General features: G+C 37.8%; 9 protein-coding genes across 10 annotated transcripts in view; 6 read left to right on the top strand and 3 right to left on the bottom strand.

Moving 5' to 3' along the window:
* LOC139146994 (uncharacterized) overlaps nt 1–5,050 on the top strand; it is a 7,367-nt gene extending 2,317 nt beyond the window's left edge. Inside the window, exons 3-6 of the mRNA XM_070717846.1 lie at nt 1,529–1,634; nt 2,792–2,916; nt 4,118–4,289; nt 5,046–5,050. Coding sequence (XP_070573947.1) covers nt 1,529–1,634; nt 2,792–2,916; nt 4,118–4,289; nt 5,046–5,050 — 408 coding nt within the window. The remainder of the gene's footprint in view (nt 1–1,528; nt 1,635–2,791; nt 2,917–4,117; nt 4,290–5,045) is intronic.
* A 9,183-nt stretch (nt 5,051–14,233) lies between these two features.
* Nucleotides 14,234–26,674, top strand: LOC139148672 (fibroblast growth factor receptor 3-like). The gene is made up of 5 exons (XM_070720162.1): nt 14,234–14,306; nt 15,950–15,990; nt 23,190–23,286; nt 24,213–24,324; nt 24,890–26,674. Exons 1-5 carry the CDS (start codon nt 14,257–14,259, stop codon nt 24,956–24,958), a joined length of 369 nt encoding a protein of 122 aa, XP_070576263.1. The 5' UTR covers nt 14,234–14,256; the 3' UTR covers nt 24,959–26,674.
* A 3,604-nt stretch (nt 26,675–30,278) lies between these two features.
* LOC139147403 (uncharacterized) lies at nt 30,279–99,058 on the top strand. Its single transcript, XM_070718496.1, has 22 exons — nt 30,279–30,432; nt 31,259–31,317; nt 31,614–31,700; nt 32,218–32,334; nt 32,742–32,861; nt 34,431–34,536; nt 35,362–35,486; nt 37,468–37,639; nt 75,939–76,067; nt 76,514–76,694; nt 77,457–77,566; nt 78,680–78,805; nt 79,295–79,555; nt 87,135–87,280; nt 87,529–87,691; nt 88,235–88,345; nt 88,900–89,180; nt 91,040–91,122; nt 93,396–93,436; nt 93,784–93,880; nt 94,811–94,922; nt 97,992–99,058. The coding sequence occupies exons 1-22, from the start codon at nt 30,372–30,374 to the stop codon at nt 98,058–98,060; spliced, it is 2,757 nt and encodes a 918-aa protein (XP_070574597.1). The 5' UTR covers nt 30,279–30,371; the 3' UTR covers nt 98,061–99,058.
* LOC139146929 (uncharacterized) lies at nt 80,039–82,255 on the bottom strand. The gene is made up of 6 exons (XM_070717791.1): nt 82,127–82,255; nt 81,729–81,998; nt 81,338–81,593; nt 80,897–81,088; nt 80,613–80,734; nt 80,039–80,050 (listed from the first exon to the last, which is right to left on the bottom strand). The coding sequence occupies exons 1-6, from the start codon at nt 82,253–82,255 to the stop codon at nt 80,039–80,041; spliced, it is 981 nt and encodes a 326-aa protein (XP_070573892.1).
* Nucleotides 99,059–105,397: 6,339 nt separating the features above from the next.
* LOC139146995 (uncharacterized) lies at nt 105,398–130,707 on the top strand. The gene is made up of 13 exons (XM_070717847.1): nt 105,398–105,543; nt 108,571–108,629; nt 111,055–111,141; nt 111,335–111,451; nt 111,869–111,988; nt 119,264–119,369; nt 120,217–120,341; nt 124,768–124,939; nt 126,561–126,689; nt 126,919–127,108; nt 127,456–127,565; nt 129,999–130,117; nt 130,618–130,707. Exons 1-13 carry the CDS (start codon nt 105,483–105,485, stop codon nt 130,705–130,707), a joined length of 1,485 nt encoding a protein of 494 aa, XP_070573948.1. The 5' UTR covers nt 105,398–105,482.
* A 923-nt stretch (nt 130,708–131,630) lies between these two features.
* Nucleotides 131,631–139,138, top strand: LOC139147404 (insulin-like growth factor 1 receptor). The gene is made up of 8 exons (XM_070718497.1): nt 131,631–132,176; nt 132,702–132,812; nt 133,106–133,386; nt 134,422–134,504; nt 137,275–137,315; nt 137,458–137,555; nt 138,013–138,124; nt 138,549–139,138. The coding sequence occupies exons 3-7, from the start codon at nt 133,243–133,245 to the stop codon at nt 138,040–138,042; spliced, it is 396 nt and encodes a 131-aa protein (XP_070574598.1). The 5' UTR covers nt 131,631–132,176; nt 132,702–132,812; nt 133,106–133,242; the 3' UTR covers nt 138,043–138,124; nt 138,549–139,138.
* A 1,609-nt stretch (nt 139,139–140,747) lies between these two features.
* LOC139147405 (alanine aminotransferase 2-like) lies at nt 140,748–165,333 on the bottom strand. Its single transcript, XM_070718498.1, has 13 exons — nt 164,837–165,333; nt 159,584–159,673; nt 154,019–154,127; nt 152,160–152,290; nt 150,495–150,608; nt 149,273–149,402; nt 148,699–148,778; nt 147,458–147,591; nt 146,884–146,992; nt 146,157–146,222; nt 145,373–145,528; nt 144,427–144,539; nt 140,748–142,305 (listed from the first exon to the last, which is right to left on the bottom strand). Exons 1-13 carry the CDS (start codon nt 165,059–165,061, stop codon nt 142,212–142,214), a joined length of 1,551 nt encoding a protein of 516 aa, XP_070574599.1. The 5' UTR covers nt 165,062–165,333; the 3' UTR covers nt 140,748–142,211.
* A 251-nt stretch (nt 165,334–165,584) lies between these two features.
* Nucleotides 165,585–182,641, top strand: LOC139147406 (UPF0547 protein C16orf87 homolog). 2 transcript variants are annotated; one of them, XR_011555718.1, is made up of 6 exons: nt 165,599–165,785; nt 169,760–169,832; nt 170,877–170,971; nt 172,182–172,305; nt 177,202–179,798; nt 181,709–182,641. XR_011555718.1 is itself a non-coding variant. In XM_070718499.1 (5 exons), the coding sequence occupies exons 1-5, from the start codon at nt 165,750–165,752 to the stop codon at nt 177,339–177,341; spliced, it is 468 nt and encodes a 155-aa protein (XP_070574600.1). In that variant the 5' UTR covers nt 165,585–165,749; the 3' UTR covers nt 177,342–182,641. The 2 variants fall into 2 exon arrangements, 1 of the variants encoding a protein (XP_070574600.1); XM_070718499.1 differs by having other exon boundaries at nt 165,585–165,785; nt 177,202–182,641.
* Nucleotides 182,642–220,178: 37,537 nt separating this feature from the next.
* On the bottom strand, nt 220,179–256,208 carry LOC139147408 (kelch-like protein 20). The gene is made up of 2 exons (XM_070718503.1): nt 254,418–256,208; nt 220,179–227,108 (listed from the first exon to the last, which is right to left on the bottom strand). Exon 1 carries the CDS (start codon nt 256,189–256,191, stop codon nt 254,419–254,421), a length of 1,773 nt encoding a protein of 590 aa, XP_070574604.1. The 5' UTR covers nt 256,192–256,208; the 3' UTR covers nt 220,179–227,108; nt 254,418.
* Between the last annotated feature and the right edge of the window lie 8,826 nt (nt 256,209–265,034).

A 265,034-nucleotide genomic window follows, 5' to 3' on the forward strand; every position in this document is an offset into this window, starting at 1 on the left:
AGCGTGGCGCGAGTATTTTGACCCGATTTTGGCGGCCTCATAACTTTCACGCAGGGATGAGGTTATGTATTAAAACACAAAAACACACCCATTTTGTGGACTCCCGCCTATGTTTTACATCCACCGTCACTTTAAACTAAAAATAAATCTTCTTCAAATTGTGAAAACCTGTGTCGACATCGTAATATTTAAATTGTTTGCTGTAAACGTGCTCCATAAATCCTCCTTTACAGTGGAATGGCCCAATAGCGGAATAATATCAAGAAGTGATACGGTTGTCATCACTCCTTAGCAACCAACTTTTTATAAGTACAGCCTGGAGGAAGCAAGGTCGATTTCAAGTTGATTTCGTTGCTAATTTCGGAGCGTCTGTAGGAAAAAAGTCATAACCAAAGCATGCATGTATGATAAAGGGGTTATTACACGAAGTTAGGGCGATACCGCGTCGTATTCTCGTGATGTGTCCGTATTTTGACTCGTTGCTGCGCAACTCGTCAAAATACGGACACATCACTCGAATACGACGCGGTATCGCCCAAACTTCGTGTAATAACCCCTAAGTCACCCGCCATTGTTGCAAAGCTGCAGACGACACTATGGTCACGTGACCGGACATTTTTCCAAATTTGGTCAGAAAGGAAATAGCTTTTCAAATAATACCCTCTGACGTCACTTTTGTCGATCCGGTGGGGACTAGACGTATCTATTTTCTCGTCACATGACGTATTTTGGCAAATCGCGACAAGGAATGAGCATGTGGCTTGTTATAATGAACACCTATTGCCTGGTCATGAGGGCTATAGCGCCCGTCTATTACCCCGAGGGACCGTGTGTTACCGTTTAACACACGGCCACGAGGGGTAATAGACTGGCGCTATAGCCCGAATAAAGACCAGGCTATAAGTGTTTTCTAACACACCACATGCTCATGTTGTATTGTTATATAGTTTTCAATGTGTTTTGATATTTTGCACCGCAACAATCCATTGTAACAAGTTTACTGGGCGTTGTTTCCACAGCGGTTTCAGTTGTACGTGGTACTACTTTGTTTCAAAAATTATTCTAAGAACACCTAGCGACATCCTTAGTTCCACTTTAATCTTTTCCGTCGATGAGCTGTTCAAGTTCCTACGCTGTTGGAATGTTGGAAAACGTCAGAAATCTGTTTAGAATATGTCGTCACCTATCCCGGACGCACGTCACGTTCTAGTCACTCGCCATTGTTGCAAAGCTGCAGACGACACTATGGTAACGTGACCGGACATTTTTCCAAATTTGGTCAGAAGTATTTCCCTTGGGAAATAGCTTTTCAAATAAAACCCTCTGACGTCACTTTTGTCGATCCGGTGGGGACTAGACGTATCTATTTTCTCGTCACATGACGTATTCTGGCGAATCGCGACAAGGAATGAGCATGTGGCGTGTTATAATTCAAGCTATTTATTAAACCGCCCAAACTAGATAAAAATATATGGAAGATCTTTCTCTACATCGACCTTGGTCTGCATTTTTCATATTTTCTTTGTAGGATGGACATGTCATAATAGATGTCTTATTGGGCGAAGAAAGACAACACGGGTCCTATTTTCGATTTCGAAATCTGATCTTAGAAGCAAACACTGACAATGCGAGGTGTACGTATGTATTCTTAGCATAGCTTATTATACGTATAAGTACTTCTGTCCACTAACAATGCCCCCGTAAAATACATTACATGGGCGTCCTGGGAGTTCGTGTTTTCTTAATTCTTTTAATTGAGAAAAATTTGACTTTACACAGTAACGTGACGATGAAGGCAGCAAGAATGCCTATATTTACTTTCAGATATTCAGGTTACAATAGAAATTGTCATAGATCGCCATCCAATAGTTGTATAATTGAAATCATCCCAATAATTTTACAAGTCTCGCAGCTAACCACTCATCAACAAATATTAATTCACTGCAGTGGCCACACTTCTTTTAATCTCTATGTTCCCTCGATTCGATAACTTAAATTACATCCGTGCTTGAGAGTGTAAATTAGTGTTGCTCCCTGTGAACTTTCACTTAAAATCCCTGTTAATTACCACGATAACAAGATTCAGTGGACTTTAAGTCGACAGCACCTGTAATTTTCTATGATTTATCCACTATTTCCTGACTTTTATATCATTTGCAAGTTCTTGTTCTCTTCCATAAATCAAGTTGAAACAAGAACTACACAGCTTAGTCCTGACCAGAATTATCTCGTCATTGATAACTGTGTACTTTAAAATGTACCGAGCTGGCTTGGCTGACAAGTTCAATACTGTGTACGGTGTATCTCAACATTAGTGAGAAGTAGAAGAAGAACTTGCAATCAACATGAACAAAAAACAATAAAAAAGTAGTGAGAACAGTGTCATGTAGTTGACATTAAAATAAAAAAAGTGAAAAAATGATCAAAGGTTAGAGTCACCAGCCCTTAAAATGTCCTTAAACATTAAAAAGTAAGTACAAGTGAACGAATGTATGGTGCAATATTTTATTTAATTGAACCTCTCAGTCGTTCCACAAAGTTTTGTGGATGGACTGTGTTTCAGCTTATGATTCCCATAATTTCCAGGATACCTTTTTGTCACTGATTTCAAAGCTATGTACTCTCTGACAAAAGAAAGTGTATTATTTTAGACAATTGGCATACCAATCATGCCTTTAGCAGTTACGTTCGGTTTGACATTGCTTGAATTATTGGTTGGTTTTTTCGCTATTTTGAAATCACTTTGGTTGATCCATGTTCGGTTATTAACATATTCCCTCATTTAATCTAGGTACCATATACTTAATCTGTAAGATACTGGACCCTCGAAGAACCGCTTCTGATTATATCTTGAAATTTGACCAAGTTGCAGGACCCTTTATTCCAGCGCCAAAAAGTATCGTCTATGAAGACAGGGTACGTAACGATATGCATAAACCGAATCAAAAGCGAAGTGGAACTTTTTCTTGCCATATGAATCCTCACCCTTCGCTCGATAATTTACCCCGATTTTTTTGATAAATAATAAAGTATATGACGGGAAAAAGGATGTGTCACAAAAATGCATATGTGAGAAAATAATCGATGGAAATTATAGTAGCGGTACTCTTTGTTGCTGAATTGTAGAATTTTAGTGACAAAAATCAATTGAAACCTCGACTAATATGTAAGGATAGTTGGGAAAACAGGTGGCTAAATCATGGTTCCATGACCAGAAATTAGAACCATGAATATGACTAAAATGTTGATGACCGCGTTTATGTTCCTGAAAAAATGTTGTACACATATATAATGCATGCAGCTGTAATGTGCAATTGACTTCCAACAGAAGGTACATTACAAAATGTTAATTTTAACTGTTTTCGGCGATAATATTTCACAATAGTGTAAATTACAGTAAATACAATGCGATAGAAAATTTGAATAATAAACATTCTAATATTCTTTTCACTATGGATGTTAGAATTAATTTGCTTTAAAGACAATGTTACCGTACCAAATTTTCTTCTCTACATTCTATTTTTACTATCAACTTTTGTTACTCGGTGTATTTACATACAGGTTAGTTTAATGTAAATCAATTTACATGCCTACCCAAAAAGACAGAGGAGATAGACCATAACATTTAAGAAGGGAATTCAGAAAAACAGATATTGCGGAAAAGTGTATAAAGTTTTGCTTTTACTGTGTTTGTTCTGCATATTCGTGTTGCGACATGCCACGTTTTCTTTCATGAGAGACACAAGAGACGATATTTCTTGTCCTGCTAGCATACGTGACGTACTAAAAACCACAACTATGTTTATTTATTTATTTATTTATTTTCTTTGTGTGTTTAGTTAATTATCAACTATTTATTTTCATATTTTATTTTAAATTATTACCTCATTTCAGACATCATAACTGTCCATATATATTACAAAATAGGAAAGGTACAAAAATATACTGATCATATTGAAAGAACTAGAATTGCTCTGAAAAATAAATTCCATAAATATTGACTTAGAATTACAAAACTGTCTTTATCCACCGTTTTCTCAACAATGCACCTTCTGTACGATGATGCTTAAACTTTGGACAGTTGAAATGTATTCATTCATTGCTCCGTCTACTTCAGGAGACCTTCCCAAGGAACTTTTCCCAGGATCCGTCACTTGAGTCTTATGCAATCGCGGAAGTTATCTTTGAAGAGTATTCAACCAGCGCCCCCGTCGTCTGGCAGATATCTGCTATTCCTTCATCTTATGACGTAGGATTTTACACAGTGAAGGGAGCATTTGTAGCCCAAGGTATGCTTGTATGAGTTTTAACTGAATTTGGACAAACTTGACCATGTTACCAAATAATTTGACCTGAATATGTCTGTCGAAGTGTTCAAAGTATTTGTATCAGGTTTAAACAAACTCTGCATTTATTCTATACGCCATAATTAAGCAATAAAGCACACCTAGAGACGGTATACCACGAGATTTTTACCAGTTCACAACATATATGCACGAGCGATAGCGAATGCATAGATGAAGTGAACTGATCGAAATGGAGTGGTATACCGTCGCTGGGTGTGATTTATTGCTGTTATATCATGACATTATATTGAAATTCTGACGTGGAACGTCAAAAAACGGATTTTTGCAAACGCTGAGAGCTCGCGCTAGGCCAGCCATGGTATATCGCCAATAAACCACGGTTCTTTTCGCTTCTCGACCAATCAGATCGCTGTATTTGGACCATCTATATTATACTGTATGACATAATTCTGAAATGACGCTTTGATGACGCATGGAGTCCAATCGATAAGTTTCATATAACATTTTTTCCTGTTTGACGTAAATGAAGAGATGAGAGCTAATTTTTCATCAGCGTTGTAGAGGGAGCGAAACTTAGCACAGGATTCATTTAAATTACCCGTTTGATATTTACTGTGATAGCTGGGGATCTATGGATTTCCGGAACATCGATGTCTAAAAGATCTCGTCTAATATATCAAACACCAACTCATGTGACCTAAAACATCTTCATAAATTCTTGTTTGTTGTACTTGGCAGAGTAAAGATACCGACCAGTGGCAGCAAATTGTCAGTAACGCTATATTGTTGAGCATTATTTTGTGACATTGTACAAAACATGTGTTTGTTGCTGATAATGCATGCTACTTGAAAGTCTAGTTAATTTGCTTCAATCAAATTCATGGGCCGCAATGTCAAATTTTCGAAATTCAGATTTTGTAGATTCAAACGAAATCCGCAAGTCATCCAAAGAAAACAAAAATCTATGACTGATCTTCTTGTGACTGTTTTCAAACTTTTAATTCAAATCAATAATGCCATTGAGGAATTATTCGAATGATGTAAACGTCTAAATGGCAACCAGTGCACTAAAATCATATTTTTTCTCTACAAGTACTGTTAAGGAAGTGGAGAGAAGTCATGAAATGATGAAATATAGTGTACTAGAATAACCGTAAATACAAGTATGGTAAAATGACTCAGTAAGGTCTTTGACGGCGTCCAATTCATAGGAATCCACTTTAACCGATCTTAAAATGCCCCCGAAGTATAAATGGTTTAATGTTCTTCATTTTCCGAAGCCTCCGGCAAGGTTTTAGGCCTGTTGTTGACAACTGCACAAAGTAGAAATATACTGACAGGCATACAGAGCCAACGTAACGTCTTAATACTAGCGTGGCCGTGAAATCGTGTTTGTTTGAATGTGTTTGTTTATTATGCAGGCTGCCCTTATGGTCAATATGGTTTTTTCTGTGATAAAGACTGCATATGTCAGAACGGTGCTTCTTGTCATGGGTTCAATGGTGCTTGTAAATGCTCCAAAGGATGGACTGGACCTGCTTGCGATATAGGTACAAATTGCGTCGAATTCTCAACTTTTACGGTACCCTGTTGTTTATGTAAGATAAAAACACCATGTACACAACATACAAAATTAGAATATAGAGCAATATGTATAAAACTTAATGTCATACTGTTATTTTTAAAGACACAAGTGTTTTAACATCATTCAAGCCATGTGCTGTTCATTTGACTCTCCAATACATTTCATTATGGAAAAACCAGCCAGCTTACGTAAAAGCTTCATTATGTTTGAAACGCGTTCATTTATAAGGTTTACATTCAGGTAGTAAACGCCTCGAAATTGAAAGACTTAAAATTTTGCTCAAACTTTCCTCAAGGAATCTTTCGACAATTTTCTTTCATAATCAAGAATACAAATCTAGGGTCACCGTGCAAATTTTGGTACTAGAGAAAAAAATTACCCAAAATTTATCAATGCTTGAAATTCAAAACAGCCACCATCAATGTGTTAACTGAATGGAGAAAAGCAATGTTCACATTTGAAAAAACTAAGACGAAAAATTTCTTCTTACACCAAACGCTTTAAGTAAACCCTCAAAAGCGGTAGATCGAAAAAGAATTGGAAAGGTTTCAGAGTCCAGATATTTGTCCCCAAGGAGCATTCTTCCCTAAATGGAGAACCAGGTTTTTCCAGACCGTTGACTGAAAACTCGTGTTACCTTGTAATTTAATTTGTGTTACTTTATCATGTAATTTGGCAAAAAACAGAGGACATCGATATACTCTTGTTAAACCACATGTTTTCCATTATCGCAGCTTTAAAGGAGATATCCGTGACACCAATAAGGTCTGAGGCAAGGTATGGTCAAGTGGTCTATCTTTTCTGTCGGTATTTCAACGTTAAAATGAGCTCACTGCATAAGGTGAGATGGACGTTTTTCGACGCTTCAACCAATAAAACATTGGCGCATCCCATAGGGAAAGTAGATTATGAAAGGGATAACAGGTCAGTTGATAACAGGTTACGTACAATGAACGAAGTTGAATATTTGGAACCCTTACTTGAACAATGATGTTTACCTTGACACATTGCAAGGAATTGACCATCAGACCTAATTTATATATAACATTTAACCTTCACCCTGTTCACTTCGATCAAACGACAAATGTCTTTTCCATGAGCCGAGGTGTAACCTACAATTGTATGGAGAGCACTCTTTTTCATTGTGTGCTTCCCATTCCGGAGGTGTCATTATTTACGGCCGGGGTCAGAAGAATGAGAAGGGGTCCCTCTAAAAATGATGAACAGGAATGGGGTACGAGGCGCCGAATGTTAAAAACAAAACTAATTTACACAATCACTCTTATTTACAATGTATTTCAAAATTGCTTGGAATTACAGCGTGCTTTGGTGATTAAAAAGACGTTTAGTCTAGAAAATATCGCCAACTGCATCCATTTCAAATGTTCTCCTTTGATAGATTTTGTAACAATTAAACCCAATACGACGTCAACTGTTGTCACTTACAGAACACGTTCAGTGTAGGAAATACCAATCGATACATCAATCCGTACATAATAAATCGAGAAAAAACCTATCGTTAGCGTTCTGTGCAGTTTCATAGCCGGGAAATGTGATAGAGGAAATATAGGAATGTTCAAGCAGTCAGTGTACGTGTGAGTTTTTCAATGGGAGCCCGGCGACACTGGCAATGTTGACTGTGGCGCAGTAAACGTCGTATAGGGTTAAAATGTTGCAAAATTGATCAAAGGAGAACGTTTGTAATGAACGCAGGTGGCGAAGTCGGCAAGACATTTCTTGTCGACAAACATTTTCCAAAGGGGTCTAAACCTCACAAGATCTTCAACAGGAAGACAATTAAAGTGAGTTATAGCTGTATGAAGAACATGGCAAGCATAATCAATTCGCATAATAAGAGGGTAATCAACGGAGATCAGCGTAAGGATCAACCAGCTGATTGTAATTGCCGGGTCCAGTCGGCATGCCTCTTGAAGGGTAAATGTCAAGTAAAAGGAGTGGTTTACAAGGCTAAAGTATCAACAGAGGACATCAAAGAGAGGTTTACATTGGCCTCACTGATAACACCTTCAAGACGCGCTACACTAACCACATGCAATCGTTTCGCAACGAGAGATACAAACACATTACCGAGTTGTCAAAGTTTGTATTGAATTTAAGAAGCAAGGGCCTAGTCTGACATTTCGTGGTCAATCATTGACAAAGCATCGAGCTACTGTAGCATAAGCAAGCGATGTAATCTTTGCATATCAGAAAAGCTGCACATTATCAATGCTGACAAATCCACACTGCTACATTGTCGCCACCAAAACAAATATCATTTATCAAATTTTAACACCACCGTCCCAATCATATATGTAAGAGTGTCAAGCTAGTAATCCTTTCACTTATATCTGAGGATTGCAGGATGCATGAAACTTAGGTAATGGATTTCAGTACTTTGTACTTGAACTAATTTGTTTATATATATGTATATATATATATATATATATATATATATATATATATATATATATATATATATATATATATACAGATTGGCCACACATATGTATACATACATATATATATATATATATATATATATATATATATATATATAAATATATATATATATATGCATACATATACACATAAACATGCGCCCACGCACCTTGTGTATTAATTCATACTTGTATAATACGTACACGTACTTACACAAATACTTCATACGTACACACGCACGTACGCACATACATGCATGCATACATACATACGTACATTCATATATGCAGCAGAGTATAGACAGACTCGATTTCGATAAACACAGGGTTTACATACAACCTTGATTTGGATACAGCCGCAAAATTTTTCACGCAACCTCGAATTCGATACAACTGGAAAATTTTGCAAACAGACTCGGATTCGTACGAATGCCGTTTGAAAATTTCAAGTGTACACTTATTGTCAATACATAGTCCCAAAGTTTCAAGATATATATGGACTCGGAAAATTTCATATACATACATCCTTGGAAATAAGATAGTGACTTCCAAATGTTCATAAAATGTTGGTCGCAACGGGATTAACATACGAAACAATGCTAGATATACAGCAAGGATTGTGTTTTTTACAAGATTACGTCTGGCAGTTGTTTAAAGTATCGCAAAATCGCGCCATTTTATCGTATGCATGTTTTCACAGGGACTCGGAATGTCAGTCTTTGTTAATCTGAATCATATAAGATAAATGTCAGGTGGAGATCGATTGTTTTGTCCTGTCAATATTGCAGTCGATTGACAATTAACCACTTCGACGACGAGCATGCAGGTACTTACCGATGTTCAGTAACTGATCAAGATGGAGTAGAATATTCTGCTGAGGCTACTGTCACAATTTCAGGTACATATTTCTCAAAATGAACAATCGTCAAAAGATTGAGCCCCCTTTATGAGGTTCGCACTTATTTAAGCAGTGAATGTTAATTGACGATGCCAACGACAATTACACAATTATTACGAGCGAATAAAAAGTTACTGAACAGAGCTTAATCAACCAGTCCTTTTCTTCTCTTTTAAATGCATAACATACAAAGCAAGCATCTTTTTAACACAACTGTATTTCTTGTTGACATCGAATAAATAAATGAATCAACAATGGGATTAATATTTCTCGGGTGAGTATTTTTTCCTAGAGAGCTTTGTAAAACTTACATTGTAAAAGAAAATGATATTGATTTTCAATGGTGCCTTCATAAAAAATTCGCATTCTATTATGATATTTTTATCCCGACCCTGCTCAGTAGTAGGCAAGTGATTTGATAAATGAAAAGACACTAAGGTACATTTGAAAACTGGTTTGATTGAAATGAGCAGTGAGCGATCAACTATCCACGGCAATCGTGGATAATATTCTGTTCGTATCGAATTACTTTTATAAATCGTGGATGTGTCGCGTTGTTTTCCATGATAGGTTGTATTGATAACTTCTTCGGTGATTTCTGTAACATGACGTGCGACTGTAAAGAAGCAATCAAATGTGATAGATCGTTTGGCTGTGTTTGTCGCGACGGATGGATTGGAAAATGGTGTGATTTGGGTAAGAATAAACTTTAAGTATTGTTCCATTGTGTACCACTCGTGTAATTTATCTCATCAGTTGCTGTTTAATAATGATCTACAACTTGTCTGGGCTCATTTAATATCTCTCCGAGTAAGAAGAAAGTTAACAGTAACGGTTTTAGTTTTTCGAAAATTTTATGTATTTCCAGACAATAAATGCTAGGATGGTGTGCATTTTCAATTTCGAATATCGGTAAATGTTGAATTAGTTTCCCAGTGCCAAACTTTGCACACTGACCCCTGATTTATATTCTTGATTTGTTAAGATACTGTTTGATATTTTCATAGAGGAAGGTTTTAGCTAAGGGTAAGCCTTCTTATGTGATTTTTTAACTAATCTATCTATTCTGCATTGCCATAAATTCGACAAGTTCTGAGTTATTTCGACATTTTGGATCAAGGATTGGTGTTTTCTTCCCTTCCCAGATGTCCAACCACCGAATATCACTGACTGTCCAGTGGATCAAACTGTGCTTGCAGAAGGTGATGAAAACTCCGCCACAGTTAGTTGGATGAATCCGACAATAAATGACAACTCCAATCAGCTGGTCATTTTGGGATCAAATCGAGAATCGGGGCAGAAATTCAGTGTTGGGAAGCACGACATCGTCATGTGGGCTTCGGATCAATCAAATAATACTGCTTTTTGCGACTTTTCGGTGATTGTCATTATAAGGGCAGATAACGGTAAATGTTTTTGAAAAGGTCATATGGTATAAGCCCCTATTTGTACCCATGAAAAAGTAACTATCAACACTTACCCCGAAAGCACCTTGCAAGTATTATTTCATTCATAAACTGTTTGTTCAATCGGTTGCACCTTTACTTAATGAAAGACGTTATTGTACACATCCGAAATTCCACAAGTACTCTGAATGATTGCATATATATCTTCAAGTTGGTAATGTTTGGAAATCAGTGTGGACATCCAAAGTATGTGCAGGTGAAGCTAACGGTCCTCATCAATCTGTCAGTTACAAGATCATGCGGCCATGTTGTTAACATTCACATAATACAATACTTTCTCAAGATATTTGCTTTTACATGTATACCCTTTGTATTAGATTCAAATCTTAACTATCAACTCAAGACCTACTTCAAACTGCAGCCCTACATCTCTGGTTCTCACATTAGTGCTTTTTGGCATTGACGATTAATGTGATGTTAATCCTTTGTTTCCCATTGGATATTGTGCCCTGTTAATCAAAGTGTTAGGTTAAAAGAGAGGGGAAGCGCGGAGTGGGTTGGGAAAATTTTGTATTAGTACCAGAAGGGAATTCGCGGACGTATTCCCTCTTCAAATTTTCATTTTGTTCAAAATGCCTCACAATATTATATAAGTGTGTAAAACAGCTGTTGTAATTTCTCAAAATCGACAGATCGACTTCTATTCATTGTGAAAAAAGCTAGCGGTTTTGCAAAGTCAGGAAATAATTCTTAACTAATCAACAAACATTGGGATTCTTATTACATTTTGTAATCCTATCGTTGACAGTTGGTATTAACGTTATACCAGTCTATGTATGGGTCATAGTAGCAGCTGCAGTCGTCAGTGTTGTGACCCTGGGTGCATGTCTGAGGAGAGAACAGAGGTATAAACTTCTTGACGGGAAAGACCGACAGTTTGAAGATTTTCTGCAGGCAAGTTTATGACTCTATTATTTACATTGTTTTTGTTTAAGAAAACATGTACTTTTCTTCTGCCCCTGAGCTATTAGCCTTTCAAACACACAATTGTGTATGCAAGTAAAAATAACATGTTATTGTTTTCAAGTGAATATTGTCTTAACTGAAATTCAACTATTAACTATACTTTCTTTTTGCCATCGTTACGTATATGATGTCATCTGTTGTAACTGGGCAATCAATGACTAGGAGCATTTGCCAAAGGCAGCATTGGCTTGGAATGTGGACAGAACAGCTCTGAAGATACTCAATGAAGAACCCATTGGTGTTGGGGAATTCGGTCGAGTCTACAAAGCTCGAATGACCGTCCATGGAAGGGAGCGAGTAGTTGCTGCTAAAACCCTCTGTGAAAGTAAGTCCACTTCTTTTATAAGTTCCATTGAATGAAACTCCCCAAGAACGGTGGCAATCTCCCAAACCCATGTCTAGTCTAACCTAGCCAAAACCTCAAAGATCGAAAACGTCAATCTGAGACCTGACTTTCCGTTTATTTATATTCGATGCAGACAAGTTTTGCAGTCCAACCTATACGGAATACATACGCCATTGCCACTGTGTATTAGTCAGCAAAATTATATACTCTGCATACTTACCAAGAAATGTCAATAGCGTGCAAAATCAACAATAGCAATATGGTCATGTAAATTGGAGACGAGTTACTCCAATGATGCAACCAAAATATTATATTTATTGTGTGTGCAAATCCACGCCGTACTCCACTCGTCAATGAAAGTGTCATGTCTCGTCTTGGGGTCAACAAAGCTCGAAATTTGACCTTTGACCGCGATACGACCTTTTTGACTGCATTGTTTTCAATTGCATAAGTGTCACATTTGCAGATATATGGTCTTGTTTACAATGATAATGATGCTCTTATTTGAACTCAGCTCGTTCAGATGCAATCAGTTGGAAAAATTTCATTCAAGAAGTTCAGTGTCTGATGGAATTGGCTTGCCATTCTAATGTTATCCCTTTTCTTGGAATTGTCATCAATGGAGGTAGGACTCTTAATGGATTTCTTGTACCATGTATATACGACTCAACAGAAATTTCTTTATGTTACAACTCGGTAAAACTTCAAAAATACGTGCAGTTTTTACGTAATATATTGTGCTTAAAAGGCGTTGTTATGACTGTTAGCTTCAAACTTGATTTTCACTAAAACATCTCTACCCTGAGGAAGAATTGCATCAGCAATTCTTGTAACACTGGATGTGTGCGATCAGCTTTATGAATTTTTACACTACCATTCACCAAGAAACCAACAAGACCTTCTATCTTCTATCCTCCTAGATCCGAAGTACATACTGACAGAATATGCATGCCAAGGTGATCTGAAGAACTACCTTGCATCATTGAGATTACTCCACACAGAAACAGAAACACTGCTGATAAAAGTTTCCAGGGACATCGCCAATGCCCTGTCGTTCATGTCGATGAAAGGTGTGATGCACAAAGATATCGCTGCTCGCAATGTGTTCCTGACTAATGATTTCACAGCCAAGGTCGGAGATTTTGGACTTGGACGAGATGTTTACGAAAGACTTGGGAGTGATTACATGACACCTACCTGGGTTGGTTTTGATAATATTACCCCAAATGTTCGTGGTGGTACTACTGAATATTCCTGACTGTGCAATTTCCCTAAGAGCTGAAATAGCATGTTTTAGTAGACTTACGTCTGCCTTGTTGCTTGCTTCTCTGACTCCTGTGCCTTAAGCTGTCACTCTGGTTTCAGCCCATAATTCATTATAAAATATCACGTAAAGAATTATCTATAAATACTTATCAAAATAATTATAAGCTTCCCTGTACGTATATTTTTGCAGGGAATATTTTTAAAATTATTAACATTCGAAATGTTTCAGATGTTTACAGATACACAATATATACCTCAATAACACGCTTAGTAAAGCTTATTTTGTAAATAAGTACCCTAGAATGAAAGTTATTACGATGTTTAAGAATTACATGAAAGACCACGTAGCTGTGTAACTTTCGAGGATTTTTGTCGTTTTTTTACTGTTGAGCACAGTTTCTTGTTCTAATCCCCAAAGAATTTGAGATAAACAATAATCGGTTTGTCAACTCAACCCACACGCGTGTAGACTGCATTGTTATTGTTGACAAATGAATTATGGTACTGAGATGAATTCAACAATAACAGTGCAATCTACTCTTAGAGACGCTATTCTGACAGGCTAAATAGTTGGTGTTTCAACATATTTTGGTGAGTAGAACAAGAACTTGCAAGTGACATATTACAAGAAATGTTTACTATGAAAAAATCACCAAAACTTACAGTTACTGGTCATTTCATTATTATTATTATTATTATTATTATTATTATTATTGTTATTATTATTATTATAATAGCGGGGTAGAAAGTGAAATAATAAAAAAATCTTGTATCAAGTACTAGTAACAGACCAATGTTATCATACACAAGCCGTCAAAGTATGGAAAACACACGTCTTTGAAAGCTTAGGAGAGGTTACTATGCTGCATAGAATAGGGTCATATGAGGAGACTGAGGCCTGCCACTAATACAGTTCATTATGTTTCTCCATATCATATATGTTCGCAGGCAAATCAACAATGTCGATTTCCCTTACGATGGATGCCACCGGAGTTTCTCACCGACGGAACGTTTACATTGGAAAGCGACATGTACGTAAGTTGAACGATCAAAGGGTACGAATATTTGAAAGGGGTCTCGGTACAATGTCAGTCTCAGAGCCTGTGAGTTGTAACAGTTTGTAACGTAAGAGCGTCAATGTGAGGCAAAAACTGACCAAATAGACGAAATAATCCTCACAACTCCTATATGTTTCATTTAACAGATGCCAAACCTGTGTGCTACTCGTACATCGAACCTGGCAATATTAAAGGGACAAAGAAGTTCTTTTTTACTTTTTCATGATACAAAACGTGGAATACTTGCGCAAGGTCACTCAATATACAAACTGACGATGGTACATACAGGGAAAGTTTCAAAAATTACCCCTTTGCTAAATACAAAAAGTCGTTTGTTACCTTTAGACAAATGGACGTTTCCTCTTCCAACTTGTGTTGCCATGACCAATCAATATTGCCAAAATGCAAGTATAATGTAGCTGCTATCCAAATCTATAAATTAATTATTAAATGCGCCACAAATTAAGATTTCATTACAACAGCTTGCATGGGGTCCAAACTTTGTGTAAGAGTGTTTGCTTAGCTTTGCACGGTGAGAGTTGTATATTTGAAATTTTTGAACTTGAATTTTTGGTATAGACCATAACATGTTTGACTGAATTTTAAATCTTGTCAGCCTGTAAGCACGATTGAGGTTGTGTACAGTTGATCAGTATTTCTTTATGTTACAATCAGTCAAACAACACAAACTGCTTTTACATCAAATAAAATTCATTACCGAAAAGCTCAAAAAGGTGGCGTTGTTCGTTTAAGGAGATGATAGCTTTAACTGTACATACTATTTTCATTATATTTATTCTATAAAACAAGTAGATTTTCTATTTATATTATATTTATTCGATACATTTTCTTCTCCCTTAAAATAAATTGCAATACAGAGTATTTATATATCAGCAACACAATACTATGTTTGCTAAATGTAATGTTGTTGTTGTAACGTTACCAATGTGACATTACAAAAGTATAGGCTGCATTAATAAGGTGAGCTCAAGATAGTCAGTTGTGATTCTAGAAAAAAAGAGAGCAAGAAACAACATTTTACAAACGATACAAAGTGCCGGTGAAATACACCAAAAATCAAGGGTAACTATGAATTTTACTTCAGATATGAAAACTGTGATGGTGACGCCCCATAATGTAGTTCAGGGCAATTTGGTAAGAGTAATGGCATTGGAACTGAGAAAAACTGATCAACAAAGCTGCGGAGAGTTTAAGTTGAACCAAACCCTTTCAAGATGCAGGATGTTCTTCAAGTGCAATCAACTTAGATTTGAAGAGATGAAGTAATTTACTTCCCTCTACCACTCTGCCTGATTAATGAAATACAGTCTGAACAACTTTTGATTGACATTCTATATTGCCAGCCATTAATGTTTACCCGTCACAAAATCCAGATAGTTGCTTGGCTAGTTTTCACATCTGCTCTACAATTTATTACAGGAAGCCCTGAATATCCAAGTAAGAGTTTTGCGATGGCTTATTTAAAACTTTATATTGTTTTCCTCTTTCTATCAAACAAACAACATGATTTTTCCGTTAAGATGATGTGCTAGTTACCGTCTCATGGTCTCTCGTTACCAGCGATCTTATTCTAGATTTCTTTTTAATTTTAATAGATGGTCTTACGGAATTTTACTGTGGGAAATTGGTTCGCTCGGTAAGTGTTGAAATTCTCGTATGTATATATACATATATATATATATATATATATATATATATATATATATATATATATATATATATATATATATATAAAGATATACACATATATTAATCACATACATAGACCCAGTTATCCCTATAGTATGACGTCACAATATATGTGTACGGTTTACAGGATCTCAGTATACCCCTACTTCTGACGTCAAAAGTAGGGGATACGGTCGGCACTTTTTCTACTTATATTGAGAGGGAAAGGAATTTACTGAAAAACGCGGTAAAGGTAATATATAGCGAAAACGTCAAAACTTTTGATAGCGATGATTGTGAAAGATTGTATGTTGTTTTCAACTGGGGAAAACGACAGCGTTCACTGTCGTCTGCACCCTACGTTTGCTACTACAACTGTGCTAGCTTGTCACAAGCCGTAAACAGCCGAGTCATCGCTCAAAATCGACAAATCTATCACCGAACAAGAATCTAATGCATATTAAGAATATGGTGTATCAAAATCAGCACATCATCCTGTCAGGTGACGGGTTTAATTCTTAGCATCGGCAAAGTGTTGTATTGCTGTTGAACTTCTGCGGTAGGCTATACTAAGCGAGAATGTTTACTGTGGCTACGTACGGTAAACGCGGTTTTCAGTAGCTTGTGCCACTTCGTCGACAGCTCGATTGCAGCCGCGGCCACAATGAAGTGTTTTCATAAGACACAAGTAAAAGCGAGTTTGAATGAACGTTACATGGCAAATGTGAAAAGTTTCTTGTTGCGCTTTGTTTACTGTGATTGCTTATGATTTTAGTTTCATTCATAATTACGACGAACGGTGATACACTTTTCCTCTCAATTTCAAATAGCGTCCAAGGCGCTGAGAATATATGCGAACGTACGATCTTAATACGGCGCCTATCTGACAAAATGTGCTTATCTGACAAAACTCTTTTTAGCAATACCCTGGGGAGTCACTTTAGCCAACGCACTTCATGCGCGCGGTACATGTCGCTTCGCGCTTCGTACGATGTTGTGTACACGGAGTCTGCCAATTTAACGTTAATACGAATCTGTAAACAACTCTCAAATTGTTGACATGTAATTTATTCTTTTGTATTGTGGTTGTTCTTCCATCGGCCGGGCTCGCGCTCGCTCGCTGCACAGGTTATCGTAACGTTGCTTGGATAGTCGTTCGTGGCGGGCGGCCGCAGGTCGCCGTTTACTTGGTAAACGGCGCCAAGTAAACGGCGACCTGCGGCCGCCCGCGTCGAACGACTATCCAAGCAACGTTACGATAACCTGTGGCTCGCTGTACTGTAGTCGAGACCATGGAGATAACTCCGTATTGCAACATGTACAGTGTAGGTGCTTTTCTTCTCATCCACTTGCATGTTTATCGAGTATAATTTAATGACAAAATGAGCGATCGAGGAAGGTGATGAAAAACAAACACAAGTACTCTTCTTGCCATTGTGGCGATTTTGATACTCCTGCCACCGTGAGAGCGGACGACCTCATGTGACCTCGTGCCCTCTCCTCTACCCCCTAAGACAGCTTCTATGTGTTGGTCGATGTATACACAGTGATTAGTTGAGGTGCTCGGCGATTTTACGCAATCAATGAAATTTACTGTATTTTTTAACTATTTTATGGCTATTTTGTGATGTTTGTGATTTTAGACTGCTCCAATTAAGATTTCGTTTGTGTGTTTTAACAGACGAAGTATTGTGTGAGGGATTACTTTCCCCTAATGAGTAAGGCTACAAGCAGTAATTAGTTATTTTTGTCAGATAAGCACGTTTTGTCAGATAAGCGCCGTACATACGTACGATCTTAAAAAACCCTTTAGTAGCAGCGCCCTCTATTATCGATCATATATGATCGATATTGCGTGTAGGTCAGCTTTCCCGCTGTTCCTATAGCCGTTTTGACGATGAATGAGCTGATTCAGCCATATAAGGCAAGGGTTTACCCTAATAAGGCAATATTCATATGAATGATGTCATTTTTTTCCGAATAAATATGAGCCAAGGCTCTCCGAAGTTGGCGTGGGTTATCATGTATACGATCTTGAGTGTAGACCTCCAACGCAGATTTCTGCGTGATATAAAGAATTCGCACAGATCGAATTTCTTCTAAATCACTGTAAAAATGAGCGACACTGACGACAGCAGCGACTACCCTAGCAAACGTTCACCCGAGGAATCTGAATATGATGATGGTTTTTGAGCAGGATGATAAAATAAGGTGAGTTTCAGTGATTTATTGCCGCAGCGTATTGAATTGAACGTGAAAAAAATTCAGATTGACGGATCCACGTACTGACATAACGGACATTTTGGAAAAAACTGCATTTGCGATTGAAAAAAAAAAGAAATGTCAAATTCTAAAAACGCACAGTGTTTCAAAATATTATGATCTCATTATTTTTGGCGACTTTTATGGCGTTTTGTAATTTCTGTGGGATTTTGCGAAGTTTTCAAAGCCGTTACTCAACTGACAGTACGCAGGTCAGCGTAACAGAAAGGTCAATTTGTGTGACGCCATTTTGTGTTCACTGCTGCATTAGCAAGTGATTCCGCTTTGATGAGTACATGAATTGTGATCGGCCTGTTCATTATAATTTACCGTTTGAAGGATATTTTACTGTTTGGAGTATTTAGTGAGCTTGGTATTTTTTTTTAATCCTCTTTTCCTCCCCCCGCCGTACCACAGGCGAGGTACATGTACGTACGTGATGTAAACAACATGAGCACGTGGCGATCCGTCGCGATATCACATTGAGGTTTGAAGGTCACTGACAAAATGTATTGAGGTTGGCAGCTTATTGCTTTTTTGGGTCGTTTCGTTCAAATTTCAGAGAAACAGTCGTCCGCCTTGTAAGTTTTTACTAGTTACTAGCAAATTCCAGACTGGTGCTGGTTACATCTGCCCTCGATCAATAAACAGCAAACCCGGAAGTTGTACCACTGTTTACAAATTGAAATAAAAGACCCGAGAATCTCAATAGGCGATTACAGAAATTCACTGTGGGGCAGATATTCGCATAATAATAGAACACAAAATTGTCTATCAATTTGATGTTGTAGTGTTCGATATCATCCATTTTATTATTTCTTTTCTGATCATTTCTTTCCTAATCTTTTCAAATTTCCAGAGTGTATCTAAGATATGGATATTCCGGCCATGGTGATTTAGACCCAAGTCTGTGGGGGATCAATCTACGGCATCTTACCAGACAGGGAATCCATCACCTGACACATGCTATCGATTTTTTATTATTCGTACATTGGAATTGACGAGCCAGATTTGTGAGTATACAAATATAGATGCTCATCACCATGTGCAAACCCGGCAAAGTTATGGGGAACCTGATGGAAGCTGGACTGACCTTACACCAGATGAAAGGTACAAGTTTATCGGCCTTCTAATATAGGACTAAATCAAAAGTTACAGCTACTGTGTCTTTCAATCAATAATAAGAGACAATCAGATCAGGGGGTGATTCAGAAAGTACAATATAAATTTGAAAGTGTGATTTTGCCCTTCCTGTACTTGCGTCCATGTTCAGATGTGTTGTAGGTGGTTGATATGATACCTATATATATTTTGATATAGTTTCAAACTTCATTGCATGATATGAGTCAAGTTGACTTACAAATCACAAAATATATTTTGATATAGTTTCAGACTTCATTGTATGATACAAGTCAAACTGACTTACGAAACAAATATATTTTGATATAGTTTCAAACTTCATTGTATGATACAAGTCAAACTGACTTACGTAACAAATACATTTTGATATAGTTTCAAACTTCATTGTATGATACAAGTCAAACTGACTTACGAAACAAATATATTTTGATAGTTTCAAACTTCATTGTAAAACTCACCTGCTGTAATGCCCTACCTTTTGCTGCTGCTCATCTGTATAAGGTCATAGTTCGTTAGATTGACATGATTGAGCCAGGCTGACTAACAAATCATAAAGGCAAAATTTATTTTGATGTAATTTCAAACTTCATTGTATAATTCATTTGGTGTAAGGTCAATGTTCATCTGTCATGATGTGACATATGACTCAAGTTGACTTACAAATGAGGGGTCATGGAATGAAATATATTTTCATATAACTTCAAACTTCATTGTAAGATTCATCTGGGTGTAAGGTCATAGTTCCACTGTCAGGATGTGACGTGACTCAAGTGACTTACAAATGAGAAGTCATGGAATGAAATATATTTTCATGTAAGTTCAAACTTCATTGTACAATTTATCTGGTGTAAGGTCATGGTTGATTTGCAGAATGTGACGAGACTCAAGTAGACTTTTGAAATTTTGTTTTTTTGAAATTCCAATTTACTGCCAGTCATCAGTTTCATCAGTTCAAGGTTACATGTATATATTAGTCTAGGGTAATTCATTTGTAGTGTAGCAAACTGAGCAACATGAGCAATGTCTGCAATATGGCTTTGTCCATTCTTTCTGACAAGTGTCTGAACTTGAGATAGAAATGTGGATGTAAAAGTTACAGTTTTCTGAATCTTTAGCAAGGGACTGATGTATGTGCTTTTATTTACCCTTATGTTCTCATTTGCATTTGTTATCATTTACATCATTCTGTTTCAGTGTTCACTTTCAATTGTGAATAAGAATTTACATTTGTATTATCAATATAAGATTGGATCAGTACTGTTTTTATCTGGTTGCAAAGATACAATCATGTACCATATTTGTACATGAAAGCATTGACAAAACTAGCATTGCCACAGTATGTGACCAGAGTTCAGGTCATTGTAAGCACTGCCATTTACTCTTCTGAAATATTTCATGCTAAAACTGGAACAAGATAGAGTTAGAAAATGTATGTGTTCATTATCAACTAAAATGTTATCTATGCGGAAAAATAAATTCCAATGTGTTGTCACGGCTATGTTTGTCGCTTGCAATTTTTAGTTAGAGACTATCATATCCTAAGGGAACAAGGAAGGAAGGATTACAAGGAAGTGTTGTAAAGCTTTATTTCCTGTGTTCAGAATTTGTTCAGAATTCATTCAAGTGTGATGTACACACATTATACTTGTATGGTGAAATAAAAAGGTTTGGTTTCACTCATACATATAGTGACTGTGTGTATTGATATGTTTGCAAGATTGTTAGCTGACATGCTTGGGCCGGGGATTTTTGAAGTCTTCAGTCATTGTAGGTAACACATATGATCCACTTGTGACCTTACATCCTGATATTGTTGGTGGTTTGAGTCTACTGATTTGAAATTACACCAGCCAATTTGAAACTACACCAGCCAAGCTGGACATTTCTACATGTGTAGTCTCTCATGCTAGAAGCAAAACGATTCATTTTTCTCCACTACTGAAATGAGAATTTCTGAATATTGAATGATGCAAACCAACAAATAATACCGGGATGTAGGATCACCTAGAGGTCATAGTAGATATGGAAAAATATCAGCACATAAGAAGTATGCAGTCTTTATTACCTGTTTGAGTTTGACAACTCCACAAGTGCCCATTTTGAAAGTTTGCTTTCACAAAAACCGAAACCCTGTACGGTCTCCCCCGTCCCTGGGATATATGGTCCTCATATCTTGCATATAAAAGGAAGATTTACATATAATTTGCATATAAATGATCAAAATGAGAATAATTATTGGTAAGAATATTGGTATTTGTTCAGAACTATATAAAAATTCAAAAAGGACAACATGGAACATGAAACAAATTATGACCAATCAAAATCGTTCTTCAGTTGACCTGCCTTGCCTAGCAGTTGTATGCATACAGGTTATCACGCGATTGTTAAATCAACTGTAACTTTTTCATTTTTCACTATTTTCTAATGGAATTTTTTTCTGGTAATCCATTGAAGTGCACATATTTCATCACCAAGCAAATTTGATGAAGAATTGATTCGAGATAATAGTGAAATAATGGTATTTTTCTCAAAAATTGGGTTTTTATGGCGGCCATATTGGATAATTTGCATATAATCTGCATGTAATTAGCATATTTTTTGGTCTTTCAAATATATATTTTGACTGCTTGGGACAAGACCAACTTGATGATACCTCATAACCCCACAGGTATCATGTCAAAATTTTATCAGTAAGTAGGTGTTTTGGGCATACATATTTCCCATGCTTAACCATTGGGCTGCTAAGGGTTAATACGGCATCGTACTTCTCCAGCCCTTGCCAGTTTCGAGCAATTTAATTTTCCTAGGTGCAGTATGGTTGCATAAATGACCAACAAGAACGATGTGATACAGTTCAATGGTGGTTTTATTCTTTTATTATGACCGAAGTCAGGAACTGGCACGACTTTTAGCAGTAAAAATGACGACTGCAGCATTGCACAGTCTGTTCGTTCCTACAGTATAAACAACGTATAAGCGCCGCAATAAACAGCTTGCCAAGGTTAAATTTCGATGCATTTTTTACATAATCACTTTCCCTTCAAACGAAATAATGCATATAAAGATACTATATCATCCTCTTTTCCCTTGTCCTCGATGATAACGGCTATGTCCATTCAAGTTTTACACGGAAAATCCGAGAGCGAGAGACTAATGGGACGCATCGAGAGGAACGTGCATCCGCATGTGAACGGAATCAGCTGGAGCCGAACAATTTTATTCGCCACGCTGACATAATAAAGGTCCAAATCATCGCACGAGAAAATGAATTTTATTCGAATAAAAAAGTGGGTCTATGCATGTGATAAATATATAATATCTCAGTATTTCTCACTCATATGACGTCATCGAAGACTCGTGTTTCCCCAAACATAGCTGTATCCCTCCTCGCTATGTTGGGGGAAACACTCGTCTTCGATGACGTCACACTCGTTCGAAATACTGGGAGATTATATATATATATATATATATATATATATATATATATATATATATATATATATATATATATATATATATGTATAATATATATATATATATATATATATATATATATATATATATATATATATATATATATATATATATATATATATATATATATATATTAGCTAGGAATGTGTTATGTATTTCCTAGAGAGATAAAAGCCAAAAATATTTCCTTCATAGATAAAAGCCAAAAATATTTCCTTGGTAACACATTCTTGTAAATCTAATCCTTTTTCATGATTGACTAATTTTGCTTCATTTGGGTCTTTTAACAAGGCGGGTCTCCAATGATCGACGTTCCAGTTGAAAATTTACTCGAGTATCTAAGAAATGGTAGAAGACCTGTTAAACCAGAAGGATGTACACCCATAGCGTGAGTGATAAATTTCAATTGTCAAAGTTAGAGTCATGAATAAGCAAGGTTCAGAAAGCTTGCTCAAACTCGCCAGGTCCTTATCATGATTTAAAATTTCTTCTTCATAACCTGAGTTTACATTGTTTCGCTAATTTTTCACAAATATGAAAATTTTTACACTTAGAACTTGCGATACACAGGAAAATAATGAGTTCTCCTACTTTGTGTGATATGAAACATCGATCGTCATGCTGAAGTGGTGCATGTCACTCAACAAACTTGTCTTGCACATAACTACCAATATAACGGCAGTTAAATCAAAATAAAATCGATCAGAATATGAGACCAAAATAGAAGACACTCAGGGTACTCTTTCATATGGCCGTATTGGAGGTTACCGTCTTTTATTTTGATTGTGGTTGCTCTAAAGAAGAATTATTATCACCAGAAAGGAAGTATCGCGCATACAAGCAGTCTTGTTCCCCGTTGTCCGAAACAAAAGAAGTTTATATGTACCACGTTTTTATATTTTCGTCTGCTCACCTGCATATTAAAAGTGCTTTGGATTCTCCTGAAAAGTACAATGAGCCAGACACAATGCAAGAGAGAAAGTTTTAAGTTTTTTTCCAAAATCAAATATGGAAATACATTTGAAGAGTATTCATGATAAAATAGGCAGAACTGTGTTGACTTGCTTTTACCATGCCTGCGCTTTAAATTTGAAGTTTCACATGGAATTTCATCGATAATGTGGGCTACACGGCTAAAGTTAGCAAGCCGATGCCAATGAAGTAAGATTTCTTTCATACTTTAGTTATCCGTTTAAAGCGATAGATAACTTGCACGAATTATGATGTTAGCATTCTTGCATGGCGTATGGAGTGCCTAGATAAAGTAAGAGTCCCTGTTAGTCACCGTAGACTGCTTTATCATATCTTTGGTAGATACCGGATTATGCAGCATTGTTGGCATGAAGACAGGTACGAGCGCCCAACACCAGACCAACTCATGGCTGACTTAGATTCTATGTTAATAATGCCATCCAACAGTTATCAAGTACGTTGAGTAAATTCACATTACTTTGATTTAAGTTGTTCTCCAGTAAAATGATTATATCAACTGCCAGTTCATTTGAATAGAGATTATATATGATTTAAAGTTATTGGGACTTTATCTTCATTTGGGTTTCTTCATATTAAGTTTACATTTTAGGGTTGGTTGAGGGAGTGATGCTCACTCACCGAAACTCGTAAATATGTGCTCAGGAGAGTTAAAACTAAAAAGCACAAACTCTACACAAATTTCTGCTTACTGAGGATGGAGGGTTGTTTCAAATTCTATATGTGGGCTAAATGTGTGGGTCAAAACTCTTAGCTGCAAGTTCCTACTCGGGGTCAAAAGTTGTGCTAGTCTAAAAACCAGGGGTCACAAATCCATATTTTGTCAACATTCTCTTGGCCAAACGTCTACATGAACCAAAAATGGGTGTGTCAAAAGAAACTGCATGTGCGCACCTCCCTATGGCAACATCCCTCCTTTCTGAGTTCTTATGTTTTTTCCAGCATTATACCCTCCCACACTAAATGATCAACTCAACTGCAATTACGTTCAACCTTCGCAGAGATTCTTCACAGAAGCCTTCAAAGAGAGAGACAAAGATAGACCTGATATGAACCTTGACCTTGAATGAATGAATGAATGACCTGATTCAGCAGAATGTTCGACTTGAAGATATTGGTCTAGCTTAGCCAATCTCCGATAGTTTGGAAGTTGAAAGTACCTTTGTATGCATCGTCCGCTCACACGGCTCGTTAGCAATACATTCATTCATATATACATTTATGATGCGCAGAATACGATGTTCTCATGTTTACTATTAATTTGAAATCGGATTGATTGCAAAAAGACAATTCTTTTTATATATTGCTAGTTTTGACTGTGTTGGGAAATTCCTTGTATAGTGGTTTTCAATAATATTGTCTAGATACAAAGAAATACCATATTAACATAAATTCCAGATGAATCAAGATGTCTTTCATTTGCCTGGACATCTCAGGTGGTCTCTATATCCCTTCGTTTGATAATCCACATATGGGCAGAGTAGTAGTAATTGTTTATTATTGTGACTTGCAACTCAATGAGTTGCCTAGCCCAATAGGCTTATAAGTCACCACTCAATTAACCTTTATACAGTACAAACAGTTGAAGGTGTCAAAAAAGCATAAAAAATATACAAATGAGTGAGAGTGAGCACGAGATGAACGTAAAGGCATTACATATACAAAACTTCTCTTCGTCTATAAAATGCTTTTCAATAAATTTTGCAAACTGCCTAACAGGCTCAGAAAACAGGTATTTAAGTTTATCTATGAAAGGTTCATCCCTAATTGTGTCCAGAATTGATCCAATGTACTTATGTCTTAACTGATGATATTGATGACAATAAGGGCAGAAGATTCATGACTTTGACATATTATCACAATATAAGTGTTTCTGTTACATGCTAGCCAAATTACAATGTACTACTAAAATGCTGAGGTCTGGTATATTTTTAAAAACTGCATTAATTAACGATGGTTTATTAACAACGCTGCCCATAAATCAGAGCACCCGATAAACGGGCAGTTAATTCGTTCGTTCAAATTTTGCACAACTACATGTACATCTGTATAAACTAGCTTACTTTAAGCATCTTGTTGTGGTTACTTGTATATTGATTGTTGTAAATTTGCTAAAGGGCAAATAGAGTAAAACAAAGATTATTTCCTCATTTGTTAATCAAGAGACAGCAGCTTGGTATACGGACCGAGACAAATGCATAGTATTATACATAATATGGATGTTACATTTACATTGGAATAGAGCTGCTGAGATACAGTGGTAGACTTATGTCTTTGAATTTATATTTTACTGCGAGTAGTTTTTTCACAATTTTTAAAAAATATGCTTAGTACTCTCTTTAGCGGAATTTGTGAATATTTGTTCAATGTTAAAACAAGCTACCACAATAAATTGTTGAATTATTCTTCTTAAATTACTAGCTTGATTAAAACTCTACGACTGCCTTTGTTGTATCAATGTGTTATGTTATAGAACCAGATATGAACTGAATATGCTCACGTGTTTTACAACAGGTTCATTAATAGTAGTGCGCTTCACAGAACAATGAGATATATGTTATCACTATATGTAGCAGGTTTTTTCAACTTCGCACAGTACTCTCAGAGTTTAATCACTAATTACAAAACTTTATTTAATATGCAAATGAGCTGTTCATTAACTCGACACTGCTTAATGCTTTATGGGACAATTAGATATCCATCAGATCAACATTTGTAGCACGTTTTATTTAATTTAATGCTGTAATTTTTGAGTAATGTCACTAATTACAAAGTTCATAAAATATGCAAATAAACCCTAAATTAACTTGACACTGTTCAATGATTCATAGCACAATTAAATATTTATCAAATCAATATCTGTAGCACGTTTCACAAAATTTTGGTGCCAAAATTCAGAGTTATATACCTAATTACAAAGTTTATTAAATATGCAAATGAACCCTTGATTAACTTTACACTACTAAATGCTTTACAATACAGTTGATATCTGTCGTATCAGTATGTGCAGCAGTTTTCATCACATCTGATGCAGTTATTTTGGAGTTATATGACTAATTATAAGACTTCATGAAATATGCAAATGAGCTAATTATTAACTTGACACTGCTCAATGCTTCTCAGTACAATTGGATATTTATCAGATCAACATATGTAGCAAGTTTCATCAAATTTAACGGTGTAATTTTGGAGTAATATCACTGATTACAAAGGTCATTAAATATGCAAATGAACCCTCAATTACCTTTACATAAATAAATGCTTCTCAACACAAACAGATATCTGTCGGATCAGTATCTTCAGCAGATTTCATCACATTTGGTGCAGTTATTTTGGAGTTATATCACTAATTACAAAACTTCATAAAATATGCAAATGACCTATTTGTTAACTTGACACTGCCAAATGCAATTCAGTACAATTCGATATTTATCAAAACAATATCTGTACCCAATTTCACTTACTTTGGTGCTGTAATTTCAGAGTTATATACCTAATTACAAAGTTCATTAAATATGCAAATGAACCCTTAATTAATTTCACACCACTAAATGCTTTACACTACAGTTAGATATCTGTCGTATCAGTATCTGCAGCAAATTTCATCACATTTGGTGAAGTTATATCGGAGTTATATGACTAATTACAAACCTTCATAAAATATGCAAATGAGCTATTTATTAACTTGACACTGGCAATGCTTCTAAGTATAATTCGATATATATCAGATCAACATTTGTTGCAAGTATCATCAAGTTTGGTGCAGGAATTTCAGAGTTATCTCACTAATAACAAAAGTTCATTAAAGATGCAAATGAGAAAATAATTGACATGACACTCACAGTATCATCATAATGTTCTTAGATTGTCATCTGTGAAAAGTTTCATGAAATTTTGTGTAGTATTTCTTGATATATGTCTATACTGTCATTGCCGTCTCCATAGGGAAACCATTGTACGGTAAAAAACGATATTGCATAACTCCATTAATATGCAAGCCACACTAACCAACATCTAATCATTCTTGCAAGTAGCATATGGTAGCTATGGTACCTGTATACCAAATCTGACTTGAATCCGTTCAGGCTTTGTTGAGCTATCGTGTAAACAGACAGACAGACACACACACACACACACAAACACACACACACACACACACGGCGGACAGATAGACAGACATCACTATGACATTAGCCCACGTGTTTACACACGTGAGCTAAAAACACAGAGCATTTAGAGCATTTAGATAATGCGAAACTTTAGCGTTAGAATTAAGGTGGTACGCTACCATTCTATATAGGAAAGCGCCCTCTTTTGTTCAGAAGATGTACATGTTCCTTTTAGACTACCTAACCTGGTGAGCGTGAATAACAAGACAAAATGGCAAAAAAAACATGCTATTGACCTTATAATATTTCTTTCAGAAGTTTTTATGAATCAAAACAAACGAAATTATATTTTTGCACTGAAAAATCGACATTTATTTTTATTTTGAAAGATCAGTAGGGAATAATAACAATTGTAGCTCTGACATAATATCAGTAAGCTAGAGGGTCAAATCTCAGGTCTAACAAAATTCACCCTTTTTCGTCACTTTTTGCTATTTAGTAAGAAAATTTGCGTGGTGACCCCAACTTTTTTTGCTTCTAAATCAGAGAACACTGTCTGTTTGATAGATATGGCTTTAATTTTAATATTTTGAAAATTATTTTGTGCATTTATATGAAGTTTATATTTTTTAAAAAGACTAATTTTACAATTAAATGATAAATTTAGGGTCTAATATTTAATTTTTAAGACAAGACATCACAAATTTTAGTTGATTGTCCTAATTCAGCTGTCCTGGCAATGCAAAAATGTGGTATGTACACTGGGATCAGTTAATCGTTTGCGATAAAATACAGATTCTGCTGGTAAGTGCAAATTTCGCAAAATTGGAGATTTAGTGGTTTTCTGTCAATTTTGGCATATTTTTTGTCAAAAATTATGCATGGGTACCCCATATTTTTTTCATATCTTTGCAATGTACACATAAAGATTACTTCAGAAAAGTCAACTTCAAGAATGTCCAACATTTTTTGGAATGGTAGCGTACCTCCTTAAATGGTCGGGTCCGACGATAATTATAGGAGCAATACTAGCGTAACCCTTATGAAATTTTGCTTTTTAAAACAGCCTTATTAGATTTGGCTTGTCCTTTTATGTACAAGTGTTGTCACTTTTTGCTGTCTGCCTCACTTCCACTGAAATAGCTGCGTACAGATGCTACCTTGCCCTCTCTTAATAATGATTTACCCGATAACAATTGCACAATTTTAAAATTTCTTTTTTGCTGTAACTACGACGCGCAAAATGTTTCACAAATATTTATCGTCGGAGTATAAAAATAAACTGTCAATCATTTGTAAATAAATTCTTACACGCGTATGAATAATATTGAAAAAGCTAGTTTGTTCATAGGTGCAGACAAACTGTCTGTCTTTCCCGATTGAAATAAACCTTAGTGGAATTAAAGAAATAAAAAACAAAAAATACTAATTTAAAGACAAAAAAACTTTATTTAATAATAGTACATAGTAAGTTATTATTTAAAGCGTCCAAGGAGATAAATAGAAAGACATGACAGAAATATGTTTGCAACGACTTGGAAAAAACGCCACTCTTACATTCTCATTTTTATGTACATGCGTAACGCTTCATACAAAAATGCAATGATTTTACAAAAAAGTACAAAATGAACAATACTACGTACACTATACAATCATTAAAACACCGGAAAAACACTATGACAAAAAATTAAAAGTGAACAACATTCGGCTTGACTAAAAGAAAAGACACAGCCTAAAAGAAGCAGACAAAAATGCCATTCATACAAAAAATCATTTACATGTTTTTAAAAGTAAACACAGTTCTACCTGTAATTAGACCTTTTAAAAATAATTAGAAATGACCCAAATCCGGTTTGAGTCCACACCTGCTTACCTACCTCGCCACCTACCTACCTACCTACCTACCTACCTACCTACCTACCTACCTACCTACCTACCTACCTACCTACTTGAATGTATGAAAACATACATACATACATACATACATACATACATACATACATACATACATACATACATACATACATACATACATACATACATACATACCGATTTACTTTATCGAAAGAAAGGTAAAAGGTTATATTTAACTACCTAGGCAACTTTTACGCAAGGTTGTAAACTGAGTCATAGGTCATGCTAATGTAAATGTGACGGCTGTCCTCTATTGAAAACCACTCAGTGATTCTGAATCACAATCGTTCTATAGACCCATTCAAGATTCTTCAGACAAATACAAAAGTACCACGGGTATTTCCCACTCCTTTTCACCACACCCCTGGATATACTCGTAATTACGGCATTTAGTGTCTGTCGTCTTGGATTTGCTTCCTTCATTTGAAAGCAAGTATACACACGCGTTTACAGAGGTTCCATGCTGCATTTATTTCAAGTACAGGCATTTTTGTGCTGTCTTTTCGGAATGTTCTACATGGGTAAGTACGTAGACTAGGGCCACATTGCTGAGCAAAGTCATCAATGGGACTGTTACAGTGTGTTGCTTTACGAAGTCACCAAAGGTTTTGAGTACGACAATTTCCTATGGCGTCTAGGACACACTACAAAGCGATGTTGTGCTAGATACTATTGCAGGAATATGTCGTCAAAAAGTACTTTAATCAATTATAGTGCAAGCCAAGGGTAAATCTTCGGGGAGCCAGGAAACGAGTTCAACGATCTTCATAGTGTCACTAAGAGCAGTCTTCTTGCAGTCGTGGAGATTTCTCGGTAGCTTGGCGTGCACCGTACACTATGTGTTAATACTAACAAGGGTGAAGTTTCAACGTCAAGTGAGAGAAAAGGGGTCAGTGATCGACTAGTTTACACGCAAAGCAAGTAGCTTTCAATGGCCGAAACCTACGATTGCAAACTGTGTCTGTGGAATACTATTGTTTGCGATCACGTGATTTCTGTGTACAACACATATAATATGTTCGTCGAAGATCTGTCCGCTAAATTGACTTCTCTATTCTAAATCATTGTTGACCGGCCTGCTCTTACCTTATTCAATTGCCGAAACACACTGACTTATCTGCTCATACCTAGGTATGTATCAAATCCTAATAGTTCCAAAAATGACTATTTCTCACGTATCAAAGTTAAAGCATCTATATTCACCGCTAAAGAATTGTATTCATACTTTATTTATTCATCATTTTTTATTTGTTATTTATGTATGTTTACTCGTGTATTTGTTTTGGGTTTTTTGTTCGGTTAGTCTATCATTTAATAAGATTTTTATTTTTCTCTTCTATGTGAAAGCCTTTTCACTTCCGCTTGGAAATGTTGCTGATCTTAGCTTCACTGTTAACATTTCCGAGGTAAGTAACACACTCTTTGGCTTGTTTATATCCATGTTATTCAAGATTCTTACGCGACAGTTTGAGGTTGATATACAGTGAACACGTGTAATGTGCGTGACCCGGTGAATTAACGGGTGGATAAGCGGGCAATAGTGATGTTTCAAGCACTGACTCTACTTTAGGTGTACTTAATTGAACCCGGAAATCACAAAAGTTTTGTCACGCTTTAGTTTGACGTACTCTCAAACGAAAGAAGGATATGCAATGGAAAGTTAACGAAATAGGCTATAGATATTCTTTCCGTCTGATTTCAGAGCTCGAAGCCTGGAAAGGAAGTGTTTAATTTTCAAGACACTTTCGGAAACAACGCAATCTCCTTCAGTATTCTGTCTGGAAATGAGGTATGTCTTGAAGCGCGAAAGTTTCTTGACAGGGTCAAGGATGAATGAGTAGCCAAACGTTGTAAGCTGTTCTAACTTTCTGAGTTATACGTTCAGACGAACAAATTTTTGCAACACTCCATCGCAGTGAAAAGTATACCTTTACGATGGTCTTAAAAAGACCGACATTTTTTACAACCAACGCGACAAGATTGTTTATTAGAATGAAAAGATGTATCTAAAGATCATTAATTATCCATCAAATGAAATACACAATACCGCAGTATTGGTACATGTTAGCTGCAATGGGTCCGCCATATCATGGTAGTGTGGTTGTTAATGGAAGGAACATACACATGACACGACAGAGATAGAAAGGAACTACAGCAAAAGAATCAACAATGTGTAGTCTGTGCAAATAAAATATTTTAGTCACTTTGTCTGGAGCTTTTATGAAGAATTCCAGTAACTCCGTCAGAGAAAATCTTTGAGGCATGCATCGAACGAAAGGCTCACGCTGCGTTCTTCTTTCTTGTAGGACCACAGGTTCAAAATGTTGCCCGATGGCATTCTTGTCACAAACGGATTCTTAGACCGTAACCTTGAAATCCAGTACATGTTGATCATTTCATTCATCTCAAGTCCTTGGAATTTTGTAAGTTTCAACGACAGCATACATGCATCGTTGGATGATTAGATGGATGCATGCATGCATTTGATGGATAAATGGATGGATAGAATGGATGGATGGATGCATGGATGGATGGGTGGAAGAATAAATGAATGAATGGCTGGACGATGGATTGGTAGATGAATTTTAAAAGCTTACAGTGGAACTATCAGGAAATCCATAATGAATGTAATTCACGCTACCCTGTGTTCTCGTGGAGTGACTGGCAGTGGACGTAAGTGGCCGTGGTGTTGACGTGGCTTGCCGTCGGCTAACCGCTACATTCGGAATATTGAATGTGGTTTCACGTTGTTCAGTCATTTGGAAAAAGAGAAGTGTAACATATTTTGATCACATGACTTCACTTGCGTTTCATTTTATCTCAAATATAGGACACTGCGCAGGAACACGATGTCACGCTAACAATTATCCTTGAGGACGAGATCGACTGGCCACCATTTTACAATTCAACATGCGAAACCCCAGTTTACACAGGCCTTCCGACAAGCCTTGTAAGTGGACGTTTTGATTTTAGCTCACGTGTTCACACCAGTGAGCTAATGTCGCAGCGATGTCTGTCTCTGTGTCTATCTGTCTGTCCGTCTATGTGCCCGATATCTCAAGAACGACTTATCAGATGAGACTCAAATTTGAAACATAACAGCCAAAGTGGGACTCTCAAACTTCAATTTACAAAGCAAGAAATCTACGGGAACATTTTGTGACATGTATCATGTCAGTCACTGCATATCTGAATGGAGTCACATAATTCTAGACTGCATCCATTGCTGATTCTGTTTGAAAATGGCAAGAACTGATTAGTTTTGATGGGTGTGGCTTGCAGATTTCATGTTCATTTGCATTATTAAATATTTTAGAAAACACAGACATACAATGAGTACGGCCGCACAGAATTGGAGGATTTATCCGCCACAATTGACATTAAGGTGTGACATAAAAGTTAATTGCTAATTTGCATATTTGATGAACTTACCTTATAAGGGGCATATATCTGAAATGACGCAATCAAAATTGATGAAACTTGACATGTACATTGGAGATGCTATGATACAACATTATCGAAAGTCATTAAGCATTTTTCCTTCAGCCAATTCTTAATGTGCATATTTAATGAACTTTCCTAATTCGGTATATATATACCTGGATTGGCATCTTCAAAGTTGACCAGACTTTCAATGTATATTTGAGATACACATACATAACTATCATGAAAACTGTTTTAGCAGTTTTAGGTAAACTCATAAAGAATTTGTATATTCAGCTAACTTTCCTCATTGAGGATATATCTGGATTGACATGACCAAAGTTGACAAATCTTGCAATTTGCATACTGAACTAACTTTGCCAATTAGGGATAAAAGACCAGAAGGACCTTACAAAAAGTTTACGAAACTTTAATGCCATTAGTGAAGCAATTATGTTGTATAAGTTAAAGATATTTTGCATTTTCATGTCAGCTAATTTATAATTGGTATATCTAATGACCTTTCACAGTTTGGCATATATAGCTTGAAGGACTTGACCAAATATAAAGTAGTGTTATGATGACATCAGGCAAAGAAACTTAGCATTTTTATTTCAGCTAATAACATCTTAATATACTTAATGACCTTGGAATTAATCTTTGGTGAATATTGTTCATGATGTCGATCGTAACATTTTTAATGAAGTCGCAAACATGCAGCATAAGTTTAAATTCTCAGACAACTGCAATATATACTGAAACACGTGAGCATTTTCAGTTCATATATGGTCGATAAGTGTAAGCAGTCGCAATGATTGGAATGCAAAATTCTTTGTAGCAAAACGTTTCCTTCAAGAGAAATAAATTTGTTCAACCATAATAATAGATTGCTGTGATTCAGTTTCCCCGGCCGTGCCAAATTGTCAATAAATACCAGTCCTACTAAAAAGTCAAATCCATGATATTAAGCGTTTAGATTACGATATGTATGTATTAATTCAATCTATCTTCCAAAACCATCCGAATAGTAAAAATACGGAAGAATATTCATCTTCATGATCGACATTGGTCTGTGACTTTCCTATTTTCTTTGTAGAACGGATACATGATATTAGATATCTTGTTGGGCGAAGAAAGGCAACGCGGGTCCCGTTTCCGATTTCGAAATATGCTCGTAGAAGCAAATACAGACAATGCGAGATGTACGTAGGTATTTTAAAATTAAGTTTAGCTAGCTTATTATTTAAGCATGAAATCCCTGTTAATTATGACGGAAATATATCTTAATTACAACGATAACAAGACTTTATGAACTTTAATTCGACAGTACCTATAACTTTCTGTGAGTTTTCCACTATTTTCTGAGTTGTATATCATTTGCAATTTCTTGTTCTACTCCCCCAAATCATGTTGAAACACCAAGTACGTATTTTTTCAACAAGGCGTTTATAGGAGTAAAATGCATCGTTGTTGTTGTTGTTTACATTTGAATTCTAGTCCTGACCGGAATTACCTTGTCAATAATAACCGCGTACTCTAAACATGTACAGAAATGGCTTGGTTCACAAGCTCAACAACGTGTATCTTAACATTTTTAGGGAGTAGAACAAGAACTTGCAATCAACATGAAGGGGGAAGTAGTGAGAATATTGTTCGTACAGTTGACATTCAAATAAAACATTGAAAAGATCATCAAAGGTAGAGTCACAAGCCCTTAAAATAATCCTGGCAAATTTAATAGTAAGCTACATCAACTTTTGTTGTCATATTCTATTTAATTGAACCTCAATCGTTCCATAACGTTTTATGGGTTGACTGTGTTTCAGCTCTTGATTCCCATAATTTCTAGGAGAACTTTTCCCCTTAGTTCAAACCTATTAATTTTGACAAATAGCATACTAACCGTGTCTTTTGCAGTTACGTTCGCTTTGACATTGCTTAGATTATTTTTAGCCGCTGTTGTACACATTGTCATGTTGTTTGATCCGTGTTCAGTTGTTAACACACACATTCCTCGTATTATCCAGGTACCATACACATAATCATTAAGATATCGGACCGTGGAAAAGCCGCTTCTGATTATGTTTTGAAATTTGACCAAGTTGGAGGACCTATCATTCCAGCGCCGAAAGCTATCGCCTATGTAGACAGGGTACGTACCAAGAGGCAGTTAGCGAAAGCGAAATATGACTTCTTCTTGCCAATCGGAGTCCCCACCCTCCGCTCGATAATTTACACCGAATTGTTTGAATAAACAATAAAGTCTGCGGGGTAAAAAGTATATGTCATCGTATATGAGAAAATAATCAATAGGAAATAGTACAGTACTCTTTGTTACTTACTGGTGAAATACTAGCAATGGAAAAGCAGTTGCAAAGTCGACTCATGTAGGGATAGCGGTGAAAATAGTTTACTGAATCTATAGTTCCAAGACCAAAAATGAGAACAATGAAAATTTAATGTAATTGAACTGAAATTATGATATTACCTCATTAATGTCATGAAAAGTTGTCTTACATGTCGTTAATGCATGCAGTTATAATGTGCCATGTTTTGCTAACAAAAGGTACATTGCAAAATGCGAATATTTAAAATTTAACTTTTTCAGCAGTGATATTTCACAATATAAATATGCATTACAGTGGATGCAATGGGGTCGAAATTGAATAAAAAACGTTCCAATGTTCAGTTGAATATGAATGCTAGAATTTATTCGCGTACAGGGCAAATTTTCTTGTCTTACATTTTATTTTCACTATCCACTTTTGTTGCTCAATGTACATACATAAAATATAACACGCAAACTAATACAGACAGACAGACAGACAGACAGACGAGACAGAACCAGACATCGGCAGACAGACACAAAACACACACAGACACACAGACACAAAACACAGACACACAGACACACACATATATATAAATATATATATACATATATATATATATATATATATATATATATATATATATATATATATATATATATATATATATATAAAGAGAGAGAGAAGAGATACTCTATGACATTTAAGAAGGGGCTTCAGAGCTTTAGAAACTGCATAAAATTCTAAAATGATAGTTACCAATATGTATTGTCCAGCCAGCATGTTTGATTTTCTGAATCAACGACACTATTTATTAATTAATTAATTAATTTAATTATTTATTTATTTATTTATTTATTTATTTATTTACTTATTTATTTATTCAAGTAATTACTTTATTGCGCGACTTCATACCGTTCTTTATACATTACACAATAGGAAAGGTACATACTGATCGCATTGAAAAATATTAGAATGGATTTTGAAAATATATTCTCACATTCCTGGCCGCTTGGAGTGTGGGATCGACATTGTGGGAAAAATCGATCCCACACTCTCAGAAACCGTCCCACACTCTGCAGTATATATTATACGAGCACTTATTGGATCATGAACAGCCTTTCGTTCAACGTGCAAAATATCATCCAATGGCACGATGAGTAACTCACGGACCTGAACTACAAAGTAAGCCAGGCCAGAGTATGGGGGCAGACGACAGCGTTGTCAAGATTTTAGACCATGTTGTACGTCATTGGCGACAGATTCACAAAAAGACGGCCGAATTTTCCGAATAACTGGTGAACATGGGCCACTTGGAACATATAGCAATTTTTTGTTGGTCATCTCGTCTGTAGCAGAAGTATCGGCAGTGGACTTGCCATGGAGTTTGCGCTAGTGACATGGAATACTAGATGGCCACGAAGTGTAGGATAGTCGCTGATACAGTTAAACATTCAATATTTCAAGTGTGCATTTAAGGCATTTTTTGGTCATGTAACAAAAAGATTCTCACGCACCAAGGACCTGGGATCAGATTTCTCACACTCGTTTAAGATATTTTGTCTCGGCGAGTGTGAGACAAAATATCCCCAACTTGTATGAGAAATCTGATCCCAGGTCCTTCGGGGTGTGAGATTCTATTGTTCCATAATTAGTGACTCGGAGTAACAAAACTGTCGTTATCCACCGTTTTCTCAAATTAGATGTAAAGTACATGGTATCATGCACGTTTTGTACAATGATGCTTCAGCAGGGTATATGTTTACTATCGTTTAAATATATCCATTGCTCTTTCTACTTCAGGAGACTTTTCCAAGGAACTTTTCCCAGGACCCGTCACTTGAGTCTTATTCAATTGGGGAATTTATCATTGAAGAGTTTCCAACCAGCGCCCCCGTCGTCTGGCAGATATCTGCCACTCGTCAATCTTATGACATAGGATTTTACATAATGAAGGCAGAATTTGTCGCTCAAGGTAGGCTGGTGTGACTTTAACTGAATTTAGACACCATATGTCACTAAATAATTTGACTTGAATATAGATATCGAAGTGTATATTTAGTCCCTACGAACACCGTCCGGGGGGACTTATAGGTTTGGTCATGTCCGTGCGTGCGTGCATCCGTGCGTCCGTCTGTCCGTTCACGCAGATATCTCAGACATGCCCTGGTCAATTTCTTTCAAACTTTGCACAAGGATAGTACGGTACCCTACCCCATACAGATGCAGGTCGATTTGTTTCACAATGCGATCAAATTTGGCCTTGTTAGAGGACTTTTTAGTTTACATCTCCATAGACTCCCATGTATAAGTCACTTCTCCATAGACTCCCATGTATAAGGCCAAGAAAAATAAAATTTAGTTTCTCATCGTAGTCATATCGCAAAAAGGATGCAGTGACACAGTTTTTAGTCCCCACGGATGAAGTCCAGGGGGCTTATAGATTAGGTCATGTCCGTCCGTTCGTCCATCCGTTCGTCCATCAGTTCACGCAGATATCTCAGATATTTTGACAACATATCACGTGAACTTGGTGACCTTTGACCTCAAATATACATATTTGTCCATAACTCAGTAACCACATGTGGTACACCCTTCACATGTGGTATGATGGGAGACCTTATGACGCCACATATTGTACCTCATTAATTATGCGCATATCTAATTTGAGCGAGCCAATAGAGCTAGAGGTCTGAATTTTGGTATATAGGGATAACTTTGCAATACAATTTTTTTTTGACAAAAGTCACGTGACCTTGGTGACCTTTGACCTGAAATATACATATTTGTCCATTACTCAGTAACCACAAGTGCTACACCCTTCATGTATGGTATGATGAGACACCTTATGAAGCCACATGTTGTACCTCATTAATTATGCACATATCTAATTTTGAGCGAGCCAATAGAGCTAGAGGTCTGATTTTTGGTATATAGGGATAACTTTGCAATACAATTTTTTTTGACAAAAAGTCACGTGACCTTGGTGACCTTTGACCTGAAATATACATATTTGTCCATTACTCAGTAACCACAAGTGCTACGCCCTTCATGTATGGTATGATGAGACACCTTATGAAGCCACATGTTGTACCTCATTAATTATGCACATATCTAAGTTTGAGCTAGCCAATAGAGCTAGAGGTCTGAATTTTGGTATATAGGGATAACTTGCAATACAATTTTTTTTTGACAAAAAGTCACGTGACCTTGGTGACCTTTGACCTGAAATATACATATTTGTCCATTACTCAGTAACCACAAGTGGTACACCCTTCGTAGTTGGTATGTTGGGAGACCTTATGACACCACATACTGTACCTCATTAATTATGCGCATATCTAATTCTGAGCAAGCCAAGAGAGCTGGATGTCTAATTTTTGGTATATAGGGATAACTATAGGATAGAAGTTTTTTTGACAAAATGTCATGTGAACTCGATGACCATTTACCTAAAATATACGTTCATGTCAATAAATAAGAAACCACAAGTGCTATGTCCTTTATATTTAGTAGGATGGGAGACCTTATGACAACACACGCTTTACCGCATTAATTATGCACACATCTAATTCTGGGCAAGTGAATAGAGCTAGAGGTCTGATTTTTGGCATATAGGGGTTAATTACTAATATCATTTTTTTCCAACATGTCACGTGACCTCGATGACCTTTGACCTTGATTATACATATATATGCATAACTCAGTAACCACAAGTTCTATACTCTCCAATTTTGATAGGATATTAGACCTTAAGATGTCACATCTTGTACCTCATTTATTATGCGCATATGTATTTCACGGCTGGCCAATACAGCTAGAGGTCTGATCTTTTTTCCCGATTTAGAACCATAACTTAGACATGCCTCATGTGTTTGAAATTGGGAACAACAACATAGACCTATGTGCCCATAGATCTCAACATATACACTCCAGTAATACTTCTTAATGACCACATTTCCACATAATACTCCTATTACAAGTGGGGATTATGTCATTGTCAATGACTTGTTAAAGTATGTCTATCAAGTTTAAACAAACTTTGAATTTCTTCTATATGCCATAACTCTGAACTGACGCATTGAGTTCATGCAATATTTTTCCAAGAACATTTTCCCGTTTGGCTTATAATATAGAAGATGTGATCTAAATTTTCAACAGCGTTCTGGAGGGAGCCAAACTGAGCGCAAGATTCATTTTAAACAGTGGGCGCAGACTTGCACATGCATAATTGCATGTTTTCAGAATTGACATTGTGGCTTGATCGTTATCAAATATTCTGATTAATTATTACAACTCTGCAAGCGCTCATCAGCAACATCGGGCAAAAAGACTGTGATATTTTGACTGGGATTTTAACAATGGGGACGAGAAGTATCCACTTCGGTGTTTACGGAGGCAGCTTTGCAGCTATAGATATTCCGGAACAAGTGATGTAGTAAAGATCTAGCATGTCAAATATCAAATGATACGTTGCTCATGTGACCGAAACCATTTTCATAAATTCTTGTTTGTCGTACTTGGCAGAGTAAAGATACTGACCAGTGAGAGCAATGCATATGCGACACTATGACATTTCATGAAACCTTGCGGTTGTTGCTGATGCATGCTACTTGAACGTCTGGGGCAGCAATGCACTTTTTTAAATCCAGTATTTTGTAAATTCAAGCGATTTACACAAACCATTTCATCAAAAAACAATAAATCTAAGACTAAGCTTATTATGGTTGCATGCGTAATTTAATGTCAGACCGATAAGTATCATTGAGAAAAGTGTCAATTCACACGCTCAAATAAAATGAAGGATAGACACCCGAGTAATATTTACATCTTAAGAGCAGTGGAATCATATTTACTCTGTATATAAAGTGCATGTAGGACGTAACAGTGTGAAGACGTGCATGTACATCGCTCCTGTCATCTGCTCTTCTTTAGTGTCTCTCAAACAACTTCAGCAAGCCAATCACCGATAGTTTACGAGTATGAAGTGTCAAGACTGTGGTCAGTTTGGTGGAAGTCTGTGTCAAGGTGATTTACACTTGTGTAAGAAGTGTAAACGTATTCGATTTCCAACTTGAGATGCCAGTCAGACCAAGATGGCTGACGCCGATGACAATGGATCGAGTGACACCATTGAAAAAGCCAAGCTTGACCAAATACAATCTACGCTTCTAACTCTCACCACAAAAATAGACGATCTCAATGGCTTTGAAAAACAGCTGCAGGACCTACAAACGTCTGTTACGTATGTCAGTAGTTCTTTTGATGAATTTACAAGACAGATACAGACCCTCAAACGTGAAAACATCCTGAAAGCTCAACTTGCGAAGACAACGAATGAACTTAACGAAATGCAACAATATTCTAGAAGGAACAACTTGGAGATATCTGAAAATTCAGAGTCAAATGATGAAGACACTGACAACATTGTAGTGAAAGTCGCTGCGGCCACAGGTGTCAAAATAAACCGGCTACTATCATCGTAAAATTTATTCGAAGATCCATACGCAACAAACTGTACTCATCGACAAAAAATCTAAAGGGCAAGACTACTCGTAATATTGGAGCTGCACGTGATATTCACATGTACATCAACGAAAACTTAACACCGACACACCGACAAATAAACAGCTATTTTTCCAAGCCAACCAACAACGAAGAATGAAACATTGGAAATTCATCTGGACCAAAGACGGGAAAATTTATGCAACGAAAACAGCCGGCGAGTCTGCAATTCGGATAGCAACCCAAGAAGATCTGAAGCGTATCGTTTGATTACAAAGTGAACTGCTAAGGGACCGTTCAGTTTTTACGCCCGAGGGGGCGGCAAAATCCAGGGGGGTCATCGTAATTTTGGAATCCGCGAAGAGGATGTCATCCCTTTTTCACTGGTAGGAAAGGGGGATCACCACATTTTCAAAAACATAATAGCTACAATAAAGTTCACTTTATGCCATGGCCTTGATCGACCCTCTTTACCGGCGGGCCGTCTTCGGCGGCCCACTACAATAAATTGACTTTATGTATTACTCATGACCCTCTTAATGGGCAGACGCCTTTGGCGGCCCACTCCAATTAGGTTTACTTCGTGCAACGGCCATGATCGACCCTCTTTACCGGCGGGCCGCCTTCGTCGGCCAACCACAATAAATTGACTTTATGTAATAGCCCATGACCATCTTAACGGCCGGACGCCTTCAGCGGCCCTATCAAGTAAAGTTTACTTTATGCAATGGCCATGATCGACCCTCTTTACCGGCGGGCCACCTTTGGTGGCCCACTACAATAAAGTTGACTTTACGTAATGGCCCATGACCCACTTAACTGAATGGCTGCCTTTATCGAACCCTCTCCAATAAAGTTTACTTCATACAATGTCCATGGACATAATTTGTCTATGGAAATGAATTTAAAAATTGCCTTACAGTCGTCCTAATTAACAGACGTTTGCATGGATGTCGCTGAGAAGTTTGTGCACTGGCATCTGTGCTACATGAATAAAGTGCGCCGCGTATCAGAGTTCAAATCCAAACCATGCGGGTAAATTTGACATATGGGTTTGGTTATTTTTTAGCGGGGAGGGGGGAAGGGGGTCATCATTTTTTTTTGTCTGACAAAGGGGGTCATCTTTTATCACGAAAAATGCAGGGGGTCTATATTTTTTGGAACACCGGCAACAAGATTTTGCCGCCCCCCCCCCCCAGGCCGTAAAAACTGAACGGTCCCTAAACTCATGAACACAGACACTGACTCTCAGTAGAAAAAGTCTAACTGTACATCTCTCTCAATTGAACAGTTCAATGCAGGTATTAACAACTATGGAAAGCCATGACTGCCTTATATGGTCTTATATCATGTTGTAATATCATGTTGTGCTGGGCATTCAATATGTTGTGCTTGGCATTCAATATATTGTGCTGGGCATTCAATGTGTTGTGCTGTGCATTTGATATATTTTGTTGGGCATTCAATGTGTTGTGCTGTGCATTTGATATATTTTGTTGGGCATTCAATATGTTGTACCGGGCATTCAATACGTTATGCTGGGCATTCGATATATTGTGCTTGGCATTCAATATATTGTGCGTGCAACGATCCGTATGTCGCGACCCAAAGTTCACGATGCACGATTAGCATGCTAAGCTAGAAATAGGTGCATTTGCACTGCAATTTAATTCATTGATTCATTTTCATGGATAAAATCAAAATTCGGGCTTCAACGCCGCCTTCTAAATGCATTAACTGGTGACCAGCAAATGTTTGTTTACGAATTCTACATCAAGGGGCATATATAGAAAGGGACCCGAGAGAAATTATAGGGAGGGAGGGCCAGTATTTTTCAAAATCACACGCCCGTAAAATTGTAACATTAACAATTGATCAACTAAATTCTGTACATTAGTTTTGTAGAACATTGGGGTCACACGTTTTGGTCCTCAAGGTCTATCTACTTTTGAAAACTAACTTCCCCGCAAACTTGTCCCCCTCCCTTTAGAAATAAACTGAGCGGTTCCTAAGCAATAAAATACCAAACCGACTTCCGCTCTCACGCAGCGACCCCTGAAAAAATGACGCAACACACTCCAATTTCCACTGGCCTGTGCAGTTTGGCCTCATTACTCTACTATTTTACACACTGCAGCACAACATGGCACGCTGGAGATAAAATGTGAAAACAAGCTTAAGAACTACTAAAGTCAAAGTATGGTGAAAAAACAATAAGAAAATATTACTTGATTGGCGCAAGTTCAGGAGGGCTTTCTCGTGTCACCAATCACAGGCGACAGACTGTGCATCGGTAAATGTTGAGCGAACGTGGTCGATTAGCCATAGTATAGGGACATAGGGGCTTTGGCACACAGAATGAGTCGAAATAAAGTCATGTAAAGGCTGTATTAGTCTGGGGATTTGTAATTTCCAATGCGTTCTTAAATTTTATTAATTAGTAATCAACTGTTACTGACGAGACAAGCCTGGTTGTTATAAAATTGTGAAAAGAGTGTGTGTACTGTTTATTATTTTTGTCTTTGAGAACCAGCCGCTAGTGAAGCAATATTTGGAACAAGTGGTTTACATTTAGGAACGGAGTAGGTACGTGTAATATATAATACAACTTTACTGAATTTATCAATACCAAGTTCTACTTAAACGTCAAATCTGCGTCGCTCGCCACTTATTGTCATTCTACCGGACGAACAGTGTAGCCTTTGCTTCGGCTTTGCTGTTCAAGTTGTTTTCAGGTACAACATGTGGCTCGGCGCTTCGCGAAGCCCCTATACTTGTTGGGCTAGGCTCAGCTTAATCCGATTAAAATCGTATTACGGACTTTAACTGCAGTACATCCCACATCGAGGGTGTGACCGAAGATGAAAAAGACCGTAATTATACCTACCCATATCGACATCAGATTTGAATCACATAATAGATTGGCCTGGGCTAGGCTAGGCGTAGGTAGGCCTTGGCTTTGAAGTTTGGTAGGCTATTAAGCCAAGAAGTACATTCTATCCTACCTCACTGTCTAAGTTAATTTCCTTCGGAGAATTCCGCCAAAGTCGAGAATCATGCTGAGTAAAAAAAGTCATGACCCTTTCACATGGCGAAATCATTATGCCTAGAACAACATATTAAATGCCTTGGACAACATATCAAATGCCGAGCGCAACATATTAAATGCCTTGGACAATAAATTGAATGCCCAGCACAATATATTGGATGCCCAGCACAATATATTGAATGCCCAGCACAGCATCAAATGCCCAGCACAATATATCGAATGCCAACCACAACATATTGATTGCCCAGCATAACATATCGAATGCCAGGCACAATATATTGTATGCCCAGCACAACATATCAAATGCCCAGCACAATATATTGAATGCCCAGCACAACATATCACATGCCCTGCACAATATATTGAATGCCCAGCACAATATATTGGATGCCCAGCACAACATATGAAATGCCAAGCACAATATATCGAATGCCAAGCACAACATATTGAATGCCCAGAACAACATATCGAATGCCAAGCACAATATATTGAATGCCCAGTATAACATATCAAATGCCCAGCACAACATATTGAATGCCCAGCACAACATATTGAATGCCCAGAACAACATATCGAATGCCCAACACAACATATCAAATGCCCAGCACAACATATCAAATGCCCAGCACAACATATCGAATGCCCAGAACAACATATCGAATGCCCAGCACAATATATTGAATACCCAGCACAATATATCAAATGCCCAGCACCACATATTGAATGCCCAGCACAACATATCGAATGCCCAGCACAATATATTGAATACCCAGCACAACATGATACTAGACCATATAAGGTAGTCATGGCTTTCCATAAATAACACTAATATACTTCCTTTTTTATTACATTTCAACATTAGATCGTTAGCTAAGCATTACGACGATCTTGTCTGAGTTCTAGATGTCTTACATTTCAATTTTCACTTCCTTGGCTTTTCGGAAACGTGGCTAAGCCAAGGATCGGACTCGTCCCTGTACAATTCACCAACATATCGTTTTACTACTTCAGATCGAGAACATTCAAGGAGAGGTGGAGTAGCGCTTTATGTACATAATTCGCTTGCTTCCACTCGCATCACCTCGTTCAAAATTATGCTCTCTGAGTCTATTTTTGTAGAGACGGTCATTAATAATAAACCAATGATTTGTAGGTGTTAATTATAGAGAACCAAACATTCCCCATCATGAATTCCCCCATAACCTAAAAGCTTGTCTTGATCAGGTGTCTGCGTCAGGAAAAGCCTGCATAATTCTTGGTGATGTGAATATCGACACCTCCATTGACAATACAATTGCCACTCAATATAACACACTTCTAAATTCTTACAATTTTTACTAACTCATTACTACTGCCAATCGAATTACGCAAAATTCAAGTACTATCATTGATCACTGCTTAACAAACATGACTATTTTATTCACTGTGGTGCTGTTCAATCAGATATTACAGACCACTTCCCCATTTAATGTGATGTTGACGGCCTTGAACCTGTCCCGAAATTAGAGAATCCAGTCCAAACTTTTGATTTAAAAAAGTACTCCTCTAGTAACTTCCTAGCTGACTTGAGTGCTGCATCATGGCAACCTGTTTATGACTGTGAGGGCCCAAACAATGCCTATGCAGCTTTCTATGACGTTTTCCACACTATTTCGTCAAATCACCTCCATGCAAAATGTATCCGTCTTTCTAATTTCATTCGCAAACCATGGATTACTATAGGGCTTTCCAATTCAATACGGACGAAACATAAATAGTTCATAAACATGAAAAACATGTATTATGCATGTATTATAGAACGAAGTACAAAGTGTACAGAAATATTTTGACAAAACTACTCAAGTCAGCTAAAACACGTTACTACTTTAATAGATTTAAATGGGCCCAGGGTAATACAAATAAAGCGTGGAAAGTTATCAATGAGGTATTGAACAAGACTACAAGCAAGCTGGTCCCCAGGAAAATAGTTTCTAATAACCAAAATGATAATGTCCTGACAAAGAATTCCGATATTACCGAAGAATTTAATGATTTTTTTACAAGTGTTGGATCCAAACTTGCGTCTGATATAACCACTGTCGAGAATTTTGAATTTGGACGGTGATTATCCAAATTCTTTCTTTTTCCATCCAGTTTCAGAACGTGATGTTCTGAATGAAATCAAACTAATAGATCCACGGAAAGCTATTGGTATTGATGGAATTGATCCTCAGTTAGTTATAGATTCTGCTGAAATAATCTCCCGCCCCATAGCCCATATTGTCAATTGCTCACTGAGCCGAGGTATATTTCCAGACCTATTAAATATTGCCAATCCAATTTACAAAAAAAAAAACGCTGCTGATGAAGTTAGCATTATTGTACTATTTCTGTATTTCCAATCTTTACTAAAATCATGGAGTCTCTAGTCAACAAACAAATTACAACATATCTTGAAGATAAACATGTCTTATCAAATAAACAATTTGGGTTTCGCAAAAAGTTCAGCACAAAGTTGGTCCTTGCAGACCGTGTTTCAGAAATAAGCAATTCTCTTGACGGTGGGTTTCTTACATCTTTTCATAGACTTGAAAAAAGCTTTCGACACCATCAATCATGGTATTTTATTACACAAATTACATCATTATGGTATCAGAGGTGTCTCACTGGATTAGTTCCAGAATTATTTATCAAATCGCAAACAGTCAGTTTCCGTTGACGGGTCTTCATCATCGTACAAGACAATAAATTGTGGTGTGCCCCAAGGTTCAATATCAGCCCTATTCTGTTTCTGATTTACATAAATTACATTTCCAACTCTACTGACTCTTTCCAGTTTAGGCTTTTCGCTGACGATACCAATTTATTCAAATCTTTCAATTGCAGCAATATTGATCTCACCCAAACTAACATAGATTTTCAAAACGTTCTCCATTGGTCTACTGCAAATAAGCTTACAATTAATGCAAAGAAAAAAATTACGTGGTACATAAAACATCCCTTAAGGTGAAGTACTACGAATTACGTCAAAATTAAGTTGTGGTGTCATTTTCTTGAAACTTTGCACAAATATTCTTGGAAGTTGTGCAAGTGCAAAAATGAAATAAAAAATGGGGGTCACCACGCTTGTTTCCATGGAAACGGACGTTAAAATGGCGTCGTTAGAAATAAATAAAAATGATATAATTCACTTAAACTAAAGAAAGCAATTATAAAACGCTTAGCAAATGAGTTAATTTTAATAAATACCAAGACTTAAGATCCATATTTATTGAATGTATAGTTTTCATGATGTTTGTGAAGAAATTTTAACATAAGTATCGATTACAAAATGACGATATCGAAATTATATCACTATATAATTTTCGAACTTTCTTCCTGTCGCTTTGAATGGTGCCATTTTGACCAAACTTGGCGAATAAACTCCTGACACAATACCATTTAGTTTACACTTTTAATAAAAGGGTGTCACCAAGCTACTTTTTACAATATCTCCAGGTGAATGGGTAATTTGCACCATATAAATGGGAGAGAAATGTTAATTTTTCCCTCATATTGAATAAAAACCAGCTTCCTAGGGGGTCAAAATATGACAAGGTTATTAGTCCAGTCAATCTAAGCCAAAAAAGGGGTCAACCTAGGACTAATTGCAACAGAAATTATTTCTTCACCATGCATTTTGGAAAGGTCCTAGAAATAACATACTAAAAGTATAATAAAATCTAAGGGGTGCAACAGTGCCTAATTTGCATAAATGTAAAGGGGGCTCATGGGTATAAAATTGTCACTGATAGATGGTTTCTACTTAAAATATGTGGCTAAACATAATTTTGATACAGTTTTTTTCGCTTGTTTGCCTCCTTTTTGGATTAGGCAATGTTGATGGACATATTTTGTCGTCATAGAAATATTCCTAATTTGCATAAATCCAATATGGCCGCCACAACACTTCACTTTTCTTTGTTTTTCTCTAATTAATAACTATTTTTAAGCTACTACTGACAGCAATAGAATAATTTTTTCACTTTGTATTTTGGAGAAATCCTAGAATAACATATTAAAAGCGTAGTACAATCTAGAATTGTAAACAATGCCTAATTTGCATAGATGTAAAAAGATTATGATTACAAACTTGGTGCTGATAAAATGTTTCTGCTAAAAATATTTGGCTAAACATGATATGTTATGCAGGTTTTTTGGGTTATTTGCTTTGTTTTTGGTCAAGGTACTGTTGATGGAAATATTTTGTCGTCATAGAAATATTCCTCATTTGCATAAATCCAATATGGCCGCCACAACCTTCATTTTTCTTTGTATTTTTCCCAATTAACTATTTTTAAGCTACATTTGACAGCAATAGAATAATTTATTCACTGTGTATTTCAGAGAAGTCCTACAATGACATACTAAAAGCTAGTACAATCTACAAATGTAAACAATGCATACCGTTAATTTGCATAAATGTAAAAAGGTTATGGTTACAAACTAGGTGCTGATAGAATCTTTCTACTAAAAACATTTTGTAGAATCATGATATATACAGGTTTTCCGCTTATTTGCCTTGTTTTAGGTTTAGGTAATGTTGATGGAAATATTTTGTCGTCATAGAAATATTCCTCATTTGCATAAATTCAATATGGCCGCCACAACACTTCTTTTTCTTTGAATATCCCTAATTAATAACTATTTTAAGCTACTTCTGACAGCAATAGAATTAGTTTTTCTCAGTGTATTTTGGAGAGGTCCTAGAATGACATACTAAAAGTCCATACAATCTAAGCGGTATAAAATACCTAATTTGTATAGGTGTAAGGGATAATGGGTGCACTACATTCACTGATAAAAGAAATATGCATATTGAATTGAGAAAACGCGACATTATGTTCAAGTAATGTATGCATTTATCTTATTTTTTGTCCAGGCAATATTTTGAATATATTTTATCGCCCGAGAAATATTCCTAATTTGCGTAAATCAAGTATGGCTGCCACTGTGTTTCACTTTTCACTGCATTTCACTTAAAAATTATATTTAATCTACACACAAAAAGTAGCTTATGTTTCCACTTTGTATTTCGGGAGGGTCCAGAACGACAAACAAAACGACTAGTAAACTCTAAGAGGAAGAGGTGAGACAGTGCATTATTTGAATAAATGTAAAACTCAGAAATGGGAACAAAATCGTTGCTGTTAATAGATTTCTTAAAATATATTGATCAAATTGACATTTTATTCAAGCAATTTGATTATTTAATTTTTTTTTGTGTGTATAGGCAATGCATCATATTGTTTAAGATTCCTCATTTTACATAACTGCTATGTGCCCCTCCTACCACTTTACAAGTTTGCCTTTCTTTGACCTATAAATGACTATATGTAATGTTAAAAAACAACAGAGATCATTAGAACTATTTCTTCATTGTAAATTTTAGTAGGTTCATAAAAATTGCATGCCGTAAGTTTAATGAAGTTGTGCATAAGACAGCTAATTTACCCAAAGGCTAAACGGGTCATAGATCTATACAAACCTGGTGCTGATAATCTTTTTACGAAAGTAATTTAAGAGATAAGCAGACATTGTAATGACTATGTAAGATCATTTTTGCGTTTTTAATTTAGGCAATGTTTTCAAATATATTTTACAACAATAATAGTTCTTATTTGCATTAATTCAATAAGTCAACGTGTCACTTCCTTTTTTTAATTAGAACATCAATTATTTCTTCACCTTAAATATTTAAAAGATCCAAAAAAAGGTATATTCAAAGTCTAATACAATCTACATTGTGCAACAGGGCTAATTGTAAAAGATTTTATAGGAAATGCCTACATTCTATTAAATGTAATACTTGAAGCTTGAAATGTTATACAATATCGTAAAGAGAGATTGGAATTTTTTACTACATCGCTAAATATATTTTACCTATTTTTTTGAACGATTCCTCATGTGCATAAATCCTATATGATGATCATTAAAATAAGTTTCTTTAATTTTTCAAATTGACGTCAACTTATTTTAATTAATTATATTATCAGTAAAATGAGAAGTTACATTAAGAGACACTACTACTTTAAGGATCACGTGATGAAGAGCCATGCCAGTAGTGTCATGCGAAAGCTGCTCTCCGAATTTCCCAAGAAATAGTCATGTTAGAGTAACTGTCTTCAGCTGAAAAACCGGTAACGTGAAGATAAACCGTTTTGCTACAGTCTTTGACGATGGGAATCAACCTGGACTTATACAGAGTGAGAATTGGGTGTTTTTCCGGAGGCAATGCAGTACGTAAAAAAAGGTCTTCCAGGATCATGGCGGCTATTGTTATGCCAATATGGGCAGCAAGACAGGTGTCGTTGGCCGTCAAGACATGTCTCATCTTACTGTTGGTGATCTGTGGCGACATCGAACAAAACCCAGGGCCTCCTCCGACTTTACGAAGTAACAACCAACCGGCAACAAAAGAGGACATTTCAGATATCCTGAGAAAACTAGATAGCCTTATAGCTGACACAAAATGCATGAACGGCAAACTCGATCAACTACAGTCAAGAATGGATGGAATTGAAGACGAGATACACGTCCTCAAAGAAAGTACCTCAGAAAATAGTGCGAAAATAGACGTCATTGAAGGAAAGCAAGACGAACTCAAAACAGTAGTCGAAAACCTTAGTCGCGAAAATGAAAGGTTGAAGCAAGAAAAAGATGATCTAGAGAATAGATCAAGAAGAAATAATTTGATATTTTATGGTGTTCAACAAAGTGAGGACGATGAAAGCTGGTCAACATCAGAAGAAAAAGTATCAGAAATACTGAAACAGAATCTGGGACTTTCGCAGGATTTCGAGTTCGAAAGAGTGCACAGGATTAAAAATGCACCATCAGTCCGTGGAAGCAAGCCGATCGTTGCTATGTTTTCGAAATTTAAAGATCGCGAAAGGGTACTGGAGAATGCAAACAAGCTGAAAGGTTCGAACATCAGCATAGGGGAAGACTTCTCGAAAAGAATACGGACAATGCGTTCTTCACTGCTGGATTTTCGCAAATCCCTTCTCGCCGATGGCAGAAAAATTAAAGCAAAGGTGAGGTATGACAAGTTACTTTGTACAGATGAGAACGGAAGAAAAACTGTCTACAGAGTCAACGAACGAACACGACAAGTCGAACAACTCCCGACTCGTCACACCGAAGTCCCCAGATAGGGATGTGGCCACGGCCCGAAACATTCACAATTTTCTTTGTTATGCTGGAATGTTAGAGGTTTGAAAAACAAGATTTATGATATTGATTTTACTTCACTGTGTAGAAAATTTGACATATGCTGTTTTCTGGAAACATTTTGTCTTGCTGGGTTGCCTGTAAATTTTCTTGAAAATTATACGCTTTTCTCTGTTGATGCAATAAGACAAAGCCGTAGAGGGAGACCGAGTGGAGGAGTGTCTGTATACATTAGTAAGAAATATGCTCCTAAAGTTCGGAAGTTACATGGTGCTCCAGATAATTGTATCTTTCTCTGCCTGGATAAATCTTTATTTAACCAGGGTAATGATGTTGTCTTAGGATGTTGCTATATTAGACCACAGAATAGCACCGAGAGAATAGAAAATTTAGAAAGTTATTTGATTCACTTACGTAACAATTTTCCTGACATATCTTTCATTATTACTGGGGATTTTAATGCTAGAACGGGCAGGGATATAGATTATATCGTTGATGATTCAACTAAACATATTCCGATAGAAGATTATAATTATGTGTCAGATTGTTTTTCTCTGTCACGTAGTTCAAAGGACACAATCATAAATGAGGCTGGCAGAGCACTTCTTCGTATGTGTAAAAACTTTGATTTGCATATTGTCAATGGAAGACTTGCAGATGACGTGGAAGGGAACATGACTTGTGTTACTGCAAATGGTGCAAGCGTAGTAGACTATTGTTTGGTTTCCTCTGAATTGTTTGCCGCTGTAAAATATTTTAATGTGTTAGCTAGGAGTGAATCAGATCATTTTCCATTGATCTGTCATTTGGATATAGTCTCTACAGGTGGCACTGTTCAAAGCACTAGAAATGTTAGAAATGCCAACCGACAAAGTGCTGGCCGGTACCGGTGGGATGGAACTTGCAATTGCAATTTCCAACAAAACCTTGTGTCAAATGAAGTTCAGAGCCTGTTGAATTTAGCCAGAGATTCACTGCCAAATACGAGTTTGGTCATCACGCACTTAAATGACGCACTTAAGTTGGCTGGTAGTGGCGCATTCTGTGCCGTCAGTAAAAATAATTCTCATTACACAAAGAAACAACCTCCGTGGTTTGGGAAGGACTGCGAAACGGCGAAGAGAATTATGTATGAGAAGTTAAATATTTTCAGACATGACAGCACGATTGCAAATATCAATGATTATAAACAAGCCAAAAAAAGCTTCAAGTCAATCTGCAGGGATAACAAGAGAATGTACCAAATGTCTATTAGAACACAGCTGCTTGATGCCTCTATGAAAGGCTCTAAAGATTTCTGGAATGTTTTGAAATCTGTTCTCAGCAGAAAAGGGTCATCTCGAAGCGATATTGATATTGATGTGTGGTATGAGCACTTTAGTAACCTTTACAAAGAATGTTACAATGGTACTTCGAATGACTATGATGGTGAATTTTTGAAGTCCATTGAAGAAATAGTCGATTCCCAAGTTTCTGAAGAGCTTTCAAATGTAGAGTTTGATATTTTTTATCAACACACCTATTACTGAAAACGAAATTGTACAATGTCTTCGAAGGTTGAAAAATGGAAAATCACCTGGTCCAGACGGGATTCCAGGCGAATTTTATAAGTTTTCTGCAGATGTAATCCTTCCGCTTTTGGTTGAGTTATTCAATTATATCTTTGACTCTGGAAGTTTTCCTAGAGAATGGGCTACCGCTATTGTAATTCCATTATTTAAAAAGGGTTCTAGAGAGGATGTAAATAATTACAGAGGTATTTCCTTACTGAATGTACTTGGTAAAATCTTCACATCAATCCTGAACGCAAGACTTACGAAATGGTCAGATTCTACAAATGTTTTATCAGACTGTCAAGCAGGTTTCCGCAAAGGTCACAGCACCATCGATAATATTTTTGTGCTACATGCGATCATCCAGAAATACTTAAGTGTCAGACGTGGAAAATGTTATTGCTTATTCATTGATTTTTCTAAAGCAATCGACCGGGTCAATCATACATTATTATTGTATAAATTACTGTCCCTTGGTGTAAAAGGAAAAATGTACAACATCTTATACTCCATGTACAGTAATGTCAAAGCATGTGTTCGATCAGGATATCATATGTCAGATTCTTTTGAATGCCCGAACGGTGTACGTCAAGGATGTATTTTGAGTCCGTTGCTTTTTCTTTTTTTATAGAGGAATTGAATACGATGTTGTCGAACTCAGGTCAACTTGGAATTCAACTTACACAAGAACTATATGACCTCTTTTGTCTTCTTTATGCTGATGACATTGTAATGTTTGCTGACTCAGTCATAAATCTCCAACGTCTTATAAATGTACTCTTCAAATTCTGTACCAAGTGGCACATGAAAGTAAATCTTGACAAAACTAAAATTGTCATTTTCCGTAAGGGAGGCCACAAAGCTCATTACGAGCGATGGTTTTTTGGAGAAGCTCAACTGGATGTAGTATCGTATTATAAGTATTTGGGTCTATTGTTGTCGTCCAGAAACACATGGTCTAAGGCTGTTTCAAATTTAGCAGATCAAGCAAGTAAAGCCATGAGTGTCATTTCAATTGCATCTTACAAAATAGGTAACTTCCCTGTAATTTGTCATTTTAAACTTTTCGACTCTGTAATTCTTCCAATCTTATGCTATGGTGCAGAGGTATGGGGTTACCAATATTACGATATAATAGAAAAAGTACAGAGAAAGTGGTGTACTAGGCTTTTAGGTGTGTCGTCCACTACAACCAAAGAAGCGGTTCTGGGTGAATGTGGGCGTTTGCCTATTTACGTTGTAACTTTGAAAAGGTGTATTAATTATTGGCTAAAATTACTGGAAATGCCAATTGATAGATTGCCAAAGCAGGCATATTTGATGCTTCACAGATTAGATAATATAGGGTGGCACACCTGGGCAACATCATTGAAAGATATTCTCTTTTCCTATGGTTTTGGGTATGCTTGGCTCTTCCAGGAGATTGGAACAAAGAGCAATTTTGCAACAATTCACAACACGTGTTTCTGATGTGTGTAAGCAACAATGGATGATGGGAATTACGCAGAAACATAAACTTTGTACTTATGCTACTTTTAAAAGCTTACTTGAACCAGAAAAATATTTATCATTATCCTGTAATGTGAAATATATTTTTGCGCTTGCTCGTCTCAGATGCTCATCTGTGGCACTAGCTATTGAAGAGGGGAGACGACAAAATGTTGATACAAAAGATAGAATCTGTACTTTTTGTAACTCTACTGAAATAGAAGACGAATATCATTTTGTTCTAGTCTGTCCATTGTACAGAGATCTCAGAGAGGAATACTTACCAGAAGAATTTCAGAAAGACGCAAATTTCCTTAAATTTACAAGACTTATGAAAACAAATCAGTCTGATCTGTTGCTTAATCTCTGTAAATTTGTATTCAAAGCTTTGTGTAGGAGAAAAGCAGTTCTTTAAGTGCATTTTCAGATATGTATCTTTTGCATGGCTCTATTCTTTGTACATGTTTTCTGATTTGTATTTGGGGCCTGGAGATGCAATAAATGCATATATACTACTACTTTAAGTACTTCCTATCGAAAGATGATCATTTTATGACTTGAATGAACATTTTGCCCAGTACAAAGAAATTCACTGTTTTTTAACTCATTGTAATGATTATATACTAATAGGGCGTACAGAATGAAAAGCCCTGTGAAACTAAACAATGATTGATTCGTATAGTTCGTTTCAATTATCTAGAGAATTTGCATAATGTCAAGACAATTTAATCCCTATACCTGCCAATAAAATTTGAACTTTCTGGCGGATTTGGATTATCTTAATGCATACCAAAATGCTTGGCCAAATAACCAACGCTTTGTACTAAGGGAGGCTGAAGAAAATTGTGTTTCAGCTCTAATGGTTTCTTCTATTTTCACCCTTACCGGTATTACTAATATAGATTAAGTGTTGGTAAAATGTAATTAAAGACCAGGTTATGTTGTCAATGGTAAATTAGATATACTTTTGACTGTGTGCAACGTACTTGCCTGTTAATGCCACATACAGAAATTTATGATAATAATGATATAGAAATACAATTATAATGATCATGATGATATAGAGGTACAATTATTATACTATACTGCCAATTATCATGAAATATGTGATGAGCAAAGCTGTTCCTTAAGCAGCGGGACACTGCATTTCTCAAAATTTTGAAGTTTCTTGAAGACAACAATTGAAAATTAATATAAAGTCATATAATGGACTGCAGAGAGATATTTCCTGTTTAATCTTACAGTGCACAGCCATAAAATTTAAGGAAAGTTAAAAATATAAATCACTGGTAAAAACAAATCTAGATACTTTTCATAATGTTACATGGTCTAGCTGCTCTTTCTAATTTTTATAACCGTGAAACAAGAAAACCAAAATGTGAAGGGATTTGCATCACAGAAGCTGCCGCTAACGAGTTTATCAATTAAGATATTACATTTTTGACATCAAATTATCATATAATTGGTCATCCTGTATTTTGAACCTTATGGAAGTCTCACCTCAGATTGGCCAGACTGTCAATTCCTTGAATGATCGATCTTATTAGTAATGATACAAAAGTCTAATTATCTGCAAATGGACATTTTTGACATCAAATTATCATATAATTGGTCATCCTGTATTTTGAACCTTATGGAAGTCTCACCTCAGATTGGCTGCCTGACTGTCAATTCCTTGAATGATCGATCTTATTAGTAATGATACAAAAGTCTCATTATCTGCAAACGGAAAGTCCATTACATAAACAGCCCCATGAGTGATACTTGCATATCTAAGATCTGATGTGATACGCGGTACAATTATATCATCCCTTGCCTTACAACTTTCATTGAATTACCCTTCCCAATTCTTATGGGTTCTACGATGAACTGCAGCAGCCTCAATAAACCCAGCAGAAAGCAAAATCTAGACTTTCTTTTGTCAACGAAAGGATTCTGGCTGTAAACAAATGAACCACCTAGAGGAAGATGTGAACAGGGAGGAAGAGGAAGAAATTTATGATATGATTACAATTATCATAACAATTATCATCACCACCACCATCATGGTAATTCAAATGATGCTCGTATTGATACCAATGATAGTTCAACAATGAGAAAGATGATTCACAGGCACAACTGTTAAGTGTGGTGAACCATTTATTAGTAACTGAATATTTCCATCGTCATTGAAAATAGTGACGAAAAGCATAAACAATTCCTTCAAAAATTTTACAGCAATCGAACATATTGTAGGAGAAAATGACTGAACTGAACTGAATGACTGAACTGAATGACTGAACAATGGATGTCAAAAAATTGAACACGTCCAATGATTTTTCATGAATAACCTTAACGTCGTAAAAGAAAGAAGAATATCCAAAGAAAGTATTCTGATTCCCTTTATTTAAACAGTAATGCTCTGAAACTCTTCTCTTTATTCATTGCATTTCTGAATAATCAGAAAATGTCAATGGAAGCTATTGTAGTCGTATTGTATTCAGAAGACAGTAGACAGTTTGTGTCAATTATGCAAATTAGGCCTTTTGTATTTAAAATAATTAGCATGCAAATTAGGTCAACCTCATATTTTTTTGGGATGGATTTTGATAATTCTTGCAAAACCTTAACACTTTCATAGGGAAAAAAATTGTTTATATATGAGCTTAAACATTTATTTTGTCTGAAATAATGGAAAAACTGCGAATATATGCAAATTAGTTAATTTGCATGATATTTATTTTTCAAGACATTTAGAAAGTAACTTGTTGAACCTTACTAAATTGTTTTGCAATGAAAAAAGTCACTTGAATTCAGTTTACATGCCAAATATGTGTGTATAGCAGTCATTTAAAGGCCATTTATAGCTAATTTGAATATATGCAAATTTAACCAATTTGCACCCCTTATATTTTCCTATACTTTTAATATGTCATTAGTGAGACCTTTCCAAAGGTCATGGTGAAGAAATAATTTCTGTTGCAATTAGTCCTAGGTTAAACCCTAAATTGACTGGACTAAAATGTATAGGTCACATGCATTTCTAAGACACTGGGTCAAAAAATTAGGTAAAAGCGCAATTTCAACAATGACAGGTGATGTTAAATACATGCGCTACAAAATAACCCATTTGCGGCAGGCTGGAGTTATATCTGCGCAGAAACGTTCTAAAGCGTGTGCGCGTCCGAATTCGTCGCCCTTCACCTTAAATAGGTGGACATCCATTGCAAAAAGTCTCCTTTTCAACCTACCCTGGTATTGTTATCGACCAAGACTTCAACTGGCAGTCTCATATTAAGAAGGTTGTTAAATCTATCTCCCAAAACGTTGACATTATCTCACAGAAAGGCATTATGTCCGTAAAAATATACTTATTTTACTATATTATTCGCTGATCCTTCCACACATAAACTATAGTATTGAAATTTGGGAAACACATTTATGACCTTCTTAGAACCGATTTTTTTACTACAAAAAAGATGGTTCGTCTCATAAGTTTCTTTGATTTCCATGCCCCAAGCGCACCTTTATTTAAAAATCTTGGTATTTTAGACATTTTTTGCTCACGTGTTTACACACGTGGGCATATGTCGCAGCGATGTCTGTCTGTCTGTCCGTCTGTCTGTCTGTCTGTCTGTCTGTCTGTCTGTCTGTTGGTCCATTATCTCAAAAACGGCTTATCAGATCAGAATCAAATCTGGTACATATATTCAGTTAGCAAATGGCAAGAACTGATTAGTTTTTGGTGGGTGTGGCTTGCATAGTTTTTGCTCATTTGCGTAATTAGTGATTTTAGAAAAAATGGATATATATATTAACCAGATATGAACTGAAAATGCTCACGTGTTTCATACAGTTATGTGTAAATTTGAACCTTTGCCACATGTTTGCAACTTCATTGAAAGTATTATGATCAACATAATGAACAATAATCACCGCTGATTAATTCTCAAAGGTCATGAAGTATACAAATATGTAATTAGCTGAAATAAAAATATTAAAGTTCTTTGACTGCTGTCATTTATATAGCAAGTGTAATTACCGTTGGCCAAGTCCTTCAAGCCATATATGCCGAGCTGTGAAAGCTCATTAGATATGCAAATTGTAAATTAGCTGACATGAAAATGTGAAATGACTTTCGATATTGTTTTAACCAGGTATAATCATCAATGTTGTCATGTTTTGCCAACTTTGATCAAGTAAATCCCAGTATATATCCCTAATAAGCAAAGTTCATTAAATATGTAAATTAGGAATTGACTTAAGTAAAAATGCTTAAATATTGTCAATAATGTTGTATCATGGTATCTGCAATATATGTAGCAAGTTTTGTCAACTTTGGTCAAGTCAATTCAGATATATATCTCTAATTAGGAAAGTTCATTAAACATGCAAATTAGGAATTTGCTGAAGAGAAAACGATTAATGACTTTCAATAATATTGTATTACAGTGTCTGAAATGTACATAGCAAGTTACATCAATTTTGATCAAGTCAATTCAGATGAATATCCCTAAGTATGAAAATTCATTTAATATGCAAATTAGGAATTGGCTGAAGTAAAAATAGCGTCAATGACACTGTAGCTCCCATCCTGGACTATTTAGTGTTTGTTCTCTGGTCAGATATTTGAACATGTGTGAAAGGGATAAAGTGCATGAAGTGAAAATACTTGAATGAAATGTACTGGAGACAGTGAAATATGTTTAATGTAATTATTCAGAATATAAAATGGAAAAAATACAGAATTAGATATATCGAATACTGTGATACAACCATAACTCAACAAGTCATTTACAATGACATAGTCCCAACTTGTAATAGGAATACTAGTCTTGATGGGGCAAGAAAATGTGGTCATTAAGAAGTATCATTGGAGTGTATATGTTGAGATCTATGGGCACATAGGTCTATGTCGTTGTTCCCAATTTGAAACACATGAGGCATGTCTAAGTTACGGTTCTAAATCGGGAAAAAAGGTCAGACCTCTAGCAGTATTGGCCGGCCAAGAAATACATATGCGCATTATAAATGAGGTACAAGATGTGACATCTTAAGGTCTAATATCCTATCAAAATTGGAGGGTATAGAACTTGTGGTTACTGAAATATGCATATATATGTATAATCAAGGTCAAAGGTCATCAAGGTCACATGACATTTTCAAAAAAAAAATTATATTCCTAATTAATCCCTATATGCCAAAAATCAGATCTCTAGCTCTATTCGCTTGCCCAGAATTAGATGTGTACATAATTAAAGAGGTAAAGCGTGTGCTGTCATAAGGTCTCCCATCCTACTAAATACAAAGGACATAGCACTTGTGGTTACTTATTTATTGACATAAACATATATTTAAGGTAAAAGGTCATCGAGGTCACATGACATTTGGTCAAAAAATTTCTCTCCTATAGTTATCCCTATATACCAAAAATCAGACATCCAGCTCTATTGGCTCGCTCAGAATGAGATATGCGCATAATTATTGAGGTACAGTATGTGGCGTCATAACGTGTCCCATCATACCAAACATGAAGGGTGTAGCACTTGTGGTTACCGAGTTATGGAAAAATATGTATATTTGAGGTCAAAGGTCACCGATGTCACGTGACATTTTGTCAAAAAAATTGTATTGCTAAGTTATCCCTATATACCAAAAATCAGACCTCTAGCTCTATTGGCTCGCTCAAAATTAGATATGCGCATAATTAATGAAGAACAATATGTGGCGTCATAAGGTGTCCAATCATACCATACATGAAGGCTGTAGCACTTGTGGTTACTGAGTTATGGACAAATATGTATATTTGAGATCAAAGGTCATCAAGGTCACATGACATTTTGTCAAAAAATTGTATTGCTAAGTTATCCCTATATACCAAAATCAGACCTCTAGCTCTATTGGCTCGCTCAGAATGAGATATGCGCATAATTAATGAGGTACAATATGTGGCGTCATAAGCTGTCCCATCATACCATACATGAAGGCTGTAGCACTTGTGGTTACTGAGTTATGGACAAATATGTATATTGGAGGTCAAAGGTCACCGAGGTCACGTGACATTTTGTCAAAAAAATTGTATTGCTAAGTTATCCCTATATACCAAAAATCAGACCTCTAGCTCTATTGGCGCGCTCAAAATTAGATATGCGCATAATTAATGAGGTACAGGATGTGGTGTCATAAGGTCTCCCATCATACCAAATATGAAGGGTGTAGCACTTGGGGTTACTTAGTTATGGCCATATATGTATATTTGAGGTCAAAGGTCATTGGGGTCACATGACATTTTGTCAAAAAAATTGTATTGCTAAGTTATACCTATATACCAACCAGATATGAACTGAAAATGCTCACATGTTTCATTATATGTTGCTTCAGTATATATTGCGTTTGTCTGTGAATTTAAATTTATGCCATGTTTATGAACCTGAAGGGATTTTGTAAGAGTAGACTCTGCTGAAAACCAATTTTCACATGTTACCTTCGTCTTCATTTATATGTAATTATAGACAATACAGGGACCAAATATTCTCTACATTAATTCCATGCAATACAATGTAAAGAACAGAACACCCTTACTTTGGTGTGGTTGATTTGATTGTATTGCTGTTTTTGATGTACCAAGCCGCACGGTGGTGTGTATATGTGTGTGTCTGTTGCAACAGATAATGCCGAACACTACATACTTCGATGGACAGTGCATCAAAAAGTGTTCAAAACACTTGAGATTATCGAATATTACAAGCTATAGGCCTACAAGAGCTAGTGTGTTCTACCACATGTAATCAAATACATGTATGAGCAAAGTGTCATTGACACTATTTTTCTTTCCGGGAGCCAAGTTATAATTTGTTTTCATACACCTTCTTTCAAATTATTTTTTCGTGTTCTGTAATATCAACGCTCCCAAAATTTAAAAGGCTTAAAATAATGTTGTACTACCAAGCGTTAAGACTGTTGAAATAGCTTGAATATATATGTATAGGCCAAAATGAATTTTAAACCAAAATTTCATGAATTGGCAATAACATGTCTGCTTTATTTATTTGCATGCTATATTGACTGACAGAAGTCTGGGGATTTCTGTCTTTCATATACTGAATAAAAATCATGTCAACTAAACAGAATGTTTATAATATAACTTTAAAAGTACACACTCACCATTTTGACTAGGTTGGGACCACCCTGTTGGGGGGGCTTTTTATTTTCTTCAATGGGGATCAGCCATTTTTTGATGTCCTATTAATAATCCACCAACCCCAGGCCGAAGAAACTAACCAGTCCCTATGGTAGTCCACGCCTTGAAATTCAAAGAATTTGGCACTTGCCAAACTTTTTTCAAGAAGACTTTAAACTGTTCCCTCTTCAAAGCAAGAATAAATATCAGGGACCACCGTGCAAAATTTGATACAAGAGAAACAAATACCTAATATTTCGGGACACGTGAAAATCAAAATGACCTCTGTATGAGTGTGAACTCTGTGAGAAAAAATAGCATTTTCAATTTTAATGAAGCTAGTGTAAACGTTATTTACTCCATGAGCTTCTAAATGAATCCCCACAAGTGGAAGACCAAAATATACACACCTTTAAGGGTCGAAATATCTGCCATGGGGCATAATTAATATGAGGATATGATAGGACTTCCAAATGTCAGAAAGTTGTGTAATTTTTGTGTCTTTTTCGTTCCCTAAGTAAAAAAAACATGAAGGTAGACGATCACATTAACGAGGATTCCCTTTCTCGTTAATGTTCTTCTCCAATGGATTTCATCGCATATGATACTGTTTCCCCAATTCCGAGGTATGTCTACACTCTCCCATGATCATCATTAGATCTATGCTAAGAAATATTATAGGCGATTGCATCCATTAGAACTATGAAAGAACTATGACAAGAAATAAATGTTATATAATTGTGACGAACTTAATTTGCGTTTTCATGTCAGACCTATAGAGTTAGATGAGAGCTGATTAATGCTCACATGTATATAAATGAGAAAGCATCGCAGGATTTTACTATTATTACTTTTTTTGATCAACTTTCTCATTTTTTTCTGTAAGGCTTTTCTTTCCTTAAAGGGAGTTGTGCATACATCATTAAAGTTAAGGGACCGTTCAGTTTTTACGGCCGGGGGGCCGGCAAAATCCAGGGGGGTCATCGTAATTTTGGAATCCGCAACGGGGGGTCATCGCTTTTTCACTGGTAGGAAAGGGGGGGTCACCACATTTTCAAAAACATAATACCTACAATAAAGTTCACTTTATGCCATGGCCATGATCGATCTTTTTACCGGCGGGCCGCCTGCGGCGGCCCACTACAATAAATTGACTCTATGTAATACCCCATGACAATCTTAACGGCCGGACGCCTTCAGCAGCCCTGTCCAGTAAAGTTTACTTTATGCAATGGCCATGATCGACCCTCTTTACCGGCGGGCCACCTTTGGTGGCCCACTAGAATAAAGTTGACTTTACGTAATGGCCCATGACCCTCTTAACCGGAGGGCTGCCTTTGGCGAACCACTCCAATAAAGTTTACTTTATACAATATCCATGGACATAAGTTGTCTATGGAAATGAAGTTAAAAATTGCCTTACAGTCGTCCTAATTAACAGACGTTTGCATGGATGTGGCTGAGAAGTTTGTGCACTGGCATCTCTGCTACATGAATACCGGTAAAGTGTGCCGCGTACTGGAGTTCAAATCCAAACCATGCGGGTAAATTTGACATATGGGTTTTGGTTATTTTTCAGCCGGGGGGGGGGGGGATGGGTCATCAAATTTTTTCATCTGACAAAGGGGGGGGGTCATCTTTTTTTCACGAAAAATGAAGGGGGGGTCTATATTTTTTTGCCGCCCCCCCCCAGGCCGTAAAAACTGAACGGTCCCTAAGAGGTTATATCTTTGAGCCTCGACTCTATTTTCTTTCCCAAAGACCTCTCGCTGGCTACTCGCCAATGAAAGACGGTGAACCATAATAAAACTAATGAATATCTGATTTCTGAAAATAATAATATTACTATTATTATTATTATTATTATTGTACTTGGGCCTCAGCCCAAGTACATTTGTTTTCATTCCGTGGGAAAAAACTCTGTAAGGTATAACCATTTCTGGCTGAGACCAGGGAGGGCAAAATGTCTTGGCTTCATCTTTCTTGGCATAATAAATGGCGTAATGATGTTAACTGAATGGAAGTGCTGCTCTCAGCCAGTCTTGAATAAGTGAGATGTGAATATCAATGCTTCTCTATCTGAGTTTTTGCCACAAAATCTTCTGAATATAATCAAAATGTGCATCGAAATGCAACAATTAATGCACCCTCCGTTTCATAGGCGATGGCACGACCCTTGCTACACCCACTGGACGAGCCAAAGTGGGAGGGGTAATTTCAGTTTGGTCGAACAAGAGGGCTCGAGACCAGAATTTAACATTTAAACTTGAAACATGTTTAATCGCTGACAAGATGTGGACTAGTGTTAATCAAGTAAAAGTGTGAAAAGGAAATGTTTATATCCCGGACACAATGAAAAACATTACGACTGGAAACTGTACCCCCAGTTGAGAATAGTAATGCCCACAGCGATGGAGAACACTTATCCGTGAGCTGAGAAAACCAGACCATCATTTCGAAATAGAGCTGCAGATTCGAGAAGCTCGTTCAAAATAGCTAGGTACACCCCATAAAGGGGTGGTTTCGAGTTTTGAGGGCAAATTTCGCCTCCTTCATTTAGAAATCGTACGTTTGTTTTTCAGGAGAACACACCATTTGACACAAAATTTGCATGTAAAGGGGTCGCCAGTAAGCACGTGGTCAAATCTGGCATAGGAAACAATATGAAATGTTGGGTAAAGCCAGTCCAAAATAAACTGATTTGAACTTTTGTGTTTGTAATTTATACCACTGCAGTAACATACCTTTTTTGACAACATCACACGATGTAATACGTTTGAAACTGAATACTCCGACGTATTCTGTGTCTCCTTTGCTAAAAAATACGGTATGCCGATTACCATGTAAGGAGATGATGACGTCAAGACAGATTTGTAGTGCGTTTGGTCCTGGATACGGTGCACGAAGTTTTGTCAAGGTAGCTTGTGTATTTATTTCCTAAATGGGAGAGATTAGGGTCGATCTAAAAGAAGGCCGAAGAATGTTATGATACTGTAAGCGAGCTGAACTCTAACGCGAATGGTTGGATAATTTGGAGGATGTATAGAATGATCTCGTCTCATTAAGATTATTTGGCGGTCAGTATTGAATTTCAACTGCGTCACAAGTTTGCGAAATGAGTATTCCGTCGAACGGTCAACGAACGATATTTTAGAAATCTGGAGACATGGCACATCGCATTTTTATTTTAGTATTTTATATTTTACAAAAGATGTAAGAAGCAATGATTTTGTCGAAAATTCTGAAAAAAATATAGGAAGATTTGATCGCGAACACATTTTCACTTGGGGTCAACTAGCCCTGCGTACGATGCTGTGTGTTCCGCTACAGCTAGTCATGCTAATCGCCCCGCTCACCACAGCCCTGCAAAGACCCGTACGTAGGGTCGGTGACTTCAAATCCATTTTGGCACTTGACGTAAAATTACTGCCGAAATTCAGCGTTCTTGGGCCCAAGTCGTATCCCAGCCTACCTCAGCTACTCGATCGCTTCCAAAAATGACAGTCTTTTATTCACTTCTCGTAAATAACCGTCGATATCGGCAACTCTCTCGCTGCGTACGATGCTGTGTGTTAGCTGTTGCACATCGTACGCTAGGGCTAGGGGTCAACATGGGGTCGCAGCCATGTTGCCTCAAAACTTATTTCTGTCTGCACTCAAAACTCAAAAATGTCGGATATGAACCTGAAAAATCGATGTAATTTTGTCAAACTTCGGCGAAATTTCAGCCTATAGACAATTTCATCTAGGTAAGGTAAATTTACTGAAATTTGATCGACAAATAATCCTGAGCTTGAACGTGACAGCTCGCCTTCTCCGGGAAGTCAAGTATCCAGCTGCCCATACACAGTTGCCCATGGCCAGGTTTATGAGATTGTTTTCAAGCGACGGCGCGGCGGCAGACGTACGGGGCTCTGGATATGAACCTACCGCCGGTGTAGCTGTAATAACTGTTGCGTTGTTTTTAGTGCCCACGGACGAAGTCCTGGGGGAGTTATAGGTTTGGTCATGTCAGTCCGTCCGTCCGTCCGTTCACGCAGATATCTCAGACATGCCCTGGTCAATTTCTTTCAAACTTTGCACAAGAACAGTACCCAACCCCATACAGATGCACGTCGATTTGTTCACAATGCGATCGAATTTGGCCGTGTTAGAGGACTTTTTAGTTTACACCTCCATAGACTCCCACGTATAAGGCAGTTCTCCATTGACTCCCATGTATAAGGCCAAGAAAAATAAATATTTAGTTTCTCATCGTATTCATATTGCCTAAAGGATGCAGTGACACAGTTTTTTGTCCCCACGGATAAAGTCCTGGGGGCTTATAGATTGGGTCATATCCGTCCGTGAGTCCATCAGTGAGTCCATCGGTTCACGAAGATTTCACAAAATATCATGTGACCTTGGTGACCTTTGACCTCAAATATACATTATTGTCTAAACCTTTCATATTTGGTATGATGGGACACCTTATGACGCCACATATTGTACCCCATTAATTATGCGCATATCTAATTTTGAGCGAACCAATAGAGCTAGAGGTCTGATTTTTGGTATATAGGGATAAGTTAACAATATAATTTGTTTGACAAAACGTCACGTGACCTCAATGACCTTTGACCTCAAATATACATATTTGTCCACAACTCAGTACCACAAGTGCTACACCCTTCATATTTGGTATGTTTGGACACCTTATGACACCATATATTGTACCTCATTAATTATGCGCATATCTTATTTTGAGCGAGCCAATAGAGCTAGAAGTCTGATGTTTGGTATATAGGGATAAGTTAACAATATAATTTGTTTGACAAAACGTCACGTGACCTCAATGACCTTTGACCTCAAATATACATATATGTCCACAACTCAGTAACCACAAGTGCTACACCCTTCATATTTGGTATGATAGGACACCTTATGACACCATATATTGTACTTCATTAATTATGCGCATATCTAATTTTGAGCGAGCCAATAGAGCTAGAGGTCTGATTTTTGGTATATAGGAATAACTTAGCAATACAATTATTTTGACAAAATGTCACGTGACCTCAATGACCTTTGACCTCAAATATATATATTTGTCCACAACTCAGTAACCACAAGTGCTACACCCTTCATATTTGGTCTGATGGGACACCTTATGACGCCACATATTGTTCTTCATTAATTATGCACATATCTAATTCTGAGCAAGCCAATAGAGCTGGATGTCCGATTTTTGGTATATAGGGATAACTATAGGGTAGAAATTTTTTCACAAAATGTCATGTGACCTCGATGACCTTTTACCTTAAATATACGTTTATGCCAATAAATAAGTAACCACAAGTGCTATGTTCTTTATATTCAGTAGGATGGGAGACCCTATGACAACACACGCTTTACCTCATTAATTATGTACATATCTAATTCTGGGCAAGCGAATAGAGCTAGAGGTCTGATTTTTGGCATATAGGGATTAATTAGCAATACAATGTTTTTTCAAAATGTCACGTGACCTTGCACTGGGCAAAATGCTTGATATACAACAATATATACACATATACTGATTCTGTACATGTGTTAAATACATTAAGTATACAGTACGTATGCTAATAAAATGCAAAACTACAGTGTACACTTAGTGTGCAAAGATCTGCATTACGTATACTCATGATCTTCATAGAAATACGATACGCATATCAACGTATTGGAATGTTCCATATACAAAAATATATACGCTGCATATGCAATTAGTATTGTGTTCCATATACGTCAATATACGTAAATATGCTACACGCATATCAAGCATTTTGTCCAGTGTTGATGACCTTTGACCTTGATTATACATATATATGCATAACTCAGTAACCACAAGTTCTATACCCTTCAATTTTGATAAGATATTAGACCCTAAGATGTCACATCTTGTACCTCATTTATTATGCACATATGTATTTCTTGGCTGGCCAATACAGCTAGAGGTCTGATCTTTTTTCCCGATTTAGAACCAGAACTTAGACATGCCTGATGTTTCAAATTGGGAACAAACAACATAGACCTACGTGCCCATAGATCTCAACATGTACACTTCAGTGATACTTCTTAATGACCACATTTCCCTGCCCCATCAAGACTAATACTCCTATTACAAGTGGGGACTATGTCATTGTCAATGAATCGTTTTACAACAGCTTGCATGCATGCATGCAATCACTTCAGAATCTGCGTCTGGATACACCAAATTAGTGCTAACTCGGCCATTTCCTGACAGTATATTAATCGGTAATCCTACAGTGTTAAACAAAGCAAGTCTACCAATTGTAAAAATGCAGTGTAATTTGTTGTGGTGACATTTTGCTAATTGTCATAAAAATAACCTTAAAAGCCAATTATGTTGTGTTTTTCACTTCCTCTCATTGTTCATATAGAATGGCAAATTAACCATGTTTCACTGACAATTTCCATTCAAACAACTATTCAACTTGTATAGATAATGAATGTTTGATAAATGTGTTCAATAGTTTCATACATGTGTAGGTTACCACTCGTTTAGTGGATAAATCTTGTATTTTTTCCAAACCCAATTGTCAAGAGAGTTACGTGTAATAATTGCACATGTTGTTTGATAATATAGTTAATTCAGTTGTGTTTTTAATGTTACCTCAGGAAAAAACTCGCAAGTTAATGTGTTATTTTCAAAAAGGTTTCCACATTGTGCTTCGATTTCTGGTGCTATGTTTGACACTTGATTAGCAGTTCAAAAGTTTGTCTAGCAGTTCATAGATTAGTAGGTTATATCAAACACTCATTAAGTTGATGCAAATTTTGCACAATTTTTGAGAATATATTTTGATTTTATTATTATATTAAAGTTAGTTCATGGAAATGTTCTTACTCTGCGATGTTTATTCAAGTATAATTATCCATTGAGTTGAACTACAAGGATAGATTTCTGGAAGGCAACCAGTCCTCTTCCCGAATATGGCCACAGTACTGCCATACAATTATGATAAACACCAAAAATGGTGCACGTGCAATCTTTCGATCTTTACAAATACAACATGGTGCAACCTACTTCAGGATGGGACAGGAATCCACTCCATTTATACCCTTTTTTCAAATAGTATGGCAAGCTTTGGAAATGGCAGAATTAAAAAAAATCTTTTCTTTGTTTCGCCTATTCTGCCATAAGCAAAATTTATAGATAGCAATGAATATCTGCGAAAATTAAATGTTAACTTGAGGTTGGTTAAATTTTGCAGTTACCTCTCAGGCCCTATAACTGGCTCTAATAAAATCCTGTAATGTTGAGTTTGCTTCCCAGAACAATTCAATTAGGGACGCACCATTAGACTTTGTGAGGGGGTGGTCACGATCGGATTCTGAAATCTCCACCAAATATAGTTAAACAAACACCATCTTATTTGTGCACATACAAATATTTATTAGACATCTACCATCGAGAACAAAAGAAATTTGCTGTATACGTAATTTGAATATTTAAGGAGTTTAAGCAATTTCCACTATAAATAAAGAACTCAAACTCCACAAAAGTTGCTAGACATATTTTGCCGTTGTCATGCCATTGCTTCGTTTAATAACCAGTTAATCAAATGCCTAATTGACAGGAGGAAATTCAAGACCATATTGAATACTAGTATATATTGTCCTCAAAATTACTCTATCACGGCCCAAGTACTCATTGCCTTCAGCAATACTGCCTTGTTATTATTATTATTATTATTATTATTAAGATTTCTTAACAAACTCACTACACGTACGTCACAGGCCCTGTACAGAACACACAAAAGAATATGAAAAATTTACAAAATACTCAAGTGACAGGGATAAGAACACACCACAAGAGTAGTCCTGCGGTGAAGAAAATGTACCGCAAACCAAAAAAAATCACTGATAATACAAGTCAAAAAGCGAGGCTTTGAAACCGCGTTTAAATGGCACGCACAAAATGCAACCCACGCGTACAAATCCAGTTCTTGCCACAGCCAAACAAAATCTTAGAGCAGATTTTGGTTCTTTAGATATGACACCAACATACGGATAGGACATCAGGTTCGACAATCACTAAGGGTTGTGAATTCACGAGAGTCGCGAGCTGAAACAAATCTCCAAGTCGTATGGTCGCGTAGCACACATGGCATTCGGTGGCATACAAAAAATGCAAAATTCCTTCGACATTTTGAGATATTTTCCCCTTGCTCTTCTTACAAAAATTATCATGAAATTAACGCGAGGTACCAGGATTAATAGCCCTGAATCTAGTGTCCACTAGCGGAACTTGGGAGGGCTTGTGTAGGTAAACTATAGGGAGCCTTCAGTAATTATATTGGGGTGACCCGGAGAATTCCGCGCAAACCTGTACCGTAAAATGTGACCCTCACCCTTTTCCGACATTCTAAAACTTGACCCTCCCCAACAACTGCGGTATTCTCCCGAGGAATAACTTTATCAGTGCCAGCCAATTTACATTATGGTGTTTTTGGAGTGACAGTCGCAATTTATCACTCAAGGATTTTTGAAGAGATGTGGTATTTTTCATACATTTAAGGGAGGGTGACCATATTTTGTGCAACTATAAGCAGGCAAGGTGTGGCTGATATATTATTTATCCCGAAATATCAAACCATAATACATGGAGTCTATCAGCAAATGATTGACAATTCCACCCCCCCCCCACACACACACACACACACAAAACATGCCATATCTGTATATCATGTATGTTTGATAATGTATTTTAATGTACTTTGCTTGAATTTGGAAGTAAAATGTGCATTTGTGAACAAGAAATTGATTTGGAATTTCATCTAAAACGTGGTTCACTATACATAACTGTCAATGATGAAACTAAGTTTATTTGTGTACACTTGATTATTGATATTTAAGCTTATGTTCTTGTACGTTCTTGATTAGAATAGAGTGGTTACAAGTCCATGGTTGTGCAAGAAATTTTATTTTGGAATTTCACCGAAACGTTGATTCACTATGCATGGCGGTCTATGAGAGAACTATGCACAATTTTTTACTATATAAAACTAACAAAATCTTTGCATTTATGTACATTTGATAATTGATATACACTTTTCACCTATTGCATTATGCAATTTGCATATGTTTTTGTCGCTTGTCTTTTATCAATTATAACTGTTCAAAGTGTTTATTATAATGTAGGATACCACTGCATCTTCTTTGCTTGTGAAACTTATAGATAATATGTACGTATTTAACCCTTTGAGCGCCAAAGTCAATTTTTGTCACCTTTATAAAATATACCCAAATCTATTTTTTCCAATTTTTGCAAAAATTTTGATAAGACAGTGTTGCCAATGAAATGTGATGTACATTTGATAAAAATTATCAAATCATTACAGAAAAATTTACAAAGACTAGTAAAATGTTGCACTAAAATTTTGGCAGGAAAAATTACTGCACTCAAGGGTTAAAAGAATGGGTGTATTTTATTGGTGGTTTCCTATTCAGGAAATATCAAATGGACAATCAATGGTTTGGCCATAAAATCAGCTCCTGTCAAAAGTGACCCTCCCCCGTATAGTATTTCTAAAAAGTGACCATCCCCTTGAAGATTTTCTAAAAAGTGACCCCCAAGTTCCCCGGCCCAGACCCTGTAATTTATACTGAAGGCTCCCTAAACTTATTAAACCTACAAGTTTTTACACTCAGACGATCGAGTGATGTCCTCCCCGAGATAAGAGCTGACATCCCATTCGACAACACTCTATCACACCCGAGACCTTACCCGAGACTTGCTGCGAAAACGAGCCCTGCCACTCCTTGACATGTTCTTTGGGAGTGACCAAGCTACCCGAGTGGCAAAGGATACGGATTCGCAGCAAACCCGAGACATGAAATAAAGTCTTCAATATAGCCGCATCATTACTGTTCCTGCAAAAACTCTATCCGATGCAGTGAGCAACGCAACGTGACTTTCAAAACCCGAACATATCAGCTTAATCGCTAGCGATCAACGAAGCATTCATGGACGTAAAGAAGAGTCGGAGACATGTATTTTACGGCGTTTAGGTGGATGGCATCATCATCCTAGCATCGTGTTTGTCTGTTATGCATTCGCTAATACTATGATATGATAAGACGACAAACGATGACGATGTATAACTATAAACAGCACGTCCAAAACTACACATAGACGGAGCTCTCGCTGTTGTTGCGAACTCTAAACTCTAAAACGATGCCCCATGTTGGAGAGGTCAGGGGTCAAGTTAGCATGGTACGCAGCATGCAGCAAAATATGGAACAGAAAGGCATTTGTCCACGCGTATCGACGTACGACAAATGTTACGCATTTTTGTCTCAAAAACGGCAAACAATCGTAAAGTATGTGCCACGACGGAAAGTTGTCGGGGAAAGTTCAACACAGCCACGACCTCAAGCTCGGAAAATACTGGAAAAAAACACAAAAAAACCTAAACTTAAAGCCACGACCTGGCGACCGATCGCGGAAAAAAATGTTGTAAAATATCACATTATTTCAAGCCGCGACCTTGCGACCGGTCGTGGAGAAAAATACCTGCAAAAAGTGAAATCTAAGCCGCAACCTTGCGACCGGTCTCGGAAAAAATGTTGTAAAAAATCACAGTATTTAAACCTGCGACCTGGCGACCGGTCGCGGAGAAAAATATCTGCAAAAATTGAATCGAAAAAGCCGCGACCTGGCGACCGGTCGTAGAAAAATATGTAGTAGAAAATCTCAGTATTTAAATCCGCGACCTGGCGACCGGTCGCGGAGCAAAATATCTGCAAAAATGAATCGAAAAAGCCGCGACCTTAAGTAACGAATGAAAAAAAAAATCACGAACTGGTGACTTATCGTTATGAAATATGTCATAGCACTTGTGATTCAAGGGTGCCGTGTCATGTATATTGATCCACTCGCAAGTTAATACTTTATCATAGCACCAACATTACAACTAGATCCAAAGTGAATATTTGCTGTCATTTCTGAAATGCGTTTAATTCAATAAAATAATGGTTAACCGTGTAAGTTACGTGTCTTATTCATTTTTCTTTCATGCTTGTTCCTTACCCAATGACACACAAGCTACTTGCTTTTATGTGGCGATGTAGTACGCCGCGGCGCCGAATTTCGTTATTACCGCACATCCGGGTACTTTGCGTGAAGTTGACCCTTGTTACATTTGTAACAATACTATATACGACCTACACGTACATAGCACGGTATGCCCCATTTGCAACTGAAGATTGCGACTTGAAAATGGTCGTACGACCGGTCGTGTAGCGGACCCATGTAAAACGTTGTCTCATTTTGAGCCAGGTATCAAAGTTATTATTCATCAGCACTTCCATGCCATGAGGCTAGGTAGAGAACGTATTAGCCCTGCGTACGATGCTGTGTGTTCCGCTACAGCTAATAGCCCCGCTCACCACAGCCCTGCAAAGACCCGTACGTAGAGTTGGTGACTTCAAATCCATTTTTGGACTTGACGTAAAAAGCCAAATTACTGCCGAAATTCAGCTTTCTTGGGCCCAAGTCGTATCCCTGCCTACCTCAGCTACTCGATCGCTTCCAAAAATGCCAGTCTTTTATTCTCTTTTCGTAAATAACCGTCGATGTCGGCAACTCTCTCGCTAGCCCTGCGTACGTACGCAGTGTACGCTGTGTGTTAGGAACGCACACAGGGAATGCAGAAGCAAGTAAATTTGACTGAAATACGTTCAGCCGTTTTTGAGAAAATGGACCCACAGACAGACAGACAGACAGACAGACAGACAGACATCGCTGCGACATATGCTCACGTGTGTGAACACGTGAGCAAAAAACGACTACACACAATTTGATGAGATTTGCTACAAATGTTGATCACACCAAGATATATCAGCAGTGGGAACCATTAAGGGTGACATGAAAGATAAATGCTAATTTGCATATTTAATGAACTTTCCTAACTAGGGATATATGTCTGATTTGACTCGATCAAAATTAACCAAATTTGGTATGTATATTAAAGATACTATGATTTAACATTATTGAAAGTCATTAAGCGTTTTAATTTCAGCCAATTCCTAATTTGCATATTTCATGAACTTTTTAATTAGGAATATATATTTGAAATGACTGGACCAAAGTTGATGAAACTTGCTACATGTATTGAAGCCACTATGGTACAACATTTTTGAAAGTCATTAAACATTTTTACTTCAGCCAATTCCGAATTTGCATATTTAATGAATTTTCCCAATTAGGGATATATATCTGAATTAACTTGATTGTAGTTGTTCAAACTTACTATATACATCAAAGATACTGTGATATAACATTATTGAAAGTCAAAAGACATTTTACTTCAGCCAAAACTAATTTTAATATTAAATGAATTTTCATAATTAGGGATATTTATCTGAATGGACTTGATCAAAATTGATGAAACTTGCTATGTACATTAAAGACTCTATAATACAATATTATTGAAAGTCATCAAGCATTTTCTCTTCAGCCAATTCCTAATTTGCATATATAATGAACTTTCCTAATTAGAGATGTATATCTGAATTGACTTGACCTAAGTTGACAAAATTTGCTACACATATTGCAGATACCATGATACAACATTCACATCACTAAGCATTTTTACTAAAGCCACTCCTAATTTACATATTTAATTAACTTTGCTTATTAGGGATATATACCGGGATTTACTTGATCAAAGTTGGCAAAACATGCTATGTACATTGATGATTATACCAGGTACTAGGTCAAAACAATATCGAAAGTCATTTCACATTTTCATGTCAGCTAATTTATAATTTGCATATCTAATGAGCTTTCACAGCTCGGCATATATGGCTTGAAGGACTTGGCCAACGGTAATTACACTTGCTAGATAAAGTGGTGATACAATAAGAGCAGTCAAATAACTTTAATATTTTTATTTCAGCTAATTACATATTTGTATACTTCATGACCTTTTAGAATTAATCGGCGGTGATTATTGTTCATTATGTTGATCATAATAATTTCAATGAAGTTGCAAACATGTGGCAAAGGTTCAAATTTACACATTACTTCAATATATAATGAAACACGTGAGCATTTACAGTTCATATCTGGTTAGACTGTAAATTTCATACTTGCATGTTTATTTTTGATTTATTGCATGGTCATTTTGCTTATGATGTCAATATTTAGATTCAATAACCCACGATTACCCAACCCGCTTTTCCAAACAAGGAAATTTTTTATGTACCTAGAGTAAATCTTACACAAAGTAAACATGGCATAAAATACGCAGCTACCTACCACTGGAATTCGCTCCTTTGCGATATCAAACGTATTTCAAGTAGGAATGTATTTAAAAACGCTGAAAGCTTACCTTCTGGACCATTGATTAATATCTCTACGATTTTCTTGAACATGATACTTTTATACCTTTATTGTAAACATGTAAAAGAGCCTGAGATTTTTCTTCAGTTGCCTCCTTTTGCACAGCAAATGTTTTACGTTTTCACCATGTACATACAAATTTGTCATCCAACACAGTTACGTATAACTATCTGCAGTCTGTATACTTTTTGTTAGGGTCATGGACTCGACTAGTTCCCGAGAACTATTTCTGTGACCCTCACCAGATTTAAGCTTCTCTTTCGCACATGTATGTATTTTGTCTTCATTCACGCAAATAAAATTCATAAAGTACTATGAAGGAAGTGGACAGAAGTCATGCAATTATTTAAGCAATAATGCACATCCAGCGACGGTATACCACGAGATTTTGACCAGTTCACAACATATATGCACGAGCGATAGCGAGTGCATATATGTCGTGAACTGGTCAAAATCTCGTGGTATACCGTCGCTGGGTGTGATTTATTGCTGTTATACCATAACTGTATATTAAAATTCTGGCACGGAACGTCAAAAAAAATTTTTGCTCTTGCCGAAAGCTCGCGCATGTACCAGCCGTGGAATATCGCGAACATACCACGGTTCTCTTCACATCTCGACCAATCAGATCGCTGCATTTGCGACATAAATATATTAGATATTATAATAAAATATAAACTGTAGTAAAATATATCCTATAATACAAGTATCGTAAAATGACTCTGTAAGATCTTTGACGACGTCCAATTCTAGGGAATCCACTTTCACAGACCTCAAAATATCACTGACTTACATCATTATAGAATGGAATCAATGGATTCATGTTGCTTATTCTTCGAAGCCTCCCACAGCCACATAAAGTAGAAACATAAAGATCAGCATGCAGAGCCAATACATCTCAATATCAGCGTAGTCTTCATGTGTTTGTTTATTACGCAGGCTGCCCTTCTGGTCGATATGGTTTTTTCTGTGATAAAGACTGCATATGTCAGAACGGTGCTACTTGCCATGGGTTCAATGGTGCTTGTAAATGCTCCCAGGGATGGAATGGACCTGCCTGCGATATAGGTGAGAGTGACTAAACTACATTTTGCACCGAATACTCTACCTTTTCGCTATTCTGTACGGATTACTGCACGAATTAATGAAAAATGGCAACATTCTATCAGATCATTTTTGTACAAAACAGACAAAATTAGATATTTAGCGGCTCGTGTTTGAAACTTGATGTTGTGTTGGTCTATTTAAAGACAAACATGTTTGTGAACATAATTAAGTTTTGTTCTGTGCGTTCATTTGACTCATCGGAAAAAAACCGTAGCTCAATACGTAAAAGCCTCATTATGTTTGAAATTCGTTCATGTATGAGGCTTACATTAAATAGAGAACCAAGTTTTTTCAGACTGTAGACTGAAAAGTGGTGTAATTTAATTGGTGTGACTATAATCACATGCTTTGAAAGAAAAAAGAGGACATCTATTATACTCTTAAATCACATGTTTCCGTTATCGTAGCCTTAAAGGAGATATCTGTGACACCAATGAAGTCTGAGGCAAGTTATGGTCAACTGGTCTATCTTTTCTGTCAGTATAACAACGTTAAAATAGTCTCACTGTATACGATGAGATGGACGTTCTTCGACGCTTCATCCAACAGAACATTGACGCGTCACGTCCATTATGAAATGGATTACAGGTCAGTTGACAGAAGGTTACATACAATAAAGGAAGTTTAATATTTGAAACCCTATTCGGACATTTACCTTGAAACATTGCAATGAACAGTTTTACTGGCACTGCTCCTGTGTACTTGTCAGACCTATTTTACAAAGAACCTTCATCCCGGTTACTTCGATCAAATGACAATGTCTTCTCCACGAGTCAAGGTGTGACCTGCAATAGTATGGACAGCGCTCTTTCTCATCATGTGCTCCCCTTAGGGAGCCGTCATTTATGGCCGGCATCATAAGAATTGGAGGGGGTCACTCGAAAAATGATAAACTACAAAAATGACATACAAAAAGGGGAATTTATTCAAAATTATTTAAAACTGTGGCGTTGTTCAAAGTATCGCCAATATATATATATACATGTATATATATATATATATATATATATATATATATTGTGTGTGTGTGTGTGAGTCTGTGTGTGTCTGTGTGTATGTGTAACAAAATAAAGTCCAGAAAAATGCCGATAGCTTTGATTGATTGATTGATTGATTGATTGATTGATTGATTGATTGATTGATTGATTGATTGATTGATTGATTGATTGATTGATTGTTTGATTGATTGATTGATTGATTGATTGATTGTTCCGTAAAAGAAAGCGATGTGAAAAATTGGCGTTGTTTGTGACAAAATGTAATTGTCGGGGAAAATTGAATCCTAAAAAGCTTCGAATCATTTAAAATCAAGATCAGGTAGATATAAACTTTGTCCTCTCAATATTGCAGTAAATTGACAATTAAACACTTCGAGGACGAGCATGCAGGTACTTACCAATGTTCAGTTACTGATCAAGATGGAGTTGAATACTCTGCTGAAGCTACCGTTACACTTTCAGGTACGTACGTTTCGTTTCTACATTTTAAATTTCCTTGTAAGAATAGACAGCATCATGAACAAAGACTTCCAAATTTCGCACGTTTCTTATGTTTACAGCACAGCATGTGTTTTCCTTGGTAGTGTGCGCCTCGAAAGTGATAAACTTAAACCTTTGCTCAAAATTTCCTAACTGAAACTCTTAACCATTCTTTTTCAAAATTAAGAATAAAAATCGGGGGTCGCCTTGCAAATTTTGGTAATAAAGAAACAAATAACCCAAGATTTACCGATATTTTGAAAGGGCCGCCAACACTACGTCAACTCTATGGTGAAAAATATTTTTTTTCTAATTTCGAAAAACTTAGCCAGTGGAAAGTTTTCTTGCACCAAGAGATTTAAAATGACCCAAAAAGTGGTAGATCAGAAAAGAATTGTAAAAGTTTGAGAGTCCAAATATCTGTCCCCGGGGCACGTTCTACCTTAAAACGAGATATCGTCGAAATACTGAGCCCAAAATGTGAGGTTCGAATCCGTTTAATTTCATTTTTTTAATTAATTTTAATTAATTCATTCTCATCGCACCGTAGGCTTTCAGCCTATGTGCTTGAATGTATACACTACATATACAAAAAGAAAAAGTAGTGAATTTAAATTGATAATGCCAACGATTATAGTGCAATTATAAGGGACGAAAAAACTGTACAGACCTTAGATTAACCGATGAGTCCTTCCCTCTTCTCTTTAGAACATCTGTATATTGTGTTGACATTGATTTAATAAATTTATCAACGGCCAGTGGGAGGGACGTCAGATCTATCGGGTAAAGTACTGGTATTTTTAATTTAGAGCTTGTTAAAGCTTAAGCTCATATTTTAAAAGAAAATTATATTCATTTTGAATGGTACCTTCATTATCAATACGCAATTTATTACGACATTATTATGCCAATCCTGTTCAATGTTAAGTACATGATCAAGGTAGATTTGAACTAGGCTTCATTGAAATAAACAGAAACTCTACAATAGTACAGTAAGAGATCTAGTCCAATTCTCCACCGCAATTGTGGATAATATTTGTTCATGTAAAATTAATTTTATAGTTTGGGGATGTGCCGTATTGTTTTCCTTAATAGGTTGTATTGATAACTTCTACGGCGATTTCTGTAACATGACGTGCGATTGTAAAGAAGCAATCAAATGTGATCGATCAATTGGCTGTGTTTGTCACGGCGGATGGATTGGAAAATGGTGTGACTTGGGTAAGAATATTAATATCACAAACTTCAAGTATTGTTCCATGGTGTACTTTTCGTGTAATTTATCTCATTTATTGCTTTAAGGTAAATGCACCCCGGGAAAGATATTTGGACTCTAAAACTTTAAACATTTTTCCCGATCTACCAATTGTGAGGTCTCCTTTTCGTAAGTCTTATAGCAATGAAAAATCCACCGCCTTCGTTCAAAATTTTATGTCTCCCCGTACAGTAAATACAGGGATGGCGGCCATTTTGAATTTCAAATATCGGTAATTTGTTTCTGTATTGCCAAACGTTGCAGTTGACCTCTGATTTTTATTCTTGATTTGTTGGGCGAATGTTTGAAAGTTTCGCTCTGGAAAGTTCTACCAAAAGTTAAGACTCCTTTAGTGATTATTTACCTAATCTGTCTATCCTGCATTTGATAAATTCAACAAGTAACAAGTTATTTCGATAGTTTTGATCAACGATGAGTGTTTTCTTTTCCCTTAGATGTTCAAGCACCGAATATCACCGACTGTCCAGTGGACCAAACTGTGCTTGCAGAAGATGATGAAAACTCCGCCACGGTTAGTTGGATGAGTCCGACAGTAACTGACAACTCCGGTCAACCAGTTATTTGGGGATCAAGTCGAGAATCGGGGGAGAAGTTTAGTGTTGGGAAGCACGACATCATCATGTGGGTTTCGGATCAATCAGATAACACAGCTTTTTGCAATTTTTCGGTGATTGTCATTAAAGAGGCAGATTTGGGTAAGTTTTTTCAAAAGTTCATATAGTAGAAGCCCCTACTTGTACCCATGCAAAAACGTTATTAACCATTCTTGTTTCACCGAGAACGTTTTGAAGTGTCTTTTCATTCATAAACTATTTGTTCAAAGGGTTAAACTTTTGTGTGATTAAAGACGTTATGCAGATTCGAAATTCTACAACCCTTCTTGATGATTACATATTTACTGGTTAATGTTTGGAAAACAGTGTGAACATCCAGTTTATGCATAGGTGAATCTACAGTACGTGTCAAAAAAAAAGGAAACGTATGTACGGTACGGTACGGTACTGATACTGTACAGTACGGTTTGGGTACGGTACGGTACGGATTTGATACGGTACAGTTCGGATTTGATACGGTACGGTTCGGATTTGATACGGTACGGTACTGTACGGCACGGTACGGTTGGTACGGTACCGTTCAGTACGTGTGGTTTGATTGTGACATGTAAACTACTTTTACTCCTACGTACGGAACTGTGCGGAATTGTAAATTTACCAACATAACAAGAACCAAACGTACACTCTAAAGTATAGCTGTACATCGTATACTGCATACGTCTTCGTCTTCATGTTTATTCAACATTGACAACTTATCAAACATACTTAATACCGACACTATTCAGACGTACATGTAGATGAACAATTATACATATTCAAATATATACACTACCATTATTTACAAAACAAGTAAAATGTTTATTTCCCAAATGCAATTAAATTAGAATAAAAATACATTTCATATCATTAATTGCAACAAGCGTTGATTACTAAAATGTTTATTTCATAAATGCGATATATTAAAATTAAATTAAAATACACTTCATGAATTAAGCAATTTATTTTTAAAATGTGAATAAATTCAAATCAAATACGTTTCATTTCACTAATTAAGTAATGGCTAGTAAACGGTTTATTTATAAATTCAAAATCAAAAATGCATATCATTTCATTAAGTAAGTGATAGCAAGCAATTTTATATAGAAAGCAACTGAATTAAAATAAAAAAATTAATACATTTCGTTTCATTACAACAAACGGTGGCGATCTTTCTGGCGTAACTGCTTGCAGCGCTGACCAAGTGCTTCTTTACATTTCTTCTCCCACACCTCTTCAATTCTTCTGAACTAAGGATATCATAGTACTTGCGTCGAACAGCATCTGAAACAGAAAAAAATGAAATTTACACCGGTGTTATTGAAATGTGACGCAAAAAACAGTTGATTGCGTGATTGCCGCGATCGTTTTTGTGGGGTGAAACGTATATTTCTCATCTATATTTTGTCATTATTTTATCACGGATACAAACGGACGTAAACTCACCTTTGATTGTCTTCAAGCCACTCGGACTCAACGCTTGGTAAGGCCCCTTTCCTGTTACTGTACTTCTTTTCAGGACGTCGGCTCCAAACACACATTCTTCAGCTAAACGTATGGTGAGTTGTCTTGGCCCGACGGTCTTCCCAAGGCAATCCCACTTGACATCACGGAGGATTTCTTCAATGGGTTTCAGTCCTGTGTAACAAAAATCAGATTAAAGTACACACATTTCAATTATTTTTGTACTTTTCCTTTTGAACAATTACCGATCACAAGTGCCCTTCGAAAATTTGAAATTGGTTTGGTAGAAAACACTTTTTAATGAGAAAAGGAGCGGTGAGCGAAAATTTCCTTTTTTTTCTAAAAGACAAATAAAAATTTTAGAATTTTCTTCCTGACATAACATACGATTTTTTAATATTTGCTAACTTAATGTTTGCTTACCTGTTGTGTTTTCTGTACTTGACAAAGATTCAAAGGTGGGCGGAACTTCTGCAACCGATGAAGCGTCAGATGTCCTCGTCGATACACTAACCATGACGTCTGGACGTGGCGCCGGTGGTGCTGTAACCATCTCTGGCCTAACATTCAACAAGGCTAAAATCTTGTCGACTTTAGCTTCTATGCGATCTAGTTGAATTTGCTGACGCTGGAAACACTCGCGGAGTCGGGGCGTCGGACTGGAATCATCAGGTGGTACCTAGATAACAACATACAAAATTTAAAAATGTTTAATATAAAGGTTAAGCTATACGAATACGGACGCGCACGCACGCGGTTCGAAAAGTTACATGTATACACCGACATGCGAAAACACACAAAAAATACTAATTACCATGTCCGATGTAACTGTGGCCGATCCTTCTATAGTTGTTCTCATCGCGTCGTAGAGTGTGGATATCGTATTCGGACTGATGAGTGGGCTGATGTCTTCACTTGCTGGTGATGCTGAATACGTTGGTAGTGTGGTTGGAGTTGCAGGAGTACTGCCGACGACTGGTAAAGCGCTGGAGACAGGAGTAGCGGTGACACTTTGTGGTGGCTGTGTAGAAATACTTGTTATTGGTGAATCTGTCTCCTCCGATGACGAACCAAGTATTAAAATCTGAAAAATAAACCAACATTTGATGACTTGTTAAGAACGTGTGTCTGAAAACAATTACCATCACCGCAAAGGAACCAGTAAACAGTGAAAAATTATCAAACGCAGACTTCACCATATATTTTTCTTACCTTTCCTCTACGTGGATTATCGTCTTTTTTACTCGTCTCTTTCGGTAGTCTCTTCCTTTTCTTCTGTTGCGATTTGGCCAGCGATGCCAAACTAACATTCTCTTCGTCACTCCAGTCACTAGAACTCATGATGATACTGTAGTCTTGTTGATAACGTGTAATCGTTTACGACTTTCAAGAACAGAGTGACTCTCATCGCTTTGGCTGTCCCTATATACATTTTCGTGATCTTAATTATTCAAGAATTTCAATGCGATAAAATGGCTCTTTTCACTTCACTACTTTAAAACACCGGCCGACAAAATGTTGTACGAATCTGCAAAAGATTATATTCCTTTAAACATGCGACATTGTCCATAAACTTTCTTTAAACATGCGCCGTACTATTCACCCGCGACGTACTTCATTATTCAAAAAACAATACCAAATATGCCGCCTTTCTATTGTTTGCAGCTGAGGGGGCGCCGCCTTTCTATTGTTTACAATAATAATGAAAATCTCGTTTGCGTTGTGATTTTGATGTGTCAGTGAAAGTTTGAGTCGCAGGTTCGCTTTGGAGAAATGTGCCATAGCTATCATAGCACTCACAGTTGTCACATGCAAGATGGTTTTCTCCGACTATGTCAAACTTCGTATCCTCTACTGGCATCGAGAAAAACTAGGACCTAGTGCAATTCAGCGAATGCTGAAAATTGAAGGTATCCAAGTTAGTCGTTCTGCTGTATGGAAATTTCTCAAGCGATTCAAGGAGACAAGTTCAATTGCTCGACAACCTGGTTCAGGGCGACCTAGCAAGATTACATCCGAGGTGTTAGCAGTTGTAGAGTCGCAGATGAGGAAGGATGACGAGACAACGGCTTATCAGTTATGGGCGATGTTGAAGGAAAAGGGATTTTCTATATCGAGGCGAACCATTATACGAGCGAGGGACAAGTTGGGGTGGACATTCAGGTTCGTTGTTTTTACACTGAATTTTTTCATCAACGTTTTTATATCTATTTGTTTTCTTCGTGCTTCTATTCACTATATTGAGTAAAAAAATATATTCACTTATTCTTTTTCTTGTCTTTTTTGTAACAGAGGTGCTGCATACTGTCAGATGATCAGAGATGTCAACAAAGTCAAAAGACTTCAGTGGGCGAAGGAGAACGAATCACTGGATTTCTACGATGTCATTTGGACCGATGAGTCTTCTGTGTGGCTTCAGACGCATCGAAGCAAGTGTTACCACAAGGAAGGTGAACAGCCGAAACCGAAGCCGCGAGCAAAGCATCCGTGTAAAGTTCACGTGTGGGCAGGTATATCATGGCGAGGGGCGACCCAGATTTGTATTTTTGATGGGATTATGGACGCCATACTGTACGTCGATATTCTCAATGACGCTCTGCTGCCTTTCATACAGAAGTCATTTCCATTAGGTCATCGCTTCATGCAGGACAACGACCCAAAACACACATCAAAGCGTGCTCGTAACTATTTTACCAGAAATGGCATCAACTGGTGGCCGACACCACCAGAATCACCAGACGCTAACCCCATCGAGAATCTATGGCATGAACTGAAAGAACACATTCGGCGCAAAGTAAAACCACGTGTGAAGCAAGAGTTAATCGATGGGATCAGAGACTTCTGGAATACTGTTGACGTCACAAAATGTCGAAAGTACATCCGACATCTTCGCAAGGTCATCCCCAAAATGATTGAGGTAGAAGGCAGGGCAACGGGGTACTAGAAATTATTTGTGACTTTGTTGCACATAGTAACGTTCATCAGATGACAGTGGCCTCACATACAGATAATAGTAGTATATAGCATTATAATTACGATTTTCAGATAATGTTTGAGTATATTTTTCTTTCGTTTCATTTGACCGTCTTTAAATCCATTTTTGTAGATATTTGATCACTAAACATATTCTATTATTGTATTTTTTAATGCAATTCCCTTTACAAATACTGTACCGCAGTACAGTAACTGGGCTTTTTGTAATAAATGTTGCATGAAGAAAAAATCTCCGTGGTTTTAATTATTCAAAGATCTGATTCGTTGAATAAGTCTTTTGTTTTCGACGCTTTAATATGCCGGCCGATAAAATGTTCTCTGAATCTATTATTATTTTTCTTTTAAACATGATACATTGTTCAAAACCTCTATCTGCAGTAAGCACCGCTTTCGTCAAAAACAATACCAAATGTGCCGCCTTTCTATTGTTTGGAAGAGGTGTAAATAAAATCACTTGCAAACTTTGATCAATTTGGCTTGCCGTTGTTACCATGTCATTGGACTAAGCGTTTTATATGGTGAATAATACCACAGTTACCAGGATAGTTATTTTATGATTTGTAAGTTTTAGTTTGTTTTAATATCACGGGTAACGTCATTAAAAAACGGATATCAGAGAAAAACTCAATGCAGTTTATTTCATTATATCTGTGTGTGGATGTGTGTGTCTGTGTGTGTGTGTGCGCGCGCGATATATATACATGTATCGTTTGTTAAATTACCGTATTTGGCTTCTGATTAAAATGTGATACAACAAAGGTTTTCTATCTCTTATTGGTCTGTGAATAAAGTTTCGTTTATTTTATCAACATAGAAAATCTTAACGACTAAGTCCAAGCTGTCCAAACTTTATACCGAGCATACCAATGCATGGTTAAGCATGTACTGTTGCCGTGAACAGTTCGGGACCAGTTCTGTACACGTTCACCAGTTCTGTACAGTTCTATAGCGTACACTTACCGTATCGTAGAGTACATGTACCGTGCCGTAGTACGGTAGCTGGATGGTGTGGTAAATTTGTGTCGAATCATAATATGTCCGTGATTTTAATTATTCAAACTGCATGCATTCTCGCATACTTCTGGGAAAAACAAACGGGAACGTTTCAATTTATCGCAAAGTTGTCTACAGTGCGGCTAATAAAAATGTCTTTTTTCCTTTAAACATTGGTTATTGTTCATAACCTCTATCTACAGTGTACACCGCCTTCGTCCAAAACAATACCAAATGTGCCGTCTTTCTATTGTTTTGGAGAGGTGTTAATAAATTCACTCTTAAGGTAATATGCACCTCGAAGTGAAAGACTTAAACTTTTGCTCAGACTTTCCTCAGTGAAACTTTCAACCATTCTCTTACCATATCAAGAATAAAAAACAGGGGTCACCGTGCAAACTTTGGTACTAGCGAGACAAATAACTTGCGATTTCTTGATATTTGAAATCCAAAATGGCCGCCATCCCTGTATTAGCTCTATGGGAAAAAATAAAATTTTCGATTTTCGAAAACTAAGACGGTGAAAACTTTACTTTTGCCAAGAGCTTCAAAATGAACCCCAACAAGTGGTAGGTCAGAAGAAATTGATAAAATTTGAAGGCCCGAATTTCTGTCCCCGAGGTGCGTTCTACCTTAAGCTTGACTTTGTTCAATTTGACTTTTCACTTCATTATGACCCTGGAGTAATATGGTGATTAATACTACGATTAACAGATCTCAAATCATTGCGCGCCGTTTCGCGGGAAAATCACATCCTACAGACAAGCATGACAAATCATTCAGGCCTGGGTACGCTGCTAACTACATTAAATTACATCGTTTTCCACGGACATTCACAACAATCGAATGTCTGATTACTGTAGAATTTGTCAAACTTGTCGACTTTACTGGAACTTACGTTAATTACAACTGTTGTGTACACCGCCTTCGTCCAAAACAATACCAAATGTGCCGCCTTTCTATTGTTTTGGAGAGGTGTTAATAATTCACTTCTTAAGCTTGACTTTGTTCAATTTGACTTTGCACTTCATTATGACCCTGGAGTAATATGGTGATTAATACTACGATACATCCTTCAGACAAGCATGACAAATCATTCAGGCCTGGGTAAGCTGCTAACTACATTAAATTACATCGTTTTCCCACGGACATTCACACAATCGAATGTCGGATTACTGTAGAATTTGTCAAACTTGTCGACTTTACTGGAAACTTACGTTAATTACAACTGTTGAAAAAACAGCGTAAAGTTTCATTGCATGTGGCGAGCGTGAAATGTAGTCAGCACATGCAATAACTTGTAAAACTTGTATATCGTGAGAAAAAGGGATTGAATATCGGAAGTATGGAGTTTTTTCAAGTATGTAAACCGTATTACACGAACGACACATATCTTTCAGGCTATCTTATCGTCGAGGGTCGGATAGGTTGTGAATGTTGGCCCATGGGGCTATGTCAAATATCACCAGAATTTCGCCAACCGTACCGCACCGTATCGTACCGTATCGTATCGTGCAATAAGGTTAACATGAACGTGCATGTACCAGATCAGTACCTGAACAGTACCGAACCGTACCCGTACCGTACCGTACAGTACCTGTACCTTACAGTACCATACTGTATCAGTATCCGTACCGTACATACGTTTTCCTTTTTTTTGGCACGTACTGTAACGTTCCTTTCCAATCTGTTGGCCAAGAGATAATGCGGCCATGTTATGCTTTCTCAATTTATTTTTCATAGAGATACATTGTATTTACATAAACCCTCGGTGTTAGATACTGTCCTAACTAGCCCCTAAAGACCTACTTCAGCTGCAGTTCCACATCCCTGGTTCTCGCATAAGTGCTTGTTGATAATTACCTGGTGTTATCCTTTGCTTTACGTTGATTATTGTGTCCTTTAATCAAATTCTTTGTTTAAAGGAAATCCATTTTTATTGGGAGAGGAGAAGCAAGGAGTGGATGGGAAAATTTTCAATTTTGTAAGACGTGGGGAATTCAAGGATTCATTTTCTCTTCAACTTTTCATTTTGTTCAAAATGCATCACCCAATATTATGTCATGTTAAACCTGTAAAACCTGTAAAGCATCCACAGTTGCACTTTCTCAAAACCGGCTAGTTAAAGTTGCCTTCAATGTGGATAAAAAAGCTGGCGGTTTCACAAAAATCAGGACACAAAATCGATGAACATTGGAAATCTTATCATAATTTGTCATCCTATCGTTGACAGTTAGTATTAACGTTATACCAGTCTATGTATGGGTCATAGTAGCAGCTGCAGTCGTCAGTGTTGTGACCCTGGGTGCATGTCTAAGGAGAAAACAGACGTATAAGCCTCTTGACGGACTAGACCGAGAGTTTGAAGAGTATCTGCAGGCAAGTTTATGACTCTGTCATTTACAGGTTTTTTTTACTAAGAAAACATACACAATTTTGTCTTCTGTCGCTGAACAATTCAGAAATTTGAAGAATTCGCTTTTGAAACACATCATCGTGTTTAAGTAACAAAATACCATGCCATTGTTGGCAAATGAATATTGACTAAAATTCAATTGTCATCTATACTTTCCCGCCGCTGTGGTGTTCATGATTTTATCTGTTGTAACTGGGGAATCAATTACTAGGAACATTTGCCTAAGGCAGCATTGGCTTGGAATGTTAAAAGAACAGCTCTGAAGATACACAATGAAGAACCCATTGGTGTAGGGGAATTCGGTCGAGTCTACAAAGCTCGACTGACCGTCCATGGAAGGGAGCGAGTAGCTGCTGCTAAAACCCTCTGCGAAAGTAAGTTCACTTCCTTTACATTAAGTCGTATTAATATTGAGTGAAACGAAACATCCCGAGAACGTTATAAAACTCTAAAGCCCAAGCCTAGTCTAGTCCAGTCGAACCCCAAAAGTTAGCGATCGAAAAAATCGGTATGTAGGTTAATGTGAGCAGACAAGATTTGCGTCCAACCTGTACGGCATACATACGCACTTACCACGTTGTACTTGTCAGCAAAATCAATACTGTAAGCTTACATACTTTAATACCGTGAACAAAGTCGCGAGCAAAATCATTAATAGCAATACGGTTATGCAATAGCTGGGAGACGAGTTACTCCAATATCGTAACCTAAACATTATGTTTGATATGTGGAAAATGCCACAAGGTACTCCACTCGTCAGAGAAAGTGTCATTTGTGATCTGGAAGACACGTAGGCTCGAAATTCGACCTTTGACCTTGATGTGATCTTTTTACCGCATTGTTATCTAATGCACAGGTGTCACATAGAGATAAGTGGTCTTGTTTAAAATGACGATGATGCTCTGATTTCAATTCAGCTCGTTCAGATGCAATCAGCCGGAAAAACTTCGTTCATGAAGTTCAATGTCTGATGGAGTTGGCTTGCCATTCTAATGTTATCCCTTTTCTTGGAATTGTCATCAATGGAGGTAGGACTCTTGGGCTTCTTGGACCATGTATATACGACTCAACAGAAATTTCTCGATGTTACAACTCGGTAAAACTTCACAAATACGGGCAGTTTTTACGTTATACATTGTAGATTGATATATGGCGGGTGCCACATGTGGGGCAGGATGCGCTTACTATTTTCGAAACACCTGACATCACTTCTTGGTCTTCTGGCCAGAGGTCCATATATCTTTCTTTCATGAATATGACTTTGTTTGTGTACCGTCTATTTACTCTCTGTTCTGTGCTGTTTTGTGTCTATGTTTACAACTATAACGTTGTCTTACGAATTCTGACCTACTGTCATTGGATTATGGATTGGTATGATTGCGATTATTGTGCTTAAAAGGCGTTGTTATGACGGTTAGCTACCAACTTTATTTTCACCAAAACATCTCTAGCCTGAGGAACGTTTATTAAAGAACTCCATCAGCAATGCTTGTAACACTGGATGTATGTGATGAGCTTTATGAATTGTTACACTGCCATTCACCAAGAAACCGACAAGATCTACTATATTTTATTCTCCTAGATCCAAAGTACATACTGACAGAATATGCATGCCAAGGTGATCTGAAGAGCTACCTTGCATCATTGAGATTACTCCACACAGAAACAGAAACACAGTTGATAAAAGTTTCCAGAGACATCGCCAATGCCCTGTCGTTCATGTCGATGAAAGGTGTAATGCACAAAGATATCGCTGCTCGTAATGTGTTCCTGACTAATGATTTCACAGCCAAGATCGGAGATTTTGGACTTGGACGGGATGTTTACGAAAGACTCGGGAGTGATTATATGATACCCACCTGGGTTGGTTTTGATAATATTACCCCAAGTGTTCGTGGTGCTACAACTGAATATTCCTAACTGTGCAATTTTCATAAGCGCTGAAATTGCATGTTTTAGTAGACTTAGGCCTACGTCTGACTTGGTGCTTGCTTATCTGCCTCCTGTGCCTTAAGCTGTCAATTTCAGCCCATTATTTATTATAAAATACCACATAAAGAATTACCTATAAAGAATTATCACAATAATTATAAGCTTCCCTGTACGTATATTTTTGCAGCGAATATTTTTAAAATTATTAATATTCGAAATGTTTCAAATCTGTACACATACACAATAGATATCACAATAACACGCTTATTAAAGCTTATTTTGTAAATAAGTACCCTAGAATGAAAGTTTCGTCGCAATCAAACTTACTATTATTACGATGTTTAAGAATTATATGAAAGACCAGTAGCTGTGTAACTTTTGAGGATTTTTCACGTTTTTTTTTTACTCTTTAGCACAGTTTCTTGTTCTCCTCCACAAAGAATTTGAGATAAACAATAATCAGTCTTTCAACTCAACCTACACACGTGTAGACTGCATTGTTATTGTTGACAAATGAATTATGGTCCTGAGATGAATTCAACAATAGCAGTGCAATCTACGCATAGGGACGCTATGCTGACAGGCTAAATAGTTGGTGTTTCAACATATTTTGATGAGTAGAACAAGAACTTGCGATTGACATTTTACAAGAAATGTTTACTATGAAAAATTCATCAAAACTTACAGTTAGTGGCCATTTCATTATTATTAGTCGCGCCGGCGACTTACTGACTACGCATGGGCATATTCATAGTATATGCGAGTAACCGGAAGTGTACCCTACTTTAATGGGCGCCGCCATGTTTTTTGGAGTGCTCGTAAATAAACAAATTCGAAACGTGCAAATAATTATATAACATGCCATTTGTAAAATATGTCTCTTTTATTGGCCAGTAAGTATTATTACCACACTGTAGCTGATACAAAATATCGTTAATATAACGCATAAAAAATAAAAAAGGGAAAAAACTGTCGTGCGTATGAACGGGGCATACGCAAAGAATGCTGGGATTGAATTTTAGAAAAGCGCCCCCTGTGTCAATAATTAGATTCTAAACGGAACGCTGTAGTTTTCAGCTTGCAAGTGGAAGTTGAGCAGTGCGGTTACCATTGCAACGATAATTATTGCATAATACGTCCCTTGTTTAACGCAATAGGCTGTTATCATGGTAAAAATTGCCAATTTTTGTCCAACATTTTTACACATTACAGAAAATCTATACCTGCACTGCTGCAGGGTTTGACGTCGTCCCTGGGACGTCGTGTACGTGAATAGCTGTGATATTGCAGCGCGCAGCGGTACTTGTGGCGTGTATCGAACGCGCTCGGGTCATTGAGGTCATCACCCGGGACTGTGGCGATGACCCCAATGACCCGATCGCGTTCGATATACGCCACAAGTACCGCTGCGATATCACAGCTAGTACGTTAACTGCTTTCATCAGAGGGAAACCGGGCATAGTTGTCATATGAAGTAACATTTAATGATATGTTATCATGAATCAATACAAATAACATTGCTAATCTTAACCCCTGGAGCGACACCAAGGGCTGAGCCCTATATAATATTATTATTAGAGCGGGGTAGAAAGTGAAATAATAAAAAAATCTTGTATCAAGTACTAGTAACAGACCAATGTTAACAAACACAAGCCGTCAAAGTATGGAAAACACACGTCTTTAAAGCTTAGGAGAGGTAACTATGTTGCATAGATTAGGGTCATATGAGGAGACTGAACCCATCCATAGATATAGTTCATTATGTTTCTCCATATCACATATGTTCGCAGGCAAATCAACAATGTCGATTTCCCTTACGATGGATGCCACTGGAGTTTCTCACCGACGGAACGTTTACATTGGAAAGCGACATGTACGTAAGTTAAACGATCAAAAGGGACGAATATTTGAAAGGGGTCTCGGTACAATGTCAGTCTCAGAGCCTGTGTGTTGTAACAGTTTGTAACGCAAGAGCGTCAATGTGAGGCAAAAACTGACCAAGTAGACGAAATAATCCTCACAACTCCTACATGTTTCATTTAACAGATGCTATAGGCCTATCTGTGTGCTATTCGTTCATCGAACGTGGCAATATTAAAGGGACAAAGTAGTTCTTTTTTACTTTATCGTGATACAAAACATGGAATACTTGCACAAGGTCACTCAATGTACAAACTGACAATGGTACATACAGGGAAAGTGTCAAAAATAACTCCTTTGCTGAATGCAAATAGATGAAGTCGTTTGTTACCTTTAGACGAAATGGACCTTTCCTCTTCCAACTTTCTTTCCAGTGACAAATCAATATTGCCATAACGTTAAAGGAAATGTAGCCGCTATCCTAATCTATAAATTAATGATTAAATGCGACACAAATGAAGATTTCATTACAAAAGCTTGCATGGGGTCCAAACATTAGGTAAGAGGGTTTGCTCAGCCATGCATAGTGACAGTTATACACTTGATTTTTTGAAATTGAATTTGGTACGGACTTTAACATGTTTGACTGAATGTTAAATCTTGTCAACCTGAAAGCACCACACAGTAAGTGAGGTTACCCACAATTCCCCCTGATTTGTTCTATCAGACATTCCCCCTGATTTGTTCTAGCGGACATTTTTTGCTAAGGCTTCTTCACTTTTATCAGTTTCTAAACAATTTTTAACTTACAAATTAAGTTCAGGAATTTTTATTAAAACTATGTTCCAAAATTATTGATTATATTTAAAATTCAAGAGTAAATTGAATGAGAAGTCGATGTCTGGAGGTGCTAGAATAGCACACTTGTCAAGATAAAGTTATCAGCAACTAAGATGGTCTCATCATACCATCTGTCAGACATGCAAATTTCCTTTGTTACGAACATTAAAAAAATCAATATTCTTTCTTTTGCCAGCACAGATGCAACTTATTCCCTTAGTGTCCTTGAAAATATTGTGTATGGCTGTCAAAAATCTATGACAACAGAATTACAAAATTGCTATCTCCTCCGCGGAAAAGAGGTTGATCTTCTCATTATTTGCAGTGAGAAATCAAAAAATTATGATTATCAGATCTATGTTGCCAGAATTTTGAAATATGGACCGAGTTTTCCTGTGTACAGAAGAAATTCACCTCAGTTCAGTGAGTGATCGCCATGTGTACGGATCATGGAGAATTGTTGGTAGCCTCACTTACTGTGCACCATTGAGGTTGTGTACATTTGATCAGTATTTCAGCATGTTGCATCAGTCAAACAACACATCAAAAGACGATTGGAACTAATTAGGGATAATTGGTTGGTGAAGTAAGGTCGTTTTAATCTGCAAATGTAAGCTCATCTGCTTTTCTATTTAAGTTAAACACTTGTTTTTATGAATAGTTTGTAATACTGCAATATTCAGCTATATGGCACCTAACACTTTTAAGAAATTTGAAAAATATGGAGATCCAATTATCCAAAATTAGCTCTAATCGTCTTTCAAATAACATCCATGGCCAAAGGCTCATAAATATTAATTCTATAAAACAAGTAGATTTTTAAAATGTATAGGGTATTTATATGTCAGCAACACAATGCTATGTTTGCTAATGTACTGTTGTTGTTATAACGTTATAAATGGGACATTACAAAGTATAGGTTGTATTGGTAAAGTGAACTCTAGACAGTCAGTTATGATTTCGAGGTAAAGTAGACTAGAGCAAGAACATGTTTTTTACAAACGATATGAAATGCCGGTAATTTACACCCAAAAGCAGGGGTAACTATAGGAATTGTACCTCAGATATGAAAACTGTGATTGTGACGCCCTATAACGTAGTTAAGGGCAATTTGGTAAGAGTTACGCCATTGGACTTGAGGAAGACTAATCAACAAAACTATGGAGAGTTAAAGTTGAACCAAAACCTTACTAGATACATGAAGTTCTTAAATTGCACAACTTCCGAATAGTAGCTCTGCTAGTTTTTACATTTGATCTACAATTTTTTGATAGGTAGCCCTGAATATCCAAGTAAGAGTTTTGCGATAGCCTATTTAAAACTATATGTTGCTTTCCTGTTCCTATTTATACAACATTTTTCTGTTAATATGATTTGCTAGTTACCGTCTCATGGTCTCTCGTTACCACTGATCTCATTCTACGTTGCTTTTTTTTATTTTAATAGATGGTCGTACGGAATCTTACTGTGGGAAATTGGTTCGCTCGGTAAGTGTTGAAATTCTTGTATATATATATATATATATATATATATATATTATATATATATATATATATATATATATATATATATATATATATATATATTTATATATATATATATATATATATATATATATATATATATATATATATATATATATATATATATATATATATATATATATATATTATAAGCTAGGGATGTGTTTCCTAGAGGGATATAAGCCAAAAAATATTTCCGTCATAGAGACTTACACATGTAAGCCAAAAGTATTTCATTAGGAACACATTCTTGTAAATCTAACCCTTTGTCATGATTTGCTGATTTTGTTGTATTTCGGTCTTTTAACAAGGCGGGTCTCCAATGATCGACGTTCCAGTTGAAAATTTACTCGAGTATCTACGAAATGGTAGAAGACCCGTGAAGCCAGAAGGATGTACACCCAGAGCGTGAGTGATAAATTTCAAAATTGTCAAAGTTATAGTCATGAATAAGCAAGTTACAGAAAGCCTGCTTAAACTCGCCGAGTTCTTATCACGATTTTAAAACGTCTTCATAACTTGAGTGTACATTGTGTCCCTAATTTTTCCAAAATTAGAATTTTTTTGCACTTAGAATTTGCGGTAGACAGGAATAGAATGAGTTCTCCTACTTTATATGATATGAAACATCGCTCGTCGATGCTGAATATTCGATGTTTTGCATTTTACTCCACAAACATGTCTTGTATATAACTACCAATATAAAGGTCAAAATAAAATCGATCAGAATAAGAGAAAAAATAGGAGACACGATAAAGTAATGTACTCTTCAGTATAACCATATTGAAGGTTACTGTCTTTTATTTCTATTATAATTGTTCTAAAGAAGAATTATTGTTACCAGAGGGGATTCATCGCGCTTAGAAGCATTCTTGATCCCCTTTGTCTGAAGCAAAAGAAGTTTATATATACCACCTTTTTTGTTTTCTTCTGCCCACCTTGATATTGAAAGTGCTTTTGATTCTCCTGAAAAGTACAATGAGCTGGACACAACGCAAGAGAGAAAATTTCAAGTTTTTTTCCAAAACCAAATATGGAAATACATTTACAGAATATTTATGATAAGATACGCAGAACTGTGTTGACTTGTTTTTACCGTGCCTGCGCTCTACATTTGATGTTTCACTGGAATTTCATCAATAATGTGAGCTGCACGACTAAAGTTAGGGGGTTGATGTTAATGAAATAAGCTTTCTTTAATACTTTAGTTATCCTTTTAAAGCGATAGATGATTTGCACCAATTATGATGTTAGCATTCTTGTACGACGTATGGTGTAACCAGATAAAGTTAAAGTCCTTGTTAGTCATCAGAGACTGCTTTATCCCATCTTTGGTAGATACCAGATTATGCAGCATTGTTGGCATGTCAACAGGTACGAGCGCCCAACACCAGACCGACTCATGGCTGACTTAGATTCTATGTTAAGAATACCACCCAACAGATATCAAGTATGTTTGAGCAAATTCACATTACTTTGAGTTTTGACTTTTTCTCCAGTAAAATGATTATATCAACTGCCAGTTCATTTGAATAGAGATTATATATGCTTTAAAATTGTTTGAGGCTTTATCTTCATCCGGGTTTCTTCATATTAAGTTGACATCTCAGGGGTTGGTTGAAAGAGTGGCACTCACTCACCGAAATTGGTAAATATGTTCTTTGGATAGTTAAAACTAAGAAGCACAAACTCTACACAAATTTCTGCTTAATGAGGAGAGGCGGTGTTTAAAAATTCTACATGTGAGCTAAATGTTTGCATGAGGTGGGAAAATAGTTGACAAGACCCATCTGCTACTATACAATAGATGTTTATTCTTCCTAACGTTTCGGACGTACACGGACGACCTTCATCAGAGGCTATACAGACACAATGGAAAAAAAGAACGAAAATTACATTTTGTTCTACTCGGTCAATGAATACGATAACAAATACGCAGATATTTAGCGTATATTAGGCACTGTAGAAATGTTTTGATAGCATGTAAAGTCTATGGTAGAAATGTGACTACTGTAAAGAAGGAACAAACAAAAACGAAATAGCTGAAAACGGAAATGAAGTTGAGTAGGTAAATTGAACAATGCAATGTATTGAAAGGTGGATACTGTCAATTCCTATAAGAAACCAGAAATTAACTTACAAGTTTGTGGAACACGTCTGTTCGCTTTGAACGGTGAACAAAGTGAACAAAGAAAAAAGAAAAATGGGCTCCCTATATTTCAGATGAGTGGTGGGGCCCCTTAGCAGGGGTCGAAGCTAACTACCAATTGTTTTTGTTAATTCCTAGAGGATGAATGGTACCCAGATTATGGATATATATTTTATTTCCATTTGTTGTCTGATTTTTGTTTGTGTTGATGATATTTTGCAGATTCCAAACATTGTGAAATTGTTATGATCCTTCATATTAAAGTGTTCGCTTACGAGCGTGTCTTTTTTTGTTTTGATATTATATACATGTTCGTATGTCCGTGTTTTTAGTTTCCTGCCAGCTTCTCCGATGTATACAAACTTATCACATTGTGAACAGTTGATGCCGCGTATGATATTACTGGTGTTGCAAGTTATATTGCCAATGATAGGGTGAAGTGAACCAGCGTTATTGTCTTTGACTCTGTGTTGAGGATGAATTTACACTGGTTGCAGTAGCCGCATCTATTTTAATCTCGACAAACTACTTCTCTTTCACGAATATAGCAACACCATACATCCAACCATCAAATTTACAATAAACTACAGAGAAACTGCCATTCCTGGACACAACAATGATCAACGAGAACGGCAAAATAGCGACTACAATATACACCAAGCCCACCGACAAACATTCATATCTATGGTCAACGTCCTGCCATCCAAAACACATTTTCAAATAAATGCCATGGAGCCAATCCCTCAGATACCGACGCATATGCAGTGACACCAATAAGTAAGACACAGCAAGCGAGGCCCTTCACAACCATTTAACACATCGCGGGTACAACCATGACTTCATAAAGAATGTTATAGAGGGCGCTAGACTCAAATCAAGATCACAATTGCTACAACCCAGAATACCACTTGTAACTACTTTCAACCGCAAACTACCAAACATACATGCAATAATCAAAAAATACTGGGACGTACTCCAGGCAACTCCAGACACGAGAGACATTTTCCGCAAACCACCCATAGTTTCATACAGACAACCTAGCAATCTCTCTAAAATTCTCGTCAGAGTCAGAATTAACAACAACCAGAAAGACACAAAACTCAGCCCAGGATCATGCAATAGATGCGGCCACTGCAACCAGTGTAAATTCATCCTCAACACAGACAGAGTCAAAGACAATAAAACTGGTTCACTTCACCATATCATTGGTAATGTAACTTGCAACATCAGTAATATCATGTACGGCATCAACTGTTCTCAATGTGATAAGCTTGTATACATCGGAGAAACTGGCAGGAAACTAAAAACACGGACATACGAACATGTATATAACATCAAAACAAAACAGACACACTCGTAAGCGAACACTTTAATATGAAGGATCACAATATAACAATTTCACAATGTTTGGAATCTGCAAAATATCATCAACACAAACAAAAATCAGAAAACAAATGGAAATAAAATATATCTATAATCTTGGCACCATTCATCCTCTAGGAATAACAAAAAAGATTGGTAGTTAACTTCGACCCCTGCTAAGGGGCCCCACCATTCATCTGAAATATAGGGAGCCCATTTTTCTTTTTCCTTTGTTCACTTTGTTCACAGTTCAAAGCGAACAGACGTGTTCCACAAACTTGTAAGTTCATTTCTGGTTTCTTATAGGAATTGACAGTATCCACCTTTCAATACATTGCATTGTTCAATTTACCTACTCAACTTCATTTCCGTTTTCAGCTATTTCGTTTTTGTTTGTTCCTTCTTTACAGTAGTCACATTTCTACCATAGACTTTACATGCTATCAAAACATTTCTACAGTGCCTAATATACGCTAAATATCTGCGTATTTGTTATCGTATTCATTGACCGAGTAGAACAAAATGTAATTTTCGTTCCTTTTTTTCCATTGTGTCTGTATAGCCTCTGATGAAGGTCGTCCGTGTACGTCCGAAACGTTAGGAAGAATAAACATCTATTGTATAGTAGCAGATGGGTCTTGTCAACTATTTTTCACACCTCATGTATCCATCAAGTACCCGCTGCCAATTTCACATATGGACTGTGGTTGGACTGACCCACTTGATATTCACCACTATAAATGTTTGGGTCAAAACTCTGAGCTACAAGTTCCTATTCGGGGTCAAATGTTGTGCTATAGTAAAAACGGGGTCCTCAAATCAATACTTTGTCAACATTCCCTTGGTCAAACGTCTACATGAACCAAAAAGAGTGAGTGTCAAAACAAAATGCATGTGTACACCTTCCTATGGCAACACCCATCCTTTCAGAGGTCATATGTCTTTTCCGGCATTACCCCTCCCACACGAAATAATAAACTCACTTGCAATTGCTTTCAACCTTCGCAGAGATTCTTCACAGAAGCCTTCAAAGAGAGAGACGAAGACACACCTGATGTGAACCCTGACCTTGAATGAATGACCTGATTCTGCTGTATGTTCGACTTGAAGATATGGGTCTAACTTAGCCAACCTCCAATTGGTTGGAAGTTGAAAGTACCTTTGTATAATGTATATACATTCATTCATATATACATTCATGATGCGCAGAATACGATGTTCTCATGTTTACTATTAATTTGAAATCGTGTTGATTGCAAACAGAAAATTCTTTGCATATATCGTTAGTTTTGACAGTGTCAGGAAATTATATGCAAACTGTATTTCAATAATAGATACAAAGAAATACCATATTAACATGAATTCCAGATGAATTAAAATGTCTTTCATTTGCCTGGACACCTGAGGTGGTCTCTACATCCTTCGTTTGATAATCCACATATGGGCATCAGATTCATGACTTTGGCACATTATCACAATATTAGTGTTTCTGTTACATGCTAGCCAAATTACAATGTACTACTAAAATGATGAGGTCTAGTATATTTTTAAAAACAAACTGCATTAATTAACGATGGTATATTAACAACGCTGCCCATAAATCAGAGCACCCAATAAGCAGACAGTTAATTCGTTCGTTCAAATTTTGCAAACTACATTTACATCTGTATAAACTAGCATCTTAAGCATCTGGTTGGTGGTTACTTGTACATCGATTGTTGTTAATTTGCTAAAGGGCAAATAGAGTTAAAGCAAGATTATTGCCTCATTTGTTAATCAAGAGACAGCAGCTTGGTATACGGACCGAGACAAATGCATAGTATTATACATAATATGGATGTTACATTTACATTGGAATAGAGGCTGCTGAGATACAATGGTGGGCCCAAGTCTTTGAATTTATTCTTTTACTGCGAGTAGTTTTTTTGGCAATTTTTATAAAATATGCTTAGCACTCTCTTTAGCGGAATTTGTGAATATTTCTTTTCAATGTATAACAAGCTACTACAATAATTGTTGAATGATTCTGCCTAAAAATTACTAGCTTGATTAAAACTCTAAGGCTGCCTTTGTTGTATCTATGTGTTATGTTATATTATTATGTCAAGTTCATCAATGCGTCATTCTGACTGCAGCTCATGCCAGCTGTAGCAAAATGGTAATGTACAATTCCTAAAACACTTCCTTCAACTAGCATGGAAAAATACAGAGCATTTAGAAAATGCAAATCTTTGGCGTGAAAATTAAATGGTCGGGTACGACGATAATTAAAATAGCAATACTAGTGTAACTCTTATGAAATTTTGCTTTTCCAAACTGTCCTATTAGAACATTTGGCTTGAACTTTTCTGTACAAGTGTTGTCTAGATCTCTTTTTACTCTCTGCCTCACTTCTACTGAAATAGCTGCGTACAGATGCTACTTTGCCCTCTCTTAATAATGCTTGACCCGATAACAGTTGCATAATTTTAAAATCTCTCTCTTTCTGCTGTAACGTCGGCGCGCCAAACGCTTCACAAATATTTATCGTCAGAGTATAAAAATGAACAGTTAATCTTTTCTAAATAAATTCTTACAAGCGTATGAATAATACTGAGAAGGCTAGTTTGTCCGTAGGTGCAGATAAATTGCAATAAATCTATCTGTCTTTCCCGATTGAAAAACAGCTTAATTGAATTCAAGAAAGAAAAAATAAAAATACTAATTTAAAAATAAAAAACTGTTTATTTTAGTACATTGTAAGCGTCCAAGGAGATAAATAGACATAAAAGAATTAAGTTTGCAACTTAGAAAAAACGCCACTCTTATCATTATTTTGTACAGGGGTAACACTATGTACAAAAAAGCAATGATTTTACAAAAAAGTCGAAAATTTCATAAACAATACTACGTACACAAAAGCACTATAAAATCATAAAAAAACCTACCATCACTCGGAAAAGTATTATGACAAAAAATTAAAAGTGAACAACATTCGGCTTGACAATGAAAAAAGCAAGAAAATGAGAATAAAAGAAGCTGATAAAAATGCCATACATACAAAATTATTTACTGATGTAAAAGTAAATACAGCTCTACCTGTAATTAAACCTTTTATAAATAATTAGAAATGACCACAATCCGGTTTGAGTGTGAACAAAGAGAAAATCAGAGTTAAGCAATCGATATCAAACTCTCTCTCTCTCTCTCTCTCTCTCTCTCTCTCTCTCTCTCTCTCTCTCTCTCTCTCTCTCTCCCTGCATCTAAAAGCGGAACAGAAAGTAATTTTGTTGATAGGTTTTGACTTGAAGACGCGTTCGGCTATGATAACCTTCTTGCCAAATTACTATCTACTGCTGCCGAACAAATTGCAAAGCCCCTTTGTCACATCTTCACCCTGTAATTTCAAAATAGTCAGTTTCCCGATGCATTGAAGATTGCTAAAGTGGTTCCAATTTTTAAAAAGGACGCCAAAGACGCACCTGTAAACTATAGCCTAATCACTGTTGAACCACTAATTGGGAAATTTCTGGAGAATCTTGCAAATAATCGGTTCATGAATTTGTAGATAGTTATCGCCTGCTTTTTGTACATCAATATGGCTTTCATAAAAATGAAGTGCAGACCTGTCCCTCGTTAACCTACTGATTACTTGAATTCAGCAAATAAGTCAAGTATTTCAACAGCTGTAATTTTGAAAGTCTTTTCGAAGGCATTTGATACCATAGATCATGATATAATTATCAAAACTGCGACATTATGGTGCAAGGGGAATCCATCCCTCTGGTTTGCAGACTATTTGATTGATAGATCACAATATGTGTTTGTAATTGAACAACGTCTTAAAACTGCAAGTGAATTCTGGTTTTCCTTGAGGCTCAGTACTTGGACAGACTCTGTTCATGATCTATGTATTAAGTGATTAACCGAATTCTTCCAATTGTTTCGATTGTTCCGGATGACGAACACCTATTCCAGACTTTTTCGGCAGAATCTGAAGTAAATCTACATACGATTGATCATCTTTTTTTGATATTACGCATTGGTGTGAAATACAAGTATGTTGACCAAAAATATTGCCAAGGACAGGTTACGTAATTTTCCAAAGTAAACGTATATTGTTATCAACTAAAGGTGTTCTGTTTGTAAAAAAAGATAATATGCATGAGGCAATACAAGCATCATATGTCGAGTGATATTTGATCAATCTTATATGGAAACCACTCATTTATTTATATCTAGTATAACATAAGGTCATCCGGAAGTCTTGGATGATACGTTTTCATGTTATAATTACTTAAATCCTATTCAAATATTGCTCAGAAATGTGTGTGAGAGCTTTTGCGTTCTCTTGGTTCCATGGGTCCTCCCCACCTTTATTTCTAAACTTAGTTGTACTTAATGTATATAAACTTGAAATTCACGTCTTAGTAATATATGTGCTCTCATCTACGATTTACAGCACCAGAATATTCCCTTCTCTTTGAGTGATCGTCTTGAGATGGTAGGTCACTGTTATGATACTAGATTCGAATTTGGTGATGCGAATCTATCCTTGCCATAAATAGGCACTACTACTGGTCAGTTAATGATTTCATAGTACAACGTTAAAGAAGACCTTAATGCATGCTGTTAAGCTGAGCACATCAAGATGCCAGTTTTAAACTGCGTTCAGAATAACGGTTGGGGGAGCTGGAGGAATCCAGATTGAAATAATCTTTTGTTAAGACCCCCCCCAGGTTACACATACCTACCTACCCACCTTCCCACCTACCAACCTACCTACCTACCTACCTACCTACCTACCTTCCTTCCTTCCTTCCTTAAACGAGAAGTTTTCAGAACCGTGGGTGCACAATAGGGGGATTACTGATGACGCAGCCATTTGCATATACTGGGCGGGAGTTTTGAATTCTCATAGCATTGCTTAGACCGTGTGATGAATTTGAATAATCATGATGGGCACTTTCATGTCACATGCAAAGAGGAGTCAAATGGTGTTACAGGGAACACGTTCTGAAACATGTGCGTTCTCCACAAAAAAACGAAACATTTTTTCAGTCAATTTTCTAGTTAAGTTTAGTCGCTATATATTCGCAGACAACATATGCAACATTCGATGACAATGAACGCCAGAAACATTGCAAAACTGTGGGATTTTGGGACCAAACATGGCACGTCCTGTCAGTAGTGTGACTTATTTACATTTGCATAGATTTACGATAATCTGGCTTTTACAGGGGGAAGTTCCTGTTTATATACCATTCTACCTACCTACCTGCTGGAATGTATGACCACCTACCAACCTACCTACCTTGATACATACACAGACACACACAGACACACAGACACACAGACACACACACATACATACATACATACATACATACTACATACATACATACATACATACATACATACATACATACATACATACATACATACATACATACATACATACATACATACATACATACATACATACATACATACATACATACATACATACATACATACATACATACATACATACATACATACCTTTTACACTTATACGAATGGACAGTGAAATTGATCTAAATGTTGCCACACTTGTGTAATTGGTTTGTAAAGTTGGTCCAAAACTTGCCTCAGAAGTTGCACTGACTTAGGGACGCACCCATTAGATCTGGGAGGGGGGTGGTCAAAAACAGAAAAAAAAAATTTTCAGAGCAGAAAGTTAGGAAAAAAAAAATCTTCAAACTAGTTTGCAAAATAAAAAAAAAATTAATAAGAAGACAAAGGCGTAAAAAAAAAATCTGCAAAAGTCTTTAAAATTTTGATTTTTTTTTAGATTTTACCGACAGAAAGCAACTTTCTGTATTTTTTAGTACATCCTCCCAGCACATTTTTAATTTTAATTTATACATTTAGAGTGACTGTATCCCTTATACTGGAAGTTGTGATTATCTTATCTTTTCAGGACTTTTCTATTCTGATCACTTGAAAATTATGAAATTATAGAACCTGTTGTCTACTTGTTTCCCGCGTACAAACCGAGCAGGTACACTAGGTAAAACATTGAAACTATGGTATGGTTGTCAAGACAGAAAAATGTATTTGCCTTTTAAGATCAAGGTAAACAGATGCAGGCCACATCAGTTTCATTTTTTTCACAGCATTTTATTGCAATGATGAATGCAAGAATGGGTGAACAAGTAGAAACACGTCAATTATGATAAAACAACATATCAAGTCATTATGTATTATTTTGCTTTTAAAAAGGCATTTTCAATTCTTTTTTTCTCAAAAAACAGCCTCAAAAAACAACAGCAACACATGTTTTAACATTCAACAATACACTACGTAGAATGCCACCTATCCAACAAATCCCAACACAAAAACACACAAAAGGGGTTGAACTTTGAAAGTTTCTCGATAGCAAATACTGAATAAATCTGCATGAATAATCGTTTTTGTGTAGCAAATTTCAAAGAAATTGGACAAGCCCTTTCAGAGAATACAGATTTTTTGACCATGAATGGCATAAATTGCCCTAAAAAGACAAATATTGAAATTTCAACACATCTATACACATCCAATCAATTTTGACATACTGCTACAGAGAAATAGATGTTTTGATCAAAAAAGAGCAAACATTGCTCTAAAAACACAAATATGCAAATTTAACTATATTATTTAGCTTATTTTAGCTTCTCAGCTTGTCAAAATCAATTGTAAATCATGAGATATGCATGATGTTTGGTGGGGTGAATGTAGCCATTTTACCACGCAGTAGAAAGGGAAGCCAGGAAACCAAAATAGTCAATTTTCAAAACCATAGGAAGCTACTGAGGAGCAAGAAGACCATGTTTCAGAGGAAGATGTGTAATCCGAAAAAAATGCTCCCAAAGTTCCACCAAATAACACCATTTTTATCTCTATTCTTCAAAAGCTCCAACAGCAGGAGGGGGGACACCCCCCTCCTGAACTCCCCCCGCAAAAATACTCCCCAAGTGCCACCAAATAACACCATTTTAATCTCTATTTTTCAAAAGCTCCAATGGCAGGAGGGGACACCCCCTCCTGACCACCCCCCCCCGCAAAAATACTCCCCAAGTGCCACCAAATAACACCATTTTAATCTCTATTTTTCAAAAGCTCCAACAGCAGGAGGGGGGACACCCTCCTCCTGAACTCCCCTCGCAAATATACTCCCAAAGTACCACCAAATAACACCATTTTAATCTCTTTTTTCAAAAGCTCCAACGGCAGGAGGGGGGACACCCCCTCCTGACCACCCCCCACAAAAATACTCCCCAAGTGCAACCAAATAACACCATTTTAATCTCTATTTTTCAAAAGCTCCAACAGCAGCAGGGGGACACCCCTCTCCTGACCTCCCCCCTCCCCGTGACCGCTTGCGTGGCCGCTTTATCTTCAGACAGCGACGAACTAAAAAAAAAATTATAAATCTGAAAATTTACTCTGAAAAAAAAAATTTGCACAGCTAATCTCAATTGGAAAAAAAAAATTCAGAAATTTACAATAGTAAAAAAAAATTTTTCACAATTTCATTGTGACCACCCCCCCCCTCCCAAGGTCTAATGGTCCATCCCTTATTATAACTGCGGTGAAAATCAAAGAGCTTTTATGGACCAATAATAAACACACACCAGGGAGTACACTTTGCAGTGCACTTCACATACACAGAATCATATTACATTCTTTTTATACCGCAGCTCTGAGTTACATTTATCACAGCTGAGTCACAGAGTCTAGTTGTCATTAGACTCTTGCTGCCTTTGCACTGTATGAAGTTCTTTGGCACAAAATCATGATGAACAGGAAGAGAGGTGTAAATACGCCAGAAGCAGTACATGAGAAAGTTGTCGAAATGTACGGGGATAGAAAGTCAGGAAATCTTTACCCTACACACACAGACACTAATCAGTTCCTACTTTATTGCTTTATCTCAACAATTACAGCGGAAGCCTACTGTGAAACAACACTATCATCTGTCTGTTGTTTGCCGCAACTCAACTAAAATTACCGATCCTGTAGTAAATTTTGAAACAACTTTACAAACCAATTACACAAGTGTGATAATATTTAGATCAATTTCACTGTCCATTCTTATCTGCATACGACAGACTTTATCGACAGAAAGGTAAAATGTTATATATATATATATATATATATATATATATATATATATATATATATATATATATATATATATATATATATATATAGACTACCTTGGCAGCTTTTACATAAAGTTATCTACCGAGTCCATAGGTCGTGCTAATATAAGTGTGACGGCTGTCCTAGATTAACAACCACGCAGTGATTCTGAATCACAATCGTTCTATAGACCCATTCAGGATTATTCAGACAATACAAAAGTACTACGGGTATTTCCCACTTCTTTTCACCACACCCCTGGATACGCTTGTAATTTCGACATGTAGTGTATTCGTCTTTGATTTTGCTTTCTTGATTTGAAAGCAAGTATACACACGCGTTTACAGAGGTTCAATGCTGCAGTTATTTCAAGTAGAAGCATTTTTGTGCTGTCTTTTCGGACTATTCTACATAGGTAAGTAAGTAGACTTGGGCCAAATTGCTGAGCAAAGTCACCAACGGGACTGTTACTGTGTATTGCTTTACGAAGTCACCAAAGGTTTTGAATAAGACAATTTCCTATGGCGTCTAGGACCCACTACAAAGCGATGTTGTGCTAGATACTATTGCAGAAATATGTCGTAAAAAGTACTTTAATCAATTATAGTGCAAGCCAAGGGTAAATCTTCGGGGAGCTAGGACACGAGTTCAACAATCATCACGGTGTCACTCAGAGCAGTCTTGTTGCAGTCGTGGAGACTTCTCGGTAGTTTGGCGTCTACCTTATACAATATGTTATTTCTAAGGGAGCTTTCAGTAATTGCAGGGGTGGGCCGAGGGAATTTCGCGCACACCTGTACCGTAAAATGTGACCCTCCCCATCCTCCTGTCTACAATGTGACCCTCTCCTTTGTCCGACATTCTAAAACTTGACCTTCCCCCCCCCCCAACCATTCAAGTATTCTCCACAGGAATGACTAAAACAGTATCAGCTAATTTACATATCAATTGGTTCAATTGTTATGTTAGGGAAAAATTACAAAGGGGAGGCTGGCACTTTTGGAGGGAATGTCGCATTTTATTACGCAAGCACTTTTGAAGGGATACGATATTCCATGCATTTGCAGCATTATCACCATATTTTACGCAACTATAAGAAGGCAAGATGTGGCAGATATAGTGCTTCACCCAAAAATATCAAATCATAAAACATGGGAGTCTGCCAGGCAAATTATTGAGAATTTACCCCCACAAAACTGTGAAACATGCTATATCTGTATTTTATATATGTTTGATAATGTATTTAAATGTACTTTACTTGAATAGGGAAGTAAAATGTGCATTTGTGTACAAGAAATTGATTTCTGAATTTCATCTAAAGAGTTCACTATCCGTTGTGTCTATGATGAAATTAAGAATAGTTTTTTCTAAAATACAAAAATAGGTAAATCTTTGCCTTTGTGTACTCTTGATTATTGATATTAATGTTCTTGATTAAACTAGAGTGGTTACAAGTCTATTGTTGTGTAAGAAATTTGATTTGGAATTTGCCAGAAATGTGATTACTATGCATGGCTGTCTTTGATGAAACTATGAATATTTTTTTTCAGTACAAAATCAGATAAATCTGTGCATCTATGTATGCCTGATTATTTAGATTATCGTTCTTGATTAGACTAGAGTGGTTGCAAGTCTATGGTTGTGTACGAAATTTAATTTTGGAATTTCACCGAAATATCGATTCACTTCCTATTCAAATACACAGTGTGTGTTTTTCATGAAAACCTTAAAAAAAACTTAGCGGGTGGGGACGCAAAACAAAGAATTTAATTACTTTGGCCTTATGTAAGAAATTTGCTTTTGGAATTTCACTGAAATGCCAATTCACTATGCATGGCAGTCTATAATGTGTGCGTATTTTGTTGGTGATTTCCTATTCAGGAAATATCACATGGACAATCAAAGTTTTGGCCATAAAATCGGCTTCTGTCAAAAGTGACCCTCCCCCAAGATAGGTTTATAAAAAGTGACCCTCCCCCTTGAACTGTTTTCTAAAAAGTGACCTCCCCCCTCATTCCCCAGGCCCGCCCCCACCCCCCCCCCTGTAATTACTGAAGGCCCCCTAACAAGGCTGAAGATTAACGTCAAGTAAGGCAAAAAAAAAAGAAATGTTTCTGGTTAGCGCGTGCGTCACTTGAACAACAGCGCGTACGCGTCACCCTTTTTTGCCTGTTTTGTGGCCGGCGGCCGCGGCAAACTACGTATACTCATTGCTATGACACCAAAACAAAATGGCTGAAGAGAAAGAGAAAATTCTTTGGGAGTATGATCAGTGACTGCAAGAACAGTATATCTGTGAATATATCGATAAAACTATAAAACTTGCCCTCCCTCCCTCAGTGGAGGGAAACAATTCGCATCGCCGCACTAATTTTTAAAGAAAGGCCTGACCAGAAACATTTCTCTTTTTTTTAGCCTAAGAGAAAAGGGGTCAGTGATCGACTAGTTTACACACAAAAGAAGTAGCGTTGAATGGCCGAAACCTACCATTGCAAACTGTGTCTTGGGAATACTATTGTTTGCGATCACGCGATTTCTGTGTACAGCACACATATGTAGCCTAGGAATTCCTTTGAGTCGAAGATCTGTCCGCTAAATTAACTGCTCCTTTCTAAATCATTGTTGACCGGCCTGCTCTTACCTTATTCAATTGCCGAGGCACACTGAATTCTCTTTTCATAACATAAGGTATGTATAAAATTCTAATAGTTCAAAAATGAGAATTTCTCACGTATCAAAGCAACTGAAATCACCGCTAAAGAATAGCACTTATCGCAAATGACGTCACTGTTCTCTCTCTCTCATTCATATGCATAAATAGATATTTGTCGGCATTTTCCGAATAAACGACGAAAATAAAACCTGCTAGTGTTACTATGGCTATTTAAAGTCACAATAATTGGTATGAATTGATGGCTCAGACTACAAGCTGCAACAACAGCCGCGCATTCAACAACAAAATTTGCAGCGTTGTCCACAAGTCGCTATATTTAGTAACAAACCTGAATCGCGATCAACGCTATTATATTCATCCTTTATTTATTATTTATTTATTTATTATTATCTATGTATGTTTACTTGTGTATTTGTTTGTTCCATTGTTTGTTCGGTTAGTCTATTATTTAAGGAGCACCGTGGACCAGTGGTTAGGAACTCACTATTATCGAAGGATGGTGAGTTCGAGACCCGGTTCAAGTCCCGGTATGTCCAGAGTAGCGGATTCACTGTCGGAGGATGGTGAATTCGAGACTCTAGCTCGGTGTTGTGCCCTCGAGCAAGGCACTTTACTCCTCTGTGCTCCATTGGGGTAGTGGGTTATGGGCCGGTATCTCATCCTGTAAATGGGCTTGCACCCGTTGGATGTGGACTAAATAAAATTTAAAAAATAAAATAAAATTTAAAACATTTAATAAGATATTTATTTTCCTCTTCTACGTGGAAGCCTTTTCACTTCCAGTTGGAAATGTGGCTGACCTTAGCTTCACTGTTAACATTTCCGAGGTAAGTAACAGGGCTTGTTTATTTCCATGTTATTCAAGCTTCTTACAGCTGTTATCATATACCTACATTCACGTGCCTGTTAAAAGCTATGGGAGAAAGCGCCCTCAGACCCGTGCATTTGTTTACGTATCACGCCCCGGCCCGGTGCCCAAATATGGGCAATCGCCTGCATTTCTGATCCACCTCGATTCTTGTTACTACGCGCGTTGCTATCTGCAAATGTTCCATTCGTACAAAAATCCAGCGCGAGATTAGGAAAACGTCTTGCTCGCTCAGATCGTAGTTGCGCGGAGCCGCGCCGGTGACATCGGCTTTTATTTCTAAATTCTAGTGAAATCCTGTGTATACTAAGTGCGTGCCTGTTCAGTATAAATTACAATAAATTGACATCACGCTTTTGTCCTTCTTACACCTCGATTTCAGCCTGGAATCCTAAACAATGTTGAATATTATGTTCAATGAATATTATGTAAACTACCGGTACATATTTATTAGTCGCGCCAGTGGCTTACTGACTACGCATGCGCTTATTCATAATATACTATGCGAGTAACCGGAAGTGTACCCTTCTTTCATGGGCGCCGCCATGTTTTTGGGGTTTTTTTGAGTACTCGTAAATAAACAAATACGAAACAAATTACTATGATATAACATGCCTTTTATAAAATATACCTCTTTTATTAGCCAGTAAATGTTATTATACACCTTGTCGCTGATACAAAGTATCGTTGATATAGATAAACGGAGAAAACTGTCGTGCATATGAACGGGGGGGGGGCATACGCAAAGAATGCTGGGATTGAATTATAGAAGAGCGCCCCCTGTGTCAATAATTAGATTCAAAAATTGCAAGTTTTTAGACGGGACGCTATAGTTTTCAGCTTGCAAGTGGAAGGTGGGCAGTGCGGTTACCATTGCAATGATAATTATTGCATAATACGTCCCTTGTTTAACGCAATAGGCTGTTATCATTGTAAAAATTGCCAATTTTTGTCCAAAATTTTTACATGCTACAGAAAACCTATACCTGCCCTGCTGCAGGGTTTGACGTCGTGTAAGTACGTGAACTGCTTTCATCAGAGGGAAACTGGGCATAGTTGTCATATAAACGTTTATGAATAACAATTACAGTTTATCATGAATCATTACAAATAACATTGCCAATCTTAACCCCTGGCGCGACACCAAGGGCTGAGCCTATATAATATTATTCCATAAGGTATATGATACAACCTTTGCGGCCCTGATACGGCTTTTGCGGTCCTCGCTCGCTCGGGCCCTTCCGCCGTACAACCTCAGGCCGCAAAAGCCGTATCAGGGCAGTAGAGATTATTCTTACGCGACAGTTTGAGGTTGATATACAGTAAACACGTGTAATGTGCGTGACCCGGTAAAAAATAAACGGGTGGACTATTGGCAATAGTGATGTTTCAAGCACTGACTCTACTTGAGGCGTACTTTATTGAACCCGGAATTCACAAAAGTTTTGCCATGCTTTAGTTTGACGTACTCTCAAACGAAAGAACAGGTGCAGCCAACAGAGCCATTCATCGAAAAAGCTCTTCCGGGAGCAATTTTGAGGACAGGGGAAATTTTAATTTTGCTTTGGCAGGGGACATATTTAAGGTGGCAGGGGAGCAAATTTAGTTTTTTGTCGGCCAGGGCAGATATCGGTTGATTGTACTGGGACAGGGCTTGGCGAAAACGAGGAGAGGGGAAGCTACTTTTAAAATTGAGACAGGGGAAGTTGAGCAATGGTGTTTCCGGGGATGGAGACACAGGGTAAGTACTTATACCTTTTACCCAGACTACTTAGCCTTGTTATAAAGAGTTACCCAGACTACTTAGCCTTGTAATAAAGGGAAAGTGGCTTCACACATCACCCAACTTGTCTTGTATGTGCTTTAGTGTGTTTTGTGTCTAAATTGTGTTTTGGCTGTTAGTGTGAAAATTAACAAACGGGTCGTTAATTTTAAAGTAAGACATAGCAAAAATCCACAAAATCGACAGGTCGTTTCATCACAGGGTAGGGTAGCTTCATGTCTGCAGGGGAAATGGAATTTTGAGGGGAATTTTTTTCCAGGGCAGGGGAAATCGGCAAGTTTTTTTTCGCCACAGGGCAGGGGAGCTTCAAAAATTCACAGTGGGGAGGGGAAACAGGCAAAAATAAGTGGGGAGTAGGTAAAAATGAAGTTTGAGTGCGGGAGGGTAAGTTGAAAAATTTTCAGTGGGAGGGCAAATTATGAACAGCTAATTAATTACCCTCATGACTTAAAATTAGTCTGTTCACATTACTTGTCACGCACCATAATATATCTTATCATAAAGGACCCCTTTAAAAGAGCATTGTTCGTTGGCTGCACCTGAAAGACCGATATGCAATGGAAACAAAATAGGCTATAATTTTCCTTCCGTCTGATTTCAGAGCTCGAAGCCTGGAAAGGAAGTGTTTAATTTTCAAGACACTTTCGGAAACAACGCAACCTCCTTCAGTATTCTATCTGGAAATGAGGTATGTATTGATGAGCGTAAATTTTATACATAGGGCCATCGTATACAAGTTTCTAAATCCTGAAAAATTACGCCAAATATCTATAGTCACACAGTCTGGAGCTTTTATGAAGAATTTCAGTAACTTCATTAGAGAAAATCGTTGAGGCATGCATCGAACGAGAGACTTACACTGCGTGTCTTCTTTCTTGCAGGACCACAGGTTCAAGATGTGGCCAGACGGCATTCTTGTAACAAACGGATTCTTAGACCGTAACCTTGACATCCAGTACAAGTTGATCATTTCATTCATCTCAAGTCCATGGAATTTTGTGAGTTTCAAGACTGATCCATGCATCGTTGGATGATTAGATGGATGGATGGATGCATTTGATGGATAAAAGAATGGATGCATTGGATGGATGGATGGATGGATGGATGGATGGATGGATGGATGGACGATGGATTGGTGGATGAATTTAAAAGCTTACAGTGGCACCATCAGGAAATCCATAATGAATGTAATTCACGCTGCTCTCTGTTCTCGTGGAGTGACTGGTAGTGGACGTAAGTGGCCGTGGAGTGACTTGCAGCCTATCGGCTAACGCTACATTCGGAATATTGAATGTGGTTTCACGTTGTTCAGTCATTTGGTTGAAAATTATCAGCTTTTCTTCAAATGTAAAGGAGAAGTGTAACAGACTTTGATCACACGACTTCACTTGTGTTTCACTTTATCTCAAATATAGGACACTGCGCTGGAACACGATGTCACGCTAACAATTATCCTTGAGGACGAGATCGACTGGCCACCATTTTACAATTCAACGTGCGAAACCCCAGTTTACACAGGCCTGCCGACAAACCTTGTAAGTGGACATTTGATTTTAGCACATACATGTTCACACACGTGAGCTAATGTCGCAGCGATGTCTGTCTGTCCGTTTATGTGCCCGATATCAAGAACGGCTTATCAGATCAGACTCAAATTTGATGCATAGATTCTGTTTGAAAATGACAAGAACTGATTAGTTTTGGTGGGTGTGGCTTGCAGATTTCATGTTCATTTGCATAGTTAATTATTTTAGAAAACACAATATACGACTGCACAGAATTGGAGGATTTTGGAGGATTTATCCGCCATAAAAGACATTAAGGTGTGACATTAAAATAATTTCTAATTTGCATATTTTATGAACTTACCTAATAAGGGACATATATCTGAAATGACGCTATCAAAATTGACGAAACTTGGTATGTACATTGAAGATGCTATGATACAACATTATTCAAAGTCATTAAGCATTTTTACTTCAGCCAATTCCTAATTGGCATATTTAACGAACTTTCCAAATTCGGTATATATATACCTAGATTGGCATCTTCAAAGTTGACCAAACTTGCTATATATATATTTGAGATACACATAACTATCATGAAAATTGTTTTAGCAGTTTTAGATAAACTTATAAAGAATTTGTTTGAATTAACTAACTGTCCTTAATTGGGATATATCTGGATTAACATGACCAAAGTTGACATAACTTGCAATTTGCATACTGAACTAATTTTGCCAATTAGGGATAAAAAGCTAGAAGGACCTTATAAAAAGTTTACGAAACTTTAATGCCATTAATTAAACAATAATTATGTATAAGTGAAAGATATTTTGCATTTCATGTCAGCTAATTTATAATTTGCATATCTAATGACCTTTTAGAGTTTGGTATAAATAGGTTGAAGGACTAGATAAAAGGCAATAACACTGACTATATAAGGTGGTGTTAAAGTGACATCAGGCAAAGAAACTTAGCATTTTTATTTCAGCTAATTACATCTTAATATACTTAATGACCTTGGAATTAATCATTGGTGAATATTGTTCATGATGTCGATCATAACACTTTTATGAAGTTGCAAACATGCAGCAAACGTTTAAATTCACAGACAACTGCTATACATACTGAAAGACGTGAACATTTTCAGTTCATGTATGGCCTATAAGTGTAAGCAGTCGCAATGATTGGAATGCAAAATTCTTTGTAACAAAACGTTTCCTTCAAGAGAAAAAAATTGTTCAACCATGATAATCCATTGCTGTTATTCCGTTTCTGCGGCCATGCCAAAATGTTGATAAATATCAGTCCTACTAAAAGTCGAATCAGTGATATTAAGAGTTTAGATTGTGCGCCAGTACGTAGACAAACACGGATGAACGGTAAAAACGTGGTTTAATAGCCGAATGACAATATGGCCGAGAGCGACGGCCGGGGTACCCATGATGCAATGCAACATAAATACAAACAGGCCTACTGGCGTGACAACTTTCTCTTTTTTTACACAACAAAAGGTAAGCAAACAGCAATAAAAAAACTAAACAAACAACAATAAACTGTCCGGAGAAGAGGGCAGGAGTGTCACGAACTGTTGTTTCCGGAAAGTGAGACACTGTCAATGTTAAAGCCGCACTTTTCAATCCCAGTTTCTCGCATTAGTGGAGTTCTCCTCCCAGTCAAACAGTACGATGTTTGATTTCTATAGCATTGATTACACAAACTGATCTCAACCTTTTGTCACATTTTGCTAATCCTGCAAACAGAGTTTATGCAAGCTTTTGATTGACGGTCGGTTCAAATCGCCAATGGTCATTGATTCCCCACCACAGACGCTTGAATTTCCAAAAAGAGTTGTCTTCCAGTCGCGTTAGACTTTGAATATAACCACAGAGTTCGATCGGCAGCAACTTCACGCTGACCGCTTGGCAGTCTGTCTGTGTTTTTGCGGCCGGGGAAAACTAAAAAGTTGCATTTTCTGGAGCGTGCGCCTGCGTGTTGCCTGTTTGGTGTCCACTTACACAGTGAACGCCGCCATAACTTAGCGTCATTTTAAAGGAGGCTCCGCCTTTAAGTGAAATCTATCTAATAGGATATAGTCCACCAAATGCTTGGGAGGTTGACGTTCCCTCTGCGGTCTGCCCTGATGAGACTTTTCCATTGATTCTTCCCGGTCACACTGAACTGACTCATCAGCTATATCGCACGGTATAGGCTCTAGGTATGCCATCGCCGGAGATGTACAGTTCTGCAGGTAAGGTAAGTTCTATTGGTGGCTTAGGGGCATCAGTACACATGTAAGGAGGATCAGCAGGTGGTTCCTGGGCTTTCATGACAGCGTGGCTGAGCGCTATCATAAGGCATGTTGCTGGCACCCAGAGGGATGGCATCTTCATTTACCTGATGGTCTTCTGAGTAACGATCCACGTAGGCTAAATCAGGGCGGCAGGTGACTTGGTTTTTAACTTTGTAACATTCGCTGCGTTTGACTTTGTAGGAGGATGCTCTCAGTTGTGATCCCGTAAACTTTTTGATGAGCACTATTCTCACTCGATACTGGTAACCAAGTATCTGCTTCTTGCCTGGGACTTAGCCTGGTCACCGTCGAGGTAAACCAAGTCCCCGACGTCTATAGTCTCGTGAGGAAATTTCCCGTCATGTCCTTTTGCTTTCTGACTGTATAGGTGGTTGCTAAGCGTTGGTTGTGCTGTTGAGTTATGAGTTTGCGGTTTGAGAGTGGTATCTGGTAATTAGTGAATTGATCACGCTGTGTCCACATTATCACGGGCGGAAAGACCTTTGCTCCTGAAACGTAAGTTTAGGTGAGCGGTGGCAATACTCAAAATGAGTGGAGCGACTGGACCACCAGAGGGCTCTTGATGTAGAAGTTCTTCGTCAACTTCATAAACTGCCTTCTCAGCCACTGGTTTCTGTTTTGGTTTTTGGTCCGTCCTAGTTCTAGGCTAATACAGAGCTTGTGTAGTGTGCCATCAGAAGTCAGAGTCTGGAAACCAGGTGCTGGATCAGCACGAATAACGGCATTATGGCCATCTAGTGGCATAGCTCCATGGTGAGACGTGCGAGGGCGTCACATAAGGTTGAGTGCTTCTCATCATCAATGATGCATGTGGACGTGAAAGAAGTGGTGGTTTTACGCAGTGTAAAGACGAGTTGACGGTTACGTTTGAGGACATCTGCTGCAAACGAAGTGCCTACTGATTCTGGTGCATTGCACTGTCAGTTGACTGTTGGAGAATATTTCCTGGCAACTTCTTCAATGATGCACAGATATGACACGATTCATATACGTGGTCAATGTGTACGTGTTTCTCCAAGTCAAGAGCATAAAAAATGACGCTCCAAGACCAGTTTGAGCTGGTGTTTTGATGGATGATCTAGTTTGATGTGTATGGCTGCAAGAAGGCAGTCAAGTACAGCACGTGGGATAACAATAAATTCTGATGTATGACGGAAGGGTTCATGGTGTTTGACTACAAGAAGACCATCGTTTGCGATTGTAGTAGTACTGAGATACCGTTTAACATCCTTGACATTTGTAAGTTTCTTGGATGGTCTAGTTCCCTGTTTAAGGTGAGCGTGTGCACGGTGTAGATCAGGACACTCTTGCTGGATATTGATCCAAGCTGCCCTGCTGGCAAATGGCAGTCGTACTTGGCCGTTGATGATGTCAGAAACAGACAGCGATCTGACCACTGAATCTTCTATACACTGTATGAATGTGCATATTTGGCAACGAGGCTCACTGCAAGTAGGTGCGTTGCGGCTTGCAAAGTCGGATGGAATGTTGGCAGAGCCTTAAAGGTGGCAAACAGTGACTTGGTATCTGCTTACGATGGATAGGAATGATGTGACACGTGGACTGGCTGAAAATTCACCACGGCTTAGCTTGTCAATGGCTTGGATGCAGGGTTTACTATCTGTGAGGACACACGCTCGATGGGTAGACTGTATGATGAACGGACTGAAGTGCTTGACGGCAGCTGCAATACATAGTGCTTCCACTTCACATGTTATGACACTTGATGTTTACGAAGTTTGGCACTAAAGAAGCCAGTGAGCAATGGTTTGTTATCGCGTGTGACGTGTAATGTTGCACCTAATCCTTGCTTAGTGGTTGGTCCATCAGTAACAATCCAAAGTCTATCTGATGGGCGAGGGAGGACGATTGTCTTGTTGTGACTGAGGGACTGTTGTGCTGAGAGGAACTTCTCACGAAGATTGTCATCCCGCTCTATCTTCCCGTGAGATAGTTTGCCAGCAATAGCAGTCTAAAGGTGCCAAGAGATGAGAGGTGTGCTGTACGACACGACCCAGTACCTTAAAGGCTCTAATAAAGGACCATAGGCTACGTACTGTTTCAGGTAGTGGACGTGAGGCTAAGGCTGCAACCACAGGGAATAGAGTAATCTTGTTGTTGTTGTTATTGTTGTTGTTGATGGTGATGAAGATGATGATGACGATAATAAAAAGTATTAAAAAACAATGTGTCATTCCTTGCTGTTGTTTGTCGATGTTGTAGATAATTGTAAAAGAAAACTGTAATCGTGACAAAAAAACGACGTAGGTCGCTTAACGTCACTCCCGTCCCGTAGACTGAACCTGGGCAATTGTGTCACTTGTATAATTTGGCATAGATTGTGAAACTATATGAGGGTTTCCAGAGGGTTGTTCACATAACCACATTACAATGTGTAAAATATGATTTTATTAATCATAATCGTAATTTATTAATAATCATAATTATCACAACAATAGAGTTTCCAGGCAGCATTTACACAAAGTAGACGACATTGTTCTAAAAAAAGTTTTAATATTCTGTAAACATTCATATTAATAATTTATTAATATTCATAATCATTTTTATAATAATAATAATAATAATAATATAATAATAATAATAATAATAATAGGAAAAATCATCACAAATAAAATGTCCAATCAACCTGTGGCTACACTAGGCTGTGGACACTACGAAGTTTACCCCGTTGGGGGTGCAAGCGAGAATTCCGAGTACAGGTATCAAGTCAAGCGAAGGACCTTTCATAGGTCTTCTTGTTATGTGGGGGTTATCTCATTTGAAAGAGGATTCAGACCTACCCGGCAATCAGGAGGTACAATAACGAAGTTTGCCTGGCACCGTAAGCCTACACCAGCTAGCCGTTGGATCTCTGCCATGACCGAGCACAGGATCTTTCAATACGTCCCTATGTGTAGCCGTGCAATTGTCCTGCCAAATGCCGCGAAAACCCGCTTGTTTTGTCTATTTTGTCTACCTATAATATATATATATTATATATATATATATATATATATATATATAATATATATATATATATATATATATATATATATATATATATATATATATATAATGTTGATCATTTTAGTGATGTATTTTTACTGTGCTGTACATAGCATTATGTATAACCAGCGTGACCGCGCGCGATCAGACCCATTTGTTCACTGTGACTGACTGCATGCAGTGAACTCAGCGACATAAGGGAGCCTTCAGTAATTACAGGGAGGGGTGGGACCGGGGGAATTGGGGGGAGGGTCACTTTTTAGAAAACAGTTCAAGGGGGAGGGTCACTTTTATAAACCTATCTTGGGGGAGGGTCACTTTTGACAGAAGCTGATATTATGGCCAAAACTTTGATTGTCCATGTGATATTTCCTGAATAGGAAATCACCAACAAAATACGCACACACTTATAGACCGCCATGCATAGTGAATTGACATTTGGTGAGATTCCAAAATCAAATTTCTTACTCAACCTAAGATTTGTAACCACTATAGTCTTATCAAGAACAATAATGTGAATAATCAAGCATACATAAATGCACAGATTTATCTAATTTTGTACTGAAAAAAAATTATTCATACTTTCATCATAGACCCCAATGCATAGTGAATCGACATTTTGGTGAAATTCCTAAATCATATTTCTTGCACAACCATGAAATTGTAACCACTCTAGTCTAATCAAGAACAATAATCTAAATAATCAAGCATGCATAAATGCACAGATTTATCTAATTTTGTACTGAAAAAAAAATTATTCATAGTTTCATCATAGACCCCAATGCATAGGTAGTGTATTGAATGACATTTTGGTGAAATTCCAAAATCAAATTTCTTACACAACCTTAGACTTGTAACCACTCTAGTCTAATCAAGAAAATTAATATCAATAATCAAGAGTACACAAATGCAAAGATTTACCTATTTTTGTATTGGAAAAACTATTCATAATTTCATCATAAACACCATGGATAGTGAACCAACTTTTTAGATGAAATTCAGAAATCAATTCTTGTACACAAATGTTCATTTTACTTCCCTACTCAAGCAAAGTACATTTAAATACATTATCAAACATATATAAAATACAGATATAGCATGTTTTGTGGGGTAAATTGTCAATAATGTGCCTGATAGACTCCATGTATTATGATTTGATATTTTTGGATGAAGCACTAAATCAGCTACATCTTGCCTTCTTATAGTTGCACAAAATATGGTGACCCTCCCTAAACTGTATGAAATACCATATCTCTTCAAAAATTCTTGCGTGATAAATTGCGACTGTCCCTCCAAAAACACCAGCCCTCCCCTCTGTAATTTTTCCCTAACATAACAATTGAACCAATTGTTATGTAAATTAGCTGATACTGTTTTAGTTATTCCCAGGAGAATACCGCAGTGGGTGGGGGGGAAGGGTTAAGTTTTAGAATGTCGGACAAGGGGGAGGGTCACATTTTAGACAGGGGGATAGGGGGAGGGTCACATTTTACGGTATAGGTGTTCGCGAAATTCCCCGGCCCGCCCTCCCCCCTGTAATTACTGAAGGCTCCCTAATGTACAAAGTGTCTCAATGTTCGCAGCCTTACATGACTTTATAGATAGAAATACACCACTGAAGTTCGTTTCCGATCTTAATGTTTTACTATTGCATGATGTTGAGTCTTACAAAGGCGTTAACAAAGTAGGGGACCGCTCCTATCTCACTCCGATTGAAGTTGAGAAGACTTGTGCTTACAAACATTTATGTTCATCAACAAAAAAATCGCGCACGCGCAGCGCGACGGCCACTACGCTTTGCAACAATATGGCCGAGAGAGACGGCCGGGGTACCCATGATGCAGTGCAACATAAATACAAACAGGCATACTGGCAGTGCTATTTATGTATGAATTCAAGCTATCTTCCAAAACCGTCCTAATAGTAAAATTATGGAAGAATCTTCATCTTCATCATCATCGACTGTGGCTTTCCTATTTTCTTTGTAGAACGGATATGTGATATTAGATGTCTTGTTGGGCGAAGAAAGGCAACACGGGTCCCGTTTCCGATTTCGAAATCTGATCTTAGAAGCAAACACAGACAATGCGAGATGTACGTAGGTATTCTAAGTTTAGCTAGCGTATTATTTAAGCATGAAATCCCTGTGAATTATGACGGAAATCTATGTTAATTGTAACGATAATAAGACTTTTTGAACTTTAACTCGACAATACCTGTAACTCTCTGCGAGTTTTCCACTATTTTCTGAGTTGTATATCAATTGCAGGTTCTTGTTCTACTCCCAAAATCATGTTGAAACACCAACTTCGTAGCCTGTCAACACGACATTTATAGGAGCAAAATTCACCGTTGTTGTTGTTGCTCATGTTGTTGTTGTGTTGTTTACATTTGAATTCTAGTTCTGACCGAAATTACCTTGTCAATAATAACCGTGTACTCTATGCATGTACAGAGCTGGCTTGGTTGACAAGCTCAACACCGTGTATCTTAACATTTTTAGGGAGTAGAACATCGAGGGAAAAACAAGTAGTGAGAACATTGTTCGTGCAGTTGACGTTGAAATAAAAAACATTGAAAAGATCATCAAAGGGTAGAGTCACATTATTGGATACTTCTCGTCCCCTTTGTTAAAATATCAGTCACAAAATAATCCTGGCAAATTAATAGTAAGCTACATGAACTCTTGCTGTCATATTCTATTTCATTGAACCTCAATCGTTCCATAATGTTTTGTGGGTGGACTGTGTTCCAGTTCCTGATTCCCATAGTTTCTAGAACTTTTTCCCTCAGTTCAAAGCTATTAAATTGACAAATAGCATACTAATACGTTCGCTTTGACATTGCTTAGACTAATGTTTTTTTTCCCGCAGTTGTATACATTGTCACTTTGTTTGATCCATGTTTAGTTGTTAACACATACATTCCTTGTATTATCCAGGTTCCATACACTTAATCATTAAGATATCTGACCCTCGAAGAACCGCTTCTGATTATGTTTTGAAATTTGACCAAGTTGCAGGACCTTTCATTCCTGTGCCGAAAACTATCGCCTATGAAGACAGGGTACGTACCGTCAAGAGCAGTTAGCGAAAGCGAAATATGACTTCTTTTTGCCATGTGGAGTCCCTACCTTCCTCTCGATAATTTCACCGAATTTTTTGAATAAACAATAAAGTCTACGGGGTGAAAAAGTATGTGTCACACGCAAGTTCCGAATCACAACAATTTGTGTGTGAGAAAATAACCGATAGGAAATAGTACAGTACTCTTTGTTACGTACTGGTGAAACAATAGCAATGGAAAGCAATCGCAACGTCGACTCATGTGGGGTGAAAATGGTTGACTGAATCTATAGTTCCGAGACCAAAAATGAGAAAAATGAATATTTAATGTAACTGAACTAAAATTATGATATCACTGCTTTAATGTTCATGAAAAATTGTCTTACATGTTGTTAATGCGTGCACTCATAATGTATCATGTCTTGCTAACAAAAGGTAGATTGCAAAATGCGAATATTTCAACTTTTTCAGCAATAATATTTCACAATATAGATATGAATTAGATTAGATGCAATGCGATTGAAATTTGAATAACAAACGTTTCAACATTCTGTTGATTATGAATACTAGAATTAATTGTGTATAAGGCAAATATACCGTACCAAATTTTCTTCTATTCCATTTTATTTTCGCTTTCCACTTTTGTTGTTCAATGTACATTCATAAAATGTAACACGCAAACAAATGCAGACAGACAGACAGACAGACGAGACAGAGCCAGAGAGAGACAAAGACATAGACACAGACACACACAGACACAGACACAGACACAGACACAGACACACGCATATATATATATATATATATATATATATATATATATATATATATATATATATATATATATATATATATATATATATATATATATATATATATATATATATATCGATTGAGAGTAACATTTCGGGAAGATAGGAAACAACGTCGTTTGGTGTAAATATAATCTCGATAACATACACATTGGATTGTGAAGCCACTAAAGTAACTAGAAAGCATTTGCAAGCAAAAGCGAAGCTCCAGAGACCAGAGCAGCGGAAGAAACAAGAGAATGTGTGACAAAGATAGGTGCAGAATGAAAGAGTGCTTTGGATTTTAATATTCGAGCACGTACCTATAGTTAGGGCTGATAGCAGTAAACACCATAATACAACTAAAAGCAAGGCAGTCCGGGGAATTACAGTACACAGATTACAAATGCCTACACGGTAAAAACGCAACAGATACATACGGGGGCGACAACGCACGGCAATGTATATCAGACAACATTCTCGCGAGCCAGGGCAATAATTTTCGCTCCGCTGACCTACGCAAAAATCAATCGCTTGACGGGTAGCGCGGAGTTGTTGCCGTAAAGAGGGGTTAGTTTGATGATCAGACGAGAGGAAACATCGGACCTAGGCCGTTGAAATTGAAAACCGAGGCCACATGCATTTTCATTTGATTAAAAGCACAGACTATAACAATTTTCATTGATATGTCGCTGTTTTCACAAGATACTGACCGTTCAGAAAGTTGAGTTGCTTTTACTGCAGCCAAGGCATGCCGGTGACGTGCGGTGACAGACAGATCACTATGAATGCCTAGCTCTGCATGGCAGGGGCTGGCTGTGTGTTACCGGCGTTAAACGGCCTCCCACCACAGCCCCGCAGACTGATACAGGAAAAACTGGCAGATCGTCCATGTAGCCGACACGAACACGAAGTGTCTGTTACCGGCTACCAAAAACTATGAAAAATAGTAAAGAGCGAGCTACAAAATCACTCAGTTTTAAGTTGAAGGTAGAATAGTCTGTGCCTTTGTATAAAATACTATAAAAATCGTAGAAAGTGAGCAACCAGCTGAAAGTTAGTCGAGGAGACCTTTACCGCATATTATTTGCATCTCATTGTCGGCTACATGGACTGTGTGCCGAAAAACTGCTGGTGGCTCCTCAGAAATACGGCGGGCAGTTTCTCCGCCAAAACAGTCGATTTTGAATCCAAATTTTGCATTGATCTTCGTTTTCGAGCACACCCACCTCGCCTAGGTACACGATGTGCCCAGCCGCGCTTGTAAACTTACGGAAAGCCTACTTTTCTCTCTCTATGCGAGCGAAGCGATCGTATCTGCCGCCATTGTTAATGTCATTCAACCCATGAGCATTCGGGCGAATCAGTATAGCGCCACGTACGGCGAGTATTTAGAGAAAAATAAAATCAAAAAGCAACAAAAAACAAAGCGAAAGAAAGCTAGAATTATTAATAGCTGAACGCAATATGATAGTTGAGCAATGCAAAATAAAAAATAAATAAATAAACAAACAAGAAATGCCCGTAAAACCCGTCCGAGCTGAGTGATGACGTCATAAGCGTGTCGCAATGCATTCTGGGTAATTTAGGTAAAATTTGTGTATAGCATGTTCTATGTAGTAATACCGGAAATATAGAGAGAAAGAAAGAAAGAAAAAGAAAGAAAGAAAGAAGGAAAGTGAGCAAAAACTAACAGTTCCAGAGCTGGTATCTGGAACTAATTAAGAAGGGATCATACTTCACCCAGAATTCTACTCATGCTGGAAAGGAAGACCATTTTATGGCAATTTTTTATCATAGGACAACATAGTCAACTCCTGTAAGATATTTTATTTTCAAATATTCAAATAAAACTAAAGTTTTCATGTTCTGACTATTTGTGATATGGGCTAGTAAACATAGTATTAATGTGTTGAAATGCAAAATCAGTAGTGTTTACAGAGTGAGTGATCAAATGCATGTACATTCACTTGTAAAGGACACTCACTGAGTTCTGGTGTTGGTGTTTTGTCTCTGCCAAGATCAGAGTCTCCGTCATGTCTTTCTAGCAGATTAGTGAAAGATCTTTCAGCGACAGTCTTTCCTGACTGGTGCCGTGGTCCTCTTTTATTAAACAATTATCAATTGAGTTTTGATTACAGTATGTCCAGGTTATCAACACATTTTGTCTGGATTATGCCATGCACATTTGTGTCAACATATTGTCTGTGTTGTTTACTTTATTGATCAGCATAAAAATGTTCATGTTGTTGTTCGAGTTTTTTATTCACTTTCAACGTTTTGTTATTTCTTTAGCTGGAACTCAAATATATATATAATAACACAAAATTACTTCAAGTACAAAGTAAGGTATCTGTTACTTAAGTTTCATGCATCCTGCAATCATCAGACAGAATGTTTATGTTATCATCATGAAATGGACACCAAATGACACTGTTCCTATCTTCTTGAAATGTTTCGCTCAATCGAAATATGTAGTGTTTGTATATATCTAACACACACACACACACACACACACACACACACACACACACATATATATATATATATTCACATATATATATATATATATATATATATATATATATATATATATATATATATATATATATATATATATATATATATCGAAGTAGACAGATGTCCTCGTGGGAAATAACAGTGCTCGATGTTAAAGCAGAACGCTATGAATCATAACACAAAATTACTTCAAGTACAAAGTAGTTGTATCTGTTACTTAAGTTCCATGCATCCTGCAATCATCAGACAGACTTCATTTGTCTAATGATTGCAGGATGCATGAAACTTAAGTAACATATACCATTACTTTGTACCTTAAGTAATTTTGTGTTATTATTTATAACGCTCTGCTTTAGCATCGAGCACTGTAATTTCCCACGAGGACATTTGTATACTTCGAGATATATATATATATATATATATATATATATATATATATATATATATATATATATATATATATATATATATATATATATATATATATATATATATATATATATATATATATATATATATATATATATATATAATATATATATATATATATATATTACAAGAGAGGAGAGATAGACTATGACATTGAAGAAGGGGCTTTAGAGCTTTAGAAACTGCAGAAAAGTCAACAATGATAGTTACAATTGCCATTTTACTGTTAAGTGTGTTCATTCTCCATGTTTGTATTACCGCTACCTTTTTTCCTTTTTCCATAAAAGACGTGAGGGGCAATATGCTTTGTCCAGCCAGTATGTGTGATTTTTTTTTTTAAGACACTATCATATTTTATTTATTTATTTATTTATCTATTTATTTATTTATTTATTATATATTTTATTTTGATTTTTTTACAAATAATTACTTTATTTCGCGACCTCATACTCTTCTTTATAAATTACAGAATAGGAAAAGTACGTAAATATACTGATCACATTGAAAAATTAGAATTGATCTTGAAAACATATTCCATAATTAGTGACTCATAGTGCGAAAACTGTCTTTATCCACCGTTCAGATGTGAAGTACTGGGTATCATACACCTTCCATATCATGATACTTCAGCAGGGTAGATTGTTACAATCGTTGAAATATATTCATTCATTGCTCGATCTACTTCAGGAAACCTTTCCAAAGAACTTTTCCCAGGATGCATCACTTGAATCTTATTCAATTATGGAAGTTATCTTTGAAGAGTTTTCAACCAGCGCCCCCGTCGTCTGGAAGACATCTGCCACTCGTCAATCTTATGACGTAGGATTTTACACAATGAAGGTAGAATTTGTCACTCAAGGTAGGCTGGTGTAACTTTAACTAAATTTAGTCAAATTTGACTGTATCACTAAATAAATGAATGTGGATATCGAAGTGTATTTTCAAAGTATGTGTATCAAGTTTAAACAAACTTTGAATGAACTGACGCTTGGAGTCCAAGCAATATTTTTCCAAGAACATTTTCCCCTTGGTTTTTTAATATAGAATATGTGATCTAAATATTCTACAATGCTCTCAAGGGAGCCAAACTGAGCACAAGATTCATTTTAAACACTCAGCACTGACGTGCACATGCATAGTTGCATGATTTCAGGTAAATTTGACATTGGGGTTTGATTGCAAGCGTTGTCAAATAATCTGATTAATTACAACTCTGCAAGCCCCCATCAGCAATATCGAGCAAAAACACTGTGATACTTTGACTGATATTTAACAAAGGGGACGAGAAGTATCCAATTTAGTGCGGAGGCAGCTTGACAGCTATAGATGGTTCAAAAACAAGTGACGTAGTAAAGATCTAGCATGTCAAATATCAAATGATAAGTTGACTTGTTTTTGTACACCATCTCGTAACTTTTTGTAACCATCTTCATAACTTCATGTTTGTAGTACTTGGCAGAGTAAAGATGCTGACCAATGAGAACAAACTATCAGTGACGCTATATTATAGAGCATATGCGACATCATGAAATTTTATGAAACCTTCCGGTTGTAGCTGATGCATGCTACATGAACGTCTGGTCAATTTGCTTCCATCAAATTCATGGGCAGCAATTTCGAATTTTTGAAATCCGGTATTGTGTAAATTCAAATTTATGCAAACCACCCCATCAAAAAAACTAAGACTGAGCTTACTATGGTTGCATGCGGAATTTAATGTCAGACCGATCAGTGTCATTGAGGATGTGTTAACTCACAAGGTCAAATAAAAGGGAGGATAGACACCCGAGTGATATTTACGTCGTAATACCATCAGGTGCACTAAAATCATAATTGCACTGTTTAAAGTATTATACAGGAAGTGGAGAGAAGTCACGCAATTGTTCAAGCAATAAAGCACATCCAGCGACGGTATATCACGAGATTTCGACATCGCTCGAGCATATAAGAAGTAAACTAGTCAAAAACAAGTGGTATGCCGTCGCTGGGTGTGATTTATTGCTATTATATCATAACGGTATATTGAAATTCTGGCATGGAACGTCAAAAAAAAAGGAGTTTTGCTCTTGCCGAAAGCTCGCGCGTGGACCAGCCGTGGTATATCGCGAATATACCACGGTTCTCTTCTCGTCTCTACCAACCAGATCGCTGCATTTACGCCATCAGTATACTGGTATGACATAATGAAATATTAATATAAACTGTAGTTAAAATATATCCAATAATACAAGTATCGTAGAATGACTCTGTAAGATCTTTGGCGGCGTCTAAGTCTAGGAATCCAATTTCACAGACCTCAAAATATCGCTGACTTCGAGCGTTATAGAATGAAATCAATGGATGCATGTTGTTTATTCTTCGAAGCCTTCCACAGCCACAGAAAGCAGAAACATAAAGATCCGCATGCCGAGCAAATACACCTGAATACCAGCGTAGTCTTGAAATTTATGTTTACTTTCATGTGTTTGTTTATTACACAGGCTGCCCTTCTGGTCGATACGGTTTTTTCTGTGACAAAGACTGCATATGTCAGAACGGTGCTACTTGCCATGGGTTCAATGGTGCTTGTAAATGCTCCAAAGGATGGACTGGACCTGCCTGCGATATAGGTAAAAGTGATTAAACTACATTCTGCACCGAATACTTAACCTTTCCGCAATTCTGTACGGATTACTGCGCGAATTAATGAAAAATGACAACATCCTATCAGATCATTTTTGTACAAAACAGACGAAATTAGGATATTTAGTTGATTGGTGTGACTATAATCTCATGCTTTGACAGAAAATAGAGGACATCGATATACTCTTGTTAAACCACATTTTTCCTTTATCGCAGCCTTAAAGGAGATATCTGTGACACCAATAAGGTCTGAGGCAAGTTATGGTCAAAGGGTCTATCTCTTCTGTCAGTATAATAACGTTAAGATAGTCTCACTGTATGGGATGAGATGGACGTTCTTCGACGCTTCATCCAACAGAACATTGACGAATCACTTGGATGAGATCATTTATGAAATTGATAACAGGTCAGTTGATAAAAGGTTACATATACAATGAAGGAAGATTAATATTTGAAACCCTATTCGGACATTTACCATGAAACATTGCAAGGAACATATATGTGTGTTCTGTGTTTGTGTCTGTGTCTGTCTGTGTGTGACAAAATAAAGTCAAGAAAAATGCCAAAAGCTTTGATTGATTGATTGATTGATTGATGGATGGATGGATGGATTGATTGATTGATTGTTCCATAAATGCAAGCGGTGTCAAAAACCGGCGTTATATGTGACAAAATGTAATTTGTCGGGGGAAACTGAATCCTTAAAAAGCTTCGAGTCAGGTAGATATGAACTTTATCCTGTCAATATTGCAGTCGATTGACAATTTTTCACTTCGTCGACGAGCGGGCCGGTACTTACCAATGTTCAGTCACTGATAAAGATGGAGTTGAATACTCTGCTGAAGCTACCGTCACACTTTCAGGTACGTACGCTTCGTTTCTACCTTTTAAATTTCCTCGTAAGGATAGACAGCATCATGAACAAAGACTTCCAAATTTCACACGTTTTTATGTTTACTGCACAGCATGTGTTTTCCTGGGTGTATGCGCCTCACAAGTGAAAAGACTTAAACTTTTGCTCAAAATTTACTAAATGAAAATCTAAAATCATTCTCTTTCAAAATCAAGAATAAAATCGGGGGTCGCCGTGCAAATCTTTGAAGTAGAGAAACAAATTAAAGCTGCAAGCAGCGTTGGCGGGGCCCAAGCGGTTAACATGGTTCAAAAATCTTGCACTAATGATATTATGTGCAAAATTCGAGCTTGGAAAAGTAGGATTTTGATCATCATCTAATAGTTACTGTACATTTCACTTGGAATTTAATGTTTGACGGAAAATCAAATATGGCGGCCAAACCACGTGACCGATCAAAACGCCTTTCGCAAACTTGAAAGAGATCACACCTAAGATGTTACATGTTAAATTTCAGTCGAATCAGTGTGTTGGTTCTGGAGAAGAAGATTTTTAAAGATTAATTCACGAATTTCGCAAAAATCCAATATGGTTGCCAGACCACGTGACCGCTCAAAATGCGTTTCACAAACTTGAAAGAGATCACACTTAAGATGTTATATGTCAAATTTCAGTGGAATCAGTGTGTTGGTTCTGGAGGAGAAGATTTTTGATGATTAAATCACGATTTAATCAAAATCCAATATGGCGGCCAAACCACGTGACCGATCAAAACGCCTTTCGCAAACTTGAAAGAGATCACACTTAAGATGTTACATGTCAAATTAATGTTGAATCGGTGTGTTGGTTCTGGAGAAGAAGATTTTTAAAGATTAAATCACGATTTTTGCAAAAATCCAATATGGCGGCCAAAGCACGTGACTGATCGAAACGCATCGCAAACTTGAAAGAGATCATACTTAAGATGTTACATGTCAAATTTCAGTGGAATCGGTGTGTTGATTCTGGAGAAGAAGATTTTTGAAGATGAAATCACGATTTTCTCAAAATCCAATATGGCGGCCAAACCACGAGACCGATCAAAAAGCCTTTTGCAAACTTGAAAGAAATCACACTTAAGATGTTACATATGAAATCTCAGTCGAATCGGTGTTTGGTTCTGGAGAAGAAGATTTTTAAAGATTAAATTGGTATTTTTCAAAAATCCAATATGGCGGCCAAGGTCACGTGACCGCATGCGATTTTATTGGCAAATTCTTAAGACCTTAGGCCATGCTTGCTATACAAAAAATTTCAAATCGACTAGACCCCTGGGTATTCAGGAGAAGCCATTTTTAGGTTTTGGAAAATCCAATATGGCCGCCAGGTCACGTGACAAATCGAATTTGTATACCCAGGTGCACGAGATCTCATAGATACCTATTAGCTCTGTAAGTTTCAGAAGTTTGCGGTAAGCGGTGTTTGAGTTCTAGGTCGACAAAAAAAGAGCGGAAGAAGAAGAGAAGAAGAAGTAGAAGAAAGTTGAATTCCTATAAAACCAATAGGGGCCCAGCCGGTCGGCTTGGGCCCCTAATAACCCAAGATTTTTCGATATTTTGAAAGAGTCGTCATCACTATGTTAACTCTATGGAGAAACATGATTTCGAAAAACTATAAGCCGATGGAAACTTTTCTTGCACCAAGACCTTTAAAATGACCCCCCAAGTGGTATATCAGAAATAATTGTAAAAGTTTGAGCGTCCAAATATCTGTCCCCGAGGCTCGTTCTACCTTAAAAGTAAATATCATCAAAATATTGAGCCCCAAATGTGAGGTTCGAATCCGTTTAATTTTATTATTTTAATTATCTTTAATTAATTCATTCTCATCGCACCGTAGGCTTTCAGCCCTATATGCTTGAATGTATACACTTCATACATAAAAACAAGCAGTGAATTTAAATTGATAATGCCAACGATAATTGTACAATTATAAGGGACGAAAAAACGGTACAGACCTTAGATTAACCAATCAGTCCTTCCCTTTTCTCTTGAAAGCGTAACATAAAAACAAACGTATGTTGTTTAGAATATCTGTATTTTGTGTCGACATTGATTTAATAAATTTATCAAAGCCAGTGGGAGGGACGTCATATCTATCGAGTAAAGTACCGGTATTTTTAACTTTAAAGCTTATATTTTAAAATAAAATTATATTCATTTCAATGGTACCTTCATTATCAATACGCAATCTATTACTATATTATTATGCCAACCCTGTTCAATGTTAAGTACATGATCAAGGTATACGTAGATTTGAACTAGGCTACATTGAAATAAACAGAAACTCTCCAATGGTACAGTGACAGATCAAGCCCAATTCTCCACCGCAATTCTGGTTGATACTTGTTCACATCAAATTCAATTTATAATTTGGGGATGTGTCGTATTGTTTTCTTTAATAGGTTGTATTGATAACTTCTACGGCGATTTCTGTAACATGACGTGCGATTGTAAAGAAGCAATCAAATGTGATCGATCAATTGGCTGTGTTTGTCACGGCGGATGGATTGGAAAATGGTGTGTACTTGGGTAAGAATATTAATATCACAAACTTCAAGTATTGTTCCTTGGTGTACTTTTCGTGTAATTTATCTCATTTATTGCTTTAAGGTAAAATGCACCTCGGGAAAGATATGTGGACTCTAAAACTTTAAACATTTTCCCAGTTACCAGTTGTGAGGTCTCATTTGCTATTAGTATTATAGCAAGGAAAAATTCACCGTCGTTTTCCAAAATTTTATGTTTCCCCATATGCCATCCTCCAAACGGATGGCAGTCATTTTGAATTTCAAATATCGGTAATTTGTTTCTGTAGTCCCAAACGTTGCAGGTGACCTTTGATTTTATTCTTGATTTGTTGGGCGAATGTTTGAAAGTTTCGCTCAAGAAAGTTCTGCCAAAAGATAAGACTCCTTTATTGATTATTTTTCTTATCTATCTATCCTGCATTTGATAAATTCAGCAAGTACCAAGTTATTTAGACAGTTTGGATCAACTATGAGTGTTTCCTTTTTCCCTCAGATGTCCAAGCACCGAATATCACTGACTGTCCAGTGGATCAAACTGTGCTTGCAGAAGATGATGAAAACTCCGCCACAGTTAGTTGGATGAATCCGACAGTAACTGACAACTCCGGTCAGCCAGTTATTTGGGGATCAAGTCGAGAATCAGGGCAGATATTTAGTGTTGGGAAGCACGACATCATCATGTGGGCTTCGGATCAATCAAATAACTCAGCTTTTTGCAATTTTTCGGTGATTGTCATTAAAGAGGTAGATTTGGTAAGTTTTTTTCATCGGTCATATAGTAGAAGCCCCAACTTGTACCCATGCAAAAATAATTTAAAAAATAATAATTAACCATTAACCATTATTGTGTCATTTCGTTCATAAACTATTTGCTGATGAAAGACGTAATTATGCAGATCCAAAGAACTGTTCTTAATGATTACATATTTACTGTTTGACGTTTGGAAAACAGTGTGAACATCCAAATTATGCATATATGAAGCTAGCGTTCCTTTTCAAATGTCGGTCAAGAGATAATGCGGCCATGTTATGCTTATCAATTTATTTTTCATAGAGATACACTGCATTTACGGTGGTGTTAGATACTGTCCTAACAAGCCCCTAAAGACCTGATTCTCGCATTAATGCTTTTTGACAATTACACAGTGTTATCCTTTGCTTTCCGTTGAATATTGTCCTCTTAGTCAAATTCTTTGCTATTTTTGATTCGATGAGGGGAGGAGGGGAGTGGATGGGAAAATTTCCATTTTTTTAAGAAGTGAGAATTCAAGGATTCTTTTCCTCTTCAAATTTTCATTTCGTTCAAAATGCATAACACAATATTATATTATGTTACTACGTGTAAAGCATCCACTGTTGCACTTTCTCAAAATCGGTTAGTTAAAGTTTCCTTCACTTTGGATAAAAAGCAGGCGGTTTCGCAAAGTCATGAGATAAATCTTAATACAAAATCGATGAACATTGAAATTCTTATCATACTTCGTTATTATATCGTGGACAGTTGGTATCAACGTTATACCAGTCTATGTATGGGTCGTATAGTAGCAGCTGCAGTCGTCAGTGTTGTGACACTGGGTACATGTCTAAGGAGAGAAACAGACGTATAAGCCTCTTGACGGAATAGACCGAGAGTTTGAAGAGTATCTGCAGGCAAGTTTATGACTCTGTTATTTACAGGGTTTTTCATTTAAGAAAACATGTACAATTTTGTCTTCTGTCGCTGAACAATTCAGAAACTTTTGAAATACATCATGTGTATAAGTAACAAAATAACATGTCATTGTTAGCAAGTGAATATTGTCTTGACTAAAATTCAATTGTCATGTATACTTTCTCGCCGCTGTGGTGTTCATGATTTTATCTGTTGTAACTGGACAATCAATTACTAGGAACATTTGCCTAAGGCAGCATTAGCTTTGAATGTGGACAGAACAGCTCTGAAGATACTCAATGAAGAACCAATTGGTGTTGGGGAATTCGGTCGAGTCTACAAAGCTCGACTGACCGTCCGTGGAAGGGAGCAAATAGTTGCTGCTAAAACCCTCTGCGAAAGTAAGTTCACTTCCTTTACATTAAGTCTTATTGAAGGAAACGAAACATCCCAAGAACGTAAGCAAACTCTGAAGCCAAAGCCTAGCCTAGTCCAGCAGTACCCGAAAAGTTAGTGATCGAAAAAAACGGTATGTAGGTTAATGTGAGCAGACAAGATTTGCGTCCAACCTGTGCGGCATATATATGCACTTACCACGTTGTATTTGTCAGCAAAAATCACTCCTTTAATGCCTTGAACAAAGTCTCGAGCAAAATCATCAATAGCGATATGGTCATTGCAATAGCTGGAAGACGAGTTACTCCAATATTGTAACCCAAACATCAATTATTTAATATGTGGAAAATGTCACATGGTACTCACTCGTCAGAGAAAGTGTCATTTGTGATCTGGACGACAAGTAGGCTCGAAATTCGACCTTTGACCTTGATGTGATCTTTTTATCACATTGTTCTCTAATGCACAAGTGTCACATACAGATAAGTGGTCTTGTTTACGATGACGTTGATGCTGTTTTTTCAATTCAGCTCGTTCAGATGCATTCAGCAGGAAAAACTTCGTTCATGAAGTTCAGTGTCTGGTGGAATTGGCTTGCCATGCTAATGTTATTCCTTTTCTTGGAATTGTCATCAATGGAGGTAGGACTCTGATTGGACTTTCTGGACCATGTTTGTACGAGTTGACACAAATTTCTCAATGTCACAGCTGAGCAAAATTTACGTAGAAGTTAATAAATACGTAGTAAGCGTATTTTGCTTAAGAGACGTAGCTTTCGGAACCCGATTTTCACAATAATACCTCTTTTAATAATATTAGTTGAAGAATTCCTTAAACAATGCGTTGAACACTGGATGAATTTAAGCCGTATGAAGTATTTAATATTACCATTTGCCAAGAAATCAACATGATCTTCTATCTTCTATCCTCCTAGATCCGAAGTACATACTGACAGAATATGCATGCCAAGGTGATCTGAAGAGCTACCTTGCATCATTGAGATTACTCCACACAGAAACAGAAACACAGTTGATAAAAGTTTCCAGAGACGTCGCCAATGCCCTGTCGTTCATGTCGATGAAAGGTGTAATGCACAAAGACATCGCTGCTCGCAATGTGTTCCTGACCAAAGATTTCACAGCCAAGATAGGAGATTTTGGACTTGGACGAGATGTTTATGAAAGACTTGGGAGTGATTACCTGACACCAACCTGGGTTGGTTTTGATTTTCCCCTCCTCTTTAACAAACTCCGTCAAGTTGCCTGTATGTGAACAGTAACAAATGTCGCCCCTAACCCTCAATTTCAACGGAATTTAAGTGTTGGTGCTATTGTATATTCCTTTGCTATGTTCACAAGCGTTCAAATTCCATGTTTAAGTAAACTCGGGCCATTATTGTAAAATAATATCAAATAATGAACAAAAAATTACATAAAATCATAATTAAATGATATAAGCATTCCTTTAGGATTATTGTTTGTGGAGAATATTTTTAATTGTTAATTTTCGAAATATTATTAATGTTTAAGCTTACGCATGTGAAATAGACTCACGAATAACAAAATAAGGAAACGCTTATAAAAGCGTATTTCGAAATTATGTCGTTCTTAGTGAAAAATAACCTTAAAATGAAAGTTCGCCACAATCAAACTTTCTATTATCATGAATTGTTCTGAATTACACAAAGAACCAGTAGCTGTAACTTTCAGGATTTTACAATATTTTTTAATGTCAACTGCAATTTCTTGTTTTTCTCCCCAAAGCACATTGAAATACGCAGTATTCAGCTTGACATTTCAACATATACATTTGTAGACTGCATTGTTAATGTTGACAAGCGAATTCTTGTCCGTACAAGAATTCAAATGTAAGCAATAGCATTGCAATCTTCACATAGAGACACTGTGTTGACACGCTAAATAGTTGGTGTTTTAACATGAACTTACAATGGACATATTCGAAAATAAAAGTTTACGGTGAGAAAAAAAATCATCAAGTTAAACTGACAGTTACTGGCCCTTTCATTGTATTTCATTATAGCGGGATACTAGGTGTAATGTTAACAATTTTGTATCAAGAAAGTTTACTAGTAACAGACCAATGTTAATATAAACCTGACTGCAGAGTATGGAGAACACGCGATTTTAAAAGTTTTGGAGGGGTACGTTGCATTGAATAGGATCATGTGCGGAGACTGGGGCCAGTGGCAGATACAGTTTGTAATACTCCTAATATCACATCTGTCTGCAGGCAAACCAGCAATGTCGATTCCCATTACGATGGATGCCACCAGAGTTTCTCAATGACGGAACGTTTACACTGGAAAGCGACATGTAAGTTGAACGATCAAAAAGGGACAAATACTTGAAAGGTCTCTGTGGTTTGTGGAGTCACAGCGTCAATATAAGGCAGAAACCAACCAAGTCAACTACCGTAAATAATAAACCCCATGCAACGTCTACACGTTTCTTTTAACAGATATATCTATGTCCCAGTCTCACACTGAACGTGGCAATATTGAAGGGACAAAGTTGCTCTTTTTTACCTCTTCGATATACAAACATGGAATACTTGTATAAAGTCACTCACTGTAAAAAATGACGGCGACGACGCTGTCATGTAGGTCATTCTCTCCACCAATGACCTGAGCTTAGTTAGTCAAACAAGTTGGTACTCCTTCTTGTCATTATTGTAAGAAAGACGGCCATTTAAAGCCCATGTAGCTGTATCTCTTGAAATCTGTGAACCTGAAAAAGGCTTTCTTTTTTTCTCTGGTTTTCTTTAAATTCTACAAATTAAAACGATATAGTCTTTTAACCAATGAAAAATTGGACAAGCAAATTTAAATTTTAACCGTTATTTTGATTTCCCGTCATTTTTAAGAATTGATAATATTACAAAATAAACAGCATATGGTATCCCAGTGGAAAACATTCAGCATTATATCTTAGACTACTCTGTTGTTTCTGTGAAGATTCCAGTGCATATATGCACTGCGTACTGTGTTTTTGCTTTATTTGCACGAGGGCGCCATTTATTATTTATCTTGCTCAAAATTGCACATGTAGTCCCAGTGGACAGTTTATTCTTCCTTTATAAATACCCCTCATTGAGTTCATTCCAATGAACTTGTTTTAGCTTGGAAGTGAAATCACAAAAGTATGCGAAAAAGATACAGCTATCGGGCCTTTAATGTCAGGCTGTCTCAAATTGAAAACGGGAAGGTCAGACTGGTCAACATGGATCTAAGCGCACCGACTTTATCTCTTTATTATCTCAATTAGAGTTTTATAATGTGTCCAACACATTTTCTTAGTTTAAAAGCTTCTTATCCCTTGACTATTAACCTCGCCAAATCTGATGGTTGGGCAAAGGTGACTTACCTTGGACATACTGTAGGGTGAGGTAAACCTGTCGATGCCAAAATCTGTGGTATTTCAAGCTTTCCAATACCTAATTGCAAGAGACAACTGATGCACTTTCTGTATATGGCTGGTTTCTACAGGGAATTCTGCCCAATTTTACCACCATTACTGAGCCTTTGACTAACTTACTAAAAAGAAAGTAAAGTTTGCTTGGTCAGAACAATGCCAAGAGGCATTTGATACACTTAAAACCATACTTCAAAATGCTCCAGTCTTGTCTGCACCAGATTTCAGTTTGCCATTCAAATTAGCTGTAGATGCTAGTGATGTGGCTGCTGGTGCTGTTCTATTGCAAGAGGATAATCATGGGATAGATAATCCTGTCTGCTACTTTTCACGCAAATTTAACAAATCCCAGAAAAACTACTCTACAATTAAAGGTGTTTATCTTTGATATTATGTTTAAAACATTATGTTACTTCTTCAAACCAGCCAATAGTGGTTTATATTGACCAGAACCATTTTGTTTTTCTGCAGAAATTAAAAGGCAAAAATTAGAGATTGTTATAATGGAATTTAATGTTACCAGGAGTTTAATCTTGACATTAGACGTATCAAGGGCAGAGACAATTTGATTGCAGACTGTCTCTCTCGTATTTAAAGTTTATTGTTTTTTTTACACTTTTTATATGACACTTTTTCTGTAGTAATAGTACATAAATGAAAAAATATCAAATATTACCCATTTGCTGAATGCAAAAAAATGAAATCGTTTGTGACCTCTAGACAAAATGGACCTTTCCTCTTCCGACTTGCTTTCCTACAAGAATGACAAATTAACATTGCCATAGTGTAAGAGAAATTTAGCTCCTACTCTAGTCTGCATGAAATGCCCGGAAAAATATAAGATTCCATTACAATAGCTTGTGTGAGGTTCAACTTGATGTATAAGTGTATGTTCAGCCATTAACGGTGAGAGGTGTGCACTTGAATTTTGAACTTGAATTTTTTGTATAGACCGTAAAATGTTTCACTGAATATTTTAATATTGACTGATGAAACGAAGATTTGGGTTGTACAAAGTTGACCAGTATTTCAGTATGTTGCAAGAAGTCAAACAACACAAACTACTTTTCTATCGAACAAAATAATGGGGAAAAGGCTCAAAAGAGCGACGTTGTCTGTCATGGGATGATAGCTTTCATTTTTGATAGTATTTCATTTATATTTATTCTATAAAAGACGTAGAGTGTCTTTTCCCTAAAATGTATTGAAATACAAAAAATTTATATATCACAACACAATGCTATGCTTGTTGTTGTTGTTTTTGTTGTTGTTGTTGTTGTTGTTGTTGTTGTTGTTGTAACGGTACCAAACGCCTTAAATTTGCAGAGATTGAGTCACATACTTTCCTCTGCCGGTCTGCCAAAGTAATAAAATACAGTCCGAACAACAAACAATGATTTAACTTCTAGAACGTCAGCCATTAATTACCATTGCTCATCAGAACTTCCGGAAAACTGTCCGGCTACAGTTTTCACATCTGATCTACAATTTGTTTACCAGTACCCATAAATATCCAAGCAGCATTTTTTCGATGGCTTATTTAAAACTTTACATTGTTTTCCTCATTCTATTCATACAACATGATTTTTCCGTTAAGATGATGTGCCACCTACGGTCTCATACTCTCTAATTACTAGCAGCCTCATTCTATATTGCTTTTTAATTTTAATAGATGGTCTTACGGAATCTTACTGTGGGAAATTGCTTCGCTCGGTAAGTCTGAAATTCAATATGCTTTTTAGTGTTTAGTGTTTCGTCAGGAAGATCTTAGCCAAAAGTGATTCCTCAGTAAAATATTCTTGTAAATCCTTCGTCATGATTTGCTGATTTTGTTGCATTTCGGTCTTTTAACAAGGCGGGTCGCCAATGACCGACGTTCCAGTTGCAAAATTTACTGGAGTATCTGAGAAATGGCAGAAGACCTGTGAAGCCAGAAGGATGCACACTGAGAGCGTGAGTGATAAATTTCAAATAGTCAAAGTTATAGTCATGAATAGCAAGTTCCAAAAGCCTGCTCAAATTCGCTAACTTCATATCACGATCGTAAAATTTCTTTTTCATAGCCAGAGTTTTAATGGTGTCACCAATCTTTCATAAACCATGAAAGCTTGTCCATAGTGAGAACTTACAATAGACAGGAAACTATGCCTTCTTCTTCTTCATGATATGAAACTTATCGCTCATCATGCTGAAAATTCGATGTGGTGCATGTCACTCTCCAAACTTGTCTTTATATGTAACTACCCATATATGGTTAGTTAAATCAAAATAAAATCGATCAGAATAAGAGACCAAAATAGAAAACATTGAAAATAAAACGCGTTACTCTTCAATATAGCCATATTGAAGGTTACCGTCTTTTATTTGAAGTCCTTGTTGGTTATAGACTGTTGTATTCCATCCTCGGTAGATACCGAATTATGCAGCGCTGTTGGCATGAAGACAGGTACGAGCGACCAACACCAGACCAACTCATGGCTGACTTTGATTGTATGTTAAGAATACCAGCCAACGGATATCAAGTAAGTTCAAGTAAATTCACATATACGGTACTTCGCTCTTCAACTTGTTCTCCAGAAGAATAATTGTATCAACTTCCAGTACATTTGAATACAAGACATTCTACATGCTTTATTTGGGGCTTTTTCTTCATCCGGTATCTTCACATAAAGTTTACTTTTTGGTTTGAAAGGGGGGGCACTCACCTCCCAAAGTGGACAATGTACCCTGGCGAGTTCAAACTGCGAAGCAGGAACTCTACACAAGATTCCTGTTTAATGAGGGGGGTGTTTCAAAAATCTGCATTTAAGCTAAATATTTGGGTCAAAACTCTCAGCTACAAGTTCCTATTCGGGGTGAAAAGTTGTGCTAGAGTAAAAGTCGGGTTACAACTCCATACTCTGTCAACATTCTAATTAACACTACAATGATGTTCAACCTTCGCAGAGATTCTTCACAGAAGCCTTCAAAGAAAGAGACAATGATAGACCTGATATGGACTTGGCCTTGAATGAATGACCTGATTCAGTAGAATGCTCGACTGGAAGATCTGGGACAGCTTAGCCAATCTCGCATAGGTTAAATTGAGAGTACCCTCGTGTAATGTTTAGCGTTAGCTACATTCATGATGTGCAGAATATGACGTTGTCATGTTTACTATCAATTTAAAATAGTGTCAACCGCGCAAAAAAATGTCTGTTTTATATCATTAGTTTTGACTGTGTCAGAAAATTCTTTGTACAGTGCATGCTCTTGTATTTCAATGGCATTGTCCAGGTGCAAAGAAAGACCATATGAACATGAATTCCAGATGAATCAGACACCTGACACCTAGACACCTGAGGTGGTCTTTACATCCCTTCGTTTGATAATTCACATATGTGCATCAGTTCATGATTTTGACATATTGTCACCATATTAGCGTTTCTATTACTTTCTGGCCAAATGAAAATGTATAACTGAAATGATGAGGTATGGTATATTAACGACCCTGCACATATATCAGAGTACCCACTGAACAGGCAGCTGATTCGTTCATTCAAACATTTACATCTGTAAAAACTAGCTGAATTTATGCACCTTGTTGGTGGTTACTGGTATATCTATTGTTGTTAATTTGCTTTAGTGCAAATAGAGAAAACCAAGATTATTTTCTCATTTGTTAAACATAAGACAGCAATTTGGTAGATGGACTGACGAAAATGTATCTTGAAATGCATCTATGCATATTAAATTCACATTGCAATAGGGCTGAGGAGATAAAGTGGTAGGACTATGTCTTTCAAATGATGCTATAACTGCTAGTAGTGATTTCAACATTTTTTTAAATATGCATGGCACTCTCTTGAGCAGAATTTGTGAATATTTGTTTTCAATGTTACATCAAGCTACTACAGTAAATTGTTGTGTTATTCTGCCCAGATTGCTAGTCTGATTAAAGTCAAGGGCTGCCTTTGTTGTATCTATGTGTTTTGTTATATTTATTACATCAAGTTCACCAATACGTCATTCTGATTGCAGCTCATGCCAGCTGTAGCAAAATGGTAATGTACCAGTTATAAAACACAACCCGAAACTAGCATAAAAAACTAAGAGCATTTAGAAAATACAAAACTTCGGCATCAGAATTACATGATCGGATCCATGGAGATAATTTTAGGAGCAGTGTAACTCCTATGAAATTTTGCTTTTTAGAACTGCCTTATTACATTTTGTTTGCGCTTTTCTGTACTAGTATTGCCACGTTTTGCTGTCTGCTTCACTATCACAGCTGAGTACAAATGCTATCTTGCCCTCTCTTAATAATGCTTGACCTGATAGCCATTGCACAATGTTAACATTTTTGTCCTTTTTTGTTGCTGCTACTATGCACAAAGCTATTTCGAAACAGGAAAACAGATGTTGCCACAATATAATAGCGATGACCTCCGAAGGGGTTATACTCTTGATTGGGTCAAAATTTGCTTCAGACACACAGCATTCATCTATCGGTGTGGCTTGAGCGAGTTGTCTTGAATTGCACCAAAGTCCATGAGTACCTGCCTGCAGCTAGACTGTTGACAGTCTGTTGTGCCTTTTCTTCACTATTATTGATGTAGTCTTCTCGCACATACAGTGGTGGGGAATGCCGCAAGCATAACCACGAGCTGCTGGACACAACATTTGTGTCTTATGGCACTCGTGGCTCGCGCCTTTGTCACTACGCTTGCAATTCCCCCACTGTATTTGCAAGAGAGTACACCAATAGAGACAGAAAAGGCACATGGGACTGTCGACAGTCTAGCTTGCAGCGGGCATTATTAAATTTTCCCCATGGAATTAACGACAGATATGGCAGCTATGGCATTCAAACATTAGTAAATTTGAGGTTATTTGCATATCTATTCTAAAACTTTGCACACTGTCCCTGGTTTTATTGTCATTTTCCTCCTGAGGAAAGTTTATGTAAAAGTTAGAAATTAATGTTTCCAGATGCATACTACCTTAATAGTGGTGATTAAAATAAACTTTGCCGTGGTTGACACACAAATGTTCTGGTACCGATGAAATACTGGAGCAACAGTTTATTTGTCATTGAAAAATACACTCTCAATCTACATCTCATTGCTCACGCACAACAAGATCAAAAGCTTTCAGCTCAACTACTATGGTTAAAGATGGTCATTTTATTTTACAGTACACGATTACTGAAGTGGCAATTGTTGGCAATCGCAACATTCCTTATGTACAAGAAAGGCAATCTAATGACATGTGTAACACCATTTTGCAGAATAAAGGAAAACTACATGTTAGAAACCAATCGTGTTCTCACATTTTGTTCAACAACACTTCCTGCTTTTGTGCACATAGACTGCTCAACTCCCTTGTGTTATACAAATCTTTGGAAAATTTAAAGATTGACAATGTGACAGTTACCCAAGAACTACACTTGTTTTGTTAACATCACTATGTTTCAGCTTGTTGAGAGTTACATACGCAAATCTGAGGAACTCCGAATGACAGAAACAGGCGGAGAGGAATATTCTGAAACTGTACTGTATTCAGTGCACCCTCCGTACAGCTAGAATCAATTACAAGGTCAAATCACAAACGTTAAGTATTTCATACAGCAAGAACAAACCTTGCTATGTTGTATCATTGATAATTGAAAGCCTATTTAAAACCTTGCCTGTCACCCTTAAACAATGTGTTCATCCTTATTTTAAATGTTTTACTAAAACTTTACAGGTGTTAATAAGTCATAAGGAGTTCCTGTAATTACATGTAGAATTCATGTCCAAAACCTAGGTCAGGATCCTTAGATGCTTCAATATTTCTTTTGTTGCTTTGGTCAAACCAAAGAAATTCAATCAGACTGCCCTTCTGTATTACACATTTTGAGTGACGATAAAGGTCAGTTATTCAACCTGTTTTACAATTTGTAAAATTTTGGTGCACGCAGCATGGAGTTCATAATGCACACAGAAATATTGGAAAGAATCACATGAAATCAGACAACTTTGACCTTTATAAACTACATTCTAAAACTAAAAAGATATTTGTAAAATGGGCTGACTTTATCAAAGACCAGATTTTCCATAGTCCAGCCCAGAAACTTACTTGCTCCTGCATACAAATTCCATTATATACCAACATAACTCTTATTTTATACCTTATTACTTGAAGATGGGAAATATTCCTCCACAACAGCACCACAATTCTCCTCAGAATGATGAAAAAACTCATATTTGCTACCTTAATACCAGTACTGCGTAGATTTGTTTAAAATACAACATTCTCATTAAGCAGTGTTAGTACAATTATATGAAGTAGAAATGCACAGCTGATCAGCCAAATCGTTGTAAGTTGAAAAGAATTCACACATTACAAAAAAAATCAAACATGGCATTGTTCTGTAAAATCATTCTGAGGGCCAATAATAATTTTACTCCTTTCACTGAGCTATGGTTAGATTGCTTCATGGTGAGAAAACAGGATTTTCTTTAACAGCTAAGACTTTGGTCTTCTATTAAACTGCAATGTTGAAACACTGGTCGGCTATACACATATTTCAGAGTTTCCCTTCTCTATTCCTGGTTCCCCTGTGGAGATCTCTACGGGCATCTGCGACTAGTCTTTGTACTCTTCCATAAACTTACTGTGGAACTCCCGGAATCTCTCCATGACTTCCTTGATTTTCTCAACTGAAGGTAGGATGGTCATTCTGAAATCAAAGAAGTAGAAAATATGAGCTTCACTTGCTCTATAAACCACAGCTGGGGTAACAAATACTGTACAGAATGATGTGAAACAATCAAGACAGATAATCCTCAGTCCTTGGTTTTCAAATCAATGCATGCAGATCTGAGTCAAATAATGAGAATATTTCTATCTATTCAGATTAAATAAACTTCTGATCTGAGAAATACTGATAGAAGCGTTTCCATCAGTCACAATTGCAATTTGTCACAACCACATAGCTATGAATGAACATGCAAATTAGTCACACGTCATCATGAACTTTTGAACTGAAACGACAGAGAGTCACTTTGTGTAAAATAGCGCTGTTGGCAGTTACAAGTTTGTTATCAACTATGGCTGAACACACGACATCAGACACTGCTGCTTGAAATGTTGCATGCACTGCTGTTAATTTTTATTTATTTTATTTATTTATTTATTCAGCAGGATGAGTCGCACAGGTGACTGACACCTATAAAAAAGCAACCCTCCACAAAAGATATATTTTACAAGTTACACATACAAATTAAAAACAGAAAAGACAAACGATTTAAGATAAATTCAAAATATAACAATAATAAAAATATACGAAAAATTTCAAAACACAACAAAAAACAAAACAGAGAAATATACAGAGACGGCAACTTTTTCAGTGGCACTTTTTTTTTTGCAGTTAATATGTCTTTTAGTATTCATTGTAACATTAGCAGTTGCCTATTAAGTTGTATTTTCATCATTCTTGAGAAGATTTCAAAAAATTTAAATTTGCAGACAAAAACTTGTTTTTGCATATTAATGAGAGAACGATGATGTCATCCGCTAACAGCACTTCTGAACAGTTTATCCCTTTTCCTGCCAGACAGTATCACTTCCCCATCAGCCAAGTCAGAAAAAAGCGGTATTGAGCAAAAACATGACGTATTTTCACCCACTTGGCTTGGTCTGTTAGAGCATCTTTAGTCCGTAAAAATCAAGTTTACAGTATTCATCTTTTCAACAGCTTTCAAATATATAATATTATGTTAAAATACACCATATGGAATATGTTGTGTTTCATTAATTTTAACCATCTTGATCTGATGGTGAAATATGAACTTGGCAGGAAAAGGGTTATGTATGTATGTATGTATGTATGTATGTGACTGATTCACATGTCATTATCATTTACTGAATTTGCCCAAATATGCTGACCATGTACATTTTTTTAACTTTCAATCATGGTAGAAAAATGGTCTAAAACAACTTACTACTCTGGGGACAAAGCCACTATTTTGGTGTTTTTCTGTGTTAAGTAAAACCTTCTAACAGTCAACTGTCAACACAAATTTTGATTATGCATGATCAAGCATCAACTACAGCCTTGTAGTTCTGTCATCTGGGATCTGCAGTCTTTAACCTGTTCAACCCTATTTCCCTGTCAACAGGTCCACAATCACCATTGATAACAAAGGAGTTGGACCAAACCATGATGGTGAAAGGGTTGAGGGCAGCTGTTTGCTCTTCAGTATATTCTTCTGGTAGATGAAAGTGACTGTATCATTATTTGCTTTATACCGGTATGTCCTGTCTGTGAGTGGAAGCTTATGCCTACACTGCAATGGTTTGGCCTAGGGCCATTGTTATCAATGGTGATTGTGAGCCATTCACACAGAATCAGGATGAAGAGGCTAAGGGAGATTTTGTTGACAACTCTTTTAAGTGAACATATGTTTTAAGGTTTCAACCATAATAACAGACTTCACTAACATCATACCAAATTTAGTTAACAGAATGCTGTACAATAATATTCAAAACCCTTTGGACCTTCGATTGACATGTCCAATTTCACAGCCTAAACACTGTTGTGCTTTCACGAAAGTGTCCCCATTCTTTTACATTGACATTGATGTAACTTGAAATACCTGACCAAATGATGCTACAGTGATTGCACGCAATTATAAGTTACAATTGAAACTTTCCTAAAAAGATCTGCGTGAGATCTAGACTGAAAGATCCGTCGCTCAAGGGGACTGTCTACGCTTATAGGGCAGAGAGCGCCCTCAAGTGACAGATCTTTCAGTCTACATGACATCATACATGTTATAGAGTTACAACCTATCCTTACCTGAAGTGGTACGTTCCGTCAACTTGACCAAATCCACTGCCAGCTACTACACACACTCCCTTCTCCTCTAGGAATCGCATACAGTAGAATGCATCAGCTGCCATTCCTAACTCCTGCAAGCATCATGAAATAAGAAGACAGAATTCAGGTGATAAAGTAATATTATACAAATAATATAACCATCTTAATTCTGCAGTCAAATTCGTGCATGGAAGTATGTCATTATTTTGGCTACATATTTTTGAATATATTAGTCTACCGGTATTTGCATAAATATATCAAATTACCATACTGAATGCAAAGTATGTTGCATATAGAATAGGGAAAATACTGAGACTGAGACAAAGCAGACACTGTGACATTTCATGTAGAAGGAAAGTAAAACAGAAGAACATCACAGTTTCTGAGATTCAAGGAACATCATGATGAAAACTGGTCAAAATCATGTTTAGAAATTCTTCACCGGTTCTTCTACAATTTAAGCAAATCTTCTTCTTTACAGAAAGTAACACAAGAAACCTGTATGTGTTTCCTTTAAGTGTCTTGAGTTCATGTGTCTCTTGTTCCTTTCAGAAGTAGTCTGTCATTGTCTCGTCATTGTACACAACAAGCATGTTTTACACAGCAATTTTTTTGCCCCATATCATGAAGCAGAAGTAGAGCACTGGCTTGCAAGAATGCAACACCCAACTGCAGGTTATGCAGAAGGTACCAACTGCCACATTCAGTCCGATACCTCTGCATCTCATTTCATGTAAACCAAATATAACTCATAAATTGCAGCAACAATGACGTCAACCCACTCCTTCCAGTGTGGCCACGTGGCAATATAACCCTTATAATTGCATACAACTGGGGTTGCTGGGTGCCAGCAATCAGGCAAGTGTAGTCAGGAAAAGATTGTTTTGGTTGAAAATAATGAAATATTTGTGGTTGTTTCACAGACCTTGGCTTTCTCAACGGCTTTCTTCGGCAAATGAATCCTTGGAAATGCATACATAGCACCCATCACTTCATTACACGACACCCCATCAACAGCATCAAAGGTTTCGGCAACAAGTTTGGCTTTCTCTCTCAGCGCCTGTAGTACAGCAGTCTTTTCCTGTGGAAAAAATCCATCCATACAAAGCATTTGTGTTACAATATATGCATATCTGTATTCATATGATATGGACAATCTTGGTTCATGGTGTTTCAAATGTCTGACTATAAAACCATCGTCATATCAGTTTTAAGGTTGTTTTTCACAGAGAGTACATGTATATGTGCTGAAGGCGAAAAACACATGTAACATGTGTTAAACACATTTACAGTCAGATGAATATCATGTCTCTTCCACATTATAGAAACTTTTTAATATATGATAATGAAGAATTTATCTTGTGTTCCTTTTATCAAAAGACAACATGTGCCCATCGTGCACTGATGATTTAATATTTTGCATATACTTGATAACACTCTGGACAACCCTACGGAGAATGACACATTTTCTTAATAGATCACAATTCTCTTCTGTCAAATCAACACCGCAGAAACTTGAAAATATTTGATATTGAAAGGTTGAAACATGGCTCCTTCCAAACAAAAGAGTAACTGTAAATGCTTGCAGATTCTTTTACCCCTAATACCAGCATGGTTTGGCCCAAATCTATTGTTATGGATGGTGATTACTGATCTGACACGTGATATTGGGGGTGTAGGTTTTTTGGTGTGATATATTAGTGACTTACTTGCATGAAGAGTTCATAAGAAGGTTCTCCTTCCCTTGGTGGGTTGACTGTACATTCCATGGTAATCTGTACAAGACCAAAGTACAAGCCATGTATTCATAGTTGGAAAGCCACTGACAAAAGTCTAACAATGCAACATAATCCAATTCACGTCAATTTATATTTCACTAGTCTGCTGTAAAAGCAAGATTTTGGATGCTGACGGTGTTAAGGTTAAACTGCGATGTGTTAAACAAGAATTTGTTATATTATGGGTGTACTGAGTCTGTAAACATCACGTGTCTTTTTTATTCCAGCGGAGAACTATTCAATATCAGTATCTCCCTTGAAAAATTTGCTAAAGAAATCTTTGCACCAGTTCAACTCACAAAAAGGGAAAATAAGTCAAGCTTAGGTTGTAAATATAACGTCGTGCAGTAGTGTAACCAGCTTTGCAGATCATCATCTGTGAGGAAAGATGTGCTTGTTCATAAAGCTGATAGTTGTAGAATGACTTAGAAGAAAAATAATCATATGTGATGCTCTAATTTGCCCAAAATGCATAACATTCATATTTTCATTAAAACATTGTTAATTAGACAGGCAGGTGAGTTACTTTTGATTATCTTAGATAACACTTTCAAATTCTTTATGCTTTCCGGTCTCCAAAAGTTTAGAAGTAAAGACACATGGATACAAAGAAAATTGGTGCATGCCAATAGAGGTGTGTCAAAGACTGAAAACAGACCTGTCCTAGAGTGGTTGGACAAAGCTTTGCTGATACTAATTTCTTGAGCATACCAAAGACTTCAGTGTCCATATTTATGGCTTCCATGTAACCACCACGTAGACCACATCTACATATGAAATGACACAAAGCATAAAAGTTACTTCATCAGGTTCATCTTGAGCAAAAATAGACAAACAATTAAATTGACAGTGGCAATCAGCTACGTACACAACACTGACTATTTGGAAATGATTATGAGGTTGACAAAACTATGCAATATTCACACATACTGCAGTATAGCTAAACTTGCAGAGTCACATAATATGAAGCAAGTTCACAAACAAACTGCTCTTTTCAGATGTAAGGAAATCCAAATAAATGTTCTCAATGTTGATTACAGATGTCCTGTCCTTCCCATACACCATTTTATACAATAAACAAATGTTGCTGTTTTCTGTAAATACCACCGCATGAGGGCGCACTTCCCAAATCCTACACTATTTTTACATTATCCTTTCTCTCCAACTGAAATATTACTCCTTTATACAAAACGACGACTGCATTAATTCATGTACACCACAAATTGACTTACTCTCCCATGAATCCCTTGGATGTTGAGTAGAAGGATGCAAGTTCCATGGTTTGATACTCAGGTCCCATTTCACGCAATACTTTCTTGAACGAGTGAAACTTGGCACCTTTAGCGTAAATGTTCTCTTGATACACCTAAAATATGATCATACACATACTCTCAGATAATATACTACAGCATGTGAAAATCTGACTTCAGTATTCAAGAAGAAAATAATAGAGAACAGTCTTTGTGTTTAACAGTATGCAAAGAGTAGTATGGATTACTGTAGGTAAAAATTTGCTTGTGCCTTCCATTGCAACAGTGCATTATGGGTGAAGTATCATATGGCCAAGGACAACACTATGCTGAAACTGAAACTCTGCTTGATGCATTTAAATTATCAGTAACATCAACTGTCATACTAGAATCCAACTTCCCTAAAAATGAATGAATTTTTCAACAGTACTTGTCGAAGAAATTACATTTGTATTAAAAGTAGAAGAAAACATATTACCACTACACATTTTACTGGCAACATGAATGTTAAGTACTGTGTCATCTGAGAGGGGAACATTTCTCATCTGCATAAGTCAATTTAGGAACTTCTGGAAATTTATTTGCATCAGCAATCCAGCATCCATAATAGGTAAAATTTTCCTTGCATATAGGACAAGCTTCAGTTACAGAGTGAATCTATTTAGCCTATTAAAAGAGGGCACACATATGCTGAGAGAACATAAGAATATTTTGAGAATGCTGAATGCTAAATTTTTGCATATGAATCTTTGGCTGTAACAGTAAAATAGACACCCAAGGCCAGCAGTTCAAATCTCTTTCACTTCATCGTGTAAAAATCCACTTTCAAAATTCTTTTAGCAGAAATGACCCCCAAAAAAATTGTCCATTGAGGATTTGCTTCACACACTTTCACTGTCTCCTTCATACAACATACCCTGTATCTCCCTACATATTTCAACATTAGTGTCAATTTAGGGATTTGTTATAATGTCGTGAGTTGCATCCACATCAATACATGCACTGGTAAATTAAAGACTGTTTTCTGAGTCAAAGAAAACAACACTTATTCTCTGCTTTGTATGGGTACTTTCTCCTTCTGTGAATCGTCATCTCAATAATTAATCCAAAAACCAGGATCATCAAGATAACAAATTTTGTTTTCTGACGTTTGGAAGTTTATTCTCAAAGGAGGGTATTTTCACAAACTCTTCTTTCCACAGCTATCATTAAGATCAACCAACCTCATCAGCAACAATGTATAAATTTTCTCTGTGTGCAAACTTAATGATGTCTTCAATGTTCTCCCGGTTCAACACTTGACCTAAACAGGAAAACAAAGTTTTTCATTGTGTACTACATTGATAGTTACATTGGTCTGATCAAGTGACTAAAGTGCTGCTTCTTGGAAACTTTTTTGGGCCAATATTGGTTGGCTGAAATGCATTGTTCTTATTAAATTATTTCCGAACAGCCAATCAGGTAGAGAATAGCCCAAGTTCAGACTCCTTGATTAATTTTGGTGCAAGTAACTAGCCATCAGGATATTTGTATAATATGCCTATCAATTGGAAAAGTACAGTGCAATTCACTACAAATAAGGCCCAAAAAGGTGAAAAAATATTTCATGGAGTAATATTGTGCAAGTATGAATTTACAAAATTGGCCAGCAGGCTTGATACATTATAGAATCTAAATTCGAAACCAGTGCCTGAACACATTGCTATCTGTGAACTCAAAGAGTGAATTTGAAACATGTATTTGATCAACAATTTGGCAAAAAAGGAAATAAATTATTGGTAATTGAAGTGTACCTACCAGTGGGATTTCCTGGGTTGATGATAACAATAGCCACGGGATTGCTGTGCTTCCTGGCTTCAGTGACTGCTCGTTCCAACTCAGATACTTTCAAACTCCAGCCAGTCTCTTCATCCATGAAGTATCCAATCTGCCAGAGAATTCACAGGTTAATAGAGTATTTAGCATAATACTTCATGTTTTATCTAGCTTTGCAATCATTACACAGTTTTGGCTGGGATATGAGCATTTGTGATTTTATGTGAGGGAAGAATCTATTCTGGGGTGAGCAAATTATTTTCAGATCCACAAGCCCATGGACTAGTAACCAAGATGGCACAGCTCCATTAGCCAGGTGCACGTAGTCAACATTGAAGTTACCAGTTGCATAATTCACTATCCCATTGGGCTAGTGGAAACAACACAAACTTGCCATAAAGACACCAAGTCTATGAGCTTTGGCTTGTAGATTTGCTGATCCCTGAAATGTGTGAGGCAAGAGCAACTGACTGTCACTATGATATCATGACAATGTGAATGAGTACAGTGGCAGCTTTTGAAATTTAACTGAACGAGCCCTAAAAGTTTATCCTGTAATTGTGATGCTTCTCAACAAATCAAGGAATAATTTGGTCGTTCACCAAAGTAAAGTGAGCGTAAAGTAACAAAAGGCGCTAGCTTTCTAAAAAAAAAATTGAAGTTTTACATCAAGAATTTCATAGGGCCCAACACTGGGCTGTGTTTCCAAAAGTTCTACAATGCTTTGGAAAAAGGAGCATTCATCTATTATCAAGTTAGTTTTAACCCTTGGGAGCCAAAGTCAATTTTTGTTATTTTACAAAATATACCCTTGTCAATTTTTTTCAAGATTTTTGCCAAAATTTTGATCAAAAATTGTAGCCAATGAAATATGATGTCCATTTGGTCCAAAATTATCAAACAATTACAGAAAAAATTATAAAAATTGGTAAAATGTTGCTCTAAAATTTTGGTGGCAAAAATTACAGCACTCAATGGGTTAACAAATCATTTCAAGATCATGAGGTACTATCATGAAGATTCCTATGCTCTGATTTGAGGATTTTGTGATAATATCAGTTTGTTCTAGTCCTGAATAACACATGAAATATTGTCCTGCCAGTTAGTGGGACACTGTTTAATTACCGATACACCATATTAACCTTACAGAACACACTGACCAACTGAGTGCAGACCCAAATGATGTGGTTGAGACTTGACTTACCTGCACAGCATCAAATTCTGCCAGTGATGCTGAATATAGTGGGTATTGAGGAATTGGAATCATAACACCAGATCTTGTTTTGCCTTCCCCGGCCACTACACATTTCAGTAGAGACTGCAAATACATTGAAAGAGCAAAGTTTACCGTATCAGACAAATCAACTACAAGTGTCAAATAAAATTCACAGGGAATCCTACACAAGTCTATTTTGTGATTGGCATCTCTCATACCATAAGTTTGTGCCCAGAACAACTATAAGAATGATAAAATAATTACAATAAAAGGTGTATACTATGTTTTTAAAATCTGTAAAAAGTTTTGGCCATTTAAAATTTTAACACATCCCTTTGGCAGTAACTCGGACATTTGGACCTTCAAATGTGCAGGCTGGAGCATGTACTCTGTTTAAATAACAATCAGGTACTAGGCTGAAACGATAAAAAATTTTGTTACATGAAAATGTCTGCAAATTTTTCTTTGACACTGAAATCACAGACTGCTGGCACAAAGGTCAAAAACAGAATGGGTCAACACTATACAAGTCACAACAATGTAAACAACACAATCTATTGTTCAATAAACTGGATATGACGACTATTTGGATAAAGAAATATTGACCAGATCTATATTGAATAAGAATTCATTTCTCCTTTTTATACACTAATGATTCATTTTCAACTTTTCTAGAGGTATAAAAAGTGTGTACCGCAGATTTGGCAAATATTGCAACTACTGCCACTCTGCATACTGTTGCAAAGTGGTTACAAGCATGAAATGCAGCAGTCATAAAACTACCCTACTTCAGCTCTAAGTAGCAACTCCCATCACAGTGGGATCTGCTATCTTAAATCCTAACAAACACCTTATCACAATGGCCAAGGTTTGCTAATGATTACTTCTTTTGTTGACAGTCTTTCATTGGAAAAATGAAGTCATAAAAAACTGCGCATAATACAGGACAATGAGTTGCCTTTTATACTCTGAGAATGTTAAAGTCAACATTCAATGTGGTCGATCTCTTGTTGTTGTACAAATCTTACATGCATGATGTTATTTTATTATGGGCAAGTAATACTGGTTTTATTAATACAAATCTGGCATCAGCTTGAACCCGAGGGTCCAACAGGTTTGGTGAATGTCTCATGTACATTTTCCATCACGCAAAATGCTGCATTCGAGGGCAAATGATGAAGAATTTACATTTTTACATTTCATTATAACCTGGTATTGATAAGCATGCACATATCATTTTACATGCATCACGTTTACACCCAGGGTGACCTTCATAAACACAATGACACTTTATATATCGCCACTATTATTTATGTTTATCTAAACGAGCGACTTTCTGAATTGTGAATGACCTTTATACTTGATGCTGTCATAGCAACAATGTCAGAGGTCATGATAAGAGTAAACGCCGTCCTTTAAATAGAAGATTAAGAAGATTTGTCATAAAGATACAGTAAACTGTTTTCACGAAACTCCAATGTAAATTATTCTAAAGAACGAAAGAGTATCTACAATACAGTAGTCTTGTATACATCACACATGACCAGACCAAAAAGATGATTAGAAATGGATTGTTACTTTGTTTACCTTAATAAGGATAAGGACTGTCTATATCACAGTATCTGTTCCAAAATTCCATAAGTTCACACTTACTCTAATTCCTTCGCTAGCACCAGCACATAGTACAATGTCATTAGGATCACTGGGATGGCCGTCTCTTCTCTCTATGTAAGCTGCTATGTCTTGCCGGATTGGTTCAATTCCAACACTGTCACTGTACGAACCTGTCATGAAAGTTCAAATTCAAATGGCTTCAAATTCATTTAGCATACATGTGTACCGGGCAATTTGGAGGTTACTGTAGACTCTCAAAGCTTTCGCTAACTGATGCTGTTTGGAGATAATTACAAATATACACCAGTCATATGCTGTGTCTAAGCTAGATCATGCCTCGGGGACAGATATTTGGACTCTCAAACTTTGACAATTCTTTAATGATCTACCACTTGTGGGGGTTCATTTTGAAGCCCTTGGAGAAAGAAAAACTTCCATTGGCTTTAGTTTTTTGAAAATCAAAAATTTTATTCTTTCTCCACAGTTAACACAGGGATGGCGGCCATTTTGAATTTCAAATATCGGTAAACCTTGAGTAATTTGTTTCTCTAGTACTGAAATTTGCTCTGTGACCCCTGATTTTTATTCTTAATTTTGAAAGAGAACAGTTGAAAGATTCCTTAAGGAAAGTTTGAGCAAAAGTTTAAGTCTTTCACTTTTGAGGCACATACTAAGGCAAGGCTTGGCCATTTTGAAACAATGGACTGGGTTGTCCTTATGTTTTCCTTCCTCAATAAAATGGCCCTCAAAGCAAAAACATTTCTTTTATTTGCAATCAATATATTGTGACACTCATTAGAAAGATCTAAAAATATTTGTCATAAATTTGCTCAATAATTGAACCATGCTGGCATTGTCAGGTAGGTAAATACACAGTGGGTGAAGTGATATACCGTGTATTGTATGACTCTAAGCTTCAAAATTGAACATTATCTAATCACCCTTGATAAAGTATCTTGTGCTGGCCATTTGTCCCAGTCTGTGATAATTTCTATGGTTTGAATTAATCTACTGAGCCATTGTCCTGTATGAAAAGTATCAACTGCAACTTAATGTGTTTTGACTGTAAATGACAGTCTACCGTCAGTAACTACATGTATTTAAAGACCTGCATATCGCAAATGCAAAGTCCCTTGCCTTGCCTGCCTTTCATGTAAGGTAATATGCGACTCATGAGTGAAAGACTGAAACTTTTGCTCAAACTTTCCTCAATGAAACTTTTAACCATTCTCTTATCAAGAATCAAGAATGAAAATCAAGAATGACAATCAGCGGTCACGGTGCAAAGTTTGGTCTAGATAAACAAATCACCTACACCTGTAATATTTACCAATATTTGAAATTCAAAATGGCCGCCATCCCTGTGTTACTGTAACTCTATGGGAAAAAATAATTTTTTTTTTATTTTTGTAAAGCTGAGACTGTTAAAATTTTTCTTGCACCAAGAGATTTATAATGAGCCCCCTCAAAGTGGCATAGCAAAAACGTATTGAACAAATTTGAAAGCCTGAATATCTGTCCCTGAGGCACATACTACCTCCAGCAAATTTTCCTTCATTTAATTGTGACATACATGTATACACACACTATTTTACACATTTGTTGACAAATAACATAGGTTCATGTGATGCAAGACTTGAATACAAGGCACCCTACTTTGAACTAATTGCCTTCATCAAATTATATAATACTGTAGGCTTCATGAAAATGTCAGTACAGTAGTAATGAGTTAAAACTGTGTTCCTTCATTTATTAATACACCACTTTCTTCATGTAAGAGAAATTCCTGAGGGAAATAAGTCACTGCTTCTGTCCCCCTAAATATTCCTGTCTTGGTTGCAATGAGTGAGTTCTAATGCAAATACATGTCATGCAAATGAGGAGACAAGGTGACTGACCGACACTTTCATTTTTACAGCCAGACAGTGCCCTTCTCGCTCTTGCCTTGGCATCTTCAGGAAACATGTCACTGCTCAGGAGTTCTGGATAGGTGGCCAGTGCAATGACCTGTCAAAGTAAGGTGGAATAATGGCAGAAATCAATGATATTGCAAAATTGGCAAAAAGCCATTCACACATTGAAAATGACATACATTGACCTTGCACACATTGTGCAGGGTCAATGTCAAGATGACCTTAGAAGTTTGAGTCAAACCATATGGTCAAACACTGTCTCTGTCAAGGCCAACATCACAGAGATAGATTGATTTATGGTCAATTCCTACAGTGTATGCAACTATACACGTACCACACCAACTAAAAGCAGTATTTTCTGAAACCATAGTTGTGAAGATTCAATGGTCTTATATTTGAGATTTCTAATTGTGAAGCAAAGTAGCTCTGTGTACTATAATGAAATCAAGCATTGACTTCTTATCCACAGAAATCATTAAACGACTGCAAACATATTTTATAGTTTGCATGTACACAGATTCAACATAATATGCCTTTACATAATAAAATAATACTGGCATCATTAAGAGACCTTTCTCATACAGTAAAGAAAGTAATCGATGGCTACGTAAGAGAGACAGTGAAGGTAGTTTGAGAGGTCAGAAAGTGCCATGTTACAAAATACAGAGGCTTAGGTTACTTAGGACTGGGAGGTCATGTAAGGAAACGATGCCTGCTAGAGGCCCTGAGCTGATCATCCTCTGACATACCGGTATATTTGCAAAGTCTGTATCAGCATAGTCCTTTCTGGACCTACATGCAAATTTTTGGGTCAAAATGTTTGTTACACATCTGACAATATTTTGGTGACCAGTCACTGTTCAGATTGTTTCCGACTGCTTTTCACACAGGATCTACAAAAGCTGTCAATGTTCACTGCATCTATTTGCACAGTATATAGCTTAAAGCAGTGTTTGCATTTTTAAGTATCACCTTGCCATCATACTTCATGTGTATATATATGCCCTTTATATTAAAGTATAGCACACTTCATGAAACTGAAAGTTACCAAGACCAGACCAATGTAATAAATTCAAGGCAACAAGTCCTCGCCATATAAAGCATAAAAACCTCTGTGCTTGAAATTCTTTGAATTTTACATGTACTGGATATATTTGACAGGATCATAGACCCTCGAGAAGAAAAATGTTTTTCTCGAGGGTCTATGACAGGATGAACTGTAGAACAAGCAATTACAGTCCGTATGCTAGCATTTATCAAATACGAGAAAACATCCTTGGAAATACTGCTTTTGTAGGAGTACATATAAATGTATAACACTTCATATTCTACTGTACAAGCTAAAAATCCTTTCAATTTACAGTAACACTGACTTTACCATCAGATAGCCAGCAAGCCTCTGCTGGGATTTTCACAAAAATTTCTCTGATGGGACAATGAAGTTGGACAATTAGGTCCAGTTTGAAAGTGGGCGTTTTTTATAATTTTAATACAACAAAACAATGCACATGACCTTACATTCAGATTTCTGTTCTACAAAGGTCATTCAATGCAAAAGATCAACAGTTCACTTGCAACATGACACATAGAGTATTTTGGTAGTTGTGGAAATCTCCTGAATGGCCAATTAAGTGAGTTGACTGAATTTGAATTGCCTTTAACAGAAGTGGATAAACAATGGTCATGGTAGACAAAACAATCAATAATTTGTCGCAATCAATAATTTGTCGCTATCTTTAGCAGTGAATCTCGTTGTGTCCATTTCACTGTGAATATCTACTGTCATTTCTGACAGTATGCACCACATGTAACTCAGCTTGTTAACGAAACCTGTATATGGTTTTATGCATACTGCCATTGTTATAAAAGTGAATTTGCATTTAAATGTACATCACAATGCATACAGACTCATTTAGATAATTAACCTGCAAGGGTACAGCATGTTTTGAGGAATAATGTGTTGCATGTCATCCTGTTGTGTCAACAGCTGGGTAACTACAAAATCGTAGATATGTTATGCAAGGGTGCTTCATTGCAACAGTTGATAAGAAAAAGACACAATTTCAAAAATTGGTTCTTGACAATGGTTGCATTATCTACATTCACATGCACTCTAGGTGCATATTTATAACTCATTTGATCACCTTGCAATTCATCAAAGAAAACCTAGATCTGTCTGCATTGAATATTGAGTGGCGGCCTTCCTGTTTGAAAAAATTTACAAGTACCGGTACATGTATCAATTTGTTTCGCTTGGTCCTGAATTATGGCAGACAGCTGTATGTCAAAGTTCAAACTACACTATGACACACGTACACAAAATTTTTCAAACACTTGATGAAACATTGACATCAATGCTTTCGAAGGATATATAGAGGAGTAATACTTATATGGGCAGTAATTCTTGACATTTTGGCCAACATAAATTACAAATTTTTTGAGCTATGAATAAGCTAAATTCTTTGAGGCTTCAATACCATATCAAGGGATTATGCATATTAGTAGAGTTCTATTTTTATTTCTGGCACCTGAAAATATTAAAATATTTGTTTTAGATTGAACCCATGATTAGAAAGAAATGTGGCAAAGCTCTAACATGCCACATAGGCAAAAAGTGACTGATTTCCGTAAACAGAGAGAAAAATTACATCCCTTTCATGAAGCTGCCTCAATCAAAACAAGGAGCAATAATTGTCATTTTACTTGTTATCCAATAATTGATGTTTTTTGGAATAATTCTTGTATTTATTATTTTCAATGATATACAGTTGCACTAACTGTGGCTTTCATGTTTCACCCAAATTATAAATAAACTTATGGTAAATGCACCTGCAGGACAGATATTCAAACTTTGAAAAATTTACAATACTTTTTTTGGTATACCACTTGTGGGGACTCATTCTGAAGCTACATGGAGTAAATAAAGTTTTCACTGGCTTATTTTGTGACTATCTCAAATAGTATTTTCCAAATATTTAATATTGGATTGGCCGCCATTTTGAAATTCAATGTCAGTAAACTATTGGTTAATTTGTTTCTCCAGTGTCAACTTTTGTACGGTAAGGCCAAAAAAAAAAATAGTTTTGTTTCTCATCCTAGGCATCTTGCAAAATGATGCTATGACGCGGTTTTGTTTTTTTTTTTTTTGCTGCTACTTTTTTTTATTCAACCATCAACGACAACGCGCTTACAACATAAGAGCATAGGAATGCATGCAGAGATAAATGCACAGCAAATTTTTAGCATATCAACAGTGCTGCTTTTTGACTATAAGTGCAGAATGCAGTTTTGAGAGCTTTCAATGACATAGTGTACAGTTCTGAATGGAATGTTACAGCACTGTGTGATGTTCAATGTTCTGTCTAGTTCAGTTTATCGTCGCGGTATTTTTGCGTTAGTTTTTTTTTTCATTTTTTATTCGTTCCCTCTTCAGATGCAAAAAAAAAAAAGGTTGGCGCGGCGGGTCAACATTGACGCGCGCGGGGATGAGAAACAAACTATTTTTTTTTTTGGCCTAACCCTTGATTTTTAATTCTTTATTTCAAAGAGAATGGTTCAGACTTTCCTTATGAAATTCTGAGTAAAAGTTGAAATCTTTCAATTTTAAGGTGTCTACCATCTTACAGTGTAAGTACAAAAAATAAACATCAGCTCAGCTACTTCCCAATTCAGTTGTAAAGAAATGTTATGGAACAATATTTGGTTCTCTCTGGTCTTATTGCTCAATTGTTGAATTTTGTGATATGTCAGTCTGTTGTAATGCATTCGTATACATGATTTTTGTACAACAATATTAGTGAAACGCTGCTTACTGGTATGTGTTCTTTATGCCAAAGTTGTTGCATCAATCGCGCTGTATTACAAAATAAAGATCTTCAAACAAAAAACATATATTTGTCTTTCAGAATGGCTGCTATTCCTGTGTTAACTTTACGTATGTCACAATGGGAAAAAAGAAATTTACATGAAAAAAAATACTGTGAAGATTGAATTTGCAACACAGACTTACAAGATGTGTCTATACATTTACATATGATTATTCAAAAGAGAAACTACCCTGAGATTCAACATGTCACTCACACAAACAATTTCAAAGTGCACTTTGGTAGCTTGCTTTGAAACAGTGACTGTTTATATACAGACAGCTGGAGTAAAAACCTACCCTTGAAATGTACAATAAATTTTCCTGTAACTAAACATTTGCCACTGATAATGGTATCAACTTTACAGTTATTTTTCATGGTGATTAGTAGGTCTGATCTCAAAACTTATCTCTGTACTACAATACCTACTCTTATGTGAGCTTGTGTCATGTGACCTGCCCCCATTGATAAACATTCTTTCAGAAACAGATCAACTATGATATGATATTGGCATGCAGACTAGATTAACATATTTAATCGATGGCAAGTTTTATTTTCCAGCAAAAGATACTGCACTTTCATTTATAACTGCTCTGATCTGAAACTTTATTGCATACATGTAGGTGATTAGCAAGTATGAGATGATCAAGCCGATAGCTACGGAAAATAAATGCCAATCTGAATTCATAACACATGCAAGGTCATGCCTTGTCCTCAATTCTGCACAAAGCGCAACACCTCAACAATGATATATATATATATCCGGGTTATCAAACTTTTGGGTATGGGAATAGCTGAGCTATGAAGACCTACATCTCACAGATTGTATCATTCATGCACCGAGGGCACCAGTTGGAGAACACCTGGCTATAGAATGGTTTCCACAGAAAAAAACTGACTATGAAGAACGACTTTGCATCACTATACTAAGTATATTATCAATGGGAACTGAGTTCTGAAAATTTGAAACAAATCTTCCTCAAATTTGTGACCTTTTGTAAATCAGCCTATAAATCAAATCAAACAATCTTATATTTATAATGGCAAAAGTAAGAAATTTTAGTAATAATATCATTAGCTGTAAAAGCATTTGCAATCATATAAATTATATAATGAGATAAAAATTTGATTTACAGAGTAGCTTGATCATGGCATTATTTGTAACATGTATCTTGTTCTCTTTGCTGAGGAAGTGTAAGCACAGCGCACATTAATTAAGGTGTTCAAATATCAGCACAATTAACATGCAGATTCTACTGCAAAGAGCCAGGGGACATTGGTGACAGTTTAGTCTATGGTACAGAATACACCAGCCATTTTCTGCTGGTCTCCCTATGCTAGATATAAGCTTCACAAGTGAAGAAAAAAACTCTACTACATATGGACACAATGATCATTTAATTTTCTGTCTATAAAACAAGTTTTGCAATGCTGTCAAAGAGCGCATGTATTCCAAAGCGGAACTAATATTGTTTAAGAGTTGTAACACAACTTGTAATCCACCCAAATTTGTAAACTGACCATCACTGTCAACTTAACAATTCTACACATATACATCAAATACTTTAATGTACAAAGAAAATTTTGACTAAGTATTGTAAGAATAAAATTTCATTGGAGTGATACACCGTAACATACCTGTGTAATGTAATATATAGATACACATGCTTCAATTGGGAAAACTTACCTGTCTAATAAATGTGATTGGCTTTTGTCCCAAAGCATGTGCATCACCTATGTTGCATTTTACAACATCTGGAAATGGCTTCTTCTCTCCCTGTATGTGAGAAAGTAGAGAAGGAATATTGTTTAGTATTTTTTGCTTGTTATATACACATTGAAGGAAACGCAATGTTCATTCCATCAATGAAACTTATCAATCGAATAGATGAATTAATTGCAGTTCCTTGTGCATTTCTTTAACTATCAAAATCTTGTGGACACATAATCATTTGCATGCCTCTTTCATTACATAAGAAAGTGTGTAATTAGTATACAGACTATGAATTAGAATCCATCTTTACGTTGTTGCCTTTGTTTATAGCTGTCATGTGCTAGGCATGTTCAGTCAGAAATTCCTGGTAGCCATCCTAATATACACAACTACAAGAAATCACTCGACTACAGCTGATTTATGATAACCTAATGTTCAGTAGATTTTGTGGATTAGTTTCCATGTAATACCATAAAACCACAGCATCAATAGTAGCAAGCATATCCTGAAGTCATTGACACATGTTGTCCCTGAACCCCTTCCAAATAAAGGTAAATGTAGGCAGCTAAGGGCATGAACTAGGTCACTGCTACCATTGGCATAGCTGAATGACCTTCTCAGGGAGTTTTCAATACTTATCCAGGGGGAGGGCTTTACGGAATGTGACAACGGAACATTGGTCATGCTTCATCAGCATTATGATTATGACCTTAAATTAGTCAATCATCAACTAACAGAACTGGATGTGGGTGCACATAATGCCTTGCATCTCTTGTGAGATTTCACAGAGTCACTACTTATATCGGTATGAAAATCATAAAACTGACAGGCATGCCATTGAACTCGTGTCTCGTACACATACACTTATTTACTAACTGTACACACAGCAAATGTGTACCAAATATATTTTATGTACATGTATGTTTATTTTGTCTATTTATTTATCCAATCATTTGTCTATTTATCCTTACGCTCCTTTGTAAATTTCATTGTATTACTTGAGTATCTGCGTAGACAGTCAACCAATCCTTCAGTACATACACCTTGGCAAAGATGGTCTGGTACAGTCTCCCTAAGTAACCAACAACTTCATTTTTTTGTGTAGCTTTTTTGCCAAAGCTTCAAACAGAGTAAACAGATGAGGAGTACTGATACGGTTAGTGTTATCTTGGAGGGTTTGTAATGCATAGGGAATGCTTAGTTCTGCATATTTGCAAGGCGTTACTTCTGTGTTTACTGCTATCTTTTGATTGTCAGTCAACCCTTTGATAACAAAAGAGGTCGCCAGTAAGCTTGGGCTGGCAAGCACCATAACCGTTCCCATCTTACACTGTACAACTGAGTATAGTACTGAAGATTTACATGCGTGGCAACTCACAGGCCCTCATTATAACGGCATAATGGCAATAGGTAATCTCATGATTTACAGGGATGTTCCCCCAGATATAAATTTTTGCAGGAGGGTCCCTGTCTGATAAAAGCAATGCCTGGCTAGTAAACATGGCAGTCAACTGTCAAAAGGAGATCTTCTCTAAAGACATGAAAGGGTACATGCAGGTCTTCCTGTAAAATGCCCAAGCCATCAGTAGTGTCAAAATCTCGTATTATATACCCCCCCCCCCCCGGTGACAATGTTAAATCCCTTTTATACCTGGAACATTGATCAAGCTGTGCAGAGTGACAGAAAAGAGTTTGCCAATTGCAATTACAAAATTCCCTGTATTTACTTGTTCGCGGCCAATTTAAAAATAAGAACAACAGTGAAAAAGAGGATACGTAAATTGAATTTTCGATGGGGTTTTCCATCTTTAAAATGATTTTGTTGTCGTTTGGAATGCAGATGACCCTATCTGAATGTCAAGATCACAGTCGTTTGGAGAGCTATTCAGCGCTGGGACTATTCGCCCCATAGACGAGTGTGCAGAAGCGAGAATACCCCAAGTCTGGAAATGAAATGGCTATTTCGTATAGGGATTGTGCCACCATGTCATCTTCGACGTTCGATTTTACCGTGAAAAGTAGCAAGTTCATCTATCATGTAACCGTCGACCGTTCCCTAGCATTCTCAAAATTCATACCTGGTACTTGATTTGCTTCACAAACGCTCGTTTCGTGTGATTTTCGGCCGAATTCGACGGACACGTCGCTAAAACATAAGCGGAGCAACATTCCGGTCACCTCACAGTGGACCGTTGGGCACCTCCACTTTAACTGACGTTTCCGCCGCGTACCCAGGGCTCGAAAATTTTTTTAAAAATTCACTTGCCATAGGGCAAGTGAATTTTCAATTTCACTTGTCCGGAAGAAAAATTCACTTGCCCTGAATTTCAGATGATTTAAGGAGTAAATGTGTATGGTTTTATTCATGTCATTGTAAAGAAACAGTAGCTGTAACTTACTGATAAATTTGTGTCCTTATTCTGTGCTTCAAAAATAATATCTTACGTAATGTATACATGCACAGTGTTTCGGCCAGCTTTTGTTAGCATGGGGACACAGTGACCCATAGTTGGTCTTAATGGGGACAAATTAAATTTTGGGGGGACATGTAGTGTATTTCAATAAAACAACACCAGTACATTATCATTGTGTGTCATCATGACCTGGTACCTTGTGTTAAATAGGCAAGTCGGGTTACTGAGGTAGGTGCACTAAGGGTAAGTATATAATAGGCCACCGGTGTTGTGTCAAATTGTGCCCATGTGAAACTTTCAGTATCATTTAGTTTACTGCTACCACATGGTATGTGAATAAACTGCAGGGTTCCCCATTAAAGTCACCAATATGATTAGCCAATTCATTAGCCAAATCAAAAATCTTGTAGCCACTTTAAGCAACTTTTAAACAGTTTATGATCTCAAGTGTAGCAACAGCTTTCTTGGCATTCAGGAGTTCCTAATTTTACAAATCAAGATGTTTGGTATGTTGTTCATGATAGTTTTAACATTAAAGAAATATTTTTTTAGTTTTTATTACATTAATTATCTGTTATTTTTATGACATTGAAGGGATTGAAATACTTTTTCATTTCGAGTGGTGAACTTTTGCTGCAAGAAATATTTAGGTGGCAATTCTAAAAATCAGGTAGCAATGTGAAGTGTATATTACCACAGATACAGAATACTTCTGCAGCATTGAGTCAGTGTTCACAGTATGACAACTTATCATACATATACACTACAAGCTCCTTGTGTGGTTTTGTTAGCCACACAAATACAAATTTTCCATGCAGAAGAAAGCATTCGGTAGCATAGTGACAGTGTAGATACAAGTATTGTGGTGTTGTGTCATAGTTGTGATCAAGTAGGCTCAATAGCATCTTCAGCATAAGTATTTTTCTTGAGACAAAAAGGGTCAGGTCAAAATCCTTTAAAACAAGACACAATGATATTGTTCAATTCATTTCCCAATGTTTTAAAGAGAAATAATAGTTTTAATAATAATGATAACATTGTAGCCCAGGAACATTTTCATATGATATTATGATATCATCAAGAAATGTTTGGTGATGTTCACTATTGCATCATTAAACTGGAGGAATCTGCAGAAATATTAATGTGATGATTTTAAATGGATATGCTTACTGCAACTACTGTTGACAATTTCCCTTTGCCATAACTGTTAATAAAATTTAATTTAAAACTGACAGTCAATCTAAATGCCATTAAATTGGAAAGCACCAAGAAATTACCTTTTATCATAAGATTGTACCTATTAGACCTCCCTAGGTGGTTTCTTTTGAACGATAATTGTGTACTTAAGGGGTCTTTATTTATGACATCACATGATGACCCAGATTTGACCTTTCAGAAAACCTCAAGTTTTTCTCCTTTTCTCTTGTATTCTGACTCTGTTTGTGAAAGTTTCCTTTCAAATAATCGTTTTTACTATCAAACTGAGTAATTGCAGGCCAAATTTTGATTCAAGCAAAGTAGGTAAAACTTGGACTAAAAAGGACGACCGGTACGCAGGACTCACAGAGGCAAAGCCAGGCCTCAGTGTATTCATGGTCGTCCATGATGTATTGTAGCACGGTCCGTCCATGAGGTACTAGAGGGACTGTGATTGCAGTATCGAACAGCAACAATGTTTGCTTCACGTACCAGGGAATTTGTAACTTTGTAGAAAGGAGAGTAAAGTGTTTCAATACATTGTAACGTTGTAGGAAGGAGGGTAAATTGTTTCAACACCTTACAACATTTTATTGTAAGCTGTAGTTTTCTGTTGAGGAGGCACCGTGACATAAGATCATGAGAAGAAAAAAACATCAGATCGTGCAAAGACGTCAATATTTTGCTATTTTGTAACCAAGCAGAACAGAGCTATTATATCGGCCGGCCATATCGAAAGCGGTACACTCAAAGAACTAGAGAGTGGCAGCGCGTACGTACGTGGCCTCATTGAAATTCACTTGTCCGTCGGGCTGGGAGAATGTTGTTTTCACTTGCCCGGACTCAAAATTCACTTGTCACGGGCGTCGGGCGGCGAGAATTTTCGAGCCCTGGTACCCATGAGGGGTGACTGGAAGGTTGTTCATGCCTTATGTTTTGGCGACGTGTAGTCTGAACTCGGCCGAAAATCACACGAAAATTCATACCTGATACTTCATCTGCTTACAAAATGCTCATTTCCTGTGATTTTCGGCTGAGTTTGAGATAAACCTGGCCAAAACATAAGCGTGAGCAACATTCCAGCCATCCCTCATGGGTAGGCGGCGCCAACGTCAGTAAAGTGGAGGGACCCAAGAGGTGACCGGAATGTTGCTCACCCCCAGGTTTTGGCGAGGTGTCCGTCGAATTCGGCCGAAAATTACACGAAACGAGCGTTTTTGAATCAGATAAAGTATCAGGTATGAAATTTTAGAATGATAGGGAGCGATCGACGGTTGCATGATAGATGAACTTGTTAATTTTCACAGTGAAATCGGACACGGAATGTGACATGGCGTGGTTTTTATAGCCATTCTGTTTCCAGACTTGGGGTATTTCTCGCTTCTGCACACTCGTCTATGGGGCGAATAGACCCAGCGCTGAATAGCTCTCCAAACGACTGTGGTCAAGATGGCTTTCTCTTGCTTTGGCCTTGCAAAAGGTCATGACCCGAACATTTGACGTGCTTCGGGACGTGACAAATCAAGAAGAGCTCGGTATTCATAAAGTTCGATGGACGTTCGGGATATGCTTTGCTGAACAAGCAATGGATATTTGTGATCAATCTTCGCCTTACCTGGGCAAGCTCTTTTTCGATGGCTGTGGCTCTCGCTACGATGGGACCTCGTACAGCATATTGCATGGTGCGTACGTGTGGGTTCATATTTTCCAGTGTTACCACTTTGGGCCTTTTCGGCTGGCTTGAGTTCGCCATTGCTAGTCGTCCAAGCAAGCTTCCCTGAGACCTTTCAAGATTGGTAGCTATCACAGGTACAGCACGACGGGCGGCTCTTGTGTACATCGAAGATTTTGTTGCAATTGCAGAAAGAAATATGGAAGCCTTGGGTTGATGATACGAACGCTGCTATTGGTCGAATTAGTGATCGCTATTCTCTCAAGGCTATGTAACTGACCTGAATGTTCAAACAGAATTGCGTGATTGGACAGACATCAAGCTTCAGCCGACAAGGTAAAGCCTAATATACAATAACTTTTCATATATTATGGTAATATGGCTCCGGAAGAGTTTCGTATGACAGGGTATGAGGTGACTGTAATGAATACCACTGTAATGACTGGTCTCACTCCATATTACCAAGGGTACCTTCGTACTCGTTAGAGGGTTGTTAACAGAAAAGTTCTGTTGAAATTATAGTATAAAATGTGAAGAATATCTCATAGATCATGGTAAGGAAAAATACGTAATTCGGTAGTATTGAGCCTAGTGTTCTTATTTGGTGATGGCATTCGGAACAGATATATGTCAATTCAACCGTTGTGTTTGTAACCGAGATGATTCCCTGTTAGAATAATGGTTTATCCCTTTTACGTCAGCGCGGCCATTTTGGACTGCCTATGTTTCCAACTGGCAGCTGTCCAGATCAGAGCATGTATTGTATTTGTCAACAAACTTAGTGTTTATTTTTTTTCTCGTTATTTTGTCGTTTTTATTTCACTCTTTATTCGAGGGAAAAGAAGACTGGTACAAGATGGTCCACAAACCGTGTCCTAACTGTCGCCACCAGGTAAGGAAGTCTCTCAGTCACGCCAAACATCCGGACCTCTGTCCTTTGTCATCTTATCTTATAAATATTCGGTTTACTGTGTGAATAGCTTGTTGTAAGTGAAATATTGAGAACATTGTAACACGCGAGCCTGTATTTCTCATAAACGTAAAAGCATAGTTTTTAGCTGAATGGTAGCAAATAAGGGAAATGTAATGTCGACCCACGGCATAAGAACTGTTTATATGAAATGAAGGTTGTTGACATAACAGATTTTAGAGAGCATGAAAGGTCATAATAGAAATGAATCGGATAAACTTTGGAACACGGTCAACATGGTGCTATAGTATTAGCAGTTTGAGGTTATATTTTATAGAGGTATTTGTGACGAGTTCCTCCATGGAAAATAATGCAACAGTTTTCGGCTTGAAATTATGTTGTTCACCGAACTTGAATATCCAAAGGTTTCATATAGTTTACAAAGTAATATTGGTACGTCAATGGTTATGTGTCTACGAGACTGGTTAGGGACCGTTCAGTTTTTACGGCCGGGGGGGGGGGCGGCAAATCCAGGGGGGGGGGTCATCATAATTTTGGAATCCGCAAAGGGGGGAGGGGGGGTCATCGCTTTTTCACTGGTAGGAAAGGGGGGTCACCACATTTTCAAAAACATAATACCAACAATAAGGCCAAAAAAAAAAAATGAAATGTTTCTGGTCAGCGCGCGCGTCACTTGAACAACAGCGCGTCACCCTTTTTTTCCTGGTTTGAGGCCGGCGGCTGTGGCAAACTACATACTGATTACTATAACACCAAACCAAAACGGCTGAAGAGAAAGAAAATTCTTTGGGGCACATGATCAGTGACTGCATGAACAGTTTAAATGTTACTATATTGATAAAACTACAAAACTCAGTGTTATCCCCAGGCCATAGCGGTCCCGCTACGCTTTCGCCCCCCCCCCCCCCCCCCCCCCCCCCCCCCCCCCCCCCCCCCCCCCCCCCGCTAGCGCTACGCTTTGATTCTCCCCGCTACGCTTTAAAATATTCCCGCCATCCTTAGTTCACACGCTCTGCGTAGCTACCAGCTGATGCATGCATTGTCTACACATAAGCGCTCACTGCAACTTTTAACCTGGTGAAAGAGTGGAAGGTGTGAAGTATGGTATGCATCAGATAAGTTGTCCGGAAGTGTTGAGAGGAACGTTAAAACAATAGAAGAATCGCTGGGTTGTTCACAAATTTTCATTCCAGAACGACTACTACGACCAACAAAGCTCAGTATACATCGCGGACAAGTGTTCACAGAGGTAGCGGTGTAGCACTAGCAGGGCCTTTGATCACATTCCCATGCTTTGATCAACGAAATGAACCGCAAAAGAAACAAGAGTTGACTGGTGAGGTTGATTATGATTGTACAATGATGAGTTTTGTCTGAGTACGATCACGATCGAGATCGAGTTCACATTGCATAAATTTCAATATGGCGGCGGCCATGTTGGTCGACAGGTTGACATTGATCCTGGCGTCGCGTGTGGTTCCACTCTGCAGACTCTGACACGTTCTCTGAAAGATTTTACACCTGATTTCCGAGGGATTCTAGTTGTACTTAGTTCATGTCTTGTGATCATCTTGGTGGTATTTTTAAAATCAAGAATCGAACGACGATGTTCAGTGGAAGTAGAAGTTATGCGGGGGGGGGGGGGGGGGGGGGGGGGCCGCTGGTTGAAATCTATCCCCGTGATGAAAAATTATTCGCGGTGTTTGTCGTTCAAAAATGATATAAAACTCAATTGCATTTGAATTGTGTAAAGCTTAAACTTGTGAATTTTCCTCTTTGTTGGCAAGTTTTGACAATTTATTAGCAATATAGGCATGTATTAATGAAACTCCAATCAGACGAACCATTTCTTGCTCTCAAAGTTTCAATCTGAATCTTCTGTTTTAATTGCAATTGTAATTACAATACTGTGATGATTTATTTAAGTGTAATAAAGAGTTTCCATGATGTTCAAACTGCACACTTGTGTGTTACCATTGCATTTTGTTGTGAGTGTACATGTATGTGTGGATGCATGTGCAAGCTTACATCCATATGCAAATATAAATTAATGATATGCAAATGATTATGCAAATTAGCCGCTAAGCTTTGGCGCTTTAACTGACCCTGCTCCCTCCCTTGAGGAGGAGGAAAAAAAAAAAAAAAAAAAAAAAGCCGCGTGCCGCCCACATTTTTTAAAGAAAGGCCTGACCAGAAACATTTCTTTTTTTTTTTTTGGCCTACAGTTCACTTTATGCCATGGCCTTGATCGACCCTCTTTACCGGCGGGCCGCCTTCGGCGGCCCACTACAATAAGTATACATTATGTATTACCCATGACCCTCTTAACGGGCAGACGCCTTTTGTGGCCCACTCCAATTAGGTGTACTTCATGCGATGGCCATGATCGACCCTCTTTACCGGCGGGCCGCCTGTGGCGGCCCACTACAATAAATTGACTTAATGTAATACCTCATGGTAATCTTAATGGCCGCAGGCCTTCAGCAGCCCTGTCCAGTAAAGTTTACAATGTATCTTATGCAATAGCCATGATCGACCCTCTTTACCAGTGGGCCACCTTTGGTGGCCCACTAGAATGAAGTTGACTTTACGTAATGACCCATGACCCTCTTAACCGGAAGGCTGCCTTTGGCGAACCACTCCAATAAAGTTTACTTTATACAATGTCCATGGACATAAGTTGTCTATGGAAATGAAGTTAAAAATTGCCTCACAAATACAATTAACAGACGTTTCAATGGATGTGGCTGAGAAGTTTGTGCACTGGCATCTCTGCTACACGAATAAAGTGCGCTGCGTACCATAGTTCAAATCAAAACCATGCGAGTAAATTTGACATATGGGTTTTGGTTATTTTCAGCGGGGGGGGGGGGGGGGGGGGTCATCAAATTTTTTTGTCTGACAAAGGGGGGGGGTCATCTTTTTTTCGCGAAAAATGCAGGGGGGTCTATATTTTTTTGAACACCGGCGACAAGATTTTGCCACCCCCCCCCCAGGCCATAAAAACTGAACGCTCCCTTAATGAGAATATGCTGAAGTGACCGTAGTTGTATGTGTTTTGACGTCTCTGTCAGACAATGTCCACGAGAGGAATTGTATCGCACTAATTTATCGTATCATTTGCATGGTCAAGACGGTTGCTGTCATACCAGAATGACCTGCATTGCCACAAAAAAGGCAAAGCACAATTTTGAAACTTAGAAGATGTTGACAAATTAGAATTTGTGACGTTTTACTAGGTAGAAGACTATTCTTGGGTTGTGCATGTACAGATGCAAGAAACCATCCATGGCCATGCAATATTGTCATTTTCGTGAAACTTTCACAAAAGATTTGGAATAAGAGGTCATTTTGAAAATGATATTCAAAAAGGGGTGTCATCATGTCAAATTTCCAGATAACATGACAATTAATATTTCCTTTCTGTACAAGGAAACTGTGAAAAAATGCTGACTTTTGTATAGCAATTTTTCCTTATGCTAAATATCATCAGCCCATTATTGTGTGGTCAGCGAAACTTATTTTCCTTCACACAATGAAAAAATCGTTTGTATAAAAGGAATGCCTTAGAACTCAATGCTGCAGGAAATATCAATGCTTCCTACATGTGATTACGGCAGGGATTGTCATACAGGGTGCCATACCCTTCAAAAAATCAAAGAGTATGCCATATTTCTATATGATGTATCTCACAAAGTAAAATAAGAGACGTTACTGGTTCCTGTAACATTTGCCCGCTCACTGTACCTTACAACATGTGCAATCATAAAGAAAATGAAAATATTTTGACTATTGCATACTCACCCGCCTTAATCAACAGAAAGTTTCCTGCTCTTGTTGACACTCCCAGATTTTATAATATGTGTGTACTTCAAGGATCAGTTAACATTATCTACTTTTTATGTTCTATTTTGTGCATAATTATTTTGCTACAGATTCCAGTTGCTTGTAAAACTTGTCCTTGTGGCCATGTGTTTACACGAAGACCCTCAAATCCAATACCCACCGGTACTTTTCTTTTTTATTTTAATTTTGTGTCACAATTTATTTATCAATAAGTTCTGTAAATTTAAGTACGTACATGTATCATATACTGTATAACACTATGTTTTTGCTGATGACTGCCTTGATATATCAAGGGGAACAAAGTAACATGTCTGAGAAACCCCTGTGATATTAACAGAGGTACTGCTCTTAAGAAAAACTCTGATTTCCTGTTCCTGTTAAAATGTTCATTGCTGACTGGTTACAGAATTGTTTTTCAAACAAAATATATTCAAAAACAGTAAAAAACTCTTTGGACAACTGGAACATGAAGGTAATGGTAAAGGTAATGTTTGAACAACATTAATTTCACATTGTTGATCACATTTGTACTGTAGGGCCAAAAGTCAACAAATATTGAAGTGTGCAACAAATAATCCCACACATGGAATGCACATTGAATTTTATAACCAATAAGATTGCTTTGTACGCAATCCTAACAGTCAATGCAGTGGTTTGTAGAGAAATCAAGAGTGGTCTTGTTGTCTTCGCCTCCATACTCTTCAATCATGAAAAATGCTGTAAAGGTACATGTAATAATAATATGATTCAACAGATGGCGAATAAAGAAACTCTATAAAGGATTCTTACCCACAATATTTCAAATCTGACGACCTTGAACAGATTTCACTGGTGTAAGCAAAAGTCTTGAACAATTCACCAAATTGTTACCAAATTCTGAACTCTACATACAGATACCCAAAGCAAAGAGAGAAATGTTCCAAACAGCAATGTTCTGTTTGAAGAAGTCATTTGACAGAAAAAAAATGCCTGTTTTCAATTTTTGCTTAATTTTCTTGATTTGTAGCTTGTTCATGTCATTCAGGTGAAACGGAACCAACATTTTTGAGTCTTCGTCGTCATTTACACGTACTTACGTCTGCCAAAGTAGATGAGAACGTTATTGATAATCAGTCTTTCTCTTTCATAATCCCTCTCATATCTTGCTCTGTCACTTTTCTCTCTTCTTTCTGTTGTTCCCTCCCCCCCCCTCTCTCTCTCTCACAGAACAAACAGGTATTAAACGGAGGAGAACAGAAAGGGTTAAACGAGAACGTCCAGATTACTACAGTGCCAGTGAAATAGAAAAACACATAAGAAGGGTATGTAATGCAAATTGATCACTCCACTCAACTTCAGGTAAAAAAAACAACAAAATTTAAATGTTAGATTGAAAAAAAAATAGGAAATAATGTTCTAAAGGCACTTGACAATAATTTGTTTGATGCTTCTGACAAATGAAAATCATTATGTACCCTGTAGCTTTTCAATTTTGACGTGCAATAAGCACCATATGCAGGTACATTTAAATCATGTATATGCATGACTCTCAAGGACTCTTCATACTTTCTTTGTTCAAAAACCTGTGTGTAGTTTGAACCACCAATAACATAGTTAAGCAATTTCATGGTGTTTAGGGACAGCTCAAATCAGAGTTTTGTCACCCGATTTTCACACTTCCAAATCCTCATTTAAGAGGAGGGGACCAGGAATGAGATCAAGCACGACGAGTTTTGTCTTCCATGCATGTGTATTTCCTCAATCCCAATGTAACACTCAACCTACTATTGTTTAATTTCTTACCATGTTGTGTAAAAGTCATGCCCCTATGACCTTGAGAGCAGTGCTAGTAATCATAAACCAGTGGGTAGGTGTTTTAATGGTCAAATAAAATCATGCTTATGTATCATTTCTCCGTCTGAAAATGTATATTTGCAACTGAAGATTTTATAATTTTCAATATGTAGGCATGACTGCTTTAAGACTGCTTTACAGGTTATATTGAAGCCCATCGAGCAACAGATTTTCAACCAGTAAAAAATTTAAATTATTGCCATGCATGTTTCATTAGGTATGTTGAATATTCCGTGTAAGTTTTACGATGAAATCAATAACAAAATCTTAGGTGGTACCTTACTAGTTTAATAGTGTGTGTTGAATGAAGTAGAAGACAGCACATTACCAAAACAACATTCTGTTTTCAACTGTTTCTTCCAATGAAAAAATGAGGTGATCAAGTCAATATTCTATTTTTTTTATTGTACATCTTTTTAACCTAAATTTAGCTGAAAGTAACAGTTAATGAGTGAATGAATGAGTTTCTCTGTGGCTTATTCCATGGGAGACATTTGCTCTCCTGTTCAGAAAAATGATACTCCACTGCTCGATCTCACACCGTTTGTAGTTGCTATATTTTATGTGTGACTTAAGACAGTGAAAGCCATGCTTAGGTTCTACGAGCCCATAAACTGCTCTCTTTTCTGTGAAAAATTCTGTAGTGTTACATTTCAAAGTTTTCCCTTTTATTCGCAGATAAATGCATCAGCCAGGGCACAAAATGCATCTTCCAATGGCAAGGAAGGCAACGGTGAGGGTGGTGTTATCAAGAGACGCAAAGCTGGCCGACCAAAAGGCTCACTTAACAGACCAAAAGACAGTAAGTTACTTTTTCATAGCCAACACATCTTTTCAGTTACAGCACTCCTGCCAAAAAGCCAAGATAGATTGCCCAGTTTTTCAATATTAATATTTCCATCAACTTCTCCAGTGTTTATGCCTGATCATATGAAAGTACAGAGGTATTTGTTTTCCAGATCTTGGAATCAAGACTTGTAATTTTGGGTGGCTATCTAAAATTTCATGGCATAACGTTGGCCATAGATCATTGATGGTTTGTTTTTGCTATATAATGTAGTTTTGTATGGTCATAAAAATTATTGGAGAAGACATGAGTTTCAGAAACAACTTAAATGTACAGATAATTTTAACATTAGTGCCTTACTCACTGGTACAGTTGGCGCCAGAGTGGATTTATTAGTCCCACGGACACCGGTCCGGGGGGGACTTATAGGTTTGGTCATGTCCGTGCGTGGCGTGCGTCCGTCCGTCCGTCCGTCCGTGCGTGCGTGCGTCCGTCCGTCCGTTCACGCAGATATCTCAGACATGCCCAGGTCAATTTCTTTCAAACTTTGCACAAGGATAGTTCCCTACCCCATACAGATGCACGTCGATTTGTTTCACAATGCGATCAATTTTGGCCGATGTTAGAGGACTTTTTAGTTTTCACCTCCATAGACTCCCATGTATAAGGCAGTCTCCATAGACTCCCATGTATAAGGCAGTCCATAGACTCCCATGTATAAGGCAGTCCATAGACTCCCATGTATAAGGCAGTCCATAGACTCCCATGTATAAGGCAGTCCATAGACTCCCATGTATAAGGCAGTCCATAGACTCCCATGTATAAGGCCAAGAAAAATAAAAATTTAGTTTCTCATCGTATTCATATTGCAAAAAGGATGCAGTGACACAGTTTTTAGTCCCCACTGATGAAGTCCAGGGGGCTTATAGATTGGGTCATGTCTGTCCGTTCGTCCATCCATTCATCCATCAGTTTACGCAGATATCTCAGATATTTGACAAAATGTCACTTGTGCTTGGTGACCTTTGACCTCAAATATATATATTTGTCCATAACTCAGTAACCACAAGTGCTACACCCTTCATATATGGTATGATGGGACAGCTTATGACGCCACATATTGTACCTCATTAATTATGCGCATATCTAATTTTGAGCGAGCCAATAGAGCTAGAGGTCTGATTTTTGGTATATAGGGATAACTTAGCAATATTTTTTTTCAAAATGTCACGTGACCTCGGTGACCTTTGACCTCAAATATACATATTTGTCCATAACTCAGTAACCACAAGTGCTACACCCTTCATGTATGGTATGATGGGACAGCTTATGACGCCACATATTGTACCTCATTAATTATTATGCATATCTAATTTTGAGCGAGCCAATAGAGCTAGAGGTCTGATTTTTAGTCCCCACGGACACCGTCCGGGGGGACTTATAGGTTTGGTCATGTCCGTGCGTGCGTCCGTCCGTCCGTGCGTCCGTCCGTGCGTCCGTCCGTCCGTTCACGCAGATATCTCAGACATGCCCAGGTCAATTTCTTTCAAACTTTGCACAAGGATAGTTCCCTACCCCATACAGATGCACGTCGATTTGTTTCACAATGCGATTCAATTTTGGCCGTGTTAGAGGACTTTTTAGTTTTCACCTCCATAGACTCCCATGTATAAGGCAGTCTCCATAGACTCCCATGTATAAGGCAGTCCATAGACTCCCATGTATAAGGCAGTCCATAGAATCCCATGTATAAGGCAGTCCATAGACTCCCATGTATAAGGCAGTCCATAGACTCCCATGTATAAGGCAGTCCATAGACTCCCATGTATAAGGCAGTCCATAGACTCCCATGTATAAGGCCAAGAAAAATAAAAATTTAGTTTCTCATCGTATTCATATTGCAAAAAGGATGCAGTGACACAGTTTTTAGTCCCCACAGATAAAGTCCAGGGGGCTTATAGATTGGGTCATGTCCGTCCGTGAGTCCATCCGTTCATGCAGATATCTCAGATATTTTGACAAAATGTCACGTGACCTTGGTGACCTTTGACCTCAAATATATATATTTGTCCATAACTCAGTAACCACAAGTGCTACACCCTTCATATATGGTATGATGGGACAGCTAATGACGCCACATATTGTACCTCATTAATTATGTGCATATCTAATTTTGAGCGAGCCAATAGAGCTAGAGGTCTGATTTTTGGTATATAGGGATAACTTAGCAATACTTTTTTTTTCAAAAATGTCACGTGACCTCAGTGACCTTTGACCTCAAATATACATATTGTCCATAACTCAGTAACCACAAGTGCTACACCCTTCATATATGGTATGATGGCACAGCTTATGACGCCACATATTGTACCTCATTAATTATGCACATATCTAATTTTGAGCAAGCCAATAGAGCTAGAGGTCTGATTTTTGGTATATAGGGATAACTTAGCAATACAATTTTTTGACAAAATTTCACGTGACCTCGGTGACCTTTGACCTCAAATATACATATTTGTCCATAACTCAGTAACCACAAGTGCTACTACCTTCATGTATGGTATGATGGGACACTTTATGATGCCATATATTGTACCTCATTAATTATGTGCATATCTAATTTTGAGCAAGCCAATAGAGCTAGAGGTCTGATTTTTGGTATATAGGGATAACTTAGCATGACAATTTTTTTGACAAAATGTCATGTGACCTCGGTGACCTTTGACCTCAAATATACATATTTGTCCATAACTCAGTAAACACAAGTGCTACATCCTTCATGTATGGTATGATGGGACACTCTATGACGCCACATATTGTACCTCATTAATTATGTGCATATCTAATTTTGAGCGAGCCAATAGAGCTAGAGGTCTGATTTTTGGTATATAGGGATAACTTAGCAATACAATTTTTTGACAAAATGTCATGTGACCTCGGTGACCTTTGACTTCAAATATACATATTTGTCCATAACTCAGTAACCACAAGTGCTACACCCTTCATATATGGTATGATGGGACACCTTATGACGCCACATATTGTACCTCATTAATTATGTGCATATCTAATTTTGAGCGAGTCAATAGAGCTAGAGGTCTGATTTTTGGTATATAGGGATAACTTAGCAATACAATTATTTTGACAAAATGTCACATGACCTCGTATGACCTTTGACCTCAAATATACATTTGTCCATAACTCAGTAACCACAAGTGGTACACCCTTCATATATGGTATGATGGGAGACCTTATGATGCTTCATACTGTACCTCATTAATTATGCGTATATCTAATTCTGAGCAAACCCATAGAGCTGGATGTCTGTCATACATATGCACATAGATTTGTTCTGTGATACGATCCAATAAGGCCGCCATGTGGCCATTTTATTACGATTTTTTCATGTCCTGAACTACAGCTCAGACATGTATCAAGCGAATTTATTCAAAAGTATTTTTATCACAGACCTAATGAAGAGGACTCTATCCTCTCTGAGGACCTGTAATCAAAGTACCCATTAACAAGTGGGGACTGTGTCATCAACGATGACTTGTTGGTATATAGGGATAACTTAGCAATACAATTTTTTTGACAAAATGTCACGTGACCTCGGTGACCTTTGACCTCAAATATACATATTTGTCCATAACTCAGTAACCACAAGTGCTACACCCTTCATATATGGTATGATGGGACAGCTTATGACGCCACATATTGTACCTCATTAATTATGTGCATATCTAATTTTGAGCGAGCCAATAGAGCTAGAGGTCTGATTTTTGGTATATAGGGATAACTTAGCAATACAATTTTTTTGACAAAATGTCACATGACCTCAGTGACCTTTGACCTCAAATATACATATTTGTCCATAACTCAGTAACCACAAGTGCTACACCCTTGGTATGATGGGACAGCTTATGACGCCACATATTGTACCTCATTAATTATGTGCATATCTAATTTGAGCGAGTCAATAGAGCTAGAGGTCTGATTTTTGGTATATAGGGATAACTTAGCAATACAATTTTTTTGACAAAATGTCACATGACCTCGGTGACCTTTGACCTCAAATATACATATTTGTCCATAACTCAGTAACCACAAGTGTACACCCTTCATATATGGTATGATGGGAGACCTTATGATGCTTCATACTGTACCTCATTAATTATGCATATATCTAATTCTGAGCAAACCCATAGAGCTGGATGTCTGATTTTTGGTATATAGGGATAACTATAGGATAGAAATTTTTGACCAAATGTCATGTGACCTCGATGACCTTTGACCTGAAATATACGTTTATGTCGATAAATACGTAACCACAAGTGCTATGTCCTTTATATTTAGTAGGGTGGGAGACCTTATGACAACACACGCTTTACCTCATTAATTATGCACACATCTAATTCTGGGCAAGCGAATAGAGCTAGAGGTCTGATTTTTGGCATATAGGGATTAATTAGCAATACAATTTTTTTTCAAAATGTCACGTGACCTTATGACCTTTGACCTTGATTATACATATATATGCATAACTCAGTAACCACAAGTTCTATACCCTCCAATTCTGATAGGATATTAGACCTTAAGATGTCACATCTTGTACCTCATTATTATGCGCATATGTATTTCTTGGCTGGCCAATACAGCTAGAGGTCTGATCTTTTTTCCCGATTTAGAACCATAACTTAGACATGCCTCATGTGTTTCAAATTGGGAACAACGACATAGACCTATGTGCCCATAGATCTCAACATATACACTCCAGTGATACTTCTTAATGACCACATTTCCTTCCCCATCAAGACTAATACTCCTATTACAAGTGGGGACTATGTCATTGTCAATGACTTGTTTAATCAAAAAGTAGGTGATAAATAAAATATGCTGGTCTTTCCACAGATAAAGATGACAAAGAAGAGGACATGTTTGCAAACATCTCCAATGAGAAGGCATTACTTTACTCAGTAGTGTTGGCAGAAATCAACAGAAAAATCCAGACACAGTGGAGGGGACCCCCACGGTCACAGTCACAGTCATAGTAATACGCTTTTCTCCGATCATGTCACACACACACACACACACACACACACACACACAGATCTGAATATGTACAGCCTTTCAGTGTAACATCAGAGCTGAACTCCAAGTAAATTTTTTTCACACCAAAGGTTGTCCATAGGAAGTAATTGTTATTTTCAGCAATTACATGACATGCCTACCTGATTAAGATGTATTTTTTGAGTACGAAATCTTACCCCTACAAGATGAAAAGTTATCTTACTTGATATATTGTCACAAAAAGCCTTAAATAACAAGTTACTGAGTCTGAAAATTTACAGGAACACTTAATTTCATACATAACATAGTATGTCAAATTTTGTACAACCATTGCTTGATTCTGTAACAGTAGTTTGCTGTGTAGTCTATGACGTGTAAGCATTTTATTGTTTTGAAAGAATGACTGCTCTACATATCCTTATGGCACATATTGATAATTGATCAACATTACAAAATTGTGAATTCCCATATTGAACTGAGTAACTGATACATAAAGGTGCCATGTTTGTAAAGTGTGAAGTTTAAAAACAGTGTGAATTTTGCTTCATGAGCCGTAACTGCCATTTCTTAATCTATGTGCCTTTTTAAATTGCATTATGAGTCCAAATCAAGGAACATTTTATGTTTCAATTTATTGTAAGTGCAAAATGGCCAGTTTATCATACTTATACTATTCAGGTTTGACTTAGTGCACATATTATTTCCAAACTCTGGCAAATCCCGTGTGTACGAAGAGGAATACTTGAAAAGATTCACCTTATCTTTGTTCACTTTTGGCATAATATTAACAACTGCACGTATAATGTTATTCTCTTTGAAGCAAGCAAGAGAAAGCATCAATACTAAATTCCAATCATCAAAATAATCCACAAAGAGGCTACAAAGTTCAAGGGTCACAGAGTAACATAAAGCCATATACACAGTTGCACACACAAAACACATGCTTTTTATTGTACAAAGTTTTCAACCACTTATTAAATTTCATTCACTTGGGAGGTCCAATTGGGTTTCAAGTCAGAACTCTTTTACTTGCTTGCTCTGCTTGGGCCACAGTTCATATGTATGTTAAGTTTTTCCACTATGTGGAAATTTGTATCATGAAAACAGGGGGTTTAAAAAGTTTGAAGTATTTTTTTTTTCAGTCTTCTTTTGCCATACGTCTCACAAGTCAATATTTTTCTTTGAAATTGACCAAGTGAGTCATTGTAAATATCCATGCTGTCCCTTTGCTGTCATTCTAGATTTTAAGTATAGCCAACAAGATATTGAGTATCACAAATAATTGAACTTTTTTCTGACATGTATTGATTATTCTTGCCATTCCAGTGATATTTTGTTCGCAAGGCAATTCTTCTGCTAATTAGCGGCATCTCAGCAGGTTATGTCTGATTGGTAGATGATCATTATTTACAGCAACATAAGGAGTCTGAAACTAAGGCTATCTTGTAGCTGATTGGCTGTTGGGAAGTGATTCAATAATGATATAAAGCTTCAGCCAAGCAATTGGCTGAAAGCTTCCAAGATGCTGTACACAATCTATCCAGAGCAACTCACTCAACAAATCCAGTAGCAACTTGTCAAAGAAACCTGACTTCACCTAGTGTTTGTCAAAGATTTGCATCAGTCCAATCAAACCTGTAAAATAGAATAAATCAAGACTTATTATTGCTTGAACAACTTGAAACCCTATTCCTTTTCAGAAATGTAATACATTGAAATTTCTAGCAAACTAGTGCGGATACAGATTTAAATTAAATTCAAGGGTAGAGGGTTCATTCACTCCTTCAGGAGGGAGTTTGATTTATGAGCTTAAAATTCAATTTCTTGAGCATAACCACCTGTAGAGTTATAAAAACATGCCTTGAGGTCAACAATTTTCCAAATTAGGTACAAAAGCAGAAAAAATTGCTGATCCATTGAACGTACCATAATTCTTTTGACTGAACAATACAAAGTTTTATGAAAATGACAACAACGGGTTATGGATTCCTTGCAAAGCACACTGTTATTCTGTAGAAAGAGATGGACAGATTTGAAGCTGTCATAATACACATAGACACTGTAGCAATCTGAAAAAATCAGTGTCAATACTGTTTATTAAGTTTTGATGAGTCTTCCAAGTATTTCTGCTCCCTGCTATAGCATAGCTTTATTGCTGACAAATTGATCTATCCGCCATTCCTCCTTGATACATTTCCCTTGAAGATAACACATCAAGCATTGCTGCCATTTCGGATTTGAATATTATTGAATTTTGGATACATTTTTATCTGATAATACAACATATTTGACATACAACTACTGGTACAGACATGGTGAAAAAATGATAACAAAAATGTCATGGTACCTTTTAATCGCAAGCATTACTATGTCTTTTTTAGCACCTCGTAGGGTGTGGATTGATGCACACTTTAAGGATAAGTTCAGCCATGCTTTTCGTCCCGCGGACGAAGTCCGGCGGGGACTTATAGATTGGGTCCCGTCCGTGTGTCCGTCCGTCCGTCCGTCCGTCCGTCCGTCATCAACAGTTTCTCAGACACTGCCAAACCAATTTTGTTCAAACTTGGCACAAAGGCATAGCACTATGACCTACAGATGCACATCGATTTATTTTGCAATACGATCCAATATGGCCGCCAGGCGGCCATTTTATTACAATTTTTTCATGTACGGAGCCATAACTCAGACATGTTTCAACCGATTTTATTCAAAGTTGGTACAAGGACATTGACCAATGTCATAGATATGCAGTTCAATTTGTTTTGTGATATGATCCAATATGGCCGCCAGGCGGCCATTTTATTACGATTTTTTCATGTACAGAGCCATAACTCAGGCATGTTTCAACCGATTTTATTCAAAGTTGGTACAAGGACAATGACCAATGTCATACATATGCACATTGATTTGTTTTGTGATACGATCCAATATGGCCGCCAGGCGGCCATTTTGTTTCGATTTTTTCATGTACAGTGCCATAACTCAGGCATATCTCAACCGATTTTGTTCAAACTTGGTACAAGGACATTGACCTATGTCATATATATGCATGTCAATTTGATTTGTGATACGATCCAATATGGCCACCAGGCGGCCATTTTATTACGATTTTTTCATGTACAGCGCCATAACTCAGACATGTTTCAACAGATTTTATTCAAAGTTGGTACAAGGACATTGACCAATGTCATATATATGCGTGTGGATTTGTTTGTGATATGATCCAATATGGCCGCCAGGCGGCCATTTTGTTATGATTTTTTCGTGTACAAAGCCATAATTCAGGCATATCTCAACTGATTTTATTCAAAGTTGGTACAAGGACATTGACCTATGTTATACTTATGCACATTGAATTGTTTTGTGATACGATCCAATATGGCCGCCTTGTGGCCATTTTTTTTACGACTTTCCATGTCCTGAACAATAACTCAGACATGTATCAAGCAAATTTATTCAAAGTTGGTACAAGGACATTGACTTATAGTATACATAAGTACATTGATTTGTTTCTCGATATGGTCTGATATGGCCACATGGTAGCAATTTTGTTATGGTTTTTTTCATGTCGAGAGCCATAACTCTAGCAAGTCTCAACTGATTTTATTAGTTTGTACCTGGACATTGACTTATGTAATACATATACTGTTGATTTTTTAAACAGTAAGATCAAATATCGCTGCGTGGCGGCAAATTGTTACGATTTTCTCATGTACTGAGCCATAACTCAGACATACCGGTATTTCCACCAGTATCATTCAAAGTTGGTACAAGGACATTGACCTATTTCATACATGCTCGTCAGTTGTTTCACATCATGTAGCAGTATCATGTCAATTATTGAAGTTTCATAATTAGGTTGATATGTCAGAAATACTGCATCAAATTTCATGAAACTTTGTACAGATGTTAAGCTCACATTGCTTTAACAGTGAAAAAGACATTTATCAGTGTCATTTTAATTAATTTGTAATTGCATATGTAATGAACTTTCCTAATTAGAGTGATATATCCACAAATACAACGTCAAATTTGATGAAACTTGATACAGATGTTGATCTCATAGTGTTGTAAATACTACATTAAACTTTATGAAATATGGTACCGGTTATCTATTAGTGTTAGGATAGAATGAAAAAATGTTTTGCAACATCCTGTCAACTAATTCCCAGTTGACTCATTTAATGACCTTTAGGATAGTGGCCTACATTGGTTTTATGTTTTTCATCACCATGGAACTCATTCTTGGCCATTGAGTGCCATCTGTATCAAAGTATTTTTATCACAGAACCTGTAATCAAAGTACCCATTAGCAAGCGGGGACTGGGTCATCAACGATGACTTTTAGAGCTCATTTTACATGAACTGACAAACGAACTTACACCTATCTTAATTTGAGTTATATGGACATGAAGTGTCAAATTGTAGTGAAGTGCCCAAACTGTTAAATTCACAGTGGTTTGTCAACAGTCAGCAAAGTATCTTGATTTTCATCTAATTCACAAAAAACCAACTTTGTTCAGTTTGGTTTGTAGCAATCTAAAAAAAATTATCAGCCAGATGAAAATGTCACCGTTTCAGATGTTAAACCTCATTCAGGAAGCCAGTTTGTCACTGAATTTGTAAGGGACAAACACCAGTAATAGTGATGATTAGAGAAGGCAAAACATAGCAATACTTATAAGTTCCTCAAAAATAAAAACCGCAGTGCTCATGAGGTGATCCCATCAGTTCCAGAAGACATTAATGGAGTTCACTTTTCAGGCGAAATGTTCTGCAACTGCAGTACATAGATAACAAAATTTTGTCCGATGTGGTTTTTTCCAAACATGTTGCTTACACACTTTTGTCAAACCAGGTTCAAACATCAGCATTAGTCAGAGATAACTTTAGGTGGTTTTCATCACGGAAAGTTTACAGGGTCTTTTAATTATTACTTTTCAGATAATTTTAAACAAGATTATAGAAAGATTTGTGCCCACAGTGAACAATTTATAAAGACGATGGTGGGGGGGAGGGCTGTTGTCATTTACCAGACAACAAATTATTGTTTTGCATACATGTAACATCTGTGACTTCATTGCATGTTGTCACATGAGATCGTAACTGTACCTTTCCAAGTGCCATTATGAACTACGGTATGCAAACAGTTGCAAGTCTTCCGGGTTTTTTGTACAATCACTTGTAAGTCATTTTACCTTTAATTATGCTAAAGTTTTTGAAGAAATGTACTTATTATTTTTAAAAAGTCTAGGAATAAATTATATATTCATACAACATATCTCTTACTCTTGCCAGTGGGTTCATTTTTGGCCCCTGTGTGCCGAAGGCATGCTTGAGGGGTGGTGTCATCATTGTGTCAATCTGTCTGTCTGTCAGTCTGTCCGTCCCTCTATAGATCAAATGTTTGGAGCTCTGAACTCATAAACTATGGGGCTGAACTCATAAACTATGGGGCTGAATGCGACCAGTGTATGCAGTATGTTTAGATAGACTTTTGGAACTGGATCGAGTCTGGTACATGTGGTTTCCATAATTGAAAATAATTGCACTTGACAAAAAGTTCCTGTAATGATTGAAAAATTTGCTCGATGATGTTATGTTTGCAGTGATGCCCTAATGTACATTATTGCCGAAAAAATTTTTTTTTTGACAAAATCATTTGCTGATACTGATATGTTGATTTTTTTATTTTATTTTATTTTTTTTTTTGGGGGGGGGGGTGTTACATATCTAAATACAGTAGTTTTGCAATCATCTATTGTTTTGAAATTGCTTATCTTAAATCCTTCATCATTTTTCATTGTAGATTCCTCGCACTGTCTTCTTTTATTTTTTATTTTTTTTTTATCTTTCAGCCATGTTTGTTCATGTTCTGCTTTTTGATACCTTTACACCTCCAAAAAAACAATTAGTACGGCTATTCTAGCTGTTATCCTATCATATTATCAGGAGTCACACAATTACTTGCGTGAGATAAGCATCAAGCAATTTTCATCATTATTTTATTCGAAAACTTATTGCATGAACATTTTATCCGCTGTCACGGCTAAATTACAAAGGGGAGAGGTACTGAAGTAGTTATTTGATAAGTTTAATAGTCAATGTTGGGAAGGATTTCAGAACTGCATCGGACTTTCTTCATACTCTATAGAGCGCCATCTAGTGTTCAAAGTCAGAAATACTTTTCATGTGAAACGTCTCAGGTGCTGTATGTAGTCTACAAAACGGAGAGAATTTGCTATACCACACAGAACGGGATTCAAGTTATATTTGTAAATAATTGCATTATACGTACAACAAAACATACCGAACCTAGAAAAAAATGCACATTGGACCCTCTAAAGCTTAGTTGCAAAATTCTGAGCCAGCAAAAATACATATCTCACCCCAAAAGATAAATATTGATACTTCCACACCTTTCAAGGCATGGGCCCGAGTTCAGAAAGTGTAACTGTTCATCCAGCGAGAACAAAAAAATAATGTATAAATAATGTTTCAGTAAAAACCGGTCTTTTAAAAGTTGTGAAATCACTCTGTGGATAGTCACGTGACATACCACTCAATAGACAAAATTGAAATTACAGTGGTTCGTGCAATTAAGGATTCTCTTCTGTCAGTGTTATAACACAATCCAAGTTAAAATCACAGGGGTACTAGAATTTAAAAACAGACGATATGCAAATAAATGCTAATTTATCACTTTTTTCACCGAGGAAGAAGTTTCTGTACATGTAAAAGCTTAAGAAATTAAAACAAATCAGTTGTGCTATAGAACTTGATTTCTGGTGACGGGATCGCAAAATTCCCATATAAAGCCAAAAGTTACAAACTTAAAATATCATGTAATACAAATTACTGTACAGTGCATCCCGACGGGATGTATGTATGGTACTACGAATGCGCCACGGGGACTGAGATATTGGGACTCTCATACTTTTACAATTCCATTTTGGTCTCTACCACTTTCGGGAACTAATTTTGAACCTTGTGGATTACCTAAAGTTTTCACCGGCTTATTTTTAAAGAGAAACAGAAATTTGATTTTTATCCGTAAAGTTAACACAGGGATGGTGGCCATTTTAATTTCATATGTCGGTAAATGTTGGGTAATTTGTTCTATTACAAGACTGAGTACGATAACCCTTAATTTCTACTCTTGATTCCGAAAGAGAATGGTTTAAAGTTTCCTTGCTGAAAGTTTAAGTTTAAGTTTTTCAATTTCGGAGGCTCGTACTGCTTTTAGTCCACACATTCATGCGTTCCTTTGTGAGGATTTATATGTGTCAAAATTTAAACACTAGAGTCAGTTTCAATGGAAAACAAAGAACAGCAACACCTCTGTAATCCTCTTTTTACATGCGACTGATGCCTTATAATATGTAGTAAAAAATTAGGGAAGTAACAAAAATGGTCTCGGATCACATTGAAGGATGACATGGTGATGGTGCAGGTCTAATGGCAAATCGTGGAGTTTCCTTTCGTTTGGACGCTTTGGTTTCTCTGTAAAACAGAGCGTCTGCTTGAAATTTTTATCACAAGCTATTAATTTTTGTAAATTTTCGTTTCTCTGATAATATTTGTCATAATGTATTACAACATTATTGATCTAAATCTCTGATGACATTACAGTGAGATTCCTGCTAACCACGTCGTAAATGGCGCTCTATAAAATCTGCCCGCAGGGTGCTTTTCTATCAGACATGCTTGCGAACGCCCGTTAACAAAATATTTTACTTATTCAATAAATAGAGGTAAACAAAAAAGATAGAAAGAAGTTAAGAATATTGCAATTCACTTTGCATTATTTCAAGGAGATTTCCAATGCATCAGACGTCAGACCTTTCCTAGGGTGCTCCAAGCCTGCGTATGAGTTGATTGCACCACACCAAAATTGAAAATTTTATGCGTTAGGCTTATATGTGATATATCGACTCTTTTGAAAATATTTTATATTCATCCTGCTAAGGTTAGATTGTTTCAAAAACCTATATCGATAACATTCTCATCCCCAGATAGTCGCCATTCTTATCCCCAGATAGTTGCTAAACACTGTTAACGGGCGTGATAACCTAAATCACTTTCCAATTCGTGACGAAATTCTTGTTCAGCGAGTTAGAGATTGTAACAGTTTCATGTTGGCCTCAAGGTTTATTTAATCGTCCAGCGAGTTTTTTTTTCATCGCACCCAATAGCTTGTCGAAGAAATCTGCAGAGGCAGAAAGTAAACGATTTTCACGATTGACTTCGCAGTCGAAAAACGTAGGGGGATTTCGTGACTTGAATTTTACATTTCCCAAATCCATCCGAATATTATATCGAACTTTCATTTTATTTCCTTTTATCTCATAACAGGCGCTCCGTGCGGCAATTTTTGATTAATTCTCTATCAAAAGTATATCTCCGCCATTTTAATAGAGGAAATGTACATTACAGTGTGCAACATAAAGCATCTGAAATTGTGGCTAATTGAAAAGACCAGCGGCTATACGTCTTCGATATTATATACCTGAGGTCTCTTCGTGCCGGAGCGATTTGCGTTCCACATGCACGGATTCATATAATTAATATTGATGTCTGCCTGAGATGTTAAACTTATCTATTTCCGATTTTGAATTTCCCTGAATAAGAAATTCATAGAGTTCTACGGCTCTTAGTAAATTCTTTATACTTCCGGAGAGCAATGTTTTCCCATATACTACAAAACAAGACTGCCAAACGCTCCCGCTCTTTCAGATAAACCCATGGCGCATGCGCAAGCACAAAAATCGACTTCAAGGGTTTCAGATCTGTGAGTGGAATTAAATTCGTTTTCCAAGGTTTAATGATAAATGAAAGACGCTATACTTTTTGTCAGGATTCTCGAAAATATAATAAGCAAGGCAGAAACCTCATAAAAGAGAAATAAGACGGAACAAAAAACTGCAAAAAGTCAGATAAAAGGAAAAGTATCGGGATTACCACTACACAACGGTCTAAACAATTCATTATGAAATGTGAACGCAATACTGACCAATGCCATGCTTCAGCGATACCCTGGAAAATACTCAATTCTCTGCGATATTAAAAATGTATGGCATCGGTGGTTAGTCAGATCCAAAACCGAAGGTTTAGTTTATTTCCGAATCGGCACAAACAGGCACAACAAAAGTGGGTTTGAGCGTAGAAGTAAGGCTAGTAAAAATTGTTGGTTTTATCCTAGTTGGGCAAGCCGTTGAAGGTTACGCTCAAAGAAAGTAAAGAGCAAAGAAGCTTCCTGAAGCCAATATTTTAGCATACAACCTCTGCGCTTAATACATCAGCGGAGACGGCTAGCCGCTCCCTCCTCGATCAATCCTTACAAAGTATAGAATAATTTTCATATCTCACTTTAATTTGCTTGTCGATGGGTGACCCTGATGACACCGGTGATATGAATTTCATTCGTGGTGCCATATTCCCGATGGGACACACAGACATCCAAGTCATAGACGGCTGCGCCGGACCACCTCTAACCTTACACAAGTTTCACAAAATCAATTCGGATCAATGCATTTTAAGTCTGGAATTACTCAAAGCTCGGGGTTTTCGTTTTTTTCTACGAACCTGACTAGCGTTTCAAATATAGCTGCAGGCACAGAACCGCCGTGACTCGCTTGACGATATTGGACAAGCTCACGCTATTTGCAAACGCTAAGAGGTTGTGCGCGGTACACCTCATGGGTGAACAACTCACAATAAAATGTCACGAAATGAAATATCCTGATAGATGTTTGATATTGAACGCTCTTGAGGCTTGTATTTGCTTTGTAGTTTTATAAGATACTGCAAGTACTTTAACAATAAAAATGTCTTGTGTGGTTCAGCGACTACCCCGATGGAAACACAATTCCGTGAAGAGACGTAGCCTAGACGATTTGGAGAAGCAGTAATCTTCGATTTTTGTCATTAAGGTAGTATGCACCTCGAAAATAAAAGACTTAAACTTTTGCTCTAACTTTCCTCAAGGAATCTTTGAATCATTCTCTTTCAAAATCAAGAATAAAAGTAGGGGGTCACCGTGTAAATTTTGTACTAGAGGAACAAATTACCCAAGATTTACCGATATTAGAAATTCAAAATGGCGGCCATCCCTGTGTTAACTCTATGGAGAAAAATAAAAATTTTCGAATTTCGAAAACCTAAGCCGGTGAAAAGTTTTCTTTCACCATGAGCTTTAAAATGAACCCCCACATGTGGTATATCAGAAGAGAATTGTAAAAGTTTGAGAGTCCGAATGTCTGTCCCCGTGGTGCGTTCCACCTTTAAAATCATTTTTCGAATACGAGTGCCTCGTATTTAATGGTTTACTCATGGCGTTCAGGCAATTCTCACTCACTCTTTTCTTTCGATCTATTGATTTTTAATAAAGGTTTACTTTACCTTGTGGTACTAATTCCACAAAACTTCAACTCACGATATATTAGGAGCAGTAATAGTGTTTGAGTGTACTGTGTACTTTCCGATGTAATTTCCGCCGTCTGGTTCACTTTGCATTCAGATTTGACGTTTTGCGAGTAAAAGTCTATAATCACGAATTCAGTGTGTTTGAAATAGGGTAATGGAACACGTTGTCCGCGATAACATGGGAGCATCTCCTTGCAAATTAAGCATGTATTCGATGAATGACAATGCACTCTAAACGATTGAAGGTGAAAATATGATCTTCTAAAGCTTCTCTCTCCCGTTCCTTTTGCGCCTCAAGTGCGCAAGGTACAGTCCAGAAGACCACTCTGCAATAGCTATCACAACTGTCGTCTGCCCAGTTTCTCAGAGTCTTTTTAACTTTGATGTTCTGTCTACGTGTCCATAGTAAACTCTCTGGTATCTACGGTCCTGCCAAACTGCAAAGTGGATGAACAAATATGGCTTGTATAAGCCTATTTCATATGCTTTTGTCGCCAGTAACTAGTTTAACATTTAAATGTATCCCCTTTTCTTTCCATAAGTCAGTCGTTATGCACTAAATTCAAGGGTAGAAGTCTGAGCAATCGTCGGACTATATCAGAAGTCTAACTTGGTCTTAGAAATCAGCAGCTCTGTAAGCTGAATTTGTAATTATAGAAGTCCAATTTTAGCGTTTGAAAGATTTGACAGAAAAGGTTTCTAACATAAGTGTAATTTTTACCTGAAACACATTTATACAAGTCTCTTCAAATGACCCTGTTGTGTTCGGCCACGGTCCCTCTTTGTGGAGTGACCGTGGTTTGGCTTGATATGACCGTACAGATCGACAGAGAAAAAATAGACATCTTTCAAAAGTGTATCCAGCCTGTCAACACGATGAATTCTCAAGCTTAAATGACATTTGACCAATAGATTTGAAGTAGCATGTCTGAATGTAATTTCTCATTGCCATCATCATTTAACTAACAATCAATGACGTTGCCAATGATGAAGTCATTGTCGACTACCTGATGGTAATGCATCGCTTTAAGCTACACAACCATCTTCTTATATTTCCTTTTATGTTTCACTTTTAAGAACCACCTTTTAAACTTATGACATCTGCACGATCACGTCACTTCATTGCGAAAATAGTATAGTTGTTACTGCCTGCAAAGGTTGACGTAAATCAAGTCACCCAAAGACGGATGGACACAGAGGGACTGACGTCATACACTCGAACCTCTTCGAAGCAAAAACGGTTGTTTGTATATACGCGTGACATTTCAATGACATTTTACCAGTCAGAAAGAAAATTATTATGAAATTCTGTCTTACTGGGGAAGAGCCGTACGTCGGTATGTAGCCTTGATGGCATGTTTCAGTTGTATTGAGAAACTCCTAGTTTCCAAGATGTGTTGCAGGCACAGCGCCGTATTTTAGTGCCTCCGTTTTATCTTCATATGAAAGATTAATTTCCAGTAAAAATGTTGGACGACATCTGGGGATAGCGCTATGATGAGTTATATTTGTTGAGTAAGATCACCGAGGGTCATCTCCTCGGTCGTCGGAGCAAAAAAAACCCGTCGGCTAAACTGGCTACTCTAGGATAATGAATATCAATGCTGTGATATTTTACGCAGATAACATATGGGATTGTGCAATACACAAATCAGTCGATTTTCCCAGATGGGATTTAAGTAGAATCAATGCGAAACATATTTAAGTGTCGAGCGTATCTTCTTGCGATGATAGAGCTTCCTCGAGCTGCAAGCTTTCCTAACGGCAAATGCAAAAATATAAAAGCGTAACTTCTCACTCCAAGCATCTGTAAACCTCTTCCCTCCCCCGTCCCCCTCCCCTCTGTCTCCCTCTTTCGACCGTATTTTTACTCCCCTTTTGCATTATCTATATTAACTACATCTCTACGCAGCCTGTCTGCGGATCACTTTCTTTCTATTCCCTATACTACAACTCTTCTCATTCATTTTCTCTCTTAAGTTGTCTTCTCGTGCGTGTTTCAACCAGGGCATTTTTTCTAAAATCTTTTGAACCGCATTGCTACTTGCGTCACACGTCTGCCGCAGAATCCATTCCTCGTTCAGATCAAACATCACATAAAGCCTCTTTCACATCCCAAAACTGCACCTTAATGAGATCTAGAGAACACGCGATATAAAACGTAGGTTACGAGCATATTCTGTGTACAGGCCAAGCAATTGGAGTTCAGAGCACAGGATATGAGACAATCGCCATAATAAGGTGGGATTTATTTAATGATGGTCATTAATGATACCGCGGAATGTATTCGTCTTCCTATCCTCTCCCGGGGACACTTACATTGACCTTTGCGACCAGACGTTTTTAATAGTTCACAAAATGTCAGCCAAGTCATTAACATGTAGAAATGTACATGGAGATACCTATCTAGGCTTTGTCTGTTAAATTCCCTGCTACTTCTGACTGGACAGCTGTGATCATCTTATCCCCATACATTGATTTTTCGCTTTTTTTCACTGTCATCTATGCGGACGTGCAATTACTGCGAAGGTCACCCAATCAGTGAAAGGTTCAAACCCATCGATCATATTTTGGCCATTATCCAACACAACCGTGGGATCAATACGCGTCTTTGCTGATGAATGCACACATCTCTTCGTACATATTGGTCGATCATCACGCCCACACTAATGGCCAGTCGGCTGACCTGCATACTAAAAATATACAGGCTCAATTTCCCCTAAGAGGCCAAATATTACGACTTTTCTTGACTGACTGGAAATATCTGTATACAAAAAAGCACTGTGGCTTATTCCCTGACATATGATATGACAGATGTTTTCGTTGTCTTTTCAACTCGATAAAATAATTCTAGTGATAAAGAATACAACGCAGATCAAGGATCGATTTAACATAGTTAAAATTACAATTGGGAGAGAGCACGTTATTGTCCATTATTATGATTGGTGAATACAGCTTCTTGTTCTTACCAAATAATTATCTTGAAATGTATAGAAATCAACACATGTAAACACAGCATGCGTTTTTAATCTCGAATGTTATCGATGAGAATGAGATTTTAGCCCGAACCGGATTTCATTTGTCGACAATAATATCGCGTACAATACACAATACATTGGCAAGGCTAACAATCTTTTTATTTCACCATACAATGGATTGAAGAATAAGAAATGCAACAGTTTTCTTGCACAAAAGTTAATTATGACAAATATTGTCAAAGGTCACAAGTGTTGTTCCTTGCAAGTCTTGATCTAAACTACGGCCTTCTAGGAGAAAAGAAAGTATAAAGTGGTTTATAAGTGCAACTCATGGATAAATGTGTACAGTACGCGTAAAGATCTTGACGACAACAACACAAATCAAGGCCGGTTACATACAGATAGGTGAAAGTGATGTATCGCTGTGTTCATACAGTGTCCTTGCCAAGTAAGACTTCCTAACAATAAAACAAGCGAGGTGTAAATACAGCCTTCAAATTCAACAAGAGCGTTCAATGTCATCGTCATGTCGTTAATAACGATGACGTCATTCGTCGGTCAATTCAAATGCCGGCCACGGGGTCAGACTGATGTCACTAAAGGCCACAGTAGTTCCACTCAGCTATGATTCATGCTCAGTCTAAGGCTGGAAAGGTTTATAGCTTACTATTTGTCAATCTAATTGATATCAAAACGAATCATTCAATTCTTAACGAGTCCAATGAAGATTTTAGTAGTGCTCACTGGCCAAGGTCTACCAGTTTCCTATATACGTTGGTTGTGTTAGTTTGCTTTTGTCGGTTTTTATGAATAATTGGTCGACTAAATGATGCCTGATCGCTTCACTTTGTATTTCTTGACGTTTTCATATATCCGTACTCTTATTCATGAAGCCCTACGAAGGACTACCTATTACTGTTGCTGTTTTAAACATTTTTTTGTGAAAAAAGACACCCTTTCGGCTTGAACTACTTGAAAGAACTTAATTGTTAACGTCAGAGAAATTGTTTACATATGTACTGTACATGTTTCTACCTACCTATATGTACCTACCTACCTACCTATACCTACCTACCAACATGCATGCATACATACATACATACATACACACACACACACACTTACACACACACATACATACATACATACATACATACATACATACATACATACATACATACATACATACATACATACATACATACATACATACATACATACATACATACATACATACATACATACATACATACATACATACATACATACATACATACATACATACATACATTCATACATACATTCCCTTTTTGAAAGGTAATGCTTCAAGTATTAGCTGCCATGGTTGTAGACTGACTGTATCGCGATTGTATCGTTCAAACCTTGCGGTAACTACAACTTCCTGCAGTTGCAAAAATTCTGGAGATTAGTAAAAATGGGATTCTTTTTGTCAATCGACATTTTGAAGACAGCGAGGCAGTCACAATCTGATTCCTACAACCAACGCACATTTCAGTGTGTAAAAAGATGTAGCAGGTGCAGCCAACGAAGCTGTTCGTGTAAAAAGGAGTTCGTGAGCAGTTTTTCAGCGGGCGGAGAGAAAAGTCAGTTTCACAGTGAAGGGGAAGAAATTTCAGTTTTCACTATTGGCGGGGAGAACATTTCTGCCTGTGGGTACAGGAAATGGGTAGAGGGAGGGGCATGCCGTTGTTTGGAGTGGGGAGCGGGAAGACCATAGACACTGGAGGGCAGTGGGCATTACAATTCAGTGGAGGGGGGCGCATATTTTCCGCATATTCCATCGGGAGGTCAGTTACGAACAGCTCCACTTTCTCTTTCAAATTTTAAGGTCAAGGCCAAAAATATGTAAAAGTAGTGTATCACCATTCGATATATGTTTTGTGATCATTTTGTAAAATTGACCGAATTTGTCAGTTAGCTGCACCTGAGCATGGCTTGTTTGAGTATATATGATCCTGACAGGAATATCATTTAGTCAGTATTCCTTTCGATTTTTGATTGTCGCCTGACAGTGTTGTTTTTAGGGGGTGAGCTGCTCATCTACTACTATTCCAATCATCTCTCTCTCTCTCTCTCTCTCTCTCTCTCTCTCTCTCTCTCTCTCTCTCTCTCTCTCTCTCTCTCTCTCTCTCTCTCATCTTCTTATTCAAATTCACTTTCAGACAAGAGAGCTTATAATAATTAAACGTGATATCATAGACCTAGCTACGGACATTTACCACATAAAGTCGTCAACTGCCAAGCGGCATGATAAAATTTAACTCTGATGTCGAGAATATAAACTATAATACACTTTATATGAGTGTTGGCCTCAGTCTAAACGATCGCGGGAGCAACAGTCGATGGCTTGTCACGAACAGTCCACGCCCCAGGCAGTGGACAAGCTGTAGTGAGTTTTGGTTGGTACCTCCGGCACTCCCTATACCATTCACCAGTTTGTATCACAAACGATGTTGCATCCAAAAATAGAATGTAAAAGTGCGAGCAAGTGTACTTTGTCCCAGACAGGTCGGAACATGATGTGAAAGGAAGCCAACAGACAGACATAAAGTTAACACCATTGGAACTAATTTGGGATAATTGGATCTTCATATTTTTCAAATTCTTAAAAGTGTTAGGCGCCCTATGCTGAATGTTGCAATATTACAAATTACTCATAAAAACAAGTGGATAACTTAAAAAGAAAAGCAGATGAGCTTACGTTTGCATATTAAACCGACATAACTTCGGCATCCAATTATCCCACATTAGTTCCAACCGTGTTAGACTGTTTTCATATGTTGTTATAATTGATGGATCTCTTGGCTGTTGACAATGTCAATTTTAAAATCTCCTGAAATATAATCTACTCTGTTTGTGTCGAACTTGTTCCAGCCATTCCTTTGGGATTCTTAAATATTTTCAACTTGCCCTCAATTTATGTTTTAAAGTGACGCGAACTGTAACAGTCGACGAAGATTCTCTCATAGAAATGTAAATAGAGAGCCGTCTTTACGTCAACCTGTACTTAGCCACAATAGTATGGGGGCATCTTATCTTTCTGATATAAACGGAAATTTGCTTCGAAGTATTCTCTGTCGTTTCAAGGTACATTATTGAAAAGTACTGCAGTTGAATGGCGTTAATGTGCAGCTATTTTCAACAAATACGTGAACAGGAGATTTGTTGAATTACATTTTTGTCAAGCAGTGCAGTAATTTCCAACATTTCTAGCGAGCCTAAAGACAAATTGCCTTGGGTTATATTGTCTACAACGGATGTTATTCAGAATGACAATATTCACAATGGTCCCCTATGTGCCGAGTTTCATTCTCTGTCGTCCACAGTCAACCGACGAAGCAGTTTAATGGTAAGGTTTTGCTGACTGTCAAACCGAACGGAAGTTCGTCCATTATTACCGAACACGTGGGTGGAGGGACTGTGGAAAAAATTATTCGTTCAAATGAATTCAAGTCACTCGAGTTTGCTTCTTTCAGCACGATTATTTTACCAACCTTATACGTAACTTTATGAGTACAGCAAATAATAGTTTCACCAAAAAACAGCCAACATCCAAACCATGTCGCTGAATGATTTCAGTTCCTGTATGCGCTAATCAGTCGCAGTTTAGTTCAATGATGAGATGTGATTTAATATTTTAAATTATACATTATTTGCCTTGCCACTACCGGTATATATTTTAATTTATGTATCACAGTTTTCCGTGACCAAGTTCACTAACCTACTATAAATAACATGTATTTTTATATAACATAACATTTTGACGGTTTTATGAAAATTGCCAGCGACACTGAAGGAAGTGTTTTCTGTGCGAGCCAATCGACGCATTCAAAGCTGTAGGGTTTGCTGTCAAATATCCGTTGCCGGTATTTGAAATGGACGTTTTCGCCTAAAATGTTTTGCGTCTGAATGTCTGAAGAAAGGAGTTAAAAAATATTACCGAATAAGCTGCTTGACTGAGTAACCTTGCATGACACAAATCCATCAAGGACGCATGTTTCTTTATTAGGTATTGGATAATAAATTTGACTGTAGCACCGTATTACCAGTTTAATGCACGGCTTGCCAGATCGATGTATTTCTCATTACATCAACACACGGTCCTGCAGTTAAAGTAGTTTCGAACGTCAAATCGCTCCGGAAACCACACTTGACGGGGCTCTACATCGCTTCGTTTACGGTCTTATTAGAATTCCTTGCGATGGTCGTAAGTGCGACCACGATCGTAAACTCAATTTAGTCGCCATCAGTAAACTGGTGCGGTATTCCCGACTGGCCAAGGCCGAAGAACGTGTTGTGAAATGGTGTCGTGACAGCTTCAGATAGCACGAACACTCAAAACATACTCAACTCGTCCGCTACCTACAGGAAGTATTAATCCTATAAACACGAAAAAACGATTTAAGATATCGTTATGTATACGCGATTAACTTCTTATAAATATTTCAAGAAAAATCTTTCACAATTTATACATCATATAGTGAATACTTTAAGTATTTTAATTTGAAGTGGGTTTTTTTGATATTTCAATGAAGTATACCCTTCAGGAATTCTCGAGATCGTCATCCTTTACGTCATCTGCTGCTATTCCTCGAACTGTTAGGAATATGTAAAGTTTAGTCTATCCCACATCGTCATCATCGTCATACCATTGTCACCATGGTAATCATAAATTACAAAATGGTTGTTCCGATACTGACTTGTTGGAATCATATCAAACTTGCATCGCAGCTCTTCTTAAGATATAATGTTACATTTTAAAGGTTGATGCCTCTGTTGTAGAAATTAAATTTTACAGATTTTAGCCTTACGACGAAACGTCTAGAAGTGCACCAGACAACTGCAGGCGCTAGTATGAACACGAACTTTACTCTTTGTTTGGAATTTCAAAAATAAAATCACAGAGTCCATAATTTGTCTATATGGCGTTGCCACACACCCACACAACTCGATTTATTTTTACCTAAAATCCCAGGAGAAACCGGATATTGACATATCTAAGTTACACTTATTTAACACGTGATGTATACGGACGGGTTTATATACCATAACCAATGTTGAGGGCGTGGTTGACAAGTACCCGCGGAAGAATTTGATAGGATCAACCTACCACCTGTTGATTCGACCTTCAAAAATAACAGCCGATCACAGCAAATATAACCGGCCACTGTTTGCTTATCAAGCGTAAATAGCTCTCCTAAATTGGTAAACACTCAAAAGATTGGGGAAAACACACCAATTGCACAAGAAATGGCTTAAATATTGACGCTAGTGTTATCTTATTACACGCTTCAGAAGATCAGTGCTCGGCGGAGCAGTCACTGTAATGAGGTTACATACACTTGGGAGGTGGCATCCACACCCTTAGGTAGCGCAACATGGCATAACATAACGTTTAAATTATTCCAGAGAAAATCTGAAGAGAATCGCAATTAATACACGCTCCATAGATAATTTCATGGTGTGTTGGCCATGCACAAACCGGAGCTGGAAAGGTCAGGATCGTACTGACACCAAACCCCTTCATAACATTCGCTATTCTCATCGTCAGTGTGAATGACCGGTCACTGAATCCGAATCCACAGTTCAGAGTATTTAGGTCGAACTTAAAGCCTCGTCGTTAATGTTGCTTGCATTTTGGTAATCTGAGTAAACAAGCTCTTCTCCTGCAAGTGGGTCATTTCCCCTATGTGTCTCCTTTCAGTTGTATCTGTGTCTGGGTTAGTTATTCTGTGTGTCTCTGTCTGTATGTCTGTCCGCTTGTCTGTCTTTCTGTGCCACACCTATTACTCCCTCTCAAATAATATTCATAAAAATTGATGGTGAACGCAGAGTACCTGAAGTATACAATTTTAATAGCAATGCAGTTAGACTGAAAATTGTTTGAGAAAAGCATTTATTTTTGTAAATTTAATTTTAGTTGAGTTTATTTATTTCTTTCTTTATTTTTTTGGCGAGATAGTAGGTCCCTTTATCGATTTGGTTTACAGGCTTACAGCTGACTTCATAAAATGAATCAAGGGAAAAAACTCCATGTTAGTTTTCGTTTCTGCACTGGTATTTCTTTAAAACTGAGATAGGAAATCTTTGAGCTTTTATCAAACATTTATATCGTGCGCCGTCTTCGCTTATAGAGCATAAGATGATCACATATACACTGATATTACACTCTCGGATCTACACACCGTCGGATACCACGACCTCCACCATCAAATTACCTCCTAGTAACAACTTGAAAACATAGCCGGGTATTATGACGCTCAGTGTCACTTATGGTTGTAAGTGAATAATGGTGGGATTAATATATGGACTAGCAAGCTGCTTACATGAAACGCCCACCGGAACATCAACATTAACTCTGAAAATGGCTGAATGCAATACAGGGCAAATGGTGATATTATAACTTCATGATTTTGATATTGAAGTCGTTGAAAGAAAGATCTCACAGCGTAACATGGAAATTGCATCTTGGATCTCTCGTAGGTACATGTATCTAAGTGTGCGATTTTCACTTTTTTATTTCATTTATTTATTCGGATGACCATAGACCCTCGAGAAAAACGGGACCGGTTTTTATCGAGGGTCTATGGGATGACCAACAGGAGTTGGTCAATTACATACTCCGCAGAACATAGAACATACACAGTACAATAACAGATAAACATACAATGCACGAAAAAATTACGATGAAAATACAGATCATGAATAAAAGTAATTCATTATACTAGTTTTAAAAAGACTAAATCTGTTGAAAATGTCAATACTCGAGTTAAGTTTGATATATCGTTATAAGTGCTTAAAGCATGTGGCATTAAAGAATGTGTACGAACATTGATTCTGGAAAAGGGAGTCGAAATGGAAGGTTTACCCGTAGACTGTGATGTTAAACGTTCAGTGGGATTTGAGCCAAATGAGAACAATTTACCACAGAATGAACACATTTGTATAGAAAGCTAAGATCTGAAACCTTCCTACGATTGTATAAAGGGGCAAATTGAAATTTGAATTAGATTTACTTCAAGCGTAGGCGTTAAAATAAAATGAAGCGGAATATAAGCAAAGTTCTCAGACCATGTACTCGAATCAGTGGGCGTGTACGTTGCCTGAAAGCAAAACAGAAGGCCTACTGTACATGAATGTAGCATTGTGTCGGTTTTTGGACTTCCGTTTGTGTCAGCCGATGACCTCCCTCTGCACTGTGCACCGTCACGAGTTTTAGATATTTCTATTTTTGTTAGACACGCCGGGGAAATTTGAAGTGAACTGCGGAATGTGAATAACGAGCTTTAAGCAAATGTAACGCATGCGGGATAAAAACACAGTCAGAATCAATCCAGTTGACTCACTTCTCTGTAGTTTTACCCAGATTCTGAAAAACACACAATTCACAGTTCGGCTTTCTTCAGTCTCTGTGTCTCGCTGACTAGCAGTCTCTAAATCTCCCCTTTCTAAATTTAAATCTTCGATGGTTTCGCCGCTTGTCTGACTCGATGCTTTCGCTTGCGATTATAGATTATATACTACCTTCCCATCTGACGATCGCGAGAATGCGTGAAGCTCGAATAATGGGTACCAAAAACACTTGATGTGTTCTCATTTTTATTGTAATATTGTTCTGCAATCCTACATCAAGCACAATACCCCTCAAAAGAGATACGGGCAAGTTATATAAGTGTGCGGGGCGAATAAGGTAGTGAATGTTGCTGGGACAATACCGATAGGTGGCCCGTCCTCTGTCTCCTTAACTATGCCGACGACAAAGATGGCGACCTCACAACTTCGAAAATTTCCTTGCATGGATTTCCCCTTTAGAAGATTAGGTTGTTCGATGTGGTCTTAATGTGACAGTAAACTCGTTCATCTTACGTGTAAAAGGCTGAGTCATCACTGTTCACAAGTCAGTGCACTATGCTGATAGGGTGGGGTACTCAAACAGGTAAATTAGTCCTTAATTTAGTAACATGAGAAGACAGACCCATCCCTAAGAGAAACTGAATGGAGACGTAACATATTCCAAATGACGTAGAGTCTAGGCGAATAATAAGACCTTTGTTTGATCGTGCGCCACTTTCCGTCAACGCAATCATGTAGATGGAAAATAAAATTGTTAGATGTGGGTGTCTGGTAAATTAATTTAAGACGAGAAATCAACAACATAGCATTTTATCCGTAAAACTTGCCGCTTTGACTTCAAAGTTTGACAGAAAGAGGGAAATAGTCTAATAATGCATTTCTTGAAGTCATATTTTTTTATTTAATATCTGTTCCATGCATCTTGCAATCTTCAGAAAATTCAAACTGTTTGAATATATATATATATATATATATATATATATATATATATATATATATATATATTATAAGTATGAAGTTAAAGACTTATATGTAACGCATTGATATGTATGATATTTCGTTGAGAATTACAGCCATGCTCTGACATTGGAGAGAGTATAACGCCCTTTGATGTGTGACCATTACTATGCAACTCTAAATTGTCACTTTGCAGAAACATCAGCTGTATCAGAATAATTATTTTCATTACCTTACCAGTTGAAAAGGTTTGGCAACTCGCTATAAATTTAAAACCGTACTTTAACCTTTTTTAGTCGTAATTGGCCCATTGTACATATAGACAGTCTATGTTGTGTCGACAGGTTGACAAATTGTCAATCCTTTCGGTGTTAGGTACCGGCTTTACTGTAATTTGTTGTAGTGTCTTTACATGCAAACGTTTAGGGTACGGTGTGGTTTTCTGCCTACAGTAAGGTCGGATAAAAGTTATATCGCTCCACAGTAAATACAGTGTGTCGTATGCGATGCTATGTATGACAAAAATTCCAGTAGGACTAAAATTTCGATATTAACAATGACATTGGACACTGCACGTCCAGGGTGTGCTGACAAGTGAAAGCATGCGTATTTGACAATACCTTGTAAGTGCAACAAAACACCGTGACTACATTTCACAAACGCAAATGTCTGAAAAAGTACATCAAACTCGACCCCTAATCGAGCTTTAAATAAGTTGGACCCTGAAGTTCAGTTTTGTGACGAAATGTGGTGTTTTGTGAAATTCAAAAATATCGATCGGATTATAAATAATTCAGGTAATGCAATTTGTCACGCTATTACCTGACATATATTCAGCCGTCAAGACTATTTGTTTTGATGACGACACTTTGCAACCAACTGATATTTATCGAATTTCAACAACACCTGGAACTATAGTACAGCGGCACGTCCCAACTCTATTAAACAGAATACATGCCCAGGGCAAAAGTAGTCCGACGATTGCTAGATGCATAAAACTTAGCAACATATTATAATTACTTCGTACTTAAAGTACTATTAAATTAAATTCGTGTTATTATTTATAACGCTCTGCTTTAGCACCGAGCATTGTAATTTCCCACAAGAGCACCTGTAATTTTTTATATAAATTGTTAATAATCTGACAATATACTTCCCCAGTTCATTAAATTATTATATTGAACTTAGATATGTTTTAGGAACCGATAAATTCTATGGTAAAAAGCAATGAGAAATAATCTCCACGGCAACAATCCATATAGCAGAAGCTTTCTATCTTTCGTCCCTATCGCAAAGAGTTCATAACGAGGCAACGGCGGGTTGTAACGGAAGTAATTCACTCATCAAGGCATTTCTCTAAAAATCTGACAAAAGGTTGACTTCCTACACGCAACGGTCGGTCTTTCAACACTGGTGTAAAGTCAAACGCGACATCATTGAAAGTTAAAATACCACAGGTTAATTGAAAGTTATTTTTGAGACAACGGAGACAAAAACAACGTGTGTTTAAGTTATTTTTGGACTTTTTACAAAGGAGCATATGTTTGAAATGTTTGAATTAAATTACGAAAAATGAAGGTAGTCTACACTTAACAGTCGACGTCAGCCATGAGTATTTCACGTGATAGTTGTATAGCGTGTCAGTTGTGATTATGACATAGTTCATAGTTCGCCTGGTCACTTCAAGCTCTACATAAGTATATATATATATATATATATATATATATATATATATATATATATATATATATATATATATATATATATGATATCTTTTGTCTTTAATTCATATCTATTGTATATGGTTTACATGATGTCACGCCATCAATCTATTGTTTCAAAACTAATTCTTCGACGGTATGAGGTAGGAACAGCAACGATCCCAACACAACATCGTCTATATGTATCGATATTCCGGGAAACGTCAATGTCAATAGCGTAACAAAACTTGTTTTGGGTGTTACATTTTGTCTCCCAAAAGTGGGCAAGGATGAATGGGATCTCTCTCTCTCTCTCTCTCTCTCTCTCTCTCTCTCCTTTCAAAGAACATGTTTGCTCATATTGACCAAACAAAACAACGTTGATAGCCCTTCACAACAGATCAATATTCAGCAACGTAATGCTTATCATGCACTTTCTGACAGGTTTTTGAGTGATATAACAGCGTGTTCATTTTTAGCCGGATGCCGGCCAAATTGACCGGCTACTTTCGTATTTTGGCCGGCTACTTTACAGCACTGTTTCGCTCTCTGGCCCGGAAATTCTGGTTTTGATAACAATAATTAGATTTTTTTGGTGGTCTTGCAAGCCGCAGATAATATTTCAGAAGTGCCGATGTGGCTATATGTAGTCTAGCAATTTACGCGGTGAACTTGTTGCTATCACTGTAGTACCGCGATCAGCGAACGTGTTGTACTATACACTGGGCATCGCTCTCGAGGTCAACCTCGCTCGCCCGATCACAGCCCGAATTATTCCGACGTTCACATCGGGTATAGCCGAAAATTGGACTAACATACAATTACGTTATGCCCGCGAATAGCCGACCATTTCCGAATGAAGCCGACTTTTGTTTCGCTCAAACGCGGAAGAGAAAGTCTACGCTTGAGAGCTTTGGTTTTCTGCGTAAGGGTAGGGCCTAGTCTGATGGGTTTGGTAGGTTTTTGATCAAATCTAAAGCGACCACAAGTTACTGAGTCTCATTGTTCATACTTTCGAAACGCCACGTCAATCTATCCATGGTCGATCACGATGTCAATATTCAACTCAAGTCGATCGACATCGCGCTTTGTGGAGGGGCGGGGCTGTGGTTGTGTGCATCGCGGAAGAGAAAGTCGACGCTTGAAAACTTTGATTTTGTGACTTTGTCTGTTGGTTATGGGGGGGTTAGGTCAAATCTAAATAAACAAAAAATTACTTGGTCTCACTTTTCGTACTTTTGAAACGCTACGTCGATCACAGTGTCAAATTTCAGGTCGACCGATATCGCGTTGTGTGTACTGTGTTACAATTGACTACCAGTGTAGTACAGGCTGGCGTTCAGTGTCGTTTATAGTTTGAGGTTTTATCAAACATGAACACTAAAATTTAGCTCTCTTTTTCAATTATATTCAACATCAGCAAAAAATCAATAATCAGCTCGCGGATTCGTTTTATTGTGAAATTAGTACAGTGAATTAAAATCACTGAAAATTGTGTTCCTACATTCATTTAATTGAATAAACTCTTTGATTTTACTGTGTCTTCAATCAAGTTTATTTAAATCAGTAAACACTTTGTACAGCCAGGCTGGTCAGGATTCTAGCGGATCGTTACCTGGGTTGTGAAAACCCTAGGCCCCATTCTACGATGTATTTCAAAATGTTTGTTCAAGTCATGAGCTAAACATAATTCTACACAACAGTCTGGTGAAATTTTGCTATTATCCTTGTCAACTGAATGTAGTTGACAGGCCCAAGTGATATCAAATTAATTTTCTGACTTTTTTAAAACTTTATCCCTTGAAAACATGTTGTAATTGGCAATGATAATGATTATTCTGTATGCTGAAACGGTCTTTAATACTGTACAAGAATGCATAAAATTACTCCAAAATGTCTTCAAAATTTAAAAATTTCTTGCCCACCCCCGTCCCTGAAACCCTCCCCCTTTGTGTATGTTGAAATAGCCTTTTATACACTGTATAAGAATGCATGAAATTGCTCAGAAATGTCTTCAAATTTAAAAATAATCCTTAACACTCTCATGCTGAAATGGTTTTTCATACAGTACATAATGCATGAAATTACTCCAAAATGTCTCAAATTTTAAAAATTTCTTGCTTTCAGGGAGGGGAACCCCTCCCTGAAACCCTCCCTCCTGTGTGTATGTTGGAATAGCCTTTTATACACTGTATAAGAATGCTTGAAATTGCTTAGAACTATCCCCCCCCCCCCGCCCAGGGAACCTGGTTGCACACATTAGCTAACCGCCTACTTTTCTGAATTTTCCGCCTACTTCAAAAATTTTTGAGAACCCTGTGATATAAAAATCCCATCTAGCGTCCTTTGTTGTAAAGATATGCATTGTACAGATAAAAACCATACAGAGTGTATTTCGCAATTTTATGACAGCATTATTAACAGTTTATATTCAGCCGGTATGCAGGCAATGCCTGGTGTACATAGCAATCACCACTCAATGGTGGCAGGGTGGAATGATCATGTGAAAGACCTTCATGCTATTGCTCGTGATACGTTTAAACTCTGGGTTAATTGTGGAAAACCTAAGTGTGGTCCACTTTTTGATTTAAAGCGCCGCTCTCATGCGAGGTTTAAATATGCTCTGCGTGCTTGCCAACGTCATGAAAATCAAATAAAGCAGACAATGCAGCAAAAAACCTGTATTGTGGTAATCAACGTGATTTTTGGCGGTCAGTCGGTAAGATTAATGCTAAAACACCACAAAGACCCAGCAGTGTTAATGGTTGCAATGGCGATGCTAATATTGTTGAAATGTGGCGTCAACATTACAGTGGTTTGTTTAATGACGTCCATAACAATAATGATCAAAAGTTTGTTGAAGACATGATAAACAGTTGTAATGGTGTAAATGACTTCATTGTTTCACCCAGTGACATTCGATGTGCAATAAGAAAATTACAGATGGGCAAATCAGCTGGTTCAGATTTACTTTCAGCAGAGCATTATATCTATGCCGCTGACAAAGTGTTTGTACTGCTTAGTATGTGCTTTACTGCAATATTAGTTCATGGAGTTTGTCCAAACAAAATCTCAGAAACTGTCCTTGTGCCAATTATCAAAGATAAGAATGGTGATATCAGTAATAAGAACAACTATCGTCCTATTGCACTGTCGACTATTGCTTCAAAAATTCTAGAATTTGTTCTTTTGAACAGTATGGAGTTGTATCTTGACACGTCTCACTACCAGTTTGGTTTTAGAAGGGTCACTCTACTGACATGTGCCTGTTTGTTTTAAAGGAAATTGTCAATTATTACAGAAAAAATGGTAGTAATGTCATAATTACTTTTTTGGATGCTTCAAAAGCATTCGATCGCGTGAACCATTGGACATTGTTTAAGAAGTTGATTTCTCGCAAGGTTCCAATTTATATTGTAAGATTTTTACTCATTTGGTATCGGACGCAATCTATTATTATTCGTTGGGGTGATTGCATTTCATCTGGATTTACTGTTACTAATGGTGTAAGACAGGGCGGTGTCCTATCCCCAAAACTGTTTAATGTATATAATGATAACTTGAGTGCTTTGCTTGTAAAATCTCAAGTAGGCTGTAATATCGGTGGAACGTTTATAAACCATTTAATGTATGCCGACGACATTTGCTTGATATGTCCTTCTGTCAAAGGGACGCAGAAATTGATAGATATTTGTAGTTCTTATGGTACCACTCATGACATTGTTTTCAATACAAAGAAAACCGAATGCCTGTGTGTCATCTCTAACAAATCTAGAGTTGTACATTTTCCTAAAGTTTACATAAATGGTATACAAATCGCATTTGTAGAAACTAAGAAGTATTTGGGCTGTCTTTTAACGTCTCACTTTTTAGACGATGCAGATATTGATCGTCAAAAGAGATCATTCTATGTTTCAGCTAATATGCTTCTGAGGAAATTTTCGCTATGTTCTTTAAGGGTAAAATGTATGATTTTTAAAGCCTATTGTTACCAATTGTACGGATCTCACCTTTGGTTTAGATATTCCCTTGGGGCTATGATGAAACTGAGAGTTGCTTATAATAATGCTGCCCGTATTTTTCTGGGATACAGAAAGTTCAGTAGTGCAAGTTCCATGTTTGTTTCAAACGATCTGTATAATTTTGACAGTTTACTCAGAAAACAAATGTATGGCTTTATGGTACGAATATCTATATGTGATAATGTAATTATTCAGCAAGTGAATCAGTGCTTGAATTTCTCATCTGAATTACGCAAGTTTTGGATTGATTCTCTTTTCTAGTGAGATAATGTTGGCTGTCAGCACCCTCTCCGGTGCTTTGTTCCAAGTGTCTTTAAGTTTATTCTTTCATTTCTGTAATAGTGTTTCTATGGACAATTGATGTCCGATTTAAAGAGAAATAAAAAAAATAAGATACATTGTTCAGTTCTCATAGAAAGACATGGCTTATTTTACCCTGTGAGTAGAGGGACGCTGTCATTGGGTCATAATATCCGTCATAACGAGAATATTGGGAGAGCCATATTTCACGGCTGATATTCCCGCATATCCTGTTAATTTCCGCTTGTTACGGAATGATGAGCATTAGCAAGCCGGCGGCAAATTAAGAAAGCGCGTACTTTCCACAATTATATGCAATTACCCGGCTGTTTCAGCGTAATCAAGAATCATTATTTTCCGGAAATGTCTGTAATCAAATATTTAGAAGGAATAACTACATCTGAGTTGAACAATTAAATGTTATATAGGTGATAATTTCGGGTAATGTCGTTTTAAAGCCCATTTGAAAGGCTCATTTTACATGAAAAAAGACCAGACAGTCTAACTAGTGTAAACGAAGTCTAATGATCAGCAGGAGAGGTCCGACCGGGAGGATGCGGGGGTGGAGGGTATAGTTGATCGTTGCTTTAAAGAGAACATGGGACTCGAAAATCGCGAAATCTGTCATTGTCAACTGCCATTACTGTAGCCGGCACTGTCTGTAGATTCGTCTGCGTGTTGCGTAAGCCGCTTAGATAAAATATCAGGTTTCCTTCTGGAAGATAACCAAAGTTTTCCACGCATGCGCCTTTCTGATTTGAAGAGACGAGTCCTTGAGTGGAGGCAGGGAGACTCTGTGGTACATGTGGCACGTGGGTGTGCATTGAATAGGGCGTGCGGTAACAAAAGGATTGTAACAGACATATGGCGTATCTCAAACAAATCTATCTGAATGTAAACATGCATTCAAAGCCGGTTCCAAGGCGTTATTCACAGACTCCAATCCAAAGGGTCATTAACCGACGCGAAAAAAGATGACAAGCGGAAAAAATGTGTGCATATATAAACGATTTTAGCGAAGACCTTGGTTCTATTTTATTCTGACATGTCAAGTTTGTCACAGAAAGTGCTCAATACATGGACCATATTTATTCGGTAAATGTTATAATAGTGGTTGGAGGTCGAGTTATTTCACAAAATACTTGCAGTTGCCAGCTTAGAATGAAAAACGTCCCAGCTCCGCGAGTTCAAAATAACAACCCCGACAAGAATCCGGTAAACCTGAGCCGACTGACCGCGAAACAGTTTTTTGGTCGCTCAAACTGAAAAAAGATGGTTCAATCACCCGCGGCTTTCCTCGGCTAATTTGTTTACATCGATCACGTACGACTAACGAGTGCAGATTCATCCAAAAGACATGCATAGGCCATTAAATTCCCGTCAAAGGGACAGATTCCCCTTGAATAATTTGAAGTCCGTCCTATTCAGACAGATAACCTTCTCGCTTGGAAAATAGAGAGACAAGTCAATTTGCTTTGGATGGAAATCTGAACCCTGATCATAGGCTAATTGCGTCGACCGTTTAGTACCTAAACAATGTATGATAAGAGTTTCTCGTTGACTGCATGTCGCATCATTTAAGGAAAACGTGTTTCTGTGCATGGCACGTGTCGCAAATACACACTTACCAACGTGACTAGAATGCACTTATCTAGATTTAAATTTTCCATTTTAGCAAAGTCTGCGATAATTGACGTAATCTGAGTAATTTAAGCCGACAATTAAAAAACGCAGTACTGAGAAATTCCATTACAAATATTTGAATTGCATGTGTGAGTTATTCGATAGTTTTCAATTAGTGTCATTAACGATAATTGACTCAATCAATGAGATTTACGTATTTAGAATAGTGAAGGGGGAAATTAACAACGCAGAAATTCGCGCTCAAACGTGAACGGAAAACGTCATGCTGTTAATACGACGCAATATGACTTAGGTATAAGTATATTAGATGTTTTCCAATATATCGTGTATTTGTAAAATATTGTGATTTGTTTTCACACAAAATAAGGGGAGGACATTTAACTTGCTGAAGTTCACAAGAAGGATACTTGGTGAACTGAATTTATAAAAATCCATGGCTCTCTGTTTTGGGCTTTCTTGTGATGTTCTTCATAATACAGTATAACAATGTTGAGGAATTGTCGATTCCACTTTCGACTTCAGCATTCCAAGGGATGACCACATTGACGGGGGGGGGGCATAAAGGTTGATTTATTGTAAATGCCTTTATAATATCTACACTGACTATATCAGGATTCGTTTTTACTCTGGGAGAAACAGTTACATTTTAGTTTGCTCTCGAATAGTATCGTCTTGGTATCGCTTCTTTCTTGCCAATTGTGTCTGGGTTTCTCTTTTGTCCGACGTGTTCACTGTGAGTCTACTGCCTAAATTATCTTGCTTCCCCAAAACTATAAAACTGTCCAGCCCTAGACAGGGAACCTCTTAAGGCTGTACGCGCCCCAAAATTGAAAGACATCGGAACTTGTGCTCAAATTGTCTGCAAGGAAACTTTGAATCACTCCATTTCGAACTCATGAACAAAAAAATGTCAAACTTCAAAATTAGCTACTGGATAAACGAAATAACCGATATTTATCAACGCTTGAAATACAAAATGGTCGCCACACCTGTGGAAAACAGAATTTTCGAAAAATAAGCCAGTGATAACTTCAGTCACTTAGTGAGCTTTAAAATTTGCAGATATGCAGACAGAGAACTGTAAAACCTGGAGAGTCTGAATATCTGTCACCGAGGCGCAATCTACTTTGAACCTGTTTCAGGAAGACCGGCTGTCGAAACCTAATTATGGATAAGTGCGCAAATCGGTTTCTCATCAATACGGTCGATAAATTATTCACATTTCATCGCAGAACACAACTTTTTTCTATATTTAGCTCGATTTTAACATGCTTCAAGCGTATTCATGTGCATTCGTCACGCTTTATTACATTAATTTGAATTTCGCCAAATATTCGCCAGGGTTGCATTTTATATTAGACAAGAATAGACTGAACGGCGCCTTTGAATGTATTTACCAAAAAGCTCTCGCCGCCGCCGCGACGAGGATGGTTCTATTGTCCACGCCAGGGCTACACAACACTTTTCGCTGTGTGTGTGTCTGCGTGTTAGGTGGCTGAACTGTGGGCAGCGGACGTACATTGCATACATGTCTTACCGCTGCTGTTGTTGGGTGCTGCACGTATCTCATTTGCTATAAAACGGATGAATATATTTACAATGCTGAAACACAGCTCTCCAGGGTCCATATCATTTTAAAAGTTGTTTGCATCATTTATTTAAAAAAGCAAGTCCTTTATTACGACGCTCCCCTGACACTTTCATCCAGGGAGAATAATAGCTGTATCAAATTGATGCAGTGACGTGACAGCAACGTTTCCATGGTGATATGACAAACTATAAATGCGCTATGTTTACTTTGAACATATCATTAATATATTTGTATCTTCAATATCAAGCAAAATTGTGTACTTGTGCTTTGTCTATTGTGTGTTACTGACTAAAACGATATCATTGTTCACCAATATTGGACGAGTTAAGTGGGCAAATTTCATGTGAAACAAAAAAACATTTCTATCGATTCCATGCCCTGCCCAATGAGTGGAAATATAATTATAATACGAATAACGAATGACATGACTTCGCATTTACTGAGTAGTCTTGGCAATAATATCGGGCAATTTCATCAAATATCTGAGCAGAACTGACTTATACAATCGATATAAACACGGAAGCGTATACGTACCGAAAAGCACGCACCTTGTCGTTACTCGGCAACTCTATGCAAAAACACGTTCTTGTGATACTACCGTCAAGCCGTTTTTATCGATTTCTGCCTAAATGTCAGGTTATCTTGTCCCAACCTGGCAATTGTTTATGTACAGAAAGTTGGTCGTGTCTTTCTAGACCATTTCCAAGACATCTTAGATATGCAGTTGCCAAGGTGATATGATTAAAAAATCAATGAAAGCGGTAGTTTATCTTTCTGCCTTCATTTCCAGTGATTCGTTTGAAAAAAACACACTGTCACTTTTAATTTTCGTGAAGAATGAATTATCAAGCTTTATATGACCAGAATTTTCACAATGCCCGTGGCTGTTAATATGATGTGTTTTGTTGAACTCCGTGTCAACTATAATGGAGACGCGACGGGTCTGATTTCCACCAGGGATTCATTCGAAGGCTGGGGTACCTTCCATCAACCACGCATTTAGTTTCAACATTGCCGTCCGTCAACATGGCGGCGGGTGTATTGAAGCATCAAGTGTGTACAATACTCCGTGCATTGCTATCTCACAAGAGTCGCTACCATGACAACGCTGGGCAGATCAGACAGAGGCTTGAAATACGAGAGTTGGCTGAAAAGCGCTCGACTTTAATCGGAATTTTCGCTGTGACAATATCTTCTCCTGCCTTCCCAATTTTTGTCAGCGTTTCTTTTGTCCCTATCTAGCGTGCTCCAACCCCATGCAACGACACATTTTCTTCTTTCGGTCTATTCGTAGTACAAACATCTGGTATGTAGACTACGATACTTGCCATTGTCACACTTATGTTTCGCTTTTTTGTTTGCATCCCCATGGATTGACACGATGAAAGTGAACGTATTTCACTGTGTCGTGTTCGACATAAATTTTGGCGCCAGGACGCTGGATTGTTTCTGGTGTCTGCAGTGGTGTCCAGGCATTGCTATTGTCTGGTCTGATAGGTGCCTCGGTATGAATCACAAAAAAACCAACACGCCGATAAAATGTTGATGCATCATCTTACGTGGAATGTGTTAGTACAGTGTTTGATGGCCTTTAATATGATGGCATATTCTTGAAAGTGATGATGATGTTGATGATGACAAGGAAGATGATCATCGTACCGAAGTCAACGAAGTTTATGCCGATGGAAGCGGTTCAGCGAATTCAAAAACCTCGTTTTACAGTTTTCATTGGCAAAATTAATGTTTTCCATTCTCAACTGTCAGTATGATTAATTGTTATCTGTCTCGTACTAATCTGTCAAACCCTTGATTCCGCCTTTTAGCGGGACTCTTCGTTACTGATGTGCGGAAACATGAGGGTTCCTCAAGGACAGTTATAATATTAATTTCTAATTCTGGCACGCATATGGTTACATGTATCATGTACACAGCACGCAATTGAGCACGTAACACACGGCTGCCGTTCTTCGATTTTCGCAGTCCCCGACGCTCCACTTCGCCTCCACACCATCTGCACGTCCTTTGACAGCGCAATGGTCAACAAGGTACAAACAATTTTTCAAACCAACAAATAGGTAAAATAGCTTTCGCAACTATATTTATTTTCCTGACTCCACTGATTTTGTCTTACCTGCAGATAAGACGACAATTTTATTATTTTTTTATGAATGGTCCGACTATGAAAAAGACAGAACTCAAAAATCGTTACGGGTCCACACCCCCGTGTCGGGTCTGTGAATAAAAAAATCCCACCGTGCATATGTTGACGCCATGGGCTACGTCCTAAATTGGCATGCATTTTGACATATTTGTTTTTGGAATACTCTATAATTTCTACGGGTGTCTGCACTAAATTATCATCTTCATATGGATATTAATGGCGCAGGGCCAAGGTTTGTAACAGCTTTGAATTTAAAACAAATGCAACGGCAGAAAACTTCCCTGCGTCATACATTATCATTACCATGCAATATTGAACACAAGTAGGCCTACTTGGAACGGCGGAAAGACTAGCGGGATATGGTGCTGGTATCATCTTCATTGATCAGACAACTGTGGAGCAATAAACCAAACTGCATTGAACAGGCGCCATACCCGCGGGCCAGAGCCGTTTACCTTTGCGTGTAATTTCACTTTTGTGACATATTCCTGTGCGCAGCCTCCAAGTGTTTTAATGCCGGCGCGCCATTGTTTAGCCCAATGATGTACTCAGACATTCTATTTGTTGTAAAATGGCCAATAAGCACTTCAAGGCAATAATGATTTCGATTGCAAATCTACACTTTAAAAACACTGAAACTTCAACAAACAAAGCAAAATCGGCAGGACAGAATAGTTATCCGCATTGTTTTTTTTTGCATATTATCAACTATAGACGGTTTGATAGAAGCGAAGCAGGTGTTCTGGGCGTATCGAACGCGTTTCCATGACAACATATCCTCACATTTACGCAATTATTTCCTAAAAGATAAAAACAACGATTGGAAACACCTACAAGAAACTAATCTAGTAACTTTATAGCGACTGTTCAATGTTAAACGTCACAATTTCGGATTGAATATGTCTTCATCAGACGTTCCCCCGAGGATACAGTCTTAAGAGCTAATTATGGATCAAATCATTCACGCCTTATAGCCAACAGTCGAGGATGTTCAAAGCTGCGGCTCGATATTGAGTTCACCTCTTTTCGCCAAGATCTCATTTCTTTTTTCCAAAGCATGCACTGAATTAATGAAGGTTTAAAGGTTACACTTTTCAGGCATATCTTTTCCAACAGGCAGATGTGGGTATGGACGTGAGTGCCGCAGATCAGTGTACCGCCTTACTATTCTGACGTCATTGTTTTGCCCTGACGTTAGCAGGCCGAACGATCACGACAGACACGACGAGCAATCCTACTGCTGACACGAAATGTGCAAAGAAATGAAAAACGATCGTTTGCTAAGGTTGGCGTAAACATCCATTCATTAAATGGTATCTTGATGTTAAAAATTCATCGACAAGAACTGAGCAGCGGGCTTCTGTTCGAGTAAATTCTTTATTATTTTCACATTTTGTTATTCATAGAGGATGATGGTAGATTTACGACTTTAGTTTCATGCTTTTAAACTCCCGTGAGAAAGTAATCTCTTGACAAAACGTTTAATGTTACTTGCATACTAATGAAGATAGGGAGTCCATATGCATGCAGGCAAGCATCTACCTACCTATTGTCCGTGCATGTAGGTATGAATAATAAACAAATAAACAAACAAAACAAACAGAAACATACATACATACATACATACATACATACATACATACATACATACATACATACATACACACATACACACATACATACAAACATACTTACATACTTACATACATACATACATACATACATACATACATACATACATACATACATACATACATACAGAAATACAGAATATGCATGAAAACGCAATAATACAGTTAAATTCACATTAATGAGTTGACTGTATTATTGAATAATACACGTGAATTCACATGAATCCACATGAATACAGGTTTGCTGAATACAAGCAATGGATTATTGACTGTATTCATCTGTATATGCACTCTTCAGCTAAAATACAGGCAATAATTCTTGCTAATAGAGTAAATATTATTGGATTTTGATCGAAATACATACATACATACATACATACATACATACATACATACATACATACATACAGAAGTATCAATGAACTCTTTCTTATCACATGAATGTATTGCGTTCGAAGGAGAAGCGTACTTCTTCATCGTGACAAATTCCTTTGCAATTAATTCAGTTTAAAAGTTGTTTTCTGCAAAATTAACGTTCACCCTTATCTTTCTGTTTCATTATTTATTGATTCTAATGCTTCGCTTTTAAGATTCCAAAGTAACAGATACATGCATGGAATGCGATCTTTTTTACATTTGGATACAAACGTCCGCTAGTACATTCGCAGAATTTGCGAAATTGGACGTTGATTAGCGTTATCGTAGAGTTCCGTTCGGCGTGACAGCTCTCCTGTTGACCCTATACCAGTAAAAGCCTGTCTTACTAATTTCTTCGTAAAGCTGTGAGTGTCAGCCACTATGCTATGTTCAGTCTGTCTCCTTTCCCAATAAGTCAATTATAACCAGTAACATTCACGTAATCAATCAAATTCGAATATCTCTAAGATGTATGTCCAGTCATTGCACCGCCTTTTCTACAAAATTAATTCCAATCAGCGAGAAGGTGGATTGAAGCCATGAAGCAGTCGACCTGTTTTATTTCAGAATCTGATACAATCGATGAGTTTGGTTGGTCGGCTACCGTATCAATATATACATCACTAACTTCGTATTTCAAATTCATCAGCCTGTCAGCTCTACACTTGGTCATCCAGCTTTACGGACACTCGCCAACTTTCTCCCTTTAAACTTTTCTGATGTGCAACCTAATGTCTCTCTCACCCTATGAAAAGGGAACTAAGGGCTTCCTCTTCACTGGTTCAATACAGTAGTCATATGAATGAAAAATTAAGGAAGTTCGCGCGGGAGTTCTTTGCTCGAAAGACTTCAACTTTTGCCCAAACTCCCTTCACCATTCCATAAAACCATTCCCTTTCGAAATAAAGAATAAAAATCGTGGGTTACCATGCAAAATAGGGTACTACAGAAACAAATTACCCAACCTTTACCGGTACTTGAAATTCAACTTGGCTCGATTTTCACAAAAACAAGCCAGTGAAAATTTTATATACTCTATGAGCTTCTAGCTTAGCCAAACATGTGGTAGAATATGTATTGTAAAAGTTTAATAGCTTGTCCACGAGACGCATTCTATCTTCAATGGCGATAACTCAGTGGCTCTTAAAAACTTGTTTGTCATACTTTTAGACATGTAATCAAAGTATTCCAGTATGGTTTCTGGGCCTACTCCCTATAGAATACAGCAATACATACAGTTTTCGGCCGGTCAATACGACTTGTTTATCCAGTGAGTTCATCATTATTATTGATAATCCAGCTTCTGTCTGTTCTCACTTTCAATTGTCAATAATACCGATGCACTGAAAGCGTACACTTTCTGTGTTGGCTGTTTCACCAAGATCTAGCTTGAACGTAAAGTAAAGTCAGAGGCTACGAGGGAAAATATACAACAAAACCGTCGTTTGGTTTTGGAAAACTTCTCAGTAATGAAAAATTAAGGAACATGCCAAGTTTACCACAAGGAATGTGTGACGTCATTAGTATTAACATGATTCACCCCTTGTGACCTTTACACTGACCCGTAAAATTGTAGAATACGTGTTGCGGCCAATAAAGAGGTAAGATAGGCCAAGAGGTTCGCAAAGTCCGGATTATTGGGTAAGATATAGCCCGAGGAACTCGTTCTAGGCTCATAAAGATGAGCTATAGCATAGACCCTCGAGGGTCTATGGCTATAGCATTCTGCATTCATGTGGCGTACTGAGGGACCTAGCAGGGTGACCGCCGAGAATAACCTCACAACATAGGGAAACAACGCCCTTGGCTTGTTAATGCCGTGAAGTGAATATACTACACCTGGGGCTATGATGTGTGTTTTAGATTAAAACATTGTCGGCATGATAAATGTGTTGAGCGCGTCTTACTTGAACGATCTCATACGTGTTTCTGTTGAACAGACATACAATGATGCGTTGTGCAGTTTTTAGCCGCGTTGCTCAGGGAGACCAGAACGCCCCAATTGTGTCTATATTTATCATTTGCGTCGGTTGCCCATCGTGAGGTCTGGCGCGTTCTCTCGGTTCAGATGAAAGGGAAGAACTCGATGAATCATGTTAACATTGCTCAGGGGCGTTGATGTTTGATAGCTTTGTAAGCACAGCCATATGTCACGGTGTCGGGGAAAATGACCTCAATACAGAAAAAAGTCAAAGTAATGGTAAAAACCATCGCTTTCAGTGATAATTTCTCTCCGTATCTCTGCTTTTTGCATTACATAAGCGTCGCTTTTACTTTTGAGAGATACGTTTGTAGGGCCGGGCAATAAACCATCTACTGCCCATAAAACACTTGATTGATAAATTGGAGAGATTGTTTAGTATCAGAATGTCCATCTGATAACAACCACTTTACTCCAAGAGGGTTTTTTGTTATCCATTTTAGACGAGATTTATGTTCTGTACGGAAGCCTGATACTAAGGCGAACCCGTTTGAAAATCACTTTCCGTGACGCGAAATTTCACATATTATAGTGCGGTGTCTACGTGCATCGTATCTCGTTCTCACACCTGGCCACTGGCTGGCCGTTAAAGAGCAGGCCGATGCTTGTGTCAGTCTTATTTATTTCCACGTGGGTTTTGTATTCTTTGCGAATGTTGTATGCTATTGTGTCAAATAACTAAGCTGAAATACGATGGCGAATTTAGCTAGTGGAATCTCAAATATTTCACTCACTGTATTCCGAGCTCCGTCGGGAAAAAAATTGTCTGGTGACGAGTGATGCTGGTTTAGAGTTTTGTCGTCGGGGATTTGTGCTCTCTCATTGTCACAGAATACTGGCCTGCTACAAACCCTAACATTTGTGTCTTTTTTACCCTATACCTAGGTAGTACATAGGTTAACTGAAGAAAATCGGAATAAACTGGCATTTATCAGAAATAATAGGACCGACCAGAAGGTGAGAATAGGTGACACATGCAGTAGTGCCCAACAGACGTAGTTTTTCACATGCCAGAGCAAAGGTGGAAGCAAAAATTTACGGACACAACACGGCGGGCAACAGCAAAGAAAAACCAACCAAATAAACAGCCAAACAACAAAACAAAACCAAAAAGATCCCAATGTGAAGAACGGAGACGAAAATTGACAACAGGAAAAAAATTGCGGCAAATAACACATCCGATTGTAAAGGCTGAATCCGGGATTTGTAACCACAGCAACAAGTTTGATGACGACAGTCATCCGTCCTACGTGTAATTGGTTGACAACACTCTGAAAGAACTGAAAGAACGCAAAACGTCATGAAAGAACTTTAAGCTCGCCGTAACTAGGAGGTTAAAAGTAAATTTTTGTTATTTTTTCATTTTTTAAATTTTAATGGCGATAATTATTCATCAGTATATCGTCTCATCTCAACGGTATTTTCAAACGCCTGGAGTTGCATCTAGCTTGCTTTCATCAAGTCCGCTATAATACCGTTATTGTCGGCAAATAGAATATCAGTCAGCTTGTATGGCGCAGGGAGGTGGGCTTTGATGATGCACATTTTTCTCTTGCTGACCTGCTCTTGACATCGTTTCAAGTATAAAACGTTCTCTGCTTCCATTCAGCTCGAAGAGTTACCGTGACAAAATCTTCCGAAGTGTTGCAACTGGATGGGGAATTTCAGGTAAAACGTGCTTCCGACTACAATTATGTCAAATTAGCCTATATTATAACCGTACTTGCAGCGTAAAAAAGGCAGAGGAAATTGTTAATACCAGGTAATTTTCGCTGGGAGGTAAGTGGCAAGTTCCCGATTTCTTCACCTTTTGAGGTACACTCCTTAGAATATATCCACAACAAGAACTGTGATTTTTACGACTGCATGTTTCCTACGAGAATGAAGTAAAACCGAATTCAACAGAAGAACACGTCGACATGAACAGAAGTTGCAAGAACACAGAAGGACAGGAATTATTTTCATCTCAATGATCTGCATAGAAGCGAAGGCACAGAGCGGGATGAATAGCTAAAAAACGTGATATAAGGTCCCTTCATAAAAGGCGAATGTAATAACGCATGGCACCTTTCCTTTCAAGAAAGCCCATTCCTGGGTAGTTTAATACTAAAAGCTTTGTTTACTTTGTTGTTGAGTATTGTGTCTTTTATGCGTTATGGAAGACCGGTCACGACATGCGACATGCGAGTTTTTAAAACTGCGATCTGCGGTTAGGGTTAGGGTTAGGGGTTAGGGTTAGGGTTAGGGTAGGGGTTAGGGTAGGGTTAGGGGTTAGGTTTTCTCTGGTAAAAAGCCTTACTTCGCTCTCAACCCTGGGGTTAGGCCAAGGGAGGGGAAATTGTAACGGCATAACTTAGGGTTAGTTAGCGTTAGGGGTTAGGGTTAGGGTTAGGGTTAGGTCGCAGATTACAGTTTAAAGACGCAGGTCGTATGTCGCAGGTCGTGACCGGTCTTCCCTACATGTCGGAGTCCTAACGTGGCCGTATCCATTGTAGAAGTATGCAGAAATAAGCTCGTCTCTACCTCTGTAATCCATCGTTAGGAGGAGAACGAAATGACATGTATGCAAACGCCAAATTAGTTTTGCAACTTGCATGTCGCAGTTTAAGAACTCGCATGTCGCAGTTTAAGAACTCCCAGGTCGCGGTTAAAAAAAACTCGCATGTCGCATGTCGTGACCGGTCTTCTATGGAAGACCGGTCACGACATGCGACATGCGACCTGCGACTTCAAAACTGCTACCTGCGTCCCGCGAGTTTGAAACATGCGACCTGCGACTTCGGCATTTAGACCTACGTGTAACCTGCGACTCACTACAGCGACCTGCGTGTTTGTCAAACTGCGACCTGCGACTTCACAACTGCGACATGTGACAACAACACGTAACGTTTCATGGTGTTTTCCTCAGTATTAGATTGGAGGCGTCTTGCGTGAACTTTAATCCTTTGAGCGCCAAAGTCTATTTTTGTCCCCTTTATATAATAAACCCTGTCAATTTTTCTCCAATTTTTGCAAAAAAATTGGGAAAAACCTGTAGCCAATGAAATGTGATGTCGATTTGGTCCAAAATTATCAAAAAATTACAGAAAAATCATACAATTGGTAAAATTTTGCACTAAAATTTTGGTGGGAGAAAATTACAGCGCTCAAAGGGTAAAACGTGGAAAGGAGATTTAACGTTCAACATCGATCAATTAATAAGCCATTGCTTTCGCTTTGGTAAATCGTTCACCAAGTCTGGCAAAACTCAATTCATGTACATACCAGTTCACTCATTTCATCTGGAGAGATAATTTTATGACGGAAATGTTGACAGTCCGTGTTAATGCATGGAAAATAATATGCTACGTGATAGGCATTTATATGTTTATATTATAATTTCAAATTATTTTAGATATTCTTCGTCTGCCTTACCTCGCTTCTTTCCTTATGTTATCGACAAACTTTTTGAATTTTAGAAATCTCTGGTATTTATCCTCATTTCACTGTGGTATAACCATCTAGCTGTCTGTTTAATTCATCAGTTGTCCCCCCTGTATCATAACTGCGTCAGTGTCATTGCAAACATTCGATTTTCAGTTATTGTCGTTCATTTTCTAACATTTCCAATTTTGTTCCAATTCTCTAGTGATTGATCATCGGATGTTGCCATCTTTTCGTCTAATTTCATTTTTACTTTCGTCAAAAAATCGAATTGATCCAACTTTTGTTCTGTTGGAAAAATAAAAATATTCTTACTGGTTAACTTCGGACTACATTTGTCTACACAAATAACATATGCAAAGTAAAGCAGTTAAAATAATACTGATATTGACAGAAGTGCAAACATATTTGCTAACCATGAATAGCCAGAGACCGACTCAAGTTCTTTATAGATAACGCGAGTTAAAAACTGTAAAACAGGACATAATTAAACCTCCTACAATCCTATTTTCAGTCTTTAAGCCTAATATGTACATACTATAATATGTACATATTATTTTTTGTGTGTATATAATATTTTAGATCATGTAGGCAGAAAAGTTCCAGAAACTATTAAACACTGATGTAGACGTTTAAAACCCTATTGCTATTGCATTATTTCAGATCGGTTTGCCTTTCGTAAGAAGGAAAATAAATTTGTGCTCTTCGTTTGTGGAATTCTCTACCGTCACAGCTTCATGCACTTCTATCGCTGGTTGAATTCTTTCGCTGGCCGATTTTTGCGTAGGCCAGCGTTGCGAAAATAATGCTCTGGTCGCGAGAATGCGGTAAACCAGCTGTTTTAATATAGTGCAATGGTGTCCCTCGTGTTTTTCAGGCTCGTGTTCAGAGCAATGGTGCGAACAAATCAAGACTGATATCGCAGTTTGACAAACACGCAGGACGCAGGTCGCTGTTGTGAAGTCGCAGGTTAGGCCTACACCTTGGTCTAAATGCCGAAGTCGCAGGTCGTATGTTTCAAACTCACAGGACGCAGGTCGCAGTTTTGAAGTCGCAGGTCGCATGTCGCATGTCGTGACCGGTCTTCCATAGTCTTCCATATTTATGCGTCATCGCACAACATTCTTCCCCTTCTTTTTTCGACTTTCTTAATGCCGTGGAAATTTTTACGCGATTAAAGTCAAGGTATGCCAAATATCACATAGAATTCCCCGCACTCTGTAATATATAGTCACTCACTGGATTGTAGCTTACCGTTGACGCCTTCACAGTGATAAAGCAGGTTGAATACTATCGTGACCTCTGACCTCGCCCATCTCTTCAAAAAAGCGGCTCTATCATTACAGGGTAGATGTATAATATGGAGTCACATTTTATCGTTTGCTTGTTGTTAAGGGGCGATACTCGTGGTAAATAAAAGCACAAAGAGTTTACAATGCTGACTTATCGTGTGCATGGCTACTTATACAAGAGGGTTTCTTCCTGAGGTCGTTCAAAGGCATCACATTTGCTACAAGTAAACAAAACAAAATACAAACCCCCAAACAAACATACAGCGCCCCACTGAATTTTAATATGGACTACTGGTGTTCATTCATCAACAGACGAAGACATCTAGACAATGGATTGTGTACGCGAAGTTGATACTTCCTATTTCAATGTACTTTAGGATAAATAGGGAATGTACCGGTTTTCAATACAAAATTCGCAAAAATATTATCAAACCTTACTGCTATCATTCTTTTAAGATACGTGTAAATAACCTTTACAAAATACTTGAAAAATACAAAATGCCTTTTGCCACTTCTTCATCTATTTAAAATAAAAAGGATTTCAAGCATATGGTATACTGGAGAACCTACAGAACAATACGGACACAGGAATGGGTTTTTATCTGAGTAGCATGATGGGTTCTACGATGTCGCTATTTCTCGTGAACAGAGACATTATCATACAGATATTTTATTTGGATGTAACAATTATCGGTCATGCATCTGGGATAGGGCCTTTTTTGTATCATATGGTGCATATAGCATTGTTGTCTGTATACATGCCATAGACCAGCAGGATCTTGTTACAAATGCATTGTGGGAAACCAGTAACCAAGACAAAGGCAAAACAAAACAAAAATATCACACGCTACACCTGTGACTCTAAACATCCGCTGAACAAAAACCATTCGACAACAAAAAAGCCAGACTGCACTTTGCAAAATACACTTTTTGAATACCAACTTTATTACGGTTATCATAATTAACATACAACATGTTTCCATGACAACTCTTAAATGTAAGCAGAGTTCATAAATACAGACTTTATTTGTTCTCGTTGAATAAATTTTATACATCAAAGTTTCACAGAGTATATTTTTTTAAGCGCAGAGTAACTGACCATGATAGGGAGAGACAGAAAGATACAGAGACAGAGAAATTACCGTAGTTATGAGATAAATATCACTGCACCTTCCCTTTACAATGTTATCCACTTTAGACTTCATTGTTTGATTTCTTTTATTATCTTTGCATCAAGATTTCAGACTGAAATATTGCAAGGTTGCTCCCTACACACACATGACACATAATTTACAAATCATAGATCGCTGCTTTGAACAGTGTGGCTGGTAATGTGCAGCGTCTCGGAAGTTTGTAGCTTGATGGTTGGTTGAATCTAATTGTCTTTCCTTGAATCAGTACCAGACAGCAAATTAGGGGCACAATAGTTTCAGACTCCTTAAGTTGCTGTAAATAAATACAATCTACCAATCAAATACAACCTTCTGAGCTGTTGCACAGTGTGGTGAGCGAAAAATAAATAGAAGAAAAGAGAAATGACAAATGGAAATCTGATGAATTGCATTATAAAACTGAAAATACAGGTATTTTAAATGACCTTTCAAAACATCCACGTAAAAACTTCAATCAATACTTTATCATAACTTGCTATTTTCATCTACATATGCTTCATCATACCTGTGATCACATCTTCTAAATCTCACACCCTCTTCTTTCCTGTACTTGGTTCAACCCTCAGTATTTAAAATCATAGGACTGAACCAAATACATGAGTCAGTGGGTTCCAAAGGGTTGATTTATATCATCTATGCAAATGAGTTCATCTCACGTTGACATTTGCTTACAAGAGTATTGCTACTCCCAAACACATTCATTCAGTTTATTTGGACTTGTTTTTATTGAACATATATAATGCAACCAAATTGGAAAATACAAGAAGAGACCTGAAAAGAGATGCCAAGTTTTCAACGTAAGAAGTTATGACAGAGATAACTTGACAGTTCAACATTGGAGTAAAATCAAGTAAAATTCACAGCTCTCATGATGGAAAGGCAAGCGGAGGTATTGAGTTGTTCATATCAATTCAATAAATAGTAAAAATTTGGTCTGTTGAATTTTTTTCAAGACACAAGAAGTTTCCATGGCAATACACACAGAAATAATTGAAACAACATGGTCATATTTGATTGATCAGAGCATAACAGTGGAGGTACTTTGTAAGGGAAGGAATGTCGAGAATAAGTTACGAGTGCTCACAGAAAGTCTACACCTTGGATAAATACTTTTGTACAGACACGTAATATTTGAGTTGCATGAATTGAGTTCCTTCAGAACGGGGCAGCACCACATGTTATAAATCTCTGCACATAGTGTCATTTACAGAGAAATCACAGTTTTTTCTATAATGGTGATTCCTTTACCACATATTTTCCTAGGCCTAACCCTTTTGAGTTGTCTTCGATAGTTTTTTTTATAAAGTAAAGCAGAGTTTGGCCTGAAACAATGTCAGCAAAAACAATTTCAAGAAGCTGAAACTTTGACGATGAATTACATATCACTGTGGATGAGTTGCTGAAATCTGTCAAGAGTACACTGAATCTAGCCTGGCTACACAAACTTAAGTATGCTTACATCATTCAGGCTAGAAGTCAAGTACAATTGGTTCAGTGATAACTATGTCTGGTACAATTTAATGTGCTGACCATACATATTTCTATTTTTTTTATCCAGGAGAAGTACATATAATTTCAATAGTCAGTTTTGCTAAGATAGATACAAAAGCAAAAAAACAGAATGCGAACTTCTGTTTTGAAACAATGCAATAAATAGAGACTTCGGCAAAAAAAACATCAAATAAATAGATACTGTAAAACAGAGAACACAATTCACGACAATGTAACATAATAATTTTGACTGAACGAATGTGAAATGATCCATTGAAATACTCATCTGACATTGCAATAGTGATAATATAATAATAATAATAATAAAATGTGATAATGGCTAACACAAAGGATAAAACAACACATTACATGACTTATACTCAGGAATAAGATACATACCATAGAAAAATCATACAAACTTGAACTTGAACAAAACATGACCACATATCACCATCTTATTTGCCCATGTGAATTTGGTGTTTAAAACGACGTGTGCGACTTGACATTACGTTCGTTACTGATTCTTATGTTAAAATTACACAGCCATATTACCTTGAGATACTATATATAGCTGGCATGACACAAACCACGATCAATGTTCACCTTCTGTGGCTGAACTTCCAGCCAAAAATGTAATGAATGTCTTATCAAACGTCGATGTACAGAAGAACCTGATATGCAAAAATGACTTGCCTACTACCGGTATAATTTTAACATCTACACTACATACATTGTATTATATATATTTCCTCTTTATGAATAACTGTAGGTGCATCAGATCCACTGATGTGCGGGTGAGGTAACACCTGACTACTTTGTGGGTGGTGTGAATTGCTGGAAGGGCAGAAAAGTTTGCACACTCATAATAATTCTTTGAAATTGACACAGGAAATGTACAAATGTTGATACAAGCACTGCTTCTTGTCTTACAACACGAAGTATTTTTTGCTCATTATTATCTTTAAAACACACTGCTTATTTATAAATGTTCTGGTGCGTGGTTTGGCCAATTTGTTTTTGAAAATAGGCCACCATTGAAATGGACAAGGGTGAGCAACTCTGTTCTATGTTTTGACAAATTGCTGTGAGGGGGCAGACTAAATCTGGACAAACTTGAAGGGAACAATTACGAGGAAATCTTTTGTTCGTTTGTTACGCCACCAAACTTTCCACTTGTTTACAGGAAGGAATGATGGTTGCACAAAGGCATTCCGATATTTTTATTTACAGTTTACATTGCCACTAAGCTTACGCAGTCAGGGCTCCTCCTCATCAAACAGCAAAACAGAATCCACGTCCATGGGTTCATTATTTTTGTTTGCTGGTCTATAAACTGGAGAACATAACATGCTTTCTTGGCCACTATATGTACGCTACTGAAGCCTGCCTGGTTTGTTCTATGCATGCATGGGGAGTGATCTGAGCTAAAAAAAACAGACCATAAAACAAGTATCTTGGGAAATTTACACTGGCTGAAAGAGTTAACAGTGCTGAAATCGTACAAATATCTGTGAAGCATCATGAAATGTACCATGAAATTGACCCCAGGAGTCAGCTACAATGACCCGTGTCACTTGGTCTTTCACAAGAAAAGGCATGCCTGTCAAACTGAAAAGCATGGACACACTTCTTTCAACAGCGACCAGAAGAATGGACAAGACTTCTCCAGTAGCTTACAAACAGTAAACTCTGTTAGCTTGCTCTGTACTTCCACATGTACACAGACACGAAGGAAATATACACAGATCTCCTTGTACAATACAAATCCTGGTTTCAAATGAAATGGACACCGGTCTTAACACTTGAAAAAGATGTTTGGGAGAAGTAACTTTCATTGTGTTTATGTGCGAGCAGAGATCCCCTCCGGTGACGCATTTTTACTTAACTAGTTCAAAACAAGGAGAAACAAGGTATACATGAATGAAACAATGTAAACACATCAGTAATCCGCTTACAGGTGATCTCTGTAAATCACAAATATAAACATCATAGTTGATTTGTTTTGAAAATAACTGTCCAAGCACTACCGGCACCTCAACCACTACGGCTTCATCTTGGAGAAAAACAAACTGCTGAAAATCACTGAACATGCGACTGTGTTTGAAACTGCCTTGAATATGTACTTTGCTCCGGCGAAAGCAGGAAACACTTTCACCAGTCTACCAGAAATGTGCAAAACCACTTTTTGTTCCCTGGAAATAGCATCTACTTCAAGCACAGAACTTTGATCTGGTAATTGATCTGTATGATTCTTTTGTTCTCTTACGACTACAAAATGTGATAATGTTAGTATATCACTCTTACATGCCAAAAATTTTTTTTCACTTTACAGGCTATCCCTTAATAAATATTAAATTCCATAAAAAGATTATCTTATACCCTTAAGAGCCACTTTTATGTAAAGATGTTTTTTAAATATTGTGTAAAACTGTTGCCAAGCTATTGTGTTTACCTGTATACAGGTTTACTGTAATCATTATCTAGTGTTTAGTTTTACTGATTCTTAGGAGTGACTTTTGCTGCGACTGCCTTTCTCGAGAAACCTCAAATTCCTTGCTTTAAGTCAGTCAACAGAGTTTGAAAAGAGTTTAAAATTCTTTAACATTTTTTCAGCACACAAGAATCTAACTTTTGTCATGGCTGGTGATTTGTACCGACCTGGGCTATTTTCGTCTCCCTTTTTTGTTTTGTCGGGGTTTGACTATACTTATGCAGTTATTTCTGTGCCAATGAACCCTGGTATGTTTTCCGTTTTCCTCCTGTCTTGTTTTCTTTGAATCCAAACAAAAAATGCATTCCCATGGCCAACTGGAAAACATGTCACGCCTGATAAAAAAAGCGAAGTGATGGTATTTCTGATGAATTGGCTGAATTCCACCGACTCTATCAAATTCAGCCGCAGCACTTTGTTAGTCATTTGCCCAAGTTTTTTCAAATCTGGTTAAGTGGAACAGCCGAACAAGGGACCCTCAATTACTTCTGCAAGCTTGGGTTAAACATCAACTCAGCTGGGAGAAGTGACGCGAACAAGTTGTGCGATTACTCGCTGCACTTTACAAAGAACACACACTTGGAAAGGCTTTTCGGAGACACACCACCCTGCCAAGATTACCAGACGCAAAGGCACGTCCCTTGTCGTACTATCGACTGTAGAAATGAAAAGAGGGGGCTTTCAGATACAATTTGCTTATCTGCTCTGAGCAATTTTGCAGCCTCACTCCTGCGGATTCCAATCAAATTATTCCTGAAGAATGGCAGTAATCTTGTATTGCGATGGGTCTGATAGCTTTAGCGGACCTCAGCTGACAAACACATCTGGCAGTGTAGCTTAAAACGTTTGCGATAAGCCGCTCGGAAAGAAAGATGCAAAAAAATATCCCAAATGCTGATAGACGAAAAAAATCAGAGAAATGGGATTAGAGCACTGGAATGTAAGTCGCTTCTCCCTACAAACATTGTGCAAAAGTTGACACCTCAATAAAACGGTTCAATACTGTAAAATCAGGGTGTTGCAAGATGTTCACAGGTTTTTTTTAAACATTACTCCAATTTCAACTCTACTAGACAGACACTGGATGATTGATGTTTAGCCTTAGGTAACAATAATGCATTACAAAACTTTCTCTCCCGCGTGTTATCTTGAAGATACAAAACTAAATTACTTTCAAAATCTGCTGCAGAAAGTGCACTCCAGGTGCCACTCTGAAAACGTTATTACAGAGTCTGTGGTTGGTTAGCAGAGGCACTATGAGAAATACCTCCCCTAATTTGATTGCGTGAGTACCTGGAGGATCTGCCCAAAGACAGTAATATATTTACAACGGCACAGAGAGTGCCTGGGGAGCTGTCTGTGTTAAAGGCAGGGTAACAATGAAATGGATTAATCATGGATGACTGAAGTTCACTAATGATTGGAGTTTCATCATTTCCAATATCTGATGACAGAGATATGGTTAGTCCAGGATACTGCCTTGAAATCAACACTGGAATGCAATTCAGAGGATTGGGAAGAGATTGTTTCATAGTAGGTCAATCATGAAGCAAGGGACACATTTTGATGACAAACTGATTGCATTCTACGAGATACATGAGAGACAATTGAAAAAACACGGAGAAAAAAGTTGTTAATATTAACATTATGGGGACACTGTTGGAGATGAAATTGTTCCGGTATGCTAAGAAAATGTGATCCTCAACAGAATTGATGCTACTGGTTTTTAAACATTTTAGCTTCAATGCCAAAATTGGCATGCTGGTGACATTTTTCAATGCCTGAACCCTTCACTATACTCTTTCTTTGTGTTCTAAAACTAAAACTTCAAAGCATTTTTCTCTTTCCAATTTCTGATTTTAGATGCTGATTGCCCAACAACACATAATAAACAAACTGTGCGTACATGACACTTCAAAGAAAGGCAAAAATACAAGGCATGTCTGGAGAAAGTCTGCCACGGCAACAACTGAGTGTGGGCGTGTGCGTGACTCTGTAATCAGAATATTTCTGGCTAAAATCTCACTGTCTCACCAACTGGCCATGAATTGCCATGCTCAGCTGTGCCTTGAGGGCTGACAATGCATGGCGCTGAAGCTGATTTGCATATCGGATGCAGCAACTGCCAAACACCGGCGACAGATTTCCCAGCAGAGGGTCTTGTGTGTGTGTGCTGGCTCACATCTGACGAAGATATGTATTTTGTCATTTCTCAATGGGGACACTCAGGCTGGTATTTGAAAACCAGATACGCAGTGAGTGCATTGCGTCATGAAATGTACATCTGAACGTTCCTATCAGTCTCTTTCTTGTTTTATCTCTCACAGCAAATTGAGAGCTAATGGAATTCCCAAACTACTGGGTTTACAGACAAATATCATTGTCAGATTGGACAAATGGAAGGATGCGAGATTGCGATCTACCATTGAGGCAGAGAGGTCTGCGGCAAACCAGTGTGTCAATTTTGCTGAGTGACATGTTTCTATATAGAAGTTTATGACGATAATGAAGAAAGGCACCTCACAGAGAGAGAAAAGGTGGGCAAACACAGACAGCTAGCTTCCACAGCATGTTTTACGGCGGCTGCATTGTGTGGAATGTTCCATTCTTGATAGACAGGTGGTACAGATAATTTTCTGAAGGGCTTTGTTTCTATATTCTTCCAGGACTTGGCTTTGTGATGCTTCAATCCAAAGCTCTGTAATGAAATCAAATAAAAAAAAAAGAGGATATTAATTTCAAGAAAATAAAGATAGCATGAAAGTAAAATTATTACTAAAAGCAATGGTATTCGTTAACTGTCATCCATGTTGAGTGATAAATTGAAGACCTACATGTATGAAAATTCATGCAGATGTATTCACTACATTGTATCATACTACCGTATGTATCTGAGTGATGGAGGCCAGTACAGAGGTAGACAGGAAGTGAAAGACAGAGAGAGAGACAGATTGGGATAGAGACAGACAGGCAGACAGACAGACAGACAGACAGATACACTGCAAACAGAGCAACTGAGACTGATGGGGACGAGGACAGGTGATAAAAAATAGCTAAAGTCAGACTGATAGGAATAAAGACAGACAGATGGCTTGGCACAGAGACAGATACATAGACTGACAGACAGCTACAGACAGACAGACAGGGAATATTGATTTTTTCATTCAGTGGTGATTGATGATTTCAGAATGGCACTAAACCAGACACTTAAAACAGCTCACAGGTAAATTCTGCACTTAGGATCAACCTACATTATTGGTTATTTTATACTGCTCTGCAAAGAAATGCTTTGACGACCAAGTGTTGCATTAGTGAAATAAATCACTCTTAATGATTTGTACAGTATCCGTTCAATAATGAAAATCGTTTAATTTTTGTTTTGAAAACTGCCCCTGGAAACAAGCACACTTCAACAAATTGCTTTTCACTGCTAATGGCTTTGAACAATCCTGACTGTCAATATCAGCGATATATAACTGACTAATACTATTACACAATTTATCAAATCCACTATGTACACATTTTGCACGAAATTTACAACAGCCATATTTCCACAAGTGTATTTCAAATAACCTGTATGTTGGCTGTGTGTTGCGGTCTAGACAACCCACTTCAAGTCCATCAGTGTAAATTTTTGTGTACTTAAGATAAACACACACACTGTATGGGAGCTGCACACCTGATGACAATTTTCAAAACAAATGAGTGAACATGCTTTTTCTTCCTGGTGCATATCATTGCTATGTAACCCAGCTCTATCTTCTCGAAGGGATGAAATTCTACGCCACCTTCAGGTAATGACTACATGTAGCTGTCGTCAAGGGAACAAAAGCGTCACTGTACTAGTGATGTGTTGCTATGGCATCAAAACTGATCACCCTTGCAGCTGATTGGCTAATTTCACATTTTGACACATGCATTTAGTATTTTGGTTGTACAAGGCATTCATCTGATTGGCTTTGAGTTTGTAAAACACATAACATCTTTTTACATTTAAATGTAATTGACAAACTGTATAGCATGGATTGTTAACATATTTCAATTCATCCAGTCTTTGAAATTTACATTTATAATGATATTTGGAACCGCTGATGGAAATATATAAATATAGGCGCTACTGTCAACTTAATGATTTTAGTTTGCGTGTGTTTGTTTGTTTGGGCCACACTACACCAACTGTAGAGTGTTTGCCTCCAGCATTGATTCAGTGAAGCTAAAATGTACAATTCTACATCAGCATAATGGCAGGTACATGTATATCCACAAAAAACTCAATTGCATTCACCTGGAGTTTTAATGAAAAGAAGAGCAAAACAAAGAAGGGCTCGCAAGAGCATAATAATGCAATTAATCTTTACCACACAACAGATGAATCAATTTTCATTAGCAGACACAACAAAAATGCAATTTCCGCGAAATTAATTACCAGACAATTATCAGTAGTCCCTGGTATTGAATTTTTTTCCCTTTTCCTTGATGTGAAAATTGATTGAAATGATTCTCCAGAGAGATAAAGATGATGCAAATGAGATTGAAAGCGATGATGCCACAATGCAACTGTGTATGCTTGGACAATCATTTTTGTAAAATCTATAACTCTATGGAAATATTCCAAAGCAGTCTGATCAATACTTGGTATCACAGTGCCATGTGTACGTGTACAGATCAATAGAATGTACGCTAATAATACCAATGTGCTTTCTATATTTTAATTCTCTATTTCTTTTTGAAATATATCATTACTCACTTTATATCTTTATGAATGAATTGGACCTTTCTACTACAGATAATGTATTGGAAACAGTTGTGATGTAAATTGCAGATCGGGAAACGAAGGTGATTGGGTTAGTGCATTGCTGGCCTGTGAAATATATACTCCTAAAACACAGCACGTTTTGGTATATTTGCATTTTTAATGAGAACAGATGGTTCAACCATCCGCAGAAGAAGAATTCAAAGAGGGTGAATACAGCGATTTAGAATCTTGTTACGCCCTGATCACATCAAACCAGCCAGTATCTGTTTACTGTGGGTTTTTTTTGAGTATTCCTGTCCTCACAAACTGACACATGCTTTTCACTATCTTTTCATGAACAATACATTTCTGACAACGGCGCCAGAGTTTGATGAGCCTGCATACGACACCAGGATGGATTCATACATGTTTCATTGTCATTCAATGACTCTTCAATGAATAAATCATTCCGTTTGTCCAGCCTGTCTCTCTGTCACTGTCAGGAGGGCTATCTCTGTCCTCCCCTTTCATTCTCCTCCATGACAAATACCATCCACGTGCCTGAGTGTTGAGATGCCTAACTACCCAGTATAATGTGAATAGCACAATAGAGTGTGAGTCAAACAGAGAGCATGAGAGAAACTACAGGAGATACCCTCTTCTTGGTCACACTAGACTTCCACTGTTTTGAAAGCACACAATTGTGTAATTTCTTTTTTTTCTGTATACAGGGTAACAACCGGCATGGCAATAACACAACCACGATCACAAGTGCTCTCACAGAAGTTTGTTCTGTGAATTATTATTTCTCGTAAATCTCCCCTCCTTTACTTGCACTAAAATTAGCACAGAGGGCTTTTTAGAACTGTAAGGCACGTGGGAAGGCTGTCATTTAAAAAAAAAAGACCCCACTGCGAGGTAGCCCATTCTTCCATCAGGCCTGCCCCGCAGTAGTGGGCAGAGAATTTCTCTGAGTCAGTGTGACTGCCTGATCTGTTATCATGTATTGCAGGGTAGTGTGAATGATCGATGATATTGTGGGCTTCTCCTCAGTTTAATTGCGGGTTGCGGGACAGTTTTGATGAAATTAACAACAGACGTACCTGCACTGGTGCACTTAATGCAAGAATGGCCATTGAAATGATGCTCTAGTTAACTTCAAATTACGTGCAAAATGTGATGGTCGCACTGCGAATGGTGCTTTCCATCACAGACTCATTCACTCAAGGCTACAATTACTGGGTAATATGCAAATCTATTTTTACAAACATTGTGAAATTGTATCACCAAAGTGATTGATAGAATCTGTTATATTTTTTTATATTGTCTTCAATTTGTGTGTTCGAGTTCTTCTTCACTTGGATTCTGTGCTGTGGAAGTTAAGACTTGCAACTGATATTTCAGTTCACAATTTCACCCTTTCACAAACAATGTTGGTGTGATCCTATTGTCTTATTTGACAAAATGGGACCCCTACATTGGATTATGGGGGTGAGACGGTTAACGTTATCCTCTTGATATGAATAATCAGTACAGAATAGGTGGCAAAAGCTCACAATATCAGGATCTCACAATATCAGGAAACCCTTGAGAATAAACTAATGGGCGATTTACATAAGAAATCAATTATTACCATGAAATAGACAGAGAGCGAGAAGACCAAAGGTAGACAGGTTCAAGCTTTGCTGACGCACATTTTAAAAACACCTTCAGGAAAAATTTGCACAAACCGGAAATTACAATCAAGAGACTATCAATTTTTGTTGATAATTGGCTGACAAGGCTGACTGCTGTGGCATCAAATTGGGATTAAAAGTCAGGTAATTGCATTACACAAATACCAGCCATAATTCAATTAGACGTGACAGAAAGAACAGTGCATGGCTTTGCAAGCCTTAGCCGTGTTCATGAAGTGCTGATTGGCTTTGCAAACCTTTAACTCTGTTTATGAAGTGTACCGTGCACCAAATACAAAGCTATGCGTCAGTTGAAATCTTGTGAGATCTAGAGCTTAAAGATTGGGATAGCTACATGCACGGTGCAGACAGCATACAAAAATGTAACGATACTATAGCCAGCTTTAATTCACCATCATTCTCTGTGAATTCCGCTAGCTGAGAGAGAACTGCTTTCCTCACTGCTTTAATCTGTGACATTACGATTTCACGTCAGCTTTGAAACTCTCAGTGTTTTGCACAAATCTCGTTTCACAGAGAAATGCTCCACAATTTTCTGTCAGTTGAAATACTCAGTAAGTAGGTTGGTTTTATCTCATTTTTGAATTGCCAACCGACACTCATAAAGAAGTTTTAACACTTTGGGTGTAACTATTTTTCCAACTAAATGTCATTATGGTTTGCTATCATTCAAAATAGGTGATTACAACGTGCGATAAAGATAGAAAAGTTGATTTCAAAGTCAGCTGGGATGCTTGGCAAGTGCCTTATCTTTGAAAATTATCGTAGACAATTCATCAAACATCTATTTTTCTCCCTTCTGGCTATTCCATAGCCGCCTATTGAATAGTCTGATGAGGCCAATTACTGCTCACAAATGCAGGCACTCAGATGACACTAGACTGTATTCATATTCCATCCTTTTGTTACCAGAGGATAAAATCATGCTTGAAATTGCAGCTGGCTAGATAAAAAACTTTCAAAGTTGGCATGGAAACTGTATAATAGTGTACAACGTGATATGATCCTCTTTGTTTACAACAATACTCTCCATCAATTTTTCTTCTAAAGGATTCACTGTATTGTGCGATTTATTTGCATATTATGCAAATTTAAGTGAACCCTTTGAACCTATGGAAATGCAGTAAAGCAATTTCAGACAGGTGACTGCAGTCTACATAGGCCACATTTTCATGGTAATATGCTGGTATACTGTAGATAATTGAATTCAGTCGCTATAGTCTATGTAAAGTGAAGTGAACCGATTGCCTTAATGTTTTTCTGGCAATTTATAATCCATTTTCAAAACACGTATCTATCACTAATGCTGTTTTATACTGAATTAAAAACACTGATTGACATACACTTGCAGAAGTGTTTTAACTAGTATCCTTTTTTCAACTTTTTGTAATTTCTCATCTAAATCCAAAAATATCAAGGGCATCAGACGCCACTACTTCATGTTCAAGATGAAATGTTTATTTGCAAGGATTTCCATCCTAGCTCAGCACATCATTGAATGTATATATATACAGGATTTTTTAGGTGTTGAATTTAATTTTTGCTTTGATATGCAAATAAAAGCTATATCTTGCATATGATATTTGCATCAATTTCTAATTTGCATGAGCTAGACTGACCTGAATTTTCCCGCTACTAAGACTACGACTGGCGACAGAGTTATTCTGTTCACCATCCACTGTGAAGATGGATGGCCCTTCATCAGTCAGTAACCCATAAATTGCTCCTTTTCTTTCCCTCACGACATTAACATTGATCTAGGTCAAAGGTCAGACAAATACCAGTCTCTTGTAAAGGTGTTGAAATACATGCTGTCACTGTGGCTAGGTATTTCTCTCATTTGTCTCTGGTCTTTTGGCATATAACAGTAGTACATGACCAAATGTATCCACACTGTGGCTGACTAGTGCTCCTGGCACCTGGCATTAGGCTTGTACAGAGCCAGTACGGAAATAAAAATTCTCATGGCCAGTCAGACTACTCCCAAGCCAGTTTCAAGGACAAATGATGTACAGTGAAGCGCATCAGTTATTCACCTGCCATGAGGAAAGCCCGTTGCCATGGCAGCAGCTCTGATCCACTGGGTTTTCAATTGGCTGCAAATTGCAAGGTTGACATTCAAAACAAGGCAATTTACTTGAGCCCTCTAATTCCCTCCAAAACCGGGGATGGCATTCTCTCTCTCAATACTTTCATTTACGGAGTGGAGCATTAGCGAACAGAAGGAGGCGGAACGCAGGGCAGCTCCACAGCTGTTCCCCTTTTCAGCCGTGACTGGTGGTTTAATCCAATTCTTTTCACAGGAAAAGGCTGCACCATTGTACGAGGATATAGCATGTGTAGGTGGCTTAGACTACCACACATGAATCACTGCTGAGCCAAGCTCATGTTCTGTGATGTTTTTTACTTCACTGTACGTCTTTATAATTTTTGAATTTCGGCAAACCCAACTCAATTGTCTTTCCCTTTATTTTGAAGGAGAAGATGGAATTTCAGCTGAATCAAAGGCAACGCTTGGTTGCCATGGAAAGCTCTCACTGACAGAAAAGCATGCAGCTTATGTTAAGTGTCTCTAGAAGTGACTTCAACTGATCCTCTGGTATTTCTTGAATGACGCCGCCGCCCTACTCAAGATTTGTTGCGGTATCATTCCCCATGATGAAATTCATACACCTTCCTAGTTGTTCTTGTCGAATTAGAACAGCATCATATAACAAATGCAAGGCTCGTGAGAAAATACAACTTGGCTTTGCTGCCAATGCAAACTGTATTTTTCAATGGAGCCTAAGGTGGGCGGATCTACCACGGATTTTATAGCCTTCATGATTATGGTTTGAGGACATTCATTGGAAAATAGTGACAGCTCTTAAAAATATTTTCACCGGTGTCCTTAATAGTTCACTTGAACTAGGTCATGAGCTACTGTGTGGCAGGTTTGACGAGTCAAAAGCAGGAAAATCCACCTCTAATTAAAACACAGACTGCTAGTAACGAGGCACGCCATATTCGTCGTGTTGACTATCTCGACGCTAAAACTGAACTGAAAGTCGACATTTAAAAATGCTGTACTTTCACCCAGATGCACTCCAGGGAAAATGTGCGCCTAAATATTATTAGCAATAAATTCAGAAAAGTAATGTATTTCTGGCACTGATTAAATCCTTGTCTTTATTAAGCACTTTCAGGGCCTCAACTTTGGAAAACATTGGGAACAGAAATTCGTCTAGAATATGGACCTGAGGGTAATGATACAAGTTACACACGTCTCACAGACTTGCATGCTGTCCCTGCCGCAGTGATAAAATCGTTTTGTGTATTATCCGTCTGTGAATGCTTTTAAATTGTAAATCAAATAGTTGACTGAATCACATTGCCAGGGTGGAAATCTCATTCCCTTTTTTCAAATGACTGCTGAACAGGAAGGGTTCATGTAAGAGAGCTGTGTGGGAAATAATGCCTCAACAAGATGGATCACACACAAAGCTACTCAGCAAGGATATTATAGAAGACGGATGTCCAGGACAGACATTTGCATTTGGAATTTATACCGTCATCGGCAAAACACATACTCATCAATCTTCCAAAGTTGCTGCTTGACTTGTAATTTCAAACAAAACGATAATTATTGCATTTTTCCTCCAATATCAGTAAATTCTTCCTTACGGTGATTGACAAATGCTTGCCAATGATATTCAGATCATTTTGCCCCATTTCTCATGGGATGATTTGTGTGTTCATGCTGTGATCATTATTACAGAGCACTCTTTGTAGAATGCAGGTGACATGATATTTTTTGTTCTCAATATTGCTTGGAGCGGTATGATTTAATTCATACACGCATGTATTTCCTGGGTTTTTTGAACCTTTGCATATCCATTTTCTACAGTAATGATCTAGCTGGAGACTAGCAAATAGCACAGGAATGTCCTTACAATAGTGCAAGGTAAACTGATGAAACAATTTCTCATGATTTTGCTTGTTTCTGATTAGAGTCACTGCCGTATGGGAGTCTCTCTTGTTAATCCATGGTAAAACATACATCTCCATTTTTTTAAGATTTATTAATGCTAGCTTTTTCATTGCTGGGGAATTTTTACATGCTTTAATCATGGATGACAGGTTTCAAGGAAAAGCTACATAAATTCACTAATAAAAACTCAACTGCAAGAGGTACTAAATAAATTGAAATTTAGCGGATGGAATAGGCTAAGTCACCTTAAGCCGCATGGTTCAACTTCCAGTCAAACACTAACTCTTATTAAAACTTGCGAATATCATTGCAGCTCCTACAATTCTTCACTTAACCTCAAAAGATTCAGCAAAATTTACAGCCTCTGATGAAGTTGCACAATATCCTGTGAGAAAATTTATGTCCCCTGTCCAATCTCAGACTTGAGAAGTGAATTTATACTTTTTCTGTGGGATTTTCAAACCAGTCATGCACAGAGACCCTGGGAGTTTGAAGTCTTTTCCACGTTGAGATAAGTTTACCCAACCGGTCAACATCTTTGACATTTAAAGACCACAAACAGGAAATTAGTATTTGGTCTAATGATTATTTTCGGTGTATCCAGCTCCCCTCCAGAACAAAATATCGGTCACTTGTCAGGTCACATGTTCTTGCCTGATTATATATGACTTGTGTTGAACTTGCAGACCAAATGTCACATGGGAATAAATCTACTCCTATTGTCATGCAGATGAAGATGCACTGAAGCATTGCCGGTCCTTACTGGTTGCCTAGGTGATGGGCGAAACCTACCAACTAGCCCTCTATGATCACTAGAGCTCTCCTAAAAAGAAAACCACAAGGGTTGTCCATGTGGTGTGAATACTCCACAAGAACCATAGGGATTCCAGAAATATGTCACTCAGAAATGTTTGCACAGTGTACTGAGCACTTTGAGGGACAGCAATCACACATGTTTAGATAAACCTGCTGTTGTTTGACATCAAGAGTCTTGAAATTCAGGCACAGGTGCAGAGTCAATATGAAGGTTCCACTCCATGAGATTTACCTCTGTAATTTATCTGCCCGCTTCAAAAGTTGTGTGTTTTCAAAGTTTGGATAGCAAATAGTGTTAAGAACTTATGGTCAAGCGCTTGCTTCAACCCTCAGTGCGGCTGCATGACTATGCACGGCAGAAAGTGGATGGGTGTTATCATTTCTGAAAGCAAGTTCCTGATTGCCAGTTGCTTGTCTGCACTTCAATCAAACTCTGAACTGAAGCCAATCAAGCTGGTGCTTCTTTAGGCTTCACATCTCCGCATCAAGATTGTCGCTGATATACAGTTAATAATGAGAGGAGCAGCTGTAAATTTTTGGGAATCCTGAACGTGACCATGCTATGCCCCGACCTGGTTTTGACATCTCTGAGGTCATGGTCATCCACTTGTGCCCATATACTGCACCCTTGGACTCCACATGTCAAACAGCATGGTACCAGATGTGCTTGCAAGGAGCCTGAGTGCTTCTGCTGTGATGGCGTGATTGAATTCACAGCAAGTTGAAATACCAAAGCTACTGATACCTATACCACTCTTAATGAACACCAACATGTTTGGTTTTGGTTTTTGGTAAATTACATTCTTGTGGTTGTTGTGTCATTTTTTTAAATCTCACATACAAGTTGTTTCTGACATCACTTCAACCCTGGGCAGTTCATCAGTTGGTATTGCTGTGTGTTAAGCTTAGGTAATATGCCCCTTGAAAGTGAAAGACTCAAAACAGTTGCTCAAACTTTCCTCAATGAAAGTTTCAACCATTGTCTTACCAAATCAAGCATAAAAATCGGTCCGATGCAAAGTTTAGTGATGAAGTAAAAAATAACCTAATATTTACCGATATATGAAAATAAAAATGGCTGCTGGCCCTGTGTTAACTCTATTGGGGAGGGGGGGGGGGAGATAAAATTTTCAAAAAAATAAGGTGGTGAAAATTTTTCTCACTCCAAGACCTTTAAAATTAGTCCCCCACAAACGTTAGACTAGAAAGGTATAAAAAATTTAAGAGCCCAAATGTCTGTCCCAAAAGAGCATTCTGCCTTCGTCTTACCAAATACTTCATTCGCTGAAACTTTTGATGTAGTTTCCAACATTTTTGTTTTATAAATTTGTAAAATACAGTTTTTAGCACTACTCACAAAAATAAAAGTGTCGCTCAACATTATCATGCGTATAATGCCTGCTGTTTTTGATGACAATACTGAGTGGAAATATGTCTTGACCAGAATTCGTTTGCCAACATGAAAATTCCATACATGTATTTTTAGATGATGTGTTGTATTTTCAGGGCTAATTTTTTGTACATCAGTATACATGTGCTTTAGGGAGAACAATAACAAAATGTATTTGTGAAGCCCAGAACGAAAATATTGAAAATGTTATTCTAGAGTTACAGCTGTTGTCCCTTGATCCACGTTGCAGCCTCTGTACAGTATTTTCATTATAAAGCGTAGATACGATAATATCACATGCACATCGGCCATTGTGAAAGCGATGGTTTTGCTTTGACACAACCTGTCAATATTCCTGTCCTTCACTGAGATACTAGGTCTTCTTTTGTGCAAAAACATCACGCGACAAGATAAAGATACTGCCAGATATAAAAAGAAACATTCTGATAACATTGAAATACTATCGTGGCATGGGTTTGTGCACTTGAGAGATTAAAGTTTTAAATGTCACCTCAAATAATTACTCGGCTAAAAACAAATTCTTTTACAAAGAAAGCCGATGAGATCATGCCATATTATTAGCTACATACAGAAATTATCTATTTACAGTGATGACATATTAATTACATTATCAGATCCCTGGCCGGGGATGCCCAACAGAGGCCTGACTACACTGATTAAGAGTGGTATTCAATGGTATTGATTCATGGGTTTTTCTACATTGTCTGTCTTGGGTTTCCACTCACAGCTGTTACATTGATATACAATTGATGGGTTTGAGTGACGGCTGATGTGCCGTTCTGATCAAGAATACAGCTTTATACCAGTAGAGCTACAGTACAGCTATCAAAAAAGCTGCCACACAGCTTGAGTTTTTTTGTTATGAGAGTGAATTCTGTTAGATTTTGCCAATGCTAGACAGTGGATGTAGATTCTGATCAGAAATGCAGTTGTCTAGGTGTTTGTTACATTGATATACAATTATTGGGTTTGTGTGATGGGTGACTATGATGGTGCCGCTCTGATCAAGAATACAGTTTAAGTACGGAGCTACAGCACAGCACAGCTATCGTTGCTACCATACCGCTTGTTTTTTTCTTAAATAAGACTGAGTTCAGTTGAATTTCACCAATCCAGTACATGTAGACTGTGGATGCAGATTCTGTTCAGAAATGCAGCTTTCCAGGTGTTTGCGGTCTGTGCACGAACATCTCACTTATGAAAAGGCACGTTCTCTTCTCTCTTCCCACACCGACTTTTGCATTAATTTGACTACAACAGCTAGATGCTGAAGCACCTTACCTAATCACTCATCAAGGTTGCACAGTGGTTTCTGAATGTGCTGTAAAGGTGCTGTAAATACTGCCTGCTGGCAGCAGATACAGGAAGACAAGAATAACAAATACAGTTCTTATGGTGTGTCTGTCATATCTGCATTTCACAATGACTATTGCCCCGTGTAAGATTCCGAATTAGACAGGGGAGTTGATATGGCAGCTTTAATTGACATTTACAAAGGCAGTTGATTACCGGGCTTTGGGTGTGTTATTCTCGTCTTTGAGAATCTGCCGCTGGCTTTTTAGAAACAAGTACCCACGTTAGAGAGTAGCTTAGATATTTACATATCACAACATCAAATTTACACTGGAATTTACCATGAAAGGTTACTGACTTCAATTACAGTCGAGCTGAGAAAACATTTTGCACCTAAAAAACTACTAGAACCTGTTGTTGTGCTCACACAAAAGCACACGACTGTAGAGCCCCCTAACTTTATCAGGCAATCAACAACCGAATAACTTGACATTATTAAAAGGGATTAGCGCAGGAAAGTACATGTAGATTGGTGGGAAATCTCTGTTGAGCAAGATTTGTTGACAATACTGAGTCAATCCCCGGTTGAACTTACAATGGAGCCAAACTAATGAGCACAATTCAAATGCCTAACAACAAACAGGTTAATGATACCTGGGAGAACAGTTGTACAACCAGTCTTTCAGTCTGCTTGCAACTAAATAAAACCCCAACTTTTCCATTACGACAAGGCGGAAAGTTATAGCTGTAGGGCAAATGTTACATAAAAGAGTCTTTTTCCAGCTTGGTGAAGTCGTGTTAGAAGTCAGCTGTGCTTCCCGCTCGAGACATTCCGGCAACAATTAATCGTGTGAAAAGTTTCACCTGCAACCCAATCCCCTTGGCTTATCGCTGTTCTTACTTTGATTGCACATTAATACCTTGAAGAATGTTACAATTGCCATTGGAACAAAAAAACACCGGAACATGCAACGTACAGAGATTTAATCGCGCTTCTTTTCTTCGCGGTACTCCCCAGCCGTATTGAGCTTCCAATTAGATTGACACTGGCGTTATTGTTACTTCTAACTGGCTACAAGAGCTGCTAATGACCTCTGTATTGGGTTTTCAGACGCGCGCACATTCCATGGAATCGCAACAGGTGTACCCGCCGAACACAATTGGTTGTTTGATTGCTACCTGTCTGATGAATGCAACTTCCTGCCCTGTTATCTCAAAGGATCAGAACTGATTTTATTTTATAGACCATGGTGTGATGGTTTATTGATTACTAGATCAAAACTAAACCCAGATAGGGATAGATTCCCTGTACCAGCACTGTCTGTACACTGCATTGATTTAACTTCCCAGTACAAATTGGCACATCTTGCTATTTAAAGTTTGAATGAGGACAAACTTCCTGGGTGGGACACAACAGACAGATGCCTATGCCATCAGAATGTGTGTCACTCCCCAGAGCTGATCCGGTTATCATCTGACAGCATCAAACATCGTGAGGTCAAGGATTTCATGAGGTTTGGGATCCGTTATCTATACAGTATTGTAATATGTAACCCTTCCAAACCAACATTTCCTGTACACTGGCCCAGCCCTCCTGCTGAAAATGTTCCAACAACGCTGAATGGTGAACATTCACAGTTGACAATACCAGCTCAGTTTCTTACAGAAGTCATTTGTACCTCCTATAAATCTGATGCAGAGATCTTAACAGATATTCATGATACATTCAAACTCCAAACCGGTCATGAATGAACTCGCCAGGAAGTAACAAGCCGCGGGCACTGACCGAATAGAAAATGGTTTAATATCTACACCCTAAAGTTAAACGCTAGACACAACAGATAGCGACTGTAAACACAAAAGCACGTGTGCATGAGTGGAACCAGGGAACTGAAGTATTTGTGATGAAATACCGTTTTCACATAAGAGATGAGCAATGGAGATCAGTGGCTAGGCATTTTGTCACAACAGGGTTCTTGACATTTTAACATGAAAGAATAGAATATATACAGAGTACTGGCAGTGTGCCTGGGCCATTGTGAAGCTTTTTTCCCTGAAAATGCATGCATGTATTTTGGAATTTGAAGGAGCGGTATTACAGACCGCTGTGAGTCACCGTGTATTGTAAATTGCACGGATTAAGAGCACTCTACATTTGGGTTGAAAAGTCCATACAGTGTACTTCAAGCAAGCCGTGATTGCTTATCACTCCGAGACAATAAAGCAGCTTGCTTGGATGAGTACAGTAAAATGCACATTTCTTTTTTTTTCATGAGCTGGGAGAATGAGGTGGAGGGGGGGGGGGAGAGAATAATTTGACTAGTTGTAGGACTTCGACCAATGGAATAGCAATGCTAGGCTCACAGGGATTGTTTCCCCATTGGCACTGAATGTTAATATGTACAATACAGATAAATGTCACATCATTCATCTTGATTGAGCTTCAAAGGTTGATGCCTAAAAATAAAACGACGCTGGTGCATGTTGATAGAATTTGATTGTATTTTATCTTTTTATTTTGGATTTTTTCAATGATACATTCAAGTTGCTTATCAGTTCAATGAGCCAATGTCAATTCTTATCTCTCAGACGTACGTCCATCTGATATTATTCATGAACAATGTTTGGGGATGATACCCTATGCCACTGTACACAATAATCACAAACCATGACGTGGCTGATAGCTATCTGCCAAAAAGAAATGTCTTGCCTTTGGTCATCATACTTCTTTTCCATGTTTCCAGAGTCAGTTATTTGCTCATGCACTAAGCATTCTAATAGAATTATCAATCTTAACATTTCTGAAATATCTAGTAGCCTCTGCTACGACGAGTCAGTTCAGATAATTATTGCTGACTTTCATACACTCATAGCTATCATAGTCATAGTCTGTTTCAAATTGTGTTTTCAATTTACAACCTACCCTTTCTCTTTCGTTGACTTTTGAAATGGAAAATATCGCATTGTTGACAGTAATAGTTGATGTGTTTGTCTAACAATTATGGCGGGAAGTGTTTGCTGACTTCATTAGCACCATGGAATCTCAGCATTATCACTTATATAGCATCACTCAACCAGAAACACATGTACAGATCAAACATACACGCACACAGTTATTACTGTTATGACAGCATTCATTTTAAGTTTGGTAACTATGTAACATTCATGTTATAAATTTTGATATTACAAGCACAGGTAGCTTGTTTTAACACACTATATTTGCCAGCTTAGATGGAGTTTGTTTTTTGAAATCCACTTGAGATGAGGGTGGACTACTGTACACAGCTGGTAATTGTAATCCTCTGCCCAGTTTTTCATTTCACAGAATTTCATCTATAAATAACTCTGATTAGTATGAAGAAATTCTCATGAAATTTACTAAGATTCCAAGGCATGGAAATGAAATTCCACTAGTCGTATGATTCACTTACAATTTGTAATCTTTTTTTATCTGTGTGTGTATGTGTATATGTGGTGCCACACTATCGCCTATGCAATCACCATTTGGTTACATTGAATTGATTGAGTAATCCTAGCTGAAGGCCATGGAACAAGCCTTGTCTGATTCAGAGACGATGGACCATTGAGTTCCCCGCCATAATCTGCATTATTGTGGTCTCAAGGCCAGTGTGGCAGCAGTTGGTGTCCATAATTTGGACTTGTCCATTGTTCCACATCCCCTCTCTATGAAAACATTGCGTGTGTGGGGGAAAACCACAGTGAGTGTACTTCACTGCAGATGAAACTCGGCTAACATTTCAATACGAAGTCCTCAGTGACAAGATCCTTCCTCTCATATCACACCTGATTACAAATTTCACTAGTCTCAGGGGGTCCTTAATCTGGATTTGGAATCCTATACATCATAGCCATAATCAGGAACAGGGAATGATGGAACACTATAACACAAGATAATGAGGGAAATATGGGAAATAATACCAAACTCTATCAAATTTCAAAAATAAATATGCAAAAAAATCATTTCTGTAGAAATAGGTCATTTTAAAGTTGCTGTATAATAAAATATCAGATTAACTACATTGTTTTCTGAGAAGTGATGATTACAATTTCTTGAATATGTACATGATCAGTCGGATGTGATAAAAGAAGGTTTCAGAGTCAAAATGACTTGTGTGTTGTACATGTAGCTAGTCCTGCACACACTGACACGGCATAACCTTGCCAGCTTGTATCAAAGCCATCAATCTCTCTACGTGGCGACTGTATGTCAAATTTGCTCAATGATTCATGTGGCTCAGCACACAGGTTTTTTGTTCTATTCAGAAAGAGAGAGAGAGAGAGAGAGAGAGAGAGAGAGAGAGAGAGAGAGAGAGAGAGAGAGAGAGAGAGCGCAACATCCTCCTAGGGGAATACTGTGTACCTGTATTCTGTCATTAGAAAGTACGTGTAAACATCCTTTTCTGAAAACAATCCCATCGGCTGCTAATTACATACCCTACAGAAGAAATAGGTCATACTTCTGTGTTTGTAGGTGTATATTATGACATAAATTCGGACTACACCCGACGCCGACATGTGAGAAAATAATTTCGTTTTGTCATATTTTTGTTTCCAATGATTCGACATCACAAGTGGGGATACTACAGCAGCTCTTGTGGGTTTCCATTTCAACTTGGAGAGCACCTTTGAACTTTCCCATGAAAACCCACACAAGGTACGCTGGATACCCTCTAATCTATTTACTGCCAGGTCTAATTATAATGTAAACCATAGAGTGTGTCCTTCTGAGGTCATCTCACTTCTAAATATGGCTGATCTACTGCTAAAAAGATGCCCTGCTAAAAAATAACAAAACAACGGAACATGAAATTTAAATCCATAGTGGAGGACACACTGAAGGGCATAACCCAATGATAAAGGAAATATTATGAAAAACAAAACAGATGTGACAACGTTGTTGTATTTCCGCCAAACAATGTACTTGGCAACCTTGAAAAAAAAAAGTCAACAACCTCGAACAGTGTCACATCACAAAAGAACTAATTATTTTAGCTTCATCCGCTTTCAATGTTCAATGTTATTGCTTATTGATTTGTGTGAACTGTAAATTAAAGGGTTCATTGCATCCGGTGTTGCTGTGGGAACGGGTGTCACACAATATTTGCTGGACAAAGCAGGACATGAAAATTTTATTTGCCATTTCTCTTTGTTCAGGAAAAGTGGGACGATGGAGATGACAGTACCTTGTGTGCCGTAGTTTCAATCTACCGGAATGCCTGAGCTCTCTTTTCTCATTTAACTTCTACCATATACTGATGTGATCTGTCTTGTACTATCTTTTCATAAAAGACCTATGTGGCAGTGATGGAGATATATTGTATCCTTGCTAACACAGATCTGATCCAAGCATCTGCTTTGGGATGCCGATTCACATCTATTTCACGGCACGTTCTCAGAAGCAGATTTCTTGAGCACACGGAAATTTCCACTGACAGACTCATCCACAGTTGGCTACACTTTTTCATCAAACCCCCTGCTTCAATTAATCACACAAAAGGCAAACGATGACGACACCTTGATCCCCCTAATGAAAACTACCCAATACAGAGGTCTTCATCACCTACTCCAAATCAGACTTCTGAAATCCAACTCAGGCTCCAGAGATTGGATTTCCAGTAAATTCTTCTAATACCACCATCTCGGTAATTTGTCTTTTCCTGGTAAATTTATGACTGACATGGGAAACTGGCTGTAGGGGAGTGAGTGTTTCTTTCTAATCCCATGGTGCAATGTCTGTTGTAAACACTTTGAGTAATTATTTTTAACACGGGGTATAAATAATTCAGACAAGAGGAAAATTCTTCATGAAGTCTCCTTCCCAAGGACGAGCTTAAGGGGATTAACTGATGTTGTAATTTATTTCGCACACTGTACACATAATTTATAGCCTTAATATTTCTATGTTGATAAATTTTAAAGGGAAATATAGCTTGCAAGATAGTCTTATCTGACAAGACGGTAATTAAGTTGAGCAAAGTCTATAAAGTATGGTATTACTGCTAGCTGTTCAGATGATAGCAAGGAGTAGTGCGTTCATTTCCAAAAGCTGCATTTCCAAGAATTTACATATATGATAATTATCTTGCATCTCATTGGCTGCCGCCTTTGAATTGCTACAGGTTTGCTGCAAATCAATGATCACGGCTCCGTGCTATATGTTCTAATGCCACATTTCTATTTCAAAAGAGGATATGCATACGGTGATCCGTCAGAAAAGTATCAAGTGTGGTCATCTGTTGCACTGTACGATGAAGTGTTTGAGTGTGTGCATTACAAATCTGTTTATAATTCCGAAGGACTTGATAGCCTGGTCGTCACGGCAACCGACGATTGCGAAAAATAAAAGAGAATCACACGACATCATTAACCCAATTTTATGATGAAAATCCTCTCAGTAAAATTGACTTGTGTGAGAGAAAAGCACTTGTATTTTGTCCTGACAAAACAAATTTTTTCATCAGGCCTTCTGACAAGCCATCTTTTGCTTGTGAGCAGAAAAACTGCTCACTGGCACCCCAGTGCGCCATGAAGTCAGGGAGAAAAGAATGATGGGCCATGCAGGGCTGTTATAATGACAAATTGTTGGTAACGATATTGATTAAATACCCTGTGATGGTAAACCCTGGACGTACAGAGAGAGCTGCATGCTGTGTGAAGTGAAGGATGCACATATGTATTCAGAGTCTGCTCAAATTGAAATGCAGTAAGTGGCTGGCTGGCTGGCTGGCTGCCTGGCAGACGTATAAATCAGTTTGTATCATGATAATCTCTGGCACACAGTGTTGTGATATCAAACCACCATAACTGATAAAAATATCCATCTGTCACTGAAACTCTGGGTTTTTGCTCATCAGCCACTACTTAGGAAATGATATCATTCTCTGACAATAATCGTATTTGAACAATGATAACCGAAGAATGACTTTTCAGGCAAATTTTTTTTTTGAGGTTACATTTGCGAGCATATAGATTTTCACAGAAAACAAGAGATCCTTTGTTTCCAGCTGCACAATGAACTGTTGATATTGAGGGCATGTAAACACACAAACTGACAGGTTTTGGACAATCTTCCTGACAAATGATTTTACAGAAAAACTGCATAATCCTTTTACGACTCAGCCTGTTTAAACTTCAAACACAAGCAGCCTGGTTCCTTTTGTCAAGCATTGAACCATATGACCTTTGACATCTGACCCCCTTGAACAGTCAGATTGCAGCTTATCTGATAATACGGTTGCCATGGTAATGTGAGTTGAAAAAGTTTTATAAATAGATGACCGGAGACATCAAGAGAACACAGTTGATACTATCAGCAAAGGCAGGTCATCATTGTTCATTGTGCAGGAAGGAGCAAAAAAAACGCACAGTGACGTCCCGATGCTGGTATTATATTTGGGAGTAGATTTAGAACTCTTTAGACAGGTGAAAGATCATGAATCTCATCATTTGCTAAAAGGGTTTCATAAAAGTCAAACGTGACTACGCTACGAACAAAACAGTATACCTTTCAAACATGAGCAGTCAGGGTTTTACTTGTGTGTCGCAGAGTCCATGGACAATACGCATGATTTTTTTTTTAAAAAGGTTGTGATGGTTTTTGAAATATTTATCATAGACCGGATTTTGATCGATCATGGACAACTGAACTGGGTACTTTCATGATATTCATGGGCTGTTTGAAGATCACTACAGAGCCACTTTGACAATAGATTGTACTTTACGTCAACACTTGGCGGGACTTCAGGATTCATCTGCGAGTTCAAGCCACGTTAGAGGACTGACTGATAAAAAAATCACCCAGCCACTTTGTCAGACGTTTGACCCTTCTTAGCCAACTTTGGAGTTCTATGACCAGATTTTTGAACACTATGATGCTTTGCTTTAAGCATCATGCTGTGCTTAAACATGATCACGGAGAGTCCCCATAGACTTCTGGACCTCTCACTTCTCCAAACATTCATCACAACTTTCCAATTTCTTTATCGATTACATTTACAGCCATTTCAAATCTTTTGATGCATTTCAGCTAATTAGAAGTTGGGTAGCATGGCACCCAGAGCAGAAGCTGAAGTTTTGAGTTGGCACTTCATGAGCTCATCACACTTTTCAGTCCCTAATAAAACTCTCCTCCGTCTCCTTGAAAGTTTAAGTACTGTTTGTGCAAGTTCGGTAACAGTATCCCGCTAATATTTATGCTTTCCACCACGTTTTGGGAGATTAGAAGGCAATCTGGACAGCCGCTAACACAGCGGTCCTGATACCTTACAATCAGATGGCGGGCAATCACTGGAAACACAGACCAAACATTTCATGCTGACATGGCAAAGTAGAGAGAGATTTCTGTTCTAATCTGTCTCGATGATAGATCTGTGTTTTCTTAGCGGAAGAAAAGCCCGATAGTCTGTCTATGGTTTGGCGCTTTCATCATACGCCGTCGTCGTTGGTGGACGTGCTGAAAGAATGTTAAAACAAATCTGACTTGACTGGCTTGATGACAAGAACCGTGAACACTCTCAAACTTTGCGTGTTTGTATTTGTTGTGGTTTGTTGATGTGTGTGAGTCATTCTCTGAGTGCCCCCATGACGAAACAAAAACTTCCTGTCTTCAGTGTGTAGGATATGATTGTACTCTGACATAAACCACTGCCCACACATCCTAACACCCTGTTGCCTAACACAGCATTGTAAACGTTCTTCTTCTCAGTGTATGTATCATGTTTTATTCTAAACGGTTACTTCAAGATCGCTGCTCTTTTTCGCCACAGGCAAAAACTATGATACTGTTTCTCGCACCTAAAAATAGTAACAGGGAGGATTATTTATGTGCCGTGCCAACAAGAAGGGTAAAAGCGGTGATTTAATGACAAAGCAGCGTAGCATGTTCCAGTATGAAGAAAAGACATAAATTACCTCTGTGTGTATGTCACAGTACATGGCTAGTTAGCCAAATTTTAACCCTTCTGTCTTAGATGTCGAGCTGAGCCTATTCACCCGACAAGTCTTTTTATCCTCTGTTCATTCATGCCTTATGTAGGTGCTGTACATAGAGTCTGGAAGCTATGCTGTCGCCGGTCATTTTGTAGCTCTTTTTTGATTCCTAGATTCCCAAAGGAACTGGCCGGAGTCTAACGGATTTCAACACTGTTTATGATATTTTGTTGTGTATGCTGTGCGCCTTAAAATGGAAACTTTCACAGGGACAAGGCAACAGCTCTCGGTATACTGTTAGAAGAATACACATACACCTCAGAACAGAGTTGTGAGTCCGATCACGATACACACCGAAACATAACATTATGCATTTAGGCCTGGTGAGGAGACATTAAATGCAATTGAAACATTAGCCCTTTCAAAACCATGGTTTGGCCTAAACTTATTGTTATCAATGGTGATAGTGGACCTGTTGACAGGGAACTGGGGGTGAGCAGGTTTTAAAGGTAACAGAGATGAACTGCTCAATCAGGGAATGTAGCACAGAAAGTACGACCACCACCGTAACAGTAGAAATTAGTATCTCTTTGACCTTAGAGTGTGGGCTGACACCTATTGTTTTCAACACTATTGTATACCTTAGATATAATGACGGAACACACACATAGAGCCCATTATCACATACAGCAGCTGAATTTCCTATTTGTTCAGAAGTTAGACAGAAGACAGGCACTGTGTTGAGTTTTTTTATTCTTTTATAACTTGAACTTAATAGGTAGAAGTAAAAATGTGGACTGTGTCAAATTTTTACAGATACATGTTGTCTATGTTCATAGGGACTAGTTAATACAAATGCAAGGCTGTTCAAATTGTCTTTTCTACACTAGGGGAAAAAAATTTCAAGGTTCTACGGGTACTTAGCATGATATTTAATCAAAATGATATGCAAAATACCACAAAATGGACCCTGGCTAGACTAATGTGTAAATCGCCCAGAGCAATGCTTTCCTGTCTGCTAATTCATAAGAAGATAATATTGATAGCTGAATTATGCAAAGTTGGAGATTATATAAATTGAACTGTGGGCTGTAACATTTAATATTTATCCTGACACAATTTCACACTTTCCATTTTCTATTTCTAAGTTTCAATTTTTTTAATACAAACAGTGACTAGGATCAAGATTGTCCGCATAGATTGTTATCTATTATGCTCATAACAAAATCAGCTACAAAACAATTGAAGATACACATACTATCAAAGTGAATATTCAATGGGGCGGCTGAAATCAGAGATGACATAGAACACTTCCCACTGGGAAAGCTTTTGCAAAGGTTTCAACACCATCCATGTCCACAAGCTACATTCCCTGCCATAAACCGAGAAAACTTACACTGGGTGGCACAGTTCCAAGGCTGAAAGATGGGTCTGCTTATTAAACAACATTATTTATCCAGTCCTTCATGTGTTCGTTTCTCAGGGATATTATGACAATGCAATACTATCTGTCTCTCTACAAAGCAAAGTGCTGAGCGTGTTCAGTTGATGGTAGATGAAACAGGAATATTCTTAATACAGGCGCCCCCCCTAACCTACCCTCCCCAATTCAACTTTCACTGCATTGCGTGACACTTTCAGATCTCGCTTGAATTGTCAATTTATATTCATGAATATTTCATGTAGTTCTTTGACTGGGAAGTCGAATGAAATAACATGGAAAAAACCAGCTCTGTGCCATCCAATATGCAGATTTTTTGAGTAGAATACTCCCAGTAAGAGACAGAATTCACTTCTCTGTGTAAATATTGAATAACACATACCAGTCTCCTCTTTTACCTGTAATTGTTCATTCACTTGTTAAATCAGTTCAGGGGTTTTTTATCTGCCCAAGCGTCAAATACAGATACCGGTATCTACTAACTCACTTTACACAGTACTGTTTCATTCAAATACTTGAGGGTAAATTTTCTCTCTTTTTTTGCATGTGAGTCACAGTGAGTGCATGTTTTTGTGACAAAAGTATCTTTCCTATAATATGTGATTTGTGTAATGTGGGCTTTGCCTTTCTTTATTCATTCACTGGTGGTCACATGGCTATCTCAAATATGCCTCATGAGATCAGCTTTTGTTTTTAGCCCGACTGACATCTGAAATCACAACCTTTGACTTCGGGTACCCTAACCTCTGTTGCCAGCGAGTCAAAGAGAGAGGTACATGCACAGTTGACAAGCTCCAATTCAATGCTGTTTTCCTAGTCCATTCAGATACACTGTAGTGATTAAGTTTCCAATGCAGCTGTAATTCAAAGCAATTTTGAACTGATGGGAATGTCAAAACTATCAGTCAGTCACTGCCCAGAAAGTTGTTTTTTCTACCGTAACCATCTTAGTAAAAGACTATTCTAATGCTAATTTTATGCAAATGACATGGGATATGGTGAAAATGACAAACAAGTTGACTTGGGATGAATGGGCTCTGTTCACCGTCCTTGTCTTGGCTGTCAATTGTCATTTCCTGTATTTTCTTCTGGTTGTAACTTCTCACAATGGAAGACTCCAAATGACAATATGCTTTTAATGTCTTGTTTATTAATAGTGCCCAGGTGACAAGTCGTTTTAATTTATGTGGACAATGCCACTGCTAGTCATGGACTGTCCTTCAAAACAAATAAAGTGTCTCTGTTCCCACATTTACAACCATACATATGTAAATCTTGCAGTCTGTTTACTGGTTTCTGACATAACTGGTGAATGGAATGTGTTGGTAACATATTTCAATCCAACCTGAAGATGCCTGGTTCAGTGACTTGGATATAACCCTATCTGCGCTAGTGTAGACTGCATCCTGTTCATAACCTGTCAGCTTGGAACAAGAGTCAACCGCCGTACAGCAACAGGAGTCAGGCGCCAGAGGAGTGCAAATTTAATTTATTTACTATTCAGTCTGTTCGAGGACAGCAAAAGCACTCAACACTACACCGATGCATTTAATGTACATAAAGTAGTTTCGCTGCTGCCATGAAATTCGTACATTTTCATGATCGATTGTTAGAGTCGGGATAAATTTAGTCAGTCTCAGTTGTTTTGAGTGGAATGCTCTAAATGAAATTTGCAAAGCATTCATCCTGGGCTATTTGTGTTCATCGGTAACTGAAAGTAATATTATCATGTTGTCTACTAGGCCATACAATATCTCTGATGTCGGTAAAATACGCTTAAAATACACTATATTTTGTCACTGATCCTTTTCCTATTGGTCTATTTTTGGAACCTAAGTGCCTTTTCACAGACATCGATTGCTACTGTACCCTTAATGGCTTCCCTTATATTCTTTCACACACAGCATGAATTACTTTTTACTTCATGTTCTGCCCAACAGAGTGATGATTTTTGGGGGGTTTGACAAAGAGTTGAGTTGTCTTCTGGGCTTTAATAGGTGATGTAATTGCAAATGGCATGTAGACAGGTAGTTTTTATCCTTGGCTGATTGGAGGGGAGACAGGTAAACAACGGTAGTCTTTCATGCAAGGATGAATCTGTAATGTATATGTTCGGTTTGACTGTACACAGCTGTGTTGCACAACTGGTAATTAGGCCTAGAGAGGTTGCTGTATGTGGTTTAACTTGTGGCCCTGGATATTTTTTATGGCCATGGTGAACCCGCAACTGGACGGGAATTCTCTTTTCAGCTGTGGGAAAGTTCACCTGACAGGCCTTATGCATAGAGCACTGACAGACACAAATCACGGCTGCAGACCACAGCTGGTATTGGCAGGAAATTTTTGCACGTTGAAACACAGGAAATTGGGTGCTAGAGTAGGCTTTGGGATGGGTCTACTTAACACTAGCAACAGGAAGGCAAAAATGTCACAGTTCAGGTGTTGTGAAACGACTCCCCGGCCACACCACATGTGGAAACACCAGCAGCTCAAACTCTCTCTTGCACACGTAGCTCGGCAAGTGAGAGGTCTCACGAGACAAGCAATTCCAGCCAAACTAGAAATGCCAAGAGAAGAAAGTCTTCAGTGGACACTTAGTCAAGCCATGCAGGTCCTGTTCTTATTTTCAATTCACGGCATGTAGAATGACCTCACTGATACCTGAGTGTGATCACAGCTTTCTCTTCAACAGCTGTTGCATACAGGCGACAAATTACAGGGTATGCTGCTTTCAACAGACAATCCAGGGCCCAGTCTGCTTTCGCTGATGATTTACTGCTCTCTCACATTCAATGCTTTTCAATGCATCTGATTCTTTTATACCCCCTAGGAAATTTTGAGGTGACAATAGGGTGTTAAACAACGAGACGTGGGAATAAGATATACAATGCTGAGAAAAGTTAAGTGATTGAAATAAGCACACTGGTGATAAAATTCAAGTTATTGAAATATGTAAATAAGTAAATAAATAATAATAATAAAATAAATAATGACGGTGTGTTTTGATATTAATCTGGATAATCTGGTATGATAATGCCCATTAACATTTCCATATCAGATATACCATGGAGGTACTACCTCCATGGATATACTTACAAAAATATCAAACAAATAATATTCATATTGCTTGTAAAAGCTTTCATGAAAATGGGACGACAAAAACCCAAAACACTACTGTTTTCTGCACAAATTAAGATTTTTTGTCATCCTCGTCTGTCTGTTCTACCTGTCTCAACGTAATTTTTGGAAGCTCTAATCACTGTGACAATGCAGTTTCCATGACAGCGTGTCAAAAGCCACACCACCTCTAGGCAGTGTTGGACCACAGCAACCAAGACTATGAGGCTTCCCATGGTCGTCAGCAGGGAAACTCTATTTTTGGAGCATGCCGCAGGTGACCACACACGCAAGTACTGAGCAAAGGAAGCCATCAATAACAACACAGATAAAAATGGGACAACAGGTGACCACAGGGTTGAGAAGTGAAGTCCCCCCTGGTTACTCATGCTTGCTATTTATCTCCACCATAAGCGGCTACATGCTTGACTGGCCGCAACATTTCTTCACTCTTCCGGAAACGGTAAATGTCAACTAGTCTCATCTGTGAAATGTCAAACCTCTACGAAACAAGACAAAAAACACTTCAGCTCCTGAAGACACTCTCTCCCCAAGTCTACCTTTCACCAGCTCTCATCATCTTCCTTTCTCACTCTGTTCATGATGACCATTTACCACTGACACGCCTGATCTGATTACAACATACTGTACTCCCGACAATAGATCTTCCATTTCCCCTTATCTCTCACCAATGCTGAGAAATTACACAATCGCCCTAATTAAATTTTAATTATCACATTGATAAAATGTGTCCATTATTTTCTATTTTCTTTGTTTCAAAATTTAATTGAAAGTTGTGATCACTTATCATAACAGTACATTACCCAGGTGGGTGATATTAACTGTAGCAGGGTAATTTAAGTGGTTGTCGGGGTAGGCAATTACTGCATTCCAGGTACCTCTCAAACCCCGGTAAAAAATAATCTGCCAGCAGAAGAATTCCATCTGCCCAAAATTCCGCAATTACTTATGGAATTCCTAGGTGTCATGATACGGAGAAAAATGACTGCAAAATGCACCTGCAACCACTTGTGGCTGATTTCTGGTGGCTGATTTCCTCAAACCAGAGATTTTTCTTTTCATGCAGAGGCAGGGATTTTCTCAAATTGCTGACAAAAAGTGGCTTGACTCCACATTTTAATGTATCTGGTACAATTTCTTTGTTTGGCAGGTTTTTTGTAGGGAATGTGTATGTTAAGTTTCAACGTTCCTGAGCGATCATATATGTTTACAATTCAGGTTAAAGCAAGAGGACAATGAGACGCCTATAAGTATTTGTTCTTTCTTTCTTTGGCTTCAAAGCATGTCTTATCTTTCAATGTAATCGGAAACAAGCCTTGCATCTATTGTAACACCACACAATAAAATGGGACTGAAATGCTCAGCAATTTTTCTCTCTGGTATTTTCATGGCGCATACAGAAAATGTCAAAGTATTCCTGCATGTAGCTTATGCGGCCCCCACACACATCAGAACACATCCTCTACTACTCTGCATGTTTTTGCTTGCACTCTTAACATGCCAGATAATTAGTCAAGCTAATTTATTTCCAACAATGTTGTCTTTTGTGGTGTGACCACTGGGCTGACATGTGAATAGGGGCAGACAATGACCGGTGGAAGCTTGTATTGTGCTGGTACATGTCCCTATCAAATATAAATCAACATTTGCTATTTTGAGCACCTATGCACTGTGAGGACAGTCTCATTGACTGTTGTAAAGCTGTGGTGAAACCCTCCAAAGGACTGTGGCTCCTGCCAACACTGCCAAAATTCAGAATCTGTACTCCTGGTTAGTCTTATTATCAGACTTCCAAACTTGCTACAACCATGGAGGTACTACCTCCATGGTACAACACAGTATTATTTTCAGTACGACCCTGACTTTGAAGAATTGGGGGTGGGGGTGGGGGGGGGGAGAGGTTAGGGGTTTTAAGTGTTACGTCACTTTTTTATCATCACTGTGTCCATCATATTCATACATACATACATATAATTATTGATAGATATTGTAAGTCTTCAGAAATCCCAGGATGGCAGAAACCTTGTTGAAACAGATCGTAGATTTCTCCATTTTGGTTTCAAAGGCATAAAAGTTCTGATGCATTGACAGTAAAACTTTGTACATTACAAAGTGTACCTAGTACATTTCCGCAGGCAGTTTGGCGGTATCAACCCTTGTAAAGGTTTTCTACCTCTATGGTCCCACTTCACCCAGACTAAATCCATGTTTGTCAGGTGAAGTACACCTGAATAGTTTCAGCAGCTCCATATTTAAAAAGAAGAGCCACAGACATTTTATGGGTTGTATACTTTAGAGACGATCTCTGGATCTATCACATATTTACCATAAACACTTTTTTCTCTTTGTTTGGGAACAAAACTGTTAACCTTGTTGACTGGTCATTAAGGACAATGCTGTATTGTGAGTGTGTTTGCACCATACATACAGTGGAAAAATAAGAATTGAATGCCTTCATAAAAATACTAGCAATCTATATGTGTACATGCTGCCATCAATTAAATAAAGGAGTGCTACACATTAAACAAATAAAATTGAAAACAATAATAATATGTACCTTAGGAGATGGAGGGTGCCTCATCCATGAGGAACTCATATGGAACTTGAAGGACACAGCAAGCAGATGCCAAGGTTGATGCCGGTGGTGGGGCAATGCTACTCCATAGGCCCAACACTCGATTGTAAATACATGCATCGGTGGTGATGGGTGAGTTGCAGTATTGCCTGTTGTCGCTCTTCCAACCACCGAAGACATAGACATTTCTGTCCAGAGTGCAGTACGTAAAGCAGGTTCTCTCTGGCAGACTGAGTGCATTGTGTCTCTCTTGACTCCAAAAGTTCCTCTCCGTGTTAAAGCATAATTCTTTGGTCGCAAAGTCGGTGACAAATATCTTCCTCCCGTGAGCTTCAACAACTGGGAACTCCCAGGGCTGACCATCAACCGGGAAAGGTGACAGAGTGACCCATGTGTCAGTCTCAGTGTCATACCTTTCGACAGTCGTAACAGGTTGCCTGGAACTGTCCCTACCCCCAACGGCATAAATGTACCTGTCATCAACTGTGGTTAGGTGCATGGCGTACCTTGGGTTTGACATTTGGGCCACAAATGTCCATTTGTCCAGTTCAGGGTCATACTTTTCCACCGTTCTGAGAACATTGTCCCATTTAATGCCGCCCGCCGCATAAAGACAGCCATTGCACGCGATCAGTGCCAGGTATTCTCTTGGGGTTTGCATGAACGCAACGTTGCTCCATGAATTCGTGATGGGGTCATACCTATGAACTTTGTGAGACACTAGTCCGTTGCTCGATCCGCCAGCTACATACATACTTCCATGCAATACTGCGGCAGCATGGAATCGTAGTTCATTGGGCAGTCCTGGTAGGGCAGTCCATCTGTTTTCCTCCACGATGTAACCGAAGGTCTCGGCTACCGGTCCGTTGGCGGACACTCCACCGGTGATGACTACAACATCAGTCAGCCGGCCCTTCCGTGGCTTCAGAACGGGGCTGTCACTGCAGTAACTACGCCTCGTCGTGTCCGTCTGGTGTTTGGCGTCTGCCAAAAGTTCCATGCACTTGGGGTTTTCCTTTATGAGCTCTTCATTGTCAACGAAGTTGATCAAGTAACGGCGGTTTAACTGTGGCAGTCGAACGTGCGAGAGAAGTTCTGGGAAATACTCTTTGCGGTCTTCAAGGTCAAATTTCGTCCATTGAAGCACAAGTTCATAGATACTTTCTTCTTTCTCCACTCGGAGTTTTTCGTCGGTGATGAGATCAATGAGCTGGTCTACGTGTAAAGCCAAGAGATCATCGGTACCCTGCGTGATCACATGCATAAACTGGTTACGTACGAATTCGTTCGCTCGGTTGTACAGTTCATTGAAACGATACAGGTCTGCTAGCTGTTTGACAACAAGGCAGTTCGAAGCATCCATCTTCTTTGAAAGAAATTCGCAGCAATAGTCCCGCAGGGCGGGTATGAGAAAGTGATCAGCACCTCGAAGAATAGGCTCCACATTGTCCGAATTAATGGAAATCGACCCAGTGTAGATGTAGTTCAAGATTTGATCCATAGCATCAGCAGTTGTACACTCGATTGTGGCCATATTCCGTCTCCCCTCTTCCATACCACTGTAACACATCGTATCGAAGTAAGGGCTGCAGGCAGCCAGAACATTGCGATGAGCTTTAAACACCCTGTGCTCTACTTGCAAAACCATATCACAATACTTTTCGTCAAGTCTCTGCTGCCTAAGTTTCTCAAGTATTCTACTACCTTGATCATTTTCGCCGAACTTCATAGAGGCACCGTCCTCTGACAGCGCCATTTTTGATATGTCACAACGAGGCTCGTGAACAGGATTTATGGGATCGGTAGGAAGTTTTTATGCAAATAACCAGCACAAATTAGCATACGATACATTTTTGAAGGTATAATATTTTGGCGTTTTTCTGATAATCGAATCAGACAAAACCTTCAATTTAACATTTTAATCAACATAACCTGAGTTTAGTTTAAACAATTCAAGAGATACTGTTTTAAAGAAGCGATATTGTGGTACATCCGGGGGTGTCACTCTGTGTCGATAAGATTTCAAAACGCTGTCAAATATAAGAAGTTTAGGCATAGTTATGGACGCAATTTATATATAAAGTGTATCTACTAGGTAAACATCTAAGAAGCGTCGCACTGTGTATTAAATGTTTGAAAAGCTTATCATCTTTATGATACATATTCGACAAGGTATATTTGTGCCTGCAAGAGGTCATATGTAAATTAACGCGGGAAAATACAGTTCACAGCCAGCGCGATAGCGACGTCGTCCTGCTACACGGTGCTGACAGCAGGTACGAGGCACCACACAACAGTTGCAGGCATACAGAAATAGGACATCGGTAAGTTGGCTGTTTACCAGTATACGTCCGTCACAAAATGAATGTGTCCCTTCAACATGTTTTTCGAAATAGCCAAGAATTTCAGCCGTTAATCAGAACGTTTGTTTCGAGGGCGCTGTACGGTGCATACAGTACACTCCCCCATCCCCAAGTCATTTAATAATTATCACAGATTTGTGTTGTCGTACATCATCATGTTGGCTCGGTTGTGTAATTTGACTTGAGCAACGTTTTGATTATTGTAGAATTGTAAATACTATTGTGTTTTACTGGTAGGCGACTAATTTTGTAAACCAGGGGAGAGATGCCGCGCAGATTGCATGTGCTACTTCCGGTTAAATTGTTTACATTATGCAAATATCTCATCTCGTAGGTAATAATATCAAGAAAAAGGAACGACTAAATAGTGTAGGGACTTACCGTACGTTGAAGGTAGATGTGCCTCTGAACAGACTATTTCACATTTGTTTCCATGAAAAGGACTGATGCAAACCAAAGTGTAGCGAGGTCTCCCCTCCGTATTCCGTAATCATCACAATGTGGCATTGCCATCTTTTTTCTCTAAAAAAAACGACCCAAGGAGGTACAGTGAGAGAAACTGCTTCCACAGCAAAACAATATGACATTGTATATCTGTGTAAATGAAAGCATCACTAAGGTGCACGTGCACGCAATGTCTCCCATAATTGATACAACACTTAAAATTGATAGAAACTGTGTAAATAAATATACAACACAATAAAAACTTAAATCTTGTATTTTGATGTAAAGTTACCAAGCCTGTGTCAAGACAGACAAAACATGAATTTGTAAATGAGCTAGAAGTTAGAACCAGTTTCTTGTGCCTTCAGCTAGTACTACCGTATATCCCTAACCCTAATTACATCCCTATCCCTAGCTGCAAATATTGTAGCCTATGGGTCATGCAGCCAGCAAAACGATAGCTTATGCAAAAAAGCCAACACATGCCCCAGTATGAGAAGCCACTGTCTTTTACCTTTAACTCTCATTACTCCACAGGCAACTAGTGATTGATGTCACACTCTTAGTGTCTCCATGGTGTTAGCTGATCTTATTTTCCTGCCAAATATCATCAAAGAAAATATTAACAGTGAAGATGAGTTATTGAACCATCTTGTCCTCCAACCAAGAATTCTTTTTGAGGATGGTCAAAATACATGTGTTTTCAGAAACAGTCTAAAGACAAATAATGAACTACTATGTTGATTATGTTTGTCAAGGAAATGTTGGAGTACAGTCCTAAGGCAGCGTTCACAAATAACGATTAGGGGGGGCTGGAGGAATCTCAATTGAAATCTTATTTTTTTTCAGATCCCCCCCTAAGTACCCTAAAAAATTTTCAAATGCCCCCCCTCTAGATGGTCAAAATTTTTCAAGTCCCCCCCCCCAAAAACTATCACAGGCCTGCATATTTGTAAAGGATGTGAGCGCAGAAAAAATAAACATGTATTGCGCCGTTCTGCTCACAGGTGTTCAACACTACCTGTATTAGCACTTTGTATAGTCATATTCCCAAGGCAAGTTCTTTAAATGCATCAGTGAATTTTTTAGATTTATTAGTCTAAAAGCCAACTTGAGTTAATCCAACTCTGGCCAGGTCAATTGCTCCTGTTGAAGAGAGCACAAAATGCAATCATGAGAGAGTAGGAAAATTGTGAATTCTGGCTAATTGCCGTATTGCACAGTGACCCAGTGTTTCCGTTAACGCAAAATCCTGCGTATTTTACGCAAAATTGTTCGGAAATACGCAAAAAAAATCAAGGCTGCGTAAACAAATACGCACTGAGAAATGCCGCCCAATGACACGACGTACTTGGCCCGCACTACATTGCCTGAACATGGTTTAATGCAGGACAAAAATAGAACATATGCACCTGCTTGCAAGTGACATTTATCATGATATTGCAACATTTTAGACTATAGCAGACCGCAGCACTTTATGCAACATTGTATTTCATCATCACAAAACGTCATGTCAATCAGTTATGTACAGACAATGGCACTACAGATGCAAAAAATTCGAGAATCGATCGAGTCTACGTTGTTGGTAACACAATACAGTTAATGGTCATTACGTCGCATGTTATTTGGAAAGTGTTTACGGGTGACCATTTAGACTCTGTCGGGTTGCATTCTTGAGAGGTCCCGCTGGACTTTGAACAGTATCTACTTTTTGTTGGCCCTTTGAAAACACTAATTTCGTAGTCAGAAGGTATTTTCTTTGAACATGAACTCATTGGGCTGCTCAGTCAACGATCATATACGGGACATGCATAACGGCATTGCAAACGTTCAGCTACCCCTTGAAGCCCCCCAGGTTGTTGTTTTTTGTTAATAGAGCATGCGCATTACAGGACACCCCCAAGTTCTACAGAAAAGACTGCCCAGCTCACTTCAGATACTGATTCCTACCGTACGCATTTTGAATACATTTTACGCAAATAAAAACTCAGTTGCGTAAAATCGTACGCAAGTTTTGAAATTGTAACGGAAACGCTGGTGACCTACCAAAATTGTTTCAAAACTACAAGACCTATATGAATTAGATGCTACTCAAAATTGACAATACCGGAAGGTTAAAATATTCCATCAAATAAATGTTTTAATCTCTGAAATTTTGGGTGTGATAATTGCAAATTTGGTTAAAAAATAAATAATTCCATTTGGTCACATATTTTTTCTTTTAGTCTTTACTATTCAAAGTTTTACTTCTGTATCATTTTATAATAAGAGTGTGAAAATTTAGAAAATCAAGCATGGTGACCCCATCTTTTTTCTTTAATATTTGATTATTCTCATATGCCAGAATTCAAACATTTCTATGTTTTCTTCCATGTGTTGCTCTCTGGCCTGATCTTGTGTACAAGTGAGTTTCACTGTCATGAGTGTCATTTGACCAAAACCTTTTTCAACTACCATGTACATCAGAGTCAGAGCTATCTCTGTCACTGTTCAGGTATGCAGTGACAGTGACACTGCAGTAGCAGGGTAGTATCTGATAGTGACACTACCCGTAGGCAGTAGCTGTATTAACTTTGATAATTTTTGCAATGGTTTTGTTCAGTTTTACAACTGCGTTCTTGTTCCACTCCCTACAGCATGTTGAATTGTCCAGTATTCAGCTTGCTATCACAGTCTATGTATGTGTGCCATGCATTTGTATCACTGACAACTGACTGTCAGTCTGGACTCCAATTAAATTATCACCAAATACATATTTTTATTTATATATACAGGCTTTATCGACAAACTAAACATTGTGTGTTTGAGCATGGGAGATAGCAAGAAACTGTAGTTGTTATACTGCATAGAAATATTGCAGAAATCATTAACCCTTTTCTGCCAAGTCGGTGAAAATCCGCTTGAAATTCGGTGTAGCTAGAATCTGAGCAGCCACGGCCGTTATCCTGCCAAGGCGGTGGAAATCGGGCTACTTTTTGGTACCCCCTTTCCTGCCTAGTCGACGGAACTACGTGTAGCAAACCCTTGCTCGCGCTAGGGGTCGTTCGAGGACAGGTTTTAGGCGAGGAACGGCGTTTGCTCTCGAAATGGGTTCACAGAGAGTCCAACGACAGGGAAAGGTGCGGAAGCTACCCAGCCAGTCCCCCACCCCGGTGGGGGACTGTTTTTTTTGGGGGGGACGAGTAGCGTACTTGGCAGGTTAGCACGTTGACGTATTCTAGCGGAGTTTGGGTTAACTTGGCTCTGAGGCACTACATAGATTGCGGCCGAAATTGACCGTCTCGGCAACGCTAATCTGTAAGGCAACCGCCTAAGACCGCCTCAGCTGGCGGTGCAATTTTTTGCCAATGGTGCGAGACGAAAATCACGGACTTGGTCCTGATTGACGGGAAGTGCGGACGGATTTGACGGACTCGGCTTTCTGTAAGGCAACCGCCTAAGACCGCCTCAGCTGGCGGTGCAATTTTTTGCCAATGGTGCGAGACGAAAATCACGGACTTGGTCCTGATTGACGGGAAGTGCGGACGGATTTGACGGACTCGGCTTGATTAGTCCCTGACATGGAACTGAGCCGAACGGACTGAGCGACATTTGTGAAGGGTAACCACCGCTTTTAACCGACTTGTTACCTTCTCGAAAAGACTACCCACTCAGATGTCGGACGTTGTCGGCTGCACTTGGCTCTAGACGTTCAAGCCGTGCAACGAAACACACCGCCTCAGCCTTGCCATTCACGAACATGGCCTCAAAATTTGATACCATTGTTCACCGACTTGGCGGCTGCGGTTAGGTGCGTGAACCGTTGTTTACCGACTTGTTACGCCTATGTTGTCCCTGTGAAGTTCGGCTAACGGCCGAGTCTAACGGGAGTTGGCAGACCTGTGTTTGGTTTATACCGTAGTATGACCGACTCAGGTAGAGGTACCTGTCGTATATTCCGAGTTTTACGCACTCGGGCGTCAATGACGGGTCGTCATCACCGCTGATGACGTAGACGTGCTGGCCACGTTATTTGAAGGAGCCATGTTTGCCCAACGGACGAGGCCGAGACAGCCGTTGACAATTTTGGCATCCTTCATCTTTGACCGCCTTAGTTGGGTAAGCCGCTCGGCAGGCGACGGTTATGACCTAAACAAGCCGCTGAAGCACTGTTCATTGCCGTACAAGAACGAGACGGCCAGTCCATTACTGCTTAATGGGCGATCTGTCGGGTTGGCTTGTCACCGACTTGGATGACAATACGCCCTGCGCAGGCGTACTTAGAAGGGACATGAGGTTAAAGATACGGGTTTCCCACCCGTACTAAACATGGGCTTGGGCCAACGTCCTTGGGTGGCAGGTGCGCATGCCACGTACCCAGCTGGACGGAATGTCAAGTTGAGATGCTAATGACATTGACTATGTTATGCTAAGTGCTCGAGGGATTTGCATCGCAAATGAGTATTATTAGCATATCAAATGGTGCGGACAGGCAATTACATGACGGGTAGGAATGTCAGCGCCGGTTGGTGGACTGATTGCCGTAGGTCCATTATAATAACAGGTGGATGCATATATTAACACCCCTGCGTCCAATCATGTCCAGGGCTTTGTTTCCCTGTGGCTTTAAAAGGGAGGGACCTGCTAGTCTGTCGACACTGTTCCAGACATGAGCTTGACGGACCGCAAAAGTTTTCTGAAGGCGAGCAGACGACTGAAGCTCAAAGATGCAGAGTCTCCGGGCGGTAGTGGTAGCGATCGTTGTGATGTCCCTAGTAAACGTTCTAAGAAGTCGGGCAAGAAACGCTCCCGTAAGGCGAAGCTATCTCCGGCTGAAAAACCAGTGGTAAGCGTAAACGTAAGAGCGATCGTTCTGCCGATGAGGATGATGACGGGTCACCGGTCGCCAGTGGTTCTCACCCGGCTGCTCCGGGAGAGACTACTTCACCTGCAGAGACTACATCTGCTCTTGTGGGAGATACTTCACCTGCACAGACTACGTCTGCTGCTGCTAGTGAGACAGTGAGTAACAAGACGGCTGATGCCATTGGTTCTCCCCCGGCTGCTCCGGGAGAGACACCACCTGTTGCTACTATGAGCCCTCATCCTGCGTCAGGAGAGGTTCCTGTGCCCAGTGCGAAAGAGCTTGAGTCCTCGTCATCAGCAGAGGCTGCCGAGCCCGCTCCTGCCATAGTTTCGTGTGCTGCGATGTCCCCGCCGAAAAAGATAGTGCGGAGGGTTCGTTATCAGGATAGCCCACCTGATTTTGAGCCAGATATGATCCTTGATGCCGCTACGGGCGAGTTCAGGCCCAGACGCCCAGACGACGGTGATATCACCGCTGAGTCCGACTCGGAGGTTGACGAGGATGCGGCAGAGGACGATGACTTTTATGACAGGCAGTATGTAGGTGAGGCAAGCTCTGACGACGATGATGACGTTGCTGCTGTGTTGGCGGAGGACGACCCCTCCTGTCTGGCGTATGTCGGAGACTACCGATGCTAATATATTTGAGGAGACCGATTTTGACCATGAGAGAGGACCGACTTTCACCTTGCCCAGCCACTCCCGTGAGCTCGATTACTTTTTTAAGTTTATTCCAGCTACACTGATCAGATTGGCCAAGGACGAGACTAATAAATACGCCAAATTCCACCAGCGATATATCGCTAGGAAAATAGATAAATACTGGCGTAACGCTGACTACCGAGAGGTGCAGGCGTTCATTGGCGTCTTAGTCTGTATGGGTGTCGACCGTAAATCATCAGTGGGATTATTGGTCTAGCGATCCCTTTCTGAGAAACCAGGGTATTTCTACTGTGATTACCCGCAGTCGCTTTCAGCAGCTTATGCGATACTTTCATCTGGCAGACCCAGAGAACGATCCACGTCGTGATCCTGATGAGGCACGCCGCCGACGTCGGTGTCAGGAGGATCCCCTGTATAAAATCAATCCATGGATGGAGCCCATAGTTGACCGGTGCGTAAATAATTATAAGATGGGTAGAGAGATCTCCATCGACGAGGGCATGGTGCGATTTAAGGGCCGTTCTAAATTTAAGCAGAGATTACCGCATAAGCCTGATCGAGACGGTTTCAAGATATGGCAGCTGTGCGACTCCACCACTGCATACATCGCTAACTTTGCACCGTACCTAGGTGTGAAATTTCGGGATCGGACTGATGGGAGACGGCAGGAGCGAGGTGTGGTGAAAAGAATTACGATGGAGCTGGTCCAGCCATTCTGTGGATATAATCACAGCCTATTCTGTGATAGCCTGTTTAGCACGGTCGTTACTGCTAGAGAGCTGATGGAGACCGGGATCTACATGGTCGGGAGTTTTAACCGCCGTAATCGTCGCACCATGCCCCCTCAATTAATTCCGCCGGGTAAGAGGAAGCGCCTTCCTCTGTCTGTTGGGGATATGAAAGCCACGACCAGAACGGACTCTCGTCTTAACATCACTGCTTATCAGGATAGTAACGCTCAGGTGCTGATCTTGAATACGGTCTATCCACCCTTGGAGTGCGTGCCAGTGGGGGAGGAGACGAGCGGCGACAAGTGCCTCTGTCGCTGTATAATTATCGCCGTACATGGGAGGCGTCGACCGAGCCAACCAGAAGCGCAAGTACTTTCACACTGGGCGCAAGAACCACAGATGGTGGACATATCTGGCATGTTACCTGATTGATGTTGCCCTGGTAAATGCATATATATGCTTCAAGCATGTACACCCTGATAGTAAGCTGACCCATAAGATGTTTCATCTGCGTGTCGGGAAACAACTCATTGGCGGTTATTGTGGGCAATCGCAGCCCAGTGTGAGAGAGGTCGAGGCCACCGTTTCTCTTGCCTCGTACATCAATCCACAAAATCAGCCGATGCACGTTGTCAGCCGTTTGGAGGGGCGGCAGAAATGCTGTAAAGTATGCAGCAGAGAGGGTAAGACCACTGCGAGCGGACGACTGTCTGAGACGTCCAAAGGATGTAGTCTGTGCGGGGTTCATCTTCACGAGGGCGAGTGTTTTGCGGCTTTTCATCATCGCATGATGCTACGAGGTAAGAGGAGCATTGGCGTGCAGACCTCTACTCACACAGCCCCGACGACACCCATCAGCAAGAGAACCTGACGTAAATAACGGACAGGGGACAGCTTCGCCTAACAGTGGCTTGACTGTATTCTGAACACGGACCATGATCACATTTTGAGCACGGTTGTGCCGTTTGTTTGTGCTTTACGATCCCGCTGATTGTAAATTGAAACACGGATTATTTTGTACAATCCCCGATTGTAATCTTTGTAACACGGACCATGCACTCGGACGTCGAGACAGACTCTGAGATTTATTATTCGGCATAATGTAAATTATTCCCGAATAAAATACTATCTATGGATCGCATATTTTCGTTTGTTTTGTTTAGACGGATTATTTTGTACAATTCCCCCTATTATAATTTTTGAAACACGGATCTGCCACCCCGATTGTAATTTTTGAAAACACGGACCATGCACTCGGACGTCGAGACAGACTCCGAGATTTATTGTTCGGCATAATGTAAATTATTCCCGAATAAAATACTATCTATGATCGCATATTTTCGTTTGTTTTGTTTTTACCCCCACTTTCGTTTTTGGCAGATCGCTAAGGACGCTATAGTAATGGATGAACGTGCGTTGTATCACATGGGAGGGGCACAGCCCAACGGAGGCTGTGCTCGTGCGACGTAGACGTTGTACCAACCATCTGTCGTTGGGGTTAGTGCATAGAGCAGTTGCACTGTCCAGAGCTAAGGTGGTACAAAACTGCACCT

Source organism: Ptychodera flava, chromosome 13 (assembly GCF_041260155.1).
Source record: "Ptychodera flava strain L36383 chromosome 13, AS_Pfla_20210202, whole genome shotgun sequence".
Classification (NCBI taxonomy): domain Eukaryota; kingdom Metazoa; phylum Hemichordata; class Enteropneusta; family Ptychoderidae; genus Ptychodera; species Ptychodera flava.

Excerpts from the sequence above, each read along its gene's own strand:
- LOC139147406 (XM_070718499.1), top strand. The coding sequence starts at position 165,750 with ATGGTCCACAAACCGTGTCCTAACTGTCGCCACCAG. Across the intron at positions 169,833-170,876 it reads CTCAAATCCAATACCCACCG|AACAAACAGGTATTAAACGG; the intron begins GTACTTTTCTTT and ends TCTCTCTCACAG. Across the intron at positions 170,972-172,181 it reads TAGAAAAACACATAAGAAGG|ATAAATGCATCAGCCAGGGC; the intron begins GTATGTAATGCA and ends TTTTATTCGCAG.
- LOC139146929 (XM_070717791.1), bottom strand. The coding sequence starts at position 82,255 with ATGAGTTCTAGTGACTGGAGTGACGAAGAGAATGTTAGTTTGGCATCG. Across the intron at positions 81,594-81,728 it reads CCACAGTTACATCGGACATG|GTACCACCTGATGATTCCAG; the intron begins GTAATTAGTATT and ends GTTGTTATCTAG. Across the intron at positions 81,089-81,337 it reads AAGTACAGAAAACACAACAG|GACTGAAACCCATTGAAGAA; the intron begins GTAAGCAAACAT and ends TTTGTTACACAG.
- LOC139146995 (XM_070717847.1), top strand. The coding sequence starts at position 105,483 with ATGCTGCAGTTATTTCAAGTAGAAGCATTTTTGTGCTGTCTTTTCGGA. Across the intron at positions 105,544-108,570 it reads TTTCGGACTATTCTACATAG|CCTTTTCACTTCCAGTTGGA; the intron begins GTAAGTAAGTAG and ends TCTACGTGGAAG. Across the intron at positions 111,989-119,263 it reads CAGGCCTGCCGACAAACCTT|AACGGATATGTGATATTAGA; the intron begins GTAAGTGGACAT and ends TTTTCTTTGTAG.
- LOC139147405 (XM_070718498.1), bottom strand. The coding sequence starts at position 165,061 with ATGTACACAAGAGCCGCCCGTCGTGCTGTACCTGTGATAGCTACCAAT. Across the intron at positions 147,592-148,698 it reads TATACATTGTTGCTGATGAG|GTGTATCAAGAGAACATTTA; the intron begins GTTGGTTGATCT and ends ATCATATTTTAG. Across the intron at positions 144,540-145,372 it reads AAGCCGTTGAGAAAGCCAAG|GAGTTAGGAATGGCAGCTGA; the intron begins GTCTGTGAAACA and ends TGATGCTTGCAG.
- LOC139147404 (XM_070718497.1), top strand. The coding sequence starts at position 133,243 with ATGTCGATGAAAGGTGTAATGCACAAAGACATCGCTGCTCGCAATGTG. Across the intron at positions 133,387-134,421 it reads ATTACCTGACACCAACCTGG|GCAAACCAGCAATGTCGATT; the intron begins GTTGGTTTTGAT and ends ATCTGTCTGCAG. Across the intron at positions 137,556-138,012 it reads GAAGGATGCACACTGAGAGC|ATACCGAATTATGCAGCGCT; the intron begins GTGAGTGATAAA and ends CATCCTCGGTAG.
- LOC139147403 (XM_070718496.1), top strand. The coding sequence starts at position 30,372 with ATGCTGCATTTATTTCAAGTACAGGCATTTTTGTGCTGTCTTTTCGGA. Across the intron at positions 87,692-88,234 it reads TGCTAAAACCCTCTGCGAAA|CTCGTTCAGATGCAATCAGC; the intron begins GTAAGTTCACTT and ends ATTTCAATTCAG. Across the intron at positions 91,123-93,395 it reads TTTACATTGGAAAGCGACAT|ATGGTCGTACGGAATCTTAC; the intron begins GTACGTAAGTTA and ends TTATTTTAATAG.
- LOC139147408 (XM_070718503.1), bottom strand. The coding sequence starts at position 256,191 with ATGGCGCTGTCAGAGGACGGTGCCTCTATGAAGTTCGGCGAAAATGAT.
- LOC139148672 (XM_070720162.1), top strand. The coding sequence starts at position 14,257 with ATGCCACCGGAGTTTCTCACCGACGGAACGTTTACATTGGAAAGCGAC. Across the intron at positions 14,307-15,949 it reads TTTACATTGGAAAGCGACAT|ATGGTCTTACGGAATTTTAC; the intron begins GTACGTAAGTTG and ends TAATTTTAATAG. Across the intron at positions 15,991-23,189 it reads GTGGGAAATTGGTTCGCTCG|GCGGGTCTCCAATGATCGAC; the intron begins GTAAGTGTTGAA and ends TCTTTTAACAAG.